The 288,358-nt window shown below is 46.7% G+C and overlaps 3 protein-coding genes, 2 long non-coding RNA genes and 1 pseudogene across 11 annotated transcripts; 1 reads left to right on the top strand and 5 right to left on the bottom strand.

The window, feature by feature from the left end:
* Window positions 1-6,398: 6,398 nt before the first annotated feature.
* On the bottom strand, window positions 6,399-32,289 carry LOC135897355 (uncharacterized). Of its 2 annotated transcripts, XM_065425969.2 has the most exons (5): window positions 30,744-32,286; window positions 25,416-25,626; window positions 22,526-22,676; window positions 14,189-14,344; window positions 6,399-7,809 (listed from the first exon to the last, which is right to left on the bottom strand). In XM_065425969.2, the coding sequence occupies exons 1-5, from the start codon at window positions 31,798-31,800 to the stop codon at window positions 7,630-7,632; spliced, it is 1,755 nt and encodes a 584-aa protein (XP_065282041.1). In that variant the 5' UTR covers window positions 31,801-32,286; the 3' UTR covers window positions 6,399-7,629. The 2 variants fall into 2 exon arrangements, with proteins under 2 accessions (XP_065282041.1, XP_070394982.1); XM_070538881.1 differs by lacking the exon at window positions 14,189-14,344 and having other exon boundaries at window positions 7,649-7,809; window positions 22,494-22,676; window positions 30,744-32,289.
* A 20,330-nt stretch (window positions 32,290-52,619) lies between these two features.
* On the top strand, window positions 52,620-190,050 carry LOC135897339 (uncharacterized). Of its 5 annotated transcripts, XM_070538863.1 has the most exons (5): window positions 52,701-52,737; window positions 127,268-127,370; window positions 135,331-135,420; window positions 135,508-135,572; window positions 187,944-190,050. In XM_070538863.1, the coding sequence occupies exon 5, from the start codon at window positions 188,137-188,139 to the stop codon at window positions 189,949-189,951; it is 1,815 nt and encodes a 604-aa protein (XP_070394964.1). In that variant the 5' UTR covers window positions 52,701-52,737; window positions 127,268-127,370; window positions 135,331-135,420; window positions 135,508-135,572; window positions 187,944-188,136; the 3' UTR covers window positions 189,952-190,050. The 5 variants fall into 5 exon arrangements, with proteins under 5 accessions (XP_065282028.1, XP_065282027.1, XP_065282026.1 ...); XM_065425956.2 differs by lacking the exons at window positions 127,268-127,370; window positions 135,331-135,420; window positions 135,508-135,572 and adding an exon at window positions 74,982-75,089 and having other exon boundaries at window positions 52,620-52,737; XM_065425954.1 differs by lacking the exons at window positions 135,331-135,420; window positions 135,508-135,572 and having other exon boundaries at window positions 52,687-52,737.
* Window positions 190,051-191,981: 1,931 nt separating this feature from the next.
* On the bottom strand, window positions 191,982-199,011 carry LOC135897342 (uncharacterized). The gene is made up of 2 exons (XR_011514599.1): window positions 198,596-199,011; window positions 191,982-195,985 (listed from the first exon to the last, which is right to left on the bottom strand). It is a non-coding gene; the product is annotated as an uncharacterized lncRNA (long non-coding RNA).
* A 12,094-nt stretch (window positions 199,012-211,105) lies between these two features.
* Window positions 211,106-224,609, bottom strand: LOC135897340 (uncharacterized). Its single transcript, XM_065425957.2, has 3 exons — window positions 224,362-224,609; window positions 215,129-215,250; window positions 211,106-213,129 (listed from the first exon to the last, which is right to left on the bottom strand). Exon 3 carries the CDS (start codon window positions 213,012-213,014, stop codon window positions 211,209-211,211), a length of 1,806 nt encoding a protein of 601 aa, XP_065282029.1. The 5' UTR covers window positions 213,015-213,129; window positions 215,129-215,250; window positions 224,362-224,609; the 3' UTR covers window positions 211,106-211,208.
* Window positions 224,610-228,733: 4,124 nt separating this feature from the next.
* Window positions 228,734-285,155, bottom strand: LOC135897360 (uncharacterized). 2 transcript variants are annotated; one of them, XR_010563025.2, is made up of 6 exons: window positions 285,020-285,155; window positions 284,769-284,933; window positions 281,362-281,592; window positions 274,872-274,975; window positions 263,579-263,714; window positions 228,734-235,793 (listed from the first exon to the last, which is right to left on the bottom strand). It is a non-coding gene; the product is annotated as an uncharacterized lncRNA (long non-coding RNA). The 2 variants fall into 2 exon arrangements; XR_010563024.2 differs by lacking the exon at window positions 274,872-274,975.
* LOC135897363 (uncharacterized) lies at window positions 241,284-242,986 on the bottom strand (annotated as a pseudogene).
* Window positions 285,156-288,358: the final 3,203 nt, after the last annotated feature.

Here is a 288,358-nt window from a genome sequence, read left to right as displayed (position 1 = left end):
TTCCGTTTTCATCGTTAAGCCGGCTTCCCTCAACCGTGAGAACACCTGTTTGAGGTGCGGTACGTGTTGTTCCCAGCTGTCCGAAAAAATGGCCACATCATCAAGATAAGGCAAGGCGTACTCCTGCAAGTCTTTTAGCACAATATCCATTAACTTAGAGAAGCTAAACGGCGCGTTCTTCAGCCCGAAGCTGAGTGCGAGAGGGCGAAAAGTGCCTACAGGTGATATGAATGCGGCATAGCGGCTGGCACTTTCTGAAAGGGGAACTTGCCAGTACCCCCGCACGAGATCAATAGTTGAAATATATTTAGCAGCGCTAACTCTTTCAATTCGTTCCTCAATGTTGGGTATCTGGAACAGCTGATCCCTGGTGATGGCATTTAACTTCCTGTAGTCAACACACGGACGAGGGTCCTTGTTAGGGGTTTCTACGAATATCAGCGGTGACGTGTAGTCCCTCTCAGCGGGCTCAATAACTCCCAACTCTAGCATGCGATGTATCTCTGCCTCCATAATCTCTCTCTGTCTTGGAGACACCCTGTAAGGCTTTGATCTTACTGATTCGGTTGATGTAAGCTCAATTTCATGCGTTATCACTTCGGTTCTACCCGGCCGATCGCTGAATCTAGAGCGTGCGAGCTTACCGAGTGTTCTACTACTTCTTCTAGGCCGATTTCAGAGTTGGAGGTCGCCCTATACTCTTTAAACTTGGTACTAGTGCCATTCTTCTCTTTGATGGTGTAGTTAACGACTCCGCTCCGCTCTATATACGGCTTCATCAAATTGCAGTGATATAACCTCACCTCGTTCCTGCGACCGGGCGTTTTCAGAGCAAAGTTAGTATCTGAAAGTTTGTGCAACACTTTAACGGGCCCGTCCCAGTGAACTTCAAGCTTGTTCTTTTTTGAAGGTTTGAGGATCATTACCTGGTCTCCGGCGTTAAACGTACGAAGCCTCGCATTCTTGTAATAGAATTTGGCGTTCTTTTGAGCTATTGCCATGTTCTTTCCGACTAGTTCTTGGGTTGCGCTTAGCCATTCCAGTAAATTTAGCACGTATTCAACCACTGTTGGACTCTCCCCTCTTTCCTCCCACATCTCTCTTAACATTCTCAGTGCAGAAAGGAGTGTCCTCCCATACACTAGTTCTGCTGGTGAGAACCCTGTCGCTTCATGTGGAACCGTTCGCAAAGCAAACAAAGTTGCCGGCAGACAGTTCTCCCAGTCCTCCTTGTGCTCGTAACAGAGCGCACGCAAAACTCGCTTAAGCACCGAATGCCACCTCTCTACACTGTTTGACTGAGGGTGATAGACAGAACTGTGTATTAACTTTACCCCGCACGTTTGCAAGAATGTGCAAGTCAGTGCGCTCGTGAATACTGACCCTTGATCTGCCTGAATTTCGGCTAGAAACCCAACTCGTGCAAACACTGTCAAAAGCGCGTCTACTACTTCGGTGGAGCTGAGCTCTTTCAAAGGGATTGCTTCTGGAAACTTGGTAGCCGGACACAGCATGGTAAACAAGTACCTGTAGCCCGATTTTGTTTTTGGAAGAGGCCCTACCGTGTCTGTTACAGGTCGTCTGAAAGGCTCTGTTATTAAGGGCACTACCTTCAGTGGAGCTTTCCATGTCTCTTCTGGTTTACCAGAACGCTGGCAGGCGTCGCATGATCTTACAAAGTTTTCTACGTCTTTGAAACAGCCAGGCCAGTAGTATTCCATAAGCAATCTTTCCTTTGATTTGTTTATGCCTAGGTGGCCGGACCACCCATTTCCATGACAGAGACTCGAAAGGTCCTCCCTATACATAGTAGGTACGACTAACTGATCTAAAATCCTACCCTTTCGATCTCTGTAGTGCCGACACAACAATCCTCCTCTCTCATGTATCGTCACGTTGCGCCTAGCAATGCCTTCTTTAGCTGTGTCATGTAATTTAGCTAAGCTCTCATCATTCTTTTGCTCAGCTGCCAGTGACTCTCTATCCACACGTAAGAGCTGATCAAAGTTCTTTGAGGCCGGTGATAATAACGACCCTGTCTCGCTTGTGAGTGCGTCAGCTTGGTCTTCCTGCAGGCTAGAACTTTGACACTCTAGTGCTACGCTCTCATTGAGCTGGTCAGCTGGCAGGCTCTCCTCAACTGTTCTTTTGCCCCTCGGGTCTACCTCGGATTCGGGTATTGAAGTTATCACCTTTTCTGCTTCCGCTGGAGGAGCTTGAGCATTTTCAGCCGAAAGCGTCGCGATCTTACAAACGTGGCCTCGGGTCAATGCTTGTACTATGCCCTCTCCCAGTTTGAGCCCTTTGTCACGCAGTAACTGGTTCGAACGATTCGAAAAGATCTAAGAATACTGCAGTGACAAAAATTTGGAAACTGCAGCCTCAGTCTGTAGCTCCCCGAATGGTCCATTGATTTTGACTTTGGCCATGGGCAGACACACGCTGTGTTCTTCTACAACCTGTTTTATCCATGCTACTTCTCCGGTGAACTCATCTACCGTCACGTAAGATGGATGGACAATGTCCATCGTGGCGGCACTGTCTCTTAGTACTCGGCATGGTTTTCCATTAACTTGCGGGTCGTGAAGATTCTCATCTTTTTTCCTCCACGTAGGAGAAAGCTACGCTATACTTCTCGCAGTTTACAGCTATATGTCCCAGTTTGTGGCATTTTTAACAGCGAATTGGTCTGAAAGATTCGAATTTTCTTTTCTGTTCTTTTTGTGCGCTTTCTCCGTTAAGTTTCTCCTCGCTCTTTTCTGCGGGCTTTTCCGCCATCTCTACAGGCTCCGATCGTCTAGTCTGCGCACCCCTTTTGAACGGAAATGGTTTCCGCGGTCCATTTCGATCGTCCCAGTTTCCTTCCTCGGCGTTCAACTTTCTACGGGTTGCGTACTCTTCGGCTAATTCAGCCGCCCTTTCCACAGTGTTTACATTACCTCTGTCTTGCACCCACAGTTTCACAGCTTGGGGGATGGTTTTGTAAAACTGCTCTAGACACATGCATTCAATGATCATGTCTCTGCTGTCGTACGCTTCCGCTCTTTTAAGCCACTCGACTAGGTTGGCCTTTAAGCTATATGCAAACTCCGGATAGCCCTCGCTATCTTTCTTGCCTGTGCTCCTAAACCTTTGCCGAAAAGCTTCGGCTGAAAGCCGGTATTTCTTCAGGAGACTAGCCTTAACTTTTGCATAATCATATGCATCCTATTGCACTCAGTCTGGCGATTACCTCCGCCGCCTCACACGGCAACATAGACAGCAACCGCTGTGGCCATGTACTCGGGCCGAGGATCATCTTTTCTCAAGTCCTTTCAAAATTGCTTAGGAACAAGCCTATGTCGGTTCCGGCCTCAAATGGCTTTAATAGCCTGTCCATGCGGTACGATTCTGCCTCACTTGAGCGTCCCAGAGCGCCTTCACTCCCTTGAGACAACTCCAAACGTTTGCTTTCAAGTTGCATCTTTCTTAACTCGCGTTCCTCTCTCTCTTGTTCATTTCTCTCTCGTTCTTCTCACCTTTTCAGAAGTTCAAACCCCATTTCGATTTCTTCCTCACGTGCTTTTTTTGGAAATTAACTGCAGTAATTCCGATTTTAGAATTTCCTTGCCTACATCTAGGCCCAGTTCCTCACCAACAATCAACAACTCGTCTCTCAGCAGTGTCCTTAACTCCATGATTGCTGCTTTACTGCCTTGAGTCTGCTCTCTAAATCTAGCTAGGAAAACACAACCTAGCTAACACTCAACAATCTAGGTTCCCTACAGTTCTAAACAGAACAACCACCAAATGAAGCCTAGAGAGTCAAAGCAAGAACCAAGCACTCACCGCAGATACAGCACCATGTCGCAAAGTCCATCTCACCGCTGTCAGCCAGTTGTCAGGATTGGGGGCTCAATCCCATCGCTCGTGATCCGTTGTCAAGATTGCAGTCCGGCATGAATTCGAAGGTAGCTGGCCCATGCCGTCGTCCAACTTATCCACGCTGAGGACGTTGATGAAGGGAAGAACTGCTTCTCATCGAGAACGAGAAATATGGGTTTATTTACAGGATTTAAATCAGTCTAACATGACTGCTTGAGAAAAAGTGTGTCAGTCCAACATGACTGCACGAGAGAAGTGTCCCGAGCATTCGCACCACAGCAGTTTTTAAACACTCGGTCCTCCCGCGATACAAGGTGACGCGAACGTTCGTTTACTCATTGTCAACTTGCCGCCGCCCCGCAGAACAGTTTACGCACACATAGGCACACACATTCCGATGTCCGGCGCCGACGTCAGAGGGGCGCCGTTCCGGGAAGCTCGGAGCCATGGTGGGTAGCTCGTTGTCCTGCGTCCCGGAAGGCGCGTGGGAAGCAACAAATAACGGTTTTCCCGTCGCAGCCCGCTCACGCGTAGCAGATCAGGTCCGCGCTGGGGAGCTCGTGCACAATAGTTCGCCCGCCGAACTCGTTCCGTCACAACGGCGATGGGGCTGGAGGATGGCGGCGGTGTCAGCACAAAGCCCGCTTCATCGAACGCATCCTAGCTGAAGCGACGGAGTGGGGGATGCGTGTCTTGTTCCCCGGTCGTAACTGGGTGGCAATCTGGTATTGCAGCTCGCCATTCTTAACATCGCGCTCCGTGCATTCAACAATTCACGCCATGTTATTTTAGTGGCAGTCAGAAGTTACTTTAATTTTATTTTCTAGAATGACATGTACTTCTATAAACATTTAAACCCGACTCCTGATAAGTGATTCCTAGCGACATCCCATTGCTGTACAATATCACCTATCACCACACACCGCTTGCGACACTCGAAAGTGCGAAACATTCAGACGTGATTTCGCTTTCAGTGTTGTTCTCGTATAAGAGCCAATTGTGCACCGAGGGGCAAGAACATAACCTTATTTCCCTTCTGCATGCTTTGAAATATATGTTCAGTAAATGGAGACGTATCATCATCATCATCATCATCATCATCAGTAGCCCATTTTTATGTCCACCGCATGACAAAGGCTTCTCCCAGCGATTTCCATGCATTTATCAATTATCCCTCTCTTGCGATGGCTGATTCCAACTTGCGCCTGGAAATGTCCGAGTTTAATCTTCCCACCTAATTCCCTTCAATAGCACAGAGGACAATTTCAGTTTGGTGTCGGAAGTTTACGGGCTGTGCTGTAGCATTCATCTTCGTCAGCTACACCGTCTCGCTTCGGAATTAAAACTCTGCAGCGCTCAATGTTACCACGTACACCAAGAATTCCCAATGGCACACATATACTGACCAAATCCTTGGCGGGAATTCTGCGTCATGATTACTATCGTCTACCCAACGCACATCACCACACGCAAAATTCTATCATTCGCTGCTTAAAAACGAAAAATCGAAGAAAAATAATTGACAAATACGTGGAGTGAACACAGCCGTAAGGTGGTTGCATCTCACTTTGCGGGCTTAATTTCCGGGTGCAGCGGGACCATTCCTAATGGGGCAGGACTGCAAAAATGCCCGTGTACCTTGTTTTGAGTGCACGTTAAAGAACCCCAGCTGGTCGACAGGAATTCGAAGCCTCTGTCAATGGTGTCGCTCATATCCAACTGAAGAGCTTCTAGTCGTTACCAACAGAAATGTTTATTGAATGTCCCTTTAAGCGAAGATATGGCTATCGCTGTGCAGCTTGAGAAATTGGAGACGCAATGACGCATCTTTTTTTCTTGCTTATGCCCCGAGATCAGCTCGTCTTAATTACTTACACGACAAGTGGTTGCGGAGTTCTTAGAGGAGTATTACTTTAGGATAATATAGGTTAGCAAGGTTGGCGAGCCTCTGCGAAAACTAGGGAAGCTAGTTCGATGCTTGCCCAACGCTGCTGGCGAGAGCTTCAAATCTAAAAATGCATGCAGATAAGTTGAGAAATCAATGCATGCGGAGTAGAAGATTCTCCCCTCTGGCTTTCAAACCTACTTAGTCAAGAGCCTAGGAGGTGGCAGAGTGGGACCGAAATAAAAAAAAATTGAAGTGAAGCAAGCTGCTGCTAAGTTACTCTGAAATCCGCAAAGCTAAGAATGTAAGCTAAATCAAAAATTGCGCACGCTTCTAGCAGGCATTTAACAGTCAACATTTAACTGCAGGCTATTTAACGGTCACATCTTACAATAGCGCACAGGTTCCGCGGTCTAGGAAACGAAGATTTGGCAATGCATCGAAATAGCAAAAGAAATCACACTATACAGAAGATAGCGCACTCTGTAAGGGTCTCCTCTGGCAGACTTCTTTACGTTTCCAAGAATGCAAGCTTTGAAGCCAAATTTGTCACCTCTTGGTTGTAGTGACCAAAGACGGAAGGAATGTGAAATATCTGAATCGCATACGCCTGTTCCGCACACCGAAGCAAATACGACAACTGGTCCGATACGGGTAAAGAGTTTATTCACGATATGCGTCAAGATTAAAAACACGTGCAGAAGTTTATCACTGTTCGTAACACGGGCAACAGTATAAATCAACGCGCTCATGCACCGCATGACAAAATCGCAACTTAGAAAGTGTTCATGCCCATGCCATTACGAAATGAGAGCGACACACCTGCGGATGAGTAGAAATACGAGGCGCACACCGTTTTAGCAAACTCCACCACAGCTTCGTGATTTGCAGCGGAAGAGTTCAGGTGGGAGTGTGCTGGCGGAGAGGGCAGGTGCATCAAGTGATGGGCGCAATAATCCGTAAATAATGCCAACATGGGACATGATATGTAGACTCAAAGAAATGTGTCTTAAATTAAAAGCGTGAAGAACGTTGTGATGAAGCGCAAGAAAGTCAATATAAAATATGAGTAGGATGTTCGGCGTCCATTTATCGCGCTCAACAATTAAAAACCGCGCGCGGCGGATACACATTGGCGTTTGTCCACCGTGCATCGAGGTTATTGGCACTGTCTTGTAGTGCAAGCTTTCTACTCGCAGCTGTGATCCATTTTGTGTGGTTATAAGTTAACGCGACGGCAAGGTCGGCAGTATTGATTGGCTGAATTTTTTCACCGAAGAAACAAAGTGAAGTCCTAGAGTAATCACTCATCGTGTGGTTAAACTAGGCACAGAACAGCTTTGTATTGATTCGATGCGAATATTTTTCTCTTACTTTAGTGAAAATATCTACGAGCATTAGGAAGGAGTGGTCTCATTTTTCTGCAGAGTTGGAAAAAGTCAGGTTTAGCCTCTAATGAATGAGAATCAGGGAGCACATCAGCTCAAGCCTTGTTAGCCTGGCGCGACATCACTCCCAGTGAGGCTGAAATGTCTTCCGTACATCGCGCATGCCGGATATCCAGTTTTTTTTTTTTTTCAAGCGATAAGAAATGCAAGTGCTATTGTGACGGCTACACAAACAAACTGCTTGTAAATGCTGCAGGTTGCCATTGGATTTTTACACGCCAGCAAATGAGGCGAATATCAGGCGGCAGGAGATGCAGTTAGCTAAGCAGATATGTGCTTGCCAGGCGTTCAAATGCGACGACATAGGCACTTTCACCGAGCAGCATTTCGACCTATTCGACGCAGTTTGTCTCAGTGGTGTGCCTCAATACTGCCGCGTTGTTGGGGAGAACTGGATCGGCGAAGCAGTGGTTTGGAAAGGTTCAGCACTGGTCATTCGAGCCGAGAGCGGCTCTTGAGTGTCGCCTTGTGAAGCGCGCTCAGCTCCAAAAGCACAGCGCCCACGCTGGGACGCTCCTCGCACTCGTGGCTCCAGCAGCGTTTCACCAGATCCTGAAGCTCGGCTGCCCCGTTGTTTTCCGGGAACCTCGGTCTTAGTCGGAGGCGCACCACCTGAAAGGAAATGTGACTGCTAGCAATAACGTGCAGTGCAAGAGAGGCTCACATACAGGGCACCCCCAGAAAACTAGACACAAAGTTTTCACGAGTAGTTTCACGCCCAAAACTTGTCTACTGGCTATTTGTTGGCAATGAAGTTCATAGCGCGAGGCTATGGTGGAAGCCAACTTCAGTTGCCTCATGCATGCCATACGTAGCTCAAATAGACGCATAGCTCGTCGCTCATCTATAATGCTGCTTGCATTAACCCACTCTCAGCATTCGCTGCCACGCCATTTCTACGGATGCCATGTAACAGGTCGTAAAGCATTGTTTGCGACATTTCACTAGACGAAAAGTTTGGTCAGGAGAATCCACCGACAACAATTCAAAATGATTATGTATTTCGTACTGAAGCCGCAAACTGGTCTCTTACGCCACTGGGTCGGTGGCACGTAAAGGTGTAGCCGTAAATGTGTGGTCCAGTAGGAAAACGTCCACTAACACTTGCTGATTTTACAACCGTACAATATGTCTGAAAACCGGTTCTCTTGCGCACACTTCTTGCCAGAACACAGTATTTCATTGTAGCCTTTTTGGTTGACCGAAAGAGGTAATTGTGCAGGTGTCATTTCGCCACTGCGTTTATATTTCCCCTAGGCTGACAAATCACCGGTTACAGGAAGGCTAATAAAAGGATATCGCGTATAACCTGCCGAATTCATTGATCTTTTTCACATAGAAAAGAACGTACAGTTTTAAGATACTTAAGTAAGAAGAAAAACTCGCAACCTTTTATTACTAATGAGCAAGTGTTTGACTTCGGTTTTGTATCCATATGTATACAAGATCTTCCGGGATACAGTTAAGTGACACTAGGGTTCATTGAAAGCTTTTTTTTTTCGTAGGTCTATCGGATGCTGGTCTCCGGATATTAAGAGTATCGAAAAGTCTAGGCCACCTAACATTTGTTAGCAGTAATTCACTTAAAGGGCCCCTGAAACGGTTCGGACAAATTTTGTAGACGCGTAGGGTACAGCTTAAGTAGAACATTCGCACCACAATTTAAGTGAAGCGTTACGTATTAATGGAGCTACAAGCGATTACAAGTTACCCTCATCCATAGCCATGCTTTTCCTCCTCAACTCGTTCGCCGAGCAATCGGGGCTAAGCTCCGCATTCACTGGTTCTGCGTCACGATGCGACGTCGCATGGTCCACTTCCGGTTGTTTCGGGGCCCACCCCCGCCACGCGACACCTCTCCGCTAGCCGCTTGGCCGTCGACCCCAAGCGAGAGCTATCGAAGCAGCGTGCGTTGCGAGCATTCTGCCGCAGCGCCGAACGTGTCTGGTATTCCGGTAACCACACACTAGCTGAACTTTTCGACGGAACGGTGGAGGCATAAACTCAAGCTGAAGGAACTTTAGCGTAGACGTACGTGAGCTGCCTGATCGTTCTCCACGGTCCAGTCACTCGTTGGCACAGAGCTTAACCAGCCAATATTGCTCTAACGAAGTGTAAAACATTTTAAACATTTACAAAAACAACGTGTTAACGATTACACTCCTGCGAAAATTTTGCGCCAGCAGCAAAGAAGAATGCATTTTGTTAATGCTACTGTGTATGGTTGAGCTTTATGCCACCAGGTGGCTGCACCATGCAGGCCATTCACATTTGCGCTTCTGCTCATCCCGTGCAAGACACGCAAGGGGACACGGCCAGGCCTTGTCCCTTTGCGCTTACGTTTACCCTAATACCGGACTCGCGAAACGCTATTGCGTTAGTAACCTTCCGGTGTCAAGTGACGGCCGCAAACGCGCAAATCCTGGTGCCGATCGGATAGCGGCAGTCCGATGTGCTTCAGCCAGTCCGCTCGTCTATGGGCTTGCAGAGGGACACGATGTCGCAGCTTGACATATTGCCAGTCGCTACGTTTGCAGTCAACAACGCAACAAAGTCGAAACATAGCGCTAGCGAAAAGACAGACCGACACTGACGGCGGAGCTCTCGCCAAAGACGGAGCACGTTGTAACACAAGCAGACGTGTGACGGAAGTGCTTAAGTATACTGAAATTTTTTGGGGGCATTCCCTTTATGTTACTTTCCTTTTATAAAAACAAATTAACTAACATTCAAACTATTATGAACATCATTTGTCTACCATAAAGTTGAAAAAATTATCGATCACGCGCTCTGCTCAGCCAATCGGACAGCTTGCCCCACTGACGTCAAATGGGTGATTGCGTCATATGGGTAGGGGCGGCCTAAAATTCCGCCGAGCAGTGTGCTGCGATCAGCAGCGATGTGCATTTTTAAAACCTTATTATAGATTACACGCTTTACGCAGAGCACTTAGATGCGTCAATTAATGATCAGAAGGACCAATTCCAACGACTCAGTACGTTTGTAGAAAATCGTCAAAATCGTTTCAGGGCCCCTTTAAGAGAAAGAGTGAAACCAGAGAGAAATAGTTGAAGGAGTCTTCTGTTTCCTAACCTCAATGAATGCGGGGAAGGGGCCAGTAAGATAAAAATGCAAAGCGTCATTGTAGTCTGGAGCTTTTTTTCTAATGTCAAGGTGTTTGCTATACCGTTGGAAGGATGGAGAGAGGAATGGATACGGCTGAAGAATTTAAATCGGGCGGCGGCACACGCCACCTAGCCGTGACTAGTAATAATGCCCGTGGCGCGTAATATACGATTATTTTATATGAATCCTGTGTAATATCGGTGTGAAATATAAATAAATACGAAGAGAAATTGGCTCATAACTGACCGATTGTTCGCAAGCGCTGCGCGGGTGGCTCCTCGTCTGAAATGCCGTCAGGAATCACGAGAATTCCTGCGAGATGCCTGGTAGCAGGCATTTGTATAAATATCTTATTACTATGCCTTATGGCAACCCACCCATAATTTATTTTACGCAATCAGCTGGGGCAGAAAAAATCAACGACTAAGTAGGCGAGAGACCATGTAGCGCTCCTTTAAATACTGCCATTCCTGGAGCACAGGAGTCTGTTCTAGTAACTTACGTAACAGGTGTTATTGTTCAGCCTTGTAGGTAAGCGTTGTAGGGAGCCTTGGTGTAACTGTACAAGCGCCAGAAAAGAAGTAAAATAAAGATATCTAGAGGGCATACTGCTCACACACGGGTAGCTGTGCAGTCGTGTGCCCCGTGTGACGGTCTGTGCTTTTTAATGCGGCCCTGGAACGCTTTTTATTTGGATAGCAATTGTATGGATGCTCCAGGCGCTTTTCTGTCGTCGTCGTCATCGCGATGTTCCGTTTAAAGTCTGAGGGCGATAACACCGTGGCCGCGCGCCGCGTTCTGTATGTGCGAGTGAAAGCGCGCGAGAGTGAGCCGACAGTCGCGGCTCCAAATCATCTAGCGTCGCGCTCAAGGAAGCGGGTGGGCGGGGTGGTAGGGGGTGTAGTTTACTTCGGCAGCAACACGCAGCCGCGCGCTGTCATGCGGGCTTTGTCTTGGAAGCGATCTACTTTGGAGCAGAGTCTAGGTGGGCCGACGGCTCCCATCTTTGCAAGTGTTGTTTTCTCACCACTCAGTTTCCCTTGAGGCGAGAGGCAGGACGAAGGTCACTTCCCTCGCGGCTGCTGCTGCGCGTCCTCACGCCAGCGTTTAACAGTGAGCGTCCGCGGTCATCGAGTGTGATGTGTGCGTGTGTGCCTGCGCACGATGACATCATGCTTGTTAATTTATTTTGTAAGCGTGGGTTTACAAGTTTTACGGCCGATAAAACTAATATGCTTACTTATTATGGCTGTCTCCTAACGTGCACTCGCAGCAGATGTTTCGTCTTTCGGTTGAAGCGGCGAGTTTAATAACTAATCATAAAATGGCAATGCTATTAAAGTACATCGTCTATCGAATATCCAGTCACAATTTTTTTTTCCAATCCTTCAACTGTAAGTGAAGTTACCGCTGCGATACCCGCATTTCTCTCTCGTTTCGTCTTTGCTAACGCGCTTCAGAGCGACGAACCAAGAGAGGAAAGCCTCGGCCTAAAGTTGTGTCGGCGGCTCTTGGGCTCGTCGGGGCGGCTCGTGGCGGCCGCGGTAGACTACGCTACGCAGCACGAGACTGCCATCTCGGAAGCCATGCGCAGTAGACGCAACCACGCGCAGTGGAAAAATCGGTCCTTTTGGAATCGAATAATTTTTTTTTTTCATTTCTAAAACCCAAATCAGCAATTATGTACTGCTGAGATTGTTTCCGCAGTCACGAAATCAGCCGTCATCGTTGGTCAGCCAACTGCGTCGATCAGATTTCACATTGTGGATGCGAGAGGAAATTTCTAAAAAAATTATTGGGTTTAACGTGCCAAAACCACTTTCTGATTATGAGGCACGCCGTAGTGGAGGACTCCGGAAATTTCGACCACCTGGGGTTCTTTAACGTGCACCTAAATCCAAGTACCACGGCTGTTTTCTCATTTCGCCCCCATCGAAATGCGGCCGCCATGGCCGGGATTCGATCCCGCGACCTCGTGCTCAGCAGCCCAACACCATAGCCACTGAGCAACCATGGCGGGTGAGGAAATTTCTGTTCACTGTTTTTGACACAGGATTGCGAATTTCCTGCTGCATGCAGGACAATCGTATCGGGCTCACATGTTCACACGAGGCTCATTAACAGATAGGCAAGATTTTTTCCGACTTCAGAAATTTTTTCAGGGACCCCTTAAACGTGAGAACATTTTCCCTCAGCTTATCAGTGGACCTGCCATCTTAAGATGACTCCTCTCCGAACGCTGCCTACTTCATTCCAATAATTCTCTTCGAACTCAGTTCACTGCATTACTTCACGGCTCACTCCTAAGCATTACCTTCCCTGCAGTGGACGAGTGCATTGCACTTTGATGACAAGTCGCTGTTTTAGCAGCAGATCAAGGCAGTTTGAAGGCGATGTGTTATTTCGTTACATTCAAGTCACTTCGCTGTAGGTAGGTAGGTAGGTTGCTCTCCAGCCTCGTTTCGGGCTTTAATAAAAAGGTTTCTCAAATGTATGATGGTACCTCGCCAGATATACTTACAAAAGGGCCGCGAAAATTGTCGTCCAATCGACTGTAGCACGAAGCCACAAAGAAATCCCAGTAGGGCATTCTCGGAAGGGAAGCTTCGCACTCGAAGAAAAATGCTTAATAGTATACGTGGCTCAAACCCGGGAGAAACGCCTTTCCGGGCGTCGCAGTCTGGGGGACGGCAATTTTCAGGATTCTTACCCCGCCTTGGTGGCTTCAACAGAAATACATGGCCATACTTGCAAAATGCTGTGCAGAACGTCAATTCCCAGGATGCGTGGGATCTCCAAAATTTTTTTTCGTTCCTTGCTTCAAAAGTCCTATGTTAGGCGGCTGTTTCTCATATAAAGCATAGGGACATCAATATTTGTATCATTCCTTTTCTTTTTTTTTTTTGCTGTAGACATGTGCCGTTATTTGTGTAATAATGATTATAGCGGGAAGTGTCATTTTGTCGGAAAGTCGCTATTTTTTTAGCATTTTTGCATTTCACAGGAAAAGAAAAAATGTCACGAGCGCCAACTTTTTCACATATGTGCTCAGAGATGTATAAGTCACCGCACTTATACATAAAGTTCGCGAGCTTTGTGTCATTACACGCTTTCACAGTCTGCTACGAAGCTTCTGAATATGTCTTGTTTGGGCTTAAAATGGCCTCCTCAGCTCCCGTTTTTAGACTTATGTTGATGCCACAATATCTTCAGATCTTAGGAGCCATCTTATTCAGCTTGAAACGCAAGGGACGCTAGCTCTCAGGAAAGCAATTTTTTCACAAACACATGGGGCAGAGCCGCATTAATGTTGAATGGAATTTCAAAAGTTCTTTTTCCAGCAGTGTGCTGGAATAAAGGTTGACTCCTCTTATAGTTTGACTGCGCGGCGACGGTGTTATCGCCCTTCGACTTTACGCCGAACATCACGGCGACGGCGATGGCGAAAATACGCCCTGAGTGCTCATATAATTGCTGTCGCAATAAAATAAGCACTGCAACTGGAAATGAAGAAGCAGCCTTACGTTCTAAAGACTGACGCTCCAGGCAAATGCGCCACCACATCAACAAAACGCAAGCCCCCAAAACCAGCTTGGGTCACGGGGCACCCGTTGTCGTTCGCACCAAAATGCAACAGACAACCTTTAACCAACAACGAAATGATCAAACGATAGTGAAAAAGCGATATGTAGCCGCGGTTGGCGTATGCATTCGCCTCTTCCTGGATTCCTCTTTAGTAAATGTAAAGATCAAGTGCTGTTACGTAAGATTGCCCATCGCCGTGGAAAACAAACAAAACGTAAGAAAAGACATACAACAATGCACAAGTGTCGCGATGTTCACTACTGACTGGCCCCCCACAGACCTGAAACATAACAGCGTGCTGATGAAGGCCATCGAAGGGCCTCACGCCGGACTGCATCTGCCAGAGGACAACGCCTAGCGAATAGACGTCGGCGCTAAACTCCGGCCGCTGGCCTAAGAGGACTTCTGGAGCCATGTACTGCACTGTTCCGCAGACCTGGCCGCAAAAAGGAAAGAATGAAGTTACAAAGTGCTTATATAAGCTAAACGGCAAATTTTTAATGAGTTGGGAGGAGAACGTGAACGTGTGTCGCCACTTAATTCACTTCCCTGAATGGCAAGCGTGCTAGCACGGAGGCATGTAGGATCAGAAAGGACAACACAAACGTTGTTCTTTTTCACTCCTAGTTGTGTCGGTGTTAGCACGCCTCCATTTTACATGAACCCTTGCCAACTTTCTCATGTTTCAGTCATCCTAAGAGACACTCAGCATACTGCGCAGGTGTTTAACTCGCATGAGGTAGGCGCTAACTGAAGATCTGTCGAACATTTGTAGCCAGCAAGTGATGTACTGTTTAGGATAAAAGATTCTCTTGCAGTCTTTATGAGGGTATTGCGTTGCTACCAAAAGCAAGCTTTCTCTGTCGTAGGTAACAAACATAGACTAAAGTCGGCTATGCCCCATTCAACTTTAGACGTCGTGAATTTGGAGGAATTCAGTATGATTGGGGATCAACTTTTGAGGAATATGAAACAGACTAGCCACCTGTTTCGTATCGAGTTCTTTTCGCTACTCTTTTCGCCCTCCATTACTTGCTCGGAAGTAGCCACGCAGCTTTTGTCTACGGTATCGATCATTCGGAGCACTATATAAAAATAGGAACGGGAAAGAAAATGAATTATTATGCAAAATACAGCCGTAGCTTTGGTTCTGGACACCTCGACAAAAGCAGATGGGCTTCGGACTCTGATGGTGAATGATAACAGCCCACACAACTTAATCGAAAAGCTTTGCGCCACAGGCTATAAGATGCAGCGTGTCCGTTCGCGTTGGCACGCACTTTCCGCTATTTTTCATCGGTAGCTGAACAGTGGTTCACTCACAGATTGTTCACAACAGCGTAGGAAAGTAGTGTAACAAGCAGTGACTGAAAAGTTAGAATGGAGGCCAACCGATGGAAACACAATGCCATATAAATGATTATTGACGGCGGCAAAGTGCCTCAGACAGTCGGGCCGTTAATTCATTAGGTAGACCTATCTTTGTCAAATGCAGGCTTGTCACCCTTGACTTGTTAGTTTTAACGGAGTAGTGGAATAACTACATATGAGAGTGGAGGAAAATAAAGCTCTATTCAATAGACAGAATGACAAAAAAGCTACTCGAGATCTTCATGTGACAGCTGATTGACTGATTCGTGAGGTTTTCCTTCCCAATCTAACAGTGGATATGAGAGACGCCTTAGGTAATGGCTGCAGATTAATTCTGACCACCATAGATTTTTTGCCTGGTAGCCAAATCTTAGTACACGAGCGGTTTTGCACTTAGCTCCCATCAGTATGTGGCCGCCGCAGCCGGGAAATAAACGCAGAACATCGTGCTCAGTAACAGGATGCCATAGCGAGTGAGCCAGCACGCAGATCTTGTAACATCTATAGTAGATAATATAGTGAATACGTAGTAGCGAAAAAGTAAGGCAGTACACGAAGACTGACGTGCAGTAGCCACGCTACACTTGAACCATTCTTCATTCGTCGATGAAAGCATATGAATACAAAGAGCATGAACATGCGCGTGCGCTCGGCATTACCACAACTCGCAAAGTATCAAAGAACGAAATGCGTGTTAACAGCAATAACGACGGTACTAATCCCAAACAGGGCTTTGCGTGATTTCTTTATTCGATCATCTGATATTTTATGACACGCAATATTTCTGCTGCGAGCCAGATGATATCACAGCGTAGCGCAACAATTTGTTTTCTTTCTTTATTCCATAAAATGCAGGCGCTCAAGTAGTTTTATTGAACTGGCAGATGAGTAGGAGTATGTTATGAAGTTAAATGGACGAGCGACGAGGCAATGAGACGCGTCACATAGAGCGTGTTACGCAAGGGACGAACCTTGCATTCCAAGATTTATAACGCTATCAGCTAAAAGGCAGTTGTCTGTGTGTGTCCTGCCAGATTCCTTGATGGACGCATAATAAACCTGAAAATTTGTCAGAGGTATGCAAGTGGATCGGCTGTCTCTAACACATCATAATACACTATCAACACATTGTAAGATCCAAAGACCTTGTAAAGTGCTTGTCTCAACCTTTACCTTAGGATGCGTGCGTTGGCCTAAGCTATCTCGAGTTAGTTTCCTTTACTATGAAAAGCAAGGGGCGCCATAGTTTTTATAAGGCATGCTGGTGTCCATCTGGTGCAACCTGCGCCTCTTCTATTGGAATAAGTCTTTCCAATAGCTGGTTCGCTTACTATCGCGTCTTCACTTCTACTGAGAATCATAGTTGAATGAAACTCGTTTACACTTTCATGGAGTGAGGCATTCACAAGCTGTGATTTCAGTTTGTCCTCCACGGAATATCGCACTCCCATGCTGAATTATAACGCGCGGTCCTGTGGCTTACATATGCCTTGCCATCAATATCTCCTCAAAAACTTCTAATGCACTTTTCTATCGACGCATGGGACGCGTGGATATCATCTAGCCACCTTTCTTGGCGTAGGAAGCACAGCAATGATACCAAACCGAGCTGGCACCTTCTCAAGAGATGGAGAGAGAAGAAAGGGGAAAGGCAAGGATATAAACCAGAGGGGAAGATCCGGTTTGATACCCTGCGCTGGGGAAAGTGGGAAAAGTAGGTGAACTGACAGGAAAGTAGAGAGAGAGAAAAAGGGGAGCATGGATACGCAATCACAGTCTGTAACTGTCACTGCATACTATCACCGCACAGTACAGTAGCGCCTATTAACGTCAGTTCAGGCTACAGTGGCTTGTGCAAGTCTGTTGTCCTTAAACATTGTAACAGTGCGCTCGAAGCCCTCCACTGCAATGGCTTGTGATATCGGTATTCTAAATTATTTCCTTTGGTAAAGGCCTTTGGTCAAAGCTTGCTATCGCGATTACGAGCGATCGTCCCTAAATTGTAATGAGAAATGTCATAGAGAAGGTGTTGAGTTTCCTCGCTGCCACAGTCATTACATGAGGCGTCGCCGGCCCATCCGATTCGGTATGCAAAGGAATTATTCGTAAAGGACATTCCTAGCCATATTCGATAAAGCAGGGTAGCTTTGGGTCGGCAGAGTCCAGCTGAGCGGAGAGAAGAGTCTATCTAGTTGGTGCAGCCAGTTGCTTTGAAAACTTCGCGTGTTTCACATGGAGAAGGTGACATCCCTGTTGACCATTCGATGTTTTCTAGTGGAATAAGTCTTTGATAACGGTATCGACTCCTTTTTGTCGCCTTGAAGAGCCCATCGAGCAGCGTTTTCGGTGTGCTCGCTACCTATGACGCCGATGTGACTTGGAAGCCACTGAAATGTCACGTGGTGCCCTTTCTCAGTCAGGATCTCAGCTATGGAGTAGTTCTCTAATATCTAATATCATTTGTTCGTGTGGTCCACGCCGCAGGGCTGATAGCAAAGATTGCAGTGCTGCCTTTGAGTCACTGAGTATTGGCCATCTTCGAGGTTATTGGATGACTAGACGAACTGCATCGGGAAGAGCTACAAGTTCCGCAGCCGTCGATGTCATTGAGTGACACGTCTTGAAACTGATGGTGGTGGATGTCGCTGGGAAATCCACGTCTCCAGAGCGACACTGGAGAGTTGCTGATACATCGGTACAATTACGTATGTGGTCGGCGTACCTCTCGTGCAAAACGAGCAGAGTTAGTTGTTTAAGAGCAGGTAATGACAGCTCAGATTTTTTTCTGATTCCTTGTATGGCGAGGTGCACCGCAGATCGAGCCAAACACCATCGTGGCTTAGTCACGGGGGTGACGCCTGATGGAAGGCGGGTGTAATAGTCGGAAGTATTAACACAATATAATGCTTGCGACCTTTCTGACGATAGTGTTGCAAGATGATGGGAACGGGCTCGGGCAAAATACCCAATTTGCACTCCCAGCGCTTCCACCGCAATGTGGGTTTGTATTTGTTGTTCCCGGGCGGTTGCAATAGTCGCCGCTCTTTATGTGCATTTAGGCAAACCAAAACAAACTCTTAGAGCCCGAGCTTGAATAGTCTGTAGAGCACGAAGATTTGTCCTGCAAGTGTTGACAGTACGAGAAACTATCTGAAGAAGCTCATATAAAGAGCCCTGTACAGTTTGAGCATTCCATGCACTGACATTCCCCAAAATGGTGGAGCTTTACGCGCCAAAACGACGATCTGATTTTCAAGCACGCCGCAGTGAGGACTCCGGAATAATTGGGACCACCTAGGGTTCTTTTGCGTGCACCTAAGTCTAAGTAAATGGGTGTTTTCGCATTTCGCCCCCTTCACTAACATTCCCGCAGTATTTCCGCGCATAAATTTGAAAAGCTTGGAGATTGCTATCAGGCGCTGTTTCAAGCAGGTCATGTGCGGGATCCATGAGAGATCTCTATCAATGTTTAGTCCAAGAAATCTCTGAGTGTACTCATAAGAAATGATCTGACCTATAATAGAGATGGGGTAGAGTGCGATTGGTTTGCGAGTGAATGTCACCAGTGCCCGCTTTACTGACGAGTCTTCAAGACATCGGTTGCGAAGGTATACAGCTGTTAGAGTAGCAGCTTTTTGAAGTCTTGCACGTATCTGAGGATGTGTCACATTTGAAGTCCATGCAGATATGTCGTCTGCGTACATAGATGTATGGATCACTGCTGGTAGATGTTAAACGAGACCAATGAGTGTGAGGTTGAATAGATTGTGGTTTAGTTCTCCGCCTAGAGGAACGGCTCGGTAGGCATAGTGTCATGCGGTTTGGTCATCGCCGGTACACACAACATTCGATCTCATAAATAGGTAATGAGAAATCCATTAAAAACTCGACCCCAAAGCCAACCATCTCAAGAGCAGCGAGAATAGCCTCGTGAGATACGTTATCGTATCCCCACTTGTCATCTAAGAACAAAGCCGCAGATAATCTTTCACGTGACTTTTGATGCTGAAAATCCACAGCAAGATCAATAAACACGGTCTATTGATGAGCAATCTCGACGAAAACCAGCCATAAAATTTGGGGACAAGTTGTGTTCCAAGTACCACTCCAAGTGGTCAAGGTTCATCTTTTCTATTACCTTTCCACACAGCTGGCCAGCGCTATTAGACGGTTCCCCTGCTAAGTGGCTCCCCTGCCATTTTTCGGGAACCATGCCATCTTCCCAGGATACGTTGTAGATATAACATTTATCTCCATACGCATTCACTCAGGTTGTACAAGTCGCAGTAGGATATTCCGTCTGGTCCCGGGGATGAAGAACGCCTGCACAGAGCAAGAGCCACCTCAAATTCCTCCATTGTGAAAGGAAGTTCCATGCGGCAGTCACGTATAGCAGATATATCACCGGAGGCTGGATAGTTTGGACCGGTCGCTTGGCCAACGATCCTTGCAGAAAAGTCATCTGCAACATGAACATCAAGCCACTTCTGGAAGAACGCCAGTGCTTTGGATAGGAAGCGCTGTTCAGGGAGAGAACGCAGAGACGCAGAGCACGTATGGTTCGTCAAATGTGGGAAAGTGACTTCTGGGAGTCCAGTGCAGTGGCGTAGAAAGGGGATAGTGGATGTCCAGGTCCTTACCTGGTCATCCATTTGATGATAAGGTACGTGGGAATGTGATCACTCCCATGTGTCTCGATACACAAAAAACATTTTACACCGCTTGTGAAACAGGTGGAGACGAAAGCTCAGTCAAACCAGCTGTCATATTTCGCGCCTCGTAGGAACGTTAGGCTGCGTCATTCGGGAGTGAAAGGCAGTGGACGCAGGCAACATTTGCTATTCTTTGTCCTCTTGGATTTGTCCTTGTGCTTCCCCATACGACATAGCGCTCATCTAGAACTCCAATGATCTCCCATGGAGCAGGAAACACCATCATGCTTCTTAATCAATTTGAGTCAAAATTAATTGAAGGCTATATATAAACGCCTACAAGAGTAAACAAGAGTTTGCCCTTGTTAACTGTTAGGCAAACATCGATTGTCATCGTGAGGAGGAATGGGCTGACGAACATAGGCGAGTTCATGTCCAATAATAAGGATGACTTTGCTTCTTGCATCAGTTGTTGGGGACAAAACAGGTTCGCATCTCGATAATCGGAGTAGTTTTGACGCGTTAGGCTCACATATCATAAATATTGGGAACATAGTATATATACACTGAAGAAAGTCTGAAATGCCTGACTTTAGTCCTCTTGCGTTCCAATGAATGATTGACGCTGCCTTGACTTCTCTAAAGGATAGGTGATGGTTCGCCATGCCTCTGTTCGAGGGATTCAAGCATTGTAGTTAAGACTTCCAGTACTTTCATTGCACTTCGAGCAGGCGTGGTTCCAAGGTTCGACAAGACCACTCGAATGGTATATATGAGGGGATGAAGCATTGCAATTACTTGATCTCCTTTTGGCGTGTCATCAGCGGCAGCAGTAGGCTCCCGAGCGGGTTTGGCAATCTGTGGCTTATTGGGAAGTTGCTGTCTCAGAAACGCAGGCCATTATTTTGGAGGAAGATTTCTTTCAGCTGACTTTATTGTGCTGTTCTGCCCTTTTTTGGACTGACTGCAAAATGTGTGTGACACATTCAAACGACCACTTTATTTCGTGCCACTGCCTTTTGTAAGGACTTTCGGTGAAGTCATCACCGACGACTGATCGTTTCAGCAGACTCCATGTGTGACGAATTCTCCAGCACCATTTGCTTGAGAACTGCGAGTTTTCTTGATGCGACGTAAATCTTTACACGAGGCAGCATGACAACCATTATAGTTGTCGCACTTCAGAACACTAGTCTTGCAAGTGTCTTCCACGTGAGAGGCAGTGCAACGGGGACACAGTAATGAGTTTCGACAGACCCCTTTCACATGTCCAGGCCTGAAGCACTGATATAACTAACGAGGCTTTTGTACGAATAGCCGAATAGGGTGTCGGAAGGGGCCGACTTTGACGTGAGATGGTATGCCATCTCCTTCGAAAATCAGTTTGACGCAGCGTAAAGTTCCAAGGGGGCTCACATACGTGATGACAACTGCCTCACTTGCTGGTTTGATGAGGATAGGCAAGTCCCTGTTAGGAATGGTAGCAGTGTCATAGATTACACCCGCTGTAAATGAATCGTCCATCGGGATATAGGAACGCACTTCGATACTTCCTAACTCAGTAATTTGTTTTTTTAAGCGCACTCCCGTTGGAAGCATCGATTGCGAAGACATTTCTTCACGTATTTATTCGCATGTCCTTGATTTAAATCAGCATGATTTCGAAAAAACAAGAACGGATAGATTTTGCCGGTTCAGCAATCGGAGGTTGCTTGGGTATTCCTCGAGCACGAAGACTATGGCGTGAGGCCTGCGTTCAGGCCTTGAATGCAGTCGCCGTGCTCGCTTACACTGCTGCATTCGCGTTGAGAGCCCTTTTGGACTTCTTTCTGTGGACAGAGATGAAGCTGTCGTCCGATAAGTCTCCAGCCGTCACGAAATACAGCTCAGTACCGTGGCACTGCTCGGTGGAAACTTCTCAAGGTTGTGGGCTGCCTTATGAACAGTACGCATGTGGGCTGGTTGGTTCATGATTACAAGTAGTAAATAGCGCTAAACAACGGGACAAGGAGAGGGACACAGACAACAGTGCTGTGTCCCTCTCATTGTCCTGTTGTTTAGTGCTGTTTACTGCTGTCTTATGAACTGACGACATCACTTTAGGCGTGTGCCTTTTTCTGAGCAGTGCCAGCTCATCATGTCCCGGTACACGTAACCTTCTGTAGGAGGGCCTCTGGCACCACTCCCAAGACCAAGCGCGGATAGGCGGCTGAGTTCGGCCTTGCTTATTGCTAAATAAAACTACGCCACAGCGCAAAGGCAATACTAACTTCAGAGACGTCTCTTCGGTTGGTCCCTAACAGCATACCTGCCAACCTGTAAACATTACAATTCGTATATTCCGCTGGAGGTGGGCGGAGGAGGGGGGGGAGGAGGCGTAGATGGCGCGCATATTTTTAAAGCTGTTACTCTAGGCACCAAATTTTGTTGAATTTGCACGCTGTTTTCCACCCGTTACATCACACACTCCTAGTTGTTTCATAGCAGTCAATCAAAACTGTTAACAGTTACCAGCGTGTCCCGCGTGAGGACTCAAAAGAAAAAAAGTAGTAGAAGTCATACCAGCATGGCGGTAAGAAGTTGAAAATTTTGACCTTGGGCTGGGAACCGCGGGTCGCGCTGCTCCCGAAGTCGGCCAGCTTGCAGTCTCCATTGTGAACCAGCACGTTGCTTGGCTTGACGTCCAGGTGCAACACGTTGTTGCGGTGGCAATAATGAAGCGCCGATGTTAGCTGGCGGCCAAATCTGCCAGCAACCAAAAATTAAACCACGCATTGGAATAGTTATCTTTGCATAAATACATATGCATACATGTATGCATGTTATCAACAACTGGTCGCTACTGCGAAGATCTGCACCAACACAGAGGCGTTTTAGCCTTGAGTCCAAGTCACCTCGTATATCGCGTAAACCGGCTAACAGAGAAATGTGAAACGACAGGCGAGTAAAAGCCAGACTGCACACCTAGAAGTAACCGCCGAAGACATGTTAGAGTACCGGCACAAAATTTCACGCTGTTAGCATGGACTTGTTTTTCAGCTTCAAGGTATAAATGACTAATGGCGTCCTGTAATGACTGAGGGGATTAATAAGCTGCGTTATATGTCAATCCTTGTTTGCCGTACGCAAAGCAAGTAATGTCCTCGATAAAAACGAAGGCCGAATTTCGTTGTGCAGTCTGAATGATAACTTACACTTCCTTTCTCGAATGGGAACACTCCAAAGTTTATAATGCATAGAAGCGCACATAATGTTTTACTCGAAAACGCATCACGAGTGGTATAGCAGACGTCAGTAAATATGCGTTGTTTCCTCCCACACTTTTCAATTGATTGCTTTCGGGTGCTTGTTGTTACTACCCATTTGAAGCCGCTCATTAGTCCAGGCCCGCCCCGCTTACTAGGTAATGTTGAGACTAGCACCAGTTTCGGAATGTTCGTTCTCAAACACCGCCACTAATAACAAGTTTTCCACTCAGCGTCGCGGTGCATTGCACGGGGGAGGCTTTGAAAATAATAACTAAAACGCCAACACATTTATTTCGCAAGTTTGAGTGAAGACAGTTGACATACTGGCGCTGACCTCAGGATTCCATAGCGTACATACATGCCTTGATAACTGACAGATTTAAGTTGCGCAATTGAAACATGTGCCATACAGAAATTGTTTAAAAAGACGCCATTTAGCCCGAAAAAGCGAGGCATTAGCCATAGCTAAGTATTAATCAACTACACAAAGTAAGGTTCGTAGTTTTATCGGCCTATAAACTTCAGTAAACATTCGCTTACCAATTAAGTTAGAACGAATGGTGCCACGCGCACAGGAAACATGAACAGATCTCACTTGATCACTGCGAGGACTCGCTGTCACAACGCTGGCGTGATGAAGAGCGCTGGCAGCGGGAGCGAAAGTTCTGTGCGGCCTCTCGTGTCGCCACGTTTGCGAAACTTGAGATTACGCGATGTGCAACACTAGGCACGCGGAAAGACAGCCCGCAGGAACCTACCAGACATGAGGGCTACCCGTAGACCCGCGAGATTATTACCTCCAACATGGAGGAAGTAGAGAAGTGAGGAGAGGTCCTACCCCCTCCGCGTGCCTGGAAAAAAGTGCGGAGGAAGTCGCGTGGTATTTTTCGCTGCAGTGGCCATATTGTCGGGTTATAATGGCGGTTTTGTTATGGTGGTGTGTGCTGACCTCTAGGTTTTGTACCGTGGCAAAGGCATCGTGTGTGCAGGATTGCGTTACTCTCTCCGCTGTGCTACCTAGACCATGCTCTCCCGATTCTTGTTCAGGCAAGGTGGGAGTGGACTCGGCAAAAAGCATAAGCCTAGCGCGCGCAACGCCGTACACCAGGTACCATGCCACGGACGAAAAAGAATCTGAGAATATATTTCCTGTCTTCGGTGGATTCATGCAAAGGTATCATGAGAGACTCAATCCACTTTGCTTCAGAGTATTTATGATAAACGCCTTACAAGTCAGTCACAGATGTGCGGTGTTCCTGGTTTTCACAGCGGACGATGCATTTGTGGCACTTAAAACGGCCACGTGGAAGGATGGGAAAGAAGCGACTGCTCTGAGTAATTAATGGACGAACCCTCCTTACTGCAGATATCTGTGTGTCCAAGTGGCGCAGGGAAGTGAGGGTTGGCGGAAGTGCTGGAAGGGTAAACAAGGCGTAACGCAAGAACGTACGCCTGCGTGCACTTCAAGCGGCTGACGGTCGCCCGTAGGCCTGGTCAACGCGTTAGCCGCACGCATACGCGCTTACTGTTTTGCACCGCAGAACATTGTTTCCGTGAAGCTTCCCTTACCGTGGGAACACTACACCTCAGGCCGCAGTCGGTTTATTCAAACGCGTAACGATGTTCTCCTTCGCTGGCCTCTTCATCGGCGCGCTGTGGCATCGTCACATCTCCGCCGTGCGCAGCGGCCCGTAACTTGTTCAGTAAAGGAAACCGATTCATATAAAGTCACGACCAGCATACGTGTTTGTTCTCATAAAGTGCAGATGGGCTAGCCATATCCTGATGTGCGTAAATCGGGCTGGCGGTCATCGCCTGTGGATTTTTGCAGAGCAGTAGGAATTAGAAATTTATTTTCGGAAAATCCGGCAATATTAGCAGGGCACCGGCCTCCCCGTATAGCTTTCGGAGTTCATTATGAACTTCTTTCAACGCTAGAGCACTATACCTGGACTAAATGACTTCGGCAACGGTATCCCGAGTGTATACACGTTGATTGAATCCGTTGACCGGATCACTACGGCACGCACCGGTCCGCGCAGCCCGGCTTGGTTGCGTGTCGAAGGCGAGAGATGTAAACATGAGAAGAATTTGCCCCAACAAAATGGACGGATGAACAAGTTCCGGCGTCAGTGAGCTTCACAAAGGGTCGCGTCAAGGCCTCCCCTCAGTTTTTCCTTCCTCATGACCTCCAAGATACGGCGCGCGAAGTCATTATAAAAGAGTCTTTCCTCACCGGCAGATGTCGAAGGTGCCCAACGGGCCACGCTCGTCCAACAGATGCTGGAGAGTGTGCGGGCCTCCGTATTCCATCACCACTAGGAAGCGACGCGGCTCCAGAGGCGCCACACAAAGGGTGCGTACCACGTGCCGGTGCACGAGCTGCGACGCGTTCCGCTCGCTGGGTTCGTCAACGTTGCGCACGTCCTTGACGGCCACCAGGCGCCCTGCGAGCGAGCGCCGCGCTTATAGCAGAATGCTGGGACATTAAGCTCGGTCGATCGAGTGCTTGGGCTTCAGGAACATATTCGGAAAAAAAAAAGTTCCACAATATTTAAGTTTCTACTCCGTCGCACTCTGTCGACTTGGCTCTTCCGATATGTCATCGAAAACTAATTGAATTCTTTCATCCGCCGGCAAAATCCGGAAAGGGCCTAGACCTGACGTGAAATTTCAAGAGCTTAATTTCTCGGGGCCCACCCCGATGTCGCCCATTCCAATACATGTAAAATACAGAAATGCATTTATGAGACAACCCCCCTCACCGATTTCAATACAATTTGTTGAAAATGAGAAAGTTAGATTCTAGTCACTGTAGGGAACAGAACTTTCATTTAGGGCTTGGAAGTATTTACAAAAATTGCCGAAATGTTTAGGTATAAAAAGAATAGAAGCACGAAGTTTCAAATCCTTGACTCTAAGCCAAAAACAGATAGCGCAGTTCTTTAAACTATATTTTAAGGTATCTAGAGCGGACAAATTTGATCTATTAGAATAATTTAGAGCTGATGTAAATTTGTTCCAATGTTTATGAGGGTTTCGCAAAATTTCTACTCGCATATTAACAGCATTTTCCAGAGTGGCTTGAAACGTCCATTTTATCTTTTAATTGTTTTGCCTTTTAAGATTTAATATTACCTGCGGTTACAGAAATTATGTAATTTTTATTGCTGAGTTAAAGAGTTGTAAACTTGATAGTTTCGTTTTATAGAAATATGGCAATTTTTAACTATGTGTATTAAACAATTGACTGCCTAATGAAGAAACCCGTTTACTACAGTCACTTGACTCTACCTATTTGATTTAAATGCAACAAATCTCAGCAAATTCTAGGCAGTGGTTGCCACAAAATACGAGTTTTCCTTTCCCTTCTAGGATAGGAGCCCTGAGTTAAAGCTTGCTCTTAAGCCGTAATGTCTGTTTGTCGATCGAGATTTCCGTCACTCGAACAGAGGTGGACATTACTTTCACGATGATCACTGTGTTGTGTTAGCGAAGGAAAAGTCTAGCAAATAACCGCATGAATAATCAATTTAGGGCACATTCCTTAATAGGAGAACTTAAGCCCGCCAGAAATAAAGTGACATTCATTTAGGAGAAGTCGTGTACTTAGCGCCAGTTCTGAAAAAAAATATATACATGAACTGTGAAGCCTTTTGAATGCCAGGGCAAGGCTAACCTGTGCGAAAATTCTTTTTGTAATAAAATGATGCAGATCGAACGCGCATCTTGTAATATGTGTAAAGCGAAGCTTACGTGAAGTGGTGAATCAAATTCTATAAATTTTCTTATTTCATTCCTGCGCTTTATATTTTTATTTCTCTTTTTTTTTTGCCGTAACGGAAACTGCGGCGCGCGCGCTCATGTTCACTTGCGCACCCGTGGTACTCAATGTGACACACGCGACAATCATCTCAAAGAGCTTGTTGGCGATAGCACGACAGAAGTTTACCTGCGATTGTGGCTGTATGGTAAGAGCACCAGCCTGCATGCTGTGCTGGGGGGACCGAGGTCCGATCCCACCATCGAGCACTTAATCTCTTTAAAGATATGAGTTATCCAGCAAGACAGCACCAGCACCCAGCAGCCACGGTCAGCCTGAGATTACTTGCAAACAAAAGCTTCGCTCTAAAATCTACCCTCTGTGGAATCGGCTGTCAGTTGAGCAAGCCTACTGTGTGATTGAACGCGTATTTATGTTTTATTTTTTGTAAGCCTCTAACTTCCCTGCTGTGACGCATGTACGAATAAAGAGCGGAGAAATCTGAACGAAGAATAAATGGCCGAAGGAACGAGTGCGCACGTACAGTCAACAGCAAAAGCTTGCGGGATGCGCGACCGCGGGGCAGAGCGACCCTCCTCCCCTTCTAGCGGTGACCCCTGGTGTCGAGACCGACGCCTACACGCATGCGCGACCTCCCAAACTGCAAGCGCGCATGTTTCCGCGCTTCCTCCTTGCGCGCCCGGCGATATCCGAATGTAGCCGCGAGGTAGCCCTCTTGCGATATGCGCTGTGGTGGCTTCGACGGGCGAAACTGTGTGAAACGTGCCTAGAAGCGTGAACTTGCGGGCGCTACTGCGGCCGCTATTTGTCGAGTCACGAGCGCTGACGCATAGGTCTGGCCCGGTGGCGAATGCAACAAGTCACTTTTTTTTTCTGTGCTGCACCTTCTCGTGGCCAATCTTCGTTGTTTCTTTCTTTTTACGAACGGTGCGTTCTTCCGCAGAAGAGCGTGGCAGAAGACGCGCTCTATAGAAGGAGACCGCCAAGACGAAAATGGACAATTGGTTTCCGTTGTATAAACGAAGTTCTGCCCGTCAAAGCCGCCACGGCGCATTTCGCAAGAGGGCTACCTCGCGGCTACATTCGGATATCGCCGGCGCGCAAGGAGGAAGCGCGGAAACATGCGCGCTTGCAGTTTGGGAGGGACGCGCATGCGTGCAGGCGCCGATCTCGACACCAGGGGTTCGCGGCTAGAAGGGGGAGGAAGGACGCTTTGCCACGCGCTCGCGCATCCCGCAAACTTTACTGTTGACTGAACGTCACTAATGCAGTAATCGCGTCTCGGCCGAAGATGTCATTTAATGCACTATATCGGCCCGCCGATAACCATAGCACTTCGTCAGCGCCCAATACAAGTATTATTTGTGCATTTGTGCAAAGCAATCTCGGTGTAGCTATTAGAAAGCCGTGCTCGAAATCGCGACATCGTTGCAGCAGATCTGATAGTTGGGCGAGTTGGTACGAATTCATAGTAAAATATTTAGCGCGCACAATTGACAAGGACAGTGAAGCGCACGTGTGTCCCCCTTCACTGTGTAATTGTCAAGTGTGCGCGCTAAATATTTTACTATGAGCAACATCGTTATTTCGATTGCACTTCTCAGACGCCTGTCTTATGCGCCATGCCTCAAACAATATCGTGAAGAAACGAACACGATCGGTCTGTTTTTTAGCGCTTCACTGGTGTTTGCTGTAAAAGTGGTCTGGTACGTAAGAAAGTTTTCTCCGGAAGATTAGAGACGGTTGAGACGCTATTATAGCTTACGGGGAAATAATTCTGAAATAAGTCATGCGCTTTGGCTCAAGCTGTGGACGTGTCAAAGAGAAATTGCCGACCTACAGGCGCCTCGTGGCATCCCTTTTGAAGGTCCTTTTAAGCTTTTACCAGATGTCTAATAGCACGCACTCAGCGTACACTATTCTCAGACGGCACAACGTCACTTCAGTAACATCAATACGTGCCTACATTTTTTTTTTCTTCCGACTCTACTGTCTCAATGGTATGAAGTTCTTTAGCTGTTGGATACCGGTTTGCCGCTTCGACACTAATGTTAAAAATTGGAGAAAGGGGTCAGCGTTCAGAACTTGCACAGTGGGTTATAAGGGATGCAGTCGTGGAGTAATACGAAAAAAAGTGACCGCACCTGGCGTTTCTGAACGCGCCCGTTATCTAAGCAAACGAGCATTTTTGCTTTTCTTCCTCATCTAAACACGGCCGCCAAGATCGTGGCTCAAAGACGCCACTCTGCTCTTGGCAGCAGAACGTCATAGCAACTGCACTACCGTGGCAAGTTGACATTAACGCTACGCGATTTGCTCATCAATTACTACTATTAAACGACTTCGAATGTGACGTGTGCTATGCACGGACGTGTGTGGATGATATAAATAACTTTGCTTGCTTCCCCCTTGCATCTTATGCGCATTTTTTTTTTTCAGTGAATGAAGGTAGCGAACATCGGTAGTGAACATCGGTAGCGAATGTTCACTTATCATAAATCGTAATTATTTATTACTTCGTTGCTATTAAGTTCTTGAGCGCAGAAGATATTTTGAGCATAGCAGTTCTCAAAATCTAATAGTATGTACTTCATTCCTTCATTTCAGTCATTGGGACTTCCTTTTAGCACACTTGGATTGCCTCCAGGTATCCTGACAGTACTAATCGTGAGTCTGGCTATTGCGTTCGCCTACTTTATTTCGGAAATCAGACATTCAGATTTTGCGCTGTAACCTAAGGCTCTTTTGTCGTATACCGTTGTCGTAGTGTAGTGTGCCAACAAATGCCTAATGCATCCTACGACAGTATTGGCACAGTAGAACGCACTACGCCTTCCACTGATGTTTTTACTGCCACACTGCCGGTGATATTTGTGTTTATCTACTTTACCAATAGATAATCATGGGCTTAAGTGGTGTAATTACAAATTGATGATAATACCTACGCACACCATTTGTGTCGAAACCTATCCCACCGCTTTAAATAGAACGCAATGGCAAACGTTTTTCTTTACTGCTGTGGCCACCTTTGAGCAAAATAGCGAATCCGTACCATCCGTGCCACGCGTGCATATTGCACGGCTCGCTCACAAAACTGTCGTGCAGCCGGACGGACGGCGCCAAGCGCCGCAAAGTTTTACACTTAATTTTGCGTTAACACTGTATGGACTGACTATGGCCGACAACTACCGGCCTGGTAATGCGAGTCTGGCCAAATACAGGCGAGGCGAGAAGGCAATAACGGGCGGCTATAGAGTTATGCTTGCAAAAAACTAAGATAATAGGGAAAATGTCTAGTTCACTACTCATAATAAGCGACATCGAAATTACCTTAAACAAATTGTCAGTAGCATGTGGCTTCAATTAAAATCGCAATCCCAGTTGCTATATAAGAAAGCGTTTAGCATGCTTTGCAAGGTGGTTATTTCGGACACAATGTGTTGCATTATGCGTTTTGTTGACACTCTCCTTACGACCGTGCATTACTCGTACGTAGAAGCGAACTAATACTTCGAGCGCCACTTCCATAAGTAGCAGGTAGAAACCCCGGGCAACGTTTCCGGCCGCCGCTGCATGGACGCTGCGACCTAGAGGCACGGAGTCTCAAACGAAAGCGTCTGCGTCTTCCACCAGAAGCGCAACGTCTTGACGGAGCCGTTTGAAAACACCAGCTCTCACGAGAGAAGAATGCGAGCAGGTTAACCCTTACCACCATGCAATATTTTTGCCCAAACATGGCCAAGCATAACTTAATATTTGTTCTTTTCGTTTGTGACCTACCTTTGATGTGAACTCCGAAAACCCTGCCGAATGCTCCTCTGCCGAGGCGCTGCAGGGGAAGTCCCTTGCCCTTGGCACTAGAGACTATTACTTCCCGGCGGGGCGCGTTGGAATCATCTCCGACTGCGGCCGGTGGCAGCCCGCAGCGAATGTCTCCTTGAATCTGCGCTAAGCATAATTGGTGTTGGCTTGATGCTTCGACGACTTCCAGAAATAGTCGCTCTAAGGCCAAGATGGAGCTGCCACTCTTGCTTATGCGAAAGGAAGACTTGAACAAGTCGCCCTCGCCAGAAGATCCCGAACTAATCAGAGCAGCGCGAAACTGTTCAATGTCACGCGACCACTCTTTTGAGTTCTTTGATGTTATCGGGCCCTTGGCGCATGAACATGATTCAGAGTTCCGGCTGCCTGATCGTCCTAACAGAAACCGCAATTCGGAGGCTCCGGGGGTTCCGAGTGGCTTAGATGACGCCGATTGCTTTCGTTCTCGACTGACCTTGTTTTCTGCGATGATATCGAGTTTTTTGGGGGGCTTGCACGGAGGCGTCAAGAACGCAGACCTCGGGGATGACCTACTGTAGCGGTCAGGCGTGAACGACGTCGCTTCACGACAGTCTGAAACGCTCTTATGCGAGCCGTATTGTAGCAGTAAGGAGTTAGGGGCGCTTGCGTCGTCAGCCCGGAAGCTGTTGTTCGATGTCACCGGCAGCGGATCGTCGGCTCTCAGGAACGGAGAAGGCAGGTTAGCCTCAACGTCGAGGCAGCCCGTTGCAAGTGGTGGATCGGCGTTGTCCAGAATACGCTGATTGCCATTCCAGAGCGGGTACTGTCGGCCGAACCTTCCTGCCAGCAGCAGCCCTTCGGTGTTTTCATCGTCGTCGCAGGCCTGTCGCAGTCTTTCTACATAAGAGGGCCACTCTTCAGACTCTAAGATACTTTTCGCGATGTCGTCCGACAGGGTAAGACGCTTGTCGCCGTCTTCGCCAGTGTGCTCCTCATCTTCGTGTACAGCAGCATGGGTCGGGCCATGTTCAGTACCAGGGAATCCTTCAGCCATAACAGAGGTGCTCGTTTCTTGGAAAGCTTCAAGGTTCAGCGAATGTCATCGCGTAGTTCGTCAATTAACAAACAGCAAGAATTCTAAGCCAGCTTACGCACCCAGGATTTTCAATAAGAATTCCCTTCAAGACGCTCATTTTAGAGGGCGCATAAGCTGCTTCGCAACATTTACTTAGATCGTCATTCCGGACCACGCCCCCATCGTGACCACCTGATGATGCTGCTTACGCTTCCACACCACTTGCTCGGCACTTACAGTTTTCCTGGAGTCGGCACGTCAAGAAATACTAGTCCAGCATCCTTGCCCCCATTCCTGAAGGCGTGCCATGGAGTGCAGCTTTCGACTTAGAAATAAAACGTCCAGTGTATTGAAGCCACAGCAGTGCATGTTATGTATCGGGCTAGCATGTCTGCCGCTCACGTGGTGCGTTACGGAAGTTCAATATGCTATGCGACGTTCGCAGCAGTCACTGAAGGAAATAAACTGATGTAGGCTGTCTATTTCTTTTATCAAATGTAGATATACCCAGACCGGCGTGCTCATGCGCATTGCTTGAACGAAAAAAATAATGTTGTAAAACACACACAAAAAAAAACATTTCAAGGGTAGATCGAAACCGGTGTTGGGGTGCCAATTGTGTCTCCTTTTCGCGTTGCGCGAGCTATTTATCATTAACAACTTTGTACTCTGTGCGTATGTGATTGCACACGTTGAGAGCAAGCGTTAAAGTCTTAGTGTCTAATGCAGTGAAAATGTTGTAAGCACTTTTTATCGAGCCGCGACGAAAATTCCTCGTTTTAAAAGAACGTCGCTAATAAGTATAAGATTTGTGGCCGAGAGAAAAATATAATACTGCCACAGCGTTAAACTATGTAGAAGTGGCAAAGAGCCACAGTAATCGTTTACGTCACAGATACATTCCGCTGTGCCATGCATGCGAGATGTCCCGTGGCTTAACAGCTGCATGGCACAACTTGAAATATCGTGTACGGTAAAAGAAAGGAAAAAAACTGCAGGTTTTTCCGCTCAATTTAATCCTCAGAAGAGTACAAGCTTAGGCTGTTTGGTAATACATGGTTACACTAAAAGCATAGCGCGAGAAGGACGATCGACAGAGACTAGACAGGGCAAGCGCTAATTTCCAACACAGTGTTTATTGCGGAAGGTGAGCATACATACGCAACTGATTCTGCTAAGGGAAAGAAGGACATAACAGCTTAACAAAAACGCCACATGCCGTCATGCCATGAATTCAGGCTCTGTAGAGAGAGAGAGAGAGAAGGAAAGACGGAAAGGCAGGGAGGTTAACCAGACTGAGTCCAGTTTGCTACCCTACACGTGGGGAGGGGAATGGGGAGTGAAAGAGAGAGAGAGCGAGAACTCAGGTGTAGGATGTCTATAGTCGGGCACTCAAGTCTGTTGCCCTCAGGTATTGAAAAAGCGCTCGAACTGCTTTCTGGGCTAATGAACTGTGAGGCCAGGCTCCCAAGATCTTCGCTTCCGTAAATGGCCTGTCATCTAGTCTATTTAAGGCACACTGGAGGGTCTCACGTTCATTATCGCAGCGAGAACAGTGGCACAGAAGGTGACTGATGGTCTCTTCGCACTTGGACTTAGCGCACATTGGTGAATCCGCCATTCCAATACTATAGCTGTAGGAGTTGGTGAATGCTACTCCTACCCACAGCCGACACAGCAGTGTTGCGTCACGTCGTGGAAGGTTCGCTGGTAATTTAAGTTTCAGTGATGGGTCGAGGCTGTATAAACGACACTTAGAGTTCTGTGGAGTATGCCAGCAACATAACGTGATGGTATGAGCGAGACTGCGAAGCTCTCTTGCAGCGTCGACTCTGGATAAAGGTATAAGGAGTGTCGGCGAGCCAGCCTGGGCACGTCGGGCAGCGTCATCGGCGAGGTGATTACCAACGATGCCACAGTGTCCCGGCAGCCACAGAAATATGATGTCATGTCCTCTTTCAGATGCGCAATGGCAGGTTTCGTTGATTTGTGACACCAGCTGTTCATAATTGCCACGTCGTAAACTTCGCAAGCTCTGGAGGGCTGCTTTCGAGTCACAAAATATTGCCCATTTGTTGGGCGGTTCTTTTTCAATGTATTCGACAGCAGCGCGAAGAGCGGCCAGTTCAGAACCTGTTGATGTCGTTACGTGTGAAGTCTTGAACTTGATGACGACCGATTGAGATGGTAGAACAACGGCGCCCATAGAATTTTCGGAGACGGAACCATCCGTGTAAACATGAATTCGGTTAGCGTATGAACAATGCAGCAGTTCCAATGTGATCTGCTTGAGAGCCGCGGTGGTCAGGCTAGCTTTCTTCACTATTCCTGGAACAGCAAGGTACACAGGAGGCTTCTTCAAGCACCACATAGGGGATGGCGTTCTTGTTGCGGGTGAGTGCCTCAAAGACAAAGAGTGCCGGTTAGCCGCAATTGATCTGGAGAACGCTGCCTTGGCGAGGTGATTACCACCGATGCCACAATGTCCCGGCAGCCACTGAAATATGATATCATGTCCTCGTTCAGAAGCGCAATGGCAGGTTTGGCAGGCTCTGTAGTTGATAATGCCACAGGCGCCCCGCTGACGCAAAGATCCCCTGCCCGTGCAATCTCGGATGCTTCCTTGATTTCTCTTGTCAGGTCTTTGCGGTTCCGGTTTAAAATGACCGTCTTATCAAGAAAGGGATGGCAGGGTGGTTGTGCAACAAACTTTTTACAATGGGCCGCCAGATGACCGCCTGTGGAAATATTACCCACTTTATTACTGGGCTCTTGGACACGCACATTTAAACATCTGCCCATTTGGCCAATGTAGTACCTTCCACACGAGAGTGGAATTTTGTACACAACCCCCCTCCTGCAAGGCACGTAAGCAACTCTGTATTTAATTATACATTAAGGCTTCCGCGTTCGAGTAGGGCAGCTCTTTTTGCAGACACTCAACAGCTTTTTCGGCGATCGTTGCCCTACCTTCCTTAGATTGTGAGACACCTTATGCAAGTAAGGTATCACGGCTATTTTTTTCTTTCTTGCTTTTTTCTTCCATTTTCCTTTTCTCTTCCGCTTTCTGCTCGTGGTTCATGCATTATGTAATTTTCTTTCTGCGATGCAAACCTTCAGCGACGGAGACAATTATCTGTTTGGGATAACCCGCCGCCTGCAAACGCTCTACCTTCTTTTGTACACTTTCTTCGACGGCATGTTCGCATGACTTGCAGAGTGCGTTCGACAAGAAGGAAAGAACAACATTCCAAAAGGATTTCTTCTTGGGCAAGTTGGGGCTTAGACTTCCTAGGTATACTTTGTGGCGCAAAATACATTTCGGGAAAAGGGACAGAAGAAAGGAAGACAGTGAAGCGCTTCAGTGTCTTCCTTTCTTTTGTCCCTTTTCACGAAATGTATTTTGCGCCACAAAGTATACCTAGAAAGAACAATAGTTCTCTTTACCAGCTTTGAGTGAGCAGAGCTGAACTGCAAAGGAGGCTTGTTAGCTATAGACTCATACACCCAGCAAGCATGATCGTAGTTAAAACGCAGCCGCAGATCTAAAAACCTAATGCTGTCCTGCGTGGGCAACTCATGAGTAAACGTAAGTGGGCTAAAGCATGCGTTAAAAGTGTCTAAAATACGAGAGACAAAAGGGTCTGAAAAAACAGGTCAAATTAAAACAAATAAAAAGTCATCAACATACCGAAAGATCTTTAAAAACCTCAGATCATCTAGTCGCTCACAAAGACACTTGCCACAATAAGCTAAAAACAATTCGCTTAAAACCTGTGCAATCCATCATCCTATGCAAACACCCTGCTTTTGCCGGTAAATGTTATTGTCAAAGGCAACAAAAGTTGATGTCAAATACAAGATGTCAAATACAAGCTCTAAGAAGCCCGCCGTATTCATACCACAAGTGTTTTGTAAATCGACGGCACCACATTCATAAATTGCCGCCTTAACACAGGACAGCAGACCACCGTGCGGCAATGAATAAAACAAGTCTTTGATATAAACAGAAAAAGCTTTGATGTTTTGTGGTCCTTAGATCTGAACGTTAGATCTAGAACGTTATTGACTTTATCAAATGCCTACTATAAAATTCTACGCTTAAGTCACCGGTGAATCATATTCATCTATTTTACTATCACTGAGGCAGCTTCCAGTCGTGAGTGCCGTCAGTAGTATCAATCAAACTGTAGCAAGATGAGCACTTTTGTGTTACCACTGCCAACTGATACCGCCGAGTTTTTAGTGATCCCTATTGATATGCTCACTGCGATGTTCTCCAATTTTCATGCAGGATAGCGTCACAGATATCAAATGAAATGTCATTCAGACGGCGATTTTATAACTATGATTTAATAACTATAGGAGATACAAAGATTGATTCCCTATAATGATGAAGAATCGCTTTGTGTAACGTGATGGTCACAGCCATCATTCATGCACACCGTCAATGGTATAAATGAAAGCGTCAATAAACGATAGTTTTAATCAGTCAACATTCATAATTGACATCACAGAGCCATTAATGATCACCACTGATAAGCTCTGTTCGTTGTTGTGCTTTTATGCTGCATAGCATCATGCATGTCAAATGAAAACTCTCTTAAACAACGATCCAATTATGATCATTTACGATCAGTGAGAACTTGTGCTACTACCATTGCTACCTGATAGTGAAGTGTGATTGGTGATCACTAGTGACAAGCTCAGTTCTTTGTTTTCCTACTTCTTACAGCATAAAGTCATGAGTATCAAATTAAAATTGAGACAAATGGCAATTCAAATTTAATAACTAGGATGTGCTCAACATTCGTCACTAGTGATCACGAATCACTTTGGCAGCTGCAACTATCAAGCGTGCACGTAGTCTTTGATATATATCAGAGTGTTATTGAATTAGCATTTTTTCTGCTACCATTGCTACCTGATAGTAAAGAGTGATCAGTGATCCCTAGTGATAAGCTCAATTCAGCGTTCTCTTACAGCTACAGATTATAGTGTCATGGATGTCAAATGATATTTCGAAGGATTCAATTTTTATAACCAGGGAATGCTAAAAATGAGTGACTAGTAATCACGAATCACTTTGATAGTGGTAGCCATCATTCCTTCATCTTGCCATAGGTGAATATTTCTCTGAAATTGCAGATGTGGTCGAAATACTGGTGGCCAATGGTGACTATGTTCACTTCAATTTTCTTTACTACTTACATATCGCAGCTTCATGAGCATAAAATGAAAGGTCGCTCAAAAGGTGATTTAATTATGACGACTAGAGACGGACAAGTTTGAGCCAATTGACTCAAAGAAGCCGAGGTGAGGTTTTAGTTGCCAACTTGCAGAATTTTTAAGCCATTTTTCACTAGAACGGCGCAGTTAACGGGCACCAATTGACTTGAAGAAATAAATGGAAACAAAAATGGTAACGTAGCAGGAGCAACGCTTCATCAATTGGCTTGTAGTAGATTGATGTGCAAAAGAGCAAATTAGCAATTTAGCAGAAAAGGTTAGTATGTTTAAGTACCTTTAAAATCCAAGAAGCAATTGATTTCGTTGCGAAGGCGACGCCTGTGAATCGTTCATGCAAATGCTGACCATAAGAGCTATGCGTAGATTTGTAAGAGGAAAACTTTATTCTTGTAAACCAAAAGCACTTTGTTGTAAGACTATCGACTTTCCTTTGAGTGCAGCACTGAGCAGTTTTCCCATATTGTGGCACTCTAGGGTGGCATGCACAAAAGTGTAGTTGTGCCTGTCGTAGGCAGCGCACTCTACTCGTAGGATGTTGCTGCATTGACTCTTCCGCGGCCTCCGCCAACAGTGCCCGGTGATGCTGTTTTTTGGATAAACGCGGTGGTGTTGTGAAAAGACGGTAGCGCCGTTCGGCAAGAAAAGCCTTCACACCAGACTTGAACTTCGAAAAACCTTCTTCGATTGGATTGAAGAAGTCGTTCTACCGTATGGTAGAAGTCGCTTCACTGAGTGCTCATTGGTTACCAAGACAACCTCCTCAGCATGGCGGTGCGCTGGCGCGTTGTCAAAGAAGAACACAGCTTCAGTGCCAGGTTCTCGATGATGAACCTTCTTGGACAGATCATCGAGAAATTCGTTGAATACAGCCCAGTGGATCTTGTCCACTAATGTCCAATGCAGAAGACTGTTTGCAGACATGCAAGCCAAAACATCTATATTCGCGCCTTTTGTGCTTGTTGCAAGATGAATAGCTGGGGCGCCTCGTTTCGCTCTGCCAAAACTTCTTCCGCATCACACGTTGAAATTCGTTTCGTCAATGTAGTACCGCGTGACTGTGGTACCCTCGTTTTGAAGCTATTGAGTGAACTTGAGGTGCTCTTCCTTAACATCAAGACGGTTACGGTCAACCAGCCTCTGAGTAACTAACGAAAGTGTATAACCACGGCCATCGAGAAGCCGATCGAAGGTTGATTTGCTGATTTCGGTACCGGGAAACTTCTCTGTCAATGACATCCTGATTTGCGAAAGCGTGAAGGATAAATTCTTTTCTAAAATTTCATGCAGGGTCTTGACCACATCTCGGCCAAACTTTTTTGACGAGCCATCACCCTTATTGGCTGTTTCGCGATCTGTTGCGGGGATTTAGCGCACAGTCTTTTTATTTATTCCCAGTGTTTGGGCCAATTTCTTCAAGTCACCACCACGTCGGTACGCATCGATGATGCGGGAACGATCCACAGCAGAAACGCGAGCGTACTTGGTCTTTTCTTCACCAGGCATATTTCTTGGTCGTCCAGCAGCTCGCACCTTGCCTGCTTCCATGGCACAAGTTCTCAGAATATTCACTTTGCACAAAATCTGAAGAACGGCTCTCAGTATGATGGCACAACGCCCGACGCTGGTGATCTGCCTGTCGTGTGTACGGAAGTGCCGCGCCCCTGACAGCATCAGCCGCACGTCGTCTGCTTTACTTAGAATGGTAAACTTTCATCTAGAACATTCGTTCAAGAATTTGTTTTGTACAAAGCTGCCATAATTCCCAGACGCAAGCTTTTACGGTCTTTATTGCCCGATATAAAGAAGTGCCTCATTTACAATATCCAGACAATCGTGGTGACAACACACAGAACACTGCAACTTCATTGATCGTCTGCTCCCGCCCTGCAAGAAGTGGCTTGCGCTGTCTTGAACCTTCTGCGAAATTTGCGCGAGAGACATTCGACAAATATCAGTCATGTTTAGTTTCGCCTTCTTGCATTCACTGGTGCTACTTGACGCGTTAACACACATTATTAGGCTGATGAAAAAACGTTACTTTGAACTTTTTCTCTACGCCAACAAAGTACTTCGATGCTCGGAAGCCTAACTGTTCCAAAACGCGCCTGGCTTCTTGCGAGCCCGTAGTATATAGAGGTGTTCTTACTTTTGCCTAGCCAGAAGCATATGACAAAGACCGGAAGCGAAACTGCGATACTCAAACGGGAAACTTCATTGTGGCCATTCGAAGGCCTTCTTAACGTCGAAACACGGAAGTGACAGGCTCATGACGGTCGCGAGAGTAAGCTTTCCCGCAGTTCAAGATTCGCCACTCTTGTCAGCCATTGATGAAGCTCAGCAACGCCTGGCCTTTGTTTCACAAGCGTGCATCCAGCGGACGCACACAGTGAACATAATTACAGGAATATTGGCAAGAAGAGAGCATCCACTACGATTGACCTGACTAATGTCAAGAAGTAATGACTGAGAGAGATGACGATAGGCAAGGCCATATTTATAAATTGAGCTCTCCCTGAAAGGAATAATGCACACAAAAATGCCTCAAAGCAAAACAAATACGACCGTTCTCGGCATTTACAAGTGAAGGTTAAAAAACACAAATTGTAGTGCACACATGTATGCTTGCTTCTCAAGAGGCGTGATGCTCTTTTTGTTTTATTATTGTAAAGCCGTTCTTACCGGTTGCATCTTGAGCAATTACATCTCCATTCCAGTCCTTTTGGGTGTTTTGTCCTTTGTTGTCGCCCTTTTTACTCATTCACACCATTCGCCTTTTCAAGAAATTTGTTGGAACAGCAAACCGTCAAATGTGCCGCCTTTCTATGAATGTGTCAGAACTGCGAAAACATTCTCTACGCGTCACAGCTACCATACGCATTGTAAAGCACCGCGAACATCGTGTTCACTTCATAGCGTATTACCACAGTTTACATTGTGCGACGTACGGGAAATGTGACGTGATCTGTCATCTCCAGAAACTAAAGGATATGAGATCCTACACACCGTAATCTAATTACGCTGCTAACGACTTTTCATGTGATACCACTACAGTGAAGGATTGTAAACACCCGACAACACAGAGCTGTGCAAAACTGCTATATATTGGTGATGGCTCGCAAATGTTCTTTATATTCTTCCAATTATTGCTGGTTTATTGAAACTTTACTCAATTGCAGCGCGTAAAAGTAAACTATATAATGGTAAAAAATTATTGCTATTCACTACTGGCACAAACTTCTCATTTCATAATTGTCATAACTTAATAACCTTTTGAGCCACCTTTCATTTTATGTCCATGAAGCTGTGATTTGGGAGTAGTCGAGAAAATAAAGTGAACATATAGTCACCATTGACCACCAGTAATTCGATCACATCAGCAATCTCAGAGGAAAGCATTTTAGGAAACACATGCATACCTGTGGCAAAATGAACCAATGTTGGCTGCCGCTACCATACCAAACAAAGTGGCACGTGACCACTAGTGACAAAGACTTAGCACCTCCTAGTTATTAAATTTCAATTGCCATTTGACTCAACTTTGATACCTGTGACTTTATGCTGTAAGAAGTAGGAAAACAAAGAACAGAGTTGTAATTAGTTATCACCAATCACTCTTCACTATCAGGTAGCAATGGTAACAGCACAAATGCTCACTGATCGTAAATGATCATAATTGGATCGCTGTTTAAAAGAGTTTTCATTTGACATGCATTACGCTATGCAGCATAAAAGTACAAGCACAGCGAACATACCTTATCGCTAGTGGTCATTAATGGTTGTTTGATGTCAATTAGCAAAGTTGACTCATTAAAACTTTCATTTATTGACACTTTCATTTATACCGTTGACGGCGTGCATGAATGATGGCTGTGACCATCACGCTACACAGATTCTTCATCACTATAGTGAATTAATCTTTGTAACTCCTATAGTTATTAAATTATAGTTATTGAATCGCCGTCAGAATGACATTTCATTTGGTATGTATGACGCTATTCTGCATGAAAAATGGAGAACATCGGTGTGAGCGCATCACTAGTGATCACCAAAAACTCGGCGGTATCAGTTGGCAGTGGTAACACAAAAGTGCTCATCTTGCTACAGCTTGATTGATACTACGGACGGCACTCACGACTGAAAGCTGCCTCAGTGATAGTAAAATAGGTGAATATGATTCACCAGGGACTTAAGCATACGATTTTATAGTAGGCATAGTGAGTCACTCGTTTCATCGCATTTCATTGGATATATATGACGTTATCTTGCGCAAAACACCGAGAACCCCGAACTGCGCATTGTATTTCCCTTGAGCTCAATAGTGACTCGACCATATTAATTAGGTGTATTACGCAATTAAATGTTATTCATGAGTGTTTTAGTTGTACCGATGACAAGGTGTTTGATTGGAGGCTGCGGATATCGCAGTAGAATAGTGAATCGTATTCGCCAGCGACCGAAGCCTCCCGGGGAGAGCCTAGTGATTATCATTAATTTAATTAATTATGAGGTTTTACGTGTCAAAACCACTTTCTGATTAGAAGGCACGCCGTAGTGGAGGACACCTGAAATTTCGACCACCTGGGGTTCTTTAACGTGCACCTAAATCTAAGTACACGGGTGTTTTCGCATTTAGTGATTATCATCGACTCACTCTTTATTGTGGCGTTTGATAGCCATGACCGAATAGCATGTGTATCATTAACTGAACGTACTCATGCTGACGTTTCCTCTCAAATAATTTCCAGAATCGTCATCTCATAACGAAGTACAAAATAAAAGCCTCCAAAAGTTGTCGCTAGTCACGTGGCAGGATAGCTACTAGTCTATCATGTCGCTGTTTCATTTTCGAAGTGTTAACAAATATTATGTTCCCAAATTTACAGATGTCTTCAAATTCAAAGGTTCTTTAATTCCGTCATGCCTAGATTATATTCACTGGCATTTGGATTATTTCGGCTTCCGATTGGATTAAATTTAGTGGCGCTCGGACTGAAATCGCTGTCAGTTGGCATAAATTGACTGGCGCTTCGATTAAACTGACTGGCGCTCAGATTAAATTGGCTGGCGCTTGGATTAAATTGAGCGGGAAAACCTGTATGGGTGATATTTCTCTTCTACTGGTAATGATGACCAGCATTCCGTCGTGATTTTGATGCACGTCGTATTTCTACTGCCCACATCCACTGTGGCACCACAGCCATATATCGCACCATCCATCAGCCTTGAAAACATTAAAGCAGCTGACGCAGTCAGATTCAACTGCAGTTTATAGAATGTCGTTCTAGGATGATGGTCTTTGGCACTTGAATCATAATCTTTCAGCCCTTAATCCCTTGAGCTCCGCTTCGTCAAAGTCCGCCATAAATGTGGCGTTTTGGGGCCGAGTGCCGAATACGGTGATGGTGATAATGGCATCGTGGGCCGGTAAACTACAGCCATCTAGTAGGGGCTTGCGGAAATTAGCCAGCGCGCAGCCATACACGTTGAACGCTCACAAATCTGTACAAAGGGCTCGCACTAGCTCCACCGCTCCTCTCCTTATTTTACCTTTGGTTTCAACATTTCTTTTCAATCCTCCGTGCTTTTCTTGAGGTGCACGATATCCTTACACGTATCCTCTTCAAGTCAAGAGAGATGGTGACTTCACTGAGTTTGTTTTAGGGCTGAAATATTTCTCCCGTCTACGTGGAACTTCGCCACATGTTCTCGTCAGCGTTTTCTTCCATGTCCAACTTCGCAGAAACGTTTTTGTTAATACGCTGTTACGGTGTAACCAAGAGTGGCGCCAGTTAGAAGACGATTTGACTTGTAGAGGTGGAATCGCTCTGGACGGCCGTCATCTTTATGCATCGTCGCCTCTATCGTAAATATTGTGAATACACATTTATATGTCTCTTCTGCAACGTAACAATATGTCACTGAAAACAGCTTAATGTATGTTGGAAAACTTACGCATCGATTATAGATTTTTTTTACTCATAGCATATACTAAAAATTTACAGAAACAGCATTCGCATGTTGCGTAGATTGACTCCAAGGATACAAACACACCAAAAAAAAGAATACGTCAACGCCACATATTTTACTCCACGTAATCAATGTAATCAAATAATTGACCGACGATTCCTCTAAATGAGAATGCGACTTCTCGCGCTAGGTAGCCGTCAAAGGACCGGAACCACTTCGGTGATTTTACCCAAACTGTGGCAACAAAAATGATTTTTTTTTTATATAGGATCAAGAAAGATGAAAAGGTGGGAGTAATATTGTCGCCAAATCAGTTGCTATGCCGGGGAGAGCACTTTCCTACATCGCGTAAAGTGCTCCATGCACCCGTACCAGCGACATTAACGGGTCAATAAGAGAGTCGCGAATCAGTGAATGTTACTTCTTAGTTGCTGTCAAAGTAATATTATTGCCCTCTTTAATTGTAAAATTGACGGCATACATGATGACGCATGATTGAACAATCGCTCTCTAACTTTCTGCGAAATGTATTGCGGGTATCGGTTGTTTTCTTAAGTCGATTAAGCAAATTCGTTCTAGCATCAAGACATGCGCGAAACGGCGCGCTAGGCTCTTCACATGATGACTCCAACCAAGAAGAGCGCGCCTAACAGGTTTCTCGGTGTGCACTACGCCAAGTGCTGTGAGAGTAAAATACAATAGCCCCAGCCTAGTCACTTATAAAAAAAATAGGCCAAGTGATTTCTGTGGTGGGAAGTTTGTTTCTGTTCATGCACACTACCTAAGCGGGCTGTTCGCATGCTGTAGACAAAGCCAGCCGGGAAATGTTCCAGTGAGTGAGTAGCGCCTTCCCGCAACGCTGCCTCGGGCGCTCGGTCATTTGGGTCTAGCGAAGTGTTCTTTACAGTAAAGCCAGAGCGGCGCGCTCCAGCGCTGTAGCAGGCGGCGCCAAGCACCTCCCCCGGGTCAGTGTGCGCCTGCGCCGCCGCGCCGGACGCACTGGCGCCCCGCGGAGTGCGGCCACGGTGAATGGCGTTCACTAAGAGTAGATGACACTGTACTGACTGTACGTCGACGTCGAGCACAAGATGTGGGACGCGGTCCCGCCGTACGTAGCCTTTGCTTACAACACAGCGGTGCAGGAAGCAACACAGATCACGCCGTTCAAGGTGGTTTGCGGCAAGAATCTGACGACTACTCTAGACGCCATCCTGCCTGCCGTCTTGACGTCGCCACCTATCTCCAACGAGCTCAAGAAGAAGCACGACAGCTCGCCCGCCTGCGGATCAATAACCAACAGAGAACCGACAGCCGACACTACAACCTTCGACGACGCTACGTCGAGTACCAGCCCGGTGACCATGTTTAGGTTTGGACCCCTATACGCCGACGAGAACTGAGCGAGAAGCTTTTACGCCCCTATTTCGGACCATATAAGATCATCCGACGCATTGGCGCACTCGACTAAGAGGTCGTGCCAGACGGCATTTCGCTATCACAGCGACGCCGCTCACGACCTGAAGTAGTTCACGGTGTACGACTTAAGCCGTTCCACCAGCGCTAATGAACTTTGGGGACGTCGCATAGCTGAACTTCGGACTTTTTTTTATTGTGTCACATTGGTCTCCTTTTTTTGTTGTTGTTGTTGTTTTGTTACTTTGTTTAACAACTAACCTGTTCTGTTTCACTCTCCTGTTACATTTGTAACATCGGGACGATCCATTTTGAGAGGGGGAAATTCACATGTGAACTCGGTTATCTTTTACAGGTGAGCGCTTTTAACGTCTAAGATATGTTATCGCTCAGCGCAGGACGCGTCTACATGTATCTGACATTTCTAGAATGTTATCGATGCTTCTATCCGCTGTCTGTTGTCGCCGAACCTTGGGTAATCTGATTGCATGTGTGCGCGACGCGAATGGTGTAGAACTTTGTGGAAGGCACGCGGGTCCCAGCGCTTACTCTAGTACATTTGAGGATACATTCGACGACTGACCTATTAAAGCCGACGCGCTTGACCCGCTGATTATGTTTTGACGATCGCCGACTGTGTTCGCCGTTCTTTAAGATACGGCCTGTTTTTGTGGGCCCAGGTTCGCCAAATAAAAGTTCGTCTCTTCTTTCACAGTATTGCTACTGCGTTCTTCATACGTCATTCCACGTGGCAATGTACCTTCTCTCGATACTCACGCTTGTCGAAAATGCGACGAGCAATTCGTAATAGTGTTAATGCGGGATTGCGTTGCTTGCGCCGGTAGGACGCACACAAAATTTAATTATGGGGTTTTACGTGCCAAACCGACTTTCTGGTTATGAGTGACGCCGTAGTGGAGGACTCCGGAAATTTCGACCACCTGGGGTTCTTTAACGTGCACCTAAATCTGAGTGCCCGGGTGTTTTCGCTCCCATCGAAATGCGGCCGCCGTGGCCGGGATTCGATACCGCGACCTCGTGCTCAGCAGCCCAAAACCATAGCCACTGAGCAACTACGGCGGTTGTGCAAAAGATGCTCAAACACGAGGAACTTGTCACACAAAAAATTCTCTCTTCTGAAAGACTGAAAACAGGCTTTGCACGCAAGCATTTGTCTTGAGTGCGAGAAGGAATTCTGCGAGCGGCTAGCCTACTCTGGTTGAGAGCCTGTGGCGTGGCCAGCTCTGTGTATACGTAACGTACTATAGCATCGGTTGAAGCCAAGTTCTTTTGGAAACGCGCAGTCCCCCGTGTATTTGTGCTCTTAAAGTGAAGGAATTAAGGCCCGGGAACGGGGGAATGCTTGGGATTAGGATAATTTCCTGATATGTTATGTACGCTATTCTTCAGGATAAGCCGAGTATTATCTACGCCATGTATGTAAAATCGAATTGCTTTTGTTTGTAATGCCGCTCATTCAGCACTTTCGCACGTTTCGCCTCTTCACGAAGTATTCCTATTAGCGGCGAGAATTAGGAGTGGCGCCCTCTCGCGTGTGACGTCACGGCCAGGACGCCGCTCGCTCCGTCTCGCTCGGCTGCCGCGCTCGCTCGTTCTCTTCGTATATGCTTGGGGCATGGGTGGCTCGAGCCGCACTTATTGAATGATACGTCGGCTTCTTTCTGCTGCCATGCCCGAACCACAGTTCCTTCTCCTAAAGCACGTGAGTCAATAAAATTTGGGGCTTGGAGATCGCAAGTTAAATGGGGCTACTGGTTTTACAATGCATATATGCGCCGTGTCTGTCCATAAATTTTGCGTAAAAATAATGTCTGCAAATTCAATACGCGAAGTTGTGTACGATACTTGGCTAAACACTTAACATTCCCTTAGAATTTAGCTATGAGAGACGCTGCATTTTACATGAAAGAAAAATCTTGGTAATTGGCATCAGCATGTTATCCGTGTTAGAAAGACATTGCCCAGCGAAGCTGTCATCATGATTCTTCTTACTCTGGTGAGTTGTTCTAGCCAAATATGGCCATTTATTGATACGTAAAAGAAAGAGTTAGACGCCAATTTTTTATGAAAAAGTTTGCTGCTAGTTTCGCCCCTCTCTTAAACAGGCCTCCAAAAAACGAATCGGTCATGGCTGCTAACACGACGGCGCGTCATGTAGAGTATTTACATAGTTAATTCACAAATACCATAGTAGCAATCACCTGAGAGAAAAGTTTCGTTGTTAAGATCGAGAGCCAATCAATTGCAAGCGCTGAAATGTTTCATAGTGGCCCTCAGTAGCCTTTACCGACAATATGGCACACCCATCACGCAACGGTAGCAACCGACTGTCGGTATGGCGAGGCACGCTTTGTTCGTGAAACCCATCGGTTCACTACAATTTCGAATTGAAACCATAAAGCATTTTTTTACAGCTCAAATTGGAATGGCTAAAATATTCTCGAGCTACTACAGCGCAGCTTAGATTGCCCAGAAAAGCAAAATTCAAGCACTTTCTGTCTCACCATGTCTCGATCCAGCGTTGTTTAATTGTACAAACGGAGAGCTATTCGCTTCGTCGGTACATAAAAGATAACCTCGCCCAACTGCAGGCAAAATAAGGTTTGCTCCAATCCAATCGCAAACATTCATAAAGAAAACACTACAAGACTTACATATTATTCACTTGATTTTTGACCCTCCACAGGGGAATTATATCTTCAATATGTCCCATACTACTAATGATTGATGCTTTGACTTCTTTCTGGCTACAGCATGCGGTCCAACAGGCATATTTCACTAAAACATTTTGGCCGAGTAGCCTGTGTCAGTTCGCCAAGGAAATTCGTCATGTATATTCCTCGAGCAACAAGCACCAGTAAATTTCTCAAGTGAGTTAAGCGTGTAGCACAGAAAAGGGAATATATATTGGTACATTCCCTTTTGTATTCTGTAAATAGACGTAAGCCTTCATTAGCTTTACTTCAAATTGCCGCCGCTTAAAATAAACACGTGAAGAACCGCCCAATTTTAAGAAGCAGTCAAAGAAGCAAGTTGTACTTGTAGAATCTAACTGCAGTATTAGTTAAGTCCTCGTGTTACCGCCGAGCGTTTCTGTGAAGAAACGCAAAAATTCGATATTACACCATGAACTACTCGTCGTGAGCAAACCAGTTTTAGCGGATTGTAACTGTTGTAGAAGTCGTATATAGCCAGCGTCTGTGATATACTTGTTGCACTGCGGCAGGTATGGTATCATAACTGGATTCTTATTTTCTATATTTTTGCGGTTGTCGATTGAAAAACCCGCAATGGGCTGGTCTGCGCTCCTTCGGCTGGCACTGTAGCGTTGCCTTCGAGAGCTGCATTGTCATCTAATAAATAAGCTCTTTGAATAAATTTTCGCAACTGAAGACGTCGTAAAAATATATTTGAGACGACCGCCATAAGTATACAAGCAAAGAGAATGAGGGCGCGCAAACGAAAACACCGCCCGAACTGTAGCAGACGACAGGCGCGAGTCCTTGCCCTGACGTCACGCGAGCGGCGCTCGCAGCGCCCCTGTAGTTCGTTCTCGGGGCTAATAAGGTCTAAATACCAAAATGACACACGCTTGTAATTTTTTGTTATCACGTGACGTCGTCTGGTGGAGCTTTATAGGGGAACTACTCCTGCTTACCTGCAGCCACAACATTGGGTTCATGCATAAAAATACCGCAGCGAGCATTTGACAGAGGAAGAAATACGTGTCATCATTTCACAAGGCGTCCTACGACTTCTTTATGAAAGTGGACGTGGCACATATTCGATGGAGCCTTGAAAAGATCGTTTGCAATCATTTTTATGAATAGAAAAACGATTCCGCAGCAATACCGCGCGCAGTTCAGCAGAAAATAAAATGCAGGGCCTATCAGCGCAGCAGGCGTAACGCGTTCCAGCTAGCGTTCAAATCGCGCGCGCCCAAACTGAAACCGGAAGTGCGCTTCAGGTATTAATGTCGGCGGCTGGGTTCGCTGCAGTGAATTTGGCCGCTGGGCTTTATGGGAGTGTTGGTTCTTGTTGAATACTTTTTCTTTGATTTCCCTTTCTCGATATTGATTGTAGCAGTATTTGTTGACCTTTGCTTAAAGTGAAGAAAGTTAAAACGTTACCCGCATGGCCGCTTCTACGTTATCTCACACAGCCCTCATGGTGGCCTTGGGGATTTGCATACTATATTTAAACTTACTTATGCAGCAAATTGGAAAAGGTGCATGCCTAAACAATGTTTGAGAGGAAAATCACACGTCACACATGGCCATAAATTTAATATCCGCCAATAAGTGAATGTAAAATCAGAAAGTGCAATTTGCGCCAGCACAAGAAGGCCTCGAGAATAAGCGCTTCCTTTTTAATTAGCCATCCTTTCTTCAAGTAACTGACATGCTTACAGGGCCTCCAGCCGCGCCAGATTATAAGTACATATCTTTAGGTTTTTATCTCCGTGACACGATGATCAACAAAGTAGGTGTATTTGCTTAGGCAAATTTCCAACTCGAGATAAATAGGAATCGGATATCGGCTACCGTCATCACATGTCGCTTTCTTATATGTAATTAGTCAGGACGTTGGTGTTCTGATCAGTTGTTTTCAACACGAACGCCGTTCGGCGTCCGTGTTGTCCACTTCTATACTCTTGTGTCCTGTCTGCCCGCCTCACCTCTTTTTTGCATAATGAATCTTTACCAACTAGCTCAGCTTTCTGTCATTCTAAAATACTTCTCGTCGATGGACCTCAAGTCTGGCTACTGGCAAATTGAAGTCGATGACAGGGATCGTGAAAAGACCGCCTTCATGACGTCAGACAGCCTCTAAGAGTTCACGGTTATGCCATTTGGACTGTGCTCGGCGCCTGCAACGTTCCAGCGCGTGATGGACACGGTTTTAGCGGGATTGAAGTGGCAGACCTGTCTTGTTTAATTGGACGACGTCGTCGTCTTCGCCGGAAATTTCCACGATCACCTTAGGCGGCTTGCGACAGTACTAGAGGCCATCAAGTCATCAGGGCTTAATCTTATGCCGGAAAAGTGCCGCTTTGCTTACGATGAGCTTCTGTTCCTAGGCCACGTCATCAGAAAATCTGGAGTTCGCCCCGACCCGAAGATGACAGCTGCCATCGCAAAGTTCCCGCAGCCCATCGACAAGAAGGCAGTGCGTAGATTCCTTGGCATGTGTGCCTACTATAGACGCTTTGTCAAGGACTTTTCACACATCGCGTAGCCGATAACACATCTAACCAAATGAGATGTCGAGTTCTAGTGGGAAACGCCGCCGGCCGATGCATTTCAAGAACTCAAACGACGCATGCAGTCGCCGCCGCTACTTGCACACTTCGACGAGGACGCCGATACCGAAATCCACACTGACGCCAGTAGCCTAGGCCTCGGTGCCGTCCTAGTCCAGAGGATAGACGGACTTGAACGGGTGATATCTTGTGCTAGCCGGTCGCTGTCAAAAGCGGAATGCAATTATTCTATGACTGAAAAGGAATGCCTCGCCATCATTTGGGCTACAGCAAAATTCCGCCCTTACCTATATGGCAGGCCATTCAAAGTGGTCAGCGATCATCACGCGTTGTGATGGCCAGCTAACTTAAGGACCCTTCAGGATGGTTGGTGCGGTGGAGCCCCTGACTGCAAGAATATGACGTCACGGTAATCTACAAGTCCGGATGAAAACACTCTGACGCCGACTGCCTATCACGCGCCCCCATCGATCCCCCACCGCAAGACGATGAGGACGATGACGCCTTCCTTGGAATAATAAGCTAGGATGATTTCACTAAACAATAACGAGCAGACCCGGAGCTAAAAGGCCTCGTCGAGTATTTGGAAGGGGACACCGACGTTGTTCCTAGGGCATTTGAGCGCGGATTCTCTTCGTTCACGCTACAAAACAACCTGCTCGTGAAGAACTTCTCACCAGTTCGTGCCAACTAAATTCTTGTTGTTCCGTTAGCACTGCGTCCAGAAGTACTGCACGCCCTGCTTGACGATCCAGCCGCTGGGCACCTCGGATTCTCCCGGACGCTGTCGAGGATGCAGGAAAGGTATTACTGGCCGCGTCTGAGCGCCGACGTCGCCCGTTACGTCAAGACATGCCGAGAGGGTCAGCGACGCAAGACACCACCGACAAGGCCAGCAGGATTACTACAGGCGATCGAACCTCCTTGCCGACCATTTCAGCTGGTCGGGATGGATTTGTTGGGACCGTTTCCGACGTCAACATCTGGAAATAAGTGGATCATCGTGGCGACGGACTATCTCACCCGCTTTGCTGAAACTAAAGCTCTCCCGAAAGGAAGCGCAGCCGAAGTGGCGAAGACTTTCGTCGAAAACATCCTGCTGCGACATGGTGCCCCAGAAGCCCTCATCACCGTCAGAGGAACAGCCTTTACAGTAGAGCTCACCCAAGCCATTCTGCAATACAGCCAGACAAGCCACAGGAGGACAACTGCCTACAACCCGCAGACGAATGGTCTCATGGAGCGCCTCAACAAAAACCTCACCGACATGCCAGCAATGGACAGGGTCGTCCTAAGGTGAACACTGCTCACCGTGGCCGCGCTCCGCAGGGCGCCCATGGGCGCCTGTGTTGGCCTGCGCAGGATTGAACAATTGGCGCCCGTGGGCGCCAATTGTTCAATCCTGCGTCATCATGTTTGCCATCAATTTTACAATTAAGCAGGGCAATAACATTACTTCGACAGCAACTAAGAAGTGACATCCACTGCTTCGCGACTCTCTTAATGACCCGTTAATGCCCCTGGTACAGGTGCGTGGAGCGCTTTATGCGATGTAGGAAAGTGCTCTACCCGGCATAGAATCTGACTTGGCGGCAATTTTACTCCCGCATTTTCATCTTTCTAGAACCTACAAAAAATGGCTGTGGCTTAGCTAAGGTTAAGCCCAGGATGCGAAGCATACTAGCCTTTATTTTAGTTGTTGAACCACTGTTTAGCCTGGTGAACTGCTGTTGCTTGGCTATATTTGGTTCGGCTAGACGAAGAAACAACTCATGCGTTACTCTGCTTCGCCTTCAAGAGTGGAACACGACAGCGTTCCCGTCGACCCGCCAAGGGGTGTAAGACAATGGGCTACGGCGCAGCGACTATGCGCCCCGCATCGGACGCGGTGAGCGTCGAGCAACGCAGCGTTCGGCGCGGCAACGAAATGTGCGCCTGAGCAAGCGACGCACGCCTGAGCCTTAGAAACAGCTCGTTTCTAAGGCAACACCGCATTCACTAGAGGCGCTTTTGTACCGCTTTGAAGCATCGTACTCGTGGCTCAATGGTAGCGTCTCCGTCTCACACTCCGGAGACCCTGGTTCGATTCCCACCCAGCCCATCTTGCAAGAGTTGCGCCAAAGCCACCTAGAAAATCAGTCTCTGTAGCACGCCGCAACTTTCGCTTCTCATTCCAACGAGCAGCTCTGTCTCCAGGAGGCATCTCACGTCGTGGGTGAGGCAAGCGCAGCTGCTTATATACCGCCGCGAGCGACGGCGCGAGTTGGAGCCCCGTTTCTCCTCTGTCGCGGTGTCACGTGGTATTGAAGGCGACACCGCCGCGCCTGAGGAGCTGGGTTGACCTCTCTTAATATGCTTCGCATAAAAATAAAATTCATTTTTGTTGTCACAGTTTGGGTAAAATCACCGAAACGGTGCCTTCCCTTTGATGACTACTTGGCGCGATAAGTCGCATTCCCGTTTAGAGGAATCGTTTGTCAATTATTTGATTACATTGATTACGTGGAGTAAAACACGTGGCGCCGACGTTTTTTTTTGTGTTCGTTTTTTTCTCCTTGGAGTCAAAGCTTGGAGTCAACGCACGCCGCATGCGAATGCTGTTTCTGTCTATTTTGGATAGGTAATTGGAATGGAAAACCTATAATCTACATGTCTGTTTTCTAGCTTAAATTACGTCTTGCTGGGTAATGAAGTCATTTTGGCTTCTATTTCATTTCAGTACTTCCTCGGAATAGGCCATATGCATATTCTAGGATTGCCGAACCACGTGGATGGAAAGAGCATGCGCAAGATAATCTGCTACTCCTCGTGCCTAAAGACTGGTTCATCTACCTGGTGCCTGGCTTATCCTTCACCATGAATCACGTGCATCCTGCGGATAGGTCACAAGGGTCCCCTTCTGCTGCTACTTATATGGGCTGCGCTGTGTTCTCCTGGTCATTTGGCAGCAGCGGCAGCGGAATACAGACGGCAATCTAACGTGGCTCTGCAACCTTTTACAGGTTTGTGCTTCTTACACATGGTCTTTTTCTGTTAAATGTGTACACGTTCGGTCGTACTTTTTCTTATTGCTGCTGCTGCTGCTGCCATTGAACAATCTCTGATTGAAACTTGTGCTGTATCTATATAAGCACTGATTACTATTTGTCGTCATGGGTCCTTCAAGTGAATCGGAGTGTGGCAAGTGGCGCAGTGCCTTTAAGGACGATGACCAATTTATGGAATGCTCCGAGTGTTCAGCCTATTATCATATCAGAACTGCATGTTCCGGAGTTTCTGAGAGCACGTACCGGTGTAAAGGGGAAGACTATAGGAAATCTTGGCGTTGCTCATCATGTCGTAAGGGCAAAGTAGGACAGAGCTCTACTGTGCCAAAGGAAACTGATGGAAAAATAGCCACGATGCTGGTCGAGATAAGCAGGAAACTTGATGAATTACTGCCCCTCAAGCAAACGGTAAACGATATTGAGGAATCGGTGAGTCTATTATCAACCAAGTATGACAAAATTCTTGAGGCCGTTGCGAATCATGACAATGACCTAAAGGCGCTCAAGAACAAAGTTTGCAAACTACAGGAGCAAAACATGAGCGCAGAATTGCTTTCAGTGCGCTCCTCGATAAATGAACTTGAGTACCACAGCAGAAAACTAAATATTGAGGTTCACGGTGTTGATCAAGACAACAACGAGTGTCTTATAGATAAAATGAAGGTCATTGCATCAAAACTGCAACTTGTCCCTTTGACTGAACAAACTGTTGCCTCGATTCACCGGCTTCAGACCAGAGGCGACAGGCCTCCCGGCATTATCGTACGCTTTTCCAACCAGTCAACAAGGGAACAATGGCTGAACAAAAAGAGAGTTTTGTCAGGTGCTCAGCATGGAATGTTTATCACGGAAAACCTGACTGCGCAGAATCGAATGCTCCTATGAGCTGCGAAAGAATGGGCGCGGGTAAATAATTTCCGCTTTGCATGGCACCGCGCTGGAAAAGTGTTCCTAAGAAAGAGTGAGGGCGATCGCGCACACTTGATAAAGTCGCCTGCAGATCTGGATAAGATCGTTTTTTGAGCATAGGAGTGAAAGTAAGTTGCTGTTAAAATGATGTTGGGACACTCGAATAAAATGCGTTCGTCGGATCTTCACGATAATGCAAGCTCGCAGAATGGTGGATTGATTAGATGCATACATATCAACTGCCAGTCAGTGAAAAATAAAAAGGATGAACTTGACATTTTTTTCAGCAGCCTAAACTTACGTTTTCATTTCATAATGCTTTCTGAAACGTGGTACAGTGATTGTACGGTCCCCTGGTGTCCGCCAAAGTACGAGTGCTTTGCAAGATCAAGAATGAACTCGCGCGGTGGCGGGGTTAGCCTAATCGTGTGCGATTCATTTAATGTAAACTGTGTTCAAGAGTTTTCTTGCGTCAACGATGACTACGAGGTTTTGTCTGTGTTACATGCGCGCACTGTTTATTCTGTTATCTACAGACCACCGCGAGGCAATCTCCAAGGCTTTTTTCTCTTTTTTGAGAAATTATTAAAATACATTGTTGAATTACAGTATAAATTGATTTGTGGTGGCCATTTCAATATAAACGTGATGGTTGACTGCAATATCACACGTGATTTTGAATTGCTTTTAAGACGCATGGATGTTCCAATGTTATCAATACTCCTACCAGAATTACCTGTGATACCTCCACATGCCTTGACTTGTTCATTACGAACTACGGATCAAACAGTGCTCAATGTGGCACTATTTCATACAGCTTGAGTGATCACATGCCCGTATTCCTCACTGTCAAACGGGAAGATAAAAGATCACCAGAAGGAGTTTGCTTTTCGCAAATTATAACTGAAGAACGGCTAGAGTGTTTTCGCGATGACTTACGTCACGTAGTGTGGGACAGTGTTGTTGCTGCTACAAGTGCTGATCGTGCTTACGGTGCTTTTCTGGAAACGTTCATTTCTTATTATGTTAAACATTTTCCTTCCGTTCCTAAAGTGTCCGCTCCATCAAGGATACCTAAACCCTGGGTTACTGTTCAATTATTTAAAATGATAAAAGAAAAAGCTAGGTTGTTCAATAAATTCATCATATCTCGGTATCCTGATGATTTAAGAGTGTTTAAATCATTTCGAAATGGCTTAGCTAAGGAATTACGTGCTGCGAAAACTGCATTTTATAAGCAATTCTTCGCATCTTGCAGCCATGACAGCAATAAGTTATGGCATTGGCATAATTCTTTGCTGAATAGAGTGCCCAATTCAGCGGCAGGGTTGCGAATAATTTCCGATGGAGCGGACATACCTGACGAGAAGTTGGCCGACTGTTTTAATAATTATTTCACTAATCTACCTAAACGCAATGTGAATGAAAACGCCTGCCGTTTCATTACAACTAACTGTGTGCATTCAATTCTTTTGCGTCCCACAAACACTTCAGAAGTAAGTTTACTGTTCTCTGCACTAAACAATAGCAATTCCTGCGATGCTGATAACATTAAAATCAAGCCTGTGAAATTTGCAATAGATATAATCGCTCCAGTACTAGCCCATATTTATAATATATGCCTTTCTACCGGTGTGTTCCCGTATAAAATGCAGATGGCAAAAGTAGTTGCATTGTTCAAGAAAGGTGACAAAACTTCCATACCTAATTATAGACCTGTGTCTATTCTCCCGATATTTTCGAAGTGCTTGGAAATAATTTTTTGCAGAATATCAGACTTTCTGGACAAGTACAACTTGATAACTAAGCATCAGTACGCTTTCCGGAAAAAATATGTCAACACAGCTAGCTTTGCTTGAACCGAAAGAACTAATTCTAAATAATTTTGAGGAACGCTTGCTAACATTGGGAGTATTTGTCGATTTTTCAAAAGCCTTCGATTCTATAAATCATGATATCTTGCTTAGTAAGTTAAACCACTACGGTATACGCGGCAATGCACTTGACTTGATTAGGTCGTATCTTGGTCATAGAAAGCAGTTTGTACAAGTAAATAGCTTTAAATCTGAAGTTCGGTCGGTCAATGTAGGTGTACCCCAGGGCAGTATTTTAGGGCCCCTCCTCTTTAATATCTTCATTAATGATTTAGTAAACATTGATGTTGATACGCGTTACGTAATCCATGCTGATGACACTACGTTATTCTTTTCATCTAACCGCCCTGCCGAATTGATTATAAGAGCTAATGCAGTTTTGAATAAACTATACACATGGTCATCTGACAACGGTTTGACTATCAATTCACAAAAAACTAAGGCGGTGTTATTTCGCGCTAAGAACACACAAATTACTCTAGAGGAAGATTTGCTAATGAACAATTCTAAAATTGAACTTGTACACTCGGTAAAATCGCTAGGTGTATTTTTGATCATACTATGACGTGGCAGAGCCATATAGATTTATTTGCTAGTAAGCTTTCACAAATCACTGGAATATTTTATTCCTTGAACTATCTTCCTCGCTTTATTAAGTGCTTGTTATATAATTCACTTTTTCTCAGCCATTTAAATTATTGTTGACGTAGTAGTTCTGCGGAAACCCGCAAGGTGGAGAGAAGTAATGAAGGGAAAAAGAGACATCCACCCGTTCGCAGCAATTGCTACGTCAAAACTCTTGCATTTGCTTCGTGTTGTCGACAAATTCGACTTCGCCCTGCCATCTGCTAGCCGCCTGGTTAGCTCAGATGGTAGAGCGGCTGCCCCGGAAAGGCGGTGGTCCCGGGTTCGAGTCCCGGACCAGGACGAATTTTTCTTCAACTATGAGGCTTTTCTTTCGAGGAACCCGTATGGGTTTCCTTTGTAGCAATTGCTGCGAACGGGTGGATGTCTCTTTTTCCCTTCATTAAATTATTGTTGTTCGGTCTGGGCTGCCACTTCTGACACAAATATCAACAGGCTGTACATACTGCAAAAGAAGGCTCTTCGCGCTATTTGCAAGAAACCATACGATTTCCCATCAGCTTATTTATTTCATAAACTTAACACATCGAAAGTACAGGCCCTTTTAAAGTATCGTTCAATGCTTGCGTATAAAAATGAACAGAAAAAGAACATCAACTACATTACTTCTATGGCTAACTTAAAACTACACGAAACTCCATACAGCACAAGAAAGCCATAGTACTGGCACGTACCAAGATCGCGCACAAACTATGGATCACAAATGCTGTGCTCCAGGCTACCTCGGTTATTAAACGATCTTATTGTTAATAAAATTGATATTGCAACTTGTTCTCCTCCTGATATTCTTGATTTTTTCTCTCGTATGTGAGTTGTACAATGCCTGTGTGCTTTTGAAGTGCAGTGAGATTTCGTGTTTTTGCCTGCTTGCTCACATCTTACTTTTGTTGTATTTTTTTTCCTCGCCTGATTTGCTATACGTATGCATGACATGTTGTAATGCTTGAATATGTAAGTACTTGGGAAACTGTATTTCCGCTCTGCTGCTCCCTTATTTTCTTTTTGTATTTTTAAGGGTATTTGGGGCTGGTCAAGCTGCTACGAGCAGCTTTTTCCCCATTTTACCCCCGCAAAGCTGTATTTAGTTTTTGTGGAAATAAAGCATACATACATACATACATACATACATACATACATACATACATACATACATACATACATACATACATACATACATACATACATACATACATACATACATACATACATACATACATACATACATACATACATACATACATACATACATACATACATACATACATACATACACACACACACACATACATACATACATACACACATACATATATACATATATACATACATACATACATACATACATACATACATACAATAATTTGTTGATTGTGCGGTATACGTCCTGAAGCGACACATGGCCTCTGCGTTACGCCATGGAGGTTGGCACCGGATAAATTTGGAGAGTAGGAGGAATTGAGTTTTCTTTGTTTTTAAGGGGTAAGGGGGGGGGTGAGTGGCTAAAACCCAAATATGAATACGGCACAGGAACGCTTGCCGCGGACAAGCGATGCTTTTGCCGTTGTGGGGAAGTCACCGGTCCGTGTGTTGGACGAACGCGGTCACGATAATTAAACAGGCGGTTATGAGGCCGGCCCAGTGTCGCCTGCCGACAGCATGCCGGTGGTCCACAAACAGGCTGGCCATTTGCAAAGGCCAGGCCCGGCCCAAGCCAGATTGCTATGGTCGGGCCAGTCTACTTTTTACCTGACCATGGGCGTCAGCCCAATCTACCGCCGAGTCATTTTTTTTTTGCTTAGGTCATGTTACCCCATCTTAGCTTAACACGTTCACTGCATCTTGGCCCACCGGTGGGTCACGCAACGCAGTCCAGCCATACTGGCGCAAACAACGACGCGTTTCTTGCAGTGCGGCGATGATATGCTTCCACAAATGCATGAAAATGCGTTTTCACTATGATATCACAGATGGCGGTAGAGATATAAAGCGCGCCTATATTTATTGACATTGGCGCTTGCAATGCGTCTGATGATAAACCTGACGGCTATCAGGAAGCGGCGCAGAAAATGTTCCAGCTACCCGCTCCAGCCTTTTGTTCGGGCGCTTTCCATATGCGCAACGTACTTTTGAAAAGCGCGCACAATGTGTGCAAGAGCTCAGCTGAAGAATTAGTCCGTCCTCTTCGCAATAACTTGGCTTACTCTTAGTGCCAAGCCTAGTGGTCCACATCCTTGTGCTTTCCATTTTTTACAAGCCTTCAAAAATTGTGGTGGACTGTCAAAAATTCGACGGAGGTACAGAAAACGAGAAGAAAAGACCCTGCGGTGGAAGCGGATCTGCCGGGACACATGGCAGCCCAAATACGTTGCCATCCACTTCGTGTGGCACAACTTCTACTCCAGCGAACGTTGAGTGTTCAAACAGCGACGATGACAGCCTCGAACAGTTATTGGAAAATTCTGTACTGTGGGATGGGGAGTCAAGCGTTTGCGGTGAAGCGGTATCTGAGGATTCTGAAAATGGTGATGTTCAGGCTGCATTACATGCCGAAAGCTGGACTGCGATAACGACTAGAGTTGGAGCGATGTCGTATTCGAGCCCTCCTGTGCTAATCAGCCTCCCGACTATCAACGATGCTCGCAGCTTGTTTTCTCTTTTTTTGACTGATGACATTTGGGACATGATCGTCATGCGACAAACAGGTATGGGAAGCAGTACATAGACTCGAACGTCCTACAAGAGAAATCGCGCGTGAAGAAATGGACTGAGACAAACGTCAATTAATTGACGTTTGTACGTGACGAATTTTGCAATTAATGAAAGTGCTCATTGGTGTACTGATCTGCATGGTTCTAGTAAGGCTTCCTAATCTGCAGCACTATTGGGCAAGAAGCGATTTGTACGGCGTAAACTGCATTCGCCAGAACATGGCCCGCGACCGGTTTCTGCTGCTACTAAGGTTCTGGCATTTCGCAGATAACGAGAAACCGAGCGCACAGCAACCCTTGATGGAAAAAATGAATCGCAATTTATGCTCAGTGTTGGAGCCAGGCAAACAGATTGTCATTGACGAAACGATGATTCCGTGGCGTGGGCGCCTCGCCTTTAGGCAACACATCCCTGGTAAAGCCCACAAGTATGGAGTCAATCTATAGAAGGCCTGCACAAAGGAGGGTTATACATTGGAAATGCAAATATATGCCGGAAATTCTGGTGTCATAGCGGGCATGGGGCATGCCGAAGAAGTAGTAGTAAATTTGATGGCTGGCTTCACCGGCTGTGGTCGCACACTTTTCGTCCACAACTTCTACGCGAGTATGCCGCTTGCGTCACGCCTGTATTTTTTTTTCACATTTTTATGTGGCACTCTCCGATCGAACCGAAAGGGGCTTCGGAAAGAAGTTACACAAGCTGCAGTAAAAAAAAGGGGAAGTCGTTGGTCTTGAATCCCTCAACGGCGTAAAGGTGCTGCAGTGTCTAGTAGCGTACGGTGAGAGGCTAGTTGGTATAACATCATGAGAACAAAGAAAAACTGCGCAAAAAAGAACAAGACAGAGAAAGAACCACACGACACAGGAGCAGACTAACAACTGGTTTAATGCTCCAACGCCTCTTTCTTACCAACAACAGAGCGCACGCGCACCAACCACAAAGACCAATGCCGCTATCATGTAGTCAATCCTAGAAACGCCAACTACTTGCGGTACAAATGTGTGGAAGCCTCACTAACACATTTATCATGCCCTAATCTCGCGATTTCTAAAGCTTCTATTACTTCACGCTCTTTCTTATCCCTTGCGCGTCCGACAATCTTAGTCCTGCCGAAAAGTGGGGTACAAACTTTGCCGTCATGCCTGCATGTCTTGCAATGCTTAGGAAGATGCTGTCCTCTAGAATCATCTATAGTCGGATACAGCTTTAGAAAAAAGGGGAGGCTCGCCGAGGCCCCGCCAGATAACCGAAGCGCGACGTCCGATTGCCTCCGCGACTAAAGTAATCCCTCTCAAAAAATCGTGCTTCTGAATCGGGCAATTCTCGGTATAAATAAAGACTCTTGTATTTTGATGACTGCTTTAGTAGAGCTCTCATGTGCTACAGCACATGCCGGATCGCGACAGAAAAATAACCCCGTGCCTTCCACAACGCTGCCCGTCGTCTGCTCTTTAGCTGCATTGCAAGTGACGAAAGTAGAAAGAGCATTTCTGCATGGCTTTTGCGCTTGTTTACATGTACACGGCAAATATACTACATCTGTTCCGAGCTACTGATGAATCAGTTAACATTGAACAAGTACTTATATAAAACAATGCATTTATCATAACCATTACAAACTCAAGATGCTCGATGTCAGCGAAAGCACAGTGTTCAAGGTGAGGAGGGAGCTCAAAGCTTCGCATATTTCGGGTGGCAAACTGTCGACGCCGTCGCGAAAGCACCCACAAAATGCGGAGAAATGAAGACGCAGCACGAAGTATTACACGTTGTGCGCGCCGAGGTCGTGTGCACGATTTCTTTTGCCGCAACGAGATACCGACGGTCGTGAAGATCACTAACGAGCTCTCGAAGCGTATATGGTGTTATGTTTGTGCCCTGGGATTTGCCTGACGGAAGGCCAGTGGTATGGTGTGTCTACCGTGGAGGCAGCATTCAACCCCGCATGGTGCCTGCTTCAGGCACATGGCTACGTGCACGGCTCGGGTGTCCTCGCGGCTGCGCGGCGTCCACGACTGAAGCGGCCACCGGATCACGGAGTGCTATTCGGCCCCTCCCCGTGCCGGCAGCAATGCAACTCCCCCCTTCCTTTGTCCGGCGGCGCCCGCACCACGAACAACACCCGCTGTGTTTGGCACGGTTTCCAAAGGAGGGCTGTGTTTCGACCCCGTGCCTTGCAGTTGGTTACCTTTGTCCTATGCGGGCTATAAAACTTCCCCGGCGCACCATTCTGACCAACCGCCAGGTCGGCCCGACGCCGAAGCGCGGTTCGAGGAAGCGCCGGCCACCGAGAGCGGCGTTAGGACCACGGAGGCAGCCCGGACTCTCTCTCTCGACCTTGTTTCGCCCTTAGGGTCTGTCTGGGGAATCTGTGGACTGAGGGGTGTTATTTAAGCAGCTTGCAGCTGCTCTGTTGGTCTCTCTCCTGATAACGACCACAACATGTAAACATTGCATAAAGAATTCTTCGCCAAGAAAGCTCTCCTCGTCTCTGGCTCTGCGTGAAGTGGGGTGCAGACCTCCTGCCGGCCACACATTACTTCGGCACACGCAAAAATGGATCTCCCATCACTGAAGCGGTGAACTGTGCGTCGCCTGCTTGTCGAGATCTGATTCAAGCATGAGAAGAGGAGCCACTATTCGCTGCTTATCGACCGGGATGACATCGCTTAATGGTGGAATCGCTACCTTCTTGACGTGGAGTGCTACAGGCAGAAGGCCGAAAGATCTTTTTCCTGGACGAGACATGGGTGACGGCGGGACACACAGGGTCGATCATGTGGACAGACATCGTGGTGCAGAAGCGCGGACACCTGTACGCTCGAGCAAATGGCCTGTCGACGGGTCTGAAACAACCTTCTGGAAAAGGCCAGCGCCTGATTGTGACGCATATCGGCAGTGAGGATGGCTCCATCGACGGCTGCTTAGATAGATTCCATGGCCAAAAAACAGGCAACTACCACAATGAAAGGACGGCAATCGCTTCGAGGGATGGTTTAATGACGTTCTGCAGAAGTTGCCTGCTGGTAGCATCATTGTTTTGGACAATGCACCTGATCATTCCCGGAGAGAAGAGAAATTGCCGATGACAGCTTGGAAGAAGGAAAAAATACAGCAGTGGCTCAAAAGCAAAACAATCGCCTACAGCGAAAGGATAATTAGAAAGCAGCTGCTTGAGTTGGCAACGCTTTCTGAGCTACATCGTAGACAATGCAGCGGAAGGGGCTGGATGCATTGTACTCAGGCTGCCACCATACCACTGCGAATTTAATCCTATCGAGCTCGTGTGCGCAAAGGTGAAAAACGTTGCCTACAAAGTATTTACTAAGGTAATCGCAAATAGAAGCAGGAACACCTTAGACTTCTATCAACCAAAGGACCAGGCAGGATTCCGTAAAGGCTACTCAACAATAGACCATATTCACACTATCAATCAAGTGATAGAGAAATGTGCAGAATATAACCAACCCTTATATATAGCTTTCATTGACTACGAGAAAGCGTTTGATTCAGTCGAAACCTCAGCAGTCATGGAGGAATTACGGAATCAGGGTGTAGATGAGCCATGTGTAAAAATACTGGAAGATATCTATAGCGGCTCCACAGCCACCGTAGTCCTCCACAAAGAAAGCAACAAAATCCCAATAAAGAAAGGCGTCAGACAGGGAGATACGATCTCTCCAATGCTATTCACAGAGTGTTTACAGGAGGTATTCAGAGACCTGGAGTGGGAAGAATTGGGGATAAAAGTTGATGGAGAATACCTTAGCAACTTGCGATTCGCTGATGATATTGCCTTGCTTAGTAACTAAGGAGACCAATTGCAATGCATGCTCACTGACCTGGAGAGGCAAAGCAGAAGGGTGTGTCTGAAAATTAATCTGCAGAAAACTAAAGTAATGTTGAACAGTCTCGGAAGAGAACAGCAGTTTACGATAGGTAGCGAGGCACTGGAAGTGGTAAGGGAATACATCTACTTAGGGCAGGTAGTGACTACGGATCGGGATCATGAGACTGAAATAACCAGAAGAATAAGAATGGGTTGGGGGGCGTTTGGCAGGCATTCTCAAATCATGAAGAGCAGGTTGCCACTATCCCTCAAAAGGAAAGTGTATAACAGCTGTGTGTTACCAGTACTCACATATGGGGCAGAAACCTGGAGGCTTACGAAAAGGGTTCTGCTCAAATTGAGGACGACGCAACGAGCTATGGAAAGAAGAATGATGGGTGTAACGTTAAGGGATAAGAAAAGAGCAGATTGGGTGAGGCAACAAACGCGGGTAAATGACATCTTAGTTGAAATCAAGAAAAAGAAATGGGCATGGGCCGGACATGTATTGAGGAGGGAAGATAACCGATGGTCATTAAGGGTTACGGACTGGATCCCAAGGGAAGGGAAGCGTAGCAGGGGGCGGCAGAAAGTTAGGTGGGCGGATGAGATTAAGAAGTTTGCAGGGACGGCATGGCCACAATTTGTACATGACCGAGGTTGTTGGAGAAGTATGGGAGAGGCCTTTGCCCTGCAGTGGGCGTAACCAGGCTGATGATGATGATCCGATCGCGCCGATCCAGGATGCCGTGTTTTTTACCCCTTCTCTCAAGTCCTCTCCTCTTGCCCTTCCTCACAGCTCCCTCACCTTCGACAAAAAAAAAATTGGGTACTAGTAAAAATGGTGTTGGCGCTAAAAAATAACATAAAATATAAAAACAATGTGCTCTCTTGACTGAGGGGGGGGGGGAATTTTCAGCTATTGCGTCTTCTGATATCTATCACTCGCGTGCTCCCGCGAAGTCATCGAAATACTGCTTGTTTAACGATGGCACATGTGAAGTACACACAGTGCAGGCAGTAAGACGAATGTATGCAAACATTAAACCCTTAACTATTGTTAAAGTCTATACATGTGCTATTTTCGTCCAGCTCATCGCGCCGATTTGCAAGCTTTACCGCCGCTCGCATCTCACGTGGCCGCACCTGTACGAAGCATTCGCAGGCGCGACGGCGCTCCCTCAGCCTACTATAAAGAAACACGGCATGTAAAACAGGAAGGTGCGTGCATAGAGAACGTTGGTTCTCGGGCAAACAAATGAAGCCATTAGGGGCCGGGGCGTTATAATGAAAGGGGCATGCTGACCATGAGCTGCACTTTGTAGGATTTGTAAGACGCGCGCAAGCGGCAAGTCGCACGCACGCACTTCAGCCATGCCTGCACTGGAAGCAGGCGTCTTCGAACGCCGCCGTTACGCTGCTCCCAGTGGCGCCCCTCGAGGCGCTGCGCATGGCGTATACTCCTCGCTGTTCCGTTCCTTTAGCACTATTTCCATACTTCAGGCTATTTCTATCTATCTATCTATCTATCTATCTATCTATCTATCTATCTATCTATCTATCTATCTATCTATCTATCTATCTATCTATCTATCTATCTATCTATCTATCTATCTTACGTCATGTGACCTAGGTTGTCTTCCAACTTGAGCCGCTACGTGTGTCCTCGAGGTCGTAATGCCTCTGTGGTCGTTCTATCGTTGTCATAGGGTCGTGGTCATCGCGTTGTAACAATGTTTTCGTAATGCTCTCGTACCATCATCATTTCGGAAACGTCATTAAGTTGTTCTTCGCAGTTACGTCGACTTTCTTCCTTCGTAATTATGCTGTCGTCATTAAATCGTGATTATGCCGCCGTTGATCGTGCCATCATCGTCACTGCGTCGTCTGCATACCGTCATCGCCATGGATTTGTTGCCGTACCCTTGTCGTGATGCCGTCGTGGTCGTTCTAAGGTCGTCATTCCAGCTTCGCCATCTGATTAGCGTCATGCAATCTTCGTCCTTCCATTTACTTCGTACAGTCGTCGTCGTGCTGCCGTCTTCGCGCCATCGTCGTTATTAAGGCGACAGCCTTACATAGCTCATGGGACGAAAATTTCACCGTCCGGCATTATGGCTCCGAAATTCAATGGCACCGAAAATTGTGTCGAACCCTCGACCTTTGGTGTTAAGGCACTAATCCACGACCCAACATAGAGATACAGGCGAACGGCCATATCTCCAACTTGTATTGCAATTGACGTCATAGATGTCGAGAGTCGAACCCACGTACTACCTTCGGTGTGAACTAAGGAGAACTAAATTAAGGCACCGTTATAAGATTGTTTTTATTACTTTTTATAAGGTTAGTTTATTAAGGCACCCGAACCCACGATCTTCGGTGGGTAAAAACGAGTAATAGGAAGTAAAAACGCGTCAGAATGAAAACTTCAAGTAATATAATGAATGTCTCGTGCGCGCGCAGGTTTTCGCCTTCATCTTTTTTATCATATGCTGAAGAGACTATCAACGCTTCAATTGTCGTCGTGCCGTCGTCATCACGCTGATGTCGTACCTTCGCCATCGTATCAGTAATGGCATCGCGTTGCCGTCATAACCGCTTTCGCCGTTCTGTCGACGTCACTGCACCCACCGTCGGCATACTGTCGTCGCACTGCCGTAATGGTCATGAAGTACTTTTGCGAGCGAAGGTAATAGCAAAGCGGGCCGATCACGGAGCCAGTGTATGCCGCATATAGCCAAATCACTCGACTTCTCAGAAGGACCACTGCAGAGTGTAAATATAGGCGCCTTAGGCAATAAGCTGTGTTGCTACATTGCTCAAAGGCTAATCGCATTAACTTCGATCTGCCGGGACTGTAAAGCCGTGGCCAGCATTGTTCCCGGGTTAATAAGACCACGGATTCGTAGCGGCGATCGGGTTCAGGCGAGAGATGGACGACCCGACGTTCGAATGGAGGTAGTGCTGTGTCTTTGACAGCGGCCCCGCCTGTCAGCAAGGGGAAGCGCAATAGCGCGGTCGGACGTGCCGGCAAAGGACACATTTGAAGAGTGGCTAGAGATCACACAGTCGAATCAAAATGACGTGAAGAGTTAGGAATTAATTTGCAGCATCGCAATGGCGTTGAAGAGATCGGAAACTATTTGAATGGTGTGAGCCCCGCTGAAAAAAGTTCCCTAGACGTCCGAGGGCAGAGTCTAATCGTATACAGTATTTTGTTACTGCGCAAAAATATGTAAATTTTCGGCAGGGATCACTGATGTGTCACTTTGAACTGCCTGTGCGTGATAACTTTAACACAAAAACAAAAAAATGAAATGAATCTTAAACAAATTTTTGGAATATAGAAATAAAGTGGTAGCAAAGGATTTCAGGAGCATTCAATCGCAAATTTGTTTCTAGAAGTGTTATGGCATAATTCCAACTCGCTAGTAGTTTCAATTATTTTTCTTCAGTGCTTCTTCCAGCGAATTAAATATTCCGCCGTACGTGCCGTGGTTTATTAGTGGGGTTGCGCTGCTAAGCATGAGGTCGCGGGGTCGAATCCCGGCCGCGGCGGCCGCATTTCGGTGCGGGAGAAATGCAAAAACGCCCGTTTGCCATGCATAAGGGGACCCAAAAAGAACTCCTGGTGGTCGAAATTAATGCAGAGTCGCCCAAACCCCTGAATTTATTTTTGGTTTTTTAATTCTGCCGTAGTTTATTGGCACAATTAGTCCAACAAATTAAATTTATATTTTCAAGTGTCCATTGTTCTTTGATAAATACGTTAAGGCTACGCAGGTGCTGCAATATTTTGCAACATTAGTGAGGGGGATATGAAAAAGAAAACACGACGTAGAAAATCGTATTAGACAGTTTTAGTATAGCGTACGCTATTCCATTGCGTACGCTAAAAAATAGCGGGTCGTCACTGCGCATGCGCTGAACGCTAAACGAAATAGCGGGTATAGCGGGCGTTCGCAACGCAAACGAGTTAGCGTTAGCGTTTTTGCGGGGTTTGCGGAGTTTGCGGGAAACATGGTGGCGATCCCGGCTGCCCGCTTCGAATTGAATTTGGCGTTGCTTTTGTAAAATGCACTTCGTTCGTAGCAAATGACTGTGTAAACGGCTTTCGCTTAGTCTCAGGCCGCTTCGACGACAGAGTATTATGGATAACTTCGTGGTGTTTTTGAGATCGCTTCTCGTTTCGAACGAGTCGAAGCCTAACGAAAGAAACGTTCAAGATGTCAGCGCCACCTATTGCTACAGGCGCGAAATAGCCGCAACGACGGAATATGGCCTCAGAGATCCGAAGATATCGTCGGCCAACTAAAATTGTAGAAAACGTGCGCCGCTTAGCGTACGCTATTTTATAGCGTATAGCGTACGCTATAGTTGCGTATGCTAAACTAAAACTAAATCTCTGCATTTCTTCTTTGAACGCTATTTTCACACGCTAGTCGCTCAACCCTCACGTTTACAGCTTCGTATATGTTTTTCCAGCACTATAGGAGCGCACCCTGCCAATTTACGTAAAAAAAACAAGCACATTAAATATCCTAATCTAACGACAGAAAAAAAACATGGTGTTGCCTACGCTCTTCCTGCACTGTGCACGAACCATGTCCGCACCCCCCGTCCTCCCCCACCCTTACTCCTATCCCCGAGACACAATGAACTGCTGTTTGACTGTCCTGCAAAGTGGCTTTCTACCGAAACATTGCGGTTTCAAGAGAATTGAAGCACGCGAAGTAGGGTGCGCTTCCAGGAAAGCGTGAATGGTGAGCAAAATGTATGTATCCGCTCTTTTTTTTTTTTCAGCAGATTGGTCGTATACGTGGGCGATGCTTTCGTGAGAACACATGGGACGGTGTCCAAACCCTTTCCTGTGGGGTACTAACCGAGGTTATCTCTTTTTCTCTTCTCTAACTCCCGGCTCCCGCGAAGGGTGGCAGAAAGCAACGTGTTCCGCTCACCCCTAAATCCTTACCACTATCACTGCTATTACTGCACAAGCGGGTTCGAATACGTGGACGTCTTGTTCTTGTAATAAAGGCGGGAGTGATTCTCTGGACGAGGTTTTTCTAATGAAAATAGCCTTGCAGCCCACCGAATTTTGCAGACCACAGTAAAAATTATGCGCAAACCATTGGAGACATTTGCATAAGTAAAGCGATAGCTCCACGGTTAAAATATATTTGACGCCTCACGCTCCTGGCGTGGCTGCAGCCTTCCTCTCACTCCGAATTTCTCATCGTTTTGAACCACGGCAGCAATTCAGGACAGACATTTCTCAGCATTTCTTTTAATTCATGCAAGAGTGACCGTGTAAAACTGTTATGCAACAAACTGGCGTTTTACTGCAAAATATATCGGGGCTTTAAAGGCGAACACAAGAAAAGCGCTTGTGTTGTGAGCGCCTTTCTCTCAATATATACATTTTGCACTAAAACATCAGTCCGAAATATTCTACCAACAAAAACTTAAGCCACAGCCTAAACCTTGCAACGCTAGGCACTATCACAATGTTTTTGCTATTCCTTCCGTACCAATAATAATGAACGCACATAACCCCTCCCCTCCCCCCCTTCCTTCTCGCTAAGTTCTGTTGGCAACAGTGTTGAGTGAGTATCGATGGATGTTCGCTTATATTGGCGACCTACGCAAAGGTGGGATGGCTACGCGAACTACGTCAACGGTAAATCAAAAAGAAAGTAGCTGTATTTGGGATTTATTTCTCAAGCAAATCCACACCATGATCGGGGAACGGGTTGTCGTCGCGGTGTACTGCGGATAAGGTTTTCTCTTTTTTTTCATTATCGGTTCCTCGACCTTGCCACATTGATGAATGATAAGGCGCAGCAGTAGCGGCCCACGCAGGGATTGTCGCCACAGAGCTGGCTTTGCCAACGAAGCCTCTTGCCATTTGGCAGAGTGTTCACGACTGCGTGGTGCTGCCGGATCCACGACATGGTTTTCAGCGCAGAGCTGGCAGCCAGGTAGTGCACGTGAACCAATCGCAGCAGTGGCAATGCTTCCACCATGCGGGCGATGAAGTTCGCAACCGCGCAGTCCGTTGCTTGACCCCCGGTCAGCAGGCACAATCTGCGCAGAGTCTTTGCCGCAATGAGTCTAGCAGCGAAGCAAGGCCCAAGCATCGCGTGGCGTGTTTCTATGGTGCGCGTAAAGAGCCGTTCATTTGCGCAAAGGAGATGGCAAGGCCCGAAGTAGAAGACAGCACGGGCGTCACTCACCAGACTATTCAGACTGAAGCGAAGGTCGGTGACTCGGCACCCAATAGGAAGTTGAAGCACAAAATCCACGCCGTCTCAGCGATGTTCAACCGCCGCAGCCTTGTCTGTCCGTGCAGGCACTTGATGTTGCGGTCTGTGAACATCAAAGGCACTTTGCAGGCGGCGCACGGAAGACTCTCGTCGTTGCAGACGTCATGCTCCTCGAGGAAGCGGAAGCTTCGCTCCAGGCACTAAAGCGAGTATTCACAATTCACGGCGCACGTTGGAAGAGCCAGGCAACGTAGCTGAGACAAGGCCGGGCCCACGACTGGCCAGAAGTTGCACACAAGCCAGACGTGGCACTTCTTCAGGCTGAGCTCGGAGAAGTTGGCGAGGCACGTTCGGAGGAACTTCCGCATTGGTTTGAGGAATTCGCGAGCACCGCTCTGCAGGCGTTCGAGCTGGACCTGTTGCGGCGGCGTCAGCAGGGCTAGTGAGAGGGACATGACGTCCTTCCAGTGCTCCGGGTGCTTCGTTGCGCCGAGGAAGCGGCTGGCGGCTTCCGAGTCGGCTTCCACAGTCATGACCGCGCGGCGCACACTCTGAAATGACGTGCTCATTTCTGGAAGGACCTCGAGTCGTATGAGGCTTGGTGAGGCTTCGTGTAAGAGCCGGATTCGGGCGGAGGTACCCGTTCGCCAGTGTACTGGAAGGTGCGCAGACCACGCCTGGGTGTCTTCATCCTGCTAATGGCGTCGCCCATAGGCACCTCTACGGCGTCCTTTCGTATGACGTGAGCATGCAAGCGCTGCAGGCCGTGGCAATCATTCAAGACGCCCTCCAAGAAGTAGGCTGTAAGAGGCGTCGCTGCAACTTCCACGTACATGGACTGGAGAGTGTTGCGCTGGCAACACGTGCTGGTGTCCCCCACGGCGTCTTTCTTCAGCCACGACTCGTGCCAGTGGTCTTCGTAAAGTGACCACTGTAGCATCTTCACCTTTGCAAGCCTCTATGAGAGCAGTGGTAAATGCGTCGGATGCTCGACGATGCAGTTTACAACGAACAACTCCTCGATGTTCTCACAGCTGGCGACAAATCCAAGAACGTCGGAGTGCAGAGCGAGGCAGTGAGTGAACCTCAGCTGGCGCAAGTTCTTGATCTTCACCTTTTGGCAGTACTCACGAAGCGCACATTTATCCGTGCCAGGAGTGAACGTTACGGTCTCGACGACTTGCTCGCGGTTAGCGACTCCCGTGAGCTCAGCTGGTGCCTCGGTGAGAGCATGGCGGGAGCCTCCGTCCAAGAGTTGCTATCTCAATTCCCACGCTGCACGCACGAGTCCGCCGATTAGCTCAGTCCCGAGCGATGGTTTCGTCATAGTGAATCGCTTCGATCACATGTAGCCTTATCGTTTGCCTTGGTTCAGTTGTGCTCTTTCTAATTATTCTTGACTAGTCCGGCAAAATGCATTTCCAACACGGCGCAACTTGGCGCCAAGTCGCTTACTCCAGATTAAGTCTTGGTAGTGGTCGCTGGCCTTTCTTTGCAAGGCACCACTTGCCAAGGCATCCAGTTCTGTAATGTGTAATATTGTCTCTTACAGCCAGTACCGACTTTCTGTAGACGAAAGAAAGCGTTCGCTGGCGGGGTGCTTATGGTGCCTGGTGTCAACCCTGTCATAGCTAAGACAATCCATTAGGAACCCTGAGGAGGAGGAGGAGGAGGAGGAGGAGAAACATTTATTAAAAAATAAAGGACAAACAGGTGTCTTTCTGCTTGTGCGGGAGGCGCCCTTAGTCCAGGGCTCCTGCGGCTCTTGCTGTCTCCCGGGCCCGCCGCACCAGTTGCTGCTCGTTACGAGGGTCCGAACTAGTCAGCACGGCCTCCCACTGCTCGGGTGTGGGGTTGGGTATTTGCGGGGCCACCTTCACGTTGTGGCACGCCCATGCGGTGTGATATGGGGTGGCGTAGTCGTTGCAAAGGGGACATTTGTATGAGAATAGTGTAGGGTGTATTGCGTGTAGTCTGCTTAAATGGGGTATGTATTGGTTTGCAATTCTCGCCATGTTACGGCCTCTTCACGTGAGAGAGTCTTGTGTGGAGGTGGGTATTGCCGTCTGTTCAATCTGTGGCGTTGTAGTATGGCGTTGTATTGTAAAGGTACGGGCTCCATTGATACGGCGGTATCCCTCTCTTGTGGCGCCCGGGAAGCATGAGCTCGGGCTACAGCATGCGCACGCTGATTTCCACGGAGGGACTCGTGTCCTGGAGTCCACACCATTTCAACTTCCGGAAATTGTGAGGCTTGTTTGAGGAGTCTGTGAGCGATTGAAGATATTCTGCCTCTCGCGTAGGTACAGCAAGCTACCTGGGAAGAAGAAGAAACTTTAGTATAGAAGAAGAAACTTTAGTAAGCTACCTGGGAGTCAGTAATAATTGTCACGTACTCGTTGGTCAGACTAGAGGTGATGGCCAAGGCGATGGCTGCCTCCTCCGCTACGAGGGCGCTCGCAGTGAGGACCGTCATCGAGACCACCTCTTGTAGGCTATAGTCGACAACGCTGGCCATCATGGCTGCTTTGGGGGGGTACTGCGCGGCGTCTGTGTATAGTGTGGTGGGGAGACTGCCATATTTTGCCTGTAGAGTTTTTGCGCGAGCTTGGCGACGATCGCCATGATTTTCCGGGTGCATGCTTTTGGGGATAGGGGCTACCTTGATGTGCTCCCGGAAGTTGGGGGCCAGATGTGGATTGCTTGTTCGTGGCCTTTGCTGTGTGTGGGGTAGCCTAGGCGCGCTAGGACTGTTCTTCCTGTTGTTGTTAGGGCTAGGCGTTCTCGTTGGCTTGTGAGGTGGGCGTCTATAATTTCTCTTATAGTATTATGGACTCCTAGGGCTTCAAGCTTGAGTGTCGCTGTTCCCGGTGCTATAGGCCGAGCGCTTGCTTGTAGGCTTTCCGAAGAAGTACGTCTAATTGATCTATCTCCTTGGGAGTCAGGGGCAAGTACGGGGCAGCGTAGGCAATGCGGCTGATTATCAGGGCCTGGACGAGCTGTATTATGTCGTCTTCTTTCAGTCCGTGTTGTTTGGTGGTGATGCGGCTGACCATTCGCATGATTTGAAAGGTAGTCTGCCTGAGACGTTGGATGGTGTATGCGCCGCCGCCTTCCTGTTGTATGTGGAGGCCGAGAATGCGGACGAGGTTTACTGTGGGTATTTCTTTGTCGTCGAGGGTGAGTGTGATGTGGGGTAGTTCATTGAGGTTTCTTCGTGATTTCTGTCGAACAACTAATAGTTAACTAACTAAACTAACTAAGTAATAGCACTAACTAAAAGGAATAACTAAGTTAGTAATAACTAACTAACTAACTAAAAGTAATAGCTTCGGAGACCACTTGTTTTTGCATATTGCTGGACGACGTCGGTCGCTAGGTGAAGGGCGTACTGTTTCTCTCCTTCGAAACCAGTGGTGGTCCAGATAGTGATGTCATCGGCGTATATTGCATGCCTGATTCCTGGTATTGCGTTGAGTTTGTCAGGTAATTTCATCATAGCAATATTGAAGAGGGTGGTTGATAGAACAGCACTTTGTGGGATTCCTTTGTTGCGGGTTGAAAACGTCGGAGTTCTGAGTGAGTCAATGCCTATTGTGGCCGTGCGGTTGCTTAGAAAGGCGCGTATATAATTGTAGGTATTACGACCACAGTTCGTGAGGCTTAGATTTGTAGGGATGGTATGGTGAGCCACATTGTCAAAAGCGCCTTTGAGATCGAGTGCTAGAATCGCTCCGGTGTTGTGCGGTGAGATGTGTTCAAAGACTTGCTCCTTCAGCTGAAGAAGGATATCGTGGGTAGAAAGGTGGGGCCCGAATCCGAACATCGTTTCGTGAAAGAGGTCGCTGGATTCTAGGTAAGGTTTGAGGCGGTTCAGAATGGCATATTCCAGAAGCTTGCCTAGGCATGAAGTCAGTGAGATTGGTCTCATATTTTCGAAGCTGGAGTTTGCCTGGCTTTAGAATGAGTATGATGTCCGCGTGCTTCCAGTCTGCTGGTAGCGTACCCGCTTCCCAGTGATGAATGAAGAGGTCACTACGAGATTGAATGGCGCCATCATCCAGATTGCGCAGGAGCTTGTTATTTATTTTATCCTTGCCTGGGGTGGTGTTTTGTGTGAATGCACGGAGTGCGTGTTGCACCTCAATGATAGTGATCGGCTTGTCGAGGTCCTAATTGTCGCTCCCGCTGTAGCTTGGAGGTTGTCCTTGTGCGGGTTCGAAATCGCCTATGTACCGCGCCCGCAACTCCTCCAGGATTTCGTCATCAGAACCTGGATGGTTGTGGAGGATACGTTGGATTGTTTGCTGGCTAATTGTCTTGCTTTGTGTGGGGTCAAGAAGATGGCGTAGCAGCGACCATGTTTTGGCCGTGCTAAGATTGCCCTGCAACTTGTTGCACAGTTGTCGCAAGTTGTGACGGGTGAGCTCCCCAGCATAAAATTCTGCGTTTGCCGTGAGTTTCGCTATACGTTGTTTCAATTTACGATTATGTTTTTGACGCTTCCATCTCCTAACAAGGCCTCGACGTGCTTCCCAGAGGTGAAGAAGGTGCGGGTCTACGGCCGGTATGTCTGTAGTGAGTGTGATCTGTTTTGAATGTCTCGCTACGTCTTGTTGGAGCTCTCGTACCCACTGCTCGAGATCCGTAATACCCGTTGAGGAGTCATCCGCTCGCTCTTTGCGAAAAAGCTGTCCAATCTGTGAGTGTTGTCTTTTTTATCGGGTGGCGTGCATGCGTAACGTCCAACGTGGTGGCAAGTATGCAGTGGTCACTGCCCAGAGTTTCCTCCGTGTTGTACCAGGCAGCTTGTTGTATCCCTTTAGTGAGGGTGAGGTCAGGGCATGTATCTCAGGAGACGCTGTTTTCTAGACGTGTGGGGTATGCGTGGTCCGTGAGGATGGTGAGACGGTGCTGCTGTATCGTGTACTGGAGTGTAGTGCCTTTTGATGTGGCTGTCGTGTAGCCCCATGCCTGATGAGCCACGTTGAAGTCGCCTACAATCAGAAGACTATTATTTTCGGCTATGCCAATCGCTTTTGTGATCAAGTAGTCGAACTTGGCCTGCTTCTGCTTGGGTGGACTGTATATATTCAGTATGAAAAGGCTCTTTCGGCCTCGTTGGAGCAGCAGGATCTCAATTAGGTTATGATCGACGTCACTGCCGTCCATTGTGTGTTGCGTTGTTGTGAGCGTTTTAGCTGTAAGTGTGGCCACGCGGCTTTCAGGCGTGATGGTATGTGTGTTGTAGCCAGTTTGAGTTGGGTGTCTGCCTGTTTCTTGCAGTGTCATTACGCTTGGTGTCGTTTTGGCGTTAGTTATGTACTGTCTCAGTGATCCTTGTTTGCGTTTGTAGCTGCGACAATTCCATTGCCAGATTATGAGTGCGTTTTCGTTTCTGTGGTTGGTTTTGCTATTCGTCCTGGCTAACGGGTGGATCGGCAGGGTGTCCCTGCTCTACTTCCTGTTGTACCAGTGTTCTCACTTTCTTGCGTCGCTGATCTTTTGCGAGCCGTGTTTCCTCAATAACACTTGCCAGTTGCTTGATGCTTTGTTGCATTGCTAGAAGCTGCCGTTGTAGTACATCTACTTTCTCCTCGACTTGTGCGATTTCTGTCGGTTTTGCTGATTCCCCGAGAATCATGGGTTCAGAATATTCCGAAGATGATGGCATTGAGGGTGCGGTTATTGGTGTGGAATGCTGAATGGCAGTACGAGTGGCGCATAGTTCTGCAGTGTGCGTGTGAAGCTTGTTGCTTTCTTCGTGAAGGCGTTTGTTTTCTTCTCTGATGGCCTTTAGTTCAGGTAGAATTTGCAGTTGAACATCACTATTGTGAATGGGTGAAGAATGGTGTTGGGTGGGTGCCGTGTGTATACGTGATGAGAGGGTGTTGTCTTGGTGGACTGCGTGAGAGGGGAAAAGCCGTGCTGACCAGCTCACCGCTTTTGATCCCGGTACAGCAGGTCCGCTGAGGTTCCGGGTCGCTCCTGGTTGGTTCCGTGAGCACGAACGAGACCTGGAGCGGGAACGCTTCCGTTGCTGGTCGGTACGTGACCGAGACTTCGACCGTGAGTAGTCCCGGCGGCTGGTCCTTTGGGATGCTGAGGATGCCTTCTTCAGTCGATCAGGGCACTCCTTGGAAGCCGTAGGATGAGGCCCCTGGCATAAGGCGCACCGGGGGTGACAGGGGTGGTCCTGAGTGGGGTTCCGTGTACCACACTGGGGGCATACGTTTGCTTCTGGAGTTGGGCATACATCGGTTCGGTGGCCGACTTGGTGGCAGATGCGGCAGAAATGCGGGGTTGGTTGGTATGGTTTGCATCGTACTTCACCGCTGTAGTATCGCACGTAGTAGGGTACAGCCCTACCAGTGAATGTGATCATTGCCGCAGCGGTTTGCCCGAGCATACGGGCATGTAAGATTTCTCGGTCAGGTGCACAGAGCCCGTTAAGAAGGACTTCTGTGGGAGTTCCTGCGAGAATGCCGTGAATGACCCCTTTGCGGGAGCTGTCTGGTGCAGCCACGTATGTCGTGACTGTAAATTTTCGACCACCCAGGCGAATTGTAGTGATGTGACGGATGCGCATAGCTAGCTCTTCGTTTGGTGTGCTAGTAATAGCGATGTTTTGTACTGGGTCAATCCTTACAGTAAGGGTCCGTACGTGCTCAGTAGTGGGGTGCTGACATACCAGCTTGATGCCTTCAGCAACCTGTGGCGTGGTCTAAGTGGCAAGGTTGAGTCCCTCTCGGGGACGGATGATTACCTTGAGGTCGTTTCGTGGCAGCTGTGGGAGTCGGGGTTGTCGGGGAACGGATAGGTGTCGGGGTTGGAGGGGTGGCCTGGTGGGAGTCGATGTTTTCTTCCGACCGTACCTAACAGTGAGCCAGTCCCCGCCGGCAGGTTGATCAGGAAGTGGGATTTGTGCGTGCTCGAAATTCATCTTGGTGCCATCATTGCTGGCCATTGGTGCGCCTAACTGGCTCGAGGTCTTCGGCTAGACTGTACCTGTCGTGAGGCTTAGCTGGGCGGGCACCTCTTGCGAAGTTCAGACTCTGGTAATTCGTGGAGCAAGCGACTCACAGTATAGATTTGGGCGCCCAGGTGTTCCGCTCGGCGTAAGGAGTCGATAGAGGCTGGTTGTGGCGGCGCTGACGTCAATTATCCAGAGTTTTCTTAGGAACCCTGCTCCCACCCTTACCATCACTTCTCACACACATTACTAAAGCAAGGACAAATCAAGCTCCCGCCCTTACCATCAATTCTCACACACATTCCTAAAGCAAGGAAAAATCAAGCATTTTGCTACCTTCTACGTTGAAAGCTGGATATGTCTAACCTTCCGTAGTGTTTTGGCGTACGTAAAGAAAAAAAATCATCATTTGGGCTGATCCTGGTGAGAGTGCAGAAAGGCCGAAGCTTAATGGCACGTACCCCTGTGGGCTCGGTAACCTGTAACGCGCCGTTTGGGATATTCGGGATGGGCCCACGTATGGGGAGTGCTTAATGCCTGCTTCACCTCCCCCGCGGGTGGGCTCTATATGGCACTATCTTGGGGCCGACCAGTGGCGGAGGTGAAGCACTTTGCTTTTCGTTTGATAGCTTTAACTGTCGTCAGCGTTCGCTGTCGTTCCACCTTCACGGATTGAAATGGTTGTCAATTTTTTCACCCTTTTAGGATGGCGGTCGTTATCGGCATCTCCTGGGGTGTGAAGGCCAGTTTTCTCATCGATTCGGTGCCCGCGCGTTCAACTCGAGATGAGTTCAGTTGTCACCATCTATTCAACGATCACATGCATCGCTGTTGCTTCGTTAGTTCCACCTTCTTTGTTTATACTGATCCAGGAACAAGGAAAGGGGTTCGGTTCGTAGTCAGCTGGTCTCCATGCTCGTGGAACGAGTTGCGCCTGGAGAAAACGCGAGTTGCGTTCAACTTTTCCTTTTGCCAGATTATTTTCTTGAGTGACGGCTCGCTGCGATGCTGGCCGATCTTCGGAACCATATACCCGCGATATGGGTTAGATAAGATGGAATATAAGATATTGCGAAACAGCGAATATAAGATATTGCGAAACCTTGCAATAAGCCCCACAAGCAACATGAATGTCATCCGTTACGTTGTCTGGTTTCTCCCTAATTGTACAGCACTTTTCGTGCAAAATTGGCAACATGGAAACAAGACTCGCAAGGAGTTGAAAAATTAGGCGTGATACTAAAGGAGAGGGCCAAGGCAACAGCCAAACAAGAAGAAAAGCGAAAATTAACAAATTTAACCGCCCTTAGTGAAAATATTTATGTATCAACTTATATTAATTTAAAAAAAGTAGAGAAAAAGCCGATTGAAGTGGAGAATTTTCCCGTGTCATTTTAATGACGTTTCTACAGTTATCAGTCGAGCCGCTTTACGTAGTCACTTCTCTTCTGTGCTTATGTGGGTGTTTTTCTAACCTTCCACGGTGGGTGCAGTACGTCTGGAACCGCAGCGTCCTGCATGCGCTCTACGTGGTTGTACGGGACTAACGGCCACGCATCGTTACGCAACTTCCCAAATAACACCACGAGTTGGTTTTGGAGCTTAACTTGGTAAAGCAGTAAACGAGGGATCCAAAAGAACTGTGATTGTTTCGCAAAGGTATATTTCCCTATAATTCTTTCAAAGCTAATTGAAAAAACGCTACTGGAAATCTTCATTTTACACTTTCGCTTCTTTACTAATTCTTGGCAGTGTTCTTCCTGCGCTTCTTTCATGCGCGAGTCTTTTTAATCTTGTCCCTTGTTTGCCAAGTAAAGCAGGGGTGTATCTCACAGGCGTAACTGCGAGATACAACGTATTTCAATTCCCGCTTGCAGGTTTACGCTTCTTTATGGCGAAGTGATAGGCACTATTCACACTTGTACTAGTAAAGGTAGCTTCAACCCCTCATTTTCATCGAAAAGTTACCTTCCGTTGGCCCCCCCTCCCGAAAATAAATATCATGGGTACGTGCCTGATTTTGGGGCAATTAATGCTGGCATACGTACAGCCACGTGAAGTATGAGCTCGGACTCAGTGCCCGTGGTGGAACTGGCCCCTTGTGTACAGGGCTACATTGAACCACGAAATGCTGGTTTGATAAATACCAGTAATTGGAAAGTGCTTAGCTCTTGAATTTTTGTATGTCGGCGCCGCTGTGCAGTCTTTGGGGCCCTTTCTATCACGAGTACTATGTTTCAGCTAGTATTTAAAGCAACCGCTCATTATAATTTTTTTTCGGTGAGCTTCTTCAACGTCTAACCACTGTTCTAAAGTCATCGGTTAGCTTCAGACGCCCCTGCATGTATTTCGAATATCAAGAATGTTGTCACGAATTCAATAGCGAGCCTTATCTTATCAGATTGCGTTTGTGAAGCGAATACTGGCGTACATTTTCGATCACAAATGAGCGCCCGAGTTTTGCTGCAATGTACGAACATGCCGATCTGATGAATGAACCGATGCCATAATACGTGCGTAAATCAGATTCAGAGGAAGCACTACTTTGCGCGTAGAGATGCTTGTGCTTTAAGTGTTATTTTTGTTTCAGCTCAAGCTCGCCCTATAATGAGTTAGATTCGTGACTCTCTCGTTTGGAACTGTCTTGTTCGCATTACTACACTGTGACGGTATAGGCATGCTACATTTTCATTGAGTCAATACTGGGAAATGGATTAGGACATCTTTTTTGCGTGTGCGTTTACACATCTAACACAGGAACTTATTATTCGTAACTTACTTACTAATCTAGGAGCTTGTAAAAGACAGCATCCTTGTATTAACAAGTGGTCTTAAGAATAACGAAAATTTAAATGATTATAGGACGGCTGTCACCTCATCGCAGGAAATCAAATTTCAATAAAATCATCCTTATGAAAAGTAAAAGCCCATCCACTTGAAAACGTTTCATTTGAGTTGCCACTTTGCACGCTGATACCGACTTGAAGATGGTTCTTATCGTGTGCCACGGGGGGCCCACGATACGAATGATAAATCACAGGGGCCTAAAGCAGCATTGTTCTTAGCGCCGAAAATAGCAGTAACGCACACCACATGCAGGCGAATGACACTTTTCGGAACAGTTCTTCAAGCGCGATTACACTCAAGTTTATGGCTAAGGAATGTTTACCTAAGGTGCAGTAATATCCTAATTCCGCTCATGTCTATAGCACGATGCCCGAAAAAATAAGAGAGAAAGTTTTTTTTGGAACTGTGATCACACAACGTGATTATGACCGCAAACCCTCGAGGAGATCAGCGCAACAAGCTGCGAATGAACCCTGCGCAAATTACGACGTCAAGATTTCTGTGCCGGCGCTTGTGGAGCTTGTCATAGCATACGTGTTGCATCAAGCTCTGTCACTGTATCTGAAGTGGAAGCTTCCATGGCTGCTGCATTTTCCCTTTGTGCGAAATTAGTTTTCAACATCACGCTCAATAACGCTTTCCTTTCGTTTGCCTTCCCATACGTTAAACTGCAAAAGTTTTGAAGGGGTGCACACCAAAACGCCCCGCAAAGGTGCTTCCGTTTATGTACGTAAGGCGACAAATTCTATTCTAAATCTCTTTCTTCTCCTGACAATTATAGGTGCTCTGACTGCCTCACAAAATTACGAAACTCTGTCTACCAAGACGCTAACGTAAGCCAAGTGGACGCGCGCTGGTTGCGTCTGGTAGGTTCTAACCGCTATTAATTTCGAGGTGCTGCAAACGCAAGGCGCGCGGCCGCGAGCTTTCACGCGCCAGCAAGCGTACCTGTAGTCTGGCCGTAAGCGTCTGCAGCGTTCGTCGTCGCGCAACAATGCGCAAATGGGGTGTGTTAGCTGATATACGAATAGTATTCACTTTGTGCAAGCACCTATGCGTTACCAAACCTTGCAGCCTTGGCTCTGCTGAACGCCGCAGCACACTTGAATGAAAGCGGATTTTTTTTTTTTTTTTTAGAGTGAGACGCCGCCCACGTTTGAGCCCCGAAGCAGCTTTATGGCTAGGTCGTCGGTGCGAACACGCAGCCGGACGGCTGCGTCGGTGGTGCATCATGCACAACAAAGGTTTCGGCGCTGTAAATTTTGGAGCGCTTACTTGAACGCTTGGGCTTCGTTTGATTTGCAGTGCACTTTTTCTCAGCAGCTCCTTCAGATTTGCTTAGCCGACAAAAGTGGCAAACGTCCATCTGAATGTGCTCACCGGCGCCGCGTCGCCTGCTCGCCGTCTAGTTGGCGTTTGCTCCTCACCGTCATCGCCTACCGTACAAGGGTGGAGTAGAAAATTATAATGCAATGAATCATTAGGCTTTTAAATCGTTCGGCATCGTCAACGCATCATCAGCGCTAAGGCTGTGCTACCGTCTGCTAGGTGGAATTCAAACATCTTTTATACCTCGGCATTGTCCGTGCAGGCCTAACAGGGTGAAAAGAAAGAGCTGATCTCAATAGGTGCGGGAATCTGCCCGGCAAGAATTACAGCTCATGACCGGGCCTACTCTGTCACTCTAGTCGTCCATCAACAGCACTCGCCAGGAGGAATTCTCGCAATACGGCGCAATCATCGACCTGAGGTCGAAGTAGATAACACTGTCTACAGACCAAGCGATACCGAAGGAGAGGTCTTCCAGTCAACGTGCCCTGAGAGTAGCTGAGGACCAAGTCGCCCTCCCGCCTCGCTCCGGCATTGTCATTTCCGTCGGCAGTGAAACAGTCGCAGACCTAGAAGGCGTCATTAAGGGCGACCAACGTCAAATGCTCGACCGTAAAATTTGCATCGCAAGAGTAATCGCTCGACTGCACCCAGGGAAAGCGAAAGTGGTGCTGACAAACTTCAGCCGAGAGTACAAGCACATAAACAAGGGCACGACGATCGAATGCATCAAGGAAATTGTGGAAACTAGCAATGTGTCTGTCCTCTCGGATTCTGCCACATTTACCCCCACGACCATAGTTCCCGAACCAGACTTCGAAATAAATCTGAGTGTCCCTATTAGTAAGCATCAAAAGCTCAGAAGCTTTCTCCGACGATACAAATACAGCTTTTCGACGTCATCTAGGATTCGACAAACACCAGTTGCAAAGCATCGCATAATAACCGAAGAGGGTGCTCGACCACTCCGCCAGAGCCCTTACCCAGTTTCAACACGAAAACGTGAAGCTATAAGGCAACAAGCCGACGACATGCTGCGAGACGACATCATTCAGCCATCGAAGAGCCCGTGGGCATCTCCTGTGGTCTTAGTGAAGAAAAATCACAGAACTCTACGTTTCTCCGTCGATTATCGTCGACTGAACAAGATCGCGAAGACGGACGCGTATACCCCCTCCCAGGGATAGACTACGCATTGGATGGGCTTTGCATCGCAAAATACTTCTCGTTGATTGATCTCAAGACTGGCTACTGGCAAAATACAAGTCGACGACAGGGATCGCAAAAAAAACCACCTTCATCACGCCAGACGGCCTCTATGAGTTCAAGGTCTTGCCCTTCGGTCTGTGCTCGGCGCGTGCAACGTTTCAACGCGCGATGGTCACGGTGTTAGCAGGGTTCGAGTGGCATACGTGTCCTGTGTACACTGATGATGTCGTCTACTTCGTCGGGAATTTCGACGATCACTTTAGGGGGCTTGCGACAGTACTACAGCTCATCCCGTTATCAGGGGCACTCTGAAGCGAGAAAAGTTCCGGTTCACTTACGATGAGCTTTTGTTCCTGGGCAGCGTCATCAGCAAGTTTGGAGTCCGCCCCGACCCGCAGAAGACAGCTGTCATCGCAAAGATCCAGCAGCCCATCGACGAGCAGGCAGTGCGTAGATTTTTTGGCATGTGTGCCTACTACTGGCGCTTTGTCAAGGACTTTTCACGCGTCGCTGTGCCGCTGACACATCTAAAATATTTGATGTGGAGTTGAAGTGGGAAACGCTGCAGGCCGACGCATTTGAAGAACTCAAACGACGCATGCAGTCGCCACCGGCACGTGCGCACTTCGACGAGGACGCCGAGAGCGAAATACACACTGACGCCAGAAGCTTAGGCCTCCGTGCCGTCTTAGTCCAGGGGAATGGGTGATAGCTTACGCTAGGCGGTCGCTTTGAAGAGCGGAAGGCAATTATTCTCCTACCGGAAAGTGATGCATCGCCATATCATTTTGGCTACAGCAAACTTCCGCCCTTGCATGCCTATATGGCAGGCTATTCAAAGTCGTCAGTGATGATCACGCGTTGTGTTAGCTAGCGAATTTAGAGGACCCTTCAGGATGCCTGGCGCAGTGAAGCCTAGAACTGCAAGAATATGACATCACTGTAACCTACAAGTTCAGACGGAAGCACTAGGATGCCGACTGCCAATCACGCGAACCCATTGACCCGCCGACGTAAGGCGACGAGGATGACGACGCCTTCATTGAAATAATAAGCATGGAAGACTTCACTGAAAAGCAACGAGCAGACCCTGAGCGAAAAGGCCTCGTCGAGTATTTGGAAGGGAAATCCGCCGTTGTTGAAGAGAACACTGACGTTGTCCCTCGGGCATTTAGGCAAGGATTGTCTTCGTTTTCGTTTCAAAATAACCTACCCGTAAAAAAGACTGAGCGACGCAAGACACTACCGACAAGGCCAGCGCGACTGCTACAGCCGATCGAGCCTCCTTGCCGACCATTTCAGGAGATTAGGATGGATTTGTTGGGACCTTTTCGGACGTTTACATTCGGAAGGAAAGGGATCGTGGTGTCGACAGACTACCTCACCCGCTTCGCTGAAACTAAAGTTCTGCCGAAAGGTAGCGCAGCCGAAGTGGAAAATTTCTTCGTCGACAACATCCTGCTGCGACATGGTGCCCCAGAAGTCCTCATCACCGATAGAGGAACGGCCTTTACAGCATAGCTCACCCAAGCCATTCTGCAATACAGCCAGCCAAACCGCAGGAGGTCAACTGCCTATCACCCGTAGATGAATGGTCCTATGGTGCGCATGAACAAAACTGCGGTGCAAGAAACAACAAAGATCACGCCGCTCAAGCTTGTTTAAGGTAGGAACCCTACGACGACTCTCAACACCACGTTGCCGCACGTCACCGACGATGAAAGTGTAGACGTCATAGCCCATCTCCTGCGCGCCGAAGAAGCCCGACAGCCCGCCCGCCTGTGCACCAAGAACCAGCAGAGGACTGACAGCTGGCGCTAGAATCTTCGACGACGCTACGTGGAATACCAACTCGGCGACCGTGTTTGGGTTTGGGCCCCTATACGCCGATGAACGAGGTTTGCGCCAAAACCGCACACACAAGAAAGAGCCCGGGTTGTCTCTTCTCCCTTGTATGTGGTTTTGGCGCAAAACTCGTTTATTCTGTCACTACGTCATACCTGCTGAGCGCTCCTTTGTGTAATAAACACGAACTGCAAAAATCTGCATATAGGACACTTGCAATGCTCATGCTTTCAAGAAAAAATAACTTATCATGCCTACACATGAAGGTTGTTCGCGAGGTTTTCCCATCGGTAATTGCCGAGAACTTACATAAAAACGAAAAGTAATTTTTCAGTCGTTTGTACGTTCGTAGACCAGTGACACCACAGCAAAAGCAATGAGAGCGGTATGCAAAATTGGATCGATTTAGTGAAGTTGCAGAATGGCTCTTGGCACAGAAATAACACGAGTCATAAGCGCAGGTGACAATGAGGAGGAATATCTATTTGTCAGCTTTTTTTACTGGTAAGAGAGAAGTGTAGCATAATCAAGGCGCAACGACGTCCGGAGACTCATGCAGCACACACATGCACAGGTCCGTGTTCGTGTACATGCGTCTTCTGATGCCCCTGGCCCTGCGCGCTCACCTGTAGTCTTTAGGCACCCGCAAGAACCTCGCATGCAGGCTTGTTTTTGAGGTATTCGTGCAGGACTGCATGATGCACGAACGGCTAGAGTCGTGAAACGGGTGAAAAATCGCGGAGCCTTAACACATAGCTATAGAGGACGACGAAACTGACCAGCATGCCCACGCCGGTCAAGGCCAGGCACAGCAAATCACGCTTCTCGATGACAGCAGTTAAAGAAACATGAGGCTTTCTCATGTTCTCAAGAAACATGAAACTTCAAGCATGCAGCGGGCTAAGCTGGAGCCAAGCAGGCGAGCGCGCGCAGGCACAGTCGAAGGTGAGGGAGCTGCGAGGGAGGGCAAGAGGAGAGGATTTGAGAGAAGGGGTCAAAAACACGGCATCCTGGATCGGCGCGATCGGATCATCATCATCAGCCTGGTTACGCCCACTGCAGGGCAAAGGCCTCTCCCATATTTCTCCAACAACCCCGGTCATGTACTAATTGTGGCCATATGCCGTCCCTGCAAACTTCTTAATCTCATCCGCCCACCTAACTTTCTGCCGCCCCCTGCTGCGCTTCCCTTCCCTTGGAATCCAGTCCATAACCCTTAATGACCATCGGTTATCTTCCCTCCTCATTAAATGTCCTGCCCATGCCCATTTCTTCTTCTTGATTTCAACTAAGATGTCATTAACTCGCGTTTGTTCCCTCACCCAATCTGCTCTTTTCTTATCCCTTAACGTTACACCTATCATTCTTCTTTCCATAGCTCGTTGCGTCGTCCTCAATTTGAGTAGAACCCTTTTCGTAAACCTCCAGGTTTCTGTCCCGTAGGTGAGCACTGGTAAGACACAGCTATTATACACTTTTCTCTTGAGGGATAATGGCAACCTGCTGTTCATGATCTGAGAATGCCTGCCAAACGCACCCCAGCCCATTCTTATTCTTCTGATTATTTCCGTCTCATGATCCGGATCCGCAGTCACTACCTGCCCTAAGTAGATGTATTCCCTTACGACTTCCAGTGCCTCGCTGCCTATTGTAAATTGCTGTTCTCTTCCGAGACTGTTAAGCATTACTTTAGTTTTCTGCAGATTAATTTTTAGACCCACTCTTCTGCTTTGCCTTTCCAGGTCAGTGAGCATGCATTGCAGTTGGTCCCCTGAGTTACTAAGCAAGGCAATATCATCAGCGAATCTCAAGTTACTAAGGTATTCTCCATTCACTTTTATCCCCAATTCTTCCCAATCCAGGTCTCTGAATACCTCCTGTAAACAGGCTGTGAATAGCATTGGAGAGATCGTATCTCCCTGCCTGACGCCTTTCTTTATTGGGATTTTGTTGCTTTCCTTATGGAGGACTACGGTGGCTGTGGAGCCGCTATAGATATCTTTCAGTATTTTTACATACGGCTCGTCTACACCCTGATTCCGCAATGCCTCCATGACTGCTGAGGTTTCGACAGAATCAAACGCTTTCTCGTAATCAATGAAAGCTATATATAAGGGTTGGTTATATTCCGCACATTTCTCTATCACCTGATTGATAGTGTGAATATGGTCTATGGTTGAGTAGCCTTTACGGAATCCTGCCTGGTCTTTTGCTTGACAGAAGTCTAAGGTGTTCCTGATTCTATTTGTGATTGATTACCTTAGTAAATAGTTTGTAGGCAACTGACAGTAAGCTGATCGGTCTATAATTTTTCAAGTCTTTGTCGTCCCCTTTCTTATGGATCAGGATTATGTTAGCGTTCTTCCAAGATTCCGGTACTCTCGAGGTCATGAGGCATTGCGTATACAGGGTGGCCAGTTTCTCTAGAAGAATCTGCCCACCATCCTTCAACAAATCTGCTGTTACCTGATCCTCCCCAGCTGCCTTCCCCCTTTGCATATCTCCCAAGGCTTTCTTTACTTCTTCCGGCGTTACCTGTGGGATTTCGAATTCCTCTAGACTATTTTCTCTTCCATTATCTTCGTGGGTGCCACTGGTACTGTATAAATCTCTATAGAACTCCTCAGCCACTTGAACTATTTCATCCATATTAGTAATGATATTGCCGGCTTTGAAAGTGAAAGTGAGTTTATTTGTTTTGAACGAAAAGACGGCGCCAAGAAAAAAGGCAAGAGCCTGACAAGGTCCTGGTCACCCGCAGAACTGCTGGCATTGTGCACGAGCATTTTATAACAAATTCACAATGAATTTTTCATGTGTTGTAAAAAAGCATGACGCAGTAAGTTAACATGCATGAAATTTATACAAGAAAATAACAACTAAATCGCATACAAAACTTATCGTATGAGTGGTGTAAAGATACATAACTTTTTTTACAAACAAAAATGTCACTCCTAAAACACAGAAACAATATCACGAAAGCTTGCAACATGTGTGTAAAAGAAAAACATTTCAAAGGTAGTAAAATAAATACAAATAAATACAAAGTCTGTAACATCTCACTCGGTTTGTTGCAATAGGTGTTTTTAATTGTAGATTTCAAACATTTTGTGGAAAGTAATATTCAGTTTCAAAGGAAATTTTATTTGTCACTGTGAGAATTTGGCAGCTTAGTGTTTGCTTGCCGTAATTGGTGCGTGCTATTGGAACAAGTTTACGTTTCGTCAAGAAATCATATCGGCTGCTGGAATTATCTGGAAAAGAAAAGGACAATTTATCACGATGGATGTACTTAATAAGTACACAGAAATTATATACTTCTTTTATTTTAAGGATGACATGTTTCTGAAATAGCGGTGACGTTGGTAAATCTGGAGGTCTGCCATGAAACCCATCAATAGCATGCAAAGCGCGTTTCTGAATTGAAATTAGTTTAAAGTAATTGCTGGACGTCGTAGTTCCCCGAACAAGAATACAGTATGATAACCTTGATTACTGGAGTGCGTAATACATGGATGTATTTATGCAGAGGTTCAACAAATGAGGCATCTCATACAAACAACCGACTGTTCTACATCGATCAGACATTAATTTATGGTGGCGTGAAAATTCCTAGAAAGTTTCTCATTGAAACAAATACCACGAAATTCCTGGTTGGAAACTGGCTTTAATTCAGTATGCTCGTAGACAAGTTTCAGAGTGATACTTTCTGCTGCAGTAATAGGATAAAAAATAATGAAGTTTGTCTTTGATAAATTGAGGCTTAGCCTATTGGACAATAACCAGTTATGTAGGTTTCTTAAATATGTACTTACCGTAGACTCAATTTGGGAGATCGAAGGAGAGGGATGAAAAAAATATATTCGTATCGTGAGCGTACATGGCCAGCTTAGGCGATTCGGATATGTTGGCGATATCATTTACGTATACTAAAATAATAACGGTCCTAATATTGATCCTTGAGGAACACCATGCTGAAGTGCCAATTTCTCTGAGGGTACGCCATTAACCTGAACATACTGCAATCTGTTATTTAAATAGCTCATTAGCAAGTCAGATGCAATACCACGTCTGCCATAACTGTTAAGCATGCGTATCGGGGTGTTTTGATGACCGCAATCGAATGACTTTCGGAAATCTAGGAAAAAGCCAAGAGTGAAGTGTTTCATTTCGATGTTCCTAATAATTTGTCTTTTAGTGCTAACAATGCCTGCCCTGTTGATTTGTTTATCAGGAATCCATACTGCGAAGAAGTAATAACATTGCACTTTAGGAAAACATTTACGAGGCGAGTATTAATGACACCTTCAAAGACTTGTGATAAAACGGGTAGAACAGAAGTCGGCCTATAATTATATAAGTAATTCTTTTCCCCACTTTTATAAACTGGACATACGCGTGCTATCTTTAGCTGATCTCGGTACACTCCGCTTTCTAACATACTATTTGCGCTGTAACACAAGACATCACATATTAAAAAAGGTACACCTTCAAAGGTACTGTTAGTATCGTGCCAAGGTTGAGGACTGGGCGTGTTGGTATAGCATATAAGAGGCTCGATTGCGCAACATTTGGACGACACACACAGAAAAGAAACACACCCCAAAGAGCGCTTCTTGCAACTATCGTTTTATTCCTTTGTCAATGGAATAAATACTGGAAGAAACTCGAGGGGGGGGGGGGGGGGTAGGGTAACGACAATAACAAAAAGATTTTTACAAACATGGTCATCCACCAATGCCAAGCCAGCTTTGTCATCTGATCATTTTTGGCAACGCCAAAAAGGGACCAGGGGCGCTATGCAGGATGCGCCGAGTTTGGCGAAACTCGGGATCTTCACGAGCTCTGGCGACACCCCAAAATGAAAGCACGAATGGTACCGAGACACAGTTTATCTTTCGACAAGCCTCCAGTTTCATTGGTTTATCTAGATTCACTCTGGCTGGCTATCATTTCTTGGGCGTTGCCTTCTGGGCGGTCGACAAACTGGGGCTCACGTGATCATACCGTCGGTGCATGGTCGTGCCTTCTTTCACTTGTTTGTCGTTCCACCGAGTGCATTACATGCAGAAGCAAGTTGTAAAACAAATGCATTTAGTACAATATTATTAGTTACTTTAACGTGGTTTAGAAGCATTTTGAAGCTTACGAGATGTGCACTGAATGCGTCTTAGACTAATTTGTAATTTAGTACCCTTCGCATTATACCACGAGGGAGCGCTGTAGTGGCGTCATCACATCCATTCACCGGGCAAGCATGGCGGCTAAGCATCAGGGAGGCCCAGTGTAAACAAACCCGTACAACGAGCTTGCAGTGCGCGACGTAGTGATCAGGCTCGACGAAGGCCACTATTTCTTGGATAGTTCTGTTCCTCCGTGGGCAATCTTCCCGTGCACCCGGTAAGACTGCCAATAGCTTCGGCGATTTTACAGATCGCAACGCGCACCTACTGTTCACGGCGAAGTGCTGAAGAAACAACTTGTCCGGTGCTGCTTCTGCGAGTGCGCCGAGTTCCTCCACTCTGCGTGACTGCGAGCGTCACGAACATTACATTGTGTGGGCAAAAGGTAGACATCCTATATAGCTACGAAGCGACGAGGTGGTACCGACGATGGATCTCGCTACCAACACAGTGAAGGAGACTTCGACAAACTGCAGATAAGTATATTTCTACTGTTTCATATTTAGCATAATAAGAGTGCACGGATTAAGTCACTTTCGTAGTAACGAACTGAATGTCCAGCAGTTTAAAGAAGGCAGTGAGAACCAATGAGTGTTCGTGCTTTTACGTGCAAGTGGGCCCGCGAAAATATGGAATAGATGAAGGTAACCTCCACTAACTTGGTAAGGCAACAGAAATTCATGAGTGACATTAAGCTAGAAAATTTATGGAAGAGTATCTTTATCCAAGTGAAATATCAATAGCAAGTACTGATATAAAGCAGGAAACTTATACAAAAATTTCATGGGTTGAACAGCACATGGAAGGCATTACCGAATCGTGATCGCCACGTTACCGATATCCTTGAAAAAAGTCTAGAATCATTGCATTCCACCGGTTATGCAATATGGGACATAAACCTGGAGGTTAACAAAGAAACTTGAGATGTCAAGGACTGTGTAGAAAGCGAAGTAACAAAAATTGTTGCAGATAGCATTAGGGCAGGAAGACAGTGGCGTAGTAAACCGTGGCAACTGATATGCTAGTTGAGATTAAAAAAGAAAGGAATCGGCAGGCAGGCCATGCACGTATTCGATCACTTGTTGCCAATTCATATCAGGTGATTACATAAGCATTACAGAATGAATGTCAAGGAGAGAGAACTACAGCCAAGGATGGTAGAAAATTGCGTAATGGGACAAGAATATGATGTTTGTAGGCATAGGATGCAATCAGCTCGTATAAGACGGGATTGTAGGGTGAGACATTTGTTTTGCAGCGAACAAAAATAGGTTTGTGGTGCTTACAGTAGAGACTCGTGAAGGTGCAGGGCCACCTCAGCTGCTGGCACACTAATCAACATGACAATTGGCTCTGAAAAAGAAAACCCCAGTTTTGAAAAATAAAGCAATGTTGTCCCAACGCATTGTTTTACTATGCATACTACACTAGAGGCTTCCACATTTAAGGGCACTTGGTACTAATAGTGCAACGAGCATTTTTCTTTGTAAATAATGGTTTGTACGTGGCTGATTCATTCCAATACACTTTTTTGCAGCAAAACATTCTGCTGCTGGAGCCACTCAACCGCCTGGTGGCAGTAGGCGAGCGCCAGGCACGTGCTCTTGAGAGTGTGGCAAAGGTCCAGAGGGCTGCTCCGCAACAGTAGTATCGGTGCCCTCACTGCTCTCCTGTCGAGCCCACAGAAGGCACCTTATAAAGGAGCTTTCAGTTTAATATTTTGTTTATTATTCAGGAACATGAATAAAATTATTGCAGTAAACATTGTGCTGTGCATATTAGGAGACTTATAACATGCACTTTGTGTCCCTTCAAAATAGGCAAAAACGTAAGACAACCTGTGCCGCTCTTGGACCATGTAAATAAATACACTAATGCAGCATACACGTCATCATGCTGTTTGTTCTTTCTATGTGCAAGAATACAGTGCGTGTTCATTAGCCACAAGATGAACGGTGTGTGTAATTCACAATGAAGAAAGGAAACAGCAGGAGCTTAATAATGCTATCACCTATAGACTGTGCATATGACTGCAACACTCCCCAATTCAAATGTGCCATGCATTTACAAATTACATGCATGTTCGATACCACATATTCTTTAACATTGTCTTATAATTGCATGTACCATATTTCACACATCTTAAGCCCTTGCATAGCACACTTCTGATGTATCCATTTCATAGGCCAAATAATTGTACACTTTGTCCTTTTGTGTTGTATGAAAAGCAGCATCCTTTACAGTCGGATAAAACTTCAGAAGACAGGAGAGGCCCCACCCAGATGACCAAAGCGCAGCAGCCGATTGCCTACACGTCTAAAGAAATAGTCCCTCTCCAACGAGCAATATTAGTCTGTCTGGCGGCACGATATCAGTCTCGAGTGCGTGCCCATTGGTGCAGGCTTGTGTTCACCTGCCTTAAAGTGCAGATTCCGCAGCCTCCTAAAGTTGTATCCGACTATAGAAACACGTAATGCCTTGCACCAGTTGCATAGGCTTCTGCAATTTGATAGCACACAATGATCAGGAGCAGAAATCTATAAAGGCATCCAAGCAAAGCTGGCTGGCCACACTTCCATTATGAGGGGCTGAAAAAGGTCTCGCCAAATATTCCCATGACGTCCTTGAAAAAGAGGTGGTGTTTGGCACTTCTTTAGAATCAAAAACAGATTACACTGAATGTTGTGTAGCACGTCAAAACAAACTGAGCTTGGTTATTTGCACAGCATGTAATGGGAGGTCGAGCTTCACATAGGAAACAAACTGCTCTGTCCAGTACAATTTTGAGGCCGGTATGGCACCTATTATGGCACCGGTATGGCACCTATTATGTCAACAGTATCTATATACAAATTACACTTTTCACAGGCCATTGATTTCACCATTATTTTTGTGTGATGGTTCTTTCAATCAGCGCTTGTATTACATGAGCAGGTGGATTTGAAAGCAAAGCTTTGTTTGCAAACCTTCCGACTTCCATAAGTGTGTGGCAAGGCACTGGCATGTTGTCGAATAGCTCACACTTCCTCGGTCCTGCACCAAAGAAGCCCAATGCTCTATTTTAAGTTGGATCGCACAACAATTCAACGGCACACAAAGGAGTGTAACACACACAGCAAAGCATTCTGCTGTGTGTATTTCTCTTTGTGCCCCGTCGAATTGTTGTGCAATTAAACTTCAAGCTTCTATACCAATACACCGTCTTCAACCTCACCAATGCTCTAGTTATTAGGCCACAATGGTGCACATCTTTGAAATTTCCCAACACAAATTAGTTCTCCAAAAAATCACAAATGTTAAATTTTGCAGCACAGCTGTATGTATGAACGTGCCATATTCTTTAGCACTAAACTCACAGGAATCAAAGAGGCAAGCATTAACGAGCCTTGCTGCCGCCGTTACCATTATCATCATGACACCAATGGAAAGACAGTGCCACGTTTCAGTAAAGGGAGTGCTGGAGGGAAAGGTGTGACAGCGAGGGCTTACAATAAAAATAACAGTTACGAGACATGTTCAATGCCAACATATGCTGCATGTCGCTCAGCCTACTTTGGCAATGCGGCAAGTGTTTACTCGTTTGGGCATATCACGTTTTGTGTAGTTATTGCTCTAAAGCTGTACAAATGGTCTATTTGCTCTGCAAGTTTTATTTTTATCATGGTAGGTTAAAGACCCACTTTTCATTGGCATCTGCACCACATTTCTCCCGATATGTAATAATGCCTTGGTGGTTCATGACATCTTCACGTACAGAGAGTTCTGCAGAGTATCGGATGTGCATTGTTCTAATGCTTAAGAATTAGAGCCCCATTATGAGACGAAAATATACAATTTATCCATCCAAAATAACGCCGCCCCCCCCCCCAAAAAAAAGAAGATGCACTGAATCTCTGGCACATGCATCGACAGTGAACAGAGCAAACAATCTGAAGTATTTTCTTCATGCAAGCCAACACACTAAGATTCTCAATGCATTTTCATTTCGCCACAAATGCATAGGCACAACCGGCTTGGCGCAACATCCACATCTCGCGCTGCAACAAATTGTGCAATGCCTCGCTGTTTCATAGTGCGGCCGATAGATTACGCATGACCAAAATTCAGCATTGTGCATACTTAGTAACTTCACCAATGAAGAACCCCAAGTTCTTTATGAGATTAGGATTCATAGGTTACTTCACACAATTAGTGATATCCATTTATCTATTTATACTTAATCCCTTTCCCAAGAAAGTGAGCCATTTGGAAGGCACCCTGACAGATAAATAGAACAATCGACAAAAAGTGATCAACCAGCGAAAAAGTCTGTTAATCACAGTAACGCTGACATTGAAGGCGCCTTAATTCCTACGTACGTTCCTTCGACACACCCGACTACGTTCGTAATGTTCCCACGAAGTGGGAAGCATTCTTTTATATATGCCCGCTCCGCCGCAGTATTCTGGAAAGCTAGCCACCGCTTACGCACTGCCGCATCGATAAGCGCGTCAGACACATCTCTGACACAGTGGCTAACAGTAGTTTGATGGCGTCCGATGTAACGCTCGGCGCCGACGCTTCCCTGAAAACTCCCAGTCCCGTAGAAACGGAGGGCACAGATGACTTGCTCTAAGACGGTGAGCGAATGAAGCCCGCCACGCTGTCACCGCAGACGAGAGTCTTCGCCTCGCTCGTCACACAGCCAGCACACTGATGTCTTCGACAGGCGAAAATGACGCTGAAACTCCCCGCCGGTTATGCAGGTGAACGGGTCCGGACGGTCATACTGACGCTTGCTGCCGCTGGATGCAATGCCGCTGCCGCTGCTGCTGCCGCCGCCATGTTCCCGAGTTGAACTCGGAGGGGGTTTCGCGATGTACGAGTTTAGCACGAGTTCGCCTGTCAATCAAAACCAGAGGTCACGCCCCGCGCGAGGCATGTAACTATTGCGCGCGCACCCACTACAGTTGGGCCACGCCCAACTTATCTGCCGGCAACAGCGACGCGGTGTCGAGCTGAGAGGCATCAACAATCTTGACCGCCGACATAAAACACGCACAACGCACTGTCATCGGTGATGTACTGAGCACCACTATCGAAAACAAAGCGTTGACTGTCGCTGGCACACATCTTCTCGGGCTGAGATGGCCGCACAACACGGTTTCATTGCCTGCATTGCGGCGCGTAGCGCACAGTAAATAATTATCGGCACGTCACTGTAGGTGCTTGCAAGGCGTCGAGGGGGACGACGATGCTGAGGAGGGCTTATTGCAGCAGTCGTTTCAGATAGCTGCTCTGTCATCGGTGATGAAACGGAGCCACAACGTCGTAAACACGATCAGCGTCCGAGAATCGCTCGCTCTTCTAGGCCCAGTGCAATGACATTTCTTCATCACAAGCACTGCGCACTCAACAGTTACAACACATCTCTCCGTTCGAAATCTGATTTCATAACTGCACACAAGAGTCCTCACCTGCCAAAATGCGAGTGCTGCGGTGTCGTTACGATATCCATCTGCGATCGCTGCTGGCTCCAGCAGAGGTAATCCGCAAGCACCTTCGACTGCACAACACACTCATATACTGCGTACGTGCGCTCAGAGGCGCCTTCACTGGGCAAGCGATGACAAGCGATGAATTCTGTCGCTGGGGAAGCACGCACGTTTCGCAATGTATCGCAAAGGCTTCGCGCACAAAGATAAACTGGTACATTTTCACTGAACTGCGACACTACGCACTCTAAAATAACATACCGCCATTTTACAGCGACAGCTGTTGTGTCGTTTTTAGTTGGTAAAGCGGGGGCCTTAATAGCCTAGTGAAGCGCCTGCGATGAACAGCCGTACCGCGGCGCTGCGTTTCTATTCCCCTAATAGAGAAAGAGTGGCCATGACCCTCCATGGATCATGACCGACTTTATATAGAATAGCACTGCAGCGCCCCTAGGCGACTTATCACCGTATGAACGCCCTCGTGCGTGCGACCCGTTTCAATGTACCGCTTCTAAGCTTTCGCCTCCCTGTCGCCACTCACGGCAAGATGTGCAAAATTTAATAATTTGCTCGATCTCCGTTTATCATCACAAATTTCTAGCATTGAAAACGAAAAACAGATACCTAAAGAAATAAAAATGTGCGTTATTTTATTTGTCGCATTTTAACGTATTCGTTTGAGTGAAAGTGTAGGTGCAAGAATGCGCCGCATGTACCCCGTTCGCATTCGATGGAGGATAGATAGATAGCGCCCGAAAGATGAGGCACGCCCTTGACGCGCCCGGGAAAGGCGTGGCAAACGGCTCACGGCAAGTGTGCTGACAGACAGCGGGAGAGTCACGGTATCGCTAAGTTGCGATAATCCGTTCATAACAATACGCGGCGCTGGCGCGTTTCGTTGTGCAGCCTTCTGCGCTTGAAACGTGGAAGCAGCGTGCCGCGCAGGGTGCGCTCATGTTGTCATACGCGACTTTCTGTCTACATATTTTTTGCCTGCACCTTCGGCCCGTTGCGCGCTATCTCCGTTCACTGACTGCCGTCGAGCAAACTCGGGCAAAACTCGGGTGAACGAGAAACTCGGGGCATCCTGCATAGCACCCCAGGATACATAAGTCCAGATTAGCGCGTGAGGAAATCTATTACCTTTGCACTAAGGGAGATTGATGGCATGCTCACGCACATACTTCCCAAACGTGCAATCTCAGCGGCTTCGATTATTTCTCGCGTCATTTCGGTGCCATCTTTGCTCACAATCTTGCATTTCTTAAAGAATGGCCGACATCCGCAATCTCTACAATGCATCCCAAGGTGTCCAGCGACTGCTTTTGAAAGTTATAGTCACGCTCATTTAATATTTCATTCAAACATCTTCCAGTCTGTCCGATATACTTTCTGCCGCACTGAAGTGGAATAGAATATACCATCCCTTAGTGCAGTCGACGGACCTTTGTCTATGATGTGTTTCACAGCCTCGTTTCTGTGTGGCACCTGGGTTTACCTTTGCACGCATGCTCAGTAATTTTTCCGGTGCGGAAAACACCACTTTTACATCGCCATCTCTTACAAATTTTCTTAACTCGGAGCGCGATCGAATGTATGTGCGGCATCACCACTATTTTTTCTCGTGTAATTGGACCGCAAGGCTCCTTCCCAGATAATGGTGCCCTGGTTCCCATTTCCTCGAGCAAACATTCTAATCATTCACTCTAATCTAGTAAATTAAAGCTCGCTTTTTACGACAAGAACAACAAAAAGTATGCAAGGGTGAAATTAGCAGTGCATCTCCCCCTCCCTCTCCCCCACCCCCACTTCTATATACACTTCCAGGACCGCTGAGCGGTATGATGTTGCTTTTCCTCAATGATCTCGCGTAACCCACTCTGGCGCATCAGCCATGAATCGAGCGTTGAAAGGGTTAAAAAAATTAGGATACTAATTTTGAGGAATATAATTTCCATGAAATCTGGTAATTGTAATTTGTGTGAATTAATATGCATGCGATATAGATGTTGTCTATTGTCTCTACATATTACACGGTAGCAAATTAGAATTACAAAACAAAAATGGAGCGGAATACTTTTGCGTCGAATTCTTATTGTCTGGCGCAGAAAATTGCAGAAGGCCTCAGAAACATTCGTGTAGGTAAAACCCAGCTCGGTAGCACCACAGGAGAAGGCCACTATGAGAGCCAAAGACAAGCGAAGTTTGCGCTATGGTTCTTGCAGCAATAGTTTTCTTTGGACTTTATAAACGACGACATGCTAAAAAGAAATGTTCTAGCGATTCACTATCGTTGCAGAAATGACACAATAGAAAGTTGTAGCTCAGCGGGTTTACGGGCCAGCAGGCGAGCCGAGACGCCACAGCGCGCAAGGGGTGGCCAGCCTGTTTTAGGAGCGGGCCGCTCGCTCATCTCCCCAGCGGAGCGAGCGCAGCGGGTCAGGGTCCACCCGCACGAACATCGGCGTGTATTCGGCGTCGTCTACAAACGCGGCGCTGGCCTGCCTGCAGGCGAAAAAGCCTCGGAGGTGGTTCACCCCTGAAGAGGACCTCTGTACTCTCGTAGAGGTTCCAGCCACGAGGCCATCTGGCGACGATTTGAAGTGAGTGACGGCGATCGAGAACCTGACACGACGTTACTGATCTTTCTACATTAAGTCCAACCTTGTCCGACAGGTGGTGCAGTGAAGCGCTCAGCTCTAGAGTTACTGTATATGCTACCAAAGGTAGCAGAGTTGCTCGTAGATCCGCCATCTTGCCAGGGAAGCAACCAAATCTATGCGGCGAAGCCGCACTCTGTTTTTGCAGGCGACATGCCTACCGTATCGTCGATAGACCGCGGACGCTTTTGCATCGCTTGTGGACTGCTTTTCTGCCTAATCACAAACAAAGTGCATCGAAACAGCTGACTGAAAAGATCTTCAAGAAGAAGGCGCCGAGATCGGCCCCCACCGAAGCTTAGGCCAAGCGTATCCGCCGAGTCCTTCTACACGTTTCCGGCGCGTCTAGGCTCAGGAATCAAGGAGTCTAACGAGGATAAATCACCACATTTCGGCTCTCGCATAAGTATTCTTAAATAAACCATTTTTTCATGTTTACCGTGCCAGCACAAGTAGCGATGAGCGCCGATGTGACGCGTCATAAACACAGGTATATATGTGCTGTCGCCGAAGACTCACAGCCCTAGCCTGCGCTTGTGTGACGAAGATCTATGAATAGACGGACGTGTGAACTGAAAGGCATCACTGAACAAGAAAACGTTGCATATCCTTCGCGTGAAGAATAAGAAACGGCTATCCAAAGCGGTAGTAACAACCCATACAACGTCCCGGGTCGGCGGTTCATTTAGGACTTTTTTCGAAGTTAAAATGCCAATCGCATGTGAAAATTGGTGTTGTGGCACTTCCGAGCATGCTACTGAATATGGACAGCAAAATTTTGTTTTTGGTACAGGTGGGAGTTTTAGTTGCTGGGCGATAGCGCACCTACCATGATTGAGCGAGACGCATCTCTTTGAAACTAAAACTGCTTCTCGGTCTTTGAAGCGGAAATTATGCGCCCATGTTCGGCTCCTGAAGTGGCGCAGTGGTAAACTACCAGGCTTGGTATTTGTAGGTCCGTCGATCGAATCCTGGTAGGAGCTTATTTATTTTTACGTTGTTTCTTCTTTTTTATTGCACCGAAATGCTTTCTGTTCTAAAAAAATATATATACGGTGTCCAGGCACCGCGTATTGAACGCGCTAGAGCTGTTTTTCGCACCATTACCCAACGCCTCCCAGTTCGCCGCGCCTGCCCAGCGCTCCAGCATCCAGCGCGCGGCAGTGGGCCCATAATCCGGCGCTGCACTGGACTATAGAGTTTCCTACAACTCTATGCACTGGACACTGGATACTGGGTTTTGCAATAGGCATACCCTGCTTATGTGCCAAAGCTCTCAACGTGTGGGCAGTCTTAGATATTACTGGAGAGTCAATGAGCAACCATTAGTATTTCGACTCTGGTACCCCATTAAATTTGCTGTAGAAACGTAACCACCTACTAGCAGGCACTGGATATCAGCCACACCTGCAAGTGTCACTTCATTATGTGCCTTTTCACTGCAGGGATTCCCAAAGTAACCTTCTGTGGGAGTGTAGTGAAAGTTTTTCTCTCACAGGATTGACATAGCTACATTACGGGTAATAATGCAAAACACAGTTCGGTCCTTACCGTATGGTAAATAACGACATTAATTCCTCGTGCATCCTGCTTCACATAAGCAGTAGTAGATGAAATATCTTTACTTGGTAGTGTAACCTCTTTTATGTTCATAAACAACAACCCAAGCACTGCATTATCATGAATATGTGAGCTGGCTTTTTATGACAGTTCTGTGCAAGCAGTGTCGTGCATGGGATTGAATTGGATCGAATAAAAAGCTTTTCCGCTTTCAGAGCGATTCGTGCAGGGGGGGAGCAGACGCGAATGCCAAAATCGGACGGATTCGCTTTGAATTTGAGTGGCGATAACTTGTGTGAATCCAGTTCGCTGCAGCGGCGGCGTCGGGAAATACAAAATTTGGCCCAGGCATCTGCTTCTCCGCAATGCACGGTTGCTTGCCTACCACGTGATGACGTTCTGCCAATAGAGGCGCTAGCGGAGTCATAAAACAGACGCGCAACTCTGCTACCTTTGGTAGATTATACAGTAACTCTACTCAGCTCTTGAGAATTATGCTTGGGAAGGGTGCAACAGAACTAAGTCGGAAAGAACGGGCGGGGGAGTCGGAATGCTCAGCCATCAGGGAGCCAAATGGTAAAGAGAAAATTGATAATGTCAATAGCATCTTTGGTTATCAGAAACAATGATTGGAAATAAACTTGGCTGGGCGTTACGTAAATGTGGACCATATATACAATCGCACAGAGAAGAACAAAGAGTTAGTGGAATGCACAGGCTCTGATATTAAAGGTTTCGGGAATGGTGCTGAAATTGTCCTATTAGGTGACATGAATGCCCAAATAAAGGACTTAGATGGCTATGCCGACAATAACGGGTAGTCAATGCTAGACCTTCGTGAGCAACATAACCTCGTTATCCTGAATACAGGGCCTAAGTGTGAATGGCAGATCACGTGAGAAGTGGGAAACCGGAAATTTGACCATTGATTACTGTCTGATGACAGAATTAATTCATGATAAGTTGAGAGAAATTGTCATTGACGAGGGAGGGTATAGCAGCACAGGAAGTGATCATAAACGCATCATTTTGAAAATGACTTATGTAGTTGGAAAAGAGAGCAAGGAGAGGAAAATTGGCAGTCCAAATTTGAACGCTGAACAAATAACAAATATAGTCACTAGAGTCTAGGCAGAACTTGGCAAATGGCCAAGTAAAGAGTGGGAATATAGTGACCTAAGTGTAATAACGACAAAAATATCGAAAAGAAACTATATTTCGTTCGAAAGGAAAGAAGAAACCAAAAACTTGATGAAACAGGGAGATACCAGAAGCGATTGCCGAACGATAAAAAGCATCCCGAGACCACAGGTCGGCAGAGAAGCCGCAGTTGCCTCAGGATGAAGTAACCAGCAAATGGGAAATATACCGGGAGAAGAAGTCTATGGTTCAGATACTGGTGCAAGGAAATATAGAAGGTGAAACTGAACGTTGGTTGTCATAAATACGTAAGAAAAAGAAGGCCGCACCTACAATATTTTGGGACCACTTAAAATTATTAGGCAGAAAGTCAACAGCAATACAACAACATATCCTAGACGAAGATGGAATAAACTGGAAGGGGAAACGGCATTAAATTACATCCGAAAAATAACAACCGAATCTTTCTAAGGCAATGACGAGGTTGTACTTGAAGGAAAAAAGAGCGTGAAAGTGAACCAGATAGAAAAGGAGCTGCTACTGGCAAGTTTCAAATGAAAGAAGGCCGAAGAGAAAATTCCTAAGCGCACAGCCACAGGGCTAGATGAGGTTTCCGTTAGGCTGATTAATGAACTAGGACCAAAAAGTAAGGAACCTGTGGTGAGAGCAGTGGAAGAAACTTTAATTGATAGACGAATACCAGGCAGTTGGCGACAAAGTAGAATGAATGTAATTTATAAAGGTAAGGGGTAGACAGATAGAATTCACTCGTATAGACCGTTAACCATTACATCGGTAATATACAGGCTAGCAATGCAGGCAATCAAATTAAACCTGCAAGCATGGGCAGAGAATAATGGCATTTTGGGAGAACTTCAGAATGGCTTCAGAATAGGTATGCGTTTGGGTGATTACATATTTATTCTTACTCAGTATATTGAAATATCAAGAGGAGAAGGCAGAGCGTTATATGTTACCTTCTTAGACATTACAGGAGCGTATGACAACGTAGACCGCAACATTTTGTGGGATATCCTGGAAGGGGAAGGCTTAGGTGGCGATTGTCTACAGCTTTTGAGATTTACCTAGAAAAAGCCGTTTCGGTTGAATGGGAAGGGATGAGGAGCGATGACAAAGTTGATATTTACAAGGGACTGAGCCAGGCGTACCCTTTATCCACACTGCTGTTTGTGATGTACTTGGTGAGGATGGAGAGGGCGCTACAAGGAAGTAATATTGGGCTTAATCTCTCATACAAGCAGGCGGGTACAGTGGTAGAGCAGCAGCTTCCAAGTTTATTTTATGCGAACGACATTGTGGGGCTAGCTAAGAAGCAAAGTGACTTGCAACGTCTGGCAAATATCTGTGGACAGAAAGGCGAGAATTTAGGTTTGAAATTTAGTGTTAGAAAATCAGGGGTGGTTGTATTCAATAAATACAGTGAAGAGACAGCGGCAATACAGGACCAGGAAATACCATCGTAGATGGATACACGAAAGCGATAGATATATGCAAGCATAGGAAAAAACAATAACAATACAAGGGAACACAACTACAGCAATAATGAAGCGCAGGAAGCTATAGGGATACAATAGGTACGAGGTGCTCCGGGGTATGTGGAAAGGTGTAATGTTTCCAGGACTCACTTTTGGAAATGCGGTTGTTTGCTTGAAATCAGGAGTACAAGCAGGACTCGATGCGAACCAAAGGTCAGTGGGACGCCTCGCATTGGGCACACACGGGAAGACTATAAATGAAGCTGTGCAGGGTGATATGGGCTGGACTGGTTTTGAAGTGAGGGAAGCTCAGAGTAAAATTGATTATGAAGAAGGACTGAGGAATATGGAAGAAAGTAAATGGGCTGGGAGAGTGCTCAGCTGTCTGTACAAAAAAAAACATTGATTCACAGTGGAGCTAAAGAACTAGGAAGCTTACCAGCAAGTATGCGGCCTGAAGGGCGAGCAACACAGCAACAAAGAACGTCAAGCGGAAGCTCAGAGAGGCTCAAAATAAAAGCACGGGTGGCGGCAATGGAAAATAAACCTGCCATGAGTAACTACTTAAGAGGAAGAAACGAAAGCTGGAAAAAAGCAATGTATGGGTACTGTAAGGGAAGCTGATTATTTTTCGAAGCGAGATCAGGATGCCTTAGAACACGCACCTATAAAGCGAGATATAAGAAGGAAGAAGCGTGTGCTTGCTGCGGTGAACCTAGGGAAACGATGGAGCATGATGTATTACAATGTCAAGACATCTGCCCAGTGTTCGATTTAGGCACCACTGGCCTCCTTGAAGCCCTTGGGTTCAGCAAGAGCAAGGGAAGAGTGAACATGTCTGCAATAGAGACATGTCCGCAATATAGACTGGACACTGGTGGAAGTAAGGAAACGACAAAAAAACGGAGACGTACAAAAGCAAAGTTCACAATAGGGGGTAAGAAAATTTGGCTGTGGGAGTTCATCGTGTTTTTTTTTTCTTTTTTTTAAACTTAGGTAGGACATTAGGCAGTATAATTGCAAGTGCTTGGTGGCGCAACCCACCGCCCCGTAACAAACGTGACGCTCATAACATCCATGTATCCATCTCTAAGGTTCCTAAATGTGATCACATCTGTCTCCCCCACCTACAACGGCGCTTCTCTCGGCTCCACCCGGCCGCCGACAGTGGCGCCACCTAGGCCGGGTACAACGAGCAGACGATCCCAACGTTCGCCCCCTTTGGCGCGCAGTGCACTGCGGGTCTGAAGGATTTAGTTGTTGCGTTTGTGACAGGAGAGGCTCCTAAACGAGTTACTACAACAACTGCCGGTACCCATGTTGCACTGCTTTATCGAAGCTCCGTCAACTGCGATCACTTCGATTGCGGTGTCACTGGTGGAGGTGGTGTGCGCAAGTAACCTAACGGAGTGTTCTCTCTCGAGCGGCGCCTTGTTATCAGCTTCATTTGAACTTCAGCGCCCGCAAGTGAAATTGAAACAACATACGCTTTGTATATGGATCTTTACCTTTTACTTTCTAAAAATACAGACGTGCGGTCTAGGCTTTATATGAACCGATGCTGCACGTTGTACTACTTCCATGATCTATATTCTGTCAAAGGCGCGTTTGCTCGTACTACAAAAAGGGTGGGTAATGTATCTGGCCCTAATTTCTTGATGCCGTGATTCCGAAGGATTGGGCTTTCACATTGGTCATCGGTGAAGTGATGCTAAGATGAATAAACTAAGATTTTGTATGGCACGCCTCTTTGAGAAATGATACAAGGCACGGAAGAAAACATACACCATGACATTTCACAAATAATTGCGAAATTAAGAACTGTTGCTATGTCAGCCCGCCATGTGCACGGCCATAATGATTTTAGCAACGTCGAAAATGGTCTCGGTCATTGCGCGCCCCTTCTTTAGAGGCTTCCTTTAGCCGACCTGTCTACGTTAAAGATGTTTCAGGTAGCTTAGATTTGCACATCTTCGAACCCAATATAATTTCGGCTGTGTTAAGCGGATCTCTGCATTCTGATTTATTATACGCGCAGATACGGCATACTCAAGGTATAGCTGCTGTTACTGTGCCAAGGCACAGTAACTGCCGACGTTGGTAATAATCCCGAAAATACGAATACGTGGACCAATGCGCCCTACATAAAAGTTAGACCTGCACCACGAGTAGTAAGAACAGCGGGGGCACAAAGATGAGAAATGCCGTTTTACTCTCGAGTTCGTCAGCTGAGTCCAACTAAAAAATAAACGTCTAGTAATGCCCGTCACTTCAGTCTGATAAACGTCACTGAACGGCGGTTCGAATTAACATATGAGGCGCAACTTACATGTCTGAGTGCAGCAATGGTTTCAACTAAAATAATATGAAACGTGTGCGCCAAGCAATGTGCGCAACATCATAATAAAGCCTGCTGAACCAGAAGCGTGAACGGCGAGGCTCAGACAACATGAAGCCCGGCTTCGTAGCAGTGAGTGAACCTTTCCAACTACAACCATGTCCAACGCTATTTGGTGCGAAGAAAGGCTGCAGACGCTCGCGCTTCTCAACAAATCGTCCGAAAAAATGCGAGTGTCTTCTGATGAACGGCCACTTTCCTCATAAAACGCGCGGGTCTCGCGCATTTTCAAAGTTTGCATGGTCGATCGTGTGCAGCCAAATGTTTCGGCGAGCTGTGTTGCTTCTTCCGGAAAGAATAAGGAAAAGTATTTTCCCCTAGCCCCCTCGCTTGTTGCACCCATAAGCACAACATAGGCTAGGCAACGCCGCAATACGTAAACGGCGCCAGCGCTAGCGAAACGCTTCCCGCTAAATCTCCGCCGCCAGAAACCAACCGAAGCGCGATTTCGATACCCGGAAATGGCGCCGGCGTTTGCTATGGACCAAGAAAGCGCGCACAAGCGCGTGACCATGGCGTCTCGACCAATAGGAGGGTCGACTCTCCGGAAGCATGGCAGGCGAAACAGAGCGGCAAAGTTCCCAGGAAGTCCTTAATTTCAAAACGAAGTTTTATTGTCCTCTTCCTTCGACTTTCCCACTGCTGCTGCTGCTGTCAAGCACGCCGCGTCGGAGGCGGAGAGGGTGGTTCAGAGCGTGTGTACATGGCAGGGGCCAGTTAGAGATGAAAGGCGACGCTAGCAACTCGTTTTCAGCCCACCGCCTCGAATGTGCACAATACCCTCTGGACCCCCTTGCCGTCGTCAGTTTAGTCACTTGACAGCTTTAATTATCCGTGACTCCCTACAGAAGTATTGCAGAAACTGCAGCGCTTCCCTTTCTACTAACGTGTGTGTGAGTACATAGGGGACGTTCTGCTGTAGAACTGTAGGGGGGAGGGAAGAGAAGATGCAGTACCAATACAAGAGTGGGGAGGGGGGGTGACGTGTGAAGGGAGCAGAACTGATAGTTGGGCGAGTTGGTACGAATTCATAGTAAAATATTTAGCGCGCACAATTGACAAGGACATAGTGAGGCGCTCGTGTGTCCCCCTTCACTGTGTCCTTGTCAATTCTGCGCGCAAAATATTTTACTATGAGTGAGAAGGCAAGCAAACACTACTACTATACGACGGCAGTTGCGGGAAAACTGGATAAGCTTAAGTTCAAGGTACGGAAGAGTACGTTGCTGATATTTCTGAAAAATAAACCCCATGCAAATATGCCAAATGGACAAACTACGCAGGGCGTGCAGAAGTAGAGCAGCATTAATCAAAGCGCATCGCAGGGTCCAGGCGACACTACGAGACCGATCGACCACCAAATCAACACTTCTGTGCCCGCCACGGTAGTTGTGCGGCTATGGCATTGCTAGAGGTCGCGGATTTATCCAGATCGCGGCAGCCGCATTTCGACGGGCGTGAAATAGAAAACGCACGTACATTTAGATTTTGGGGCACGTTAAAAAGCATCACGGTGTCAAAATTAATCTGGAGTCCGCCACTACGGCGTGCTTCATAATCCAAATGTGGTTTTGGTAAGTAGCAGCCCCATAATCCAATTCAACTTTAATACTTCTGCCACAATGCTAGGTACCATGTGAGGCAATGACTATAATGACTATGATCAATCCCCGCGAAGGTTACGAAATATGGCGCTCAACTACGCCTCAAGCAAACACCTCTCCCGGCGTGTTCTGTGTACTGCACAGACAAACAGCACTGGTGCCCGAAATGTAACGTTTAACATCAACTCACCACTCTCGTGTTAGACTAAACTTTGAAGAAATAGTCAATCAAAGTATCCAGGATGTAAAGCTTCGCTTACATCAATTCCTACAGTGGGTTGGATCTGCAAGTTTTTTTTTATTTATTTAGGCGTTTTGCTCAGCTCCACTGAGCAAGGGATAGCTGTGATAAAGCTCTTCCTTTCATGCGGCGCTCCGTTGCTGTCTCCGCTCGGCCGCTGGCCCAAAACACATTGAAAAACACGTCCCACTCAGCATAACACTCTAATACCCGCCGCGGTGGCTTAGCTGCTATGGTGTTGCGCTGCCAAGCATGAGGTCGCTTTATCAAATCCCGGCGGCCGTATTGAGGGCGAAATGCGAGAAATGCGCTTTTCCCGTGCATTGGGGACAGGTTAAAGATCCCCGGGTTGTCAAAATTACTCCGGACTCTCCCACTTGGACGTGCTGATAATTACGTCGTTGTTTTGGCACGGAAAACCCCAGATATAATTCATTCAGAAGTGACACAATGACTGTATCGCCAGAACAAACTTGTGAAAGTAAAAGTCCGATGGGGGGGACTCGACAACGCAGTCTAGTAAGCGACACTTCCGCCTTTCTAGTGGAACACCATCTATGGTTTCAAGAAACATTTAGATACGAATATTGGGAGGTGGACAGTGAAGATTTGTGAAAGTTATTCTCAGTGGCAAATTTTCTAAATCACGAGGCCGTTACAAACGCAAATGATAGTAAAATAGGGACTGCCGGGCGACCATGTGATGCTACTGGGAGTTCATTCACAAATTTATTTCGTATTGGACATTTGCTTCCCAGCACTCAAACCAAGCGAACAAGGCCTAAGTATCTTGGGACGAACGAAGTGACTGCGTCTAACGGGTTTGATAATTTACCAATGGTAAGGGAAGAACAAACAGAAAGTCAATTTGTCAAATTAAGGCTTCTGACAAAGTTGAGGGTAATTTACATAAAGCAAACCGATAATTCAGCTTGAAAAATAGGTGTGATATCACGCAGTCAGAATTTAAAAAAAAATACCAATTAAGAGATGGCGATACAATGACCACGCCTGCCTTTTCTTTACAGACAGAAGCGTCAGTTGCTATCACAGTTTTTGTTTGTAGTTGTGCAAGGTGATTTTCTAAAATACCATTTAGGAATTGACAGGGCAGATGTTCAGCATTATGTGCAAAAATGTCGTCGAAATCAATCTTAGCTATCGGAGTTAAGCCCGAGACACATGGAGCGATTTTGGGTGCGATCGGTTGTACGACCATTCGCATCGGCAGCCGCACTCAACGGGTTCTCAAGCGCGAGACACATGGTGCGATTTTCCGTGCGATCTGCCGTACGGCGCGTCGTGTGCGACTTGCCGCATGCGGCAATTCGGGACACATGGTACGAATAAGCGAGCGGCTGGTAGCTCCGCCCAGAACCGGCGCTCCTGCGTGGAAATTCGGAATGCTGCGTAACTTCGAACAGAAAGTCAAAGCAACCGTATTTACACGGCTATCTTGTTTGAAGCAAACGATTACAATATAAACACGTGTATGCGAGCACTGTAGACGTGTTTCCGCAAGGCCGCGTTAGCAGTATCGGATCCGTTGACAGCCGCCGATGGCGAGTATCCGGCAGGCATATCTCGCCGGGCCATCGAATCCGACACCGGTGGCGCTTGTAACACGATCGCCTGCTGCTCGTATAACGAAGCCCCTATGTTAGTCGGCACAACGTGTACAAAGTTATGTCACGCTTAAATTGCGGCACATTTGATTTCATTGGCGCCGGCAGAAACGAACGAGCATGCCAGGCGAGCTTGCGATCGCTGGGATACGATGTAGGCCTAGCTCGCCTGCCGTCTATCCGGGGCCGAGGGTCCTTGCGATGATTCCACAGCTCGTAATAAAGCGCCTAAATTCGTCAGCACAATCAATGCCCGAACATTTACGTTTCTCTGAAGTCAAAATACGGTTAGTTTCCTGGTGCCATTAATAGCAATGAGTAAATCCGTCAGGCGAGTTGCTTCGTATACAGACGATTGCTGGCGCGTCTGCGCTGACCGCGTCCGAGTAGAAATCCCGCCAACGATTTACTATTTCGCACAACGTTTCATAAATGGCACTCTTTCGAGGTCACTTCATTCTAGAAGTTACTGCGTGTCAGAAACAAATTGTAGCCTATTTGTGTGCCGCCGTCAGCGGTGAAAGAGGCCCGCGTTTCCACTAGGGAGAGAAAAAAATTGGAGGACGCTTAAGCTTCGCCTTCAAGAGTGGAACGCGATAGCGTTCCCGTCGACCCGCCAAGGGGTGTAAGACAATGGGCTACAGGGCAGCCATCACTTACGAGGCGCCCCGCATCAGACGCGGTGAGCGTCGAGCCATATGGTCGAGCAACGCGGCGTTCGGCGCAGCAACGAAACGTGCGCCTGAGCAAGCGGAGCGAACCAAAGAACTCGGTATCCCGGAGGGGGAAATGATGCACGCCAGCCAAACGTCGTGATCGGCACGGGCAGAGAGATAGAGAGATAGTGATCTAAAGAAAGGAAGGACGCTTGATTCTACAGAGGGAGCAAGGCGAAGCGTTGTCAGGGGAGAGAGTCCGAGCCGCGACAGCTCCAATGCGCGCGTGGCGCGCCATCTGTCGGGGCAGCGCCGTACATGGAGAGGAGGGGGTCTTCTGTGTTTGCCGCAAGATGGCTCTCTATCTGCGGAAAGCGCAGAAGAAATGCAGCGAAACGCACTTCGCTACTCGTGTAATTGCGACTTCTGTAAGTTACATGTTCATAATTACAGATATACACCACAGTATAACTTTCCACGGCTCGTTTCGAAGGCAACACCGCATTCACTAGAGGCGCGTTTGTACCTTTTGGAAGCATCGAAATCGTGGCTGAGTGGTAGCGTCTCCGTCTCACACTCCGGAGACCCTGGTTCGATTCCCACCCAGCCCATCTTGGAAGTTGCTTTTAGAGCGCAGCTCTTTGGCGTCCGTTCCTGGGTTTCGCGTGGTCGTCGGCGTTGTCGTCGGCCTCGTAACCAGCTCGCCGACGAATCTGCTCCGCCGCCGCACATGCGCGCTGTCGGCTCTCCGGGCGAGGGAGGATGGTACTGTGGAGGAGGGCTGGCTACACAAATGGCTCTTTGGCGTCCGTTCCTGGGTTTCGCGTCGTCGTCGGCGTTGTCGTCGGCCTCGTAACCAGCTCCGCCCCCCTTTCATCCCCCCAGCGCTAGCAGCGACCGACTGATACCGCTTTCGTGAGTCCGCTACCGCACTCACGAAAGACGTCGTGCACTTCCTGCAACTCGCATTAACCGTCCATCGATCCACACCGATGTTAGTAGATGTTGACACAAAGACAAACAGCAATTTCCTAACACTTATGCGGGAGAACATCCCGTTCCTCTCGCTCGTAACGCGTCCCACGGCTGTGACAACCTCGCGAGGCACTTGTATAGATCTCGTCTTTGAGAATCAAGCATTGGTGTACCAAGTCGAACATATATCAGTCTATTTCTCCGACCACAAAGCTTCCTTCATGACTGTCAAGAACTGTTAGTGGAGTCTTTGTTAAAGGAATACGTGTGAAAAATAAAAAAAAATTCTGTGATAGCGCATACATGTGTTGCTCGATTTCTTTGCCTCAATCTATCGAAAAGGTGAAACAGCTTATTTGCTGCGCTCAAATTTCGCATTAGGAAGTAACGTAATCGTCGGTAATTTTTTTTATTTATGGAGTGCCTGCCGTGATTTATCGCTCATGGTCAACGCCGCAAAACGCCGACGCCGACGACACCGGCTTTTCTGCGACACGAGCTCCTTAACGCTATCGCGTTAAAATTGGAGGACGCTTAAGCTTCGCCTTCAAGAGTGGAACGCGACAGCGTTCCCGTCGACCCGCCAAGGGGTGTAAGACAATGCGCTACGGCACAGCGATCACTTACGAGGCGCCCCGCATCGGACACGGTGAGCGTCGAGCAACGCAGTGTTCGGCGCGGCAACGAAATGTGCGCCTGAGCAAACGGCACAAACCAAAGAACTCGGTGTCTTGGAGGAGGAAACGATCTACGCCAGCCGAACGTCGTGATCGGCACGGGCAGAGAGATAGATAGATAGATAGATAGATAGATAGATAGATAGATAGATAGATAGATAGATAGATAGATAGATAGATAGATAGATAGATAGATAGATAGATAGATAGATAGATAGATAGATAGATAGATAGATAGATAGATAGTAATCTAATGAAAAAATTGGCGCTTGAGTCTGCAACCCGTGTGGGAGAACGGCGAAGAGTCGTCAGGGGAGAGGGAGTCGGGGCATGCGACGCGCCTGGCACCGGTCCGCGCACTAAAGTCCCTTGATAATTTGAAAGTACCGCCACTCTTTGAACTCTGCCGCCGCCGCGCGACCTCCTCGCCTCCTCCTCGCCCCTTGCGCGTCCCCCCCACGGCAACCAGTTTTGCCCCCGTTTTCCTGCACGACGATTGGTCTCCCTGCCGTTGCCCTTGGAAACGCGCGGATCTTGAGTTTTGCTTGTGTTTTTCTTTTTCGCTCGCGCCATTTTCCTCCTCAGCACGGCTGGCTCGGCGCTTTAGCTCGGCGTAGCGAACGTTGAAAGCTGTGTTTCCTGCTGTATAAGCTAGCGCTATGCCTTGCTGTTGCGCATATAACTGCAACAAGAAGCCTGAGCATGGTTATGCCGTTTTTGTGATACCGCAAGGAAAGCGTGACGGCTTGCGCAAGAAGCAGTGGCTGCATAACATCGGCCGAAAGAACTTTGTTCCGACAAAGAACAGCGTTGTTTGCGAGGTGAGGCGTCTCTCATTGCTCGTAGCAAATCATATCGTAATGCATCTAGTAATTCTTCCGGCCTGCTCACCAGCGTTTTTGTTGCGGCAATTTGTACGTTGCATAAAAATGCGGTTGCCCTCAGTAACGTATTATTATAAATGTATGAAGACGTTTTACTCATCCTGCCTGAGTGACTAACTCTTCTCTAATTTTTCTAGCTACATTTCACTGAAGACCAATTTGAGCCGCGCATATTACAAAGACTCGGGAAAAAAAAAGCTGAAGCTGAAAAAAGTTTGCTTTCGCTGACTTTCATTGCCATTAATTTATCATTTGTTTAATTCAATCGGTAAGCACTAGTAATTTCCCCTATGTTGTCCTTCGCGTCTTTGTTGGCTTCTCATGATATCTTACCACTGCTGTGTTCTCTTGAGCGTCTCTTTTTCTCATAATTCTACACTAGCATTGATTCTGATGTTGAATATTATATTCAGTACTATTATTATTGTTGTCGAATATTCTATTTTATGTTCTCGGTTACGTGTATCTTGTCAACCAACGTTAGTGCGTGTACATAAAAATAAAACATTCTGCTGACAATGCTGTTTGATTTTCGTTGCTATAAATGTTTTGTGATGCTTAATTCAAATCAAATTTAAATATGCTACTACATAATGTAACAAAATTTCGTTGTGAACTATTACAATACGTTATCCAAAGGCGTTTCTCTTGCCTAAAGATATAGAATGTCTTCTCCTATAGATATACCGAGTATTTCTTAACGCTTCCTTGACGGCGACCCCTAAAGAATATTCATTAGATGCCCTTCCTCGGCTTCTACTACTGTAGTCAATGAGCGGTTGCCGGCACCGCTTTTTCACACTGAAATTCCGCAATCGTCCTATTCAGTTTACAGACCACAGCAAAAAAGCTATAACTTTCACATTGTGAAGACAAAGGCATGGACAGTCGATGCACTCGCGACTAATTAAGGCATGCTGAATATGTTAACTGCGGTGCACATACGCGCACAGGCAAGAAAAAAGGGTGCCAGGTGTTCTTATTTATCGCCCAAGAGAAGCGAGCGTGAAAGCGTTCTAAAGCCTACTGCGGTAAGACATCCTTCATCCAACTTAATCGGCCTTAATCCCCTCTAATGTACCTTAATCCCTCCTAATTCACCCTAATCCACCTTAATCCAGCCTAGTCCTTCTTTATACACCTTTATATTTACTAATGCACCTTAATTCACCATCATTCACCCTAATCCACTTTCATCGACTTTAACGCTCCTTAATACACCCGAATTAATCTTAATCCAATCACTAATCAATCATAACTTTGCTAATCAATAATCATGTCTTATACACGGGTGCACATGCTTTGGTTCGCTTCCCGCCTTCTTTCGGTCACGCGATATTTTCTGTAGGTGACAACACGACCTTGAAACAGAGGTCTAAGACTTTTGCTTAATATGCCGCACACAAAGGGATGTGTCACAAGCAATACTAGATCAGACGCACAAAGTAAAGCATCTCATCATGCGGCAGAAAAACTGTCTGGAGTTTAAACTCGCCTCAAAAGCTCCCTTTACATCGGTATACACCGTTCATACGGCTTTAGGAAAAAACCAACCCCGTCATAAATGTTGCCTCTAGCATTATCGATGCTGTTATTAACATTTCTCAAAATTTTCAACCCCACTGGGGCGCGCAACTGGCCCAAAATAACACGCCTCCATAGAATACTGCGGCCCGTCCGTGGGAGCCAGGGAGGAATAGGGTGCCGTGCGCAGCCGGCGGGCGAGGAGAATCGAGGAGGAAAGCGCCGTGAGGAGGAGAGTGTCGCTACTTTCAAACATCAAGGGGCTTTACCGCGCACAGCCGTGGCGCGCCACCTGTCGGGGCAGCGCCGTACATTGAGAGGGGGTCTTCTGTGTTTGCCGCAAGATGGCTCTGCGTGTGCGGTAAGCACAGAAGAAATGTTGCGGAAACGTACTGCGCTACTCATGTAAATGCGACTTCCGTAAGTTACATGCTCGTAATTACCGATATACACCGCAGTATAACTTTCTACGGCACGTTTGTAAGGCAACACCGCATTCACTAGAAGCGCTTTTGTACTTATTTCAAGCATCGAACTCGTGGCTGAGTGGTTGCGTCTCCGTCTCACACTCCGGAGACCCTGGTTCGATTCCCACCCAGCCCATCTTCGAAGTTGCTTTTTATTTATGAAGTGCCTGCAGTGATTTATCGCTCACGGTCAACGCCGCAAACGCCGACGCCGACACCGACGCCGACGACACCGGCTTTTCTGCGACACGAGCTCCTTAACGCTATCGCGTTAAAAACAGACATGATCGGAGCGGCGAGGCGCCCGCTCGCCGGCCCCGCAGGGTCTACACGTGGCCATGACGTTGACGCTACCGGCGCTGTCATTCGCTGCGGTCGTCCGACCGACCGACGCAGTTGTTTTTTTCTCCCTGGTCGAAACGAGGGCCTCTTTCACCGCTGACGGCGGCACATTAATCGGCTACAATTTGTTTCTGACACGAAATAACTTTTAGAATAAAGTGACCTAGAAAGAGTGCATGTTATAAAACGTTGTGCGATATAGTAAATCGTTGGCGCGATTTCTAATCGGGCGCGGTCAGCGCAGACGCGCCAGCAATCGCCTGACTGGCGTGTTTACTCATCGCTACTAACGGCACCGAGAAAACTAACGGTATTTTCAATTAAGAGAAACATAAATGTTCAGGAATTGATTGTGCTGATGAATTTAGGCGCTTTATTAGGAGCTGTGGACCCATCGGCAAGGGCCCTCGGCCTCGGATAGACGGCCGGCAAGCTAGGCCTACACGGTCTCCCAGCGATCGCAAGCTCTCCTGGCATGCTCGTTCGCTTCCGTCGGCGCCAATGAAATCAAATGTGGTGCAATTTAAGCGTGACATAACTGTGTACATGTTGTGCCGGCTAACATAGGCGCAAAAGAGTACGCATTTGGGCTGGTTGGTTCATGATTACGAGCAATAAAAACAGCGCTAAACGACGGGACGAGTGAAGGGACACAGACAACGGCGCTGACTAACAACCAAAGTGTGTTTATTCCGTCAGTCAGCATATATAGGCTCCGCCGCTATCTCAAACCACAGAATCTACAGAATAGGGCATGCGCAGGGGGAATTGCAATTAATGTGATAAGAAGGCAATCTCCTTCGGAAGGAGAGAAATGGACGGAAGGCTTACACATGCTTCGCCACTAACGTGAATGTTGAAGGCTTCGGATATAAGGCGTGCGCGGTCATCTCGATATTTTGACAGATAGGTTACACCTTCGAAAGATGGCTTGCAGCCGCATTCGTTGCAATGCAGTGACAACTGACTATCTTTTTTTCAGTTGTTAGTCAGTCAAGATAGTCAGTTGTCACTGCATTGCAACGAATGCGGCTGCAAGCCATCTTTCGAAGGTGTAACCTATCTGTCAAAATATCGAGATGACCGCGCACGCCTTATATCCGAACCCTTCCACATTCACGTTAGTGGCGAAGCATGTGTAAGCCTTCCGTCCATTTCTCTCCTTCCGAAGGAGATTGCCTTCTTATCATATTAATTGCAATTCCCCCTGCGCATGCCCTATTCTGTAGATTCTGTGGTTTCAGATAGCGGCGGAGCCTATACAGTGAAAGCTCGTTAATTCGAACTTCAATAATTCGAATTTATGGATAATTCGAACTGTACGATTTGTTCCGGCCAAGCTCCACAGAAGTTCATGTATAAAAAAGTCCGTTAATTCGAACGCGACAAGGTTCCCTCACGGATAATTCGAACTACGCTCACCTGGCACACGGCCAGAGAAAAGCGCCTACTGCCTACACGCAAGGCTGTATTGCCTCCGAAACGGAGAGAACGGCGAGAGAAGGCAAAATCGGAAAAAAACCTAACCCACGCGGGGTCAGCCAGAAGGCAGTGGCGGCTGCCGCCTCTCCGTTCTACGTAACCTCCAAGACTTCTTGCCCGTTGCGAATCTCGGAGGCTTTGCAAATCTTGTACAGCTGCTAATGTTGTGCGGAGATGGCACGGCAAGCGCCAAAACACAGCGAATCATGTACGTCGCAGCTGCGCTTGCAATAAAGAACCAACGAATCAGGGCCTTCGCCACCTTCACATGTTCAAGCGTCTTTGTCTCGGCAGTCTTCATCGGTTGTGCACCTCTGTTTTCAGCTTAGGAGGTATCGGCCATCGCGAATCATTGTGATAGCGTTAAGCCTCGGCTAACGTTCGTTTCGGTGGACATCGGTGGTGTGGCACAGTCGGACCAAGAGCTTCGACTTGAAGATGGCGTGTGCCCGCGGCACACGCCATCTTCACGCCAAATTTCTGACATGCCCTACAGCTTCCAAATCGCAGTGTACTGTTGCTCTCCTTCACTTTCGTTAGTTCGAACTTTCGTTTATTCGAACTGAAGCGGCTTCCCCTTGCGGTTCGAATTAACGAGCTTTTACTGTATATGCTGACTGACGGAATAAACACACTTTGGTTGTTAGTCAGCGCCGTTGTCTGTGTCCCTTCACTCGTCCCGTCGTTTAGCGCTGTTTTTCTTGCTCGTAACATAGGCGCTTCGTTATACGAGCCGCAATCGATCGTGTCACAAGCGCCACCGGTGTCGGATTCGATGGCCGAACGAGCTATGCCTGCCGGCTCCTGGCCATCGGCAGCTGTCAACGGAGCCGTTACTACTAACGCGGCCTTGCGGAAACACGTCTACAGTGCTCGCATAGACGTGTCTATATTGTCATCATTGATTTCAAACAAGAGAGCTGTGCAAATACGTTTGCTTTCACTTTCTGTTCGAAGTTACGCAGCATTCCGAGCTTCCACACAGGGGTGCCGGTTCTGGGCGGAGCTACCCGGCGCTCGGTCATTCGTACGACGTGTCCCGAATTGCCGCATGCGGCAAGTCGCACACGACGCGCCGTACGCCAGACCGGACGGAAAATCGCACCATGTGTTTCGCGCTTTACAGCAGCTTATTAAGCCTATTGCGCAAAGGTGGACATGTAATGGGTCTAATATAATTTTCAAGCACACACACACACATACACACAAATAAAAAAAAAGCTTGAAGGCACCGTAAACGTGGCCACTAACATTGAAAAACTTAGTCAGACTCACTATTGAAAGCCTACTGAGGTGTCCTCTGTAGGAATGCGTAGATATTTAGAAAGGTTGGCACTGGTAGGGTATTACGGGCCAGTGATGATATTCTATATCTTATTTTACTTTTCCCTATTCTTCTGTGGTATGTGCTGCTCGCCCGATACATTATCACTATATATGATCGGCTGGTCATCAGAAGGGAATTTGGAAGGAGCGAAATCGTACGGAAAATAAGACAACCACATTAACTCGACTATAGGCCTGCTTCACAGGTCGTTGTTCGTCTTAATTTTCCTTTTTTGTTTCTTCTGCGGTAAAAATCGGGACAGCTTTGTTACCACTACGCTTTCTCATTCGTGCCAAAAATGATAACGTTGTCAGGATAAACAACTAATCGGCTATCGAAAGGTGAAATAGTCGACGAAAATAGCAGGCTTGAGCCACCGAAGTGAACCCTGCCTTTAGTAGGAAGCACATCTCTGTAAGGTGCCTGGTGGCGGTCTCGTGCTGACGATGCCCTCTCGGTGAGCGCATATTTCCCCCCTCATCTTTTAAGAGGTTCAATACATACAAGCATTTGTCTCGCAAACCAGATTTATTTCAAGGGAATTTTCCACGTCTCAATAATTTCTCTCGTCGTATTCGAGTGCTGATTGCCGTGTTATAGTTTGTTAACGAAGCTTTCCCTCAAGTCTAAATATTTTAAGGCAGTTTCTCGTGTGCGTGTCATGGCCACGCACGCTTATATCACCTTCCGTTTCTCTACCACGCGGTTGCGCTTTAAAACCACGGCGCTGCAAGTTTGCTTCAGAGACTTTCCTTTCCTTCTCTCTTCTCCGCCCTTAAACTGGCTCTCTTAACTACTACACGCAGAGACAAAGCAACAGCGCGCGCATTAGATCCTATAGATGAGATGAATATTTACAATTATTATTAGGGTTATAATTATATTCGAGTGCTGATTGCCGTGTTATAGTTTGTTAACGAAGCTTCCCCTCAAGTCTAAATATTTTAAGGCAGTTTTCCTAGTCTCTAAAGCCGCTCGAGTTCACGCTGCTCCTCTGGCGGCCATTTTTCCAAGAAATTATGCCTTCCAACCAAATCGACTGTCGCGGACATCATCAGTCCCTTTCCACATAAGTATGAGGCTCAGAGCAGGAGCTATGGCGCTTGAAAGTAACCGGTGGCTTGACGAACCAACCGACTGAGCTACCTTTCCGGGCAACATTGAAACGTCACGAGTACAAATCACATGTTATGTTCCTTTTCCCCCCTTTTTTTCTTTTTTTTCTTTCTTTTTAATGTATTTTCCTTCATTTTATCACTGTGCGGAAACCCTCCTCAAAAAAAATTACATATCCTCAATTATGTGTGACCACACATGTGCAGGTCATAAATACCAGGTTCTCTAGCCGAGTGCCATCCATGCGGTATAACCGAGCTCAGATTGGTCCACCTTGACCGATCAAATAGGGCACCACTGTAGGTTAAATGAGATGTACAACTCCTGCGGGACCCGCCGTGGTTGCTCAGTGCTTATGGTGTTAGACTGCTGAGCACGAGGTCGCGTGATCGGACCCCGGCCACGGCGGACGCATTTCGATGGGGGCGAAATGCGAAAACACCCGTGTACTTAGAATTAGGTGCACGTTAAAGAACCCCAGGTGGGCGAAATTTTTGGAGTCCTCCACTACGGCGTGCATAATCAGAAAGTGGTTTTGTGACGTAAAACCCCATTATTTAATTTTTAATATAACTCCTGCGGGAACGGTAGAGTATCCGTCTCCAGTGCAAGAGGACCGGGATTCAAATCCCGGTGCCGCGCAATTCTCCACCGGAAAATACAAAAAAAAACCGTGTGTTGAGAAAATTGCACAAACAGGCCTGGAGTGCGGCCTGATCCCGGTGACCAGAACCGGTAACGCACTCTCTCACCAGAGCAGGATTGGCCACCCTGGTGCAGTACTTGGCCACAACCTCCTATATGAATACAACAATCAAACCCCGGCCCTCAGTCCCCAGCAGCCGCGAAGCAACTGACCACGGCGGCGGTCAGATCTGTGACGCTGCAGAGGGTGCTAAGAATACCTGGCTCCGGACAGGCCGCCATTGGAATCTGAACCTGGCAACGTTTAACGTTAGAACGCTATCTAGTGAGGCGAGTCTAGCAGTGTTATTGGAGGAATTAGAGGGTAGTAAATGGGATATAATAGGGCTCAGTGAGGTTAGGAGGACAAAAGAAGCATATACAGTGCTAAAAAGCGGGCATGTACTGTGTTACCGGGGCTTAGCGGAGAGACGAGAACTAGGAGTCGGATTCCTGATTAATAAGGAAATAGCTTGTAACATACAGGAATTCTATAGCATTAACGAGAGGGTGGCAGGTCTTGTTATGAAACTTAATAAGAGGTACAAATTGGAGGTGGTACAAGTCTATGCCCCTACATGCAGTCATGATGACCAGGAAGTCGAAAGCTTTTATGAAGACTTAGAATCGGCGATGGGTAAAGTCAAAACAAAATGCACTATAGTGATGGGCGACTTCAATGCCATGGCAGGCAAGAAGCAGGCTGGAGACAAGTCAGTGGGGGAATATGGCATAAGCTCTAGGAATAGCAGAGGAGAATTATTAGTAGAGTTTGCAGAACAGAATAATATGCGGATAATGAATACCTTTTTCCGCAAGCGGGTTAGTCGAAAGTGCACGTGGAGGAGCCCGAATGGTGAGACTAGAAATGAAATCGACTTCATACTCTGCGCGAACCCTGGCATCATACAAGATGTAGACGTGCTCGGCAAGGTACGCTGCAGTGACCATAGGATGGTAAGAACTCGAATTAGCCTAGACTTGAGGAGGGAACGGAAGAAACTGGTACACAAGAAGCCAATCAATGAGTTAGCGGTAAGAGGGAAACTAGAGGAATTCCGGATCAAGCTACAGAACAGATATTCGGCTTTAACTCAGGAAGAGGACCTTAGTGTTGAAGCAATGAACGACAATCTCATGGGCATCATTAAGGAGTGCGCAATAGAAGTCGGTGGTAACGCCGTTAGACAGGAAACCAGTAAGCTATCGCAGGAGACGAAAGATCTGATCAAGAAACGCCAATGTATGAAAGCCTCTAACCCTACAGCTAGAATAGAACTGGCAGAACTTTCTAAGTTAATCAACAAGCGTAAGACAGCGGACATCACGAACTATAATATGGATAGAATTGAACAGGCTCTCAGGAACGGAGGAAGCCTAAAAACAGTGAAGAAGAAACTAGGAATAGGCAAGAATCAGATGTGTGCGTTAAGAGACAAAGCCGGCAATATCGTTACTAATATGCATGAGATAGTTCAAGTGGCTGAGGAGTTCTATAGAGATTTATACAGTACCAGTGGCACCCACGACGATAGTGGAAGAGAGAACAGCCTAGAGGAATTCGAAATCCCACAGGTAACGCCAGAAGAAGTAAAGAAAGCCTTAGGAACTATGCAAAGGGGGAAGGCAGCTGGGGAGGATCAGATAACAGCAGATTTGTTGAAGGATGGTGGTCAGATTGTTCTAGAGAAACTGGCCACCCTGTATACGCAATGCCTCATAACCTCGAGCGTACCGGAATCTTGGAAGAACGCTAACATAATCCTAATCCATAAGAAAGGGGACGCCAAAGACTTGAAAAATTATAGACCGATCAGCTTACTGTCTGTTGCCTACAAAGTATTTACTAAGGTAATCGCAAATAGAATCAGGAACACCTTAAACTTCTGTCAACCAAAGGACCAGGCAGGATTCCGTAAAGGCTACTCAACAATAGACCATATTCACACTATCAATCAAGTGATAGAGAAATGTGCAGAATATAACCAACCCTTATATATAGCTTTCATTGATTACGAGAAAGCGTTTGATTCAGTCGAAACCTCAGCAGTCATGGAGGCATTACGGAATAAGGGTGTAGATGAGCCATATGTAAAAATACTGGAAGATATCTATAGCGGCTCCACAGCCACCGCAGTCCTCCACAAAGAAAGCAACAAAATCCCTATAAAGAAAGGCGTCAGACAGGGAGATACGATATCTCCAATGCTATCCACAGCATGTTTACAGGAGGTATTCAGAGGCCTGGAGTAGGAAGAATTGGGCATAAAAGTTGATGGAGAATACCTTAGCAACTTGCGATTCGCTGATGATATTGCCTTGCTTAGTAACTCAGGAGACCAATTGCAATGCATGCTCACTGACCTGGAGAGGCAAAGAAGAAGGGTGGGTCTGAAAATTAATCTGCAGAAAACTAAAGTATTGTTTAACAGTCTCGGAAGAGAACAGCAGTTTACGATAGGTAGCGAAGCACTGGAAGTGGTAAGGGAATACATCTACTTAGGGCAGGTAGTGACCACGGATCCGGATCATGAGACTGAAATAGCCAGAAGAATAAGAATGGGTTGGGGTGCGTTTGGCAGGCATTCTCAAATCATGAACAGCAGGTTGCCACTATTCTCAAAAGGAAAGTGTATAACAGCTGTGTGTTACCAGTACTCACATATGCGGCAGAAACCTGGAGGCTTACGAAAAGGGTTCTGCTGAAATTGAGGACGACGCAACGAGCTATGGAAAGAAGAATAATGGGTGTAACGTTAAGGGATAAGAAAAGAGCAGATTGGGTGAGGCAACAAACGCGGGTAAACGACATCTTAGTTGAAATCAAGAAAAAGAAATGGGCATGGGCCGGACATGTAATGAGGAGGGAAGATAACCGATGGTCACTAAGGGTTACGGACTGGATTCCAAGGGAAGGGAAGTGTAGCAGGGGGCGGCAGAAAGTTAGGTGGGCGGATGACATTAAGACGTTTGCAGGGACAACATGGCCACAATTAGTACATGACCAGGGTAGTTGGAGAAGTATGGGAGAGGCCTTTGCCCTGCAGTGGGCGTAACTAGGCTGATGATGATGATGATGATGATGATGATGATGATGATGATGATGATGATGATGATGATGATGGGTTTATTGTTTCCATGCATTCGTCTTACCACTGCCTGCACTGTGTGTACTTCACACGTGCCATCGTATAAACAAGCAGTATTTCGATGACTTCGCGGGAGCACGCGAGTGAGAGATATCAGAAGACGCAATAGCTGAAAATTCCCCCCGCCCTCAGTCAAGGGAGCACATTGTTTTTATATCTTATGTTATTTTTTAGTGCCAACACCACTTTTACTAGTACTCAATTTTTTTTTACCCTTGCACTCAAATGCAGGATTAAACAACATATTGTATCGCCTGGTGTACTGCCCCGAGGTTGAATAGCCAATGCAACGCGTTTTAATTAATTAATATATTACGGTGACACAATATTAGTAGTTTGAAAGCAAATACAAAGCATGGAATTAAATATTTCTTCTAAACCACGTGCTACATTGCAATCATTTTCAAAGCAGAGACAACAAGAGCGAAGCTACATGAACATATATTCAGTTTTCAGTTTCAGTTTATTATTCTTAAAATACAATTTATTGGTAAGAGACAATATACAGACGAGGGTCCCAAAGTCGAACACTCCAACGGGACCCTCGGTTAATAATAAGAATGTACAGATGTATTAAAGAGCAAGCTAACTAAAAGAAACAAACACAACCGTGAAAATTCAACATAGAAAAATAAAATGAACAAAACAAAGTGTTTGTGTACAAGCCTATAGTGCATAAAAAGACACTTGACCTATTTAATGCAAAAGAAAAAGAGAACAAGCACTAGCTAGCACCACTAGCAAGACAAGAAGAAAAAAATAACCATGAAGGCTTCAGAATAGACCATAACGGGTGACATAGCTGGGGTGAACATGTGCATTAGTTGCAGACATCTGGGCTTCGAAGTTCAGGCGTTTCCCATGCCCTGTGAAAAGCCTGTAATGCTCACAGAGGCCAGGTTGTACAGACAACATGCAGGTACTGAGGCGAGAGTACGCCGAACGTTCTACACATACCACTGATCGAATTTCAGTGCCATCGATAGGTCGAACAACAGCCGATTCCGTGCAAAGCATGGGTTATTGCGTGACCCTTTTATGAAGGCGCCGTCACCTGCTTTTTAGTACGGAGCTCTTTGTTCAAAGCGTTTAAAAACAATGAGCACTTCACAGCTTTGCTCCGCATTCTCTGGCTTAGATTTCCGCATATTTTTTTCTCGTGACCCATCATTAATCGTGTCATCCCATCACCATCGTGTCCCATCAGTAACAACAGCCTAGTGTTTATTGTATCTTCTGGACTGTAGACGAGGCGACCAAGTTTAAACTTCCCGCCACGGTTGCTTGGTGGCTATGGTGTTGGGCTGCTAAGCACGAGGTCACGGGATCGAATTCCGGCCTCGGCGGTCGCATCTCGATGGGGACGAAATGCAAAAACATTCGCGTGCTTAGATTTAAGTGCACGTTAAATAACCGCATGTGGTCCGAATTAACGAAGTCCCCCACTACGGCGTGCCTCATAATCAGATCCTTGCGACACCACGAGAATATAAAAACACAGTTATCGCTCCGAAACTGCAGTAACCAAAGCGCGATTGCATATTTTCTCCGTCGAACAGCCGCGATCCGCCGCCGCCGTCGTCCTTGCTCGTGAAGCAGCACCGGAAACTAAGTGCGTGCTTGGCAATTTTTTGTGCGTGTTAAAGCACCCAACCCCGCAACAGTCATTTCAAGACATCGCTGAAGGCTTACAGAAGCGTTAAATCACAATCAAGAACGCAAACATGAAAGCACGCGCATAGGCGCTGGCGGGAACAGTGCTCGCCCGAGCCCGCCTATGCTTCGCAGCCTTGGCGCCTTAACGACAGACGGCGTTTTGCGCATAGTGCCGATTGGCTTGAAATTTTGTGTTAGTCCTCCTTTTGGCCCTCTTTATGCGGACAGTGATGAATCTATCATCCGACGAGTCTTCATCCGACACGGAGCACGCTTCCTCTCTTCCTCGTCAAGGACGGCCTCATTGACCTCTGGCCAGGAGGGCATCTGGAAGGCTCCGCGTCCATGGCCACAAGACCGGGAGCCGAGGCACCAGGAAATTCCGAAGGTTTCGCCAGAAACCTGAGAACACAGATAGAAGCGTTCTACCAAGACGACACTTCGTCGTCGTCCTGCATTACATCGGTAATGTACAATCTGGCACTGCAGGTAATCAAATTAAAGCTGCAAGCATGGGAAGAGAATGATGGCATTCTTGGAGATCTTCAGAATGGCTTTAGAATAAGCATATCAGAAGAAGCGAACAAACACTGACACGAACAAAATAGGAGAAACTACTTGTGCCTAATAAATGAAATAAATAAAATATAAATTAATGAGAATTAAAGTGAATGAAAAAACAATTTGGAGCAAGTGGGAACCGAACCCACAACCTTCGCATTTCGCGTGCGACGCTCTACCAATTGAGCTACCGGGGCGCCGTTTGCGCATCCACTTTCTTGGGTATTTATGTGTCCCAGTAGAACCCTGGGAGTGTTAGCCAGCGCCAACGTTCACAGACCTTGGCGGCGGACGTGGAACGTTCTTGTTGCCGTAGGGCTCACGAGAACGTAATCTTTTTGGGTGAACGCAACTGGTCAGTAAAACCGCACATGCTACCCGAAGGCATCAATGTTGCTGAACTCGAGACCATCGTTATGTAATAAATGAGAAGAAAGGGTGTTAACCGAGGAGCCCGATTTTTATTATTCATATCATAAGAAGCCAACAAGCACTGACACGAAGGACACTTCGTTTATTGCGTTGAAATAGCTCGACTGCGCGCCTTCTATGTCCACTTTACGCACATAGAGCCAAGACCATATCCGCTCTTTCCCCATTGGTACTTTCGAACAGTTGCTTACCATTGTTTAGAGGCTGAATTTGATCAACATGCATTTACCATCGCACCTAAACTTGCGTATTGTTCCCATTAGGTTCGCAAAAATTTGACCTGTTGTTGTTATGCCAGCCCAGCCGCCTAAGTTTTACACTGCTCTTAAAACCCTATTGATAACCCTATTGACCACTTGCATGCGTATTCTACTGGAAAATGCGCATTTAACTCACTCATTTGGAACATTGCCTACACATTGGCCATACCATGCCCGTAATTTCCCCCCGATATAAACAGATGCCTTGCTCAGCTCACCGAGGACAACTGAGAAAGAAACTGTGAATCTCGTATGATGCAGGAAAACACGTGGGAAAACGGGGATTTAGTAATTAACTGCAGCACTTGCATTTAAAGCAGGAAAGTGAGTAACGCAACGGATTGTGTTTAAAATTCTCGCCATTTTCACGGAATTTCAACCTTCACTCGTGCTGTTATTTTAAGAGTCTGGGAAACATTTCGATTTTGAAACACTCTGCAACGCTTGAATTAGTAACTTTCTACAAAGGTTGCAATAAACCTACACGGAATAAACATAGATCGCTCGTCACTCAGAATATCGCCTAGTACTTCGAATAAATGTAAACACCATGCCTCGCATATTTTACCGAGCGTACGGGGGGAAAACAACCAAAAGCCGTCTATAGCATAAAAATTGGGAGAAAGCAACTATTCAGCAACAGTTTTCACATCACATAAGCAATCTACGAATCGCAAATTTTCGTGACACGTCACCAAAAAGTGGTCCTCGTGCTTTTTATTACGATATATCTATTGTTTTTGCTCCTGCCAGCAAACAACTAATAGTGTAGGTCTTATTTAGAAACAGCCTGAAATTGCAATCACCAGAGTCAGAAGTGAGATATACCTTTAGAAAAAAATTTACGAAAACTTAGAGTTCTATTGATATTGAAATTCCTCGCACATTCGACTAAGGTCATTTGCGCGAGCATATCTTCGACAAGTCGTGATTACACAATGAAATTCGCCAGTTATACCTGTAAGAGGTATGATTAGATTTTTTTATCGTGATAGGATGCTGGGACTGCAAGACTATGCGGACTATGTGTGCATAGAGATTAAATAATTCCAGCAATTGATAATCTGCCGATTTCATGCTTTACGGCACGCCAGTCCTAGGGCAGGGCTGATTATAATAGTTTATCTGGATCTTCCCCTCACCCGCAGGTCAATGGCAGCAAGCTGATTGTGTTTTCAAATACGGACATAGTGTTCCCAAAAATCTGGACATGATGCAATTTGCGCAAGCTGACAGTTTCTTAGGGCGGGAAGTGCCCAGTGCAAGGTGTTCTCCACAACGCAAGCGTATATGGGGAATCCCGCGCGTCGTCCGCTACACAGCCTCACGAGAGGACACAAATAACAATCCTCGCTGTCCAAGCGGTGTATGCGCACCAAAGAAAAGCACTACTGATGTGGTCACTCAATTCGGAAAGAATATTTAGCTTGAATTGTAGGTTTGTTGGACATTCCAGCGTGCAGCCCGAAAGTGCCCACTTTCAGAAGTGGTGTAGTGGGGGGAGTGGGTGGGGAATCACATACTTTGACCCCCCACTTCTGACAGGGGGGGGGGGGGGGGAGCAAGTGCCCCCCTGAAAGATAGGTCTAGGCACGGAAAGGAAGTGCCATGTCCCGCAATAAGCAACATGTTCGATGCATGGTTGAGCACGCCGCAATACAATAGCGCACGAGGGCAGTCACGTGGTTTTATTTCATATTTTCAGGGCTTTGTTTAAACGCCGGAAAAATATCACCACGCAGCGTGTGTGTTGCCACAAAAAAAATTGGATCTGTCGTTCTGGAATACCATTTACAACGTAAGGAAACTCACTTTGCCCTAACAGGAATATTAAAATTTTTGCATAATTGATCTTATTTATTACCTAGTTAAGTGCAATATGAAAAATATCTTAAGGAACGCCACATGACGGCAAACCATATGTCGTTGGTTTCATTAAGTTGCGGTTAACCACTATTATATTAATTGATTGTTGAGCGTGTTTTTGCGAACGCCAGTCGTCTCCTTTCGAAATCTGAACGCAACTGCTCTATTATGGAGCGGGAATGTCTTGCCCTTGTCTGGGCGGTTTCGAAATTCCGTCCTTACCGGTATGCCGACCTTTCCTTGTTGTCACAGACAATTAGGCGCTGCCTTTGTTCACTGAACGACTGGACGACTCGGTCGTTGGGCGCTGTGCATTCAGGAGTATTCTTACTCCGTTGCCAACCAGTCTGGCCACCTCCATCTGGAGGCGGGTTGCTTGTCCCACTATCCTGTTGACCCACCAGATGTATCACACATCGAGTCTACTCGGTGCATCATGTCTATGTCTAAGTTTCTCCAGATTGGTGAAGACTAACGTTGTGATGCTTCCGTGCGATCGCTCATTGACCGTCTCGAATCGGCATCTAATGACGCGTCACTGCGCAGGTTCATCCTCTTGAATGGCACACTTTACCGTCGTAACGCTCAGCCAGATGGCCCTGGGCGGCTTCTCGCTGTACCCAAACATCTGCTTTCCGCAATCCTGCACGAGCTTCACAATGAACCAACTGCTGGTCACCTTGGCGTATCGCGCACGTACGACCCTGTCCGGCACCGCTTCTTTTGGCGTGGTCTCGCCCGGTCTGGGCGACGTTGCGTAGACTCCTGCGACAAATGCCAACGTCGTAAACGACCTACCGAAGTCCCTGCTGGGCTGCCTAAACCGCTCTGCATCCCGAGCGAACCATTCTTCCGTGTTGGTTTAAACCTTCTCGGTCCTTTTCCTATATCCGGCAACAAGTGCGTCGCCGTTGCTATAGATTATGCGACCAGGTATGCAATCACTCGAGCGCTCCCCACCAGCACTGCTACTGACATTGGCAATTTTTTTACTACACGATGGCATTCTACACCACGGCCCCTCTCGTCAATTTCTCACAGATCGAGGCCGCGAATTTATGTGCCGTGTAATCGACGATATTTTGAGCTCCTCCTCAACGCAGCACATTTTGACCACTTCCTACCATCCCCAAACAAATGGCCTCACCAAGTACCTAAATAACGCCGTCACGGACATGTTCTCAATGTATGTTTCATCTGACCGCCGTGACTCGGATCTCGCGCTACCTTACGTAACCTTCGCCTACAATTCGTCGCGTCAAGACACCGCCGGTTATTCATCCTTTTATGTGCCGTATCGTCGCAAACCGACATTACAACTGAACGCCCTTCCTCCGGCTGCTACAGCGCCGCCTAGCGAATATGCACGTGATGCCATCGCTTGTGTTGATGACAGGCGTCAGATTGCCCGCACTCAGCTGTCGGCCTCGCAAGTCACTCAGAAGTGACCTTATAACAGCCGACATCACGACAGCCTTAGTTCTAATGTGGTGTCCATTCCGTCGAGTTGCCTTGTCAGAAAAGTTGTCATATCGGTAAACGGGCCCTTACCGAATCGTCCGCCAGGTCGCGGACATCACCCAAGAGATTGTTCCCGTCTCACTGACTGTGCCACCTATACGATCGCTCCCAGTGGCATAGTTCACTTGAGCAGACTGAAAGCATGCCTCCCTCCATCTAAAACCACTGTTTAAAGTGCACTGCGACGGCGCTCTTACCGCCGGGGGTAATGTTACGCAGCCAGCTCATTGCGGGAGACATCCTGCTTCGAGCAGACGACGATGAAGACGGGCCTGGCTGGTGGACAGACTGTCCACCATATTGGCTGCTGCTGTGTACCTAGTTTTAAATACACTGTAAGTAGTCACGCCTCGTGTCGTTTCACGTACAAATTTCTGACCGAATTTCACCCAGGCCGATGGTACCCGTGCGGTCAAATAAAAAGGTTCGGGCCTAATCAGAGATTTGTTTTCCATATCGGGAAGATACAAGATTGTTTAGAATGAGGTCATGTGAGACGTTGTCGAAGTCCAACGCTACAGGTCCAACGCCAGAATTGCTCTTGTTTCAGCTGTACTCGGACCATCCACAACATCCTCCTTCAGTTTAAGATCGACTATGTCCTGCGCAGACAAACCTGGTCGATAGCCGAATAAGGAAGAATTGGTTCGCTTCGAGATAACACAGGCAGCACATAAGAACTACGTGCTTGAAGTGCTTGCCGATACAGGAAGTCAGTGAACGGGTTTGAGATTTTGGAGGGACAATGGTTTCCCGGGTTTCCAAATTCAGGTAATATCGGCGTGTCGCCATTTATGTGGAAGCGTTCCGTTTTCCAATAGTCGTTGTAATATGCAGTGAGTTGCCGTATGGCCTCATCGCCGAAGTTGCATAGTAGGGCATAATGAATGCTGCCTGCTTCGGGCGACCTTCGGGCGAACTGTATTGTGTGCGTTGGGTTGAGCAGTGCTCTGAGGAGGGACCACGTTTTCTATGTACTCAGTTTGCTATTAAAGCGGTCGCAGAGGTTGTGTCAATTGTTATTAGTGAGGTTGGTGGCGTATCCTTCCGCTTCTGTTGTGATCCGGACAATTTCTTGTTTCAGCTTATGGTTGCGCCACTGCCTCTTCCATCGTTTGGTCAGGCCTCTTCGAGCATCGCAGAGGCGGAGCAGATTTCTGTCAACATCCTGTGTCTGCGTTTTTGCAGTGAGTAGCTTGGTGGCAGCGCTAAATATTCTTGCAGCTGTTGTGTCCACTCGTGTATAAATGGCGTGACGTGTTGTTGAGACTTGGATCTGCTGCGCCGGAAAGCGTCCCAGTTGCTCACTTTAATTGCAGTTGTTGGGTGCGTATGCCCACCAGTTGGACTTCTGTTGCTATATTGCTGCGGTCACAGCCCAGGTTCTTCATTAGATTCTTCCAGGAGCGTTGAGTCAACCCTTTGACCATTGTTAGGTCGAGGCAAGTATCCCTGCTTACGTTGTTACCTGTTCTAGTTGGTGTGTCGGGTTCTGTCAGCAGAATGAATCGATGAAGGCTTTTGGCGTGGGCTAGACGGCGGCCTTTTGTTGTTTCTTTTTGATACCCCTAGGCTGGGTGGGACGCATTGAAATCTCCCAGAATAATAAATATTCTGGCTTGTTTTGCTGGCGGCCGAAACAGGATGTCCGAAATTTTCTCGTGGCAATTTAGGTGCACCGTACATAGTAAGTAAAAACAAGCTGGTTCGATATCGACTCCTGCGTGCAATTTCTAAGAGCACATTCTAATCGGGATATCGCAAGATGTGTGCGGGTGACGCATGGGCGCGATTTATAGCCGCCGCCGCAGACAGACCTCTACTCATGCAGCGCTTGTTCCCATACAGACGACGCGCGCTAGTCTGGAGCCATCTCGTACCCACCGTCGCCGTGCCGACACGCTTTTCTCCTCACGCTTTCGTTCTACCAACGACGATGCGACACTTCGTCGCGGGGAAATCGTGCCACCAGCGTCAGAGGTGACAGCAGCCAAGGAAGTCTCACATGGAGCCTTACTCGTACCCGCATGCCATCGCCCCTTGCAGAGGCAGCGGTACCTGTCACACGCGCTGGTATTGTGGACTGACCCCAGCACCTGACGCCGCGGACGAACGTAACCCTTCCCGTCTCACGGCACCCTGCCGCCGGCACGCCGACGCTCAACGCACGAACGGGCGCCAAACAGCTGCGCTCTGAAAAGGAGTAAATAGAGTAATCAGCAAACTAACGAAAAATACGCGATGCCACTAACCAACTCGGCTGAGTGTGCAGCCCAGGAGCAGCTATAAATCCGACACATTAAAGCGTTTGGGTGAAAGACGTTCATTGAAAAGTGGCACATACCCAGTGCAGTTGTGGCGCGGCCTCCTGAAGCGTCGGGCTGCTGTTCTCGAGGAACAGCGCGACGAGGTTTGATTCCGCTCTGCATGAGAGAAATTTGTGGATATTTTCCATCATTGTAGAGCTGCACATTCCCAAGTGGCACACACCTCGTTACCCAAGTTGGCGTCAAAGATGCTCATTGAAGAGCGACACGCACCCACTGGTACATACCCGAATCCAAGTTGACACAAAAGAGATTTACTGAAGACAAGCACAGACTGAGTGGCACATACCCAGTGTTCCAAGTCAGCATCAAAAATTTTCTTCAAACAGTGGTACCTATACCTACCCAGTCCCGCATCTACTGTCACCTATGTCAGTACGAAAGAGGTTCGTTCAACAGCAGCACGTATACACACATTGTCACTTACTGACCCAGGTATAGGCGGGAAAATGGCTAGATATAAACATATATAGATAGCTAGAGAGATACTTACTCCACAGAAAGCTTCATGATCGAAGCCCACTAAAAATCTCACCGATTTCAAAAGCGCAATAACAGCAGCTGCTAGAGTACCATGAGCAGCACACGATAACCATAGCTTTAGAGCAGTGCTTTGTCATTCTTGGCCTTGGCTTATCCTGTGTTCTTGCGCTGTTCCAATTCCAACACGTATCGTCTAGACCGTGTCAACACCCTGATTCAGTCCATATATTTTATAAGAAGAAACTAAATAGGCTGGAATACATGTATCGCTAATAATTTCCAGCCCAGTCCTTCGAGAACATTATCAGGACCAATTTAGTCGCCAACAGCATGAAGTAGTTTATTTATTTGTAACATACCTTACAAAGCAAGGGGGGCATAGAATCAAGTAAACACGTACAATCTAGTAACAATATAAAAAGGAAACACCAGCCAAATGCACCGCCTAAAAATTTGAGAAACATATTAGCTACATACAGGTGTATACAGTGCGTAGAATGAGTTAAACGAGTTTAGTGAGTGCCTGAATTTTTCGCGGCCAGTTTCCGCAACTATGTTATCGGGGATGCTGTTCCAGAGCCGAATGGCACGTGGGATTGCAGGCGAGTTAAATGCTTGTCTTTCACCATAGATGCGCATGAAACTATGATGCGTGTGTAATCTGTGCGATGTGTGCGATAACGTTTCTAAATGTAGGGGAGCGTTTGTTAGTATGGTGGGCGTATTTATGAAGTAATGGCAAAAGGCTATATGTCCCGACGTATACTTAGCAGCTGAAGTGAAAGGTGAATCTTTATTTGAGTTACCCAAGAACGGTAGTCATAATTCCGGGAAATTAAACGTGCGGCTCTATTTTGGAATATTTCCAGCATATCAATTACGTAATTTTGGTGAGGAGACCAGACTGGAGCGGCGAACTCAAGTCGAGCGCGAACAAATGTTTGAAACGCCAGTTTGCGCATAAGTGTAGGCGAGTTTCGAAGGTTACGTCGCAGGTAACCCAGTGAGAAGTCCGGGAGAGGTTTGTTGAAAGATTTACGCCTAGATATTTAAATGATGTGGTCCGAGATAATGGTACATTTTTAATACAGTAGGAATAGTCCAAGTTAGTGCGTTTTCGGGTAAAGGACGTCACGTTACATTTTGATGCATTTAGAGCCATTAGCCAGGTGTCACACCAATTAGTAATTTCGTAAGGATATTTTTGGAGGATCAGGTGGTCATCAGAGCTGTTAATAGAACGATAGATAATGCAGTCGTCAGCAAAAATGCGCTTGCATGATGATAAGTTATTGGGTATGCCATTAATGTATATCAGAAAGAATAAGGGAACCAAGAACGCTTCCTTGTGGTACACGATGGAACATCTGAAGGGGGCGAGGAGAAGCTGTTAGCGAAAGTAAACTGCTGCCTGTTAGAAAGAAAATTTCGAAGCCAGGATAGAATTAGTGAATCAAGTTTTAATGATGATAACTTCACAAACAGGCGACAATGGGCTACGTGGTCAAAATCTTTAGAAAAATCCAGAAAGATGCTGTCAGTTTAAAGGTTTGAGTCCATGTTAAAATGCAGCCTGCCTGATTAGCAGACTGCAGCCCTTCACCAACTGCACGTTGAAAACAAAATAGATGTTATAGTAAGAGGGGCTGTAGTTCTTTCCCATGCCATCACTGTTGCGAAGGTATGCATCACTGTTGCGAAAGTCCTCTCAAAATGAAATAGAAAATGCACCAGGCCAATTTATCGTGCAATTACTTAAGAGTACAACATTCAGAACACAAGCCTACAGCACTCGAACAAGCAGCATATGATGCTAAACCTGCACTCATTGGAAAATGAGGAACTACAGGAGTTATAAAATTCAACTACATGTGCAGTCAAAGCCCGTATAACAGGGCGAGCACGACAGTTGCAGGTGTTGTACAGTTGCACAAACCTTGACAGGGCACATAAAATTACCATCCCTACTTAAAGCTGTATCATCAGAGTCCCTTTTGGTGCAAGACAACAACCACACCTGCATTCCAAGAAATTAGCCCTACCAACTACAGCTACAGCGATGAGCACAGTTAGGGTGAACACGCGAGCGCGTGGCCGACGACACTGTTGGCGCCGCATCACGACAATCACTGGAAGCACTGCACATGCGCAGTACACGTGTAGCGAGGCTGTCTTTCTACCGCGCGCATCACGTCACTGGAGAGGCCCGTCCATCGTCTGCTAGCCGAACTTTTGCCTTGTGAGCTGATACTTTCGGCATTTAAAGTGCTTCAAGAAAACAAAACTGAAAAAAAACGCACATAGCTATGTGGGGCGTGACTAATATCTTCAGAGTTGTTCCGCATGCAAATACAGCATATAAAACACCGAGCATCTACCGCAGACGTTCAGTCTGTCGCCACATGCTATTATGGCTAGAGTTCCGGATCATCAAAGACGCTCTATCGTTGACCTTTCACTAAAAGGTTATTCCCAGCGATACATCGGCTCTTTAGTAGGTAGGCCTCTCAAGACGGTGAACCGAATATTTCAGGCATATAAGAACGAAGGTCGCATTCGGGATGCGCCACGTGCACCTCGTCCTAGGGCTACCACAGATGACGAAGATGCATGCATAATTGCAGCTGTTGTCGAGAATCCTTTTTTGCCTGCCGCAGCAGTTCGCGAGGAGTTGGATTTAGACGTTTCGGACACTACTGTTCGACGTCGCCTGCGTAGTTCAGGCCTTCGCAGTTACGTCGCAGCACAGAAGCCGCTACCTACGGCTGCCAACAGGGAAGCACGACGGTGGTTCGCTGAGCAGCACGTGTCGTGGACAACCGAAGACTGGGGACGTGTCATCTTTTCGGACGAGTCCGCGTTTTCGATGCGACAAGACCAAAGAGTGCTTGTGTGGAGACAGTCACGAACACGGTAACGTAAACGTTTTCGTTGAAGAGTGGGTTTCTTACTTTATTTAACAACGCCATGCAGGAACGATCCAGACAACGTGCAACGCGTCTCTACCAGCGGAAGAGCAAGTGTGAGCATGTGGGGTGTGGTTTCGCAATATGGTTTAGGACCATTACACCGCATACGTGGGCACTTATCATCTCAGCAATACTGCAGTATTTTGAACGATGTGCTGTTGCCATATGCGAGCAGTTTATTCCCCGACGGCAACTATCTTTTCCAGCAAGACCGGTCACCGATCCACACGGCCAGGGTTGTGAAGGACTTCCAGGCAGAGCAGCACATACCCGTACTGGAATAGCCATCGAAAGGGGCGGACCTTAACATTATTGAAAACGTGTGGGGCCGCCTGAAAGCTGCCTTGGCAAGAAAGCCCCTTCATTCCGCGACTTCCGACCAGTTGTGGGCCGCAGTCAGCCACGAGTGGGAAAGCCTAAAGGCCAATCACGAATACGTGCAGGCACTTCATGACTCGCTACCGTCCAGGACAGCGGCAGTCGTTTCTGTCAGTGGTGACGTGACTCGGTTCTAGAAATTCTAATATTTTATTTCCCTGTAGTACGTCTGTTCCACTTACACTGCGAGCTTGCAGTTTAGTTCAATAAACAGTTGAAACACAAAGTGTCTCATGCTGATTTATTCATTGACGCACCACATTTTCTACCAGATGGGCCAGCAAGCACTGAAAGTATCAGCTCAGCAGACAAAAATGCGGCTAGCAGACGACGAACGAGCGTCTCCAGTGACGTGGTGCGCGCGGTGTAAATATTCTTTCGCGGAGCGCATACTGCGCATGTGCAATGCTTCCAGCGATTGCCATGACGCGGCGCTAGTAGTGCCGTCGGCCACGCACTCGCGTGTTCACCCTAACTGTGCTCATCGCTGTACCTGGTATCAGACCTGTTTCGCTTGTGCGAGGCCATATCCGATTGTTGGCGCTCCCTTATAAAAGAAAACAGTAAAAAAAAAAACTGGTGAGAACGAGCAAAATTTTGTTACAAAATACAACAATAAATAACCACCTTATTTTCCTCGCCATATGAAAGGAAAAATTTTGCGCTTTGCCCCGCATAACAGCCCGCACGCAGTTTAGAGCTCAGGAGGCTAAAATGAATTCGTTACGAATGACACCTGCAACACCAGCTCGTAAAGACAGGCGCGCTGCAATAGAACACCTTCGGCGACGAGCAGTCGTCGTTTACGTTTTAACGCGATAGCGTTAAGGAGCTCGTGTCGCAGAAAAGCCGGTGTCGTCGGCGTCGGGTGTCGGCGTCGGCGGCGTTGACCGTGAGCGATAAATCACGGCAGGCGCTTCATAAATAAAAAGCAACTTCCAAGATTGGCCCGGTGGGAATCGAACCCAGGTCTCCGGAGTGTGAGACGGAGACGCTACCACTCAGCCACGAGTTCGATGCTTCCAAGCGGTGCAAACGCGCCTCTAGTGAATGCGGTGTTGCCTTCGAAACGAGCCGTGGAAAGTTATACTGCGGTGTATATCGGTAATTATGAACATGTAACGTACAGAAGTCACAATTACACGAGTTGCGAAGTGCGTTTCCGCTGCATTTCTTCTGCGCTTTCCGCACACGCAGAGCCATCTTGCGGCAAACACAGAAGACCCCCTCCTCTCAATGTACGGCGCTGCCCCGACAGGAGGCGCGCCGCGCGCGCATTGGGACCGCTGCCAGGCGCGTCGCAGGACTCCCTCTCCCCTGACGACGCTTCGCCGTGCATCCGGTTTAGATTACTATCTATCTCTCTGCCCGTGCCGATCACGACGTTTGGCTGGCGTAGATCGTTTCCCCTCCGAGACACCGAGTTCTTTGGTTCGTTTCGTTCGCTCAGGCGCACGTTTCGTTGACGCGCCGAACGCTGCGTTGCTCGACGCTCACCGCGTGATAGGTGGGCGCTAAGTCCGATGCGGGGCGCATCGTAAGTGATTGCTGTGCCGTAGCGCATTGTCTTATACCCCTTGGCGGGTCGACGGGAACGCTGTCGCGTCCCACTCTTGAAGGCGAAGCTTAAGCGTCCTCCAATTTTTTGTAGACGCATGCTACGTGACGAGCAGACTTTGGTTTACTTTCATTCGCAATAACGCTCACCAGCAGGGCAACATACTATTGCCTACAACTTGGCGTTCACGCTTAATTGTCATGCCGTGCACCAGCTGCAAGTATCGCTAACCGCAAACTCAACTGTTCCGCTTAACCGTCGGGAGCTCTGCCTAAATGAAAACACGAAAAGGCTTGCCTTTTTGTTATAGCCAAGGTGAAGCACCGGCGCGGGATTCTGCTCTGTAGGCTTGTTGTCCAGAAAGTGCTCGGAGCAAACCTGCGTGTTACAGGTATTACGTTCGAAGGGCGCAAAGTTGAACGTGGCACCAAAATATACACAGATCGAATACTCACTCGTGCATTTTCACTGGGTTGGTAGTTCTTCCTATTCACTGCAGCTATCCACCGGTGGCGCAGCTTGTCATTCTTCGTTGCGGATGGAAATCGGTGCAGGCTGAAAACACCGCACCGGCAGGATTCCCTACGTGTGTTGTGCTCTTCGCAAACAGCGCTAAGCAATCTGCTCCTTTTGCGCTGGTTGTTTTGGCATCCAAGCACGACGCGATGATGCCCAGATGACTTCTTGTAATTTGGATCCGCGTGAACGGGCACATTTCCGCACATTGGAGTCCTAGAGCTGGCGCTTGCCATGTCTACTGGTCGCCGGCGAACACACTTTGGCAGCCCAGTACAATATGGCGTTGGTCGACCGGGCAATCCGGGTGCGAGAGTATGCGTTCGGTTAGTCTGGGTGCGAGGCTAGCGTGTTCTGGCTTATAGATGATGGTAAACATGAGATGAAATAATATGTTCCATCATTTTACAGCATATGCACGTTATCAATATCGGCCGGTAGTTCTAAGCCAAATTTTTGTCAGCGTCATTGAAAATAGGTATAACCTTGGCTGTTTTCCAATCTTGGGGTATCTGACCTGTCAATAAAGATTGATGAAAAGTGTGGAATAAAAACTTGCCAGATACTGAGACTGTATTTTTCACCATTAATATTTATTCACTCTTTCGGATGTCTTTCAATCGCGCACAGAAAAATGCACGCGATTAGTCTCTGACGTAAAACTATCATACTCAATCTCTCTGCTGTCTCAACGAGTCCATATATATGCACATGATTTGCCTTTGACGAAAAATTACCGCAGCTACATGAGCCAGCCTTGCATAAACTGCCTTGTGTCTGCAATTGTTTGGTATTAGCTGCACTATTACAGCCACCACATGCTGATTGGACCATCTGATATTATCCTCAACCCTGCCATTCCCCTCACGTGTCGCCAAAGGTTGCGTACATTCTACCATTTGTTTTAACAATACAGAGGATCAACTTTACCACCTTTTTCTGCACTGTGGATCAATTTCCACACCGCTTCAACTTCAATGCTTCTAGACACCATGCACTTCGTCTCGTGAGTGTGTTCTTTTTTTGTTCACTGCAGTCAGTACCAGCTATTGCAGTCACGCAGCAAAATGTAACGATCATGAATTGTTTCCAGATTAAGCACGTGGTAACCTCCGCAGAGCCCTCAGTCACCAGTTTTCTTGGAGACCATTTGCAAAGGTAACTACCAGCTGCTCGAGGACGGCCTAGTGATGTCAATGTCCACTCAGAGTTTCTCTGAAGCAACAACTATTCTAATTGGAACTTAAAATCCGTTCGCTACTATAATATTTCTGTTTGCTTTAGGTTGAATAGTAACTATTGTAAGATATTTCCAAAGTTGGGCCACCGAAAAGAAAAATAATATCAGAAGCCTTTGCCCAAACAGCTGCGTACATGAGGCTCTGTAAAGCTATAGCTTTGAACGAAAAAAATTGTCTGCTTGGATCTGGCTAAACCGGGAGTGCAGAAACTTGTCCATGCATAGGCGCAGACGACGGGTAGGAGGGGGGGGGGGGGTTGGCAGAGCCGCCGCCCCCACGATGCCGAACCTTCGCCCTCCCCCCCCCCCACTTCTACCTACCATGTCATTGCCAGAAGTTTGTCACCCACACCATTTGAGGTTTCTTTTCAGTTGCCTCGACCTTTTCACTTACAATTTTATTGTGGCTAATAGCTTACTGCATCACTGTTGGCACGAACGTGCACGGATTTTAATTCACACTTTGCTTTGCTTCTGCAAATCCTGACAATAGAAGAACAAGCGCATTAGAAGTACCAGCGGCGGCTGCCTCATCCGTATTTTCTCACTTCCACATTGGTATAAATTTCCACAGTAAACACCAAGGAGATAGCGATAGCACGACCCAGATGTCGTTTCCCGCACCGACACCAGGCGCCGCTACTATACCTCAAACTCCAGCGCAAGACGCCCATAAGCTGGTACTTCATTCTATGACGCAAGCTTCGACACTCGTCGCCATGGACCTTGACACCGACAGATTGGCTCGCGATGGTGGGCTCAACTTCAGCGATTTGAGCACCGACGAGCGCGACCTGCTGCTGAGGGCTCGCGCTGCCGGCGTCGTTGCGTACTACGACGGCGGCCTCGACACCGGCTCTCCGGAGCGGGAAAGCAACGAGGGCTTCCCACGACATCACATGGTCGTGGCATTCTCGCTGCTTGCTCCAAATGAAAGTTTCGCGAGCCAGCAGAACCCTCACAGCGCGCCGCGATAACGAAACTACTGAAACTCCAAAGCGTACGCGGCGCAGAGTCGAGCGCGCAGAGTCGTGCGAAAACGAAACCTTTTGAACACCCATATTACTGAGGGGTAACGTCAAAATGTTATTTTTTCTTAGAATCGAATATATAGACGTAGACAAGTAGCATTTTTTTTCGTCTTATAATCGAATGAAATGCTATTTTTAATACGAGTAGTTGAGTATTAGTAACACAAATTAAGAGGAGTCCTTTCGTCATCGGGCTAGTACCGGAATGTCCCTGGGGGGTCTCAAATCGTGTCATGCATTTACCTCAATTTCTCGGTTACTAAAGCTCTGTTCACGATTATATTGACGCCGTAGACGTTCTAGAACATCGCTCTACCACTTTAACTTGAGTTTCTGGTAACCTTTAGTGTCCCTTTAAGTTTATGAAGTTGATTTGCACCAAGAAAACCTTTCCAAGCTTTCACACTTGCTTTATAAGAAGCCTACAGCATCATCAATATGCCGGCTGCTTTTAACTGCACCAACCAAAACTATTAAACCAAGTATTGACATCATTTTATCATTCGAGTGTTCAGATTGGTAACCTCTGGACGAGGAGTAAGTTGAGAAGTTGTGTGCATAATTAACAAAAGCTACGTTCATTAAAATTTCAGTAATTGATCTTAGGTGGCTAAATAAAATGAGCACTTTGGAGCCCGGCCTCGAGATTATCCAACCGAGCGAAGAAATTTTGATTAAACATGCTTCTGTAAGAGCCATGCGAACAAAAGTTTTCCAAGTAAACGTTCTTGGAAAGCGTAACTGACGAAGAAAAAGAAGTTCTGTGAAGTCATAGAAAAAACAGCGCTTCAAGACGGGACACAAAGGAGGATCCACACACACACTTCGCTAACAACTTGAAGCGCTGTCCTTTCTGTGATAATGAACTAGCCCGTCAGTCAATCCTTGCAAACCTGTAAAGTCAAGCTGAGCGCACTTAGCCTTTTCTGATGCCGTTATCAATAGTATGGCCCCGTGAGCGTCTTCCTTGTCGCCAGTCCGCTTTCTAGATTATTTTAAATTTGAAAGCGCGCCCTTAGGCATTATACAAAAGATGTTAAAAGTACACGAACAGATTCGACTCATGGAAAAAAATATATAGAAGTGAACGATGATGTGGTCGACGAATCCAACGTTCAAGGTCCGATAGGCGGCCATGCCGAAGGCCTGTTGCCCGGAGGTGGCTGAGACGGTTTATATTGAAGTCCTGGGCACGCACATAGTAGGTGTGTCACTGTCACATTTTTTACTTATGTGTTACAAAATGGGCACGATGCTCCGTAAAGACCATGATAATGTTGTGGCCAGAGAGCGGTCACAGACGGAGTGAGCGCGACCCCGGCACGTAGCCTCCTTAACGTAACCTGCTCTCGACCGGTTAACCCACCAGGCAGGTCTGACCCACACGGAGGTATAATGCCCCAACCACTGGCACGCGCCGAAAGCTTCGGCGCGCGCTGGCAAGCGAACGCGTCGCTTCTCGGCTGGAGGGAAAGGGCGCGCAACCACTGGAGACAAGCTCCGACGCGCGCCGAAGCTCGCTCTTTGACTGCGGCGCACTGTTGCTGGACTATTCCGTCTTCATCCGTCAAAGCCCGGCCTAAAACAGGCTGCTGTAAACTAAGCTTGAAACAATAAGTTAGTGATCTGTATGTGCTTTTAGATATAAAAAACACGTTTGAATAATGAATATACACCTGCCGCAACAGTTTGTTTTTATTTTTGAAGTAACAATAGTGTACAAAATATCGACATCAGCGCTCGCGCGTCGTCATGTCGGCAAGATCGCTTTGCAAACACCTGCACGACGATGCCATATATCAAAAACTGTTGTACCATTTCATTTTTTGGTAGCTCATTGCACAGCCAACTATGTAAGAATTAGGCGTGCAATGTATAACTGAAAAAAAATCTGTATTGGAAATATTGCCACGGAGTACTGACGGTAAATAAATAGTGCCGGCTCAATCCCAACGATAGCGGCTAGCAATGTCGGCAATCGTAGAAAATCTCATCTGCGGGTCAAGCGCGTTGGTTTGCATACGTCAGTCGTCGAAAGTTAAAGCCTATTCGCTGGTGCCCGCGCGCCTTCCAGAAACTACAACACAATTCGTGTCGCGCATGCAATCAGATTAGCAAGGTTCGTCGACAACAGACAGAACCATCGATAACATTCGCGAAACTTCCGATACGTTCAGGCGCATTCTGCACCGTGTCCGTGTCATCCGTGTCAGTGTCATCCAGCATCCGTGTCAATATAATTATGCTTGTTGGTGCATAAGAGAAACGTGAAAAAGTGAGTTCTGAGAAAATGAGCCAAACAGAATTGAAACACCTGTAGCACTCACAAAAAAAAACTAGAATAGCTAAAATGTAATTCGTATCTTGTCTCCCCCCAATTCATGATTCTGCCAAATCTAGCCCATGGAGCACCTCTATTATTCTAGGTTGTTTTGATGCATCAACACCGCATCCGGAGGCCTTCACATTGAGTGTATTGCTACAAAACATTTTCACAGTGTAAGGGCCATGTTCTATTGTAACTGGTTTCCACATATCAAGTTTGCCTTTCTTTACATTAATGAAATGACATACCGTCAGATAATACAAGCTTGAGAATTAGAGGGTTTTAATAGGAGTCTTTCGTTGCCCTTTGCCAAGTCATACTATTGAAGCACTTATTCGAATGTATGGGAGCAGCCTATTTGCATAGTATAAGAAATATATAAACAGGTTATTTTCAAAATTTATACACTTCGTCACCACAAAAAGAAAAATTGCAGTTTATTGTTTTCAGCCTGCTATGATGTTTTGACTGAGAGAGATATATTCAATTTGTTCTGCGAGGCACGCAATAATTGCTGTGGCATATTATTTTATTGCACAACACTGCATACAGTAGCCAGCCATTATTAAAACTCAGAAGAAATTAATAGCACAGTGCATATCAGGCACATAGAATATTATTGCACTTCCTTAATTCATGCCAGAACGACGACCACAGGCGTCCTTCACCAACAAGGTCAGCATCCATCGTGCCTCCTTACCATCGGGCTTCACACCCTCAGCCGGTTCGGAGCTTGTTGCCCTCCGAGGTGCCGTTAATTATATTAATAACCAACCGGCTAATCGGTGGGCAATATTCTGCGATTCAAAGGCGGCGTTACAATGTCTTCTGTCATCTCTTCGTCGCGGGTCATGTGAATAACTCGTGTTGGAGATACGAGAAATGCACCATCACATGATCATGAAAGGACACGACGTCGTGTTTCAGTGGCTGCCTGGTCATTGCGGTATCTCCGGCAACGACCTCGCTGACGAAGCTGCTAGGAAAGCCCACGAAGGAGCAACCCTTGTTTCTGTACCTTTATCGTGGACCGATGCAGCCCAACACTTAGGCAAGCTAGCGCACTCTTTTGACATTGGTAAAGTGGCGCACACCTGAATTCACTCAAGAAAGAGAGAGAGAGAGAGAAACAACTTAACTGGTCCATTATGAAATGAAACGCGTTAAGCGTCTGATGGGGTGGCTCCCTCTTCGCGGGCTCCATATGCTTCCAGGGCCGCCTGGCCCCTGTGGATCAGTCGGAGCTGGTCTTCCAGGGCGGGGCTGGACAGCATGATCTCCCATCGCTCGTAAAGGGTGGGGATAGCAGGGGGTTTAGTTATGGGTATAGGTGGGGGGTGGTCTATGGAAAAATTTCACTCTCCTATGACGTGCCGAAGGGTGCCTAATGCATTGCAGTGAGGACATGTGTTCTTATATCTCTCTGGGTATATTTTGTTCTGGAGGCAGGGGTGGGGAAAGGATCCTGCCTGGATTTGCCTGTATATTGTTTGTTCGGCTCTGGTCAAGGAGTGGTGGGGGTGCGGGAAGGTCTTCCTGCCGTCCCTGTAATACTTGACTATATGTCTGTAATTTGTGATGGGTTGCCATCCCCTTGCCTCCTCCTCGTTGGCCCGGGAGTTTAGCGCTCGGGCCTGTTCATGAGCATATTCATTGCCCTCAACTGAGGAGTGAGCCGGGACCCAAACTAATTCGATTGCTTGTTTAGGAGGCGTAGCTTTACCAATAATTTTTAGAGCCACAAGGGACACCCAGCCAGATCTGTAGTTCTTGTATGCAGCTTGTGAGTCCGTGACGATCTTGGTGACGATTGGTTGCAGGAGTGCGAGAGCTATCGCTGCTTCTTCTGGTTCCTCCGAAGACGGAGTGTAGATTGATGCGCAGGTGACCAGCTTTTCTAGCCCAGTGACCACAACTGTTGCCCTCGTGGAGCGTTTCGATAGAGAGGCGTCTGTATATAAGACAGTGTCGTCTTCCTCCAGGGTCCTGGAGATGGCTCTTGCCCGGGCGTCGCGTCGTCCGGCATGCCTTGTGGGGTTCATGTTGCGTGGTAGTGGTTTGCATTCCAACTTCTCACTCAACTTTTCGGGTAATTGGTCGTGGCGGGTGTAGTGCGATTCTTGCCATCCTAGCTTGCGGAGGACGCTTCTGCCCGCCTTGGTCTGGCTGAGGCGCACCCTTTGATTGGATAGGTGGGCTTCTACGAGCTCGGCTACTGTGTTGTGGACTCCCATTTGAAGTAATTTTGTCGTGGATGAATTTATAGGAATACCCAGGGCCTGCTTCGTGGCTTTCCTGATTATTGCGTCAAGTTCTAAGACGTCCTTCTTAAGGAGCTGCAGGTACGGCGCTGCATAGACTATTCGTGAGATAACAAAGGCCTCGACGAGGCGCAAGGTGTCCGATTCCTTGAGACCCCTCCGCCTGTTGGCCACTCGTCTGATCATGTTCAAGATTTGGTCTGACGTGAGCTTGATTTTTTTAATCATGGCTGTTGCCTTGCCGTCTGCCTGGATCAAGAGGCCCAGGATCCTGAGTTGAGGCACCGGGAGGATCCGGCTCCCTTCCAAAGTGATTTCTATGTTATCTGCTTGTGTCTTTGATGCACGTGGTCTGACAATGGTCAGCTCCGATTTTTGAGGCGAACAGCAAAGGCCACATGTCTTCACATAGCTGTTGATCGTGTCAGCCGCTTTTTGGAGCGTGTTTTCCATCCAGCCATCCGACCCTGCCCTCGCAGTCCAGAGGGTGATGTCGTCGGCATATAATGCGTGGCCCAGACCATCTATTGATTCGAGTAGCTTGGGCAATGGCAGGAGAGCCATGTTAAATAGGAGGGGCGAAAGGACCGAACCTTGCGGTGTTCCTCGATCCCCCAGGGAGATCGGTTGGGATGTCTCCTCTCCTATTCTGATCCTTGCCGTTCGGTTACGAAGAAAGTCTCGGATGTAGTTGTAAGTTTTCACTCCACAACCCGTGTTGCGCAGGTTGTGGAGGACACTTTCATGTGTGACGTTTTCAAAGGCACCTGTGAGGTCTAGCGCTAGTATCGCTCGCGGCGCCTGCTTCATTGCTCGGTTAATTACCAGTTCGCTGAGTTGTACGAGAACATCCTGGGTGCCCAGGTGTTGCCTAAAACCATACATTGTCTCTGGCATTTGATCGGTGGCATCAAGATGTCGCTGCAACCTCTTAAGTACCATACGTTCCATGACCTTCCCCACGCAGGACGTGAGGGATATCGGTCGCATGTTGTCGATGTGAGGTGTCTTCCCAGGCTTGGGTATGAAGCGTATTTCTGCCTCTTTCCATTCGTGTGGAAGTTTGCCAGACTCCCAGACCCGGTTCATATACTCGAGCAGCTGTCTGCGGGCCTTGTGCTCGAGGTTGTTAAGTAACTTGTAGGTGATGGTATCGGGTCCCGGCGCGCTGCCGCTGTTGCTCTCGGAGATTGCCGAGATCAACTCGGTGTCAGTGAATGGCTTGTCTAACGCTTCATTGGTAGGTCCTGCGTAGTCGGGAGGTGCGATATCACCCTTCTCCGTTTTCAGGTACTTGGCCTTCAGGTCGTTGATGAGTTTGTCGGCACCCCCAGTATAGTTGTTGAGGGTGCGCGTGAGGCTGCGATTTGTGGCGCCCTTGCTGCCGAGAGGATCGATCAGGTGACAAAGGAGGCACCACGTCTTCCTGGTAGAAAGGGTGCCCTGCAGTCCATCACACACGCTCAGCCAGTTCTCTCTGCACAGCTTCGACGCGTATTCAGCTGCTTGCTTGTTGAGATTATGGATGCGTTTGCGAAGTTTCTTGTTGTGTCGTTGTTTCTTCCAGCGTCTGGTGAGGCTGTGTCGTGCTTCCCAAAGGTGGGCAAGCTTTGCGTCCACACAGGGTGTCTGCAGTGTGGTCGCAATTTCCTGGGTGTATGTTTCTACCAGCTCGAGTTGTTCCTTAGCCCATTCCCCATACGGTTTGGTGCTGTTCGTGTCCTCGTCTTCATCGGCTGCTTGGCTTTTTCGAAGTTTGTCCCAGTCAGTTATCTTTGTTGTTCCCATTCGGGCCTTGAACGCGGGCCCCCTGATCGTAATATTGAGGATATCGTGGTCCGACCCCAGGTTCGCGCCTGTGTTCTGCCACGACACGTCCAAGGTTCCACTCAACATCGATTGCATTCCCTCGATCCCTCTATGCAACTGCGGCTGTTACCAGGTCTTCTGCGAAATGAGGAAACAGTGCTGTGCCGCTTACGTTTGGGCGTCGCATTCATCAGTGCATATGCATTTTTGATTGGAATGACTGATAGCGCCGAGTGCAATGCCTGCGGTGTCGAGGAAACCATAGAACACCTAATGTGCTACTGCCCATCTTTTGAAGATGAAAGGCAAGACCTCTGCAGAGCTCTCAATCAGCTAGATGGAAAGCCGTTCTCCTTGAACAAGATCTTGGGACCATGGCCTCGCATATCGCAGCTACAAAAGGCCACAGAAGCGCTGCTGCGATATTTGAAAGATACCGGATGGAGTCAGCATCTGTGATCCAGACTAAGTGACCGACTGATATCCCCAGTGGACTTTCTCTTCTTTTAATCTTTCCGTCCCCCTTTCCCTTTCCCCAGTGTAGGGTAGCCAACCAGGCTCAGTCCTGGTTAACCTCCCTACCTTTCATTTATCATTTTCTCTCTCTCTTCTTGATTCATGCCTTTTTTTAATTGCAAGAAAGCTACTGCACTAAAATAGTATGCTAGTACATACTTAAAAAGCATAATTTTATACTACGATAATAATCAATCATTCAAATTTTTTATTGTAGTGCCCAGGAACAGCTAGAGAGCCTTTGTACTGGTGCACTTAACGAGCACTATGTGAGACAAAATGTAGAGAAAACATGAATGTAGTAGACAAAAAAATTGAAGATAGAGAAACAAATAGGGAAAAAAGGAAACGCGGAAAAGTAAAAGGGAGTTAATCCTACGTCATTATCTACAGATACACAAAACACAGGAAATGAACTCTGAGGTATGTTTTGGAGTCGAGTCTTATTAGCACAATCTTGTAACAAGCTCAGGCAACGAATGTGGAATGCTACCTGGTATACTGTTGCGGCACAAACAAATGCATATGATCAAGAAGCTTTAAGGAATGTATAATGTCATGGACCACCTTATACAGGAACAAAAGGTGCGATTAATTAAGACTTGAATCTAGAGGTGCGAGTTGAAGTATATTTGAGAAGGCTCAACTGTGGTCGCCAGAATGGCAAAAGTGGTGCTTGAAGATAGACATCAATTTATTCTGGATGCGTTCAATGAGGTCAGAATTAGATTTGCTCATTGCACCCCCCTCCTAAAGAGGCATACTCTAGTAGTTGGAGGCACACAGCAGAATTTCAGAAACACGACAGGTGAGTGGAAATCATGCAATATACGGTATGCAATTCCAAGAGCGTGAAGTGCATCTTGTGTAATTATCTATGTGAAGAGAAGCTTAGCATTTTTGTCGAAGTACACACCAAGATCTTTCATTTCATCGACCCTAAGGAGTGAAGCATCACGTAGGGTGTATCAAAATTTCACATGGTGCGTTTTGTGCATATAACTTAATGCCATATTGTTGGAAGCATTTAAGAGTACTTATTGCTTCTGCAACAGTTTGAGAGTGAAAAAATGTCTTTTTGGAAGTCGATGCAGTGGTGAACACTGTTGACAGTCTGAAATAGTCTGAAAGTCTGAAATGTCGGCACACGAAGTCATGCTGTTCATTTATTAAAATTCTCTTAGCACTAACAGAAAGCGAGGAATCCCATATCGATTCAAACACCTGACGCACTGAAGAGGATAGACATAGGTCGGCAGTTAGTAACTGCACATCTAGCACCTGATTTGTGCATGGGCAATATTCATGCTACCTTCCGAGTGCTAGAAAAGGTACTAGACTTTAGGTAACTATTGAAGATGCTTGTGAGAACGAGGAACAAGTATACTTCCATACGTCTTAACCCTTTCAGACACCACTTTATCCCGTTGATTGAAAAGTTGCTTTCACCACATCTCTTGCATCCTCAGAATCGTAGAAATATTAAGAATATTCAATTGTTTAGCGAGTTTTGTCAAGTTTACAAAATTTAGACTCCATACGAAAAACTCACTACAGGAACACAAAAATATGAAAACATGTACTATTTCGTGTTTTGAAAAGCTTGAAAAGCACTTGTCCAGCCACTTGACAATTATGCCTGGTGCACGACATTGTAAAAAAACAATGAAAGAAGTGAACCCGCTACATACAACATACTGACACAGAGTAACAACACCCAGCCGTCTACCTTGCCACTCATTTTGTCAAAACATTCTGCACATTATTCAAAATTGCAGCACAGTTCCAATAATAAGTGTTTCAAGATGTATGAAACACATTTTAAATACCCTTACTTTCATCAGTGCTTTTGCTATTGATGCACGCTCCTGCTGTGCCCAATTGTGTAGACAGCGTCTCAAAGGGTTAAGCTCTGTGGAGGAAATACCATCAACACCACAAGAAAAGGAAAGTTTAAGGCACTTGATATACTTGGAAACGAGGTTTTCATTGACTGTTAGCATACACTGCGCCAGACTGAGAAGGAAGGTTACTTGAAGCATATTTTACACCATATAGCAAACAGAAATGTTCTGCAAAGGCATCAGCAGTGTTCGAGACAATACTACTATTTTCATGAAGAAGACGTACACCTTGGCACTCCTTTTAGAAGAGAGAGCCCACAAAGCTCCAGAAATATTTTGAATTATGTGTCACGCTGGCTTCAACACAATCAATGTGGTCAAAGTGATGATTCTAATAATAATAATAATAATAATAATAATAATCTTAGTGGTAACTTGGCACACTAGACTAAAAAAGAAGGCTGATGCCTGTATGTTAGAGCATCTGATAACCAGCCATCTAAAGCAGGAATTCGCAGGATGCAGAAGACACTTCCTTCCCCTCCACGTGCACACACAGTTGCTCAATAACACAGCACAGCACACACGCACACATTCGACAGGTGCACAACACACAGGAGTGCCAATGAAGTCTGGTTCCAAGGAAGGAGAATCCCAATCGCCAGGGGGGTGGAGAGAAAGCTCTGCATGCCAGATATAATCATGGAGTTGTGGTGTCGGGCCACAGAGGCGTGATGAGGGCTCAAGCTGTGCTGACCACTTGTTCAGACGAACTGAAGAAAGATTAGTGCTGCCCAGAGAGACGTCAAACACCCTGCAGTATAGACTAGTGCAATGTTGCGTTGGTATTGCAGGGTGTGCTACTTGAGGGTTTGAGGCAATCCTCGAAGGCTGGCATGAGCTTGTGACAACCAAAAAGACGGGCGTAAAGGGTGCGTATTGTCCGGCGCTGAACAAGCTTAAGTTTGTTAGCGTCGCGAGTTTGGTACGGGAACTATACTGATGAGCAGTACTCAAGTCGTCACAGAATGATAGAAGTGCAGAGTGCTCGGAAAACCTTAGGTCATCAGGGAAGGGAGACACGGGACACAAACCCAAGAAAGGGCAGGTGCTTACATACAGTGCTGGTGACATATGCGGAAAAGTTGAGAGAACAGCTAAATGCTACACCCAAAATGGGAAGGGCCCGAACAGTCTTTATAGAAGTGCCTCCAAGGAAGCAGGTTGGACGTGCAGCAGTTTCGTTGTGGCTGATACGCATGGCAGCACTTCTTACGGTGCTACTACAAAGTTTGATATTGTAGGCCCAGTCGTTCACCTTTTCAGAGTGTATTTATTGTAAGCACATATGCTGTGCATCGGCATAGTGTTGTTGTGGAAGCGTTAACTTGTTAATCAAACACATTCTGCGCAGATGCATTAGTAACTTGGTTTTGAGTAGATCTTTGTCCTGACTACAATTTATAGTATCGCAGCAAGAAACATTTTAGTAGAGGCTGAAGGGATTCAATCAGTTTAAGCATACTGTCTGCACAAAACACTGATGACACCTTTTCACCTTCCCCACAATGCACTCACACCATCTACACTTTCCATAAGCAAAAAGTGAGATAAAAAATCAATTGCAGTTTCATTGACTCAGTACTTGCTGCTTCTGAAGCGGGCATCGAAGCAATCATGGTATACGCTGCTACATGCAGAGGTCTTGCATGATGCAGGTCCTGCTATGCACTGCACACAGGGCACAAGTTGCAAATAGATAATTCCTTTTTGCAGTGCTCAACTATAACGAAACTGACTCAAACATGACTGCGTTGTCACGTATGCTTCAGTGCGTCAGTGTTCTTGATTGCTACACGAGCGATTTATGCCCAACTAGCCCAAAAGACGGACGCACTAGAAAGAAGCGAGTGAATGAGTACAGTGAACTGGTACTGAACTGGATTCACATGCCGAATAGAAGAGCACAGTGTAAGCTGAAACAGGCGGCACGGCTGATTATGTAAGTACTTCTAATAGTTCGGCTACTAGTGTATTTCGCTTTCGGAAGTTATCTTTACCACTGGAAACAGCGCAGAGCTTGCCCGTTAAACTTGAGTCAACCGACACCACACGAAACACGCCGCGGTTGACCAACCCAACTTCCACATGGTTCATTCACCACATCACAGGTCACACGAAGTCAAGAGTGCCATATTTTAAATCACTGCAGAACCAAACGGACCTGAAAATTCATTTCCTTCGACAGAGTTTCTCAGGTGAGTTCGTTCACTCGCCAGTTACGAACTCGATGGACGCGCTAGGCCTACGCGTAACGTAAACAACATCGGCGATAGGCGAGTGTTGATTATCCAGACTTCGGAGCTCGTAAACGTGTTTCCATTCGTTTTGAGCACAACAAAATGCACATACAACAAGCACAGACGTTGCGGCAATCGTGATTCGGTTGGCTGTTTTAGCAGACGATCGTACCGAGCCCGGCGGAACCTAGTGGGCAGGTTGGATTAGTCGGCGTCGTTCGAAGTCGCTTCGGATCCACGTCGCACTGCCACAACCCACGGTCGTCGGTCGGTCGGTCGTGTCGTTGTCGGCCTACTATTACAACACTGTCTTTCAGGAACACTGTCGCGCGCGTCGTGCGTCCAAAACACTCGGACGATCGTTGGTGCCGGCGCACTTCGCATCGTCGGCCATTACAGGCATAGCAGCCGGAAGCTCCGCAGCCTCCGATTGGTTGACGCCTGCGACTCGTCGCAGCCTCTCATTGGTGCACGCGGGCGCAGCTTCGCCGCGCGTCGGCAAACTTCTAGCATCGGCAGTAGACATAATCGCTGCGCGACGTTCCGCTTCGCCGAGTTCCAAACCGACGCTTTGGCGCATTTGGCTCTTCGGCGCGCGCCGAAGCTTTCCGGCGCGTGCCAGTGGTTGGGGCATAAGAGCTCGTGTGGTGCGTCGGAGGTTTTCCTTTTCCCGAATCAGTCGTCCGCAGGCATCTTCAGAAAAATGTGGAAGTGAGTAAGTTTAAATCTGTCGGTGGGTTGCCATATCTGCTTCAAGGAGACCGGGCAGGGCTGCTCGAGGCACCCACTGAACGAGTATCAGGATCAACAACCAACTAAAGCAGCAACCGATGGAGGTGCGGTTGCTGTCCGTCGAACTGACGAAGATCCTCCGCCGCCGACGAAGACGCCGAAGAAACTACCTCGACGACATAACGACACGCCGCCGTCCCGACGAGGTCTGGAAGGAAAGAATGCGACGACGAAAGACGACCTGATGACGTCACATACCAGCCACAGGTCAACGCGACGCAGTCGTGATCCGATGCCAAGACCGAACTGTAATGCAAGACAAAGAACCACCGACCTCGACGTGCTTCTCGACGGCCACGCAGTCACCGCCTTAGTCGACACAGGGGCTGATTACTCCGTCATGAGTGGACACATCGCCGCCCAGTTAAAGAAAGTTAAGACTACGTGGGAAGGCCCTCAAATTCGGACCGCTGGAGGACACCTCATAACGCCGACTGGAATGTGCACGGCAAGAATTACCATTCATGACCGGACTTACCCTGTCACCTTCGTTATCCTCCAACAGTGTTCACGAGGCGTCATTCTCGGCATGGACTTCCTCAACCAACACGGCGCAGTCATCGACCTGAAGTCGAAGTCAATAACTCTGTCGGAAGAGCATGCGATACCATCGGAGAGCCCTCGTAGTCACCACGCCTTGAGTGTGCTCGAAGACCAAGTGAGCATCCCACTTCGCTCCAGCATTGTTATTTCGGTCGGCACCGAAACACCCGCTGACGTAGAAGGCGTCATCGAAGGCGACCAACGTCTACTGCTAGACCGTGAAATTTGCGTCGCAAGAGGGATCGCTCGACTGCACGGGGGAAACACGAAAGTGTTGCTGACAAACTTCAGCCAGGAGTTCAAGCAGATCAACAAGGGCACGACGATCGCATACATTGAGGAAATTCTGGAAAACAGCAATGCGTTTGTCCTCTCGCATTCCGCCGCATCTACCCCGACGACCATGGTTCCCGAACCAGACTACGACATTAATCCAAGTCTCCCCGTGATTAAGCAACAGCAGCTCAGAAGTCTGCTCCGAAGATACAAAGGCTGCTTTTCGACGTCATCGAGGATTCGACAAACACCAGTCGCCAAGCATCGCATAATCACCGAGGAGTGCGCTCGACCACTCCGCCAGAGCCCTTACCGAGTTTCGCCGCGAGAACGCGAAGCTATAAGAGAACAAGTCGACGAAATGCTGCGCGACGACATCATCCAGCCATCCAAAAGCCCGTGGGCATCCCCTGTTGTCCTGGTGAAGAAAAAGGACGGAACCCTACGTTTCTGCGTCGATTATCGTCGTCTGAACAAGATCACAAAGAAGGACGAATACCCCCTCCCACGGATAGACGACGCATTGGATCGGCTCTGCAACGCTAAATACTTCTCGTCAACGGACCTCAAGTCTGGCTATTGGCAAATAGAAGTCGACGAAAGAGATCGCGAAAAGACGGCCTTCATCACCCCAGACGGCCTCTACGAGTTCAAGGTTATGCCAATCGCACTGTGCTCGGCGCCTGCAACGTTCCAGCGCGTGATGGACACGGTTTTAGCAGGATTGAAGTGGCAGACCTGTCTCGTTTACTTGGATGACGTCGTCGTCTTCGCCGGAAATTTCGACGATCACCTGAGGCGGCTTGCGACAGTACTAGAGGCCATCAAGTCATCAGGGCTCATTCTGAAGCCGGAAAAGTGCCGCTTTGCTTACGATGAGCTTCTGTTCCTAGGCCACGTTATCAGCAAATCTGGTGTCCGCCCAGACCCGCAAAAGACAGCTGCCATCGCACAGTTCCCGCAACCCATCGACAAGAAGGCAGTGCGTAGATTCCTTGGCATGTGTGCCTACTACAGGCGCTTTGTCAAGGACTTTTCACGCATCGCTGAGCCGTTGACACGACTAACTAAATGTGATGTTGAGTCCAAGTGGGAAACGCCGCAGTCCGACGCATTTGAAGAACTCAAACGACGCATGCAGTCGCCGTCGGTACTTGCGCACTTTGACGAGTACGCCGATACAGAGAGAGAGAGAGAGAGAGAGGAAAGGGGAAAGGCAGGGAGGTTAACCAGAGAAAAAAAAATCCGGTTGGCTACCCTACGCTGGGGAGAGAGGGGAGGGGGACGTAAAGTGGAAACAAAGTAGAGATAAGGAAAGGAAGGAGCACAGACACACAATCACAGTCGGTCACTGTCACCGAACACTGTCATCGCACAGCACACTGACACTTGTAGCAACATTAACATCTGTTCAGGCTACAGTCGCCTGTCCAGTTCTGTCGCCCTCAAGAACCGCAACAGTGCCCTCGTCGCCCTCTGCTGCGATGGCTTATGATCGCGGTATCTGAAAATGAGTTCCTCTGTGAGAGGTCTGTGGTCAAAACGCGCTATCGCGGTTGCAAGTGATTGTCTCTGTAAATTATATCGAGGACAGTCACAAAGAAGGTGTTGAAAAGTCTCTTCGTTACCACAGTCCTCACACGAGGCGTCGTCGGCCCAACCAATTCGGTAAGCGAAAGACTTGGTGAAAGCCACCCCTAGCCATAGGCGACAAAGCAGGGTAGCTTCGCGACGACAGAGCCCAGCTGGAATACAAAGGCGTAGGGAGGAGTCAAGCTGGTGGAGTCGGTAGTTGTGAAAACTTCCAGCGTTCCACAAGGATAACGTGATGTGACGGCTGATCATTCGAAGTTTTCGAGCGGCATCGGTCCTTGATAACGGTATCGGCTCCTCTTCGTCCCCTTGAAGAGCCGACCGAGCAGCGTTATCAGCGTGTTCGTTCCCTATGACTCCGCAGTGACTTGGAAGCCACTGAAATGTCACGTGGTGTCCTTTCTCAGTTAAGGTATGAATGAGTTCTCTAATCTCAAATACCAGTTGTTCGTGTGGTCCGCGCCGCAGGGCCGATAGCAAAGATTGCAGTGCAGCCTTGGAGTCACTGAATATAGACCACCTTCGAGGTTGTTCTTGGTTGACGAGACGAAGTGCAGCGCGAAGGGCTGCAAGTTCCGCGGCCATCGGTGTCGTTGGGTGACATGTCTTGAAACTGATGGTGGCGGCTTTCGCTGGGAAGACCACGGCTCGAGAGGAACACTGGAGAGTTGCCGATCCATCAGTATAAATATGTACGTGTTCGGCGTACCTCTCGTGCAAAAGAAGCAGAGTTAGTTGTTTAAGAGCTGGTGATGACAGCTCAGATTTTTTCCTGATTCCTGGTACGGTGAGGTGCACTGCAGGTCGAGCCAAACACCATGGAGGAATCGATGGCTTAGTTGCGGGGGTGTAGCCTGATGGGAGGCAGGTGTAATACTCCGAAATCGTAGTACAAAAGGCTGCCTGCGGCCTTTCTGATGGTAGTGTTGCCAGATGGTGGGAACAGGCACGGGCAACGTGCCTAATGTGCACTCTCAACACTTCTACCGCAATGTGTGTTTGTATAGGTTGGTCCTGAGCAATCGCAATAGTCGCTGCTGTCGATGTGCATTTTGGCAAACCAACACACACCCTGAGAGCCCGAGCTTGAATAGCCTGTAGAGCACGAAGATTTGTCTGGCAGGTGTTGGTCAGTACGGGCAAACTGTATCTCAAGAAGCCCAGAAAAAGAGCCCTGTACAATTCCAACATTGCATGCACTGACATTCCCCAAGTCTTTCCTCCCAGAAACTTGAAAAGTTCGGAGATTGCTGTCAGACGCTTTTTCAAGTATGTAACGTGCGGGCTCCATGAGAGATCTCTATCAATGATTATGCCAAGAAATTTGTGAGTCTTCTCATAAGAAATTATCTGGCCATTTATTGATATGGCGTAGGGTGTCATTGGTTTGCGAGTGAACGCCATCAGTGCACATTTGTCTGATGAGATTTCAAGACCTTGGTTGCGGAGGTACAGAGCTGTTAGAGTAGCAGCTTTTTGAAGTCTTGCACGTATCTGAGGACGTGTCACACCTGAGGTCCATATACATATGTCGTCGGCGTACATTGATATCTTGATCGCTGCTGGCAGATGATCAACGAGACCAATGAGTGTGAGGTTGAATAGGGTAGGGCTTAGTACACCGCCTTGAGGTACACCTCGGTACGTGTAGTGTAGTGCGGTTTTACCATCACCGGTACAGACAAAGAACGATCTCATAAAAAGGTAATGAGAGATCCATTGGAAAACTCGACCACCTAGGCCAACCATCTCAAGAGCATCGAGGATAGCCTCGTGAGATACGTTATCGTATGCCCCCTTGACATCCAAGAAGAGAGCTGCAGATAATCTTTTGCGTGACTTTTGAAGCTGGACGTACGTAGCGAGATCAACAACACTGTCTATGGAAGAGCGATGTCGACGAAAACCAGCCATGCAATTCGGTAGCATGTTGTAGTGCTCCAGGTACCACTCCAAGCGGGCAAGGATCATCTTTTCCATTATCTTTCCCACACAGCTGGCCAGCGCTATAGGGCGGTATGAGGTGGTTTCAAGTGGGGACTTGCCTTGCTTCAGGAGAGGGACCAAGCGGCTTATCTTCCATTCTTCGGGAACCATGCCATCCTGCCAAGATAAGTTGTAGAGATGTAACAGTTCTCTTCGTGCGCCATCACTCAGGTTGTTCAAGGCGCGGTAGGATATTCCATCTGGTCCCGCGGATGAAGAACGCCTGCATAGAGCAAGAGCCGCTTCTAGTTCCTCCATTATGAATGGAAGATCCATGCGGCCGTCACGTGAAACAGGGATGCGACTGGGGGCTGGAAAGCCTGGACCGGTTGCTTGGCCAGCGATCCTTGCACAAAAGTCTTCTGCAACATCAGCCTCTAGCCGCCCCTGGAAGAGCGCCAGCGCCTTGAATGGGAAGCGTTGTTCAGGGAACGAACGTAGACCACGTATGGTTCTCCAGATGTGGGAAAGTGGCTTTCGGGGGTCGAGTGACTGGCAAAATCTTGCCCAACGTCGAGATGCCAATCTATCCATGCGACGTTGAAGTTTCTTTTGTAGTCGTCTGGCTGTCCTAAGGTCTTCGATGGACTTTGTACGCCGGTAACGCCGCTCCGCACGACGACGGAGCGCACGAAGTCGCTCCAACTCTATATCGAATTCCGTGTGCTTCGGCGAAACCGTGACCGTGCGCGTGGCGTGTAGCATTGCAGACTTGATTGCTTCCTCTAATCCAGAGGACAAGCCCTCTCGACAAGCATCCTCCATGGTAGAAGTAAAAGTGCTCCAATCAATTAATCGAATGGTGTTCCGTGGGGTGGGACTGGACATTCCTTTGATGACAAGGTATGTGGGAATATGATCACTCCCGTGTGTCTCGATATCCGAAAACCATTTAACATATCTTGTGAAAGTGCTGGAGACGAAAGCTAGGTCAAGACAGCTGCCATAATTCACGCCTCGTATAAACGTTGGGCTGCCGTCATTCAGGAGTGAAAGGCCGTGGTTACAGGCGAAGTTTGCAAGTCTTTGCCCTCTTGCATTTGTTTTTGCGCTTCCCCATGCTATATGGTGCGCATTAAAATCTCCAATGATGACATATGGGGCAGGGCACACAGACAAGATGTTCGTTAATCGTTTGGGATCAAAGATACTTGAAGGCGATATATAAACGCCTACAAGTGTAAACATGAGTTTGCCCTTTTTAATGATGAGGCAAACGTATTGATTTTCATCATGAGGCGGAATCGGCTGGCGAACATAGGTCAGTTCTCGACGAATAAAAACGATGACTTTGCTGCATGCATTAGTTGTTGCGGATATAACAGCTTCGTATCCCGATAATCTGACTGGTTTTGACACATTAGGCTCACATATGACAATGATTGGGAACAAATTAGTATATATATACTGACGAAAGTCCGAAAGGCGTGATTTTAGTCCTCTTGCGTTCCACTGTATGATTGACGCTGCCTTGACTTCCTCTCGAAACGATGGGCGATGGCTGGCCATGTCTCTATTCGAGGGACTCAAGTACTGGGATCAAGGCGTCCAGTACTTTCAGTGCATTTTGAGCAGACGTAGTTTGAAGGTTCGACAGAATTACTCGAATGGCATCTATGAGGGGACGCAGCATTGAAAGGACTTGATCTGCTTTGGGCGTGGCATCAGCGGCAGGAGCAGGCTCCCGAGCGGGCTTGACAATCTGTAGTTCTGTGGGAGATTGCTGGCTCGGAAGCGCAGGCCATTCTTCTTGAGACAAATTCCTTTCAGGCGACTTCCATGTGCTGTTCAGCCCCTTTTTGGCCTGATTGGAGAATGTGGGTGCTACACTGGAAGTGGCCCTCTCCTTTCGCGGCTCTGTCTTTTTTGAGGAGGTTCGGTGACGCCGACGCCGACGCCGGATCGTTGCAGCAGCCTCCCTGTGTGTCGAATTGTCCCGAACCATTTGCTTGAGAACAGCGACCTCTTTCTTGATGCGAGGGCAGTCCCTAGACGAGGCAGCATGGGAACCATTACAGTTGCCGCACTTTAGGACAGTAGCCCGGCACGTCTCCTCCGCGTGAGGTTCAGCACAACGGGGACACAGTATCGAGTTTGGGCAGACACCCTTGACATGTCCTAGCCTAAAGCACTGATGGCATTGAAGAGGCCATCAGTGCTTTAGGCTAGGATGGGATGAGGTTTGTAATTGTGTAGACGGAAGGATAAAACGTGGAGGCAATTGGAGTCTGCTCAGGCATCTGCTCAACGAAAAAGGCACTAAATCGAATAGACGCACGGCAGTGGCGAAACTGGTACACCAGGAAAGTCAGACTGCAAGCGCAGAGAGCATAATGGAGCGACTGGCTACTAAATACTTGCCTCTCAGGAAAGATCAGGATGTGAGTTATCCCGATTACTTAGGGTTAGAATGCAAATATATGGATCAGGAATTCACCGAAAGTGAGGTACGCACGGCACTGTATGATCTGAATAGTAGGTCAGCAGCTGGCCCGGATGGAATCTCTAACAGATTGCTTAAGAATTTGGACGACGAATCAATAAAATATCTGACCACATACATTAATGACCTATGGAAAGATGGGGTATATCCAGAAGAATGGAGGACGGCCAGTACTATCTTAATACCAAAGCCGGGCAAGCAACTCAACTTGGATAATCTGAGGCCAATTTCTTTAACATCATGTCTAGGGAAGACAATGGAGCATGTCATATTGAACAGGCTAACGAAATATGTGGAGGACAATGACATCCTACCGTACAATCTGATTGGTTTCAGATCAGGCTTGTCCACACAAGATGCCATGTTGTTAATCAAACATCAACTGCTATTGGCTAAACCAACAAACACTCGAGCTCTCTTGGGGTTGGATGTCGAAAAAGCTTTTGACAGAATTAAGCATAGAGCAATACTTGAAGTGATTTCCGAACTGGGATTGGGGAGAAAACTCTATGAAGTGATTAAAGCCTTTCTTGGCAATCGTTCAGCTCATCTTAGATTCGGGGATATTGTATCAAAGAAGATGGATCTCGGTGACAGAGGGACGCCACAAGGGTCGGTCTTGTCACCTATGCTTTTCAACCTGGCCATGTCAAAAGTGGCAAAGGGACTAAAAAGGATAGAGGGCATTCACTTTACCATTTATGCAGACGATGTGACGATATGGACCGCTGAAGGAAGTATGGGACATGCGGAAAGCAGACTTCAGAAGAGCATTTATGAGGTAGAGTCTATTTTAGAAGACATGGGACTCAAATGCTCTGCTAGTAAGTCTGAACTCCTTGTACTCAAGAACAGAAGAAGGGGTAGAAAACCGAGGGGATACGTTCCCGAAGAAGAACCCCGGTTAGTACTAACCACGAAGGCAGGCAAATCTATTAAGCAAGTAGAATCCATAAGAGTCTTAGGGTTATTCCTGGAGGCAAATGGGGCAAATGGAAGAACAATACGACACATCACAAGCAAGACTGTGGAGGTAATAAGACTGCTAAGGAGAATCACTAACAGACAAAGAGGGCTGGGAGAGGAGAGCGCCATGAGACTGGTCCACGCTTTCGCCTTGTGCCACTTCTCATATGTAGCTGGGATGCTCATTTGGACACAGACAGAGCTAAACAAGTTGAACAGATTAATTAAAAGGCTTGTCAAAACAACAGTGGGGCTACCGATTAACACCCCGGATAACAAATTAATGAAACTGGGGCTCCACAACACAATAGACGAGATAATTGAAGCTCAGCAAATTGCCCACAGAGAGAGGCTCTCTGGAACAAGGCCAGGTAGAGCAATACTAGAAGAGGTAGGATGGTGCCCAACCGAATCCAAAATTTCAGGTGAAGGCACAGTAGAACTAAAAGATAGCATAAGAGAGATAATCAAGACGACTCCTTTCCCCAGAAATATGCACCCAGTGCACAACCTGGAAAGACGAAAGGCAAGGGCCAAAGCTCTCCTGCAAGAGATAGAACACGACAGAGAACATGCGGCATTTGTAGATGCTGCGTGGGTCAGAGGAAAGAAAGCCTTTACGGCAGTAGTAGTAGATGCAGATGGTCTCACTCGGGATGCTATTACAATCATGACTAAAGACACGACAGTCGCGGAACAAGTAGCGATAGCATTGGCTTTAAGGAATAATAAGTGGACGAAGATTTACAGCGATTCTAAGATGGCTATTAGACACTTTACCAATGGCTTTGTAACCAAAAGGGCTGCCCAGCTGATCGGTGAGTTGGACAGCCTAGAGATCGAAATCCGCTGGTTTCCTGCGCACATGGGGTCTGTCGATCCATCTCGGAAGAATTTAAACGAGATGGCTAACGCAGCTGCACGAGGGCTTACTATCCGTGCACTACGCGACCAGGACCTTAATAATATACAGGTGGAGAACAGGGACCAATTACTTACATATAATGAAATCACAAGGCATTACTACATGAACAGAAGGGAATTCCCAGTGCCACACGCTAAGCTCAATAGAGCTCAAGCGGTGACTCTGAGATTGCTGCAAACAAGAACTTATCCAAGTCCAAACTTTATTAACAAGATATATCCTGAAAGAGAGATACCAATCAATTGCGAGAAGTGTAATGGCATCATTACTCTGGATCACATGCTTTGGCAGTGTCCTGTGACTTTCACAGACTGTGACAAGGAGAGAGACTGGTGGCAGCGAGTCCTACACAGTGGAGTTCTTTCCGATCAAGTACAGGCCGTCCAGAAGGCCCATGATACGGCGGTAAGGTTAAACCTTACTGTCCCGACGTGGGAGCCGCCTGCGTCAACCTAAGGGTTGATCTTCAGGACATTAATAAAGTTCATCATACCATACCATTGAAGAGGCCTTTGTACGAAGGGTCGAACAGGGTGTCGGAAGTGACCGACTTTGACGTGTGTTGGTAAGCAATCTCCTTTGAAGATCAGTTTGACGCAGCGCGATGTTCCAAGGCGGCTCACACGCGTGATGACAACACCCTCACTGGCTGGTTTGACGAGGATAGGCAAGTCCGCGTTGGGAATGGCGACATCGATGTCATAAATGACACCTGCTGTGGATGCGTCATCCATCGGGATATATGAACGCACTTTGATGCGCCCTAGCACCGAGATTTGCTTCAGTTTTTCGAGCGCACTCCCGTTGGTAACATCGATTGCGAGGACATTTTTGCGAGTATTTATCCGAATGTCCTTAATTTCATTCGGCACGACCCCTTCCAAGAAAACAGATAGTTCTTGCCTGTTTAGCAGTCGGAGGTTGTTTGAGGGCTCCTCGGGCACGAACACGATGGCATGAGGCCAGCGTTCAGGCCTTGACTTCAGAGTCGCCGTGCTCGCTTGCGCTGATGGGTTCGCGTTGACAGTCCTCCTTTTGGCCCTCTTTCTGCGGACAGTGATGAAGCTATCATCCGATGAGTCTTCATCCGACATCGAGTATAACTCAGTGTCCTCGGTGTCACTGAGCACGCTTCCTCTCTTCCTCGTGAGGGACGGCCTTGATGACCTCTGGCCAGGAGGGCCTCTGGAAGGCTCCGCGTCCATGGCCACAAAAACGGGAGCCGAGGCACCAGGAAATTCCGAAGAATTCGTCGGAAACCAGAGAACACAGATAGAAGCGTTCTAAGAAGAAGGCACTTCGTCGTCGTCCATCGCCGATACAGAAATCCATACTGACGCCAGTAGCCTAGGCCTCGGTGCCGTTCTAGTCCAGAGGAAAAACGGAGTCGAACAGGTGATAGCTTATGCTAGCCGGTCGCTGTCAAAAGTGGAAGGCAACTAGTCTACGACCGAAAAGGAATGCCTCGCCATCTTTGGGCTACAGCTAAATTTCGCCCTTATCTATATGGCAGGCCATTCAAAGTCGTCAGCGACCATCACGCGTTGTGTTGGCTAGCGAATATAAAGGATCCTTCAGGACGACTGGCGTGATGGAGCCTCAGACTACAAGAATACGACATCACTGTAACCTACAAGTCCGGACGAAAACACTCCGATGCCGATTGCCTATCACGCGCCCCCATTGACCAGCCGCCGCGAGATGACGAGAATGACGACGCATTCCTTGGAATGATAAGCGCGCAAGACTTGGCTGAACAGCAACGGGCAGACTCGGAGCTAAAAGGCCTCGTGGAATATTTGGGAGGGCACACCGACGTTGTCCCCAGGGCATTTAAGCGCGGATTATCTTCTTTCACGCTTGAAAACAATCTACTCGTGAAGAACTTCCCACCATGCCGCGCCAACTACCTTCTTCTTGTTCCGTCGGCGCTGCGTCCAGAAGTACTGTGCGCCCTACATGACGATCCGACCGCTGGACACCTCGAATTTTCCCGGACACTATCCAGGATACAAGAAAAGTATTATTGGCCGCGCCTGACCGCCGACGTCGCCCGTTATGTCAGAATATGCCAAAACTGTCAGCGACGCAAGACATCGCCGACAAGGCCAGCCGGATTACTACAGCCAATCGAGCCTCCTTGCCGACCATTCCAGCAGATCGGGATGGACTTGCTGGGACCCTTTCCGACGTCAACAGCCGGAAATAAGTGGATCGTCGTAGCGACGGACTACCTCACCCACTTCGCTGACACTAAAGCACTGCCGAAAGGTAGCGCAGCCGAAGTGGCGAAATTTTTCGTCGAGAAAATCCTGCTGCGACATGGTGCTCCAGAAGTCCTCATCACCGAAAGAGGAACGGCTTTTACAGCAGAGCTCATGCAAGGCATTCTGCAATACAGCCAGACAAGTCACAGGAGGACAACTGCCTACCATCCGCAGACGAATGGTCTTACGGAGCGGCTGAATAAAACCCTCGCCGACATGCTAGCAATGTACGTCGGCGTCGAACACAAGACCTTGGGTGCGGTCCTGCCGTACGTAACATTCGCTTACAACACGGCAGTGCAAGAAACAAGACAGATCACGCCATTCAAGCTAGTGTACGGCAGGAGCCCGACGACGACGCTCGACGCCATGTTGCCGCACGTCTCTGACGAGGAGAATCTTGACGTCGCTACCTATCTCCAGCGCGCCGAAGAAGCCCGACAGCTGGCCCGCCTACGGATCAAGAACCAACAGCCGACACTACAACCGACAGCCGACGCTACAACCTCCGACGATGCTTCGTCGAGTACCAGCCCGGCGACCGTGTTTGGGTATGGACCCCTATACGCCGACGAGGACTGAGCGAGAAGCTTTTGCGTCGCTATTTCGGACCGTACAAGATCATCCGACGTATTGGCGCGCTGGACTATGAGGGCGTGCCAGACGGCATTTCGCTATCACAGCGGCGCCGCTCACGACCTGAAATAGTCCACGTTGTGCGACTCAAGCCGTACTACCAGCGTTAATGAACTTTGGGGCGTCGCGTAACTGACCTTTGGACTCTGTTTCTTTTTGTTGTATTGTTACTTATGTTTAATAAGTGTCCTTTTGTGTTTCGCTCTCTTATATTTGTAGCATCGGGACGATGCTTTTTAAGAGGGGGGTATTGACACGTGTACTTATCTTTATCGGGCAACCACGTTTCGCAGCCTAACAAATGTAATCGCACAGCGTGGGACGCGCCTGTATGTATCCGAAGTTTCTGGAAAGGTATCGATGCTTCTATCCGCTGTCTGTTGTCGCCGAACGTTATGTTATCTGATGTAATCGCCTGACGCGAATGGTGTAGAACTTTGTGGAAGGCACGCGGGTCCGAACGATTAGTCTGGAACATCGGACGACTGCTCTATAAAAGCCGACGGGCTTGACCCGCTGATCAGATTTTCGACGATCGCCGACTGTGTTCGCCGCTCTCGTTGTGCTTTAAGTGTAGCCTGTTTTGTGGGCACAGGTTCGCCCAATAAAAGCTAGTTTTGCTTTTCACAGTACTGCCACTGTGTTCTTTGACGTCACGACCACGTGACAATATTCGTAGTGGCAGCAAGATGGTGAATGCTATCTGCGAGTAGGGTGGACCGAGATGCGCTACGTATGTCATGGATGGCTTGAGTAGAGTACGTGCAAATGATGAGTTCAGAGTATCGAGTAGCTGAACAGTATAGGTAGCAACGCGGCCAAGCCGTCTGGTATAGCGGCAAGCTCGGCAAGATACGCCGGTGGTGCCGGATCGGCAACATATGAGCCCGTCTGGCCTGCCTCTGGTATCAATGGACACACGAGAGCTGTGTGAATCATGGTGTCATTAATACTGGCATCAGTGTATGCTACAAGAGTCATATCGGCTTGATTACCATCGACGCGAAGAAGGTGGGAAGGTTGGGCATTCGCCTGGCGAGGAACCGGGCTATGTAGACGACCAAGAGGTTTATTGTAAATTAATTGTACCCTATTCCACGGAGCTAGGCCGGGTCTCCTTGAAGCTGGATTGTCTCTATCGTGTACCATGTCTCGGGCCATTGAAGAAACCGAGCAGAAATTTAATGGCTTTACGGCGGGCGCGCATCGACATTCGTGCATGAGTTCGTCTATAGTGTTGAGCTGGGACTCGGCCTGTAGGGTTGGCAATGGTGCGAGACGTGATAGTCCCGTTATGGCCCGCATGGCTTCGTTACTATTGGCCTCAAGGCGAGCCCATTCTGCCTTCCTGAGATGATGAAACTTGGCTCCGTACACGAGTCGTGGTTGCAATACAGATCAGACAAGACGGCGAGCCATCTGGATGCTCACTCCGCCAGATTTCTTCGCAGTCCGACGTATCAACTGTATCGTTTTTGCGGCCTGTTGCTTTGCATTCTTGACCCATGGTCCCCCAAGCAGATCCGGAGAATCCATTTCAAGGCCGACTACACGAAGAGTTGAAGCCTCGGGCAGTGGTTGCTGATCCAGAATTAACTAAAGAGGCCGAAGTGCCATTAGACGGCGCCCATACTTGTTCGTCACGGATATGTACGTCGTCTTGTCCTTGGAAATTTAAATCTCTATCTGAGCACACAAGTTGTTCGTCACGTTTAGGGCCTCTTGGAGCGCTTGTTCTTGTTGGCAGACTTCAGGATGAACTGACTAAACAGTGATATCATCTCCATACATTATATACTGTGCGTTATGTATCGTCGCTAGCTTCCAAGCTAGTAGAAGGAGGGCAGTGTTGAAAAGGACTGGTGCGAGCACAGATCCTTGTGGGACACCCCAATGTGCGACCACGTGACCTGCTGTTTGGCCATCCAGGCGAATGGAGAAGGTACGAGCGCGCAGGAAGGCTTCGACGAATGTGCGGACGCGGTTAGGGAACTGAAGCCAATGGAGAATTCTGAGAATTGTGGTATGGGGCACGTTAAAATCTCCTGCTACCACAATAGGGCAACCAGGACGTTTCTGTCGTAAGTGCGCCAACCAGCCGAGACACAACCGAGCCGCACGTCCGCTGTAGGGGCGGGCATAGTACGAAACGATGACAACGTTTGTGCATTGGAGGCGAACCAATACTACCACGACTTCTTGCAATAAAGTACACCACCATGCAAGATAAACACGGGTCTGATGAAGAGGGCATCTTACAAAAGCTGCAACGTTTACTGGAGGGACATCGGGCGTAGCACTCTTACGGTCCAACGTTGAAGGCGATGATTATGCCACACATGCTGAAATGGGTGGCAGGCTGTTGTATTCTTGAATCAGTAGAGCCCAAACACGCAGCATCCCATAGCTGGGACGCTCACGCAGCTCTCCAACTTTCCGAGCGATGCCGCGGCAGTTTGACTATCAGATGCTTTCTGGCACACTTGAAGACGTAGCAGCGATCACAGGTTAAGATTAGCTAGTAGGACCGAGGTGAGGTGCTGGGGCTGTTGCGCAACGAAGCGAAAGAGTTCTTAGGGTGAAAGAGGTTTCGACATAGATGCCTGGTTAGCCACATGAACAGGAATAGACGTCGACGACGAATGCGACGACCGCGCTCCGTAATGACGACGCCGAGGCACTGTTCGGCGTTCCTTGAGACGTTGGATTTTTTTTTTTTTTGCAAGGGTGGCCAGGCGAGCATCGATCTCGATCTCTTCGTTCGCCAAAGGAAGCGGCGTGCCTTCTATCGATGGTGATGCCCGTTCTGGTCGTGAAGTGGACGACCAAACAACTGCCTGAATGTAGGAGTGGAAGCATCACTTGTCGCTGTACTTGCTATTGTCACCTGGCTAGCGTCCTCTTCCAGAGAGGCCACAACGGCGTAACGGTTGCACACAGTGACTTGTTTCGTTGATGGATCTCGAGGGGTCCTTGCTTGCTGTCGAGAATGGGGTTGTCGTGCGTTCTTAGTGGCCTTAAACTTCGTGGGGCACGTCGTGGAATGATGTCATGATCGTTTGTTTGGAATAGGCCGCATGCAAACGATGCTGATGGTTCAGGCTCCATGGTGTCGTCCTCGGGTGGCTATGAGCAGGATGACTTCATGTGTCCCTGTCTAAAGCAAGAGTAGCAGTAGACAGCGGAAGGCTTGAACGGACGCGGGCGCAGTACGCAGCCGTAATACAGGATACGTTAAGGTGGGGAATTAGGACTTTGAAGCGTGTTTGGCATGTACGACTGCTGCCGACGTAGCGAGCAGCCATGTCTTTGTGTGTGGGACATGATATTTCCTGCAGTTCCTGATGGTTTCTTCGACATGGTCAACTCCATTAACCCCGTAACGTCTTAAATCGGTACCACTGGCGAAGTACGCCTGGACAGGAAGGACACATTCTTCTGAGACTTGTATCTGTTGTAGTTCTTCGACCTCATAAACTAGTGTCATAGCTGAAACCTATACTGAGACCGTATTGGTAGCTTTCTGTAGAGCGAAGCCTTGGGGGCGCGGCATTGGGGAATCGGAAAGTCTCGAGATAGGCGTCTAGGGCCTCTTGAATGATTCGGTTGGGCAGAGTGGACATGTCATATCTAGCATTAGGCTTGGTAACCACCTTGTACCACGATGTCGTAGGCGGCGCCGGAGAAACACGTGATGGTTGTGCGGGCAGGTCTTGTGATGAGCGAGGTCTTTTGGGCGCTGCTGTAGCTACATATTCAGCTACATGAGAGCTAGTTTTCAGCCCACCAGGTCGATTGTGCACAATGCCCTCTGCGGCTCTCTGACCGTCACCACAGTAGCCTCTTGACAGCTGTAATTATCCGTGACCCCCCTCGTAAGAATTGCAGAAACTGTAGTGCTACCTTTCTACTAAGGTGCGAAGCCAGCGGGGACGTAGATAGAACTGTAGGGGGGGGGGGAGAGAAGAGGCAGAGGGGGGGTGACGTGAGAAGCCAAGCAAATACTACTACTATACGACGGCAGCTGCGGGAAAATTGGATAAGCTTTAGTTCAGGGTACGGAACAGTACGTTGCTGATATTTCTGAAAAATAAACAGCATTCAAAAATACCAAGCGGACAAACTACACCGGGCGTGCAGAAGTAGAGCAGCATTAATTAAAGCGCATCGGAGGGTTCAGGCGACACTACGAAACCGGTCGACCGCACAATCAGCACTTCTGTGACCGCCGGGGTAGCTCTGCAGCTACGGCATAGCTAGACGTCGCGGATTTGCTCCCGACCGCGGCACCCGCATTTTGACGGGGGTGAAATAGAAAACACACGTGGAATAAGATTTTGGGCCACGTTAAAGAGCATCACGGTGTCAAAATTATTCCGGAGTCCGCCACTACGGCGTGCCTCATAATCCGATTGTGGTTTTGGCACGTACCAGCCCCATAATCCTATTCAAGTTTGATACTTTTGCCACAATGCGATGTGCCACGTGGGGCAATGACTATGCTCAATCCACTCAGAAGTGGACACCAACGCCTCAAGCAAACACCTCTCCCTGCGTGTTCTTTGTACTAAGCAGACAAACAGCTCTGGCGCCCGCAAGGTAACGTTTAACATCAAATCGCCACTCTCGGGTTAGACGAAACGTTGAAGAAATTAAGCTTAACCGTATACATCACCGCTAATTATCGTCAATCAAAGCATCCAGCACGGAAAGCTTCGCATACATCGATTTCCGCAGTGCTTGGCATCTGCATATTTTTTGAATAATCGACCTGCAGCTTTTGTATTTCGCGAAAAACCCGCTCGTTCCATTGAAAACGCGCTAGCTCCCTGCCGGGGCCACTTGGGACGCTAGTTGGTACTTGTCCAGAAAAGATGGATATGACCAAGAAAGCCAGTGAAGATGATATAAAGCGGTCCCAGTACTGCGTAGCTGCACTATTCGAACACGTCCTCTAGGCAGCAGCTGCTGTTCAACGGCATTTCCAAATTCATAGATAATAAGGGTACACTGAAATCTGATGTTTTTTTTTCTTCTTTTGTGCAGGCGTCCCAATTGTGAATTCGGCTCATTTAGAATTGGTTATTTACTTTCTTGAACGCACCGATTTTGGCTTTTCTCTAGACGTTGGTCGCTTTAAGTACGTCACTGTAATTCAGCTTGGGTCCGAAGGAAGTTTCTGGCGTGGTATACAGCTGCGCGCACACTCTTTCGATGCGATGCGAGCAAAGTGGCGATTTCGAAACATTCTATAAGCTTATTCCATATTTTTAGCATTTCGTGCGTAGTCAGAGTGGCGCTTCGGCCGCGTTATCAAGGGGGATTTTGTAATCAATTTGATCAGTCGGTTTGAGAGATGGATAATACGTGTGACGTAGACATGAGAGGGAGGGATAGCTGCAAAGCCGTGAAACCGTTTGTTGGTGCTGCTTCCGTACCATTATCAAGATGATGCGCTGTCGCTTCGGGTTTGCGACAGGCGATGCAGTTGCTTTGGATCAGATTATTTGAGGGCGCTGCTTTATGGATGCGGGTGGGAGCGCAGTCACGTGGTATTTTTCATATTTGTTGAGGCTTGTTTGCCAGTCGGAGAAAATTGTACGCAACTAGTAGGTCGCTGAAAACACAGCAGTTACATATCATTTGGGGGTGCCTACAGATGCCTCATTGACATTTTGATAATTAGGACAGTACTTCTCGAATTGAACAATTAATTGCAGTTGCCAGATTAAATATCTGGGACGAAACAATTACTGGCGGCTATACTCCACTGTACTGGAAACAATATGCACTAGGTTTTCTTCGAGTAACGCAACTACTCCTTTTTTGAGTCTTGGTGCGTGATAGTTCGGGCACCCTGTATAATTCACTAAGCAACCAAAATGAGGCCAAGCCGAAGTCACTCGAAATCAGAATCAACAGCAGTCATGCTGCTGATACTGATCCACGACTTCGTGCGTAGCAGCGTAGCGCCATAGCGGCCATAGCCAATAAGCAACCAAGGCGGATTGGAGCGAACATGGCGCCAGGACCCCGACGATATGATCACGAACGCCTCACGGCGACTGTGTGACGAAGACGCAATAACGACAATAGCATTACAACAACGGGGTGACGATACTGCAAATAACTGCGGTGGAATAACAGCAGTTCAGTGAGTGACGTGGCATGACGACGGCCGTATATGCCAACAAAGGAATGAAGAAGGAACAACGACAGACGGCATTACGACGACGGCGTGGCGATAATTGGATGACGAAGCTGGAATGAGGACGATATGACTGCGAATAGATAACGACTGTGTTACGACGATGCGCTTACGGAGATGGCATGACAAGGGCGGATTGGTAACAATGCGATTATGGCGGCGTGATGATGGTATGATCGCGATTGAGCGATGGCGACTGGTTATTTTCCACTCGGTCTGTGCTGGTTTGTAATGAACCCCTCTGGTGCCAACTTTGCTTACTGCGTGTGTGCCACTAAGTGCGTGCAGCTCTTCAATGAGCGTTCTTGACGCCAACTTTGGTAAATAGTTATGTACCACTGGGAATCTACCGCTGATGAATAAAGATGCCCTAATGCCCGATGATGAAAAAGATGCCCTAAATTTAACCCATGCTGACTGGAATCGAATCCACGCCACAAGTGTTCCTCGAGGACAGGAACCCGACGTAATAGCAGCCTGCGCCACAAATGCAATGGGTATATATGTGCCGCTTTTCAATGAACGCCTTTCATGGCCACGCTTTTGCGAACTGTACCATGAATGCATCGGGAACGTTCTGCTCTCCAATGAACCTCTCCGCAACTTGGCTCACTGAGTATGCGCCACTGGGTGTGCAGCAAGCGAGGGAACTATTCTCACCGTTCGCAGGCACCGTTACGCCATGCTTTGCATCTCGGAGGACACGCGCGAACTTCTCGACAGCGCCAATAGATGGTGCAGCGCCTCCAGAAATAAGCGCGAGAGGAGCCCGGTTACCGCATGACGCGTTTCAAAGCGTTCGCGCCACGCATTTCGGAGGCCACGTGAAGGGATCGCGGAGGCGGTGCTGGATTGCGCCGAGCCCTCATAGGGCAGCCCTAAAGAGGAGTCCCGCTTGAGTACACGCCTCATACACACGTCGTTTCGGCGGTGGCAATACGTTGCGTCGCTATATTGATTCAATGCTAGGCACATTACCGTCGACAGTCATGGTGAAATTGGTTTTGCCGACTATTCATTCTTAGTTCTGAAACATTGCCTCCTTCCAATTACGAGGGATTAGCTAAGAAGCAGAAAAATTGGCAACTGCCGACAAGCTGATTAGATTACGGTGCGGGTGCGGTTTTTTTTTAAGGGAATGTTATTTTATTCAGGCTGATTCCAAATGGTTTGCTTGATAAATTTATGGCTCTGTTTTCCTCCTTGCTGTTACATTTGTTTCCTCTTTGCTTTCAAGCTGGTGGCTCCCAATCTTTTCCGATTAAAAATTATATGTCATTGTTCGCCCTAAACTTCATTAACGCTAACCGGTTATAGGCCAAAGCCCCCTATAGTCGGTGTGCGCTACTTCGCGCCGGGAAAATAAAGAACATTCTCGTGCCACTGTTCGCGCGTTCGTCGTCGTGTTCTTTCCATTGTTAGGGTTGGCGTCTGACACCACGTGGCGAAAGGAATTTCATCCGACCATCTTCGTCGAAATGAGTCGTGACTTTTCCTGCGATGGTTAACGTCCGGCACTTCGTGCACAAAGAACTTTCTCTCACCGGACCTTTTACCAGGCTTCGCCGAAATGAAGCGTGACTTTCTAATTCGCCATGACCGTTTCGAGTGTGCCTGTCTGCCGGAAGCCCCCCAGGGTACAGCCTCTTTTGTGTGTGTGTGTGTGTGTGTGCGAGTTTAGAGAGGCCCTTTCCTCGAATGGGTACTAGAATAGAACTTCCACGAACCCGCAAAGAGCAGAAGAGGCGGACAGGCGTTTACAATTTCGGGAGGCGGGACGACTTCTTCCTTTCAACAGGCTCGGTATAGCCAGAGGAGGATGGGCCCTCTTTCGGTTCCTGTCACGTGACATCGACGGAAGCAAGTTCTCGCCAACGATTGTTGAGAGCCTATTTAGGAGGCTCCAAAATCTACATTTGATCACTTCATGCTCTTCTCATTTCCTTACATCTACCTTTGAATAAACCATGCAAGTTTCGCACTAGAAAATCGTCTCGCCCTTGCTTGGTCGCCATGGTCTGCCGGATGCCTGCAGCCCACCGACAAAGCCACGCTACCCAATAAGTAACGTCGGTCGAGCTTCGATAGGCAGGCGCCGCTCGGCAGCAGTACGATACACTACCCTGGAGTACGCAACACCATCTAGCTCCGGTGCCGCCCATCATGCCAGCGTACCAATACTGCCCCTCCCTCTGCGAAGGCGCTGACGGCAATGACCCACTGCCAGTCGGTGCGGTGATTTCGCTCCCAAATTATTTGCCTCAATATATCGCGAAATAAGAACACGTATGCAGCTGCGCTAAAATTCCGCATTAGGGAATATCGTAATCTTCGTACATTTTTTAAAATTTTATTGCCCACCACATTCCATTAACGCAAACCGATTCTCGGTGATATAATCTTGACCGGGTGAGGTGGGTCTTCCCCACAGGAATCAGGAAACGACGACGGAGCCAGGCATAGTGATGAAAAAGTATAGAAGAGACTGTAGTCACTTATTGGTACATGAATGTGACTCTGGATGAATGTTATGAGCGTCTCCTTTGGAACGGGGTGGTGGGTGGCGCCACCAGGCTCACTGCTAGCCCTCCTAGCCCTCCAAGCCCTCCTACGTTAAACAATAAAATTAGAAAAAAGAACAACATGAACTACCACGCCCAAATTTTCTGATCCCCTATTGCGAACTGTGCATTTGTACGTGTCCGTCTTTTGTCGTTTCCCTACTTTTCTTCCAGCAATCCTCCAAACGCCTCTTACTAATGCCTATTGCGGACTTGTTTGCTTTACCACTGCTCCCGTTGAGCCCAAGGACTTCAAGGAGGCGAGTGGTGCCTAAATCGACCGCTGGGTAGTCGTCTTCACATTCTAATAAAACATGCTCCGCCTGTTCCCTAGCTTTACCGCAGCAAGCACATGCTTCTTCTTTCTTCTTATATCTCGCTTTATAGGCGCGTGTTCTAAGGCATCCCGATCTCGCTTCCAAAAGTAATGAGCGTCCCTTTGAGTTATCATAAATGGTTTCTCTCCTGATTTCGTTTTTCCTCTTAAGTATTTACTCATCGCAGGTTTCTTTTCCATTGCCGCCACCCATTAAATTATTTCAGCCTCTGTGACTTTCCACTTGACTTTCTTTGTTGCTGTGCTGCCCACCCTACAGGCCGCATACTTGCTGGTAAGCTTCCTTGTTTTCTTCCACTGTGAATCAATGTTTCTCTTTTACAGATACCTAAACACTCTCCCATCCCATTTACTTTCTTCCATATTCCTCAGCCGTTCTTCATACTTAATATTACTGCGAGCTTCCCTCACTTCAAAACTAGTCCAGCCCATATCACCCTGCACAGCTTTATTTGTAGTCTTCCCGGGAGCGCCCAATGCGAGGCGACTCATTGACCGTTGGTTCCCGTCGAGTACTGATTGTACCCATGATTTAAAGCAAACAACCGCATTAATTTCCCAAAGTATGTCCTGGAACCATTACACCTTTCCACATACCTTGGAGGACCTCGTACCTATTGTATCCCCATATCGCTCTGTGCTTCATTATGGCTGCATTTCTCTTCCCCTTTACTGTTATGGTTTTTTCCTGTGTTTCCATATATCTATTGCCTTGGTTTACCCATATACAAATATTCTGTTACCCGAGGTATTTCCTGGCCCTGTATCGCCACTGTCTGTTCACTTTTTTCATAGAATACCATAACAATTGATTTTCTAACACTTGCACGAAGCTTGCACGAGGATAGCTTGCATTTTGAGGCTTCTGCTTTTACGTTAGCGTGTGTTATAATTGTGAGTTATCTTTACTTTGATCTCTATGACATGTGACGAATAGTTATAGCAGTTTTTTTTTATTGAAGCTGTTACGGGCTACTTTTCCCCGGGATCGTGTCCGTGTGTAGACACAAAACTTTCATCATCAGAATTGGCCCCAGCTTCTTCCACAGCTGACTCGTTGGCGCCCCTCGGCGCTACCGCACGAACGCGCTTGCGCCAGTGCTCCCGTGTTTGTCGTCGTCATTAAGAAACACATAGGCGTAACCAATTTTACAGAGAAGCTGTTAAGGACTATAGTTGCCCCAGGATCGTGTCCGTGTGTAGACAACTCCCCACACGTGGGCCGATCAAAAAGGTAATGCAGTGCCGGGCCGACCGGCGGCGGAGGTGAAGCAGGCGTGAATCACTCCCCATACGCGGGCCGATTCCGAAGATAGTGAAATGCCGGGCCAACCCATGGCGGAGGTGCAGTGCGCCAGCCATTTTGAGCTGACAAATGCAGAGCATACAATGCGCGATAACGATCGTGTCTGCAAAGTATTGCATAGCTACGCGCCGCGGAAACGTAAAATTTCAATCCGAACGCCGTTTTCCCTTCTCATCGCGGCCGCCGCGCTCAAAGCCATGTGCTAGAGCACGTGGCTCCGTACGCGTGCTAGTGAGCCTACGTACACTTGTTTGTGCTGTAACGTGACACGTGACTTTGAGAATTACTCAAGGCAACATCGGTTTTGTTTAGTATGTTGCCTAAATAGACGAATTAAAAGCTTATTTTATTTCAAGAATAATAATTATAGAAATAATGAAACACAAACGGAATGTCTGCATGTACGTTTTACTTCGCACCGCAGCAAGAGAGATGTACTTCCGTTTCGTCTGCTTGCTCCCACGTCGTGCTGTCACGCGCGCAGACATCGAAACTATGTTATTTCCTACCGTGTTCCAGAGCGGGATCATGCTCTGGTGGTGGTGGTGGTTGTAACAACCTTATTGAGACTCCGCTCAGTTATGGTCTGGCAGGCCCGAGTCCTAGGATGGCCCCTCACGAGGAGCGACCCTTTCTGCCCAGGCAACGAGGGCTCTTTGTAGTTTTTCATCCGGCGTTCTGAGCAGCTCCTCCCACGTCTGTTGTGAGAGAGCTGGCAGGAGCGACCTGGCAGGGTGTAAGCCCTCGCACTCCCAAAGAATGTGATTTTGGGTAGCCAATGTTTGATTTGTGCAGTTTTGACATATTGGGTTCCATTGCCCGTTGGTAATTATGGCTAGCCAATGTGGGCTGGGGAACGATTTAGTTTGGATTCGACGCACGATCGAGGCTTGCGTTTGGAGGCGGGTAGATTCGCCTTTTTTGCTTGTAGTAGTTTGTTATCTCGTGGTATGTCGTCGGTGCCACATCCATGGGATCCGAGTCTGAGGGGCACACCTCCCGGTTGATTAGACCTCGGGCTACCCAGTGCGCCTCCTCATTCCCTTGATTCCCCGAATGGGCAGGGGCCCATATGAGTTCAACAGTATTTTCATTTGTAAAGTCCCGTAGGACTCACGCTGCACAGACGCCTATGCTGCCTCTCGAAAAGTTTACTATTGCCCTTTTGGAGTCGCTTATGATAGTTTGCACGGAGGGATTCATGATGGCTCTGTGATCTGCTTGTGTCTGCCTCAGTATTCGTGTAGGACTGACTTATGCCACTAGTCAGGTGTCCTCGTGCACAGCGCGCAAAATCGTGCGCTGCGCAAAACGAGGCAATCGGAACAGCCCGCGCACGACGCCGTCAGTGGAAGTGCGCGCGGCCGCAAAAAAGCGATGAGAAAAAAAAAATGAAGCCGGGTCCGTGACGTATGCGTCACGCGATCCTCGAGGTCCGGTATGGGAGAACGCAGGGAAGGAATTTCGCTTGCGGAGGCTAGACGGGGCAAGTGGAGAGACTGTCTCGCTTGACAGTGGAGCCCACCTTGTAAAATCATGAGTTCGCGGCAATGAAATATTTCTATCTCGGCTATTAATGAGCCGATTTGAAAACTTTTTACAGCAGAACGCTCCCTAGAGGACATGTAACAACTAACAAAATTTGCTACGGGGCCTGGTGAGGAATCCTTTAAGGGGCCCACATACGCAGCTTCGCTGGTCATCCTTCTTCACAGAGTGGAAGGGCACTGAGTTTTTATTATACAGAATTTTTTAACAATTCTAATCCTTACACTGGATTGCACGAAGAGATGGGTATTATTTGCACGAGAAGTCGAAATGCATAATTGGCTGAATAAGATTAAAATCCGCCAATTAAATCCGCCAACTTTATGACAAATATTCCACTTCACTGGTTGTAGCGGACGAGTTTGCAAAGTATATCTACTTGGAACGAATTATGAGGATGGCACCGGTCATGAGATAAGCGCCGTTGGACTTGCGTAAAAATGCACTGAATCACAAAAACAAGTGGAGCGCCAATGTATTTCGTCGCACATTTGGGGAATGAATATCTCTAAACTGCAGAATTCGTACCAAGCGGCTGTGCCATGCGAACTCGTGCGCACGGGCTACAATTCATAAATTGCACTATGTTTCGTCAAGTAATTCATTGAACTTTCTTTCATGATTATAATAAGCCTTTAGATTTCTCGTGCACGTCGGCCTTTTCGAGTGATTTAGTACAACAGGCGATGACAAAAGATTCTGCGCAGTCTTAAAAAAGAAAACGCCTGGTAGAACAAAAATGATAGCCTTGAATAGTGTAAGTTGCGGGCCCCATTTCAATGCCAGCTGTGTATAAGTCAAGGAATTCACGTTTTGATGCAATAGTGGTCTCCAAGGGTGGTATTGACGTGAACTGCTGTTCCGGATCAGACTGCTACAAAGAAAGCAAACTTCCCTGTTCTTTGCCATATCCGGATTTATAGCGGGGCGCAGAACATTTCATCAAATACTACTCTATTGTTCTGCCTTTACATGAGTGTCATGCGCATTAGTGTCAACGCACCTTGTTCCGTGGGGCATGATCAAACATACTGCACGCATAGTAACCAAAACGCCGAACACCAAAAGTTCGTTTCACATAAGCTTTACTTACGTGCACGTTCGGACGTGAAAAATGTGTACTTCTGCTGTGCCTCGTACATTTTTTTCGTCTGCTTTCTCTAGGAACATGTACAAATGCTTTGTATACGTGCAGAAAAAGCAGGAGTATGTGTTCATTTCCGTTTTCTTTATTTATGCGCATAAAATTTTGTCTTTAATTGCTGTCCAATCGGGACTGCTGAGGGTTCGAGTTTCTAGCAGACGATAAGCTCGACATGCGCCGCCCCACCATCTCCGCGCTGCTGCCGCCGCCGCTCTTCGCCGCTGTGTGCTTGCGCATATGGAACCAACCCTTGGAATGGTTTCCACGCGGCTCAGAAGACGGCACTATGCAAGGAGAGTAGTTAAATTATGGTGCACGGAGGAAGGAAAGCACAAGAGAGGCTTCGGCCAACACGGACATGCTGGAAAAAGTGTGGTGGTAGTCTCGTGCTGTTTTTTTGCAAAGCAGCACTGGGACTAGTACCCCAAACGTCAACGTTGCCATAGCAGCCACGCTACTGAATCTCGCTGCTGCTCCAAAAGCATGTCCACCCCTCTATAAGAGAATGATTAGCCAATAAATGATCCATTAGTGATATAATTAAGGTGGATTACAGTGTATTAAGGAGGATTAAGGTGCATGAATAAGGATTAAGGCGTATGAAAATATATTGACGTGGATGAAGGATGATTAAGGCGGACTAGGGTGGATTAAGGTGATTTAGGGTTGATGAAGGAGTATTAAGACCGACTAAGATGGATTAGGGTGCACGAGCAAGGATTATGGAGGATTAAGGTGGATGAAGGAGAATTAAGGTGGTTAAGGTGAATTATGGTTGATAAAGGAGGATTAAGACCGATAAGGATGGATTAGCGTTGATTGAGGTGAATTAGGTTTTATTAGGCAGAATTAAGGTGCATGAATAAGGATTAAGGTGTATGAAAGTGGATTAAGGTGAATAAATGAGCATTAAGCTGTATTGAGGTGAATTGAGGTTGATGAAGGAGCATTAAGACCGATTAGGGTGGATTATGGTGTGTTAAGGAGGATTAAGGTGCACGAAAAAGGATTAGGATGGTCTAAGGTTGTAAAGCTTATTATAATAAACCTTAATCCGTACTAATCATCTATCCACCTTATTCCTCCTTAATGTACCTTAATCCATGTTAATTCACCATATTTCACCTTCATACTCCATCGACATTAATCCAACCTAATACCCCTTAATGCACCATAGTCCGTAATCCACCCTAATCCTCCTTCACTCACTTTAGTCCACCATAATCCACGATAATGCTTCATGGACCCTAATCCACTTTATAGACTTCAATCCACCCTAATGCGCTTTAATCCTCCTTCATTCACATTAATTCACCTTAGTCCACCATAACCCTCCTTCATCCCCCTAATCCACCTTCATCGACCTTCATTCACCCCAATCCTTTTTAATGCACTTTAATCCTTCTTCATTCATTTATGCCACCATAATGCTCAATCTACCTTCATTCACCCTAATTCACCTTCAATCCATCCTTACTCTACTTAACACACCTTAATAATCTTTAATAGAACTGAATTCATCTTAATCCAATCACTAAACAATCATTAATTAACTTTGCTAATCAGTAATAATCTCTTATACACCACTGCACGTGCTTTGGTTCGATTCTGGCCTTCCTTCGGTCACGTCATATTTTCTGTAGCTCACAACGCGATCTTGAAACAGAGATATAAGGCTTTCGCTTAATGAGCCGCACACAAAGGGATGTGCCACAAACAATACTAAGTCAGACGCACAAAGTAAAGCATCTCATCATGTGGCAGAAACATTGTCTGGAGTGTAGAACTCGCCTCAAAGCGCCTTTTACATCAGTATACCTCATTTTTTTTAATTATTGGGTTTTACTGCCAAAACCCTTTTCTGATTATGAGGCACGCTGTAGAGGGGGACTCCGGAAATTTCGACCACCTAGGGTACTTTAACGTGCACCTAAATCTAAGTACACGGGTGTTTTCACATTTCACCCCCATCAAAATGCGGCCGCCGTGGCCGGGATTCGATCCCGCGACCTCGTGCTCAGCAGCCCAACACCATAGCCACTGAGCAACCACGGCGGGTTGTATACCCCGTTCATGCGGCTTTAAGAAAAACCGACCTCCTCATAAACGTTGCCTTCAGCATTAACGATGCTGTTATCAGCATTTCTCAAAATATTCAACACCACTGGGGCCTGCAACTGGCCCAAAATACCACGCCTCCATAGAATGCTGTTTCCCGTCCGCGGGAGGCCAGGAGAAAAAGCGTGCCGTGCGCAGCCGGCGGGCGAAGAGAATCGAGTAGGAAAGCGCCCTGAGGACGAGAGTGTCGCTACTTTCAAATTATCAACGGCTTTTAGAGGCACGAATATTGAAAAATGTATAAGAGGTTTGCCTTTAAAAAAAGTGCCTTTCAGCTCCTATAGGCTTCGGTGCGCTGCCATGGATGAAGCATTCCTTTCGCACCCACGCTTAGAGCAAGCACACCACACAATCTCGACCTAAGTCACCACCTGTCGGCGTGGCCTTTGGAGTGACTGCGCACCGCACATGCGGCAAGTACGTATATCCTGAGCTGTAGGCCTCTCGCTCGTTCGCCTGTTTCCACAATGCCTAGGAAAAAGATGGCCGCCTTCTACAAGCGCTTAATAAGGTTCTGGGCCAGTGATTGGCCTCGACGCGCATAGGAGAAATTGGGCGCACGGCCGGCAAAACCGGGCCCTTAAAGAAAATACAACACACTTCGAGCGTTATGTCATGTTTGAGAAAATAAAAGAAGAGGTGCAACAGACTGAAAAAAAAAACGCTGAATGTTGATCCTCGTTACCTCTTGCCACGCGGCAGGAACCCGCTGAAGTGTACGCCATAGCGTCTCATTTCGCGAAGCTGCATCATCCTGTGCAATCCTAAAGGACATGGTGGAATCGCCTCAGTCATTGCCGACGACTGTTCATCTTCGCCTTGGGGAGGAGGAGCAAGTGACGTTGCCCCTGCAGAAGTGCTGGGTTCATCCTTGACGTCTTGCAAAGGAGGCACGAGTGGTCTTTCCCTTGCAGAAGTGCCGGGCTCATCCTCGACGTTTTGTGGAGAAGGTGCAAGTGGAACTTCTATTGCAGAAGTGATCGGCGAGGGGATCGCGTCTATGGGCACACCGCCTTCAACCACTGTGGAATTCAAGGGCCGATATCCTGACAAACGGTACTGTGGTGCCACGAATACCCGAGGAGGAGAGCCAGACTTGAAGGAGCCCGCCGTTGCTGCCACACTGGAGCTGCCCTCGAAGGATGACGAGCACCGCATGTTCTCTATGTCATCTTCATCACTGGACGACGGATAAGGGACCAAATCATCGCTATCGTTGAGAGAAACGACTCCAGGCTCATCGTCGCTGGACAGCGATATTGGCACCGTGTCGTTATTGGACGTGTCAGTAGACGTCAGCGGCGAGTCCGCTAGGGGGTAGCGATGACGCGCACCTGGAATCGGAGAGGAAGCTGCCGGCTCACGCCTGCCTCGTAGTTTCCCTTTTCCACATCCACGGCTCCGCTTTTGCGCTCGAGATGCTGACGGTCTGGGGTAAGAACGCTTGGGTGGCATGGTCGCCAAACCAATCTGGTAGCCCTGATCCACAGCTGGGTAGATGCACAAGCAGCTCACGTGCACATGCTGATGATGATCTCACATCTAGGGATTTGCCATGAAACAATTAAGCGGAAGAACAATTAGACACGGCTTAGGGGTTTTCCCTTGTAAAATGTATTTTAATCGTTTTTTTACTTGTTCTAAGATTTTTTTCCCACCCTCCAAAGTTGTGTTTTTGCTATTTTGTAAATATATCATCATCATCGTCGTCATTGAAATCACTGGGTGCGCAAAAATCTCCAAAAAATCTCCAGTTGTTGCTTGCAGCACTGTGGAAGCAACAGGCCATTTTAGGAAACAGGAAGGCCGAACACACCTCAAAATATTCATCAGCGCCGCGTCGTCTGCTCAGCGTCTGCTCTGTCATCATCCACGGTTGGTGGATTGACGCAACAAATGTTTTGGTGGTATAACCATAAGCCGCGTTTACTTGAAGGCGTGAGCGGGGCTCCGCTTGATCTATACGCTTTCTCAGCAGTTCCTTGCCGCCTCCTTACCGTATAAATGCCACGTCGTATGCTCGGCGTCTATTTCGCTTTTGCTCGCCTGCCATCACGTACCATACTAGAGCGGAGTAGTAAAATAATGATGTAATGAACAAATAGGCCTTTATAGAGTACCGCATCGTCAACGAATCACCAGTGGTGATGCTGTGGCGCCATCTACTAAGTGTAAATGAAACAACTTTTACGCGTGGACTGTACCTCTGTAGTCTTAGCAGCACCAAGACAAACATTTGATCTCAATAAAAAGGACAAAACATACCTGATGCTTTGTCTTTAGCATGCAATTACACTAAGCGATGACTGATGCTACCATTTATTTCTTGAAGTCTGGGCTGAGAGGCAGTAACAAGCGCAAATTTGGATCGAAGCAGAAGGTCAGGGCTGCATCGGCGCTGCCATGTTGCTACGTAATCGCGGTTAGGGTGGTAATTATGGTTACCGGCGGTAACGCCACAGTCTTTTCGCCCTACACGACATGGATGCGACTGTTTTCACAACAAATCCGTGCAGGGGCGGAGCCTCGCATCGATGACGTATCACCATTTTCTTTTTTTTTCCCCTCTGTTTGGCGGCGCGGTCGATGTGCGGCGCTTCAGTTCGGATCAGGTTAGGGTGCCTCGATGCGCGCGCCCCCCTCCGCCGCTCCTTGGAGGGTGGGGACAACCGCGTCGTCTGCTACGGAGTCCGCCGTATTTGTGCCCACTTCTTTCATCGCGCTTCGGGAGCGCGCACTGGCGCCGAACGCGTTTCCTTGAAAGTAAGCTGTTTTTCTCGCCGAACGACACGTATCTATATGAATAGAAGGAGAATGACTCAAATGATAAAATGTCACACTTTCGGCGAAGTCAAGAACCTCAGTGGCTGCTATCAGAAGGCAGTCATTCTTCGAAAGCGCACACACACAAACGAGGCTGAAGTGGGGTATTTGGAATGTATTGCGACATCCAATATTTTATGAAACCTATTATATTCTCTGGCCTTAAAAAGTTCGCGTCGAGTTAACTGAATATTTCTTTTTCATTACAGCAAAACACTTATGTAGAAATCACTGAAAGAATCCACAAAAAATATGGTGTAGTGATCAAAAGCTTTGCGACACCGCTGCGTCAATTTATTACAACAATGTGCGAAAAATATGAAAACACTATAGAAAAAAGTTATAAAAAGTACACACCAGCTATGTGCACACTATCAAAACTGTGGTTTCACTGCAAGTTTACTGCAGCACACGTTTTGCTTCCGCAGCCGTTGACTTCTTTCTTTTCAAGCTGACGCAGGTGAATGCGTAACCTCATTCGGGCATAGGTGGAAATGAGAAGCTTCTGAACAGTTGCACTGTGCACTTGGCAAGCATTCACGTTGAACTTAACCATTTTGCTCAAGTACGTCACAACAGCCTGTAAAGGAGATTGTACAGTAAGAAGGCTTTCGGTCCATTCCATGATTCCCTTGAATAGCTCCTCGCACGACTTCAGAATATTCATTACTTGAGCACTGGGGTAATGCAGGTTGTCGCCGTTCCGGATGTATTCTTTTAGCCTTGTCAGGTAAGAATGCTGACTGTCTGTCGAACCTAGCAGAGCAGTTTTGCACTGCTCGCAACTGCTTATCTTTTTGATAATGCCTTTCACGAGGAATCCGGCAATATGAAAGAGGGTGCTACTTTCTGTAGATGTCAGCTCTGCAATGAAGAGTATCTCAGAATCATCGATTTCAGATGGGTCTGGTTCAGCTAGCTCACGCTTGCCATCTGTCAGTAGATCAACCAGATACTCCGAATCATCGACAGCATAGCTGGTTGTCTTCGGCGTGCGCCAAAATTGGCTAATGCACACAACTTTGAGAGCATATTTCATGTCCAATGCATCTGGAACCGGCTTCTTCAGGCGAACAACAGAGAAAAGGTTTTCCAGGCAATCTTGCAGTATTCTGCCAGTTAGAAAGAAAGTGTAACCTTCAGAGCTCAAAAGAATGTCCTGGAGTTGAAGTAGAGCAGTAGTGGTGATTAGAAGGCCTGCCTGTGATGGCTTCCACTGCGAGGTGCTGCCCATATTCATGCCTTGAAAAGTATTGATGGCCAGCTCGAGAGTACAGACAGCTTCATAATGCTTCTCCATGTCTTGAAGACTAAGAGATACGGAGGGGTGGCGCGATGACATCAGAGTATACCACCTTGATACAAGTTCTAAAAACCATGCTGTGGTTTCGGCTTCTTGCTCCAGTATTTTTTCTTTCACCAAGTACCGGATTGCAGCGGGGGTCTCTTTGAAAAATTGCACTGCAAGTCCCACTTTCATCTTTGTGAAATGTCCCGAGGAAACATGTGCTTCAGAAAGCTTCGGCGCGAGCTTCAGCTCCCTTTCTTTGTCGAACTCTAGGACAGCACGTACGTGCTCTAGTTTCACATCCTTTGAAGGTAGGTTGTGCTCGCTGATGGTTGCATCACTTAATGTGAACACGATAGAGTTTAGAAGCTGACCCTTGATATTCTTGAGCACATGGGCAGCATCTGCATTGAAAACTAACTCCATTTCACTGAATGACGGATGTGTTATTATAGAGCACGTAGTCTTGGAGTTCCGATGGCTGGAAAACCCGAGATCGCGCCACATCGCTCGGTTTGATGCGCCCATATCTGACGTTACTGCTCGGACTCTGAGCGAAATATCTGCACACAGGCGGACAATTTCGAGAACGCAGTCCTTGAGAGTACTGCCGTCGACGTGGCTCCCAGTAAAATGGTATGCGATCACCTGTTTCCATCGGTTGTTGAGGCCTCCTACCATGAACACCAGTGCATGACTAGCGGGATTATCTGGCTTAGGTGGAAACATCACACCTCCGAACACGGTGTCTTCAGCACGGTCAAGCTGAAACCCTTGCGCTATCTCCATTTCGTCAAGGAACAAAACACAGTCTCTTTCAATGTCTTCCATGCCTTGCGCTTTGATCCTGAGGAGTTCAACAACATCATTCAAGATTCCCGGCGAGAATTTCAACCCCTGGAGGCGACGATTCAATGTTCTATCTGTCGGCAGTGGATACCCAAGCTGTATCAGTGCTCTGTAGCCAGACTTTCCGCAAGCGAACTTCAGTTGCAGCCCCTGTTTAATTGTCTGCGGTGACCACGTAGAACCTTGATTGCTGCTTCTCGAAAGCGCCTGCACTTGGTCTTCATTAAGACATTTTATTCGCCTTTCGAAGATTTCAAAGGAATATAGTACTTACACTGCATAGGCGTGAAGTGTTGGCCGGCTGCCACTTGTCCCGTTTCACTTTTACAGTCCACAGGAGCCTTCTTTTCGGATCTCTCGGAAATGAAAACATTCTCCAGCCATTTCGGGAGTGATTTGTGCACGCAGGCACGCAACACCCCGGCATGTCTTCCTCGTCTTGCGGCCAAGAAAAATTGCAACCGACGGGAAACAGGCCGCCGCACGTGCAACTGACGCAGGCGGGACGGGGAGGGGGCACAAATATGGCGCGCGTCCTCGCCGAGGCGGCACTGACCCTTTCAAAGGATGTCCCCACCCTCCACGGAGCGGCGGAGGGGGGCGCGCGCATCGAGGCACCCTAGAGCTGAGCGCTTCGCTGCGCCACCTGTCGGACAAGGTTGGACTTAATGTAGAAAGATCAGTAACGTCGTGTCAGGTTCTCGATCGCCGTCACTCACTTCAAATCGTCGCCAGATGGCCTCGTGGCTGGAACCTCTACGAGCTACAACTTTCTATTGTGTCACTTCTGCAGCGATAGTGAATCGCTAGAACATTTCTTTTTAGCATGTCGTCGTTTATAAAGTCCAAAGAAAACTATTGCTGCAAGAACCATAGCGCAAACTTCGCTTGTCTTTGGCTCTCACAGTGGCCTTCTCCTGTGGTGCTACCGAGCTGGGTTTTACCTACGCGAATGTTTCTGACGCCTTCTGCAATTTTCCATGAATACTTTGTTTAGCGCAAAACGACAGACACAAGAAAGACGACAGGACAAGGCGCTACGCTCAACTGAGTAGCGCCTTGTCCTGTCGTCTTTCTTGTGTCTGTCGTTTCGCGCTGAACAAAGTATTCATGGATTCGCACCAACGAGCCCGCCAACGCATTGTGCTGCAATTTTCTGCGCGAGACAATAAGAATTCGACGCAAAAGTATTCCGCTCCATTTTTGTTTTGTAATTCAAATTTACTACCGTGTAATATGTAGAGACAATAGAGTTTACATGTATATCGCAAGCATATTAATTCACACAAATTACAATTACTAGATTTTATTGAAATTATATTCCTCAAAATTAGTATTCCTATTTTTTTTAACCCTTTCACCGCTCGATTCATGGTTGATGCGCCAGAGTGGGTTACGCGAGATCATTGAGGAAAAGCAACATTATACCGCTCAGCGGTCCTGGAAGTGTATATAGAAGTGGTGGTGGGGGAGAGGGAGGGGGAGATGCACTGCTAATTTCACCCTTGCATACTTTTTGTTGTTCTTGCCGTAAAAAGCGAGCTTTAATTTACTGGATTACAGTGGTTCCATCCTGAGAAATGGGAGTGAGAGGCATTGACCCTTCTAAGCCTCTCAGCAACACAACATACAGTACGCTCGCACGCCAGCTTACACCATTTCCGCTCTATAGGAAGTCGGTACTTTGTCAATGATCTTATAACCTCATTAAAAAAAAGCCGTTTAGGGTCGCATTTGCGAGCAAACGTAAATGTTTCACTTACGTAAATAACTTGTCCTGACTGCTGACGATCCCTACGCGAGTGCTGTGGCTTCCGTTCGCTACTCACGCTGAGAAATACCGTGGTCAAATGTTGCAGGGCCCATGGCTTCCGCATCAGTGCGAATTGTCACGATGGCTCCGCTCTCGGTAGTGTGGAATGCCATTTAATGGTGAAATTAGCATTTTCTTCGAAATTAACCAGAAGCGCTAATTATGAGCGCCTATTGCGTGCACATTGTGACATCATTCCGATATTGTGACATCCGTGAGCCTCACGTGACGCGTGTGAATAGAAACAACAGGAGACTCCCTGACGAATTATCTTAGTTGGGACAGATTTGACACGAAGCACACTCAGCACCCTGTCCACTGACATGTTCTATCGTCTGCGGGAAGTCAGCAGTGATTCTAAAAGATATTATCATATAATTTATATATCATATATTATTAAGTGGCACTTCTTCGGCTTCCTAGTAAATCTACTGGTGTATCAGACGTCTACCGGTTACGTATTTATTATTATGGGCCACCTAAACATTAACCTATTGTCGAACGATTTATGTGCAACGCAGTTCAATAATAGCGTTGCATCCTTTACCTACTGGCATTGTATATCTTTACCCACAAGGTTAACTGTTGAAACAAGCAGACTACTAGACGTTTCTCTTACAAATCTGGTATCTAACAACATTCTCTTTGGTGTACTCTCCCATGACATCAGCGATCATTTGCCATTCATTTGCTTCATGCCTGTCATGCACAACACAGATATGAAGGCCCCACGGTTATACAGAGTAAATAATGCTAACGCGAAGAGCATGTTGAAAACATTAGTTGAAAGTTCACATTGGGATAATGTGCATGACAAAACTGACGTGAACAAAACATATACTGCATTTAATAAATAGTTTATTTGATGTTACAACAGTGCCTTTCCACTAAAAGAAACTAAAATTTGCAAAAAGTTTAAAAAGCCTTGGATGTCTCGGGAACTATACAAAATAATTAGGACGAAAAACCATTTGTATCACAAGTTTATCAAGAGCCGTGTTGCCAACACCGTCATTGAATTTAGAAATTCGGAAATAAACGTAACCAGGATATTAAGATAGCTAAATCTACTTACTATATGAACCGGTTTACAAAAGCGTAGTCTGAAAGCAGGAAAACTTGGCGTGAAATTACCTTTTTAACTAAAATGTAATTCAGACCCTCCTCTTACTATTATAACGGTCAATGGTGAAGTTACAGGCTTCGACTTCGCAACGACTTTCAATTATTATTTCATTATAGTAGCAGATTCCCTATATAGGTCGGTGACCACATCAGTGCCAGACACACTTTCTAATCTAATCACTCCCTTACGAAATTCTATTGCGCTTACGCCAACGACTACTCATGAATCAGTTTCATTAATTCATGAAGTAAAAAATCATGTTTCACCTGGGCATGATGGTATACTAACAGTATATTAGAGGCTCGACTGCGCAACATTTGGACGACACACACACAAGAGAAACACAAACCACAGAGCGCTACTTGCAACTATCGTTTTATTCCCTTGTCAATGGAATAAATACCGGAAGATACACGGGGGGGGGGGGGGGGGGGGATAACGACAGAAAAGATTTTTACAAACCTGGCTATCCACCAATGCCAAGCCGGCTTTGTCATCTGATCATTTTTGACAACGCAAAAAAGGGACCACGATACACAATCCCAGATTAGCGCGTGAGGAAATCTATTTCCTTTGCACTAAGGGAGATTGATGGCATGCTCACGCACGTACTTCCCAAACGTGCAATCTCAGCGGCTTCGATTATTTGTCCAGTCATTTGGCTGCCATCTTTGCTCACAATCTTGCATTTCTTAAAGAATGGCCGACATCCGCAATCTCTACAATGTATCCCAAGGTGTCCGGCGACTGCTCTTGAAACGATATAGTCATGCTCCTTTATTATTTCATTCAAACATCGTCCATCCTGTCCGACATACTTTCTGCCGCACTGAAGCGGAATAGAATATACCACTCCCTTAGTGCAGTCGTCGAACTTTTTTCTATATTGTGTTTCACAGCCTCGTTTCTCTGTGGCACCAGGGTTTACCTTTGCACGCATGCTCAGCAATTTTTTCGGTGCGGAAAACACCACTGTTACATCGCATCTCTTACCAATTATCATAACGCGGTGCACGATCGAATGGATGTCCGGCATCACCACTATTTTTTTCTCGTGTGATTGGACCGCAAGGCTCCTTCCCAGATAATGGTGCCCTGGTTCCGATTTCCTTGAGCAAACATTGTGCCACAGATACTAAACGAATAACATGTCCCCGGGAGCCTGCAGGTTAAAATCACTGGGAATTGACGAGCCCTTTTTAATAAACATTCTGAGCAAGTTATTGTGTTCCTACGGGAAAATTGTGACAAGAAGTATTTGGCTTACTTTTTTTATGTCAAAGACTTATTTTACTCTATTCTTCACAAAGAGCTCTTGCTGTGCATTGAACAATGTATTGACAACTATGGAAACGTTGCCTTTCAAAATGATTCACAGATGCATGTTGAAGCGTTTTTAGAGTTGTTGTCCTCGTATTCAGGATCCACCTACGTGTCTTCGAATGGAAACATTTTTCTTCAGAAACAGGGAATATGTATAGGTTCGTCTACCGCACCGATTTTGAGCGAATTGTCCCAAGCCAACATTGACAGAACCCTAGTGGTGCGCATCATGAAATCACGGGTTGCTCGTGTGTTCAGATTTGTTGATGATTATTAAGTTCTAATGGAAAATGTTAAAAACATGACTCAATCGCCGTTGACGCACCTAGAAAGAATTTTCAGAGAGGGGCTAGAGCAATTGGTGATCACAAGTGAGGAGGCAGACGGCGGATAATTAGGTTTCATGACTTAAAGCTAAGTCTGAGCTCCAGTCATTGCTCTTGGCAATACGAACCGCGTGCAAATAAACCTCTTTTGCCCTTAGAATCTGCGCATTCGAAAGTCGTAAAACGAGCCATAGTTAAGTCATGTTACAGAAACACGTTGCAAAAATCGTGCCATCACAGAATTGCTGACAGCTTTCGGGAGCAAACGCGCAGGCTCACGGGGGCAGGTTATCTGTTCCATGTATAAGTATCTGTGGCACAATGTTTGCTCAAGGAAATGGGAACCAGGGCGCCATTATCTGGGAAGGAGCCTTGCGGTCCAATTACACGAGAAAAAATAGCGGTGATGCCGCACATACATTCGATCGCGCACCGAGTTAAGAAAATTTGTAAGAGATGGCGATGTAAAAGTGGTGTTTTCCGCACCGGAAAAATTACTGAGCATGCGTGCAAAGGTAAACCCAGGTGCCACACAGAAACGAGGCTGTGAAACATATCATAGACAAAAGTTCGTCGACTGCACTAAGGGAGTGGTATATTCTATTCCACTTCAGTGCGGCAGAAAGTATATCGGACAGACTGGAAGATGTTCGAATGAAATATTAAAGGAGCGTGACTACAACTTTCAAAAGCCGTCGCTGGACACCTTGGGATGCATTGTAGAGATTGCGGATGTCGGCCATTCTTTAAGAAATGCAAGATTGTGAGCAAAGATGGCACCCAAATGACGCGAGAAATAATCGAAGCCGCTGAGATTGCACGTTTGGGAAGTATGTGCGTGAGCATGCCATCAATCTCCCTTAGTGCAAAGGTAATAGATTTCCTCACGCGCTAATCTGGAATTATGTATCGTGGTCCATTTTGGCTGGCTTTTTTTTGAATGACCATGTTTGTGAAAACCTTTTTGTTATTGTCGTTACCCCCCCCCTCGAGTTTCTTCCAGTATTAATTCCATTGACAAAGGAATAAAACGATAGTTGCAAGAAGCACTCTGTGGGGTGTGTTTTTCTTCTGTGTGTGTCCTCCAAATGTTGCGCAATCGAGCCTCTTATATGCTTTACCAACACGCCCAGTCCTCAACCTTGGCACGATACTAACAGTACCTTTGAAGGATGTACCTTCTTTAATATGTGACGTCTTGTGTTGCAGCGCAAATAGTATGTTAGAAAGTGGAGTGTATCCAGATCAGCTAAATAAAGCGCGCGTATGTCCAGTTTATAAAAGTGGGGAAAAGAATTACTTATATAATTATAGGCCGACTTCTGTTCTACCCGTTTTATCACAAGTCTTTGAAGGTGTCATTAATACTCGCCTCGTAAATGTTTTTCAAAAGTGCAGTGTTATTACTTCCTCGCAGTATGGATTCCTGAAAAACAAATCAACAGGGCAGGCACTGTTAGCACTAAAAGACAACTTATTAGGAACATCGAAATGAAACACATCACTCTTGGCCTTTTCCTAGATTTCCGAAAGTCATTCGATTGCGGTCATCAAAACACCCTGATACGCAAGCTTAACAGTTATGGCAGACGTGGTATTGCATCTGACTTGCTAAAGAGCTATTTAAATAACAGATTGCAGTATGTTCAGGTTAATGGCGTACCCTCAGAGAAATTGGCACTTCAGCATGGTGCTCCTCAAGGATCAATATTAGGACCGTTATTATTTTAGTATACGTAAATGATATCGCCAACATATCCGAATCGCCTAATCTGGCCATGTACGCTCACGATACGAATATATTTTTTTTTCATCCCTCTCCTTCGATCTCCCAAATTGAGTCTACGGTAAATACATATTTAAGAAACCTACATAACTGGTAATTGTCCAATAGGCTAAGCCTCAATTTATCAAAGACAAATATCATTATTTTTTATCCTATTGCTGCAGCAGAAAGTATCACTCTGAAACTTGTCTACGAGCATACGGAATTAAAGCGAGTTTCCAACCAGGAATTTCGTGGTATTTGTTTCAATGAGAAACTTTCTAGGAATTTTCACGCCACCATAAATTAATGTCTGATCGAAGTAGAACAGTCGGTTGTTTGTATGAGATACCTCATTTGTTGAACCCCTGCATAAATACATCCATGAATTACGCACTCCAGTAATCAAGGTTATCATACCGTATTCTTGTTCGGGGAACTACGACGTCCAGCAATTACCTTAAACTAATTTCCATTCAGAAACGCGCTTTGCGTGATATTGATGGGTTTCATGGCAGACCTCCAGATTTACCAACGTCACCGCTATTTCAGAAACATGTCATCCTTAATGTAAAAGAAGTATATAATTTCTGTGTACTTATTAAGTACATCCATCATCATAAATTGTCCTTTTCTTGTCCAGATAATTCCAGCAGCCGATATGATTTCTAGCGAAACGTAAACTTGTTCCAATAGCACGCACCAATTACGGCAAGCAAACACTAAGCTACCAAATTCTCACGGTAACATAAAAATTTTCCTTTGAAACTGAATATTACTTTCCACAAAACGTTTTAAATCTACAATTAAAAACACCTATTGCAACGAACCGAGTGAGATGTTCATTAAGTCGACAGACTTTGTATTTATTTGTATTTATTTTACTACCTTTGAGATGTTTTTCTTTTACGCACATGTTGCAAGCTTTCGTGATATTGTTTCTGTGTTTTAAGAGTGACATTATTGTTTGTAAAAAAAGTTATGTATCTTTATACCGCTCATACGATAAGTTGTGTATGCGATTTAGTTGTTATTTTCTTGTATAAATTTCATGCATGTTAACTTACTGCGTCATGCTTTTTTACAACACATGAAAAATTCATTGTGAGTTTGTTGTAAAATGCTCGTGCACAATGCCAGCAGTTCTACGGGTGACCAGGACCTTGTCAGGCTCTTGCCTTTTTTCTTGGCGCCGTCTTTTCGTTCAAAACAAATAAACTCACTTTCACTTTCATTGCAGGCCTCGTCTTCTGCAGAAGTGTTTTCTTGCAACGAAAGGCTAGCAACTGGAACTAAGACTTCAAACGGTGCACACGACTCCGCCCGGAGTTGCAGTTGTTTGAAAACGAGTTTGGCCAGGCCTGTCACGAATACCGATAAATCCTGCAGCCGTGCCAAGGCAACCGTCGCGATAGTTAGCGAAGCAATTCACTATGCGACAACCATCAGCCGGTGCTGAGCTAATCTATGGTCTCCCGCGTGCAGCGTGGGAATCAATTTTCCAACTCTTGGACGGCGCCTCTCGCCTCGCTCTCACCAAGGCAGCAACTGAGCTGACAGGAGTCGCTGACTGCAAGCGGATCGTCGAGACCGTAGAGTTCACTTCTGACACTGATGAGTGGACGCTTGATTTATACCGCAAGAAGGTGAACACGAAGGACGTCCGGCAAGTCAGGTTTACCAGCTGCCTCGCGCTGCCCTCTGAGGTTCTCCTAGGATTTCTTGCCAGCTGTGAGAATGTAGAGGAACTGTGCGTTCTGAACTGCGTTGTCGAGCCTCCGGCGCTTTTTCGAATGCTCTCACAGAGGCTCAGGAAGGTGAAGCAGCTAGAATGGTCTCTCTACGAGGACTACCACTACGAGTCGTGGCTGGAGAAAGACGCTGTGGCGGTAACAAGCACGCAATACCAGCCACAGACACCGATGCTACAGTCCATGTACGTCGAAGTTGTAGCGACGCCGCTGACAGCCGACTTCTTGGACGGCGTCCTGAATGAGTGCCAGGAGCTTCGCAGTCTGCACATTCACGTCCTACGTAAGGACGCTTTAGGAATGCCGATGGGCGACGCCAATACAAGGCTGCAGACACCCAGACCCCGTCTGCGCAGCTTCCTTTACACTTGCGAGCGGGTACCCTCGCCCACTTGCCGGCTCTCACCCGAAGCCTCGTACAGCTTTGTCCGATTTGACGACGTTCAGGAGCAGAGGACCTTGCTTCAGGGAGTACGCCGCGCTGTCGTGACGGTGGAAGCCGACTCGCAAGTCGCCTGCCGCTTCCTCGGAGCTGCAAATCATCCGGATTACTGGAACGATATCAGGTCACTCTCACTTGTCTTGCCTCTCCCGCCGCAACAGGTCCGGCACACGCAATATCTGAGAGCTGCTCCCGACATCCTGAATCCGATGCGGAAGTTCCTCCGAAAGTGCCTCGCCAACATCTCCGAGCTCAGCCTGACCAAGAGCCACTTCTCGCTCGTCTGCAAGTTCTGCTCTGTCGTGGGCCCTGCGCTGTCTCAGCTGCGCTCGCTGGCACTCCCACCATGTGCCGTGAATAGAGAAGACTCGCTTGGGTGCCTGGCGCGAAGCTGCCGGTTCCTCGAGGAGCTGGACGTCAGCAACGACGAGACTCCTCCATGCGCCGCCTGCAAAGTGCCTTTGATGTTCAAAGAGCGTGACTTCGAGTGTCTGCACAGGCAGACTAGGCTGTGGCGGCTGAGCATCGCAGAGACGGCGAAGATGTCGTGCCTCAAGTTCCTTCTTGGGTGCCGAATCACCGACCTTCGCTTCAGCCTAGATAGCCTGGTGAGAGACGCCGGCTCTGTCGTCTACGTCCAGCCTAGCAATCTCTTCTCCGCCAACGATCGGCTGTCGACGCTGACCATACAAGCACGCCACCTGGAGCTCGGGCAGCGCACTTTCTTCACAGCTAGTCTCATTGCGGCTAAGAGTCTGCGCATTTTGTGCCTGTTGACCGGAACTGAGGTGGTTGATTCCGCGGTGTCGAATTTCATCGCCCTCATGGTGAAAACATTGCCACTACTGCAATTGGTTCACGTGCACTACCTGGCCTCCAGCTCTTCGCTGAAGACTATGTCGTGGATCAACCAGCGACACGCAGTTGTGAACACTCTGCCTAATGGCAAGAGGTTTCGTTGCCAAGGCCAGCTCCTGACCGACAGCCCCTGTCTGGGCCGCTACTGCTGCACCACGTCATACATAGGAGTTGCAAGGCCGAGGAACCGCTACTGAAGAAAACCTTCGCAGCGGCACACAACGACCACTGCCAATGAGCTGAGCATGGCGTGAAGATTCAGTGAAATAAATTTCATGGGCACTGCTTTCTCTTTATTTGTGCGTTTGCGTCATTTACTCAGTGCACGTAGCCTTAGGACCTCTGTAATGATTGGGCATTGCGCATACTTGCGCGAAGCTGCTGTTATTGCGCGTGTCAATGTCCGCTCAGAATGTCTACATAAATTAATTGAAAGGACACTTAGCACTCGCATAACAAAATTTAGTGGCGTTTTAAGGGGTGTCTAGGGTTTAGGCTAGTCGTTGTTTAAGCGAGTGCAGCAAACTGTCTACTCTGCAATAACGGCGACTGCTATCAAACCGTCCACTAACCAAATAAAGAAACGTGTAATGCGGACTTTGTGGGTTCGGGTCCCATCGGCGACACATTATCTTTTCGTCCAATTTCACTTCCTTTTTTTTTATTAGCGGCACGAGCATCAAGGGACACTTTTTTGTGGACGGTTTGACTTTCATGAGCAGCACTACTAGTTCTCCTCCTGAGAGGACCGGAGGAGGGGGGAGGGGATTCACAATATATCAGAAAGAACCAGAAAAAAATAATACAGCCTGAAATTCATGTGCTTCATTATAGACATCATATGGGAGCATAAGTTTAGTTAAAGGTGAGTTACTGAAGAGTCTGGAACAATTAGAAATCATTCAGACCACCGAAGACGAAATCCAAAATAAATAAGAAAAATATAGACAACCAACTACAGTGCGAAATTGATGGGTTCGATAATCGACATGATATGAGAGCGTAAAGCTGGATCCGCATAGCACGTTTCTCACTCGCGAAAAATCGGGACGCGCGAGCACCCGCACGAAAAATGTGGAGTGGCGCTATCGCTTCGCGTTTTCCAGGTTGCGAGACAACATAACTACCAACGGCAAGAATTGTCTCTGTTACCACATACATAACATGTCCCTAAACTTACAGAACACTACAATAAGAATATTTGTGCAATTAGACAGCGACATTTTTTGCAAAGCGTATTTATCAAGCTTCATTTCAAACAGCAAGTTTGCGTGTGGAACTGCTACTATGTACCTTCCGCATCGCGCTACCACGTGCTGCCTTCGACGTGCGTGCGAACTGTGCGGAGAGAAAAAAAATTCGGCCTAACAGGTTCCGTCGAGATGCGCAGAGGGCTGGGCCATCAGTTGGTAAAACCAAACTGCCACGTGATTTATCTGAACTCTGATTGGCGGTCGCACAGCGCGAGGCTCTCTTTTTCTGCTCCGTGCTGGTGCAATTTCAAGATGGATCATGCTGGGCACGCGTGATTCTGACGCGTGCGTCTCACCATCCGCGCGTCCATCGCGCCATGCGGTTCCGGCTTTATAGATATCGTCACGTGGTATACTGATGCGGAAGAGGGCAGCAAAACATCGACTGATAATTCGAGAGTTTTATTGGGCGAACCTCTGGTCGAAAAAGCGGCTACACCCGAAGAACAACGATAGCGCCGAACACATTCGGCGATCCTCGAAAATCTGATCAGCGGGTCAAGCCCAGGGGTGAATCTCCGCATGGCTGCCAGTGGCTCTATTCAAGCAGATGCTCTTTCGACGATAGCGCCAAGGTCACCTTCAGTTACGTCCCTAGAAGGAGGGCGACAATGTGGTAAAATTGTGGTGCATTTGATTGTTTACGTTGTCATGGCAACAGGAACAGCAGCCGCGAATCGCCTTCTCACCCTGGCGCTCTTTGTTTTTTGTTATGACGACCCGCTCTGCTCCCTCTCCAACATCTCCAGCCTTGCCCATGCTCGTGCACCTTCACTTTTGCTTCCTTTTTGCCTGCCTGCGGCGCGTACTTTTTATTTTTTTATCGCGAGCACGCGCTACCACAGGCAATGCTTTTGAACTGGCGCGCGTTGCGCTGTGAGTTCTTTATGCGTAAACGCGCACGCAGTCTTGTCCATACTTTGAGGGTGCCAGCATATGCCAGAAGATATATACATTCCACTTCCAACACAACATATCTTTGGGCTCTTTTATTGAGTTCCGTTTCCGAAAACAAATATTTTCCCATAACTTGGTATGATACACGCTCAGAAAATAAACAAAATTGAAAATTGCATGACATGTAGATGACTACAAAACAACACAAATGTTCACAGACCGTGAAATACAAAAATAAAACTCCAGAAAACGCGAAGGCCATTTCATGTACACACATATAAAAGATATTTATATTTTGCCCTGAAGACCAAAGTGTAGAAGGGCTTCTGATATGCGCACTGAGATATTGCACAAAACTGGACGACGTGTATGATATAGTCATGACGGCTAAAGAAAAGGAAGATTCACTGGTAATGGCAAAAATATAGGCACGCAAAACACCTAAAATATAGAATAAAATGCTAAGATTGTTTATTGACAGCCATACCAAAAAAGAAAGAACTTGGTTAAGTACCTGCACAAAAGTATATGAAATGCGTGACATGTCTATTACTACTGAACAAAATGAAAAAGACATGGCAGAACAAAAATATCATTGTACTAAAAACGAAAATACACAATATGACATTATGTAGCACTCGGCCACAACTCGAAAAAATTGCACCGCTTTTTGTTGCAAGGTAATGCGCGTTTGCACGCGAACTTTTGAGATGTTCGAACCACGGGCGTAGTCAGGATACTATTTCGAGCGATCGAGGGGGGTCCTAGTCTTCATATGTATATTCGTGCGTGTGTTTTTATATGTGCGTGTATATATGTACACACAAACTAAAAATTTTGGGGGGGTTGGCACCTCTCCGGCTACGCCAATCGTTCGAGCTTAGCCTGCATTAAATAGTGTCATCTTACTCAGCGCTTCCGTACAGTTGCCGCATGTAGCTCGTGACCAGCATACAAAAAAGCAAATGAAAAGCCGCGCAGCATTTGCCTCCTGCGCTCGCGAAGAGTGGCTCCACTGCAGAGCTGGATCATAAACCGGACCTATGCGCAACTCTGCTCCCTGCGGGAGCATACGCAGGAACACTAATGGATGGATGGATGGGTGGATGGATGTTATGAGCGTCCCCTTCGCAACGGGGCGGTGGGTTGCGCCACCAAGCTCTTGTTATTATACTGCCTAATGTTCTGCCTAGGTTAAACAATAAAAAAATAAAAAAACACTATGAACTACCACACCCAAATTTTCTGATCCCCTAGTGCGAACTGTGCTTTTGTACGTCTCCGTCTTTTGTCGTTTCCCTACTTTTCCTCCACCAATCCTCCGATCGCCTCTCACTAATGTATATTGCGGACATGTTTGCTTTACCACTGCTCCCGCTGAACCCAAGGCCTTCAAGGAGGCCCGTGGTGCCTAAATCGACCGCTGGGTAGACGTCTTCACATTCTAATGAAACATGCTCCATAGTTTCCCTAGCTTGTTGTTGTTGTTGTTGTTGTAGCCTGTGACACGTGTGGCTCCTACCAACGATGGGGGATTGGCCAAGAAATGGGTGGATTATCCCAAATTAATATGGAGCTTAATTTCCTAATATCTATGGGAATAGCATTCAATAGGGGCAGAATTGCCTGTAAAAATAAAATCAGGAAGGTCATGTTGAATGAGTAATCATTAATTTAAAAGTAAAAAAAAAGAACTGAGCAGGGCATTCGTTTAGATTACGTAAGGAATGTTTGGACAACGAAGCATGCATCCCTGTGGCTGAATTCTAAAGTGGACGCCCCGAACGAAATAATTGCAGGTTCTGTCAAGTCTAGGCCAATTCTTCGAAAAGGTATCTTCAACAATGTTTTTCTTAACACAGTAAAGCGGCGACAAGATAGAAGAAAGGGCTGCATCGTCTGCTCCTCATCACAAAAAGAACACAGGGGGGGAACCAAACCCGACCTGTGTAAATTGAAATTTAAGGAGGGAATGCGGCAGCATAATTTGGTGAGGCAGACCTCAAGCATCTTTGTGTAACAGGATTCGCTATGCCAGGGAAATGCCAGGTGTTTATACTCTGGAGAAGCAGTCAAATGTGGGTTTGATAAGGCTAATCTAATTGATCGCATCCGAAATCTTGCCGCCGTGATCTGTGCTGTCACCGGTAGAACAGGAAGAACAGGGCCGGATAGTGATGCATTTGCCAGTGAATCGGCAATTTCATTAAAAAACAAACCTTTATGACCAGGCACCCAAATCAAATGAACACATTGCACATGGGCAGGAACTAGTAAGTGGAAGAGCTTTAGCATGGATGACTCATTAGTAGCGGTAAGGCAAGAGCATACAGAAAGGGAGTCAGTAAGAATAGCAGCCGTTGTAATCATTTGGTCTAATTTACGTAAAGCTAGGATTACTGCTAACAACTCGGCCAGAAAAACAGGCCCAAAATTAGGCAATCTTAAAGAAAAAGACCAGTCGAGTGCAGGACAAAATATTCCAATGCCAGCTTTTTCCTCGCTCTATGAGGCATGTGCTGCAATGATAATGTTTGTTTCTAGGGTGCTTAGGTGGTCTTGCAACATGGCGTTTAAAATGCCATAAGGGAGTAGTTTCGGGTGGTTTGGGAAAATGTCATCGAACCTGATCTCTGGGCAATTTGAATGCGTATTATTAGGAAGCACATCACGAATTTGCACATTTAGTGGTTCAAGTAATGTTTGCACAAATATAATCAGTGGTCTATAAAACCTGGGCCAATCAATAGGAAAAAATAATTCTGGATCAGAGATGAAAATAATTTGAGGACGATTTAATGGTGATTCATTTAGCCTTAAAAAGGTCTGAACGGTCAGAAGGTGAAATCGCCATAATATGGGTGGGATTCTTGCTTCCAGGTATAATACGCCATTTGCAACGTATTTTGGAAGGCCTAAGCACAGACGTAGTGCCTCTCGTTCTAACAAAACTAGCGGCCGAAGCTTGTATGATGGAACACCTGAGAATAAAACACATCGAAATTCTAACACCGGACGAACGTACATTCTATATACCATCAAGAGGGATTTTCTTTGCATACCTGTTCTTCGATTGCTTAACTTGTGCAAAATGTCCATTGTACGAGCTCCTTTTGTCGCAATATATTCAATATGCGGCCGCCAGTTAAGATTTCCGTTATAATTAACTATACAAGGTACTTTAGTGACTCTACTTGTGGGATATCTTCGAGATGATAGTTAAGCGATGTGTATACTGGGTCTTTAACGGGAAAAACAAGTATAGCACACTTATTAGCCTCCAGGTTTAAGTGTAAGCTGTCCAGCGAGTGTTCCAGTTCCCTTAGATACGACTGCAAAATTTCGTAAAGAGTGTAAGAGTCGTCGGACGATCCTACCGCTTTCAACCAGATGTAGGAGTCGTCGGACTAACTCGCCGCTGCCACCATTTGAAGGAGTCGAAGGTCGTAGAGAGGATCGCGGGGAACAGGATTTATTTACATATTTTACATTTTAAGCAAGATACATTGGCAGTCTAGCGCGACTCCCATATGGAGCCCGCAAGACTAACATACAGCAAACAGCATTCGAGCACACAGCTCACTACTACATTTCGAGCATGACAACGAGCACTCAGCTCCCGACGACGAGCACGACACGAGCACGCTCTAGCAGCCGGCAAACGCTGCTTATAAGCTCTCCGCTTGACGTCATAGTTCGACGTCATCGTTCGGCGTGGACGGAGTCCGAGTGGGCGGAAACGCTCGTCCAGTCATTGTAAACTTGCCGCCGCCCCGCAGTACGGCCCACACACACAAAGGCACACACATTCCGACTGTCCGGAGCCGACGTCAGAGGGCTTCGTAGAACTCTCGGTGTCGTATAGCTCGCGGTGCCGCATAGCTCTCGGTGTCGACGTCAGAGGGCTTCGTAGAACTGTGCTCCGTGCCGGGTGGCGCGGCGGAGTACCACATTCCTGAGCTAACCGCGCGCCACGTGGCTGCCGGTCATCCGCAGTTCTCGGAAGGGCTCCCCGTCTGGTGGGCTTGGAACACGTGCAGCGGGCTGAAAGGTGGCACGATGCCACCCCGTACGGCCATTCCTAACAAAGAGAGTATATGTCACTAGCCATACCAAAAAAGGCAATGTCATCAGCATAAACGAAGGTACTGACACCTGGGTGAACGGGGATTCTGCTGAGTAATGTATTAAATAATACTGTTGAGAGTACCGATCCCTGAGACACACCTCTTGTTTGCTTATGTTTACTAGAAGAATAGCCACTTCGAAAACAATAGAATTCCCTGTCTTTTAAAAATTCATGCACCCATGCTACAATATAGCCTGGAAAACAATGGCTCTGTAACCGATTTGTTAAAATTGTATGTTCAATGCTGTCATAGGCTTTACATATATCTAAGATAACTAAAGCCGCGTATTGTTTTTTCTGTCTGGCGATGTTAATGCGACTTTCAAGGTCTACATGCGCGTGTCATATTGAATAGCCAGATCGAAATCCAATTTGGCAAGGACTCAACAATTGATTTTCGACAATAAACTCCATTATATGTCCGAGAAGCACTCTTTCAATAAGTTTCACTATGTTTGATGTCAACGCAATTGGTCTGATGTTGTCGATAGTGTACTCTGCTCCTTGCTTTTTAAGTAACGGAATAATTTTGGCGATCCTCCATTCTTGTGGAATCCATGCATTATTACCAGAGTAGTTTGCCAAGTTCAGAAGCTCACGTGGAGCTTCCTGAAAGAAAATCTTTAACATTGCATTTGTTATTCCGTCCGGGCCAGGCGCTGTAGTTGGCAACCGTAACATAACTTGTGCTACTTCCGAATAGGATACCTCTTTGTAGTCCGAGAATGCAGGAATAAAAGCAGAAGTTTGAAGGCGCGTTGCGAACCGGCTCTCCAGTCCTTTAGCCAATAGCTCTGACTCCTGCATTTCCTGTGAGGTATAGACGATTGAGTCTACATTAACGCTCATTGAGAGTCTGTTTCTAAAACGAAGGTAATTAAATAAAGCACGTTTGTTTTTGGATTTAGATAGATAATCGAAATGGTTTTTATCGTACTCATCTTTTGCGTGTTTAATAGTACGTTTGAAGATTGCCGAAATAAATTCATAATCATTCCAACTTTGTGGGCTCTGATTATGAATAAATTTTTTCCAAGCAGCTTTCCTTCTTCTATAAACTCGTGTGCACTCGCTGTTCCACCAGGGACTAGATGAGGAACGCTTAGCTGTCTGAATTACAAATTCAGGCTTTTGTCGGGACATCTGTAACGCTGAACAAATATTCAAGCCAATTTCTTCGTCATCACTGTTAGTTAATCGTGCAGTGGTGGAGCGCAAGCAGTCTTTAAATTTTTTGCAATTCACAAATATTCTGCCTTGTCGTTCAACTGATGTTAAAGGGCATGAAATTACAAAGTAAACCGGGAGATGATCACTGTTTGTACCGAAATCAACCGTAGTCCAAGGTGTCACGGCGATACTTGTGCGAGAAAACGTCAAATCTAACACTGAGCGAGATTGCCCTCGGAGAAATGTTGGTCGTCTAACATTAAGGCATGAAAGATTTTTATCTATGGTCCAGTCCCATAGACGTGTCCCACAAGCACCTCTTTTGTAACCCGATGGCACATGATGCGAATTGAAGTCATCAGTGAGGATGACTTCACTTCTGTAGCTGGCAAGCGCACTATCCAATTGGTATATACTGTGTACGCCCGTAGGGAAATAATCATTTATAATCGAAAATGAACGGTAGCCTGGGATGCTAAGGTGCACTGCCAAAATTTCACATTCTGGAGACATTAACCTGAAAGCTATTTTCGCCTTATGACAGAATTTAGATGATAACAAAATCATTAAACCATCTCCTAGTGACAGGCGATTTAATCGAAAAGATCGAAAATCTTTAAAATGAAAATTTTTCTCAGGAGTAAGCCAGGTTTCTTGTAAGATTACGACGTCAGGATTAAGATGAGTTGTTAAAGGGACGCTAAAGGTTACTATGAAGTCAAGTTAAAGTGATAAAGCGATGCTCTAGATCGTCTAAGGCGTCAATATAATCGCGAACAAAGCTGTAGTAACCGAGAAATTGAGGTAAATGCATGACACGATTTGAGACGCCCCAGCGACATGCCGGTACTAGCCTGATGACGAAGGCACTCCGCATCATAATTTGTCATTAGTACTCTACTACTCGTATTAAAAAGATCATTTCATTAGATTATAAGACGGAAGAAAATGCAACTTGTCTGCTTCTATTCGAGTCTAAGAAAAAATAACATTTTCACGTTACCCTCGAGTAGTATTGGTGGTCGAAAGGTTTCGTTTTCGCTCGACTCTGCGCGCTCGACTATGCGCCGCGCGCGCTTTGGAGTTGTTTCGCTGTCGCGTCGTGCTGCGCTGGTTCTGCTGACTGGCGAAACTTGCATTTGGAACAAGCAGCGGGAATTGCACGTCCACGTTATGTCGTGGGATGCGCGAACGGTCCGCGGAACTTGGCCAAGGGCAGTTGCAGCGGCGAATCCAACGTTACTTATCATTGTAAGCCAACGAGTGAACCTCTCCGTTCAAAGTGGTTAAGTGCCGTACCTCTGCAACAGCGCGTTGGCAAAGAGCCGAAAAATCGCATAGCGTGCTCGCTGCACTTTCGTCCAGAGGATTACGAGTTCAACGCCAACTTACTGAAGTCGTGTGGAGTGCCTTTCAAAGCAATGCTTTCCCGTAGCGCTGTTCCGTCGGTCTTGCCTGCATTCTCCGAAGCGAAAAAACAACTGCAGCTCGAAACGGGGCTGCGAGTGCGGCATTTGGTTTTCACGAAGGAAAAGCTAGAAATGTACGAATATGTAGAGTCATGACATACAGTTGCCGTCGTAGTAGTACGCAACGACGCCGGCAGCGCAAGCCCTCAGCAGCAGGTCACGTTCATCAGTGCTTAAATCGCAGAAGTCGAGCCCAGCATCGCGAGCCAATGTGTCGTTATCAGGGTCGTCCATTGCAACGAGCGTCAAAGTTGGCGTCATAAAATAAAGAGCCGGCTTATCGTCGCGCGCTTTCGCTTCCGCTAGCCACCATAGTTCCGCTTTCGCGCTGCTGTCGGCTCTGTCTTGGCTCTGTTTCTGGCCACGCATTTGCGTTTTGCGCAGAAAAGCCGTAGCGCCGTCTGCGGGCGCCGTTTTACTCACCGACGGCGCAACGTTACTACGAGACCATGACGTCACCACTCCTCGATCGGAGGGCGGGTGATTTGAACTGCGCTAGAGGTACGCGGTCGCTTCAGAACGCATTTTCTCTTAAAATAAGTCTCTTCTTCGCATGAAACAAGCGTTTCTGGGATGGTATTTGAACAGTCCACGTTGACTTAATATTAACCTTTAGTGTCCCTTTAAGGAATTTAAGTCTGTTGCAGCAAAAAACAGGGAACGACAGTTCCACTGTAGCACTTTTAAAAAAAGCTATAGATATATGGTGATGATCTAATTGATATAGTTGTTCAGCGACTACTGTCGCAATGAACTTTCTTGGATACCAGAATGAGAAATAGTATTACCCGTTTTGTTTTTGGTATATGGACAAGAAGCAGTTACTGGAGACCCAGTTCGCTTTTGCGGCCTGGTATCATGACCCGTTTCCATGTCGACCTGCGAGTCTGACTGACGCGAAGAACAAGGATTGGATCCTACAAATGTTGGGTCCGATGTGGTACCCGGCGCTAGGACTGAACTGGCTACCTGTTCTGCAGCACAAGCAATTGATTTGGTGATTGGTGTTGCAGCTGTTTGCAACAGCTGTGTCATCGCGCAGTAAACACTTGGGAAATACATTGTGAAAATATGTTGCATAGCCTTTGTCATTGCTTTTTCTACTGCTGATTCAATGAGTTTAGACAAGTTGTCTTCATGTAAAGTAGATTGCCTCGCAGTGACGCCAGCGTATCCAAAGGCTCTTTCCTTGACTACTGCCATAGCTTCTCGCCGCGAACATCGTCGCCTGTCAATTATCTCGAGTAACTGTATTTCGTTAGCTCTAGCCGAGCAGTTTCCATAGTTAGCCGCATGGTTTCCTCCACATAGGCAGCACGTTTCGGCTTCAGCTGTGCACTCATTGGGGGAATGATCTTCACCACAGACGCGACAGCGTCCATTTGATTTGCAGCCTCATGCACTAGGGTCAAAACGCCAGCAGTTCTGACACTGAAGTGGACGGGAAGCGAGAGGTTCCACTCTAAAAATAAGTGGCCACACTTTTAGTTCAGATGGGCAGGACATGCCAGCAAACGTAGCAATAACCAATTCTGTGGCAACTTTCTCCCCGTTTACGAGTCGGTTATATCAGTATACGGCTATGACGCCAGCACAGCTTGTCCAGAGTCTCAGTTGAGCTGAATCAAGAGTCTACGCCCCGGACAATGCCTTTAGTGCATGCTAGATGATGAGGAATAAACGCACTCACCGGGACAGAAGCGAAAGTCTTACACTTTAGGAGGTCTGCAACACAGGTCGAATCTGATGACCTACAAACTATCCCATCTCTTCCAAATTGTCGGACATCGCTTATCATCTGGAAATGACGCATCATGGCTTGGAGCTCAGCCTGAACAGCTTGTGGGTTGTTAGCCGGATTAATCCACCGTTCGAGGGCACCAGCGCGACAGGGATTCTGCTAACACCGCTGCGGAAGAAAGATTGCAAAGGCAAATCATCAGGAGAAAGGGAGGCTGACCAAGGGCTGGGCCCTTGCCCAGGAGAGTTTTTAGATATCAGCGCTGCTTCAATCACAAAATAAGCCCTACAAAAATTAGATAAGTAAGATAACTAGGTCAAATCCACCCAAAACTTAGCCAAACCAGCAAGCAAGTTCCAGCTCGGGCACACCGGGGCGGAGAACCGAACGCTAGAACGAGCGCCGAGGGCAACGGTGCGGACAAACTAAGAAGATCGGTACGCTTGACGATTATTATTAGTTGTTGTCCTGAGTGGCCGTGGCACATACCCACAGTGGGGGATTGGCCAAGAATCGGGTGGTTCACTTAGGTGTATAAAATTAAGAATTATTAGCTTTACCGCAGCAAGCACATGCTTCTTCTTACTTCTTATATGTCGCTTTATAGGTGCGTGTTTTAAAGCATCCCGATCTCGCTTCGAAAAGTAATGAGCTTCCCTTTAAGTTATCATAATTTTTTTCTTTTCTGATATCGTTTTTCCCTCTGAAGAAGTTACCCAAGGTAGGTTTCTTTTCCATTGCCGCCACCCATGAGATTCTTTCAGCCTCTCTGACTTTGGAATTGACGTTCTGTGTTGCTTACCCTACAGGCCGCATACTTGCTGGTAAGCTGCCTAGTTCTTTTCCTCCACTGTGAATCAATGCTTTTCCTGTACAGATACCTAAACACTCTCCCAGCCCACTTACTTTCTTTCATATTCCTCAGCCGTTCTTCATACTCAATTTTACTGCGAGTTTCCCTCACTTCAAAACTAGTCCAGCCCATATCACCCTGCACAGCTTCATATGTAGTCTTCCCGTGAGCACCGAATGCGAGGCGACCCACTGACCACTGAACCGATTTAATGGATGGATGTTATGAGCGTCCCCTTTGGAACGGGGCGGTGGGTTGCGCCACCAAGATCTTGCTACTATACTGCCTAATATCCTACCTAGGTTAAACAATGAAAAAAGAAAAAAAAAACGCTATGAACTACCACGCCCAAATTTTCTGATCCCCTATTGCGAACTGTGCTTTTGTACGTCTCCGTCTTTTGTCGTTTCCCTACTTTTCTTCCACCAATCCTCCGATCACCTCTCACTAATGTCTATTGCAGACATGTTTGCTTTACCACTGCTCCCGCTGAACCCAAGAGCTTCAAGGAGGCCAGTGGTGCCTAAATCGACCGCTGGGTAGACGTCTTCACATTCTAATAAAACATGCTCCGTAGTTTCCCTAGCTTTACCACAGCAAGCACATGCTTCTTCTTCCTTCTTATATCTCGCTTTATAGGTGCGTGTTCTTAAGACATCCCGATCTCGCTTCGAAAAGTAATGAGCTTCCCATTGAGTTATCACAAATGGTTTCTTTCCTGATTTCGTTTTTTCCTCTTAAGTAGTTACTCATGGCAGGTTTCTTTTCCATTGCCGCCACCCATGAGATTAATTCAGCCTCTCTGATATTCCGCTTGACCTAATGGCGCCGGCGTGAGAGCGCCGCATGCGGGGCAAAATTTAACTAGCGGGTGGTACGCCTCTCCCATCTCTCGTTCACACCGCTTTGATTGCATCTTGCACTGCGCGTGTTTGGGCACGTTTCGTACCGTGCGCGGTGTGTGCCTGTGTGTGTGGACGTTTTATTCCAACGACGATGTACACGCTTCTATGTGCCTTTAAGAAGATCGGTACGCTTGACGTTTATTTTTATGGCTACAATGCGGCGAAAGGGCAGCGTCTGCTTAGCCATGTAAGTGACGCTGAGCAGGTAATTGGAAACGACATCGTATGTGCCGCTGGAAAAGTCGTCGGCAAATACGATGCGTGTTAGCTAAAGTCATTTTCGCATTTTCCCACAAGATGTTTGCTACAAATCCGTGTTGTCTCTGATGGCGACAACGGACTTCCATCGACACTGTGCGGAAATAAACAAAATATATCACCGCAAAGCACAAGTACGACATGCGCACACAACTTTGACTAGTACGACCACTACAATATAGAATAGAGGCAGCAATGTAAATAGCTTGGTCATTTTTTAACAGCGCTCAAGAGACGGAAGTTCGATGTATTAGTAATCATTTCTGCTTCAGCAATGCCGGCGCGACCAAGACGAGGGCGTGTATTGTACAGTAGTAACTCGATCGATCGGTGCAGTGGTGATGGAGGAATAAACTCCGGTCATGTTCAATGCATCGTGCACATGTTCAATTTCTCGGCACACGTGAACTTCGGCCACTGCTAGCGCATGCAACAGAAATGGTTTCCATTCTTGGGCAGCGCACACACAAACGAAACACGAGAAAGAAGACAAGATAAGCGCTGGTCGAACAACTGAAAGTTTTTATATGAAGAAAATGATTATATACCGAGTAATTATGAAATTCACGTGGGCTACATATAAAAATCGTCATACACTCACGAGTGATCAATGAACGAGCTCGTTTCGTTCGCCAGTTGTTTACTTGGTTAGCCGCACCGCAGTAATCCATGTCTGTCGTCTGCTTTTTTCGTACCATTTTCTTGTGAATCAGCAGAAATTCACTGGTGGCATCAACCCTTTCGGGTTTACATTGCTGTCGTGACAGTTAACAACACAATAATAATTTTCGGTCATCCGAAGAGGCGCGGTCACAAACAAGAGAAGTTTCGCGCGCAGCGCGAACTGAACGCGGGCGCGACGGTGAAGGGAAGCGGCGGAAACCTACACCCGTTGGAGGTGAAATCGTTCCGCCAGGGGAGAAACGAGCGCTGGCGTCTAGGATGAAACTTGGCGTGCGGACGTCTATGGTTTCGAACCAGATAAAGCCTTGAGAAAAATTATCATTGGCAGATCACCCGAATTGGTCGCGGTAGCTGGTGCATTATCACGCGAAGAGATCCCTTCGAGATATTGAGAAAGCTCGGGCATGCATTTATCTCTGTACGCTCTCTGCTCTCTCTTTAGAGTATAACGCATACTGGGTTAGATTAAGACTCCTGCGGCAGCTCTTATATATATATATATATATATATATATATATATATATATATATATATATATATATATATATATATATATAAATATATATATATATATATATATATATATATATATCAGGGGCATAGCCAGGGGGGGGGCTTATGGGGCTTCAGCCCCCCCTCCGAAATTTTATCGTGCTGTTCATGCACCGCCGACCAAAGCGACTCCCGGCGCCGGAAATCACTCTGGATTTTGTCTAGAATGTCTTTTTGACGCTCGAAAAGACATTTAACCGCGAAGATTGCGAACTCGGGCTGGATTTCATGGCAAGCCCGTACACCGGCAATCATATAATGCCAAGCAGTCCCATCCGAGCACAAAGTTTCAAGGGCGCTTTGATGGTGAGCGGGCTCGCCGCGGCATCTCACTGAGGCCACGGAATCTATGGAGCGCATGGATATCAATTGCGAAACTTTATGGGTATAAATCTCATAAGCTCTTGATCTGAAACGTGCATTGACATTTCCAAAGTTGTGCTTTAAATTTTCAATTGCGGAACTTTGTGGCTTTAATGTTGTTATAAACATTTGACGCCAAAAGTCCATTGAATTTTCTAAAGTCTTACGTCGGAACATACAACGAGACAAGCCAAATCAACACACTAGCCGACTAGTTGACAAAGCACGCAGCGAGGTCCAATGAGACGATGCGTCGGGGTGGTTCATTTGTGCCGTCATGTCACATAAAAAATATCAACATTTTTTTTTAACCTACGTCAGAACATCCATGTCAAGACACTAAAGCCAGCCAAAGTAACTACGTTCTTATTTATTTTTTCTACTTTGACTTTTATTCGCCGAGGACACATTGACCCTCTTCAATTTTTTTGTTCTCGCTATACCCTACCCGCGGGCTGCCAGAGCGAGCCATAGCGCATATGTTTTAACGCGATAGCGTTAAGGAGCTCGTGTCGCAGAAAAGCCGGTGTCGTCGGCGTCGGTGTCGGGTGTCGGCGTCGGCGTCGGCGTTTGCGGCGTTGACCGTGAGCGATAAATCACGGCAGGCGCTTCATAAATAAAAAGCAACTTCCAAGATTGGCCCGGTGGGAATCGAACCAGGGTCTCCGGAGTGTGAGACGGAGACGCTACCACTCAGCCACGAGTTTTTCTCGTATGGCCCCGACCACCGCGCGGTGCACTTCGGTGGGCGTTCGGTTTGCTCTGGCCGAGTGGATTTTCACCTGACAGAGTTTTGGAAGCTTTCTGGCTAGCAGACGAGAAAAAAAGCAAAGGTCGCTCGCCGCCATCACTGCGGGTACTCGAAGGATTGCACCGCGTTCCTTGAGCGGAACCTTTCCGGAAAGACTTGTTTCGCCGGTGTAGGATACTGAGCAGTATGTGTATGGTTCTCAGTGGGTCAATCATCCCATGTTTTCTTCGGTATTAATTCCGTAGCCCCATTAGGTGCCCGTTGTAGGCATTCGATTCTGGCCAACATACTTTCCTATGCGATCTTTTTTCCATTTCGGTGCCTCCGCCCCACAGAAAAAAAATACAATGTTGTGGCGCAGCGAATTGTCGCATGGTGAAAGTTCGATTTTGATACTTCTTTTGCGGAAAGTAATGGGCGAAGGGACGCTTCAGTTTCCGGATACGTTTATTATATTATTGCAAAAGCAATTATATGGACACTCCAGGGGCATTCCTGCCGTCGCCGTCGCCCTCATGTTTCGTATACAGTCCAATGGTGATAAAATCGTGACCACGTACGCGCTGCATGCTGTATGTGCGAGTGAAAGCGTAGGAGGGGAGGTGGAATGGGTGAGCCGACGATGGTGGCTCAGTCTTGTGTGCGCAAAGGAGAAAAGCGGAAAGCAAGCGCGCCGCCTTCCGTCGCGCGCAATACATCGGGGGGAGTGGATGGAATGGGGGCGGAATCTAGGATTCTGTAAATCTATGATTGTGCAACATGTTTATTTGCCTTGTTTGACGCATTACATACAGTTACTTTTTCTTACATACATAGACTCATTGGAGACTTATACGTATACTTAAATATCTTGTTGCGAGGTTTTGTGTATACATGAAGTGAACTTTGTTTCCAGTGACACTTTTTTGTCCTTTATCAAGCCGTATTTTCGCATTTGTATGTCCCATTGTATCTTTGCATTTCTAATGTACGAGGGCGAGTCAAATGAAAATGCGCCTACCCTAAGCGCGCAATAATGGTTCGGTTCATTATCTGCGAGGCATGCGCGTAGGAGAACGGCATGTCTCATTTACAAAAGTGACACGCAGGTGTGAAGATAACTGTTCTTTAATGCTCTCATACACTGGGTTGAATATGGTTGCGTCGCATAATGGACACTTCAAAAATTGAACAGCTCGGTGTCGCGAAGTTTTTGACAGCTAAAGGTGTTTCCAAAACAGAAATTAATCGCCGTATGGCTGCCGTTTACGTTGAACACGGCATTTCATTGACCACTGTGAAGCGTTGGAGCAAACGGTTTAAAGGACGTTGTAAAGACATTCCAAGACCGGGCCAAAACCATCGTGCAGTCACCCCCCACACAATTTCAAAGGTTCATGAGCTGATGAAACAAGAAGGGAGCATAAGCATCGATGAACTGGCAGACCGTCTGAACATCAGTCACGGTTCGGTTCACGCCATAATTCACGAGCTTCTCGATTATCGGCTCTTTGGTGCGAGATGGATCCCCAAGATTTTGATCCATCGCGAGAAGACGGAGAAGTTTCGCGCTGCCTCGACTCATCTGATCGGGTATCACAATGAGGATGACGACTTCTTGTTTGCATTTGTGATCGGGGACGAACCTTGATGCCACTACTACGAGCCTGAAACACGACGGCAAAGCTTACAGTGGAAACATTCGAATTTACCACGCCCAAAGAACGCAAAGGCCATCATCTCCGCTGGAAAGGTGTTGTTGACTTTTTTTTCGGTCGTCAGGGTCCATTACTGATAGAATTTGCTAAATCTTGAGAGGCTATCAATTGTTTCCAATATTGTGAAACGCCAGAACGGCAGTGTGTCGCAATCAAGAACGAACAACGTGGAAAATTGACGAATGGGGTCATCTTGTTCCACGACAATGCCTGTCTCCACGTCACTTATGTGGTTAATACAAAACTGGCAAACTTCAAGTGGGAAACGCTTCAGCATCCGCCATACAGCTCAGACCTGTCACCTTGCGACTTCTACATTTTGGGGCAGCCGAAAAAACAGCTCAAGGGAACCAGATAAAGACTTTTTGAAGCAGCAACCCAAAAAGTTTTATAAGACGGGAATCACGCGACTAGTTAGCCAATGGGGCAAATGTCTAAATTCTCATGAAGGCTACTTTTAAATAAAGTACCCCGTTGTTGGCTCACATTCATTTGACTTGCCCTCGTATATCTTGCAGAATTCCTGCTTTTTATACGTGCCCTCTGTTGCGACTATGATTTCGGTGCAATTACTCACGATACACGACCGGTGACAGCTGCTCCTGCGTAATACATTAAAACAAATTACAGCGCCATTGAGATTTTTCACTGGCCATTGCATATATACTAGAATGTAAGCACGGTTCTTGAATGACAAAGTTTCGTTAACATATTTGTCCTCAACTTTCTCAGTTCATTGCCTTTTAATTTTTCATATCAGCGGCATGCACTGCTTTTCTGGTTTCGAACTGATATAGTTCTAAAGTTCGTGTGATACTTTCTTTATTTAGATAGACAAAAATATGGAAGCATTGATACCAGTTATTTTGGGCAAAATTTTTGGCACATAGGAGTACATTCTTTTATGAAAAAATACATATTTTATTGTTTTGACTGTGCGTAGCGTTCAAGAATTCGTTTGCAGCATCTTTGGCAATGACAATGCAGTTATTATTCATGGATTTGATCCCTTGACAAATTGTTTAAGAGGAAGCTTTAGCTCGGGCCCAATCCGACGCGGCCTATTCAAATAATTGTAAAACGCAGAAACGCTTTTCTTAGATAATCCTGCTAATCACTTTTGTTGAAATTCGTTGCATTTGAGAGAGAAAGTTAAATCCTAGTTCTGTTGGAAACACAACTTCGATTTAGGGCCTGAATTTTGTTTAAAATATTTTGAAAAATTCGAAAGTTTGAAAAAATAGAAGCACGACGTTTACAAACTAATAGCTATGCATGAAGAACAGACATTGTGGTTCTGTAAACGGCATCTATTATAACAGTCAAAGCGGACAAGTTTGCTATGTCAATTTGTATCTTACGTGAATTGGTTACGTTGTGTACAAGGGTTCGGCACAAGCCGTATTTCCACAATACTAATTTTTTTTTAGATTCATGTGTAACATATCCATTTTGTCCGCTGTAGATGTACTATTAGATGCAATTCACAGAATTGTGATATCATTTTTCATTGTTGAGTCACGGAGTTTTAAACTTGATAGTTTCGTTTTCTGAAAATTTTCGATTTGGCCAATTTTTAATAAATAATTGACCACCTAAATGAAAAATTCGAAACCAGTAGTCACTAGAATTAAACTTTTTCTTTTAAATGCAACAAACCTCCTCAAATTTGGTGAAGTGGTTGCAGGGAAAAACGAATTCCCCTTATACATGTATTTAAATAGGAGCACCCGAGCTAAAGCTTCCTAGAACAAAATTTCGGGCTACGCTACTGGCCCCGTATATATATATATATATATATATATATGGGGCCAGTGGCGTAGACCCCCCCGAACAAAATTTCTGGCTACGCTACTGGCCCCGTATATCCATATATATATATATATATATATATATATATATATATATATATATATATATATACGGGGCCAGTAGCGTAGCCAGAAATTTTGTTCGGGGGGGTCTACGCCACTGGCCCCATATCTATATATATATATATATATATATATATATATGGGGCCAGTGACCCCCCCGCGTAGACCCCCCCGAACAAAATTTCTGGCTACGCTACGGGCCCCGTATATATATACATATAGATATATATATATATATATATATATATATATATATATATATATATATATATATATATATATATATATATATATATACGGGGCCAGTAGCGTAGCCAGAAATTTTGTTCGGGGGGGTCTACGCGGGGGGGTCACTGGCCCCATATATATATATATATATATATATATATATATATATATATATATTACTATATATATATATATATATATATATATATATATATATATATATGGGGCCAGTGGCGTAGACCTCCCCGAACAAAATTTCCGGCTACGCTACTGGCCCCGTATATATATACATATACATATATATATATATATATATATATATATATAGAGAGAGAGAGAGAGAGAGAAAGCGTTTGATTCAGTCGAAACCTCAGCAGTCATGGAGGCATTACGGTATCAGGGTGTAGATGAGCCATACGTAAAAATACTGGAAGATATCTATGGCGGCTCGACAGCCACCGTAGTCCTCCACAAAGAAAGCAACAAAATCCCAATAAAGAAAGGCGTCCGACAGGGAGATACCATCTCTCCAATGCTATTCACCGCATGTTTACAGGAGGTATTCAGAGACCTGGAGTGGGAAGAATGGGGGATAAAAGTTGATGGAGAATACCTTAGCAACTTGCGATTCGCTGATGATATTGCCTTGCTTAGTAACTCAGGAGACCAATTGCAATGCATGCTCACTGACCTGGAGAGGCAAAGCAGAAGGGTGGGTCTGCAGAAAACTAAAGTAATGTTTAACAGTCTCGGAAGAGAACAGCAGTTTACGGTAGGTAGCGAGACACTGGAAGTGGTAAGGGAATACATCTACTTAGGGCAGGTAGTGACCACGGATCCGGATCATGAGACTGAAATAACCAGAAGAATAAGAATGGGCTGGGGTGCGTTTGGCAGGCATTCTCAAATCATGAACAGCAGGTTGCCACTATCCCTCAAAAGGAAAGTGTATAACAGCTGTGTGTTACCAGTACTCACATATGGGGCAGAAACCTGGAGGCTTACGAAAAGGGTTCTGCTGAAATTGAGGACGACGCAACGAGCTATGGAAAGAAGAATGATCGGTGTAACGTTAAGGGATAAGAAAAGAGCAGATTGGGTGAGGCAACAAACGCGGGTAAATGACATCTTAGTTGAAATAAAGAAAAAGAAATGGACATGGGCCGGACATGTAATGAGGAGGGGAGATAACCGATGGTCATTAAGGGTTACGGACTGGATTCCAAGGGAAGGGAAGCGTAGCAGGGGGCGGCAGAAAGTTAGGTGGGCGGATGACATTAAGACATTTGCAGGGATAGCTTGGCCACAATTAGTACATGACCGGGGTAGTTGGAGAAGTATGGGAGAGGCCTTTGCCCTGCAGTGGGCGTAACTAGGCTGATGATGATGATATATATATATATATATATATATATATATATATATATATATATATATATATATACAGTCAAATGTATTGTTAATATGGACCCACACAATATGGAAACTCCGAAACTTGGATGAAATTTTCAGCGACCTGTTGGTGGCCATTCATTTCAGTCCCGTTAATACAAGAACTCGCAGTACGGAGTATAGACGGCTTTTTCAGTGAAGAAATTGGAAAATGCACGCATTGTTCTCTCATTATTATAGGCCGTGCTTCACACTGTGATGGAAGCAGCGCATAGGTGTGGACAAGAAGACAGACACGTGGACAAAGCGCTGTCTACGTCAGAGAAGCCGAACATGGCGCGAAATACGCACCTGCTACCATGATCAGGGAGCAGGGCGGTTACAAAACCTTTCGGAACCCCACTTCACCTCCTCACCGTGTCTTTTCACCTCTGTCGTGCCGATCCCAAGGCCAAGATTTCGTCATTTTCAAATTCTTTAATGTAGGGCTGAATAAACGGTGGTTGCGTTTTCCTTACGCCTATATTATTTGTTTTTGTTTACCTTGATTCTTTATTATGGACTACATTCCTAAAAAAGGGAAGCGTTCATGTTAAGCAGATAAGATTTTATATAGAAACAAATGAGTATTTTGCTCGGCATTCACTCCTCTAACAGTGAAGAGGTTTGTTAGATTTAAAAGAAAACTGCAAAAGCTACCCACTGTAGTGCGATCATTCTTATTTGGGTCACCATTTTTACAAGAATTTTACAATGCTGATAATCCTGTAACTTGACGCTAAAGGTTGATAATACAATTCTAAAAACAGTTCTTGAGGCATGAAAAGCATTCAAAATCGATGTATTGTTTACAGCGCTAAGACGAATAACACTTGTTTGCGAGTACATCTTTTGCTGTACACGACACCTTGACACCCCCTGAAATGCCACTAAATTTCATTATGGAAGTGCTAAGTGTTTCCATGAATTTGTTTCGACATGCAGAGCGGACATTTACTTAAGCAATAACAGCAGCTCTGGGAAATAAGTAAACTATAACTATGTTTCCAAGTGTGGAAAGCCCATCATTACTTAGGTCGTAAGCTAGCGTGCACTGCGTGAATGACATACACACACACACACACACACACACACATAAAAGAGAAAGCACCCATGAAATTTATTTCACTTAAACTTCACGCCGTCCTCAGCTCACTGACGGTGGTCGTTGTGTGCCGCTGGGAACGTTTTTTTTTTTTTCAGTTGCGATTTCTCGGCTTTGCCACACCAATGTATGACGTGGCGCAGCAGTAGCGGCCCAGACAGGGGCTGTCGGTCAGAAGTTGGCCTTGCCAACGAAACCTCTTGCCATTAGGCAGAGTGTTCACAACTGCGTGGCGCTGGCTTATCCACGACATTGTCTTCAGCGAGGAGCTGGCAGCCAGGTAGTGCACGTGAACCCATTGCAGGAGCGGCAACTCTTCCGCCATACGTGTGATGAAATTCGACACTGCGGAATCAGCTAATTGAGCTCCCGTCAGCAGGCACAATCTGCGCAGACTCTTAGCCGCAGTGAGTCTAGCTGTGAAGAAAGGGTTTTGCCCAAGCTTCAGGTCGCGTGCTTGTAAGGTCAGCGTAGAGAGCCGTTCATTGCCGGAGAAGAGATCGCTAGACCCGAAGACAGAGCCACCATCGAGCACCAGGCTATCGAGGCTGAAGCGAATGTCGGTGACACGGCATCTAGGGAGGAACTTCAAGGACAGGATTTTCGCCGTTTCACCGATGCTCAGCCGCCAAAGCCTGGTCTGCGCATGCAGGCACTCGAAGTCCCGCTCTGTGAGCATCAAAGCCACTTTGCAGGCTGGGCACGGAAGAGTCTCGTTGTTGCTGACGTCCAGCTCCTCAAGGAACCGGCAGCTTCGCGCCAGGCACTGAAGCGATTCTTCACAATTCACGGCGCACGGTGGAAGGGCCAGCGAGCGCAGTTGAGACAGGGCGGGGCTCACGACTGAGCAGAAGTTGCAGCCAAGCCAGAAGTGGCTCTTTGTCAGGCTGAGCTCGGAGATGTTACTGAGGCACATTTGGAGGAACTTCTGCATTGGTGTCAGGAAGTCGGGAGCTCTCAGGACTCGCTCGAGCCGGACCTCCCGCGGTGGCGGTAGCAGGACTAGTGAGAGGGATCTGACGTCGCTCCAGTGCTCTGGGTGCTCGGCGGCTCTGAGGAAGCGGCTAGAGGCTTCAGAGTCGACTTCCACGGCCACGACAGCACGGCGCACTCCCTGAAGCAACGCTCTCTGCTCGCGGACGTCGTCAAATCGGACGAAGCTGTACGAGGCTTCGGGCGAAAGCCGGCCTGTGGGCGGAGGTACCCGCTCGTAAGTGTACTGAAAGGTGCGCAGACCAGGCCTGGGCGTCTTGAGCCTGATATCGGCGTCACCCATCGGTATTCCTACAGCGTCCTTACGTATGGCGTGAATATGCAGACTCTGAAGATCCTGGCAGTCATTCAAGGTACGCTGCAAGAAGTCGGCCGTAAGCGGCGTCGCTACAACTTCAACGTACATGGACTGTAGGGTTAGTGTTTGTGACTGGCATTGCGTGCTTGTGCCCGCCACAGCGTCTTTCTCCAGCCACGACTCGTAGTGGCAGTCCTCGTAGAGAGACCATTCTAGTTTCTTCACCTTCGTGAGCCTCTGTGACAACACTCGAAAAAGCGCCGGAGGCTCGACGACGCAGTTCAGAACGCACAGCTCCTCGACGTTCTCACACCTGGCAACAAACGCTAGAAGAACCTCGGAGGCTAGCGTCAGGCAGTTGGTGAATCTCAGTTGGCGCACGTTCTTCATCTTTGCCTTTTCGCGGTATGCATTAAGCGTCCATTCATCCGTGTCTGAAGTGAACGTTACCCTCTCGACGACCCGCTCGCAGTCGGCAACTCCTTTCAACTCAGTTGCTGCCTTGGTGAGAGCGAGGCGTGAGGCGCCGTCCAAGAGTTCGAATATCGATTCCCACGCTGCAAGCGGGAGTCCGCCGATTAGCTCAGAACTGGGGGACGGTTGCGCCATAGTGCGCCACGGGCCCGGCTAAACGCGTTTTCAAAGAATTGTAACTGATGAAGTCTTAGTGCCACTTGGTAACTTTTTGCTTGCAGGGTAACACCACTTTCCAAGAAGACCAGGTCTGTAATGTGAAATGATATGTGTTAACATCAATACCGACTTCCTGCAGACGAAATACGTCAGTGAACAGGGTGCTTATGGTGCCTTAGGTGAAACATCGCCAAGCTGGTTGATTAGGAACTCTCCTGTCGTTTCTACGCACACACGTTTCGTCAGGCTTACGGACGCCACATTATCCGAACCATGCCGCAATATGGATGCAATATGCACTCTTAATGACAGCGTCTGGTTAGTTTAGAGGAAGAAAATGCTTATTTCGTCATTAATTTACAATTCACAACAGCGAGAGCGAAGTCATCGGGACAAAAATGTATACGATACAGATGTAAACTCTATTGCCTGTACATACTACACAGTCGTAAATTTGAATTTCAAAAGAAAAATGAAACGGGATATTTCAGCGTTGAATGCTTATTGCCTCACGCAGAAAATTGCAGAAGGCGTGAGGAACATTCCCGTGGCTAAAACCTAATTTGGTAGCACCAAAGGAAAAATTAAGGGCCACCGGGAAAGCCAACGTCGACCGAGGTTTACGTAATGGTTCTTCTAACAATCGTTTTCTTTGAACCTTAGAATGGCGACATGCTAAAATTAAATGGTCTAGAGATTCACTCTCATTGAAGAAGTGACATAATGGTGATATCGGCAGACCAGAGCTGTGAAGGAAAAAATTTAGTGGGGGGACTCGACAACGTACTATCGTAAGCGACACTTCTGCCTTTCTAGTAGTTCCAAGAACAACATTAGGTGTGAATATACAGAGGCGGACAATCAAGATTTCTAAAAGTTGTTCTCAGTGACTAATATTCTAAATCGCGAGGCTGTTACAAACGCAAATGATGGTAAAATAGATTACCGGGCGACCATGTGATGCTACTGCGAGTTCCTTAGCAAATTTATTTAGTATTAGACCTTTCCTTCCCAGCACACGCCAAACGAACGAGGCCTAAGTATTTTGGGACGGACGAAGTTACTGCTTCTAATGCGTTTGATAAAGTACGAGTGGTTAGTGAAGAACAAACATAGATACAATTTGTTAGATTACGGCTGCTGACAAAGGTGAAGGTAATCTACGTAAAGCAAAACAATAATTCAGCTTGAAAAAATAGGTGTAAAATCAGGTGTAAATATAGGTGTAATGTAATATAGGTGTAAAAATATGGTGCAATAGGTGTAAAATGTTCAAAAACACCAATTAAGAGATGGCGATACAAAGCTCAAGGCTACCTTTTCTTTACAGAGAGAAGCGGCAGTTGCTATCACAGTTTTTGTTTCTAGTTGTGCCAGGTGATCTTCTAAAATACCATTTAGGAATTGACAGCGCAAATGTTTAGCATTATTTGCAAAAATGTCCTCGAAATCAATCTTAGCTATCGGAGTTAGAGCTGCTTATAAAGTCTATCGGACAAAGGTGGACACGTAATGGGTCCAGTATAATTTTGGCAAAAAGAAAACAACTTAAGGTCGCCGTAAACGTGGCCACTGATATTTAAAAACTGAGTACGACTCATTATTGAAAGCGTACTGGGATGTCCTCTGTGGAAATGCGTAGATCTCTAGAAAGGTTCGCACTGGTAGGATATGATGGGCCTATGATGATGTTCTAACTCTTATTTTCCTTCTCACTATTCTTCTGTGGTACGTGCTGCCCTCCGGATACATTACTATGATCGGCTGGTCATCAGAAGGTAATTTGGAAGAGACAGAATCGTACGGAAAATAAGATCACTACATTAAGTCTTGTCGGCTTGATTCACAGGTCGTTGTCCATATTTTCGGTTTATTCGTATGCACTGCATTTTCTTTCTTTCTTTTTGGGGTGGGGGGGGGGTAAAAATGGAGACAGCTTTACTACCGCGAGGCCTTGTCATTAGTGCCAGAAGTGATAAAAAGGTTCTTAAGGTTAAACTACTATTTGGCATATCAAACGTGAGATCCTCGACAATGATAGCAGGCTTGAGCCACCGAAGTGAACCCTGCCTTTCCTAGGAAGCACTTACATTGATACGTAGAACAGTCCAGACAGGAGGATCTTCACGGTTGTAGTTCTTGTTGCACGGTCCATCGAATGCCCGTCGTTGTCGTCGTCTATATTTTTCCTGCGCGAAGTGGCGCCGCCCCACTAAGGGGGTTTGGTCCAGCTAGAATAGATTTGCGTTAACGGAATCTAGTGCGAAATAAAATCTAGAAACGCAGGAAAACTTCAATTTTCACGGGAAATGGTTAAGCGCCGCCAGCTTGAAAGCAAGGGGTGAGCAAATATAAATCGGAATAAAAAAACGCTGACGTGATGAGCGAAATCGGAGCCAGCTGTGGAGGAAGACGACGACGACGAACGCGCGAGCAGTGGCACGAGCGCGTTCGCGCGGTGACGCCAAGGGACGCCGACGCTCAATCCAGGAACAGGCGCCTATGAGCATCGCTCTAAAACGAGGAAAACAAAACCTTAAATTTATCGAGCGAACCGTCCGAAATAAGCATGAATAAGGCAATATTTATTTAAACAGACACACACACACACATTCTAATGCAATCAGCTTGTTAGCATTTCCACATTTTTCTGCGTCTTAGCTTATCCCTCGTAATTAGTAAGAACCAATGTTTTCCGAAACAGGAACCAAAGTTTGGCAAAACCGATTTTACCATGATTGTCGACTGTTTCGAGTCCCGTATTGAATAAATATAGCGACACAACGTATTGCCACCGTCGAAACAACTTATGTATGAGGCGTATACTGAAGCGGGACTCCTCTTTCGCACTTCCCCAAGAATATTCGGCGCGAGCTGGCGGCGGCGGCGCAAAACCTGCGAATGGCCTCCGAAATGCATGGCGCATCGCTTCATGCGGCTGCCGGGCTCCTCCCTCACACTTCTCTCCGGACACGCTGCGCCACCTACTGGCGCGGCCGAGAAGTTCGCGCGTGGCCTCCAAGACGGCAGAGCGTGGCGCGCCGGCGCCGGCGCCGGCAAACGCCTAGAATTGTTCCCTCGCTTGCCGCACCGCCAGTGACACCTACTCAGTGACTTCAAGGGGTGTACGGTAGCGCGATTAAAAGACGGGACAAAAGAGGACACACAGGGACACACGCAGCGCTAACTTCCAACAAGACCAGAAAAGAAAGAAAGTGTTCCTAGCTGCCAAGTTAAACACAGGAAAAAGTTTAGAGATTGTAAGGCATCAATTATATATTGTATACCCTTATCGTGTGAAAAGTATTACGTCGGACAGATGTATTAATGATAGTCTGCGCGAACACAAAAACAAAGTAGACAAAGTTGCATCAGATGGGTTTCTCTCCCTTCATTGTAAGCAACATATGTGCTCCCCTCTCTTCGAATCAACAACCATTACTGGTAGAAATAAATGCGAACTGACTAGACTTTTAATAGAAGCCGAGCAGATCGATGCCCTTGGGGTTTACTGTATCAGCAAACAGTCATTGGCTCTCTCTGAAAAAGAACTGAAAATGTTGCTCATGGCTTAACATCACTTATAAAAACGTTTCACTCTGAATGTTTATCTGTTCACGTGGTTGTGATTCATCTTGGCTGAGTGTGTATAAGTACGACCTGGTTTTCGATAATAAACATTGTTAGAAGTTAGTACAGTGTGTGTCCCTGTGTGTCTTCTTTTGTCTCGTCTTTTAATCGCGCTACCGGACACCCCTTGAAGATGCGTTACCAACAAGCCCACATTGCAACCCTCGTGGCTACTCAGTGACCCAACTTGGCGAGAGTTTCATTGAAGAACGGAATGTGTCCGGTGCATTCATGGTGCAGCTCGCTGAAGTGTAGTCATGCAAGGGGATTCATTGAAAAGCGACACGTACCCAGCGCATTTGTGGCGCAGCCTGCTAATGCGTCGGGTTCTTGTCCTCGAAGAAAACTTGTGACGTGGTTTCGGTTCCAATCAGCATCGGACAAACTTAGGGGATTCTTTTTCATCATTGCAGAGCGGCAGATTCCAAGTGGTAGATACCTATTTATCCACGTTGACGTCAAGAAAGCTCGTTGAGGAGCTGTACACACCTACTGGCACATACCCAGCAACCAGAGTTGGCATCAAAAGGGTTCATTAAAAACCAGCACAGACGGAGTGGAACATACCCAACTGCCATCGCCGTCGTTCCGCCGTCATCATACTATCACCATCCCGCCACCGTAATCATGCCGCCGTCATTGCATTGTTACCATGCCTACGTTGTCATGCCATCTTCGTATGTGCGTCGTCGTAATACTGTCGTTTTATATTCGTGGTCGTTGATCGTCATTCCAGCTTCGTCATCCAATTATCGGCATGCCGTCGTCATTACACAATCGTCATTGTACATCCATCACCATCCCATTCACGCATCGACTGTGTCGTCACGCTTCCTGTCATTAACGCGACAGCGTTAAGGGCTGCATGTCGTAAAAAATCCGGCGTCCCGCGTCCAGCGTCGAACACCGCTTCAAGGGGTGGAGACATCAAAATTTTCGTTCATGCGTTTGTTGATTCAAACGTTACGTCATGCTTCAGGGAGCACGATACACACAGCGGGATTCATATACATCCGATAAATAATTTAATAATAGCATTATTATACCGAGCGATTTCGGTTTCGGTTTCTGGGCTCCGGGGGATGCTATGACGTCACAGAGGAGGAAACGCAACATGGCTTGGTCACGTGGGACACAAAAAATAGTGACGTAAAACTATGCTGCGTCGTCTGCTCGCGCATACGCGTGCTCTGCCTGCAGAGGTCAACTGGTGATTCGAAGTGCATGTCGCGATTATTATAATTATTGCGAAGAGCGACAACAACGGTAAGAAAATATTGCGGCTTGTGAGAGTCGGTGATTCATTCCGAAGCGCCGTAAGCTTTAGCTTCGAAGTGAACCGGAAAAGGCCTAGCCACGATATCGGCGGCGCCGAACGATCAGAGGCGGTGAAGCTGCCGTCGGAGCGCAGAGTGACCACTCCTCGGACGCTGATTGGCCGCATCGCCGTACGGCGGCCGCACAAATGGGTCCCGAGCCCGTCTCTCTACGGCTAGGAAATCTCGCCGTTCGCGAGCAATACCGCCGTCGCACGGGGGCCCGCGAACGGCAAACGGCGTGCGGCGAGTTTCCGTGCCGGTAACGTGCACGGGCCTTCACATTGAGAAAGGCCAAGCGAAGGAGAGACCGCTCCGAGCTGCCGAACTATGCGACTATGCGAGGAGAGAAGCGGACAACACGAACGCCGCATATCCTGGTCCCTTTCGGAGTCGGCCGGCTACTGTTTTACACTCCAACGTGCAAAGGCCCGTCGGCACGGCAACTCGCCGCACACAGTTTGCCATTCGCGGGCCGCCGTGCGGCGTTCGTGTTGTCGACTTCTCTCCTCCTGTGTCCGTGTCTGCACGCCTTACCCCTTCTTTGGATTAAGAAAGGATTTCTATATGCCTGTAGCTCGGTCATAGTGGAGGCTATGCTCGGTCGCTCTGCTCAGCAGGCTCCGTAATCGGCATTTCATCGCTACTCATCATACGTCACGTTTTTGTGCTGGTGTGCTATGACGTCAATATTTTCGTTCCTCCTCTGTGACGTAGTAGCTGCCGCGCTAGCGATGGGTCTCGACTACGAGAAGGAGTTTTTAATGACTTTTTGGAGCTGAATTAAAATTACTTTGAAATGTTTGCAGCGTCCGATACCTCGTTCTGGGTGTCCTTGCATACGGAAGCAGCCTACAACATGCTTTTTATAGCCTCAAAATTTGGTGTCCCAACCCCTTTCATCAAAACAAATTTCTAACCAAATTCTGAACCGCTCTTTATAACCAAAGTTGTTCATACCTTGTGTTTCATTCATTATAAAGTTATTTCTCGCAATTTCGAGAACGGCAGCCCACAAACAAATGTAATAAAGAAACACCAACAGCGAATGTATTTTATGTCAGCTCTTCTCAAAATGAAATATTAAAAGTGCGAAACGATAACAGGCGATCGACCCACGCAAGAGACCGCGTTTCTACCAGAAAGCTTGCATTCGTGCATAGCGTTCGTCGCCAGCGTTTCCCGGTAAACGTTACGGTTACATAAGGTGCAGTAGCCGGAAGGAGGAAAGGGGAGGAAAGACAAAAGCAGAAGGCAGGGAGATTAACCAGAATAACGCCTGGTTGGCTACCCTACACCGGGAGATGGAAAAGGGGAAAACAAAGATGACAGCTAGGGAGAGAGAGCAAGAAGGAAACTAGCGGCGAGTTCGCTGACGCGTGTGGTCTCTTGCCGGGAAGTATGAAAAGCAGTCAGGGGCCTTTCAATGCTATCGCATTCCACTATTAAAGGCGAAGCTTAAGCGTCCTCCAAATATTTCCTTCTACATTCCATTGTTATACTACCGTAATTGAATTGTCGTAATTCTGTCGTGTTATTTGCAGTATGGTCATGCCGCGGTCGTCATGTTATTGTCATTATTGCGTCGTCGTCATACAGTCGCCGTCAGGCACTCGTGGTCATGGCGCCGTGTTCGTTCTAATATCTACGCGCCGGATTACTTGGTGGCTATTTCGTTACGCTGCCCTGTACGAGTTCGCGGGATCAAATTCTGGAAACGGCGGATGCACAGTGGCGTAGCTAGGTTGTCTGGCACCCGGGGCCCATAGATCTTCGGTCACCCCCCCCCCCCCCGGGTGTAGCCGGCGGAAAGAGGGGTGTCTTCAGACGTATATGACACCCCCCCCCCCTCCCACTGGCACCTTACACCCGGGCTGCCCTACTACCATGCTTTGGATGCATGTACGTTGAATAACCCCAAGCAGTCATAATTATTCCGGAGTCCTCCTCTGCGGCGTATCTCATAATCAGATCGTGGTATTGGCACGTAAAACACCAGAAAGTAATTTTTTTCCATCATCCATTTTTGTCGTGCTGTTATCGTCATACCATTGTCATTCCGTCCTCGTCACACCGTCGTTCAGCCGTCGTCATCCACTCTTCGTTATTCAATAACTGTCGTTGCGTCGTCATCATCATACGTTGTCGTCATGCCATCGTGGTCGTTCAATTCTCATTATGTTGTCTTCATTCCCGTGTCGTCATGCCATAGTCATCATGCAATCGTCGTCATGCGGTATGCGCATACTCGTGATCCGCACCTTTATCATGAGCTAGGCGGCTTCCTGTAAAAATGCGTCCAATTTGGTCGTATGCTCCATACCTGCAAATGGCCCTTAAAGGGCTCCTCACCAGGTCTGGCCATTTAGATCTCACAAGCGCAGTGCATACAATGCGCAGTCACGATCATGTATGATGTTACATCCCTACGAGCTGTGGAAAGCTTAAATTTCAAACCAAACTCCGTTTGCCTTTCTCCTTGCGGGCGCCGTGTGCCGTGCCGCGGAGTCGAAGTCGAGTGCGCTTACGTGCATAGTAGCTGCGACGTCACTCATAGTGGCACGTGACTTTGAGAATTATTCACGGCAACATCAGTTAATAGTTTAAACTGTTGCTTGAATTAAAGTTTAGAGAAATAATAAAACATACAAATGGAATGTCTGCGTGTTTTTCAAGCGAAGCTCGTATTGCCTCACTCATGTCGGCGTCGTACGAAAAAACCCAAGCCGCTCGAAAATAAAAATTGTTTGACGGGTTACGAGACCACCACTCCAACCGATTCAGCCACTGTCGGTTCATCATACGCGACCTTTCAAACGGTGTTTTATAAGCATGAAGAAGTCGACGCAGAGCAAGGGGCGAGCCAATTACAGGCGTCCCCTCCCTCCGGAGAAGGGAAAGCTTGTGATCGTGCGTTCAGTGTGTTCGCTCGCCTCGGCGCCCGCCGTTTCCCACCAGTCCAGGCCCGGCAGTCAGATGGGGAGGTCGCGTTTGGTTCGTTCTGCCAAAGAGAAGGTTCCGTTGAAGGAAAGGCAGTGGGAGTGAGTAAAGCCCCTGAAACTTCGTAAAGTAGTGCCACTCTCCTCCTCCGCCTTCACTCCTCGTTTCTCCTCTCTTCTACGCTCCCTCCTCGACCATGGCACCGCCTACTTGCTCGAGCGCAGCAGACGACCTTTCGCAGAGTGAATGCACGCATAGCAAGGCAGTGCTCTTTAGGCGTTTACGTTGGCTTTCCAGCTCCGCGTAACTTCGTGTACAGCATAGAATTTCTAGTCGGATGCTTATACAAATTCAGTAACGGCAGCTTTTGTTTCATTTTTTGATAACTATTTCTTAAAAAAGTATATGACGGAGTGTTAACGCTGTGCGTTGACGACTGCGAATGTATCGCGTGCCCTACAATTAGGTACGCAACATTTGTCAAGGGCGTCTCGCAAGATCTTGTTGCGAATGGTTGTAAATAACACGTTTACCATCGAATGACAACCTCTTGGCTTCCAGCAAGCCCTCAGCCTAAAGAATCCGCGCCGCCCTTACCATGTAAATTCGCGGCGCGTATCAGCTATGACGGACAAATTCTGACGAAGATCACTGCTCTTGAGGCTCGAAAGTGTATTACAAGCTACAGTGCCGCCAACGTGCGTGCTTGCCAATCTAAGCGCGCGCAAAGGCTCAGAGGTGGGCGTTGGTGGTGCTATTATGTTTCTCGTGTCTCAACGCCGACAGAAATACCGCGGCCGATCATCAAGTCGGGACTGTGCGTACACAAGAAAATAAAATGAGTTTTTAGCATTCGTGCGCGAAGCGGGAGCGCGATAACAATGCTTGACCCAATCTCAAACAAGACTACTGTGGCCTTCAGTAATTTTTTGAGGTTGATGACTTATCACGAATAACACTTCATCGTGCGTTGGTTCGTCCGTTTACTAAGTGACGTACTTGTCGCGAACCGAGTTGCACTGAGGTGCATGCATTGAGGACGGTTGCACTCCCTTCGAAGTAACATTTGCCAGATATGACTTTATTAGTGAAGTGATCGCGCAAAGAATCCCCCCGCCATAACGCGGCCGAAATTGCGGCAAGTGAAATGATGTTTTATCCATAGGTTAAAATTATATGAAACGGCATTCAAGTTGCAAGTTAACAGTTTATTTTCACATAGATGCATTACAGATTTGCCTTTGCAGTCACAAGTCCGTGTGCACCATTTATTGTCTCATTGCGTAAATAAACGCACCAGCCTAAGAGTCCTACAGCAAACGCGTCTCAATTAGGCATAGTGACTGTAGAAACTAATAGTAGCATAGACGAGCAAGCGAACGACTATATGAGCGCGCGAACTAACGAGCGAGCAAACGACTAAACGAGCGTGCGAATGAACGAGCAAACGACTAAGCACGAACGACGACTAAACAAGCCAGGGAACGGGCGGGCGACCGCACGTTTTCTTAGCGAGTGCTCCACCGCCGCATCTTAAAGGGACACTAAAGGTTACTATTAAGTCAACGTGGACTGTTGAAATACCATCACAGAAACCTCGAAACGCTTCTTTCGTGGCAAGGAGAGACTTATTTTAAGAGAAAATGCGTTCTGAAGCGTCCGCGTAGCTCTAGCGCAGTTCAAATCGCCCGCCTTCCGATCGAGGAGAACTGACATCATGGTCTCATAGTGACGTTACAGTGAACTAGAAAGTGTTCTAGTTCACTATAGTGACGTTGCGCCATCGGTGAGTAGAACGGCGTCCGCAGACGGCGCTACGGCTTTTCTGCGCAAAACGCAAACGTGCGGCCAGAAACAGAGCCAAGACAGAGCCGACAGCAGAGCGAAAGCGGGAGTATGGTGGCTAGCGGAAGAGAAACTAATTACGTCCCACATTACGTCCCACGGCACACGGAAAGTCCGTTTTCGTTAAACTATAGGCTGCTGCGAGCTCGTAGCGTGGTCGGCGTGGTCTGTGAGAAGTGACGAGCCTTTCCGCACTCGCAACAGGGCATAAAAAAGTGCGAATCGACGCATAACTCGGCCTAGAAACGTGCTTCGCCACAGCCGACCGAGATGTCGTTTCCCGCACTGCCACCAGGCGCCGCTACTATACCTCAAGCTCCAGCGCAAGACGCCCATAAGCTGGTACTTCATTCTATGACGCAAACTTCGACGCTCGTCGCAATGGACCCTGACACCGACAGATTGGCTCGCGATGGTGGGCTCAACTTCAGCGATTTGAGCACCGACGAGCGCGACCTGCTGCTGAGGGCTCGCACTGCCGGCGTCGTTGCGTACTACGACGGCGGCCTCGACACCGGCTCTCCGGAGCGGGAAAGCAACTAGGGCTTCCCACGACATCACATGGACGTGGCATTCTCGCTGCTTGTTCCAAATGAAAGTTTCGCGAACCAGCAGAACCCTCACAGCACGACGCGATAACGAAAGTACTGAAACTCCAAAGCCTGCGCGGCGCACAGTCGTGCGCGCAGAGTCGAGCGAAAACGAAACCTTTCGACCACCCATACTACTGAAGGGTAACGTCAAAATCTTATTTTTTGTTAGAATCGAGTAGACGTAGACAAGTAGCATTTTCTTCCGTCTTATAATCGAATGAAATGATATTTTTAATACGAGTAGTTGAGTATTAGTAACATAAATTACGGGGAGACCTTTCGTCATCGGTTTAGTACCGGAATGTCGCTGGGGGGTCTCAAATCGTGTCATGCAGTTACTAAAGCTCTGTTCGCGATTATATTGACGCCTTAGACGTTCTAGAACATTGCTCTACCACTTTAACTTGACTTTCTGGTAACCTTTAGTGTCCCTTTAAGCTTCGCACACAGTAAAGCTCACGCGAATTAGCACATACGTCTCATGATGCGGTCGCTCGACGACGAACGCACCGCGCAACACGGTTTCGGGAGAGCACGCACGCTTTTCATCGGTGCCTCTGTATCGCAAATCCACCGGGCGACCGCCAACGAGGAACACGAACAAATGTGGCAAACAAAGCTAGTCTATCTAAAGAAGGCTAGTAAGTAACCACAAAAGGCACAGAGTTGCTCTCCTGAGGCGCTTTCATGATCGAGACTGAAATTTTGTCAAAAGGACTGCGCTGAATCTTAAAACGTTCGTAATCACGTTATCGCACGCAACCTCGCGTGCCCGCGAACTCAAACCGGTTGTGTTCAAAACGATTAAGCGCACCAAATATGACTAACACGACCACGTAGTGCGCATATAAGCAAAGCAGACGTTGCGTAAAAATCATGTTAAAGCGTGCGTACAAATGACAACATGCACAGTGAACTGTGCAATATCTACTACGTTATTGCCCGCAGCACAATACGCAAGCCTGGCACATACAATACTCTGAGAGAGCCACAACTTACATCACATAGTCGCGCGGAGGAAGTTGGTCGGAAGTTCTCCCTCCCGGTTCGGTGAAGCCATGTCTTTCTTCTTAACCCGTTGCGCTTACCTGACGGTATCGCGAACATATTCTTGCCTTTGCTAAAACTATATTGGCATCCAAACGCGCAGCAGGTCATGGTAACAGAAAATGACGTGAAGCGACGTCGCAGTTGCCACAAAACATCCTTCAAGGCGTTCGCAAGATCAAAACAACACAGAATAGGAATGGAAGGAATGCCGCCAACAAGCGCCGCTTCTCGAGCAAAGATGGCACTGAAGCGCGACTGTAAACAAACGAAGCCGGCGCAAGGGGCCACGTGATGCCACTAGGCCAATAGCGACGCGGTGTCGGCTTCGGCCAGAGCGCTGGAGGAGGAGGCGGCATTCTTCAAAGCGTGGCACTACTTTACGAAGTTTAAGGGGCTTTAGGAGTGAGCCACGCGTCGTGCATTCGGCCGAAGAAGAGGTGTAGAGCCGAAGAAGTTGTGCCCAAGGTCGCAGCCCCACGTGGCCTCGGTCAGCGACATAGTTAAAGAAGAGCTCCAGCGGTCACTAGTACTAGAAGTTCCGGCATCGCTGTAACCCCCGGCCGGAATCGATGACCTACGCCGCCGTCGCCCGCCATCAAGATCCCCTTCCGCGACCGCGCCAGAATTCCGTCGCGAGCACAATCGCCCGTCGCCCAGCGCAGCTACCCGAGGAAGACGGACATTTGGCGCGCCCTTGACCACCGCCCACTCTGCCATCACTACGGGGAAGCCGGACACATCTACAGCCGACGCCCATACTGCGAGTTGGTACTATGAGGGTTCGCCGTCAATGCATCGCGCCCACAGCAAGGTGAACGGTCACATGACATCGCCGACTACCTTGCCGCCACTCATTGGAGCCCTCGACGGCCATACACTGGCCCAGCCTGGGGTCGGTCAGTCAACCCACATCCGGAAAACTAAAAGCAGCAACCTATGGAGGTGCGGTTGTTGTTCGTCAAACTGACAAAGATCCTCTGCCGCCGAAGAAGATGCTGAGAAGAGTATCTCGAGGACGTATTATTGAGAAGCCACCATCCCGACGAAGCCTGCATGGATGCAAATAGTAAGCTGACAAAAGACCTGACGACACGCCATTACAGCCACAAGTCAACATGACGCAAGACCTAATGCAACCCAAGAAAATGAACCACCGACCTCGACCTGCTTCTCGAAAGCCATGCAATCACCGCTTTAGTGGACAAAGGAGTCGACTACTCCATCGTGAGTGGACCCATTGCTGCCCAGTTGAAGAAAGTTGAGACTACATGGCAACGCCCTCAAATTCTGACCGCTGGAGGACACCTAATAATGCCGACTGGAATCTGCATAGCAAGAAATGCCATTCATGACCAGGCCTACCCCGCCACCTTCGTTATCTTCCAACAGTGTTCACAAGACGTTGTTCTTGACATGGACTTCCTGAACCAACATGGCGCAATCATCGACTTGAAGTCCAACTTGATAATGCTGTCGGAAGATCAAACGATACCGATGGAGAGCGCTGGTAGTCAACATGCCTCGAGTGTGCTCAAAGATCAAGTCAGCATCCCGCCTCGCTCCAGCATTGTCATTTCCGTCGGCACCGAAACACACACAGACGCAGGAGTCATCAAGGGTGACAAACGTCTACAGCTCAACCGTGAACTTTGTGTCGCAAGAGGATCGCTCGATTGCACGGAGGAAAAGCGAAAGTGATGCTGACAAACATCAGCCAGGAGTTCAAGCACATCAACACGGGCACAATCGCATACATTGAAGAAATTTTGGAAACCAGCAATGCGTTTGTTCTCTCAGATTCTGCTGTATCTACCTCAATGACCATAGCTCCTGAACCAGACTTCGACATAAATTTCAGTCTCCCTATGAGTAAGCAGCAACAGCTCAAGCCTTCTCCGATGATACAAAGACTGCTTTTCAATGTTGCCGAGGATTCGACAAACACCAGTGCACTCACCAGGACAAACACCAGTGAACTCTTCGGTAATAACTGAAGAGTGCACTTGACCACTCTGTGAAACTATAAGGCAACAAATTGATGAAACGTTGCACGATGACATCATCCAGCCGTCGAAATGCCCATGGGCATCTCCTGTAATCTTGGTGAAGAAAAACGACAGAACCCCACGTTTCTGCGTTATCGACTAAACAAGATCCCGAAGAAGGACTATACCCCCTCCGACAGATAGACGACGCATTGGGTCGGCTCTGCAATGCTAAATACTTCTCGTCGATGGATCCCAAGACTGGTTACTGGCAAAAAGAAGTTGACAAGAGGAATCGCAAAAAGACAGCCTTCATTATGCTAGACGGCCTTTTATAAGTTCAAGGTCATGCCATTCGGACTGTGCTCGGCACCTGCAACGTTCCAGCACATGATAGACACTGTGTGGCAGGGTTGACGTAGCAGGCCTGTCTCGTCTACTTAGATAACGTAGCCGTCTTCACCAAGAATTTCAACGGTCACCTTAGGCGGCTTGACAGTACTAGAGGCCATGAAGTCATCAGTGCTCACTTTGAAGCCAGAAAAGTGCCGCTTAGCTGATGATGAGCTCCTGTTCTTGGGCCATGTCATTCAGCAAATCTGGAGTCCGCTCTGAAACCGCAGAAGACATGGGCCACCGCTAACTTCCCACAGCCAACCAAAAAGAAGCGAGTACACAAATTCCTTGGTTTGTGTGCCTATTACAGACGCTTCACCAAGAGATTTTCATGCATCGCCAAGCCATTAACCTCCCTCACAAAGTCAGGCGTTGATTTCAAGGGGTAAGCACCACAATCCGGAACTTCCCAAGAGCTTAAAGGAGCTGGGAATTGATTTTTAAGGAACTAGCTTTTTATGGCACAATGCAAAGCTCACCCACGGTAGTGTTTAAACCTGCAGCAGTTACTTGCAAAAGCGCATGGATATTTTGTAGGAAGAATTTGTCGATCTCAGAAGCCTCTAAAGAAGTAAGAGTCCGACCTCGAGCAACACTGAGAAGCAACACTGAGAAGTGAGAGCGATGTCGATAGCCCTCCTCACCAATTGTGAAAGCCGTCCATCGTTCTACTTTCACAGGAGTGAGTGTAACTGTGGTTAACCAGCTGCATTTTATGCGAAGCATATTACGAGAGCTCAACCCAGCTCCTCAGGCGCGGCGGTGTCGCCTTCAATACCACGTGACACCGTGACGTCACGACGGAGGAGAAACGGGGCTCCAACTCGCGCCGTAGCTCGCGGCGTCGCGGCAGTATATAAGCAGCTGCGCTTGCCTCTGCTAGACACTCACGAGGTGAGATGCCTCCTGGAGACAGAGCTGCTCGTTGGAATGAGAAGCGAAGGTTGCGGCGTGCTACAGAGACTGATTTTCTAGGTGGCTTTGGCTCAACTCTTGCAAGATGGGCTGGGTGGGAATCGAACCAGGGTCTCCGGAGTGTGAGACGGAGACGCTACCACTGAGCCACGAGTACGATGCTTCAAAGCGGTACAAAAGCGCCTCTAGTGAATGCGGTGTTGCCTTAGAAACGAGCTGTTTATAAGGCTCAGGCGTGCGTCGCTTGCTCAGGCGCACATTTCGTTGCCGCGCCGAACGCTGCGTTGCTCGAGGCTCACCGCGTCCAATGCGGGGCGCGTAGTCGCTGCGCCGTAGCGCATTGTCTTCCACCCCTTGGCGGGTCGACGGGAACGCTGTCGCGTTCCACTCTTGAAGGCGAAGCAGAGTAACGCATGAGTTGCTTCTTCGTCTAGCCGAGCCAAATATAACCAAGCAACAGCAGTTCACCAGGCTAAACAGTGGTTCAACAACTAAAATAAAGGCTAGTATGCTTCGCATCCTGGGCTTAACCTTAGCTATGCCACAGCCATTTTTTACCTTTTCAACTACTTTTGAAAATAAAAAGCTGGTATAACAAGTTCGCATTGCTCTGCAGACCTTTCTTATATTTGTACCACGTTTTTCCCGAAGTACATGCTCACATTATGGGTGGCTGGCCCCCGTTAGTCTACTAGAATAGGGCAGTGGAACGACAATGCTCCTTGTGCAACTATTGCAGCAGCGACAGTAGCGGCAGTGCTGTGATCGGCAACTATTTACCCTTTCTCTATCTTAGTCAGAACCGCAATGCACTGATGCTTGCTTGCACCGATTGGAAAGGGCGGTGCATGCTGTGTGCACTACAGCAGTTAATGCTTATTGGCATGCCATTAAAAATTTGCACAATGAACGGATAAGATGCAAAAAAAAAAAAACACTGACAGATAATCATTACCTTCGAACTTTTATTGCACACTTCCATGGTATGAGGATGCCAAGAATTCACATACTATTAAAATGCACAACAAAATGCTCCAGATCAAGACAGTGCACAGAAGTTAAATACACAAGTATAAAATAATATGAGAGCCACATTAAAAGTTTTCCATGGCATGACAAAATCAAGAATATAACACAGAAATGCACAACCGAAGTGAACATGTTGCATGCAATGCCATGGTTAAATAAGTATAAATATATGAAAAGCAAAACCCACTGAATGATTTAAAGAAATTCACCATACAGATAAACAACTGTGACGTACACACAATGCAAATGTTAAGCTGCAGCTATATCACTCAGGGATGCTGGTATGCCAGTCAAATTAATGGTTTAACATGCGTTCCATTCAGCCTGCTTAACTTCAAGTGCTTAGATAACTACCGCTTGGAGGTGTTGGCCTTGTTCAGCCCTCTTATAAAAAAAGTGGGGCCTGGTTGTGACATAAGAGCCAATAACACAGGGTGTCAAGCATTCTGTATGTGCTTTGCAAAAAATATAATTAAGGGCATAGCAGAATGATACCCATGTGACATAGGCACAGAAAATGGCATTCAGTAGTAAAGGCCTTAAGCACCTGAATATAATTTTTTTCAGCAGAGCTGTTACAGATCCAAATTTAATAACATTTGACCTGATGATGTCGATAATGGTGTCTTCTGAAGTGAGCAATTTTAAGGCAATAATAAAAAGGTAAACATGTATTTACAACTTTAAGCCGCCTTAAAGGATACTGAAATGTAGAAATAAGCATACTATGGTGCCACTAGCTTTACAACGTTGCAACTGACGAAGCACGATGGCAATGAAATCGTTCATGTATGCTTGCTGCCTACCTTTTAACACAACTGCACTTGCAGCAGCATCACCTCCAATTTTTTTTTTTCGCATTATATAAAGCCTGATGCATTTGTGTGTGCTGTATGGCTTAAACACCTGAAATAGTTGTTACCAGCTAAGTAGGATGCTGTTTGAAATAATTGAAGTAAACCGCACTGAGCAAGCTATGGCGTCGAGAGTATGCATTTCCCAGTTGAATAAGTTCGGGTGAACGCCTTCAGTGAGGAATGGAATGAAGGCGAATGCCATCAGATTTACATGTGTGGCAACCATGCAGATGACTATAAATCTTAAGGCATTAGGAAGTTAATGCCATTTTCTGTGCCAGTGTTGCACAGGTATGAATCATCTCCAAGATATCCTTACTCTTACTGTGTACCTTACCTTATTAGTAGAGAAACAACTTCTAAAAATATCCTCTAGGTGTGTAATGAATGTGAAAATTCAACTAAAGGGTTCAACGAGTCACCCTGATCTTTGAACTGCACAAATGCAGAAGCAGCCAACAAGCGCCCTTGCGCAGTTGAGAGCAAGAGGCGGCCAATGCAATTGGGACATTTGGTCAGCAGCATGCACTTTTTTTGCTACTACATAGCCTGAAATGTAATATAATTTTGACTTGCTTCTCTTCACGATACAGGTGTTAATTCATCAGTTTCTGCTGGCAAAGGTGTGGTCAGAACCTCTGTATTTTCCTCTGTATACAACTTCACTGTCTCCAAAAACTTTCCCTTAGTGGTACCTTTTCTCTGTCCGTTGCCTCAAGAAGAGGGTTGACCACATCATCCTTTACATTGCTGCCTGTGACGCTTTGTGCCAAGTTCTAAAAAAGACAATGAACAGACAGTAAAAACTGATGCAGCATTGGATGACTGTTGCAGCCCAACGAAAGTCTCACTATATAGCAAAAAAGTTCTCATCTTTATCCTGGCTAACCCTTGAAGTTACCAAATATTTGAATCCGACCTTTTTGTACTAGTAGTCAAGAAGCTCGAGCATACTTGTCAGTCTTACCCTTAATCCTTCTGCTCTTGAGTCACTGAGAAAATGCCTTGTCAGTGTGATGCTCCCATGTGTTCAGAAATTCAAGCATATCTTGGATCTTTTGTACACTGTTAGAATTGGACGTCAGAGCTTCAGCTGTAAACCTAGACATCTTCAGAGCAATCAGCAACTTCATTCTTGAGAAAAATTTGGCAGTAGCTTCTATGCTGCCACAGCTTCTCTCCAGTCGCATCCGATAAAGAATGAATGCTAACAGAGGACACTGTCCAGAGGCTGAAAAGCATAACCCACTCATTCTTTCAAAGTTGTTTACATGGGTAAGCATTTGCTTACCCATTGCTGAAGCAAGGTGTCACCATTTATAGACAAGCTGTTTTGCAAAACACGCACAAAATAAAGGAACACGCAGCCGAAACAGCTTGCCTACGCCAAATCTCACGTGTTTTCAAGAGGCATAGTGTAGTCAGCAACAGCAACGCCGCTGCTACAGTCGCCGCCTACCGTGACAGCTCTGTCAAGGCACAGCCTATGACAGTTGCTTCACTGCCTTATTCTAGTACACAGTACCCCCATCATCATTCTGTTGATAGACGAGCCAAACGAACTTACTGAAAACGAAGGCAGCGCCCCTTTTCAACTCGCAACAAACAAAGGCCTATCTGCACATTGTAAGTTAGAAAAATCTTTAACAGGAAAAAGTGTACTGCATTTCAATACTAACAAAAAGGCCAGGAACTGCATACATTAATAGAAAGTCATGTGATGGGCTTCTTGTGCAGCTTCATGTTTTTGCCGCATGGGGCACCAATGGTCATCTTTCATGACTTTTAGTGAAGAATTAAAAATATAAGTACATGTTTAATGAGAAAACCATGGCTCGTTTTAGCCACTATGATAAGCAGTCTTTCCATCAGCAGGGTTATCTCTATTCATGTTCCTTTAAACAGTGGCTGCAGTAACTACCAGTGCTCACCCACTGCGACGAAGACGCCAACACCGAAATCCACACCAACGTAAGTAGCCTAGGCCTCGGCGCTATCCTAGTCCAAAGGAAAGACAGATTTGAAGAGGTCATTGCTTACGTTAGTCAGTTGCTGTCGAAAGTAGAAGCCGATTCTTCTATGGAAAAAGAATGCCTTGCAATCATTTGGGCTACCACGCAATTCTGCCCTTACCTATATGGCAAGCCCTTCAATGTCATAAGCGACCACCATGCCTTGTGTTGGCTGGCAAATTTAAAGGACCCTTCAGAATGCCTCGCACGATGGAGTCTGAGGCTCCAGGAATTTGACGTCACCATCAACTAAAAATTGGTACGGAAGCACTCTAATGCCGACTGCCTATCACAAGCCCCCATTGACCCGCCACTGCAAGACGAGGAGGATGACGACGCCTTCCTAGGAACAATAGGTGTGGAAAACTTCACTTAACAGCAAAGAGCAGACCTGATGCTAAAGAGCCTCGTCGAGTATTTGGAAGGCAACACTGACATTGTCCCTAGGGCATTTAGGCGACGATTGTCTTCGTTTTTGCTTCAAAACAAGATCTGAGTAATAAACTTCTCACCAGTTGGCACCAACTACCTTCTTGTTGTTCCCTCAGTACTGCGTCCAGAAGTACTGCATGCCCTACATGACGATCCGACTGCCTGGCACTCCGGATTCTCCCAGATGCTATGAAGGACACAGGAAAGGTATTACTGACCACCAACGTTGCCCATTATGTCAAGACACGCTGAGACGGTCAGCGATGCAAGGCACCACCTACAAAGCCAGTGGAATTACTACAACCAATTGAGCCTCCTTGCAACCATTTCAGCAGATTGAGATGGATTTGTTGGGACCTTCAAACGACAACATCTGGAAATAAATGGATCATCGTGGCTACCGACTACCTTACCAGCTATGCCGAAATGAAAGCTTTGCCTGAAGGTAGTGCGGCCGAAGTTTCTAAATTCTTCCTCGAAAACATCCTGCAGCAACATGGTGCCCCAGAAATCCTCATCACCGACAGAGGAACGGCCTTTACTGCAGAGCTTATCCAAGCCATTTTGCAATGCAGCCAGACAAGCCACAGGAGAGCAACTGCCTACCACCTACAGACGAATTGTCTTACAAAGCAGCTGATGAAGACCCTTGCCAATATGCTTGCAACGTATGGCGACGTCAAGCATAAGATGTGGGATGTCGTCCTGCTGTACGTAACTTTTGTTTATAACATGGCAGTGCAAGAAACAACAAAAATCACGGCGTTCAAGCTGGTGTACGGGAGGAACGCAATGACTCTCGACGTCGGTGCTCATCTCCAGTGCGCCAAAGAAGTCCGACAGCTCGCCCGCATGGGTATCATGAACCAGCAGAGAATTGACAGCCGGTACTACACTCTTCACCGAGGCAAGGTGGATTACCAGCCCAGCGACTGTGTTTGGATCTGGACTCTGATATGCCGACAAGCACTTACTGAGAACCTGTTACGATGCTATTTCGGACCATACAAGATCAACTGACATTTTGGCACACTGGACTATGAGGTCGTGCCAGATGGCATTTCGCAATCACAGCGGCACTGCGCATGACCTTAAGTCGTCCACGTGGTGTCTTGAGCTTTTCTGTGCCCGCTGATGAACTTACTTTGTTTCTTTGTTGTTCTTTCTTTAATATGCATGGTTTTGTTTTTGCTTTCGTATTTGTAGCATCAGGACAATGCAGGGGAATTGACACATGTACTTATTTATTTTTTCTTCAGGGACTCAATTTCACTAACAACTTAAAACTTATCATTCGGCGCAAAACGCGCCTACAGAATTGGAACTTACTGGAATGTTATCGATGGTTCTATGCGTTGTCTGTTGTCACTAAAGCTTGTGTAATCTGATTGTATGCACAATGTGAATTGTGTTGTACTTTCTGGAAGACACGCAAGTACCAGCAATTAGTCTAGAACCTTCGATGACTCATGTAAAAAGCCAACGCGCTTCACCGGCAAGTCAGATTTTCGACGATTGTCGACTGTGTTCATCGCTATCATTGTGCTCAGTGTAGCCTGCTTTACTGGGCACAGGTTCGCCCAATAAACAGTTAGTTCTGCCATTCACAGTTTTGCTACTGTGTTCTTGAGAGTCACTACCACATGGCAATATAGACCACATACAGTTGCTGTAACATTTAGTGCAAAGAGAAAACAGACACTACAGTTGCCATAAATAACTATACCATGCAGAAAGAAAGCAGGCCACTACAATGGCCACAGCAGGTAATTATATCCTACTGCAGTTGTAGAAAGGAGGCCACTAAAGCTAGCACAAGTATACTATACAGTCTGCCATACCTTACAGTCAAGCATACCTAGAGGCGTACTACTATTTCTTCAGTGGTGGGGGCAAACTGCAAAGGAGCTGATGACCGACCCTCTCTCTCTCTCTACACACACACACACACACACACACACACACACACACACACACACACACACACACACACACACACACACACACACACACACACACACACAGATTGAAAATTACTATTACAATAAGTGAAAGAGCCTGGAAATACATCTGTCAGTTATTTTATAATTATCATACTGATATCTATCAAGCGCACATGGGGAACCATGGGGGCCCAAAGAGGTATCCGAATGTGTATTTGTTTCTTGAAGCTATATAAAATCTCAAAGTGATGCAGGAATAAAAGGCAATCAGTGCCCGACAGAAATCCCTCACCCCACCCAGTAGGAGCAGTACAGTGCACAGAATATATGCACACTGGCTACAAATAAATTCAATAATTATATATAAAGAATTGTACTTGCTGTTTAAGTCTATAGCAGAAATGTATTGGTAGTTAAGGTGATAGTACTGTTGAGGTTATACACAACCAAGTACAATCAACATAAATGACTTACAATATTCGTAAGAAAAACAAAAAAAGACAGCAGATGTGTGCGACTTTGAAGAATTACAATACAATTCTTTCCGAGCAGTTGCAATAAATGTTTCAGTTTCTTGAAGTTACATCTCATACTTTAACAAGCTGTATGTTTGAAACCTTGCCTGCGTGCAAAGCTTTGGAGCACTTGTTCGGAACCTTGAAAAAGTCGTCAATTCATCAACACACGTTACTTTGCCAGAACATTTAACATTGTGTCCTCCCTCCCTCGCACACGTTTCACTAGATTTGATATCGGCTGAGTTCACCATTCTTGCAGGGCAGCGGGATAAATTCAGCTTTGTTCACAAAACACATTCATAATCTCTGGATTGCCTGCATGCATAATTTACTGCAAAAGTCATATTTACCCTATTAATAAAATTTATTTGTTTTCAAACAGGTCTCATCAAATAGGATTACACAACGGGACCCGTTCATACCAGGTCCAGTTTGTTTCCATTTGAACCCGTTTAGCTCAGTCCCATTTGAACCCATTTAGTCTAGACCCATTTGATCCCGTCTATTTCTGTTCAGTCCTGCCCTGTTTAATACAGTCCTGCTTGATTCTGTTTATGCCTGTCCTGTTTACCCCTGTCTAAATTTCTTTATTGCCCCATTCAAACCAGGTTATTTCAGAATGGTTTTATGTCGCTTAATATAATTTACTCTTTAAACCTATTTGGTACACTTGTGTATTTGCAATCAGCATTAAGACAAGTAGGTCTGCATTATGTTTGCTCCAAGTATGCCACTGTCACATATAGGTTTGCCTGGTACATTGCTTGATACAAAGATGAACACAATTTTCCGCATAAATTGATTAGCACTACCAACACCGATGACACATCATGAACAAGTTTTGTATGACCTATGAGCACATTCACCATGTATGACTTATGGGAAAATGCACCCTGAAAGTGATTGGTACCGCATTTTCATATTTAGTACAAGTATGTGAATGTAATTCTTGCAAGTGTACTACCTGTCTGATCACTTGTACTGATCTTACTGCAGTGTTGTGTTGCTGTAATGGTTTGTTCACAAATCTAAAGTAAAGTGTAATATTGAGGTGGAAAACGTCAGGCGAAGTAATGACTTGCACTTGTTAATGAAAGAGAAGTATACTTTACATAGGTTTTTCTGTACACCCACTTCAGCTTTCATTAATCCTGAAGTCCTCTTGTTCAAGCCAATGCATGTCACACATCTCCCAAGCACTGTTTATTGGACCTTCTAATGGTACTTCGATGCACCGAGTCTGCTGAGAGAAGACCGTTGGATTGTGTTGCTTGGGTGAGAGCTTGCAGGGCACCTGAAAAAGTAAAGCCAATAATTTCTTTTCACTCATGCAATAGGTTAACACATAGACAAAATCAGTTTTGCCTATGTTCACACAGATAATGGTTCAGCATTCAGATCATAGGAGATAATGAACAAATCTTATTCAAGAATATGTGGTTTCATGCAATGCCTTTGATTCAAGGGAACATGCAATACTGTGGTAGCATAAGCTGTCATACATAGTTAGCAGGCCACTGAAACAAGTGTTATCAAAAAAAGATGGACACATTGTTTGATTAACAAGAATTACTAGTATTGAAGCAACAGAAGTAATACATGTATAAAATGTACCCCTGAAAAGCAGCATAGACCAGTTGAGCTAATAAATAACTTGGAAATTACCCTGCTGCCAGCAAAGTAAATATTGTAGTGTAATGGCTTTGGCACTGCATTGCTCAGCCAGAGGGCATGGGATCGAATCCTGGGCACAATGGCTGAATTTCGATGGCGGGGAAATGCAAAACCACCCACATAAGGTGCATTGGGTACACGTTAAAGAAGACTAAGTGATCAAAATGCAGCAAAACCCTGTTAACTCAAAGTTGTAAAAACCCGGTGAAATTTCGAGATAAGCGAATTCATAAAAGCAGAAGGCCCTGGCCGCACGAAGACCATATAGAGCCTTTCAAAGTAGGCACCAGCAGTCACAAAATTTCTCACAAAAGCGAAATATAGCAGGTACAGTATTTTTGACAGATCACTTTTGTAAGACATTGTACAATTTGGCACCCGACATGTCGGCCATCTACGGGCAACAGCGATTCTTGCACAGATCGTAGAAAACACTGTTGCATGTAGGCGTTGACATATCTAAAGCCTAGCCACACAAAATACAGTCGACTCTCATTACAATGGACCCTGATAACTCAAGAAAAAAAGTTTGCTGTATCCGAAGTCTGTAATATACGAAATGCTTCACTTCCGAAGCTTTTGTCACGATGTCTAAGAACTTTATTACAAAGAGTGAGTGACGAACTTCCAAAGTAAGAAACAACAAAAAAAGTCGCAGTTTCGCCCGAAAGGCAAAGCATCGATTCCGACAGCAAATTAGGCAAGATAAGCGCGGCAGCAGCAGCAAGCAAATTGACCTTCGTGCTGTCTCTCACTTCAATGCGAACTAAATGGCGAAAGCACAGCACATACGAAGCTACCGGCACTGAGCACACTTTGTCCACATCGCAGATCACTTTGAAGATGATGGCCGCGCGGGCATGCACTTTGTTCAGATCACTTTAAGGTACGGTGCCCGCACAGGCGTGCAATTTGTCCACATCGCAGATCGCTTTCAAGATATAGCGCCCACGTGGGCGTGCACTTCGTGCACATCGCAGATTGCTTTCAAGGTATGGCGGCCATACCGTAAGCAGCAGCCGCCTAAGTCTAACCAGCCCTCGCTCTCTCTCGCCTCACGCGCAAAAGAAGACAGTGCGTTTCCGCCCCGCCTTTCTTCCTTGCATGTGCGATATTGAGCCGCGATCGTCGGCTGACCCTCGCAAGTCAGTTGATAGCCTGTGTCAACACGGCAAAAGTATGTTTTATGCGCCCAATTTTGACAAAAACTGCCACTAATTTCGTCCACTGTAGCTGATAGTCCACTGTGGCACAATCCGTTAAACACGAGCTTCGTTGCATTAATAAAATAGGTAGAACAAACTAAGGCTGAAATATGGTCTGTTATTTTGTATCCAAAAGTTTGTTGTGTGCGGGTCCGTTAAACAAGCATAGACTGTATAGCGAAAATGCTTGCATCCCAAAAAAGTAATCAACCGGCATTACTGTCCCAGGGCCGAGATTTTGTAGTCATGCCTTCCGCTTGATTACGTGCCGCTCTTTCTTCCACCGTTTTTGGCTGGTTTATCCTGTACTGGTAACGCAGGTGGAGCATCATCATAACTACTATTAAGTGTAATTAGAAACGGGATCAAAGAAGGCATTGTTACAATATTGCTACCCTAAATTTGTTAATAAAGAAAATACCTATAGCATACCAAACTTTTGGCACAGCATGGCCTAGCACACTGATCCACACAGAGCACAACAAATGAGCAAGCCAACAACACTCCGTGCACATGCGAGCATGCAGGTTGTCGAGGTCACGAGTGCCATCTTGTGCTCATTTCGCTTTGTCAGGGGTCAGAGGAACAATCCGCCCAAATCATCAATGAAATCGTAGCTGGACGTGAACAGTAGATAAGAGTGGCGTAGAATGAATCGGAATTCGCAACAAACTTGCGATCCTGTCACTTTTTGGCGATATTGCAGCTGTGCACAAAGTACGGAAACCTTTATGTGCCGACTTTTTCTCTACATTTTCGCAGTCAAGATTTTGAGATACCGGGAGCAAAGTGCAAAAGCATTTCGGGATAAGAGGTGAAATATACATAGAGTTGACACCGAGCCAGAAAAAAAATTTTACTTGACTGATATCGAGACATCAGAGTTTGAGTTAACAAGTGTTTGACTCTTTCCCTACCATAGGGAAAATGGGTTTTCTTTTTGTAGGTTACGCCAGATTTTTTATTCTCAAGGAACTACTGCACTTAATATTTTAGGTAATACATCAACAAAAAGCAGAATGAGTGCACTTTTGAAGCATAAAAGTTTGATTGATGAGATGTATGTAATAAAAAAGACATGAATTGCCAGAGTCAAGATTGTGGGATAAAATAGAGCAAAGTTTGTAAAGATGCTTGTATCTACTAAGAAAAATATGCAACAAAAATTGTTATATACAAAAATGTATTGCCATCTAATGGACACTGTCCCCCCCAAAATAAAAAAATGTCCATTCAACAGGCATTTCACTAGAAAAAAACTCGGTGCCCTTCCACTCTGTGAAGAAGGATGATCAGTGAAGCTGTGTATGTGGGCTCCTTAATAGCGAACTGCAGCTCCACCACAGGTCAGCCCAGTATTGCACTATCCTCAGGATCGGCCGACGTTTGTGGAGTTGTTAGTACTTTCTTCACCTCCACCGCGGGTCGGCCCGGTATTGTACTATCTTCATGATTTTGTGTCTACAGACGGGAACGATCATGGGAGATTGTTCCCGTGTGTAGAGTCCTTCCATGTTTTTTTTCTGGTGAAGAAACTGCCGCCACAGTTTCATATGAAGCCAGCGCCTGCCGCTAGAGGTGTAACTATGCAATAAGAGGGCATGCGAATGCTGCTACCGCCGTGGTTGTGTGTGGGGCAATGTCGGTATTCTAGCTTTGTAAACTGCCGGGACCACCACTTTGCTTCCCCATAACTGCTTTCAACATTTCACAGTCGTCAACAACTGCCCGAGTGCATCTTCTGCCATGAAATGAGTGCCCGGTAAAAAAAAAAAAATTGCTGCTCAAAGCATGCAGCTTGCCATGGTCTATGGCAAGCTGACATGACATGACAAGACGACATGACAAGACACATGACATGACAAGACGACATGATTATGAGGCACACTGTAGTGGGGGACTCCGGATTAACTTTGACCACCTAGGGTCCTTTAACGTAAATCTAAATGAACGGGTGCGTTTGCATTTTGTGCCCATCGAAATCCGGCTGCCATGGCCGGGCGGTCTCAGTCCAGATTTCTTTCTCAGCACCGTTCGTCTGAACGCTTCGATAGGTTCCGCTTATTAAATAGTTATCTGAAATTAAACATTGCACATTCGCAACCAAGTGGCAGTGGTGCCACTTGTAAACAGAGGCAAAAATCTGCACTGTTGCACCCCCACCCACTCGTAAGTAAGCTCTCGGTTGTGCATAGCGCCAGGTTGTTCAGCAAAACAGCTGTTCACTTTCTGTTAAACCATGAGCAGTATGTTATCAGGAGATAAAAAAAATGAAGTCATCATTGCAAGGGCTGCTTCCATAATAATGACTTCGTTTAATTCCAAAGAAAAGGAAACTGAGGTGCTCCGTGGGACACAACGGCACAATTCATATCAAAATTGCAGGCAGTGATGATATCCCAGGCGTCGACGTGTTTCGTGCACAAACGCGTATATTTGCATTTAAAGTAAAGAAAGAGGCTTCTCGAAACAACTTTTTTTTAATTATTATTTATACAAGAGACTTGAATATTCAGCCAACTAGACAGATTTTTATGCATGTTTCAAATATGCAATTAATTTTTGTGTGGCTGCTATAGTACTCGAGTTATATTATACTCAATGACAAATTATAGCGATCTTTACAGGCACTTTTTTATGCATTAAACTTTCACAAAACGTATTGTGCTGTAGCTTATTTAGCTCTTTGTAGATCGCAGAGTGCCAATCTAGTTAAAAAACATGTACACTTATTGGAAGCGGGACAAACAAATTATGGCACTTCAACCATTGTTTTTTTCAGTTTGCTGAAACATAGCTTTGTACTATTGTAACTATTGACAAGCGATACAGTGAAAGCTCGTTAATTCGAACTTCAATAATTCGAATTTATGGATAATTCGAACTGTATGATTTAGTCCGGCCAAGCTCCACAGAAGTCTATGTATAAAAAAGTCCGTTAATTCGAACGCGAGAAGGTTCCCTCACGGATAATTCGAACTACGCCCGCCTGACACACGGCCAGAGAAGCGCGCCTATGCCTACACACAAGGCTGTATTGCCTCCGAAACGGAGAGAACGGCGAGAGAAGGCAAAATCGGAAAAAAATCTAACCGACGCGGGGTCAGCCAGAAGGCAGCGGCGGCTGCCGCCTCTCCGTTCTACGTAACCTCCGAGACTTCTTGCCCATTGCGAATCTCGGAGGCTTTGCAAATCTTGTACAGCTACTAATGTTGTGTGGAGATGGCACGGCAAGCTCCAAAACACAGCGAATCAAGTACGTCGCAGCTGCACTTGCAATCAAGAACCAAGGAATGAGGGCCTTCGCCACCTTCACATGTTCGGCGTCTTTGTCTCGGCAGTCTTCATCGGTTGTGCACCTCTGTTTTCAGCTTAGGAGGTATCGGCCGTCGCGATTCATTGTGAAGGTGTTAAGCCTCGGCTAACGTTCGTTTCGGTGGACATCGGTGGTGTGGCACAGTCGGACCCAGAGCTTCGACTTGAAGATGGCGTGTGCCCGCGGCACACGCCATCACTTTCTGACGCGCCAAATTTCTGACATGCCCTACTGCTTCCAAATCGCAGTGTACTGTTGCCCTCCTTCACTTTCGTTAGTTCGAACTTTCGTTAATTCGAACTGAAGCGTCTTCCCCTTGGGGTTCGAATTAACGAGCTTTTACTGTATTGCAATTTCCAGTAGACATTTGCATTCTACATACCTTATGTATGTAAGCCAAATTTCATTAGCATGCACCAATTCTAAATGTACAAAAGGCTTCTCGGAAAACACAAAAATATCCAAAAATCCAAAAACGAGAAAAAGAGGTCTAAAAGTTTCAAAACCTTCTATTCTTCAAAATGCAATTGTTTCCACGTGAATCTTGGTGACATTGAAGAGCAGCTTTTACAGAAAGCAGACAAAGTTTCTAGAATGCTCCTGCGCTGTAGCTTGGCCCTTCACGGCTCCTACAGTTGGCCTCCTCGGTGCGAGCCCTTTCCACTGTGTTCCGACGGTGTGCCCTTGCTTATGCAGTTCGCTTCAAGTTCATTTTCTTTATGCGCATGTCATCACAACAGTCGCTGCGAGTGGCCAACTCTTCTGGGAGAAGTACTCCAATCTCTTGTAGGACTTCATCAAAGCCGGCATGGCCTTTATTATTATACCTCAGTACGGCAATAGCTGTGGCTGCCTCCATAGATGTCCGGGAAGCGAATTTTGTCTTTGGACACAGCAGCCATATTTTACTGTTGAGTGACTCTGCTGCGTTCTGCATCTTGCCATGAAGGCACCGACCCAGGAGCTTCTCGTCAGTAAGGCGCTTGTAAATAGGCATAACTGCCAAGCCCTGAGCTTTTTTCAACAAGGGTGTGTGGCATGGTGTAGGCTACCCCAGTGCTTCAGTACGCCTACGTTTACACCAGGAATGTGGTTCAACAGGGCAAAATTTGTGGCTGCTGGCACCAGTACTGGAGCAACAATGAAAATAGGAGGCCCATATAGCGGCGAATATACTACAGATGCTGCCCTTGTTATTTGCGAGGCCTATTTGGTAATACCTCTGCAGTTTCTGGATGGCTGTGGCTGTCACATTTAGCTTTTCACCTCGTGGCAGTGGTGTTGTAATTTTTTACAGAGCAGTGCCTAGGCATTTTTCAACGTGATTGGTGCACTCTTCTTTGTCGATGACAGTGTCGCCATACACCTCTGCCCCACAGACAGCAGTATAGGCCTTGCTGTCGCCATCATTCAAGAGAGAGAGAGAAACAGGATGGGAAAGGAAGGGAAGTTAACTAGATGAGATTCTGGTTTGCTAGCCTGCACTGGGGGAACGGTAAGAGGAAATTAGAGATGGAAGAAACAGCGGAGAGAAAGAGTAAACTAACGGAAAAAAAATGTAGGGAAGGTCACGAATGTCCATGAGAACTACAGTCACTCCAACAGACCACTCTAACGTAAAAATTTCAAGAGTATGTTCACTGTCTTGTGGTGTGACGACCGTATAGGTCAGCGTTCCAGGACTGTCTGCTCCGAAAACGGCCAGTCATCAAGACGTGCTAGCGCAGTCACAAGCAACTGCCTGCGTGAGCTGTATCGGGGACAATGTCAAAGAATGCGTTCGATAATTACCTTGTCACCGCAGTGGTCACAGGCAGCACTATCCTCCCACCCAGTACGGAAAGCAAACAACTTCATAAATGCGACGCCAAGCCACAATCGGTAAAGTACTGTTGTATCGGGGTGGGATAGTCCAGGTGGAGGCTGAAGTTGCAGAAACGGGTCCAGTCGATGTAGACGTGTGTGCTGGAAACTAGGTGTGTTCCATAACGATTGTAATGAAACATATGCAAGCACTCGAAGTTACGCTGCTGCATCTGTTCTTGACAGCGCGATCGGCTTCTGCACGCCATCTTCATGAGCAGATTGAGCAGCTTCATCGGCCTGTTCATTACCCATTATGCCACAGTGGATCGCTCAAGAAATTTGTGAATCACAGTGGGGTCTCATATGACAAAGTCCTCTGCCATATGTGCACTGCTGCTTCAGGTTCCATTACATGGATGAACACGCGGTATTTCTGCCACATACAGGAAGATGAAAGGCTTCCCATATATCATCATCGTCACTCATGTCCTTGTGGATACTGCAAGCAACACAATAATTTGAAAGGACCTCAAAGCCCAGGCAGAGACCTGTGTCCAGAGACAAAGGCTATGGCCACTCCATTGTGGCTTTTATGGACCCTTTTTACAAAGTGCCGTCAAACATGACAGCATATTGCCGCTGGCATCCTTCGTGGGCTTTTGTGCCTGTTCAAAGTTTTGGCTAACAGCCTCCATTGCAGCACCATGGAGCTTCTTAGAAATATCATAGAATGGTATTGGATGCAGCGGTTTTGGCAGGCCGATGATTGCACAAAATTGCAAAAGCTGGTCATGTCCGGCACCTAGAGCACGTGCTGCCAAAACAGCCTTCATGTTTAAGGCGAAGCCGTCACATGAGCTCCCACTGTCATAGCGAATGTTCGCCCCTGGGTCACCGCACTAACTGGCTGAGATGATCTCCGCTTCGATGTACACGTGAATGAAAGCACAGATACAGAACACTCGGCATTTTCGCGTGTAGCTCTATAGTCGGGTACAACTTTAGAAAAAAGGGGGCGTTTACCGTACTTCTCCGAGGTGGATGCACACGAGCATTCACCAATGGGCACGCTCTCTGGACTGATGTCATGAGCCAGACGGCCGGTGACCCCGCCGACGGATAAGATGGCTGCCCGCGCTTCGAACTGGGCCAAGTCGCATCAGCTGTGTGCATCAGCCCCTCGTCACAGTGAATTCCCAAACTGTTTGTGATGGTCCATCATGGCGGAAATATTACTGTGAGCTTACAATGCAGCATTAGTGCCGCGTGCGTTTATTCTAGCCATGATCCGGCGAAGAAACATCGCAGCGAGCATCGCTTACGCTGCGCTACGCTTTGCCTGAAAACAGGATCCCGCAACGACTGCTGCAAACACACATCCTGCATGTTTGTTCCATGTTTTTTTTTTTTTTTATTTCGCTCCCGAGTGAAGTTACGACGAGAAAAGTTTGCCAAAGTCTGGTGCCTACTGTCAGCGACGGGTGGGTTCGTGTACTGTGGCGCTGTGTTTTTCATCGGGTGGGGTGAAGTGATGGAGCAAAACCATTCTCAGGAGAAATGAGAAAAGCGTGCGTGCATGAAACAAACCTACGTACGAGTGTCTCAACAGAAAATATTTGCAAAGGAAGCCTCCAACACAAAGATTTGTCGCTGTCAACTTAGCGTGAACGATCGCTGTCAGCAGTAAGATAACCGAGCGTCTAGCAGCAGTGTTTGAGCGTTGTGTAGCACTGTTGATTGATTGCTGTCCACCAGTGCTCACTGCTCGCGCAAGCTGTAGAATGCGAGCTGTGGCACAGTCACACATAAGTTGTGTTGCCAGTGCTCAATATGGTTTCCCACAACACAGCTCCACGCTGCTTTTTGATTCTCATGATATGTTGCAATGAAAAATTCCCAAGACAGTGCTAAGGGAACAATAAAAAGAAAAAAAACATACAAGAAGGTAGGCACAGCAGCTTGTGAACCCGCTCCTAATACCTCTACCCGTGTCTGTTTGTAAATGTGTATTTTTTCTTGCGCTCGCCAAATTCTTTAAATTTCCCATATTTCTTTATATTTGAGATTTTCTCAGTTTTCGCGTTTGTGCGTGAATACATGCCTGCTTCCATGCGTATTTGCGCTTACTCTTAATTTTGTCCTTTTATTTTATATTAGCATTTGTTTTTGCTAGTTTTCTTTCAGCAGTCTTTTTACACATTTTCATTAACCAATCTCATTCAAAGCACTAACTCCTGTAAACTGCAGGGCTGGCCTCTTCCATTTCATTAAAGCCTTTCTCACTGGTCTACCTCGTCTTCTCAGTCTGCCTACTCGCTGTGTTTTCTGTCGCTTGCTTCTTGTGTTGTTGCCGCAATGTGATAACCAACTTGCTCAAAACAAATTTTGATCGCCTATGAAAACAGAAAGGTTTACAGAGACATTTTCTTAAAAGCATCATGTGGGTTGCACAGTAACTTTGCCTCTTACCTCTGGTCATGTTTATGCATCAGTGTATGTGGCAGCTTGCCAGAAGTGCACATGAAAGGGTGCATATAATGCAACAACACCTTGCTAAGCTGGTGCACTTTTCATGCTTTCAGCCTTAGTAAACAGACGGTTGCGCTGCCCATCACATATGCTGGTAAAAATTTTCAACGCAAATAACATTGTGCAGTGGGGTGTCATTTCCTGTCTGACGGTTTCATCGTTACAAAGACATTGATCAGTGAATGGAGCCCAGCAAAGCAGTGGACTGAGAGCTTTTGCAACTTTCACCATTTATTACTTCACCAATGTCATTGTCTGAACCTGGCCGTCGCTATGCCGATGCTTGTGAATTAAATAATTACCTCAATAAAACACATTCAACTTGACTCAGCATTTTTTAGCACAAACAATGCTAGCAGAGCTATTCAGGGTGAATAATTGTGCTTACATTCGTGTTATTTGCCCGGTCAGGTAAACAAATACAACAATAATCTGGCATGACTGTGATTTGATGTGCAGACTGCAAACGGTGCCTTTCAAGTGTGCCCTCGACTACTGCTATTAATAGCTACCCAAATGAGTTTTCTGGGCCTCACTAAGCTAATGATGTTTGATAACTGTTCTTTTATTCGCATTACTTGCCTGGGCCAGATAACCAAAAGAATGCAACCACATAATTATGCTTTGGCATGCAAAGTGCCAACAGTGGCTGTCAATTTCGCAGTGACTGCTGCTGTTTCACCTACAATGGCTATGCATGACTGCGCTTTGAAATGCAGGCTGCTAAAGGTGCCTTTCAAACGTGCCCTGACTACTGTTATTTGATCACAGGTATTTTAGGCCTTCTGACATTGGCATTATATTCATCTCAACAGGCCTTAAAAGAACAGTAGGGGCAGCATAACTACATGCAAGCAGGCCGCCTGACAGGGGCATGTTGCTCTGCATTGCTCTTATTTGTTCAAGTGGCTTGATGAAATTAAATGACTGTGCAGTGGAGTAAACCGAGCTGACAGTGTGTTTTTATTATTGCTTGGCTGCGTGTATTAGCCTTTAGGGGCTTGTAAAGCTTGACAATGGCTCCAACATGACTGCTATTGCTTTCCTTTCGACCTGCAGGCTGCCAACATTGGCAGTCAATTTCGCCTCGGCTGCTGCTACTTCACCATAGGGCCCGTCAACTCGAGAATGGCTACCCTACTGAGCACTTTGGGCCTCACTAAGCGAATGATGTTTTATAACGGTTCTCTTATTCACATTACTGTGTTTACCCGCATAATTTGCGCACCCCTAGTATTTAGCCAGCCTTACAAAAAAAAAATTTACTTGCATATTTTGCGCTATCCGTTCCGCCCGAGATAGCTCGCCGGCGCGCGCGCACTGAGAGACTTTGCACGGCCGCGCCCCTCGCCGAGCAGCCGAGCGCAGTCATATACACGACAGGCTGCGAGTGCGAGTCCCCTCTCCTCAGGACTTCGTTCTTTTCTCCGGAAGCCCCCAAACTATGGTCCCTAGAATATTATATTCTAAGGACTGTACCTGAACACGCGAACCTGTTCAAGGGTTGTCCGAACTGCTTGAGCATTTGCCTCCCTCTATCTCCCCTTCTCTCCCGCCATGAGAATGCATGCAGGCGACACAACACGGACAATTTTCTACATCGGAGGCATGTGAGGGCCAGTCGCGCCAACTTTTCCCCTCGTTGCCCCTTGTTCTCTGTCTCTGCACTGCAGCGCATCTTTGGTTGATTTTGGAAGTTTAGGTTTCGCCATAAGCCAGTCATGTTTTCGCAGTTCACTTGCGATGGGCTACAATAAATATACGGTGAAATTCAAGCTCGCTGTCATTGAGTTTGCCAGAAAAAAACGGGAACTGTACCGTCGCCAAGCACTTCAGCGTGAATGAGAGTCGTGTTCGGTACTGGAGGAAGCAGAAAAGTTCACTTATAAATACAAGACTTCGAAGAGCGTTCCGAGGACCGAAGCAAGGAAAGTTTCCTGCTGTTGAAGAAGACCTTTTCAAATATGTGCGAGAGCTTAGGTCCTCCGGTGTTGCCGTCTCGTGCAAGATGCTGGAGTTCGAGGCAAGAAAGATAGCGCAGGAAAAAGGGGTCCTTGCTGCGACGTTCAAGGCAAGTAGAGGGTGGGTGACGCGCTTCATGACACGCCATCTGCTGTCTCTCAGACGAAGAACGATCCTCTGCCAGTGGTTGCCACATGAAGACAGGGCTGTCGAATGTGCTCGGCAGAACCAAGGATGATGCACTTTGGGAGGGTGGTGACAGCGGCCGCGGCGATGATCCTGAGTCGGACCTCTTGACCAGTGATTCCGACTAAACCGTGCATGACCGGATCTGGCTGGTTAAAGTACGTCTTAATTCTGTTAAATAAACAAGTACCCTTCGTTTATGCTATAATTTATTTTCTTATTAATGTATATGCCACGTGCGTTGCTACATATATTGCACGTTATTTCGGATGTGTTCGCAAAATGTCAGTGTAATTTGCGCATCCCCTTTTCGGAGCTCTAAAATTGCAAAAAAAAAAGTGCGCAAATTATGCGAGTAAATACGGTATTTGCCTGAGCCAGATAACCAAAGAAACAATGCAACCACATAAATGTGCTTTCGTGTACCGGGTGCTAAGAGTGGCTCTCAATTTCGCATTGACTACTGCTTTTTCGTGTCAAGCTAGACAGGGGCTGCCCGAATGAGCATTTCGGGCCCCACATAGTTATTCAGGGTTAATGATTGTATTTGCATTGATTGATTGATTTGATTGCATTCTGATTTTCCAGCATTTAAGCACGTTTTCATGCCAATTCTTATATTGAGCACGATCTATGCAGGACGTTACTTTTTCGGAATTGAGCTTCCATTAAAAAGAATATGTAACCAATGAACTGCTTATTTATTTGAGAAGTCATGGGGGAATGCTTGGCTGCTGCGAACCCACCGGAAAAATTTTGGTAGCCCTAATAAGGGCTGTTCTTTCGTTAATAAAAAGCTGTTATGCTTCATCGAGTGGCTCAATGCCGGACAGCTCACAGTCGGAGTCCCTTTCTTCAGTGTCATCTTCACCGAATTGGATGATGATGGGTTGGATGCGGTCACTCCCAGACGTGTCAAGCCTGAACTTTTCCTCCAGGTCCATCACGTGGTGAATGTTCTGCAGCGCATCTTTGGTTGATTTCGGAAGTTTAGGTTTCCCCACCAGCCAGTCATGTTTTCGCTGTTCACTTGTGATGGGCTACAGTAACTGTACGGTGAAATTCAAGCTCGCTGTCATTGGCTGACTGCCAATGACAGCAAGCTTGTTATTGGCTGACTTCCGCCGTTACGTGCTTGATTTTTTTCCCTCAGGACGTTTTCGACCGTGGACAGCTTGAAGTTTGTGTTGTCCGCAGCGATGCCATTTTTCACCTTTGCCCACATGAGCTCGATAGGATTAAATTCGCAGTGGTACAGTGGGAGCCCGAGTACAATGCAACCGGCCCTTTCAGCTGCATTGTCTATGATGTAGCTCAGAAAGCCTGGCTTTACAGAGGCTACCAACTTAAGCAGCTGCTTTTCCACCATCCTTTCGCTTTAGGTGATGTTTTTGCTTCTGAGCCACTCATGTATTTTTTCCTTCTTCCAAGCTGTCGTCGGCAATTTCTCCTCTCGCCGGGAATGGTAAGGTGCATTGTCCAAAACAATGACGCTACCGGCAGGCAACTTCTGCAGAACGTCATTAAACCATCTCTTATAGCGATTGTCATCCATTTCTTCGTGGTAGTCGCCTGTTTTTTGGCCTCGGTATATATCTAAGCAGCCATTGATGAAGCCATCCTCGCTGCCGATGTGCGTCACAATCAGGCGCTGGCCTTTTCCAGAAGGTTGTTTCAGACCTGTCGCTAGGCCATTAGCTCGAGCGTATAGGCATCTGCACTTCTGCACCACGGTGTCCGTCCACATGATCGACCGAGTGTGTCCCGCCATCACCCATGTCTCGTCCACGAAAAAGATCTTTCGGCCTTCCGCCCGATAGCGCTCCACATCACGAAGGTAGCGATTCTGCCATTCAGCGATGTCATCCCGGTCACTAAGCAGCGAATTCACACAAAGCAGCAATTCTCGTGCTTTAATCCATCTCGACAAGCAGGCGATGCACAGTACACCGCTCCAGTGATGGGAGATCCATATGCTTCGGGAACTCGTTAGTTATCTTCTTGACCGTCAGTATCTCGTTGCGGCGAAAGAAAGAGTGCACACATGACCTCAGCGCGTACAACGTGAAGCTGTCATACTCTGTGCTACGTCTTCTTTTCTCCGCATTTCATGGGCGCTTTCACGAGGGCGCCAACAGTTTGCCAACCAAAATATGCAACGCTTTGACCTCCCTCCTCCTCTTAAACACTGTGCTTTCGCTGACATCGAGCATCTCGGTGACAAACTTGGTCATGGCCTCCACACTGTGTTAAGGCTCCCTGTTATGCCAATATGTGTAGCAGTGGAGGATCATGGTGCGTGAATCGCTGTTCAGGATGTGGCCACTCTTGTTCTTGTCAAGGCTCCTTGGTGGTGTGGACATCAAGGCGACACAAGGCTCATTCGGCAACAAAGGATCGCATTCCGATGTCACCTCGCTGGGCTCCATGTCAGAAAACTCGCACGGAATGCATTTCGCGAACTGGCAAAATTGCAGGCTTGCAAAAAAAAAAAAAGTGGAAAGGAAAAAAATTGTGAAAACACAAAACAAAAAAATGTAAATTTTATGCTATTTTAAACCAAGAGTATTTATTTAAAATGATGAATGAAGCATTTTTGTACCTTTCCTGCCTCGAGTATTCACGCCCCAGGTTTGTAATGGTTGTTATAAATGCACCGTTTTATATAAGTACTTGTTCAATAGCAACTGATTTATTTTAAGCACGGAAATGGAGTAGTAAATGTGCCATGTACATGTAAACAAGCACAAAAGCCATGCAGAGCTGCTCTTTCTACTTTTGTCACTTGCAATGAAGCAAAGAAGCAGACGAGGCCCAGCGTTGTAGAAGGCACAGGGTTGTTTTTCTCTTGCGATCCAGCATGTGTTGTAGCATTCCAATCACGAGAGCTCTATCAAACCAGTCATCAAAATACAAAAATCTTTATTTATACCAAGAATTGAGTGTTTTAGAAGCAGTTTTTTGAGCGGGACTATTTTAGTCACGGAGGCAATCGGCTGTCGCGCTTCGGTCATCTGATCATCTCTTTTTCCAGAACAGGAATTGGCCTCCCTGATGCCGTATTCGGCCACTACATCCCAAATGACTCATTCGATCAACCAACGGCCCTGACCAGCATCTGATCAACGCGGCGGTCAGACCTGTAACGCACCAGAAGGTGCCGAGAATATCTGGACCCAGACAGGCCGCCAATGGAAACTGACCCTTGCAACGTTTAACACCTGGACACTCTTGAGTGAGGCTAGCTTAGCAGGACTCTTTGAGGAATTGTCAGACATTGCTTGGGATATCATCGGCCTTAGTGAGATTAGAAGTATTGGCAAGGCTTTTACATTGCTGAATAACGGACATGTCCTCTACTATAGAGGTCTTCTAGATAAGAAGCAATACAGGGTATAATGTTTCACCATAATGGTGAAACAAGAAATGAAATTGACTCCATACTTTCTGCTAATCCCAGCATAGTGCAGGATGTAGAAGTGATAGGTAGGGTAAAGTGCAGTGATCATTGGTTAGCGAGGGCTAGGATTCACCTCAATTTGAAAAGAGAAAGAGCAAAATCGGTTAAGAAGAAACAGGTCAACCTAGAGGCAGTAAGGGTAAAAGCAGACAAATTCAAGCTGGTACGTGCAAACAAATATGCAGCCTTAGAACAGAGAGATGATGATAATGACATAGAGCTAATGAATGAAACCGTAACTAGGTTGGCGTCGGAGGCAGCGATTGAAGAGGGAGGCAAGGCACCAAGGCAACCAGTAGGCAAGCTCTGCCAAGTAACAAAGGACCTAATAAAGAAACGACAAAAAATTAAAGTGTCCAACTCAAGAGATAAGATAGACTTCGTAGAACTGTCAAAACTGATCAACAAGGCGAAAATGAGTGATATTCGAAACTATAATGTGATAAAGACTGAAGAAGACGTAAAAAATGGACCCAGCCTGAAATCAGTGAGATACTTGGCATAGGACAAACCAAAATGTATGCACTGAAAGATAAGCACGGTAATATCATCAGCAATCTCGAAGATATAGTAAAAGCAGAATTCTACACTGACCTGTACAGTACCCAGAGGAGTCAGGATAGCCGAATTAGAAACAGTAATGAACAAAATACAGAAACTCCTACTATAAGTAGCGATGAAGTCAGAAGGGCATTGCAAGACATGAAATGAGGAAAAGTGGCAGGAGAAGATGGAATAACAGTCGATTCAATCAAAGGTGGAGGAGACATAATTATTGGAAAACTGGCGGCTCCTTATACGAAGTGTCTATCGACTGCAAGGGTCCCAGAAAACTGGAAGAATGCAAACATTATACTAATACACAAAAAGGGAGGCATTAAAGAATTGACAAATTATAGGCCAATTAGCTTACCCCCAGTATTATATGAAATATTTACCAAAGTTATATCCAATAGAATAACGGGCAACACTGGACTTTAGTCAACCAAGGGAACAGGCTGGCTTCAGGAAGGGATACTCTACAATGGATCACATCCATGTCATTAATCAGGTTATCGAGAAAGCCGCAGAGAATAATAAGCCTCTCTATATGGCTTTCATAGAATATGAGAAGGCATTTGATTCAGTAGAGAAACCAACAGTCATAGCAGCATTACGTAATCAAGGAGTACAGAACGCTTACGTAAATACCTTCGAAAATATTTACAGAGGTTCTACAGCTGCCTTAATTCTACACAAGAAAAGCAGGAAGATACCTATAAAGAAAGGGTTCAGACAGGGAGACACAATCTCTCCAATACTATTCACTGCAAGCTTGGAATAAGTACTCAAGCTATTAAACTGGGAAGGCTTAGGAGTAAAGATCGATGGCAAATGTCTCAGCAACCTTCGGCTTGCTGGTGACGTTGCTCTGTTCAGCAACAATGCAGACGAGTTACAACAAATGATTGAGGACCTTAACAGAGAGAGTGTAAGAGTGGGGTCGAAGATTAATATGCAGAAGACAAATATAATGATAAATAGCAGGGCAAAGGAACAAGAGTTCAGGATCGCCAGTCGGACTCTAGAGTCTGTGAAGGAGTATGTTTACCTAGGTCAATGAATCACAGGGAACCCTCATCATGAGAAGGCAGTTCACAGAAGAATAAAAATGGGTTGGATCGCTTACCTTACGGCAGACATTGCCAGCTCCTGACTGGAAGCTTACCATTGTCATTGAAAAGGAAGGTGTACAATCAGTGCATTTTACCAGTGCTGACATATGGGGCAGAGACTTGGAGACTGACAAAGAAGCTCGAGAACAAGTTAAGGACCGCACAAAGAGCGATGGAACGAAGATTGCTAGGCATACCATTAAGAGACAGAAAGAGAGCGGTTTGGATCAGACTGCAAACAAATATAAATGATATTCTAATTGACATCAAGAGAAAAAATGGAGCTGGGCAGGTCATGTAATGCGCCGATTCAATAACTACAGTAAAACCTCGTTAAACCGTACCCGCTTAAACAGCAGTTTCGGTTTAAAAGTAGTAAAGTCAATTCCCCGACTCAGCGGCCATTGAACATAATGTATTTTGTATCCGCATAAACCGTACCAGCTTATTGCGTACGCATCGGTTAAAACGTAGCGTTTCCACTTTTTGTCGCGCAAACACGGCGGTGCGTCGTCTCCATCGGGCGGCCCGGCAGAACAACAAGCCTCAGAGATCGGTACAACGGCCTCCAAGCGCCCTGTGCGTTTGCACGTGAAGCCGCATCAACATCAACATCATTTCGACGCCGCATGGACGCCGTGCCAGAGAGCGTCGTGGCGTCGTGCAAGCGAGGACTCGCGTCATGCCGAAGCTGGGTGCTCAGCATAGAAGACACCGGGTGCTCAGCATAGAAGAAAAATTAGACATCGTCCGTGAACGTAACACGAAAAAGTCGGAGCTGGCCCACGACATGGATCTGCTGTTGACTACAGTGTGTGGCATTTGGAATGCGAAGTTGCTCGGCAGCGCTGCTGCGACCGCGAAGAGATATGTCGGCTACGAGGATCGACTTTTCACCATCGTTGCCGCTCTTGTTGCCGAAGTGTCAACTAGCGACAGTGATGAGGACGACACGGAAAGCGACAGCACGGGCTATTCAGGCCCGGCAGTGGCAGAAGCTGCGCGTTACGTCAGCCTCATGAATGCGATCGTCGCGAGAACAGGGGCGCGATAACGTAACTATTCCAAACGAAAAGTTTTCCGAACTCCGGCACCCGGCAATGAAAAAGGCGCCCCGGGACTTATGCAGAACTACTGCGCGCGTTCACGGAGAATACGTAATGCCAACGAGGAATCTGCCTTGCGAGTGTTTGCCGAGAGGAGGGGGGCTGGCTGAGAAGCTGGCACGCAGCTTCAGTAAGTTTGAGGCCGCTGTCGTCGTGCTAGGCCGCCGCGACATCAAATGGAAATAACACTACGTCCCGCGAAGTGAATAAATACTGCATGTTTTTTCCCCTTTCATCGCACTCTCTCTGAGTTCCGTTTTCGACAGGTAAGTGGGCGATCTCATGCTATTTCGCTTAAACAGTACTACCGTTTAGTACGTACTTTTTCCGAGCTCCGGCCGACTACGGTTTAACGAGGTTTCACTGTATTGGCCCACTAGGGTTACAGAATGGTTACCAAGAGAAGGGAAACGCAATCGAGGATGTCAGAAGACTAGGTGGAGCGATGAAATTAAGAAATTCGCGGGCACTAGTTAGAATCGGTTGGCGAAGGAAAGGGGTAATTGGAGATTGCAGGGAGAGGCTTTCGTCCTGCAGTGGACATAAAACAGGCTGATGATGATGATGATGACTTAGGTGCATGTTTACGTGACTTCTCATGCGAATTTCGGCTTGATATTTACACAAATATGCATAGACCGAAGATGACAATGCAGCTTAAAACAAGCGATTTTTTTTTTTCAGAAAACCGTGACTTCTTGACCTGCGTCTCCCCTTAAAACAATCACTACTTTTCTGTAGTATGGCCCACTTCCACTTCTCGTGCTGCTCCTTGTCACTTTGTAAACAAAAGCTGACACCTTTTCGGTCATTCCCTTGTAGCCGGAACGGCACCCTGGCATGCAACACATGTTTGGCACCATTGTCTTACCCTACCACTTCAGCTAAACAGCCCATAACACGAAAAATAGCATAACACATGCATAGAATGCACCATATCAATCAGCTCGTCTTGCACCACGCAAGCATTTCAGTATGCGAATGATGCTCTCTGTGGCACAGTGGCACTGCGTCGGGGCAGCTCTGAGCAGTATATGAACATCTCCTATAGCGTGACGGCAGAGCTTCGGGACCAGAAAATATGGGAGGCCTCTGGTTACACCACGCACGGCAGGTAAACTCGTGGGCCTTTTCTTTTTCCTTCAGAAGGAGTTGACTGAAGACATGTTCCACAGTGGAGGTTACTTTTGCCAGGATTGGGTGAAGCATTCTGCAGTGTTCAAGTTCAGGCCCTTGCACAAAATGGCAGTCTCAGGTTTAGTGGGCTTGCAGAAGACAAGCTGAAGATAACTTCTTGGTTTAAATGGGCTCTTTTGATTTTAATACGTCAAACTTTCTTGCGACTGTTTGCACAGGTAGTCCTTTAGCGTTGCCATGAAGTTGATATGGAGCTTTATGACCTGGAAGACATGAACAATGGCCTGCTCTAGTTGGCACCTTGCGAAGAATGCATCAGTTTTCAAGCTCTTAATTTTCTATCAACATTCTTGAACTTGTGATTCAAGTAATTTATTCCTGGCTCAATGAATTATCTTGAGGCCCCACACTGACACCACCAATGTCTTCAAGCGCAGACTTTTTGGTGCAAGGTTCTTTGCTTTGTTAGTCTGGTTGAAGGAAAGGTTGCACTTACAAGGGGCTATTCTGGATGCGAGTAAAACAAACCAGTGGGTCCCGTTCAACATACCTTATTCTTAAGTTCTGTAGGAGATTTTGTAAAAGGTCTGACGAAAATTCATCTAGTCAAGTAACATAATGATAAAGTTGTGGTCGTTGACCACGTGACTATCATCACATTTCTAGTGAGATCAATTTTCTAAACCTTTGACTAACCCCTACAGAAATATGGACAAGACGTAACCATGATTGGTCGGTTCGTTTCACTAATATCTAGAATAGCTACCTGTAAGTACCACCTACCCTTCAACCACACTTGCAAAGCGAAGAACCTCATCCCGAGAAGTCTGCACTTGAAGACATCAGTAGCATCAGCATAAGGTCTCAAGATAATTCGGCAAGTGGAGAAATTACTGACAGAACAAGTACAAGCATGCCAATAGAAAATAAATGGCTTGGCAGACAATGCATTCTTTGCAAAGCGCTAACTAAAGCAGGTCATTGTTCAGGAGTTCCCTTCACATCAATGCTAGGGAAGCACTCATGCACAGTTGCAAAAAAAAAAAAGCAAAAGAAAAAAAAGCTTGATGCCCCAAAAGAAATGAGCCTACTCAAGCCATGGAAGTTATGTTTAACTTGCCTTCCTGGAACTCCTCTGAACCTAAAGCTACTGTCGTGCATAAGGGAACAAACAACACTGGTGCCTAGCCCAACCTGAGTCATCTGTGCCATGGAAGGTGCCGTCAGTAAGCCTCCTTCCAAAGATAAGGCCTGCACCTTTTATTTATTTTATTTATTTATTAACTTACCTAAATTCGCCCTGAGGCATTGTTGTAGAGGGGTGTTATAGATGAGTAAACATAAAGAGTTACAAGCACGGCATACAAAAATGTTTGGCGTAATTACAGCAGTGGACACAGATTACAGTGGAACCAGCAGGTGACAACGGCACACTCAATGAAAACAATTGATCTCACATTGCACTCATGCACAAATGCTGCCACAGCGCAAGAGAAAACAATTCAGTAGGGGTGGTAACAACAGTGTCGGGAAGGGCATTCCACTCTTTAATAGTTTGGGGAAAAATGATGCTTGGAACGCAGATGTACGGCATGAATATTCGTCAATTTTTTTTGCTGTTGTCCCTTGGTCTGGATATGTACGTGGGGGGCTGAAGGTACACATGTCGATTTATTGCCACCTCTTCACACACAATCTGTTTCAAAAATAAATACAGTCGCCGACTGATTTTTCAAACTCCAAAAATTCCGACATGCTCGATTATTCAGTCTGCTTCGCGGCAACGCCATTCTCCCCATAGACCATAATGTATAACAACTGCTGAAAGTTCGGACACCTTGCCTCTCGTCTGATTTTTGGACACTCCTTGAGCCAACTCGATCGAGAGCACCGTGCACAAACTCTGACCGGTGCATGGTTCGACTTGCTGAACGCCATTTTTGTTTTGAATGGAGCCTACCTGCTGCCCCACAAATTGGCGCTACTGAAAATCCCTGCTCATCATCATCGTTCCTGCCAGGTTCGATAGAGTGGCTACAGCAGTTTCAGTCTCAGCTTAGTAAGCCATGTCAAAACAATCTAGCAGCTGAATTGTTTCTTTCTTCATGCACGACACTGCGAGTAGGCCACGTTTTTCGTTTGTGCTACTGGTGTCCGCGTGACGGTGTGGTGGTGTTTGCTTTGTGTGCTGTGTCTAGGTTGCAGTGATCCAACACGGCATACGGAAACATAGCGTCAACTGTCTAATGGCGCCAACAGTGCCCGCGCAGACTGCGCTAGGGAATGCCGGGAAGCGGGTGCTGGGAGGCCTAGGATTTGTCACCTTCCGATGTGCTCCCTACTGACGCGGAAAATGTTCTGCTGAGACCTGCGCAGTGGTTGCATTGCGATTCCGAACACCATCTCATTTGACAGTTTCACAGGTGCTGACACTGCTGTACTGACATGCGCAGAGCTCGAAGACGGCGAGATCATTCGTCAGGTTTCTTCTGCACCGCCGGACGATGACTCGGAGTCAAAAGATGACGCACCATGCGCTACGCTGCCGTCGCATACGGAGAATGTACAAGCAGTGACTGTGCTTTCAGCCGCCTATAGTGACCGTACGACCCTCTCCGAGATTCAGGCTTATCTGATTGTGCATAAACGGAACAGCGTGCAACGGCGCAGTCACGATTTCTTCAAGCCTACTGCTGAGCCCGAATAACTGCGTGGAAATAAAGGATTTCTTTTTTTTTTCTTAATCTGCTTTTTCAGACACCTGTTGATTCGGACATTTCCGCAGTCCCCGTGAGGTCTGAATAAACGGTTGGCGACTGTACCTAGAAAAGGCGCGCCAGAGTTTCAGAGTGTCCCACGAGACAGTGTGCTTAAGACCTGTAATGCTAACATCATGACTATACTTGTAACAAACCGCACAGCACAATTTTGTATTGCCTCCAACTTGTTCAAAAGAATTTTAGTGTTCGGGTCCCAGACCACTGCAGCGTACTCTAGAATTGACCAAAACATTAGAAAAGTACAGAAGTTGTTTGACATCTTGAGGGGCTTTTTTGAAATTCTTTTTAATGAATTTAAGAACATGTCCGGCTTTTAAGGTGAAGTAGTCCACATGTTTATTCCATGAAAGATCTGAAGAAAAGAAAATACCAAGATATTTTGCCTGATCTACTTTTTAGATTAAAATGTCTAAATTATAGTTGCGGAGAATGTTAGCCCGCTTTCTGCTAAAGTTAATATCACTACATTTACTGGGATTGAGGTTCATGTGCCATTTATGGCACCAAGCAAGTATTCGGTCAAGGTCACCCTGCAGGGACAAAGCATCAACGTGACTGTCTATGTCCCTATAAACCACGCAATTGTCCACGTATAAGCATATTTTTGATGTAATATTTGAGGTGATGTCATTGATGTATATGAGGAATAAAAGCGGTCCTAAAACAGACCCTTGTGGTACCCCAAAAGTGACAGCAGCAGGTTTTGATTCATAGCCATTTATAACCACCTTTTGTGAGCAACCCAACAAATAATTCTGCACCCAGTTAAGCACGCAATCAGGGAGGCCAAGGTAAGACATCTTAAGAAATAAGAGAGAATGGGGAACAGTATCGAAGGTTTTTTTAAAGTCTAATAAAATGCAGTGCACTTGCTTTCCAGCATCAAATGACGAAAAAATATCATGGGAAAATTCAAGCAGCTGGGTGACACATGAAAAGCCTGCACGGAATCCATGCTGGGCACTGTTGAAAAAGTTGTTCTCCTCCGAGTGGTGAAAAATGGTCGAGTATAACACATGTTCCAGTGTTTTGCAACACACACTAGTAAGAGATATGGGTCTGTAATTTTGTGCATGCTTATGGGTACCTGCTTTATGAACTGGTGTGACATGTGCAGTCTTCCAGTCCCAAGGAAGTTCACCAAAACAGAGGGACAATCTAAACAAAGTGGCAAGGTATTTAGAAATAACGGATGCACGTCTTTTGAGGACATAGGATGGTATAAGGTCAGGTCAAGTAGCAGAGTTTGGCTTTAGGTTACACAGAAGTTTATGCACGCCTTCATAGGACACTGAGATTTCGGGCATTTCCTGGTTAAAGTTATGATCGGGCAAAGCATGGACGTCGGTAATAGCTGCAGAAATTACAGACTTAAAGGAGTCATTGAAATGATTAACCTTCTGAATATCATCAGTGATGTCATTCTGGGGACCTAATATTGTCGGTATTGAACGTTCCTCTTTGCCATTTGACTTAACAAACTTCTACATCTCTTTGGGATGTTGTTTGAGCTTGTTTCCCAATGATGAAAAAAATAATCTTTTGCTACATTAATTTTTAGCCTAATTCCTTTTCCTAAGGTATCAGAGTGCAGAATAACTCTTCATTCCTGTCAGCTTTATACCTTTGCTGTCAGTGTGCTGCACATATTTCAGAAGCACAGCCTACAAGCTTGTCTGCCTTATTGTGAGCAAGGAACCTGTATCGGCTCCAAAATCCATTAAACCAATGAACCGAAACCAACAAACCAAGCTTGTTTCATGCCGAGAAAAGTTGCCTCCACGTTGGCTTTTCCTACAACTCTTTTTCAGCACAGAACAAGCTTGGTTTATTGTGTAGGCATGTAAATAATGAAAAGGCCTGCATCACTACCTATGGAAAAAGAAAGCATGCAAAAAAGCATGCAGAGTAGTGTCTATTACATACCACTATCGTGCAATAAATGCTACAGTAAAAGCTTGTTAATTCGAATTCCGTGGGGATGCTACGAAAATTCCAATTATACAAAATTGGAACTAATAAAAGTAAGAAAGAAATTGCTCGGTTAAGGCACATATATAGTCCGACGTAGCGCGAGCGCATGCAAGCACATGCTACGACACGTTAGCAAGAACAACGTCTATAGCTCGAAGCACTGGTGCAGCCAACATTGCCGGATTCGATCAACGCGGTCCAACATGACCACCATCGAGATGGCTCTTGCTCCATCTGTGCGCTTGATGTACCGATCTACAATGCATGGTGCAGAGAAAAAAGGCGCTCACGCCACTTCGCCGATGACCGCGAACAGCCGTTCAATGTGTTCAAAGCTGCACGCTGGTTGGGGATCGTTCTGCGCATGCTCCAAAGAGAGCAGCCGACAGCGTGTCGTCGAAACCCTCCATGAGATGATATTTCAGCTGGAGCAGCACAAGTGGTGCAGTGTGAGTTAGGGGCATTAAGCATGACTGGCAGCAAGCAATGCACGCCTGAAACGTAGGACTTAACGCCAAACCACTGGCATGCATTGGTACGCTTTGGCATGCGCCAACAAGTGAACGTGTCGCTTCACATCAGTAGGAGGAAAAGGGCACCCAACCACTAGACACAAGCTCTAATGCGCACCGACACTCCCTCCCTTGGCTGCAGCGCACTGTTGCTGAACTATATTGTCTTCATATGTCAAAGTTCGGCCTGAAACAGCCTGCTCTAAACTGAGATTGAAACAATAGGTTAGTGATCTGTATGCTCTTTTAGATATAAAGAACAGGTTTGATCAATGAATGTATGCCTGCAGCAATGGTTTCTTTTTACCTTTGCAATAACAATAGTGCACAAAATATAGACATCAGCACTTGCACTCGCATCGCCGTCTGTCTACAAGATCCCATTGCAAACACCTGCACGACCATCGCCATCAGCCTGGTTACGCCCACTGCAGGGCAAAGGCCTCTCCCATACTTCTTCAACTACCCCGGTCATGTACTAATTGTGGCCATGTTGTCTCTGCAAACTTCTTAATTTCATCTGCCCACCTAACTTTCCGCCGCCCCCTGCTACGCTTCCCTTGCCTTGGAATCCAGTCTGTAACCCTTAATGACCATCGGTTATCTTCCCTCCTCATTACATGTCCTGCCCATGCCCATTTCTTTTTCTTGATTTTAACTAAGAATGTCATTACCTCGCGTTTGTTGCCTCACCCAATCTGCTCTTGTCTTATCCCTTAACGTTACACCCATCATTCTTCTTTCCATAGCTTGTTGCGTCATCCTCAATTTAAGTAGAACCCTTTTCGTAAGCCTCCAGGTTTCTGCCCAACACGTGCGTAATGGCAAGACAGAGCTGTTATACACTTTTCTCTTGAGGGATAGTGGCAACCTGCTGTTCATGATTTGAGAATGCCTGCCAAACGCACCCCAGCCCATTCTTATTCTTCTGATTATTTCCGTCTCATGATCCGGACCCGCCGTCACTACTTGCCCTAAATAGATGTATTCCCTTACGACTTCCAGTACTTCGCTGCCTATTGTAAATTGCTGTTCTCTTCCGAGACTGTTAGACATTACTTAAGTTTTCTGCAGATTAATTTTTAGACCCACCCTTCTGCTTTGGCTCTCCATGTCAGTGAGCATGCATTGCAGTTGGTCCCCTGAGTTACTAAGCAAAGCAATATTATCAGCGAATCGCAAGTTACTAAGGTATTCTCCATTAACTCTTATCCCCAATTCTTCCCAATCCAGGTCTCTGAATATCGCCTGTACACACGCTGTGAATAGCATTGGAGAGATCGTATCTCCCTGCCTGACGCCTTTCTTTATTGGGATTTTGTTGTTTTCTTTATGGAGGACTACGGTGCCTGTGGAGCCACTATAGGTATCTTTCAGTATCTTTATATACGGCTCGTCTACACCCTGATTTCGTAATGCCTCTATGACTGCTGAGGTTTCGACTCAATCAAATCTATTCTATTGTTGTATGGTCTATTCCCTCTTCAAGTCTAGGCTAATTCAAGTTCTTACCATCCTATGGTCACTACAGCGCACCTTCCCGAGCACGTCCACATCTTGTATAACGCCAGGGTTAGTGCAGAGTATATAGTCTATTTCATTTCTAGTCTCGCCATTGGGGCTCCTTCACGTCCACTTTCGGCTATCCCGCTTGCAGAAGAAGGTATTCATTATCCGCATATTATTCTGTTCTGCAAACTCTACTAATAACTAACTCTCCCCTGCTATTCCTAGAGCCTATGCCCTATTCCCCCACTGACTTGTCTCCAGCCTGCTTCTTGCCTACCCTGACATTGAAGTCGCCTATCAGTATGCTGTATTTTGTTTTGACTTGACCCATCGCCGATTCCACGCCTTCACAGAAGCTTTCGACTTCCTGGTTATCATGAATGGATGTGAGGGCGTAGACCTGTACGACCTTCAATTTGTACCTGTTATAAAGTTTCACAACAAGACCTGCAACCTTCTCTTTAATGCTATAGAATTCCTGTATGTTACCAGCTATATCCTTATTAATCAGGAATCCAACTCCTAGTTCTCGTCTCTCCGATAAGCCCCCGTAGCACAGGACGTGCCCGCTTTTTAGCACTGTATATGCTTCTTTTGTCCTCCTAACCTCACTGAGCCCTATTATATACCATTTACTGCTCTTTAATTCCTCCAATAGCACTGCCAGACTTGCCTCACTAGATAGCATTCTAACGTTAAACATTGCCAGGTTCAGATTCCAATGGCGGTCAGACCATGTCATGTTATATCAGAAGTTGTTGTACAATTTCATTTTTGGTAGCTCACTGCAAAGCCAACTATGCAAGAATTAGGCATGCAAAGTATAATTAAAAAATCTGTATCAGAAATATTGTCACGTAGCAACGGGGAAGAATGATGCAGAACCCGCCTACATTCGCCGCAGAAACAAGAGCTGCACACTAAGATGCACTCGCGAAACACACTGCAACCTGCTGCGACGCCGTTCTCCATTTTACTTTCGTAGTTGCATCGGCCTTACACTGCCGAGTTCTGCTATACGTATTGGCGGTGGCCAAATATGTATCCCAGCTAATGGCCATGAATCTCAAAGGCTGTGCTTTTTGGTACTGAGATGTTACGGCCACCATGTTTCAGACATTACCTGGTGCCACTTCTCGGAAGAACAACTTGTAGAGAAAGAGCACAGCCTCCAAGATGTAACAGAAAGATGAAAAGGAAGAAAACCAAAAAAAGAAACATGCAGTGCCGCGTCTGCGTTTTTATCTTGAAAGTCTTTAGAGAGGAAGAGAACCGACCTGCAACAGAGGCATTGGCCATGCCTGGCCTGGCGCACATGAGTTTCTACCCAGTCAGGCCTAAACAAAGTGCCGCAGATGGAAAGAGCAAAGCTGCGCAGTCCGCACGGGGATGCCAGCATCGCCAACGTGCCCTCGCGCACTAGCACTCTCCCCATCCACGATAGCATGAAGTTCGAATTATTGGTGGCCGGTGCTGATTTCAGAATGAATTATCAGGAAGTGTTACATGTTTCTTTCAATACATTGTTGTACGCACCGCGGGGGCTACTTCGAATTATCTTAAATTTCAAATTAACGAGTTGTGAATCAATGAGCTTTTACTGTACATCAGCTAAACCGGCCAATGTATAAATGATTGGCTACATGACCAAGCAGACTTGATGCGTGGGTCAGTCGGCAGTGGTAGTGCACTGCTCTCGGTGTCCATGCAACAAAGTTTGAAAACTGCTTGGTTGTAGCAAAATATAAGGACCAGAGTGCTGGAGAGATGTGTGAGGTTTTTCTTATATGTACGGAACCAGCGTGTTAGCTCCCCATCTTGTGGATTAGTAAATGATGAGTCTGCTTATTATCATTGTAAAACAAGTGTCAGGCTAGCAATGCTATGTGGCCTTCTCATTTTTATGCAAGCAACATGAATTCAGATTTATCTCTTCTCCCCCTTTCATCTTTCGCATGATATCGCTGTGCGAATGATAAAACTTGACTGTTAGCAGCGCTCTGTCCAGCCTCCTTTCCTTCCTTATGAACTGTGTGCTAAATAAGGCTTTTTCTAGGTGAAAAAGTGCTAGTTTAACACATGAACTAGCTTCATGGGTGTTTGCAATAAAGGAATGTTAGCATCCTCTAGGAATATGTCCATGAAGAACAGTGTCAAACGAGCACTTTAAAGAAAGAACATGATACATCTATCATAAAGGCCAACCCTTGTTTTTTTTTTTTTTTCCTTAACACATACTTCAATACCGATATTGAGGTGCAAGCTCACCATATTATATCACCTTGTCAATGAAGCAAGGTACAGTGGTGCCTAGCTGTTGCGGGATCGACTTGGATGTGGAGATCGGCGCCGATCAGCAACATAGCATGGTCTGCTTACACTTGTTCTCCAGGCCCAGCTATACCTATAACAGCATTAAAACAAATGAGCTTAGTATCACAAGAGAAACAACATAAAAAGTGGCAATGTGAAGAAAGCAACCTTCGTTAAGCACAAATAGGAATAAAAATGCACACAATGTGCCCATAGCTAACTTCACTTTGAGCAACAATGCATGCAAGGTAAGAAAAATGTGATGCATGAGCCATCTATGAGAAAAAGATTAATAGAAATCCCCTTTTTTTGCCACTCCCCTCCCCCTATGCATGGATGGCTCTCTGGCAGAGTAAACTGGGCTGATCCCAGACATAGTGTAAGCAAAGGCTGTCACTTGGTGGGCCAATCCTCATACCATTGCATGACATGTACAATTATTTTAATGTGCTTTGTAATGCAGGCCATCCTGCAGGCACTGCAACATTATAGCACCCATAAGGCTAATGGTATTGCTTGATAAGGTTAACTAATAAATGTCCCCAGAAGCATAACTCAGCGTGTCTACTCGGAGGCCATCATTACACTTTGATTACCATCCTTCTATATCTTCAACCCAATTTTCATCACCATAGTACAAGCTTTAAGCAACTGCACAAGCTTAATGTACCAGTGCACCATAAAGAATACAACAATAGCTTCCTACCCAATTCAGCCTTTAAAATAAACTGTGGCAAATTTCACAATATGTTTGGAACAAGTCAAATTGTTCCGGAATTGCATAAGCCTTCTTCATACATTCAAAAATCACCAGCGCTATGATTTGCATATGGGAATTTCCTAGGCAAAAAACACCCAGCACAAGAGTTGAAGCTTGGGCCAGTTGGTAAGAGTTCATTTTGACGGTGCTCCCGACGAACACATGCCAAGGAAATAAGCGACAGACAGAGCAAAAGCGCACTGTCAGACAGAGTGAAAGAGCACTGTGCTCTTTCACTCTCGGTCTGACCATTATTTCCTCCGTATGTGTGCACTGTGACCGCCACATCTGTCTGCCCTTTATATCTTTAGTATGTATGCACTGTGAACAGAATTGAAAGGAACATAGAGACCAGATAATGCTACGTTGGATAGAATGAGCAAGAAGCATACCTTCTAATATAGCACATCTTTATGCAACGCAGTTTTCTACCAACATCCTAGACTTGCCACTTTGCTGAAAGAAGCTTAATAGATTTGCTGTGCAAGATAAGTTTCCTTTACAGAAAATGGGATTTGTTCAATTATTTTGACAAACTGGAGGTTATGCAGTATTGAGAAAACCACATTAACTTTTGTGTAAAAAATAAGCATACAGTCAACTCCAGAGATCAGGCTAGGTATAAATATGCAACAGTCAAAGTGGTGAACTGATCTTTGCATGACCGCTGAGGTAAAAACAAGTGCTGAAACATTCCCAACACACTCAACAAGTTTTGGAGAAGACATTATATAAGAATTAAAAATGTTCAAGAGCAAATGTTTAGAGCAGTGCTTTTCTGCTTTAATGGTTTGCCGCTGCTCCAGTATGATTGAGCTTACTGCTGGACATAATAAATAGATCCTCTTAATGGCGTTTTCGGGAATCATTACAATGAGGAGCAAGTGATGCGACATCTCTGAGCACCTCAAAGGCAGTGTTGGCGATTATATAATGTCACAAACTGCTGACATGCAAATGAACCTTCGGGCAGTCTCATCTTATGCCATATGATCCAGACAAAAACTTTATAAAGGGACACTAAACAGAAACATATTTATTTGAGCTGAATTATTAAACTGCTCTGCCACAATACCAAAAAAAGAAAAAAAAATACTACAGCTATCAAGGGAGGAGGTTCATAAGCCATAAAAGACAGAATGAAAGATGGATGGTGAAACTAAAATGAAATTCCCACACCAGTTTGCCATGATGCCTTGTGTTGTGTACTGATTCTGGCCGCTGAGTTCAGCGGATGACGTATCTGCATCAGTTAACCCCTGTGTTGAAGAGCGCCCTCTCCCGGCCTCAAGAATGTATATATTGTAGCAGTTATCAAGTTCCCACTGTTCTGTGTTTGTTTCGTGACGGCAATAAAAGGTTATTGCCGATACGCCTTGTCGCGATGGTGCCTCGCGATACGACCCACGCAGCAACATAACACTGGCGACGAGGGTGGGACTGAATGAGACCGCCGCAATAGGAAGCTAGCTCCTGTCCGTACTCGTTCACAATGACGGCCACCACAACGGAGGGGCTCAAGCCTTTCGACATCACCCACCCTGAAGAGTGGGAGGACTATGCACAACGTTTCCAGTTCTTCCTCGAGGCGCAGGATGTTACGGACGCCAGCAAGAAGAGATCGATATTCCTCAGCCGCTGCGGTCCCGCCACTTTTCAATTAGCCAGAGCGCTAATTGAACGCAGTGATGCATCGGGGTGCTTTCCGCGTTCGACGATTACAGTTCGGTGTCAGCGTCGCACCTGGCATCTTTCAGAGTTTAATGGAGAACCTATTGCGCGGACTACCAGGCGTCATTCCATATTTTGATTATGTCCTCATTTCAGGTGCATCGCACCAAGAACTACTCAGTCGCCTTCGAGAGGTCCTTCAGCGGTTCCAAGATGCAGGGCTTAAGGTCAAGAAGGAGAAATGCCAGCTAGGAGTAACTCAAGTGGAATTTTTGGGTTTCCGAGTCGATGCTGAGGGAATCCACCCCACACTGGCCAAGACGCAAGCCATCCTTAATGCACCGCAACCATTGAACAGAGCCGAGCTGCAGGCCTTCCTGGGTCTTCTCAATTTCTATCATGCATTCCTTCCACACAAGGCAACTGTCGCTGAACCCCTGCACCGTTTGTTGGACAAGAAGGTCCCCTGGCTGTGGGGAAACCTACAACAAACTGCGTTCGACAATGTGAAGAAGCTACTGGCATCCAACCAGGTGTTGACACACTTCGACGAGAAGAAGCCGGTGATCCTTGCATGCGATGCGTCCCCGTACGGAATAGGAGCAGTGTTGAGTCACAGAATGCCGGATGACACGGAAGCACCAATCGCTTTTTATTCAAGAACCTTGTCCTCTACGGAGCGTAATTACGCCCAGATTGATAAGGAGGCACTCGCTGTGGTTGCCGGAGTAAAGAAGTTCCATGACTACGTATTCGGCCGCCCATTTCAGATCCATACAGACCACAAGTCGCTCCTGGGGCTCTTCACATCAGACCGGCAAACGCCACAGATGCTTTCACCACGAATGTTGCATTGGTCCATTTTATTTAATGGATACCAGCATACTCTGCACCACCGACCAGGAAAACAGTTAGGCCACGCAGATGGTCTCAGCAGACTGCCTCAAGCGGACCAGTGCCAGGATGACCCTTCGCCAGCAGAGGTCGTCATGCTTCTGGACGTACTTCCAGAATCTCCAGTCCATGCAGACGATGTAGCTAAGTACTCCGCCAAGGATGCTATCCTCTCCCGTGTCCTCAACTGGGTGTGGAAGGGGTGGCCAAGGTGCGCTCCGAGTTCCGAGTTCACACCTTTCATGTCCAGGCAACATGAACTGTCCGCCCACAAGGGATGCTTACTGTGGGGTGACCGTGTGGTGATTCCACAGAAGTTGCGTTTCCGGGTCCTCGAAGCTCTGCATGTTGGACACCCTGGCATCGTCAGAATAGAAGCGCTTGCCCGCAGTTATGTATGGTGACCCGGCATGGATGCGGCCATTGAGGAATGGGTCCGGCGATGTTTTCCTTGCCAGGAAACACGGCCCGAGATGCCTCGGGCACCTGTGCACCCATGGGAGACGACCCGGACACCATGGTCACGCCTGCACATTGATTTCGCTGGTCCCTTCCAAGGACAGACCTTCTTGATTATGGTGGACTCTTATTCCAAATGGCTGGAGGTCATACTAATGTCGTCAATGACATCGAGTGCTGTAATCACTGCCTCACAAAGATTGTTCGCAACTCATGGCCTGCCAGATACCCTTGTTTCAGACAACGGCCCGCAATTCACATCCACAGAATTTCGAGGGTTCCTGGATGCCAACCTCATCCGCCAAGTGACATCTGCACCGTTCCATCCATCCACGAACGGGCAGGCCGAAAGGATGGTACGGACCACCAAAGAGGCATTAGCTCGAATAATCCGAGGAAGCTGGGCAAAGCGCTTGGTAGACTTCACGCTACAGCAGCATGTAACTCCGCACACAGTCACGGGGCGCGCCCCGTGCGAGTTGTTGATGGGCCGCCGACTGTCTACCATGCTGGATCGGCTGCATCCAGACCGGGCCCCTGACAAGTCCTCCGGTTGGCAGAAGTTCTGCCGACACCACGCATATTCCAGCCCGACGACCCTGTATTTGCACGTAACTACGGCCAGGGCCCACCATGGGTATCTGCTGTGATTTCCAGAGCAACTGGCCCGATCTCTTATGAAGTTGCTCTTCCGGATGGTCGTGTGTGTCGCCGGCACGTGGACCAGCTTCGTCGGCGGAGCAGCATTCCCATGAGGTTAGCTGAAACTGTACCTGAAGGACAGCCTGAGGTTCAGCCTTCGTCAAGCCCTTCACCTGGCGGAATGAGCAGCAGCAAGACACCAGATCCCAGTGAAACCGAGGAGCACCCGACAGCCATGCTACCTCCCGAGGCGCAATCAACAGTCATGCTTCCTTCGGACGACATAGCAGCACCTCAGCCAGCACCAACAGAGCAAAGTGTAGAATTGCCGGGCCCACGCCGTTCGCAGCGTTCCCGGAAGACACCACAACACCTTCGGGACTTTGTGCTGGCATTGGCTGACTGTTGAGTACCAACTAAGGGGGAAGGAGTGTTGTGTACTGATTCTGGCCGCTGAGTTCAGCGGATGACGTACCTGCATCAGTTAACACCTGTGTTGAAGAGCGCCCTCTCCCGGCCTCAAGAATGTATATATTGTAGCAGTTATCAAGTTCCCACTGTTCTGTGTTTGTTTCGTGACGGCAATAAAAGGTTATTGCCGATACGCCTTGTCGCGATGGTGCCTCGCGATACGACCCACGCAGCAACATAACACCTTGAATTTTGACACAGCCTGCTAGGGGCCTCATTAATTTGATTTTGGCAAATATTGACTACATTGCATTCTAAGTCGGCCAGAAACTGAACTTAGCAGGTTTTAAGCAAGCAAACTGAATTACAATAGCCAAAATACAAGAAAATACTCTGCAATTCTTGATGTGCCCTTGACATACTGGCAGTGAAGTTCTGGCACAAAAATTAGAAAAACTGAATTTTGACCTTCATTTTTCTCTCTTTATAATTAAACTCTTATTACAAAATTTAACAAAGAAAGAGTCCTCAAAGAATACTTAATCCACCTAAAATGATTTAATGTTTCTTTTTAGCATACCTTTAACTCTATCCGTACTGTGCCCATTGGACATAGTTAGCCCGCTAACGATAGCTTGAAACGCTGCTTTTGAGACCTTCCGTTCTGCTCATGGAGACACACTGCACTATCGTATGTGAAGGAGGAGAACTATATTTTGTTTTCTAAGCAGCTTATTTTTCCGACCAGGCGGTGATTTTTGAAAGCACTTTGATGTTTCGCGATCGTCAAAGTAGAAAGCAAAAATGGCCGCCCACTATCGATTGTTTGAAACGCCGCTTTAGAGACCTTACACACCGCTCATGGACACACTGCGCCATTGGACGTGAAGGAGGAGCACTACACTTTTGTTTTCTAAGCAGTTAGATTTTTTCATGCCAGGCACTAATTTTATAATGTGCTCCGAAATTCCGCAATCATCAAAGTAGAAAGCAAAGATGGCCACCTACTGGAGCAGAGCTTCGAAAGATCGCAGATGTCACGATTCCCGTGGGTCTGCGGCTGATTTTATCGATGGATCAAGCAGCAGCGAGTCTCAGGATGCTGCCTATTTGTCAGACTGACTCTGAGAGCGACGACAACGCAAACCAGCCCGAAACATCTGCGGCCGCAGCCTGGCACGCCCTACTGTAGTGCTTTCAGTTAAATTGTTGTAGTGGAATACCTGGTTCAATGAAAAATTTTGATTTTTTCAGAGATAGTGCCTATTAGATGGTAATACATTTTGTATGTCTCGAAATTTTTGTTACATATTTTTTCTAGTAGATACAAGTGTGTCTTTACAAACTTTGTTCAAGTTTATCACCCAATCTTGATTCTGGCAATTTATGTCTTTTTTATGAGATACATCTCGTTAATAAAAGCTTTATGTGTGAAAAGTGCTGCTTTTTGTTTATGTATTACATAAAATATTTAGTGCAGTATTTCCTTCAGAAAAAGAATCTGGCATAACCTACAAAACACACCTATTTTCCCCATGGTAGGGAAAGCAAAAGCCAAGCCTACAAGTCTGTTCATGAGCTATGTGACCCCAGTCATCTTATCCACATTCAAACCACTTATCCTTGGCTTCACTTAAAGTGCCTTTGTATTCCATGCAACATAAAACTGAATAACAGGAGTCACCCTAAAGGGAGAAACAAACAGGATGCTCCTAGTGTGACGCAACAGCACAGGCTTAAAGGGATTGACAACAGATTTTTAAAGAGCCGGTTCCTTTAGGGTACAATGAAATGCTCATCCTCGGAAGTGGTTATACCTGCAGCGGTTCCAAAAGCATGTCGAAATTTTGTGAGCAGAATTTTTTAATCAGCAATCCCCCAAAAATAGGAGCCCTGACAACAGCAACACTGAGAAGTGAGAGCGACGCCTATAGCCTACCTCACTAATTGGGAAAGCAGAATGATGGGTGGCTTTCGCAGGAATGAGTTCAACTTTCATTAACCATCGGCAAAAACCCTTTCCAAAAATAAAATGCTGCCATAATATGTTGCTGCAAATCCTAGTGCTAGCTAGTGACAATGTGGTGCCCTATTTCAGCCATATGTGCAAGTTCTCACAATGCCACTATGGCCTCCTAGAATGGGCTAAAGTGTGCACCGCCCAACCTCCGAGACTGTGGCACAATTTTTCTAGTCGTAACAACTGATGACTTAGCTGAGCATTGCAAGTTACAGAAAGAACTTACATTTGAAAAGAAATATACTACATTTCAATATTTAAGAAAGCCGAGTAGCCGTTTACACTTATAGAAGGCCCCATAATAGGACATCCTATTTTTTGTCATGCCTTTGCCACACCAGGGCGCCAAAGGTCATTTTTCGCTATTTGTCAAGTATTAAAAATACAAATCCTCATCTAATGAGAAAAACAATGCTCGTTTCAGACCATACGAGACACAAACTTTCCATCAGCGAAGCTATCTCAATTTATGTTCTCAATGGTTGTCTTTCCCTTTAAGAGAAAAGTGGTTTCAAGGCCTAAATGAAAAAAAAAAGAAATCTTTGGATGGGGCTCATTATGGTACATCAAAATCTTAACAAGTGCCTATTCAATCTCTACTTATCCCAGAAGCTAGCTAATGACAAAGACCTCCCTTTCACCACAATGGTGTGTCTATGCCAAAAGGGGCTAAAGCTAGAAGTTAGGTGGTCACACACATGATCGTTGCTTGCCATATTTAATAGTGTGCAGCTTTGCCAACATAACATGCTAAAATTTTCTTAAAGAAAACATGTCTTGAGCAGTGCGTGCCTAAATCACTTTTCTTAGGTGAGAAAATATTGTTCCCGGTCCTCCTTAAGGAATTGCTTATGCATTATTCACAGCACAAAACGTTGTTTCCCTAATAATTTCACAGACAATCGCATATTTTATGTTGACCATATTAACATGCATGCAATGTACAGCATGGCTTCAAGGGTACCGCTGTATAAATACATACTAAGGCACATATCAGCCAAGTTCAGCAGTCAACCTCATAACCAAGTCTTCATAAGTTATGCATATTATAAGGAGGGTTAGGCAAGAGGGATGCTCCTGCTGTAAGAGAAGCAATAGCAGAGTTGAAGCTTTATCCTGTGCCGTATGCGGAAGGGCCAAGCATGCCCAGCTTTCGGTTACACTCTCACTCGTGACCACTGCAACAGGATGACTGACGTGTGTAACCAGCAGTTTGTGGGACCACATTTTCATAACCTGCAATTTTCGTGACATTGAAGAGATCAGCCTCAAGCTTCATGCTGTACTGCACTCAGGAAACATCATAAACTGGCAACATTTAAATGTTATACTGCATGGTTTGTTGCATGCTTCAGGAATTACCTTTTTATTTAGACATATAGTTCATAGGCTTCAGTTGGAGTATTGTGTGAGGTGGTACAAAAACAAATTCTGAACTAAAAAGGAGAACATTTAACAAAACAAGTCAAACAAAAGAAGAAAAAACATACCGTCTTAGAATGTGACTATGTGTCCAACAGCTAGCTTATAAAAAAGCAATTGTCCAGGTCCAAACACTGACACTAACTTAAGCTACATCAATTCTTGTACTGATCACACTGTTTTTCATCCCAGACAGCGTTCGCCAGACACTGGAGATTAGCCCCCTACCGAGAAACATGGACCCGAATCTCCACGCCGCCAGAAGGCAGGCACGAGCAGATTATGTGGAACGAAACCTAGCCACACTAGAAAACACAGTATACACAGACGCGGCCATATACCCATGGGACCGCAACACTAGAATGTTTAGAGTCACGGCAGCAGTGGTAGACCATACGGGAGAATCAATTAGCTGCGCGACCCTGAGAAACTGCACGGTAACGGAGGGGGAAGAAGTCGCCGTAGCTCTAGCAGCGGCTGAAGGTTACTGCAGGAAGAAATCTCTGATAATTCTAACAGACTCCAAAGCAACATGCAGGAACTACATACAAGGCAGAGTTAGTAAGAAAGCACTGAGAATCCTCCTCGAAACAGAGCATCCTAACAAAAACATAAAAGATAGGATCTTCTGGATATCGGCACACACCGGGATAGAGGGCAACTCAAGGGTGGACAGCCTAGTTCGCGAACTCACGCACCGAGCAGGGCAGTCAGAAACCCTAGACGCCCCCTTAACGGTGGAGCCGACGTATGCAGAAATACTTAACCACTACAGAGGAAGGAGACAAATACCCCCCACCCCACACATCACTCCCACAACACGAGGCAGTCAGCTGGCGAAAACTGCAAGCAGGTACGTTTTTCAACCTGCACACACTACACAAAATGTTCCCTACCCAGTAGAGGGATACATGTCCGTGGTGCGGGGCAACCCCCACGTTATAGCACATCACGTGGGAATGCAAGCGTAATTTCGCATTCCATAAAGTAAATAACGCAAGTGCGGAACAATGGGAGGGTCTGCTCATCAGCAGCGAGCTCGCAGCCCAACGGGCAATTGTGCAGCACGCCTGCGAGGCAGCAAGACTCAGCGGTGCCCTAGAATAGGGGCGCCGACCTTGTGAAGCGGCCAAGGCTCAAGGCATGAAGACACCGGCCCGCCACCAATCTCTCCGAGATATAGAGCAATAACGTTTTTCCATTTCCATTCCATTCTCAAACCTATTTCAGAAAGCAAAGTTGTGGCTCATTTCTGGAGTCAAGCAATAGTAAGGCAACTGATACATCAGGATTCCAAATAAAACCTGCGAAACACGCCAATGATATTGTAGCACTTTCTCTCACACACATATTTGACTTATGTTTGCTTACAGGAATTTTTCCAAGGAATATGGAGATTGCAAAAGTGACAGCAATATATAAATAAGGAGATAAAAATGACCTAGCTAACTACAGGCCAATATCGATTTTGCCTATTTTCTTTAAAGGCTTGGAAAAGGCTATTTTAAGACGTCTGACAGATTTTGTTGACTGCCAGAATCTCATGATCCTGGCACAATATTGTTTTTGTAAAAAACTATAGACTAAGTTTGCTATCCTAGAACAAAAGGAGTACATAGTGGAAAATTTTGAATCTCGGAACATGGTACTTGGGTTGTTTTTGAACTTCACAAAGGCGTTTAACCTTATTAATATCATGGCATTTTATTAAAGAAACTCGAATATCATGGTATAAGGGGAGTAGCAAATTCTTTAATTTATTCTTATTTGCAAAATAGGTCACTACTTGTAACTACTGCAGGTGCAAGTTAAAAAAAAAAAAAGGTGACATAGGGCGTTCTTCAGGGTATCTTGGTACCCTTTCTTTTTACACTTTACATAAATGAAATAACTAATGTAGATACGGCTGCTAAATACATAATAGTACATGCGGAAAACACGAGTTTGTTTACTGCCGGTAAATCAGATGCTGACTTAATATTAAGAGCTAATAATGCACTAACTAAAATAAATGGCTGGGCAACTCATAATTACCTAAAAATTAATGTGAATAAAACCAAAGCCATCCTCTTCCGTCCAGTGGCAGTGAATTCCTGTTAATGTGTGATATAATTCTGTTTAGTGTGCATTGAACACGGGTATTCGTTCTTGCCTCGTACAAGTAATGACTGGAATAATTTACCACCCGAGGTTCTCGAACGCACTGATCTAAAAGCGTTTATTCTTGCGTTGCCTGCACCGTCTTACTAACAATTCTACTTTGGTTTATTTCTACAGTTTACTTTGTTCTAACCCCTATGCACTCAGAGTCACTGCTTTAATTCCCATTTAACTTGTTGTGGCTTTAGTAATAAATATGCTTGCGTTTGCTTATATTATTGCTCTCAACATTATTTGCTGCACTATGTGTGGCACCTGTGCGTCGCTTTTGTCTGCGAGGTTGTACGAAGTTGTTTTACTTGTTATTGGATATTATGTTTTTCGTACGGTATGTGTATCGGTTCGGACATTATTATTATTATGTTACATAAGTGCTAGTTGCTACTCCTATGGTGCTTAGGCGGTCTTAGTTGATATTGCTGTATAATTATATAAGTTTGTTTTGATTTGTGTATCATTCAAGCTTCATTCTATATGGCTATTGCTTTTCTTTCTTTCTTTTTTTTTTTACTGCAGTAAGATTAGCTCTAGATTTCATTCTGTTCTTTATTTTCTGTGTTATGTTAATTCCAATGTATCGCTCACCCCTGCCTAAAGTCTAGCATTCAGACTGGCAGTACTTAAAATAAATAATAAACAATTTTTTAGGTATTCTATGGTATTGTAGTGTTTACAGGTCTGTTACAACCTAATGTCTGATTCGAAGCTGTTTTTCTTTTTTGTTTCCCTATATTTAAGCAGATGTCTAAATTCTAGAATCTGCAAGATGAAAGGTGCATTGTGTGTTGTATAATAATTGCACTCTTCACCAATTGTCCATGAGCTGCACAGTGTTGTGGTGGCCAGGTCTCCTCAAGCTGTCATAAACAGCTTTTTTCCTGGTCACTCGCAGCATTGCTTTTGTTGGTGTTTGCTGAAAATAAATTCAAATTCAAATTAGAAACGTTTTCATACTAGTAGTGCTTTAGGAGACGGAATGTTGAATTCCGAGCTTCGAACACTTTTAAGCCACCTTTTGTTGCTTTTTGTTTTGAGGTACCTTTCTCTGTAGTATAATAGAAATGAATAACCCCCCTCCCTCCCAAGGAAAATATGTAATACACAGTAATGACTACTTAGGAAAATATAATTAAGAACACAGAATCTTTGCAGGCATGGATGTTAGAAGTCTACAAAAAAGCATAATAGAGAGTTTTAGTTTTTGCGTACGCAAGCCACTTGCGTCCCCTAAACTAAAGCTCTCTAATATTGAAGGTAACTAAAGCCCGTCTGCTTTTGTCAGGCAACTCATAGCAAGTGTAATGAAGCAGACGCACCCCTGCGTATGTGCCGTCTGAAGAGGAAGACGAAGGGCCGTGCCATGATCGCAAGCGAGCCCTGTGCTACGGACAGCCCTTGCAGTGCTTCGATTGATCTAGCGTTCCACACCGTTGTGAACGACAATAAACCTCATCGCATTTGGTGGAGGTGGCTGAGATCCTTCGCCTCGTCCTGGAGCTCTGCACTCGAACCCTGCCAACAAGATCGCCCAGCACAATGCCTGATCCCGCCACCTCGTTGCCTGCGCCCCCAGTTGCCACTGTCATCTGCGCCGGCGTTCCTCGTCAACGCAACCCACCCATTTTCAGTGGGACTGCCGAACATGACGTGGAAGAGTGGCTGTCATCGTACGAACGTGCAAGTGCCCATAACAGATGGGCTGACCAGTCTAAGCTGACCCACGTGCCTTTCTACCTAGCCGACGTAGCCAAACTTTGGTTTTTCAACCACGAATCAGACTTTACGAGCTGGTCCGCGTTTAAGACTCTGTTTGCTGAAGTCTTTGATCGCCCAGCTGTGCGTAAGCTACGTGCTGAACAGTGTCTACGCCAGCGCGCACAGCAGTCTGGAGAGACATTCCCCCAGCTACATCGAGGATGTTCTCAATTTGTGCAAGCGGGTAAATCCCAGCATGTCAGAGGATGACAAGATTAAACACATCCTCAAGGGCATCGAGGACAGCGCATTCCAGATGTTGCTGGCCAAAAGCCCAACTAGCGTATCAGTCCTCATTAACCTCTGCCAGAGCTTTGACGAGCTGCGCCGCCAACGTTCCATCGCCTGCCAGAACATTCAGCACGCCGATTCCGTCTCGAGCATCGCGGTTTCTACCGAAATAACCAACTCGACCCTCTCGCAGCATATTAAAAATTTTATTCGTGCAGAGGTGGCCAGGCAGATCTCGCTGCTCCCTCACAGCGACGCACCTACGGCAGCTTTGCCTCCAACGCTGCAGCAAGCCATCCGAACTCAGATATCTGAAGCGCTTCCTGCAGCTCCTACAACACCCCTACCCAATCCTGTGAGTGTGCCGCTGGCCCATACCCCCTTTGCCACTCACCCTACGTCGCTGCCGCTCAGTTATGCAGCCGTGGTTGCGCGGCCACCTGCACAGACAGCTTCCTTTTCATCGCCCATGCATCCGGCTTCATTTCCAGTTGCCCGACCGTCACCACAGTTTTTGCGTCCCACCGAGACGTGGCGCACTCAAGACAACCGGCCTATCTGCTTCGCCTGCGGCATTGCTGGTCATGTAGCGCGCTTCTGTCACCGCCACACCCCAACTGAGCGTACCAGCTTTGATACGCCCAGCTACGCGCCACAATACGCCGCCCCACCTCCATTTTCACGACGACGTCTCGATACTGATCGCCGGTCGGCAACTCGGCGCTCTCCTTCCCCTCGTCGGCGTTCCGTTTCGCCCCTGCGTTGTCGAGTTCCCACTGAAGAGGGAAACTGACTGCTGCAGTTCCTGAGGCAAGAACTGCAAATACATCGACGTTCTCAAGACCTAAATCTTCACCACAAAATGTTATTAGCGTTTTTGTAGAGGGAGTACCCGCAGTCGCACTAGTCGATACCGGAGCAGCCGTTTCCGTCATTCACGAGAGCCTTTGCCGCAAGCTACAAAAAGTGACTACAGTTCGCTCTGGCCTGGTGCTCGCCACTGCCAGCGCACAGCGAATTCACCCTTCAGCTGTATGCACAGCCTGTGTCGTCATCAACGACGTTCTGTACATTATCGAGTGTTTCGTGCTACCATCTTGCCCTCACGACCTCATCCTTGGTTGGGATTTCCTGTCACGTCATCATGCTGTCATTGACTGTTCGCGAGCAGAAGTGTCACTTTTACCATTATGTGAATCACTCTTTGCCGACAAACTCACTGTTGATGCCGACACAACCATACCTCCTGAGTCGTCGATGGCTGTTGTCTTGTCGTCTGATGCCACATCTGACGCCACTGTGGTGTTCACGCCGTCCGATGTGTTTGCTCAACGCAAGGGCATTGTTCTTCCGTTTGCCGTGCTTACTGTGACATCTGGGTCAACCGTGATGCTGGTCACCAACTACTACCAGTACCCGATCAGCCTACTGCGTGGAGAGACCGTAGGATACTTCCAGGCAGTCGACTACGTCGACGACCTCGATGTTCCTACCGACTCCCTCCGTCATGTTGACGCCATCGCTTCGGTGTCTGGCTCATCACCTTCAGTGGCTTTTGACAACGCCATCGACCCTGCTCTTTCCCCACCTCATCGCCGCCAGCTTCTCGCTCTCCTTCACCAGTTTGTCAACTCCTTCGACTGTAATCAGACGTCACTGGGCCGTGCCACCGGTGTTTCTCACACCATCGAAACCGGTTCCCCCTCCCCCTTGCGACAGCGCCCGTATCGTGTCTCCGCTGAAGAGCGCCGACTCATCACGGAGCAAGTGGACGACATGCTCAAACGTAGAGTCATCTGTCCCTCTCAAAGTCCTTGGTCTTCACCTGTCGTATTGGTGAGAAAAAAAGATGGCTCCATTCACTTTTGTATCGACTACAGACGCCTAAACAAGATAACGAGAAAAGACGTTTATCCACTGCTTCGAATCGATGACGCTCTCGATTGTTTACAAGGCGCAGACTACTTCAGTTCTTTGGATCTCCGCTCCGGGTACTGGCAAGTTCCAATGGCCGAGCCTGACCGTCCTAAAACCGCATTCGTTACACCCGATGGCCTCTACGAGTTTAACGTCATGCCCTTCGGGTTGTGCAACGCACCTGCTACTTTTGAGCGTATAATCAACACCATCCTTTGCGGTCACAAATGGAAGACCTGTTTATGTTACCTAGACGACATCGTCGTTTTCTCAACCGATTTTCCGACACACCTCGCTCGCCTGCATGACATTCTGACCTGTCTCGCATCTGCCGGCCTACAGCTTAACTCCAAGAAGTGCCGTTTTGCTGCAAGAAAACTAACCATATTGGGTCACGTTATCTCAAAAGACGGCGTCCTCCCGGACCCAGACAAGCTCCGCGCCGTTGCAGACTTTCCAACGCCCACATCTATCAAAACCCTCAGAAGTTTTATTGGATTATGTTCCTATTTTCGTCGCTTCATACGCAATTTCGCATCCATCATGGCACCTTTGACAAGTCTACTTGCCGCCAGTAACGGCATAGCAGCGTGGTCACCCGAATGTGATGCAGCGTTTTGGCAGTTATGCCACTTGTTGACCTCACCACCGATTCTTCGCCACTACGACCCTGATGCTCCCACGGAAGTCCATACTGACGCCAGCGGAGTTGGCCTTGGCGCGGTCTTAGCGCAACGGAAAGCTGGCTATGATGAATACGTCATCGCTTATGCGAGCCGTACTCTAAAGAAAGCAGAATTAAATTACTCCGCCACAGAAAAGGAGTGCCTAGCGATCATCTGGGCACTAAGCAAGTTTCGCCCATACCTTTACGGCCGTTCTTTCGCCGTTGTTACTGACCACCATGCCCTTTGTTGGCTTTCTTCCTTGAAAGACCCGATTGGACGCTTGGGACGTTGGGCGCTTCGCTTGCAAGAGTACGACATCCGCGTCATGTACCACTCCGGTCACAAGCACTCCGACGCTGATGGGCTCTCTCGCTCTCCACTGACGCCTGATTTGGCGACTTTGTCAGCTTCCTCGTCCAACCTGTCACCGTTCACCATCACTGACATGCTCACAGAGCAGCGCAAGGACCCAACCCTAGCAAAGTTACTTGACTACCTTGCCGCTCCGTCTGACATCCCTTCGACACGAGCACTGCGTCGCCAAGCAACCCACTTTTCCGTGCGGGACAACATTCTATATCGTCGCAACTACATGCCCAACGGACGCAAATGGCTGCTCGCTATACCTCGTCATATGCGCTCTGACGTCTGCACGTCTTTTCACTCTGATCCCCTAAGCGCCCATGCCGGCATCCTCAAAACTTACACAAGGTTGCGTCAGCGTTATTATTGGAGAGGCATGTACAACTTTGTGCAAAAGTTCATTCAGTCTTGCACTACATGCCAACAAGGCAAGAAACCTACCCACCGTTTCACAGGACCGTTGCAGCCGCTACCATGCCCGTCTTGTCCATTCGACCGCATCGGCATCGACCTCTACGGCCCGTTTCCATGCAGCGGGCATGGAAATCGGTGGATTATTGTCGGCGTGGATCACCTTACTCGCTACGCTGAGACTGCAGCCCTGCCAGCAGCGACCGCCCGTGACGTTGGTTTTTTCATTCTTCGCAATTTTGTTCTTCGCCACGGTGCTCCCCGACAATTACTGAGTGATAGGGGCCGTGTCTTCCTGTCGGAGGGTATCCAAGCCCTTCTTGCTGAGTGCAGGATAATTCATCGCAAATCGACCGCGTACCATCCCCAGACCAACGGTCTGACCGAGCGCTTCAATCGCACACTTGGCGACATGTTGCGGATGTATATTTCAACCGACCACTCCAACTGGGACACTGTACTTCCCTTTGTTACGTTCGCGTACAACACCACGACGCAAGCGACCACCGGCTTTTCCCCCTTTTTCCTTGTGTATGGCCGTGAGCCATCATGCCCTTTGGACACCATACTGCCGTACCAACCTGACGCTACAGAGTATACTCCGCTTTCCGAAGTCGCCAAGTATGCTGAAGATTGCCGTCAGCTGGCACGTACCCTGACTAGTGAAACTCAAGAACGTCAAAAGACAAGACATGACCGTGATCATCAACCACCGCACAACTTTGCTCCTGGTTCGCTTGTGTGGCTTTGGATACCAGCCCACATTCCTGGCCTTTCTTCCAAACTCCTGGCCCGTTATCACGGTCCGTACCGTATCATCAAGGCCACTTCACCGGTAAACTACATCGTCGAGCCGCTCACCGTGTCACCAGACCTGCGTCGCCGTGGGCGCGAGACAGTACATGTCAACCACCTGAAACCGTATTACGACCTGCTCATCTTTTCCGCGCCCTGAGTTGCCAGGATGGCTACGCTTCGCTCCCGGGGCATTGTCATGAAGCAGACGCACCCCTGCGTATGTGCCGTCTGAAGAAGACGACGAAGGGCCGTGCCATGATCGCGAGCGAGCCCCGTGCTACGGACAGCCCTTGCAGTGCTTCGATTGATCTAGCGTTCCACACCGTTGTGAACGACAATAAACCTCATCGCACAAGATACGAAAGGATATGCATGCCTCACAACACAGACCCTAAAAAATACCTGTCACAATATACTCAGTCAGTATATGATGCATATCTACAATAGCCCCAAATTATTTAACTCAGAGGAGGCTACCTACATAACTAATCAAATCAAGTTATGTAGGTGGGCCAGGTTCTAAATATACGAGTCAAGTAAACCGAAAATGGAAGTTACGAATATGGGATCTACAGCAAAAGTGTTGTACATTACGTCACACTTGCCAACCTGTGAACTTTATATTTTGTAAAAATGCTGCAGACACCTAATTCCTTGTTGGAGAGACAGCTCACATATTTGTAAAGCTTGCTCTAAGCACCCACATTGTTAATACATACACACATTATTAACCAGTTTAAATTGACAAGCAGTACACAAAGCTGACCACATTGGTTTTTAGATCACAGAGCTTTTTTAGTGCTTTTGGTGCTGCCGATTTAGGCTGCTTCAGGAATTTATCAGAACAACTTTCCTAAAGCAAGTGCACTTCTGGTATACTCGTTAGAGATATATGTTGCTAATAAGAAAGCAGTACAAGTACCATTACAATTAATTTTTTTACATGCACTTTAACAATGTCATGCCACCGATCTCTCAACAGCTTTAAAACATCTTAACCAACAGAACTTTATTCTCTTTCTAATGCCACATCTGTAAAATTGTAGAATGAGCCCAAATTTGTAAATTCATGAAAAATTCAGGAGAGTCACCAGGTATTAATTATACCAACAAAACCTACAGCTCGTGTAAGTGGCAGTTACTGCTTTGTACACACCTTGTCGCAGCTTGCAGATCAGATGCATTGCAGTGCTGTTTAGGCTGCAGACATGCCACAGGTATGTTGTGTAGAGGTGCCTTTGGCCACGGTGGAAGATAGGCTAGGTGAGAGAACGAAGCGCTGTCAGCGCTCTGTGGAAAGGCGCGGGCAGCGTTCTGGTAACTCAGCGCAACGAGAGAGGCCGCGCAAGACTAGTGCCCGCTTTGCTTCCCGCTGGTGCCCGCATGCCTGCCAGTGGGATAGACAAAATTTCAATCAAGTTAATGAACTTGGCGCAAGAAGCAAGGAAACGCTGATAAAAGCATTGAAGGCAGTCACAACAAATAAGCAAATTCCGCACAGCTGGAGACAGAGTAAAATGAATTTCATTTATAAAGGGAAAGGTGATAAGAACATAAAATCCTTCCGACCAATTACGATGACATCAGTTATATATAGGCTGGCGATGCAGGCGGTGAAATTAAAAATGCACTCATGGGTAGAAACTAATAGAATACTCGGATAACTTTAGAACGGGTTCAGAAGTGGCAGGTGCTTCAATGATAGCCTGTTCGTGCTTACCCAGTGCATAGAAATAGCTAAGGTGGAAAATAGAACTGTGTATTTAGCCTTCCTGGACATAATCGGTGCATACGACAACATCAACAGGGAACTCCTGTGGAACATATTAAAAGATGAAGGTATCGGTCATGAGGTAATCGATTTTCTACAGGAAATATATCGAGAAAATAAAGTTGAAATAACAGGAAGGAATTAAGAGTATGACAAATGTCGAGATACACAAAGGGTTAAGGCAAGGTTGTCCTCTATCACCGCTGCTGTTCATGCTTTATATGATAAGTATGGAAAGAAGGTTACAACGAAGCAATCTAGGGTATAATCTGTTGTACAGATTAGGCGGAAAGGTTGTTGAGCAACGACTACCGGGTTTAATGTATGTGGACGATATTGTACTGTTAGCAGATAGCCAGGAATATTTGCACACACTGGTTAATTAATGTGGAGACAGGAGACAGTTTAGGTTTCAGTTTTAGTGCAGCTAAGTCCGGTGGGATGTTTTTCAACGATACAACTGATAAGGAGCTTACAAGGCCGTGAAATACCCCGAGTGGCCGAATACAAATATCTCGGGGTATGGATAAAGAAAGGGCAGATGTACATGGAAAAGCACGAACAGTCTCTCATAGCAAAAGGGCGAAGAGATGCTGGGATAATGAAACATAGGGCATAGGAGGGGTACAACAGGTATGAGGTACTGAGAGGTATTTGGAAGGGAGTAATGGTGCCGGGGCTTACTTTCGAGAATGCGGTCCTGTATTTAAGGGCAGAGGTTCAGTCGAGACTAGAAATATATCAGAGAGCTGTGGGAAGGTTAGCACTAGGTGCTCACGGGAAAACCACAAACGAAGCAGTACAGGGGGATATGGGCTGGGCATCGTTCGAAGCACGGGAAGCTCAGAGTAAAATCCTATACGAAAAACGCCTGAGGAAATTGGACGATAACAGGTGGGCAGCTAAGGTGTTTAAATACCTATACAGAAAGAGCGTTCCCTCACAATGGTGGAAAAAAACCAGGAAGATAACCAGTAAGTATGCCAGACACGAGGACGGTGAAAGACAGAGCATTAAACGATAGGTTAAAAACGCAGAAGGTAATAAATTCAATGGAAAACAGGCATAGTGTGGAACTAATATATCTATACTGGAAACAGCAGAATAGGAAGGAAGCGTTTTATGATAACTGAAGAGGCAGTGCCCTAGCTACTCTTTGAGGCTAGGTCAGGGTGTCTCAGAACGCGGAGCTATAACAAAATTTAATGAAGAAGATACATGCACTGTGTGTGATAAATATGTAGAAACAATGGAACACCTCATACTAAAATGTGATAGTATCAATCCCTATGTCGATGCGGCCACAGTAACGCTCCCTGAGGCCATAGGGTTCAGAGATAACAATAGTCATGTAAATAAATATGCAGTGGAAATTAGCAAAAGGCGATTGGAGGATTGGTGGCTCAAAAGCAGAGAGGTGACATAAGGTTAAAAGGGTAGGAAGACGTATTTAAAGGAAATCGCGAATTTCAATAACACACAGCACAGGTAAACAAAAATAAAAGGCAAAATAAAAAGCTGAGCATGGTGGCAACTACCATCACCCCATTTCAAAGGGGACGCTCCTACCTTCCATCCATCTATCCACTTTGCTTCCCGCTGGTGCCCGCACGCCTGCCAGCGCCTGCTCTGTTCTGCTCACATCTTCGCTACGAGACAGTCGTATTTGCTTTGTGTGTTAGTAATTTGATCAGCTTTATGCGGCTGTGCGATGGGAAAGTGCTTTGTGCCCTTCTTACTTTTTTGCAAACCTGAGAAATAAGGTCTCATCATGATGTTCTGCCCGGGTCTGTACACACCTTCTTGGTGGTTACATAAAGCAGCTGGTGCATCAATTTCTCTACCAGTGCTACATGGGGTGACTACACTGCTTGAAAACATGCTCGTACGTAGGTTGCATTAGGTGTACAGAACAGATAAGGGACCGCGGAATCACTCCGTTGAAACTGGCGCAACCACGCCGGTAAGTCGCCTCAACCTCATGCCGCACACGGTTTTGACTGTTCTTTTGAGACGTACACGAAACACATGAAGCCTTTTCGGTAATTCGTGGAAATAGTATTGCACATACAATGTAAGTAAAATCAAAGCGCCCACTGTAACTATGTATTATCACGCTCGAAATTTTTAGGAACGCAATCGAGTGCTCGGAAAGAATTTATATGCTGCATAGTATGCAGTCGCCTGGAATGTGTCAAGGTATGAGGGGTTTGGCATGCGCTATCTGCTTGTAGCAATACCACGCAACTAACGCGGTTTAACTGTAGAGCTACAATAAACATTTTTCTGAAAATATGCGTCCCGTAAAATTTAGATCGGGACTTCTACGTGCTGCTTTTTAACACAGGCTGAAACAGCGACGACACATGGTTATTTTACCTAGCACGGCGTTCTTTAATGTAGGCATATAAGAGCCGTCAGTGAACACATGTTTGATGGACTTTGCGCGGGCGGCTGAAGTTACAGCTTAAATCGGTGCAGGGGATAGCACGGCAAATTGCGCGTCCGCCGTCTGCTTTCAGGCGCCTACGGAACACCGAGAGCCTCAGTTGCGCTAGCATGCTTCATGGCAGAAAGCTAATAAACGATAGAGAAAGCTCTTGGCAACATCAATACGCTTTTGGGCAATTTTCATGAAACTCTTTGCTAAATGGGCACTGCGACATGAACATTGAACATTCAAAAAGAAAATTTAGAATTTTTGTTGCTTTACTAATTATCTTGCGATCCGTACAACAACGCACACTTCACGAACCATAAACTAGAAGAATGAGCACAATCGCCGGACTTGCCTTTCTAGGCGTACTCAGCAAACGTTCCTTCGTGTCGCGCCGACGGTCCTTCCGGCGTAAACACTGTTGAATTGCGGATTAACTACAGCACGTGATAGCACAACTTTCAACAAATTCTTCCGTGCACTGTGATCCGATGCGAGAGTACCAAAGGCTTTTCATGAGCTGGAAACAAAGAAAACGTGAACGGGCCATACGATAATCGACATCGGCGCACCCACTAGGTCGTGGGCGCACCACACAATACTTACGCGGTCCAAAGGGTGTTGTCATCCTCAGTGCACACAAAATGCACCACATTTTTTTTCGGCACAGTGTACAGCGGATTAAACAACCACATCGGCCGGCGTCAATGCAGCGCGCACGCACACGCAGCGACAGCTGAAGATGAGAAATAAAAAATCATCTGAATTTTACCCGCGCTACTGGTGCCGCCCCCTGGAGGCCGCCACCGATCGCATGGATGGTGACGGCGTAGTATTTTGATGCAGCGTCAGCAGCGTCGCCAGATGACGCTTTCGGCGGCGCGCCGCAGGATGGGTCGCCAGTAGAGTGTACTAGATTCGGAGAGTGGGTCCAACGAGGGCTCCGCGCTGAGGCATTTTTTATTGAAAATCCAGAGGGCGCCACCATCGCCTTCTTCTGGAGGCCACGCCCCCGCGCGCGGCGGAGGCCGCGGCGGCGCCGGTCGAAGAGCGTGCCCACCAAAAAAAAAAAAAATAGCACGGCCGCGGTCGAGCGCCGCGTTGCAGTTGCGTTCGAGGATGACCGTGCCTGGATCAGCCGGAGCCACGAAGTCAGATGGATCGCGTTTTCAGTCTGCTTTCCTCTTTAAACCTTATGTGCGTGTTTCACTGTGTCAAGAGATAACGAAATGCAGAGCTCATATTCCGAAGCAATGGGGATCATGTGCAGTACTGGATGAGGTACAAGAATTAGAATGAACTGTGTGGCATAATAAGGGGTCAAATAAAAATTGGTGAACCTTTGTTTTCTTCCTTCCTCAGGCCGATATATTGTATGCTAACTAAATTTCCCCGATGCCCTAATAACGGCACCAATTTGACATTTAGGAAGAATGTGGGTCACGTACATTATTTGTTACGTGCAGCACTTTTTTTTTTTTTGCGTGTGTAGGTGACGGTGTGTTTGGAAAATATTTACGCAATAGCCATTTTTTCCGTATTTTTATGCCACCTGCGCCCGAGACGCACTTCCTTTTCGAGGTCCCCTCGGCAAATAATGCAAAACGCATTGTTTATACTAGATTGAAATATCGAATGCGGTAAAAATAAGGGAACATTATGGCGGGTACGCATATGAAATTAGATGTGTCTCGGTGACGTGCGGCCTTAGCTAAATATTGCATAATCAAGGGCTTCAAGGCGTGTTCGAGAAGGCCACGTTTCATAGGGTCAATCATACAGGCGATGTTTCAATTATACTATCTAGTTTAAATGCAGGCAACTGATATTACTAATGCAACAGCTTGAAAGTAGCCGCTCTGATGAAAGCTGGGCTGTTTTTATGCAAGGACGGGTAAGTTTGCTATTCCATTTTTTATTTCTGATCTTGTAGAGTAAGTCTGTTTTTCTTTTGGTATATTTTTTTCTCTTCTTATTACGCGTCCTGCAACGCGCTCATTCTCGCCAGCAATCGTGCCACGTGGTGAGCATGATTTTTTCGGGAACTAACACGGTCATATATACAATTATTATATCAAAATATGCAGTTATCCCTATTATAATTATTGACATAATTTTGGTATAAGAGGTTCTATAATAAGCCATGCAATTCGACCATTTCCTGGAAACACGAAAACGTTCTCACAGATCCAGCACAAAGAGACAATGACAAAAGCGCTGAAATTAAAGATGAGGTATGATACTTTATTTACAAGTTCTGCTATTTACAAGGATGCACTAAAAACAATATTAAACTCTTCGAAAAACTAAAAGCCTTCAGATAGCTTCGAAATCGTCCTTTAAAAATGTGCAGGGCATAAAACAAACTATAAGGCGAGAGTAGATTGATCTATATACGATCCGTCTACCGTGAAACAATGAAATCTGAAAGAAAGAACATGAACAGACGAGCATATTCCTCATGAGGAAAATCATTTGTCGAGTAGCCACGTCTTCGCGAGACACTGTACTTACCGATGCTTTATACACTGACGCACTGGAATCAGACTGAACAAATCTAACAGAACGCATAGGCGCATGTGCGGAAACCTGAGCCTCTATTTAATCCTGCTTAGCTTTAGGTGCTTCGCCCTCTCTCTCCTTGATGTGTTTTCACTGTTGATTCCCTTAACTAAAAAGTGAAGGCGAGTGAGCACGTAGAAAGAAACAAGCTTAATGCTTACTTCTTCTTTGTGGTCTGGACAGCCGACAGCATTCGAGTTCAGAAAATTTGTTTTTACCAGAGAGAGGATATCGGAGATGCTCTCTGTGTGCAGCTCTGAAAGGCTGAAACATTCAGTAAACAAGTTTTCAAGGGCGGCAATGAACTTGTAGAGCTCTCGGGAGGGGTATAGAAGTCCACCCCAGTCGCACTGTTCCGTAAATTGTGAGGGTAGCCGCTCAGCTGTGGCGACAGATTTCTCAAAGAGAAGTACACCTTTGCATTCCGAGCATGCTAGCTTTAAGACACACTTCCTCGCCACATACCCTGCAGTGTAATAAATTAGCCTCGAGTCGCTTTTCTCCACAATCACACCAGCGTGCTCCACAGGTTCAGCTGCAATTGCGGCAATCGAGCTTTCAACCTCGTCTAGCTTACCCTGGGAAAGAAGTGCGTCGATCCTCTTGGTCATTGAATCAGAACCTTGTTTGTCATGGACGGTCACAAGAGCGCTTAATATGTCAGGATTTGCATTGCAACTATCGACACTGCGGGCCAAGTTATAGAAGGACAGACAATTGACCGTGATTAGAAACTCATCTGGAGAAGGGTGGGCGTTGCAGCCACTTGACTGGCGAACGATGCCGAACAAGTGCTCTACTGGATCGGCGCTAAGCCGTGAAGTCATTAAATATTTGAACCCAAGGCTCTGTGTGAGGTACTTCAACAATGAAAGGGTGCTGGCTATCGTGACCCTTAAACCTGTTGCAGTGGATTCACTTAGAAAGTGCCGCTTGTTGGGATCACACGCTTCCCACTTGTCGAGGTAGTCCAGAAATTCAGTCAAAAATGCAGCATCAGAGGAAGCTGGCCTGAGTGCTTCGACGCGATATCTTGATGTCATCACGGTGATCAGTCTGTTGACCTTCCTGGTTAAGAAATTGAAGGAATGCACGTCAGAACTGTGCTCATGTGTTTTTTTTTAATTACGTTATGTAAATGAAGTATGAATGGTCACTCACGCGAAAAACTCTTGCGTTGCTTCAATTCTGCCGCATCTTTTCTCAATTTCTTCCTTGTAAAAGGCCAGGCCCCTCAGGATATATGCGATCCGAAAAGTTGGAAGGCGTACGTAACTCGCATCTTCTCAAACGAGTTTGGATCCAGGTGTGTCTCAGTCAACTTTGGCATTACTTTAAGTGTCCGTACGCTGCAGTCCCGTAGATATGCTTCCCGAACTGGCC

The sequence above is a fragment of the Dermacentor albipictus genome, chromosome 1 (genome assembly GCF_038994185.2).
Source record: "Dermacentor albipictus isolate Rhodes 1998 colony chromosome 1, USDA_Dalb.pri_finalv2, whole genome shotgun sequence".
Taxonomy (NCBI): Eukaryota; Metazoa; Arthropoda; class Arachnida; order Ixodida; family Ixodidae; genus Dermacentor; species Dermacentor albipictus.
This window is presented reverse-complemented; position numbering and strand designations above follow the sequence as displayed.

Bases quoted from the DNA above. Each gene is read 5' to 3' on its own strand.
- LOC135897355 (XM_065425969.2), bottom strand. From the start codon at position 31,800: ATGGCTGAAGGATTCCCTGGTACTGAACATGGCCCGACCCATGCTGCT. The intron at 22,677-25,415 runs GTGAGGAAAGAC...GGTTGCTGGCAG, and splicing joins GGCACCTTCGACATCTGCCG to ATTTGGCCGCCAGCTAACAT. The intron at 7,810-14,188 runs GTCTGTGGGGGG...ATTTCCTTTCAG, and splicing joins AGCACGCTGTTATGTTTCAG to GTGGTGCGCCTCCGACTAAG.
- LOC135897339 (XM_065425956.2), top strand. From the start codon at position 188,137: ATGCGACAACCATCAGCCGGTGCTGAGCTAATCTATGGTCTCCCGCGT.
- LOC135897340 (XM_065425957.2), bottom strand. From the start codon at position 213,014: ATGGCGCAACCGTCCCCCAGTTCTGAGCTAATCGGCGGACTCCCGCTT.